Raw genomic sequence first — 227,793 nt, forward strand, 5'->3', positions numbered from 1 at the left:
AAAATTGATTTTTTTTTTCAAAACCACTTGCTTGCTATGCTTTCTATAGCGGGAAATTAAAGCCTAAATCAAAATATCTGTCTTATCAATTAGAAATCCCTTATAAAAATTTTGCTGAACTGCACCAAAATTCTCATTTTGACTTATATTGTAAGTGCATTTTTGGCTTTGACCTCCCCCCCCCAAAAAAAAAAAAAATTACATTCTGCCTCCCCTGTACCAGGTAGAGGAGAAAGACATATGTTGAGAATGGGCATGCCAGGATCAGATCACCTTGGTAATAATAATTATTGCAATGTGAATCGCCTAGAACAATAATTAAATGTTTTTATGTCTAAATCTACATGATCTATCATGAAATTATTTTCGTTTTAAATGTACAAGGGTAAAAAATTTTGCTCGCTCACACCTTTTATACATTGGTCCTGTGTGTCATGTATGCCGCCTAAGCATTGTTGTCTATTTTTTTTCTTCCATGTATTGTACAATTGAAATGCCTTGGCCTTGGCCTTGGCCTTGAGGTTTTCAGGCCTTGGCCTTGGCCTTGGGTTTCCATGCCTTGGCCTCAGCCTTGGTTATTGAAGCCTTGGCCTTGGGTATTAAAGCCTTGGCCTTGGCCTTGGAGGTTTGAGCCTTGACTTCAACACTGCTTCATAGTGAATGCACAGATAAAACCCAAATGATTTAAAATGTGGAAATTCAGAAAAGGTGGCATTTAGAGGAATTCATATCACACAGTAGACACAACCTGTATTGAACTGTGGAAATGAATGAAATTGAATCAAAATGAAAGATTGAATGTACTGGATGATAGGGTCAAAACATCATATTGCATATTTCGATCGCGATATCAGGTGAGACTCGTTGTTCATGAACCACCTTGAATTGAAATCAACTTTACGTTAGGCCTAGGGTGTTCCTCCTGTTTAAAGTAATAATAATAATATAGGGTATTTATATTGTGCACATAACCACCTTGTTAGGTGCTCAAGGCGCTCCTATACATGGCTAAGCTAGGCGTTCATAGCGCACACAGCTTTTTAAGGAATTACTTCCTACCGGTACCCATTTACCTCACCTGGGTTGAGTGCAGCACATTGTGGATCAGTTTCTTGCTGAAGGAAATTACGCCATAGCTGGGATTTGAACCCATGACCCTCTGTTTCAAAGTCCGAAGACTAATCCACTGGGCCACAACGCTCCACGTAGGTATGAGAGTAAGATGAATAGAAAGAGCTCCCTTACCAAATGTCCAAACTTAGTAAGATTCTACTCCACAGGGCTTCCACCGTCATGGAAAATAATGGAAAATCCTGGAAAAATTTGTGGTCAGGGAAAAGTCAAGGAAATTTGGAAAATTTGTGAAAAGTCATGGAATTGCATTTACCTCTTGGCTATGGCAGCTTTCCAATTTGTCTTGTCTCGCAACTCTCATACTGTACTCTGTGATCATACTCTGCTATCATAATTGGTGTTCATGATTTCCATTTTTTCCAGTTTTGTGACATCCCAAATTCTGCATAACTCTGGGACTTCATGGGAAGTCATAGAAAGTAGCAATTTGGTAATGGAAAAGTCTTGGAAAAGTCAGGGAATTCTATTTTAATATTTCTTTGAGAACCCTGATTCTTAGAAAACCCCTCTTGCAAAAAACAGGCAGATAATTAGGCAGACATAATTGTGAATTTTCATATTCTTACAGGTCTGGACGGAAACGTCCCCGAGATGAACAGCTCTCAGCGTCTGTTCCTCGCAGCCGGCGTCAACGGAAGAATTTCCGTAAAGACTACCTATCCCAGTCTTCGGAAGATGATGAACTACCAAGCTTCAAGGCAAAGTCGTTTTACCATGGTAACAATCCCACAAAGTATCTCTCCCCTTTTGAACGCAAGGAAGAAAGAGATCGGCTCATCGATGCAGGAGTCGACCCAGCGGTCCTTAATAAGTCCTTTGAGGAGCTACAGTCAAAGAACATCAGGAAGCCTTCTCTTTCTGAGAAAAAGTTTCAAGCCGGAAAAAACAGTTTAGAGAAGGATGTTGTTAAAAGTTCAAAGACTATCTTGTCCACATCGAAGAAACCCACAGCTGTGGAGGAAGTACAAGCATTGAAGCTAGTGCAGCCCAAGAGACAGGACTCAAGTAAGCAAGGAGCTAAAACGGAATCCAAAGTGCAATCATCCACAGGACACATGTCAAGGGTCATTGGTGAAATTAAGGTCACATTGAGTGAAAGATCATTTGAAGAAAATGAAGAGAACAAAGTTTCAGTGACCAAAGCTCTTCATTCAGAGCCACTCACCAAGAGGAGATCCTCACCAAGGAAATTGGTCCAGGGTCAAAGGTCACCAAAGGTCAAAGGGGCATCAGGAGGTCAAGTGGCAAGGAGAACATCACCAAGGAAACTAGCATCTAAGGGCAACGCAGCTAAAGGCATCCAAATGTACATGAGGAATCTAAAGCAAGGACAGAAGAAAGGCAAGAAGGCGTCAACTGTAACAAAGGTTAGTAATTATATAATGTAGCAGAAAGCTTAACGATTGATTGTGAAGCTGATTCTGTAATCGATTGCTTTGGATATCACTTGTTGAAATCTGCCCCATGATCAGTCTTTATGTTACAGGGCCCTGCCTGGTGCAAGCAAAAATTATTTTTATATTTACGGGGGCTTCTTTTCACAACCGATTACCTAAATCTGCAACGTCATTGATTGCGATTTAATATTGTAGTGAATGGGGGATTTCAGGGGCTCTTTTTTTTCCAGGGCTCTTGAGAATTTCAGGGGCAAAATCGCTCTGAGCCTGCCCCTGTGTAATTTTTTTCCCTGCCTGGCTGGTGTTTCATAAAGCTACATGTAATGTACTGTATGCACATCTTTATGCAAAATCGGTGAGCCATGCTTGTGTTCTGAAATCTCAATGCCAATCATATTCCCTTCAGTTAAAGTTGAAAGCTGACCTTTGCAGATTTAGGAATCAACTGCTAACAGGTTTTTGAACAGAAAATTTGTTCTTACTCAGAGTGCAATAATCCATTATGTTGAAATGGGGAAATTAGGTGTCTAGCACAAGAAGGGTCAACAGTTGTGCATTATATAAAGTTAGTTGTACTAAAGGGACCGAAGGGCTGGGTGGGATTGGCTTAAAACTTTAATGTAGTTTATACACATTTACTTTACAAGTACTATTTGTGCTTGACTAAGAAATTTTAAGGCATTTCCAGCTGTAAACAAATACTTTTGCGGATACCATTGCTGTGACGTCCCACCTTAGCAAAAGAATGCCTGATTAATATGTTGCATCCTCACTCTGAGATTAATCCTACATTCATGTAGCATGGTCAAATTTGCCTTTTAAAGTGCCTGAAAAAGCCATGGAAAACAAAAACAGAGCCCATGGAAATGGCTAGAGGGTCCAATTGCAATTGTAATACAGGGTAACAAATTTTTTACTCCCAGTAAGTTGTTTTTTGTCTCACCTGCGAAGCAAAGTGAGACTATAGGCGCCACTTTTCCGACGGCGGCGGCGGCGGCGTCAACATCAAATCTTAACCTGAGGTTAAGTTTTTGAAATGACGTCATAACTTAGAAAGTATATGGACCTAGTTAATAAAACTTGGCCATAAGGTTAATCAAGTATTACTGAACATCCTATTAGAGTTTCATGTCACATGACCAAGGTCAAAGGTCATTTAGGGTCAATGAACTTAGACCATGTTGGAGGAATCAACATCGAAATCTTAACCTGAGGTTAAGTTTTTGAAATGTCATCATAACTTAGAAAATATATGGACCTAGTTCATGAAACTTGGACATAAGGTTAATAAAGTATCACTGAACATCCTGCATGAGTTTCACGTCACATGACCAAGGTCAAAGGTCATTTAGGGTCAATGAACTTTGGCCGAATTGGGGATATCTGTTGAATTCCCATCATAACTTTGAAAGTTTATGGATCTGATTCATGAAACTTGGACATAATAGTAATCAAGCATCGCTGAACATTTTGTGCAAGTTTCAGGTCTCATGATTAAGGTCAAAGGTCATTTAGGGTCAATGAACTTTGGCCGAATCGGGGGTATCTGTTGAATTACCATCATAACTTTGAAAGTTTATTGGTCTAGTTCATTAAACTTGGACATTAGAGTAATTAAGTATCACTGAACATCCTGTGCGCGTTTCAGGTCACATGACCAAGGTCAAAGGTCAATGAACTTTGGCCGAATTGGGTGTATCTGTTGAATTACCATCATAACTTTGAAAGTTTATGGATCTGATTCATGAAACTTGTACATAAGAGTAATCAAGTATCACTGAACATCCTGTGCGAGTTTCAGGTCACATGATCAAGGTCAAAGGTCATGTAAGGTCAATGAACTTTGGCCATGTTGGGTTTTTTGTTGAATAACCATCATATCTCTGTAAGTTTATTGGTCTAGTTCATAAAAAGTGGACATAAGAGTAACCATGTATCACTGAACATCTTGTGCGAGTTAGAGTAGTATTCAAAGTCAGCACTGCTGCTATATTGAACCGCGTGATGCAGGTGAGACGGCCAGAGGCATTCCACGTGTATATAAAATACATGTATTTTTTTTGGCAGGGGGGGGTTGATAAAAGACAAAGAAAATATGTCCCTTTTGCTTTTGACTGATTGCATCAGCGATAATTAAATTGAGTTATGGCTTGTTTTGTTTCTATCTCATCTAGTCCAAAGAGCCGTCAATGAAAACCAAACAGACTGCACCGCCTACCAAATCATCAGCCACCAAGCCCCATCAAAATCAAAAGGTGACGACCATCAAGGAGAAGCTTGACTCGTGTGCTAATGAGAAAACAGCTCGTGGGTTGGACTTTGGGACTGGCGTGGTCAACAGGCAGGATGTAGCTCCATTGCGTAAAGACCCTGATGAGCGAAAGGAAGCTGATGCATGCAGCAAGAAGAGCCACCTTGAGGATAACCTAATGGACTTCTTAGTGTTTAACGATGAGGATTTTAAAGACGACAACAGGGACACAGAGGACTTTGTTCAAAACCTTCTAATGGAGATTGACAATGACCTTGAAGAAGCTGAGAACATCTTGAAGAGGTCGCCCCGGAAACGCAAGATGAAGACGGATAAAGAGTGTGTGGTTTCTTCCCCATCCCCTGGAAAATCTCCAAGAAGACAAACTCCAAACAGACGGAGAATGAGGTTGGTGTTAAACTTGAATTTCTGTGTTTAAACATGAATAGTTCTGTACATTTTATTTTCATGTCATTATAATTTTGGAGCTGGTGTGCTAATTCTTCCTTCAACTTTTACCACACTCGTGTACAAGCTGAATAAGCGTCAGAGCGATACTTCAAGTAATAGAAAATTATGCCTAGCTGTCAATAGCAGTGTTATAGCTACGGTGGACGGCAGTGGTCAGGCCTAACCTGCACAGAAGATTTCTGACCACCACTTATGAAAAACACTGTTCCTTCCCTTTTGGCTTTAAGTCTAAATTTGGCCTGAAAAAACGTTGTAATGCTGTGAAATAGCAACCACCACTAAAATGGGTTTAGTTAGAATGCTGGTCAATCGATAGTGAAGTTATGTTTATCAAGTTTCCAAACACAATGAAAGAAAAATAAGACTATAAGGATGTATCTGTCCATTTTTTTCAATTTAAAAAAAAAAGAATTAATGTTTGAATTGTTGCCATGACAGCTCAACACCGATCTCCTCTAAGAAATCCTCGCAGCCTCGTCTTGATGGTTGGCTGAGCAAGATAGATGCCCCGCCCACAAGCACTCGTAGCCCGAGGAAGAAATCTGTGCTGCAGAGGTCAGATGTCAAAGTTCAAAATATGGACATCCTGACTCCTGATTCTACCAATGTGTCTCCTCCAAAAGGTCTGTATTTCTGGATCATTTATTTCCTTAATCCAATCAAAATTGATATCAAATCTACAAAATGACCCCAAAACACTTTAATCAATAATTATACCTAGATAGTGGAAAGTACACAACAAACAAAATTCCTTTTATCAAATTTTTTTTGGGCAATACCCAATGGCAGAGCAATATTGGTTATAATTATTTGGATGTAGGGTTCTAGAGGTGCAGATATTTTTTGACGTCTGACAAGGTTATTTCAAAGAGACAAATATCAAAACTGATTTTTGACGTACTTGCCTGTGAAAACCATCCAATATTGAAAATATTGGACGAAATGATTATTTTGCCCCGCCCGCAAGATAATCATTGGTTAATAAATGATTGTGCGCATGAAGCTATTGTTACGTCACAATGAAATTGCATTGCGTATAAAGTTGCCAGGAGGTCTGGTAAAGGAGCGTCAATTCATTGAATTCAAATTCGCTTGCACTATATACGCTAGCGCATCTTTACTTCATTACAGAGATTTCTTTTTCTAAAAATGACAATACTCAGGCGCCATGCCCATGATTTACAGGATTCCTGTACATGATCTTTTTTTTTGCTTCATTACTTAATGTTTAGCATTGGGGGGGCGTATCTAAATAATAATATTTGGATGGCCAATTTTCGTGGGATGCATAGAACTACTGTTCCTCACTCGAGAACAATTTTGGATAGGTCTCCGACAAATCCAATATTGCTTTTCAGCTCGTACAATATTTCTTCGCATCCCACTCAAGGCCAACCAATATTCCCCAAGCACAAGTATTGTAGCTTGTTTGATTTTCATTTACATCCACAGTATCGCCTAACAAGCCCACCAAACTCTACCCGGTCTTCACCCCTCCTACCAGCCCTCGCTTAAACACGACACCCATATCAAGAAAGAAGCAGAGCAACGTAGGAAAGTTGAAATCGCCAAAGGTACATGTACAAGAAAGATCGCCGTTGACTAAATCGCTGAAAAGCAAGACGGATAACCTGGAACAAACCACTCTGGTGAGTCTAGTTAAAAGCTGAAGGCTCTGTTACATCATTCCGTACAAGCCTTTGCGTGTGACTTGTTGGTGACTACTTTAGCTACCTGCAAGTTGCCCATACTGACAGTATCTCACACACAGTTGACCGCGGGAGCGTACGCAAGTCTGATTTGCTCAAAGCTTTTTTTACGGGTGAGTTGCGGGCAATCACCTGCAACTCACCCGCAAGGCTTGCACGTGTTGATGAGACAGGGCCCTAAAACTTAACTCAGTGAAGTCTCAAAATCTAAGCTGAAAAGTAGTTACACTGAAGATCTTCAATACAGGACATGTGGGACAGTGTATTATCACTGCTTGGGAAAAAACCCAACGTCTGGCTGGGATGCCATGCTTGTTTTGTAAATTCCTCAGCAATTACACATTTTCTAACATAAGTGTCTAGCAATTTTTATTCATGCATATATTACACTTTGGTGGTCCTTTTGTTAGATTCTGTTTGGACTCGTTTTAGACTGGCATTTTGTTTAAAGGGATGAATCAACTTCGTTGGAAGTAGAAGAATATCTGAAAGAATGAGTTGTATTCCTTATATCTTTGTAGTTTATGATTAGCTGAACTTTTTAGACAAAATGGTCATTAGTTTTCTTCAAATTGTTAAGAGGCCAAAAAGAGTCTAAGCTCCCATTGTATTGCCTGAGAGCAGCTGATGCCATGTTGCACAGGCATGGGACGAATACAATTTTTGCCATTTGATTATTTGCCAGGAAGTCGCGGGGGGGGGAATGCAAGGTTCCCAAAGTCATAGAAAATCCTGGAAAAATTTGTGGTCATGGAAACTTAGGGAAAAGTCAAAGATAATTTGTGAAAAGTCATGTACTTGCATTTAAATCTTGTCTATGGCAGCTTTGCAACACTCAGGTGGAGGCCATCATAACTTGTCTGATTTTGAAAACCATGAGAGAAAGGAAGTCATGGAAAGCAGCAATTTAGTCATGTAAAAGTCATGGAATTCTGTTGTCAAATTTCTTTGGGAACCCTGGGGGGTGTTTCACAAAGATTTAAGTATGACTTAGGTCGCACTTAAATGTCGACGCGTACATGATATGCAACGCACAATCTTATTGATCGATACGCAGTAGTGCACGTCCTCTTAGTATGATCTGACCAATGCTGTCATGCCTTTTATACTGCGCCCAACTTGACATTTAAGTGCGACTCTAAGTCATACTTAAATCTTTGTGAAACACCCCCTGGAATGTTAAAGTAATCCAAGTAGTTCAAACAGTCAATATTCTTGGATTATCAGAAATCACAGAAAAGTTGACCTTTTTACATGACCATGTAATTGTATAATGTTATATATTTATTTTTATGTAGGCGTTTGTGTGTGTGAGGTTGTGTGCTCGTGTGTGTGGATGTTTATGCGTGATTGTGATTAATATCCGAAGTATAATACTATTTTGTTTTGTTTATTATTATCATGTACATGTATTATGTAAGGTTGTACTTTGTAATTTATTGTGTATATTTTGAATGTTTTTATCTGTATAGACAGGGCCCCTTGGCAGAACAATACTCGATATTGAAAGGGCTACCCTGTATAAAGAAGACTAATAAATAAATAAAATAAATAAAACCACCTTGACCACACAAAGTGAGCTGACTCAATTGAGTGTCTCAGTACTATGACATGCGTATCAACACAGCTGAAAGAATGATGCACAGTCGCCTGCGTGGCCTTCATTGTTGTGTCTTGAAAGAGGTTATGTTTGCTATTCATTAAGTTTTAGCATGAATTTCATTTGTTATCTTAAACTTTGTTGTCAAATATCAGAGATTATAGCCATGTATGTCGAAAAATCTAATAACTCAAATCAGTAATCAACATCTAGTGAACATTCCAGTAAAAGTGTAAAAAGAAGTAATCGGTGTTGATTATTGGTAAACTGATCAAGTGCAGCAATGATTTTTTTTCTCCAAATTTGATTGCAACTCTAAAAATCATGCGCAACTTGATTTTCAACCAATCAGCAGCGCGCATTTTGGACTTGCGATTGATTTTTTGACTTGCGTTTAAACGCAACTATTTCTGCAACAGGCCTCAGGCCTGTTAGATTGTATGCTCATCTTTCTTGAGTTCTTTCTCCATGCTGTGGTGGTGAAGACAATTATTTTTAGCTATCATCTTCATGCAGTTATGAATGATATAGTGCCAAATATAAATGGTGATGGATTAAACCTATAAACTTTATCGAGACTTGCGTTATATTCGGCTACAGTATCTAATCTATAGTTAAACCCACAACTTCAGACTAAAGAGTTTACGTAAAAAAAAACAGATTTTAGAATGTTGTCATATACATGTATCTTATGAAAACTCTCCATTCTCTCTCTTCCTCAGGATCTTGGTCAGAAGCGTTACGGTGCAGTGACCTGTGCGACCTGTGGGACTGTTTACACAGCTGCACACCCTGAAGATGAAACGGATCATGCCAGGTTTCACAAAAAATACCTCAGCAGTATCAAGTTCCCAGTAAGTACCTTTTTAGAACCAGGGGTCTGTAACACAATATTAGGAATTAATCGCTATTAAAGATCAAGTCCACCCCAGAAAATTGTTCATTTTAATCGATAGAGAAAAATCAAACATAACGCTGCTAATCTCATCGAAGTCGGAAGTTATGACATTTCTAAGTTTCTCTTATTTTTTAAACAAACAGTTGAATGCACAACTCAGTGACATGCAAGTTAGTAAGAGAGCCATGATATCCTTCACTCACTTTTTCTTTTGTTTTTGATTGTTTGAATCAAACAATATTTCAATTTTTACAGATTTGACAATAAGGACCTCCTTGACTTACCAGTAACCATAAACTGTTAAAAATAATGATAATTCCACATATTCAGGGAGGAATAAAATTTTGTATCACATGACAATGAGGAGGAAATTAGAATATTTTATATTTCCTATAATAAAATACTGAAGAAATAGTGAGTGGATGACGTCATCAGTCTGCCAATTTGCACACCGACCAGGATATGTGTATAACTGATTTGTGAAATTAAGCGAAACTTTAAAATGCCCAAACTTTATAACTTATTTTACATCCGATTTTGATGAAATTTTCAGTGTTTTGCTTGTTGGATTTTTCTTCTTTTATTCAAATCAACCTATTGTTGGGGTAGACTTGTCCATAATGAAATGTCCTATCAGGATCATCGTTGCATGCGCATTTCGTTCAGTAGCCTGACCAGGATCCAATCAGAATTGTTTACATTAGCTATCAATCGCTAACGTTTGTTTTATTCTCCCTGGTGGTTCCATCTAGTTGAAACAGGTTGATGCTAGTAGCAGAGCTTCCAAGTCTCCCGGATCCTGCGGGAGAATACTGGATTTCGATCCAATCTCCCGTTCTCCCGAACCCATGCCCCCTGGTCTCCGTCCAGCAGACCGCGCCGCGGCAGGAGGCTATGCGAGAAGGGAAGTCCACGAGCACTGCAACGTATTTTTCGGAAGCTCGTGAGCGCTTTATTCAAGCTGAAACTGTGGATCAACGATGGGTTACTTAGTTATGCTACCAAGTATCAAAACAAATACATTTCCCTTTAAGACATTTCAAATTTCCCTCTACAAATAAAATCATAGGATAATTTTATTCACTGGATTATTATTAACAAGTTATATCAATATAGTTTATAACACACAGTAAATGACTATGAGAGACAACACTACTTGCTGTTAGTCATTTTGCTCTTGCTCTTTAAAGTATGCCATTGAGCAACCAAAGCTGTAAAGGTTCATTGCGATGATCATGAAGATTTATGATAACAACTTAACTACAAGACTAAATTTTTCTTACACTTTGTTTAATCCCAATGAACCTCATTTGAAAGCTCCATTATCGTAGGCACTATTCATCACTCACCACTTTTGACTCATGCTTTTCTATGCTGTTCTAACTTTCGCTGATGTGGTTTACCGTACACCATGTGGAGTGTTACAGAAACAGTGGATAGAAGAAGAGAAAAAATGGATAGGCGAGAAAGTGGAGATGTGAGAGAGTATTCTTTCTTGAAAGTAGTCCTGAAAAGGACTGTAAACCAGAAGAGATTGATGAGTTGAGAACAGCCTGAGTAGCAGAGCTGATGAGGAGATGCTGGCTTGAGTCGGCGAGTAGAGATGATGAGTAGTGGAGAGACTCAAAGTTTTGGACAGGTTGACTGTACGTCTTCAAACAACATCTGTTCTAACTTTATTTGACATTCAGGGCAGTGCCACATTGGTTGGGAGCAAGGATCAACTCCATGATTTTTCAAGCCCTGCCCTCCACCCCTCTCCCCCTAAAAAAAAATAAAATAAAACTAATCTGGACAGGAAGTTTGAAATAAAAACAAGTGTACATGTATTTACAAGGGAGTTTGTGTACCTATTTTCATTCAGAAACAATAGTGGATGTTAGTACGTTCGATCATCTTAGCCCCCCTCCCCTCCCCTCAATATTCAGAGTAAGTCTGGCATCGCTTTTCATAATAATTTATTTTTCACAGGCCTCTGTATATAAAACTTTATTCTAATTATTTACCCATTGTATAATTTCCACTTCTCAATCTCCTTATACTATGAATACTTGACTAATTTAAAATCGCGATAGCCTCTACAATCACATTCATCCAATCCAATTCCCTTACATCATAAATCCTTCAATTCCGCTTTCTCGTATACTATATCTTAAGCAAATATTGAAACTTCTGTCACTTCTTAAATAGTCTTTACAATTATTTGAAGATGTTCTGTTGATTCATATTAACCCCCAAAGTATTAACGATTGTATATTCTTTCATGCTTTGTATATGTGTATAATTCTAATTTGAAACTGTTATGTTTTATGTTGTTTTTTTATGTTAAAGTTCTGTACAATTCAGCTCTTGCTGCGAACAGTCTTGAAATAAAATACCATTATTATTTGATCTTCTTGTTCTTGATAGGGTTGGAAACAAGAAGAAGTATTGGAATCCTTTCATGACGGCCGAATCCTCGTCGTTACCCATGAATCTCCATACTATGCTGAGAAGAAGGTAGATGAGATACGGGAGTTGGTCGACAGGGAGCTAGGATTTTTGCAAGCTAATAATACCGTCAGCAAGGATTTGTGTAAGGTATGTATTCTGGCATGTATACTCTTGGTATACAAGTGGTTGATCCGCTTCTCACATAGTCTAATATCGCGTGGGCTATGCCCGTTTTGTCTGCTATTAACTTGGTCTAACTTCAGTTTGAGTTTGATCTAGACTAATTTTGGTCTCACTCTCACAGATACTCATTTTTGTCTCGCCTGCATAGCAGAGTGAGACTATAGGCGCCGCTTTTCCGACGGCGGCGTCAACATCAAATCTTAACCTAAGGTTAAGTTTTTGAAATGACATAACTTAGAAAGTTCATGAAACTTGGCCAAATCTTAACCTAAGGTTAAGTTTTTGAAATGACATCATAACTTAGAATGTTTATGGACCTAGTTCATGATACTTGACCATAAGGTTGATCAAGTATTACTGAACATCCTATTAGAGTTTCATGTCACATGACCAAGGTCAAAGGTCATTTAGGGTCAATGAACTTAGACCATGTTGGGGGAATCAACATCAAAATCTTAACCTGAGGTTAAGTTTTTGAAATGTCATAACTTAGGAAATATATGGACCTAGGTCATTAAACTTGGACATTAGGTTAATCAAGTATCACCAAACATCCTGCATGAGTTTCACGTCACATGACCAAGGTCAAATTTCATTTGGGGTCAATGAACTTTGGCCGATTTGGGGGATATCTATTGATTTACAATCAAAACTTTAAAAGTTTTTGGATCTGGTTCATGAAACTTGAACATAATAGTAATCAAGTATCACTGAACATCCTGTGCAAGTTTCAGGTCACATGATCAAGGTCAAAGGTCATTTAGGGTCAATAAACTTTGGCCGAATTGGGGGTATTTGTTGAATTATCATCATAACTTTGAAAGTATGTTGGTTTAGTTCATAAAACTTGGACATAAGAGTAATCAAGTATCACTGAACATCCTGTGCGCATTTTAGGTCACATGACCAAGGTCAAAGGTCAATGAACTTTGGCCATAATGGGGGTATCTGTTGAATTACCATCATAACTTTGCAAGTTTATTGATCTGACTTTTGAAACTTGGACATAAGAGTAATCAAGTATCACTGAATATCCTGTGCAAGTTCCAGGTCACATGATCAAGGTCAAAGGTCATGTGAGGTCAATGAATTTTGGCCACATTGGGGGTATTTGTTGAATTACCATCCTATCTCTGTAAGTGTATTGGTCTAGTTCATAAAACGTGGAAATAAGAGTAACCAAGTATCACTGAACATCTTGTGCGAGTTATAGTAGTTTTCATAGTCAGCACTGCTGCTATGTTGAATCGCGTGATGCAGGTGAGACGGCCAGAGGCATTCCACTTGTTTTTTTTGTGTCTGTTGTTTGTAGTCTGGTTGTGATTGACCTAATATAGATTTGATTGTTCTTTAAAGTTCTTGATTTACCATGTCATAATGTATATTTTTGTATGTAAGGGGGTCACTGTTTAGCAAGCTATAGGCTTTTGTTGTGATACCCATACATATTTTATTGTATATATATCTGCTTTGCATTTTATGAATTATTAATAAATTGAATTGAAATTGAAAATTATATTTTTCATAAACCTTTAGGTTTTAAATAGTTATAGATTTAACCATACAAGAATCTCCTTCAAATAATGATTCCATTGTCAAACACTCGTCAAATGACAAAGAACACCTTCGAGTATTTTGTCACAACTGAAAACTACAGTTACCTCCTAGATTCAGGAAGGTGTTTCACAAAGATTTGAGTATGATATGACTTAGAGCCGCAATTAGATGCCTATGCGTACACGATATGCAATTTGCAATCTTAATTATCAATATGCAGCAGTGGGCATCCTCATGGCACGATCTCAACATTGTGGTCAAGCCTTTTAGACCGTACACAACTAGGCATTTAAGTGCACTTCTAAGTCATACTTAAATCTTTGTGAAACACCCCATAGGTTTGAGGATACATTTTCAAGTTTGTTTTGATAGCTCTAAAGTCTACAAAACTGCTGATTCACCCATTTTGACAAAGACCTCTTCAGTATTCTTTGTCATTTCACAGTCACTTGACAATACATTACTCTGTTTCTGAATTCATTTTTAACAATATGAGTGAAAGAGCATGTTTTGGAATATCCTGTGCATTATTTTTTTTATTTTTTTAGACCTATCTGTTTATTACATTGGATAAGAAAGTTGGAGGCTGTCTCATAGCTGAACAGATATCAAAGGTGAGTTGAAGTATGGATACATCTTTTTTTTTTGGGGGGGGGGTACATTTACGTGGAGCGTTGTGGCCCAGTGGATTAGTCTTCTGACTTTGAAACAGAGGGTCGTGGGTTCGAATCCCAGCCATGGCGCACTTTCCTTCAGCAAGAAATTTATCCACATTGTGCTGCACTCGACCCAGGTGAGGTGAATGGGTACCCAGTAGGAAGAAATTCCTCGAATGCTCGAGCGCCCGATCAAGGTAGCTGTGCTAAAGCCGGGGTAATAATAGCAGGGCCCGCTGGGAGAACAGTTTTCGGAACTGAAGTGGCTACCCTGGGTAAATATTAATTAATATATTAATATTAATATTTATTATTATTATTACATCATTTTCTTATCTGTCTCAAGAAATAATTTTCTACAATTCTCATGGTGTGGTTGGTTTCAAGGCCAGATCTACCATTTCAGGGTCGGGTCATAGACTGCTTTTTGATTTGTTCAGAATTTTCTATGAAGCCAAATAAAGAAAGCATTCATTCACCAGAAGGGCAGAAATATCAAGACACAGCTTGCTGCTGCTTGAGGCAAAGACTTGATAAAACTAATAGTATGCCATGGAATATAATACTAGGAGAAAAATACATGTATGCTTTGTAAATTTATCATCATATCTGTAAGCCAACCACTGGGATAAAATCTTAACATGGAGTAAAATGTTTACATATTGTAAAGCAATTAGAAATGCATATGTAGCTTTATATATGTAAGACATTTTGATCTTATTTTTGCCGATATTTTGTGTAAACTCAGCTTTGTGGTAGTTACATGTATCCTGATGATGTTGATGTATGATGGATAGATGGTGATGATGATTGCATTACAGATGATGGTTATGATAATGGTAATGGTTATGGTAGTTATGGTGATGATATTGATGGTAATGATGTTCATGGTGATTGTGATGATTTATGATGGTGAGGATAATGATGGTGATGGTGAAGACGACGATGGTGATGATGATGATCACAATTTTAATGATAATTGGGATGATGAGGATGATGATGGTGATTAAGACAATTATCATGATGGATGATGTGGAAGTGGTTCATCGTGGTGAAGGATTGAGTAAAAGAAATAACCAGTTGTCGAACGATGTATCAAACTTTAATAGTAGGAAAGCGGCGTTTCGTCTGCAAGTTGCTTGACTTCGTCAGGCAATGAGCAAAGACGCTGCTGCGCACGGGTTATATGTCGTCGGCGAGGGGCTGGCGTGCCCAGCTGCACGCCATTGTCTGGCTTCACTAGGGTGTGAGCTACGCTGTGATTGGAGCCGCCGGCCAATCAGGGTCCGAAACGTCGCTTTCCAACTATGTGTGATACATCGTGAGACAACTGGTTATTTCTTCGACTCAATTATCATGATATTCATTATGGTGAGGATATTGATGATGATGATGATGAAGATGACGACGGTGATGTGGATGGTGGTGATGTTGATATTGTTGAAGATGATGATGGTGATGAAGGGGATGCTGGAGATTGTGAGTCTGATGATATTTGATGAAGTTTGCATTTCTACAAGTGATGATTATAATGGTGATGTATGGTATTAATATGGTGGTAATGGTAATGATTAAGATGGTGATGATGATGTTGGTGGTGGTGATGATGCTTATGATGATGCTGTTGATGATGATGATGATGATGAATGGGATGATGAAGAAAATGAGTTTATTTTTTATGATAATTATGCATTGAATGATGGTTTCATGATAATTTTGATATGATATTTTGATCATAATGATGATGGAGAAGGTATAGGGTGTGTATAACAAAAACCAGTCATGATATTTGTCGTCAAGAGCAAAAAATTATTTGTTTTCCAACCAGGGCTATCGAGTGATAGTTGATGATCATAAACCTGACGGAAATGATTCTCAGAAGGCTTGGTGCTGTGAGATTGAGTCGGAGCCCGCCCTCTGTGGTATTAGCCGTATATGGGTCCCTATGCAATGCAGGAGGAAAAGAATCGCCTCTAGAATGGTAGACTGTATGAGGTAAGAACATTGGTTTCCATGGTGATGGAAAGGCCAAAAGACGAATTAATATACATACATGGTCGTTATGCAACCATCGATCCCCAGTATACCCATTATCATCAGTAATGGGCAATTAGCTATGATACACAAGACAAGTTTTAATTGATGAGTGCATGTGGGAAGATTGTTGTGCAGCAAAGTAGTATAAATAGTGTATGTAGCTAAATTTCACTAAATCCATATGTGAATGAAATTATGCTACCATAGTCATGAAATCGTATTTTCACTAAATAAAGCTCTGAGAATGCTCATTTTTGGTGTGAATATTAATAGCATTCCTAACAATGATGTTTGAAAAAATTGTTCGTACCAAAATTGATTTCTTATGTTTTCTTTTTAAGGTTCTTAGGTAATTTTTTTAATGTTTCAATTTTCTATTTTTTTCAACAAAATTTGTCTGCGACATTATTTTAGTCATGAATACATGTACATTAAATTGAATGACTTGATGATAAAAGAAAAAATGATCATTTATGTATGAACTTCAGCTGAAAACACATTTTGTATGTATCAACTTAAAATGCGAAATCACGTTTTTGAGCATACATAATGTTGCGTGCCCGGGGCGTCGGATTTGTTCTCAAGAGTTGCGTGAGTCTTGATTGAAAATAGTCGTACAGTAAGACGATGCTTATCCCCAGACGTTGCAAATTTATCATTAAAATTATTGAGGGAGGGGGGGGGAATCAACCCCCAGTATCTGGGTTAATCCACCTGTGAAAGTGACTTCAAATGAGATAAAGGTAATTTTAAATTCACCATGCTTGTGAAGTTATCACAAAGGTCATACATGTACATGTAATGACCTGACCAGTATCTTTTTAGTCACGTGCTCTGAATTTGGGGAATCGGAAACATAGCCAGACTGCTATTGTAAGGATCAGGTGGGGGGGGGGTTGGCTAAGGTCCGATAGGTTATGATTGAAGCAGCTATGAATGTAAATTCCTCAAGTATAAGTTGTAGTCTTTAAACCAAACCAAATTTGTTTTTTAACCTTTTAATTTTTTTTTTTGGGGGGGAGGGGGGTAAAATCTTTAAAGCTGTGACTGAAGCAGCTTTGAACAAATCTTCATCAAATTTGAACTTCAAGGTCATCATAGTTCTTCCAAACCTTGTTGTATTTTTCAGGAAAAGCTTCATGTTTGGAACAGTGCTGTCCCCTGATGATATCGCCTTCTCAGACCCTACCCCTGACGGCAAGGTCTTCGCTACGACGTACACCGGAACACCAAGATTCCTGGTCTATAAGTATCACTGATCCTTCAAGGACTGTTCTTCAAACCAGAATCCAAACCTCTTTGCTGCATGTACTAATGTCCAAGTATACTGGAACACCAAGAGTCCTGGTCTATAAGTATCACTGATCCTTCAAGGACTGTTCTTCAAACCAGAATCCAAACCTCTTTGCTGCATGTACTAATGTCCAAGTATACTGGGACACCAAGAGTCCTGGTTTATGAGTATCAATAATTTTTCAAAGACTACTTTTCAAACCAGTAGCCAAACATATTTACTACGTGCACCAAGGTCCAAATACACAGGAACGCCAAGATTCTAGGTCTACAAGTATAACTGACTGTTCAAGGTTTGTTCTGCAAGCCAGTGGCAAAAGATCTTTGCTACCAAGAACACTGGAACACCAAGATTCCTGGTCTATGTTGGAAGTACCAGTGATTCTTCAAGAACTGCTATTCAAGCCAGTGGTCAAAGATTTCATTCAGTGATCAAGGAATTGTTATCAGGTACACAGTAAACTTTGATTTGTCTCATGTTTTTACCCCGGCGCCAAGAACTTGGCTATATCTGTAATGCCCTGAATAATGATGATATTTCACAATGTTTGACAAAATATCACTCTTAACCCTAATTCTCCCGGGGGGGGGGGTCATAATGCCCCCCCTCGACAATTTTCGCGATATATCTGCTGCGCAAAATTTTTTGACCTCGCCGCCCTACTGACTTTTTACTTTCAAGTCTCGCGCAAATTTTGAGACCAAATTTGTGACGCCTGGGTAGGCGGTTACGACATTATGCAACATTATGTAAGTGCATGTCAGACCAAAAATTGCTCATAAACGTGATTTCATGTACAAATCCAATGCAAAATGTCTATTTAGCCAAAATCCATGAATGTATCATTATTTCTACTTTTACCGATTAAACTTAATTAATTTTGCCTTGTTTATGATCAGAATGAAGTCTGGAACGATTTTGATTGAAAAAACAATAAAAAACAAGTAAAAAAACAAAGAAATACATAAGAAATTAAAAAACAATAAAATACATAAATGGTCTTGGTACCAGATTTTTTTTCATTCACAATTGTTAGGAATGCTATAAAGTATATTTTCACCAAAAAATAGCATTCAAGGAGCTTTATTTAGTGAATCAGAGCAAAAAGTATGATTTCATGAATAAATTAGCATAATTAATTCATATGAAATAAAAGTATATGAATTCAGTGAAATTTACCAATGCAACTGCATAGATTACGTCATTCTCTAACATCATGCAAATTTTCGTTGTGATCGCGCAATCCGCGGCTGAGATCTTAAGGGGGGCCATAATGCCCCCTAAATAGTTGTTTACAAGTTGTTACAATAAGCTAGTCTACTTGGCAAGTCTTTCACTCAAGTTAAGGGGTCTTAATGCACTGCATACGACTAGTGTACATATATATAGTCTTTGTCAAGACCCACCTGTTAATCAAAGTTTCAATCAGGGTCTGTGACTGCAGACTAGTTATGAATGAATCTATTCTTCAAGGTTCCCACATCATGCTTGCAGAGTTACAAGTTTAAGCCCCAGTCACATAAAGAGCCCGGACCATCCCGGATCTGATCCGGCGTGGTCCGGGGAGAGATCCGTGTTGGCGCCTTGGGCATCCTTGGAGGTCCGGGGTGGTCCGTGTTGGTCCTTGAACGTCTGGGAGGCCAACACGGCAGTTTTTGACTGTCAAAAACATCCGGCGTCATCCGTGGACTGCCGGCTTGGCAAAGCCATCCGGGATGGTCCGTGTAGGTCCGTGTAGCTGCCGTGTAGGTCCGTGTGGCTGCCTGGAGTATCCTTGGCAGTCCGTGTTCTTTTTTCCCATCAAAATCATTACAATGCTATTTACTTTATGAACTTTTCAGTAGTTGTTAAACAGTTGACACAAACATGCTTAATTTATTTATGATTAAATGGATGATTAAATAATTTAGGATATTTTCTTACGCTTTGGAGATTGGCCCCAACCTAATATTTGTAAACTAAGCGCATGTATGAATAATTTCTTTTTTTTTTCTAATATTTACCCCAACTATGTCTGTTAATATTATTTCACATTTCATTTTTTTTAATATGTTATATGTATATGTTATGTACCTGTTCATCGAAATTGTACATTACATTTTATACTACTGCCCTTCATCGATTGTTATGTGTCAGGACCTTGGCCTATCTTAATTTTTATTATGTTTTCTATTGACTTTGTAAATTTCTTTCCTTTATTGTGATTTCAATAAAGTGATATCAAATAAAATATCAAATCAGTGGCGTACCTAGGATTTTCCACGGGGGGGGGGGGGGGGGGCAAAATCGTTCGCCAAAAATTTTGACAAGCCCCCCCCCCAAAAAAAAAAACGGTTTTCAATCACAAATAAAGGATTTCGTACCCGAAAAAAAATTGACAAGCAAAAAAAAAAGTTTTCAATCACAAATATGGGTGGAGCTCGTCAGGGGGGGGGGCAAACTGCCCCCCGTAGGTATGTTAGTGAATCGAATCGAAATTAAATGTGTCGTTCAAGACTTGAAGTACTTAACACTACTGTTAAAACCATAAACTGTGTTGTATAAAAAACAGCGTTTTTACTGGTTAAGAAAGTTTTGAGTTTTGATATCTTTTTTAAAAACAGCATAATATAACGTTGCGACAAGGATGAGAAAAAGTTGATAAATAAATAAATATCAGCTCATTATCATGAGCAGATTTAATTTGCCGTGCTGGTCAATAAAGCTGCCGTGTTGATCCTTGAGCTGACGCGTTGGTCCGTGTAGCTGACGTGTAGGTCCGTGTTGCTGACGTGTAGGTCCGTGTTGCTGACGTGTTGGTCCGTGTTGGTCCTTGTCGCTGACGTGTTGGTCCGTGTCGCTGACGTGTTGGTCCGTGTAGCTGACGTGTTGGTCCGTGTTGCTAACGTGTAGGTCCGTGTTGCTGACGTGTTGGCCCGTGTTGACGACGTGCTCTGCCGGCATGGTCCGTGTTGATCCGTGTGAAGCTGCCGTGTTTACAGTCATCTTGTGCAAAACTATCCCGGACCTCCCCGGATCATGCCGGCATTGCCGTGTTGATCCATGAGGATCCGTGTTTATATGTGACTGGGGCTTTATGAGAAACATGATAATCTCTGTCCCTGAAGTAATATGCAAGACTTGTTATACTAGTTGCCCGTCCAGTTCTTACATAACTTTTAAACAGCTTGACCGATAAAAATAAAAGACATGAATCGAATTGAATAATATCCAGCAACTTTTCAAGGAAATCATCCGTCTACATTCAGTGGTAGAAGAAGTCTCCTCAGGGATTTCAGAAGCCTCCTAGTTGTCATGGGATCCACTTTAATTCGGGCTTTCATATTTAAACTAACGATAAATACCAGTTGTGGTAACGATCTCAAAATTAGTTCAAACAGAATCCAATAAAACTACCACCCAAGTGTATAAAAATAAAAAATGTCTGAAAAATTAGCAAAATAAGCACGGAATTCCATAAAATGTTGGGTATTTTTCTAAATGATATTTATACTGTGTCCCACACATTGTTTTGTGTAATGGTGATCATTGGAATTTTTGGTGATTTCACAATTGTAAGTTAATTTCAATGTACCAGAACTAGACCTATATTGATATGGTGGCATTAAATCTTGATTTTAAAGACTTTCTTAAGAAATGATTGTTTGATGCAGCTAATGTACATTACTTTCTTTTACGTTTAATGCTACATGTAATAACTTTTTTGCACGTCCTCATTGTGTTATCGCTTTTTCGTGTTAATCAATCAACCTCATTGTACATGTACCTAACACCATACATAAATTGAAATGTTGCTGTTTCAAAATAATACAAAACTCATTTAAATGTAACTCTTCTCCTGGGAGCTCAGTCGGTAGAGCAGTATTTTCAGATTTACAGTGACCCTGTTTCGATACCCACTTGGTGCGCTAGTGCCCTTTGGTAAGGCATTAATCTTCATTACCAGGTCACTCAGAGAGGACCTTAAGCCGTTGGCCCTCTGGTTGCTTGCTTATACAATTAGCTTTCTCAGGTAAAGACTGATAAATCCTTTATTTTTCCCTACACTTTGGACTCTGACAGCATTTGGTGAAATATTTCTTTAATTTTCAATACTTAATTGTGGCCCATGCTTTATCTGTCATTTCAGGTTAAAGTGTTTGACCCACAAGCCTCTACTGAATATGAACGTTTGCAGCGAATGTATTATGAAATGCATGAGTTGGACTCTCAAAGACTTTATTCATGTAGCTTTGAAAACGATTTGGTATAGGCATGGTAGTCATTTCAATACAGGTGAATCCTCCTTCCAAGTCAGAATTCTTTCAACCTGAGAAATCTGTACTAACCGCACAGAAACATTGTTAGCACTAACGAGAGGCCAAGAGAGGCCCTGTTACAACCGGTATTGTGGCAGCGATGCCTAATGTTGCAACAATGCATTTACTTGCAAATGTTTTGACTTTGCAATGTGAAAGGGCTTACTGTTTAGTGCCCTGTTAGGCTAACAACGTTTTGTGTGCGGCCGGCACTGGTTGGTTTCAGCTGGGGTTGTAAGAACTGCATGCTAAGTATGCATTGTCTTGGCTTGATAGCTCGTAGCTTGTCAGTTGATAGTAAAACAAATATTACAATTGATTGCATTGACCACAATCATATGATTAGTCATTTGTGTTATGGGACCCAGGGGGTGTTTCACAAATATTTAAGTATGACTTGATAAAGTCACACCTAAATGTTCAGTTCCTTGTGGTATAAAAGGCATGACTGCATTGGTTAGATCTTGCAAAGAGGACACACACTACTGCGTATTGATCAATAAGATTGCGCGTTGGCATTTAGTGTCACTCTGAATCATACGGAAATCTTTGTAAAACACCCCCCCCCCCCCCCGGTTCCATTATACCAACGGTGTGACTTTATGTGGTGTTGCAAGAAACTTGCAATCGATTACAAGTCAATTTCAGGCCGCCAAATCAATCACAAGTCTTGCAATTGCAAATTTGCACTTGGTCCCTTGGCTGTTTCTTGTATCAACGACAACAAATTGATTTGTTTTAGTTGAAATTGATATCAAACTTGTAAAGTTGCAAGTGCAATGTGCAATTCATTGCAAGTCTTGGAGCAGTGAGCATCCCTCTAGGCAGAATTATACTGTACGTAAAAATGCAGAATGCATGTTTGTTAAAAAAATATATGTGCCTTTATTATGTAATATACATGTATCTTATGTACATTGTATCCTTAACAAATTTTATATACATACATTTACATTTATTATGCCGTTCAAAAGCGTTTTTAAAGTATATTCTACATTTATTTACAATTTTTATGCTATTCATGATATTGAGGTCATAAACTGTACATTAAAAGGTAAGTCCACCCACAAAAAGTGGACTGTAATGAAAAGTGCATGCAAAGCAAGAAAGTTTTGACAATTCAGATTTTGAATTAATTTCACCAAACATTTATATTAACATTCTGGTCGATATGCAAATGAGGGAACCGCAATACCTCACCCACTCACTTTTGTGTTTTTGTCTCGCCTGCATAGCAGAGTGAGACTATAGGCGCTGCTTTTCTGACGGCGACGGCGACGTCAACACCAAATCTTAACCGAAGATTAAGTTTTTGAAATTACAGCATAACTTAGAAAGTATATGGACCTAGATCATGAAACTTCAAACTTGGCCATAAGGTTAATCAAGTATTACTGAACATCCTGCCTGAGTTTCATGTCACAATACCAAGGTCAAAGGTCATTTAGGGTCAGTGAACTTAGACCATGTTGGGGAATCATCAAAATCTTAACCTAAGGTTAAGTTTTTGAAATGTCACCAGAACTTAGAAAGTATATGGACCTAGTTCATGAAACTTGGCCATAAGGTTAATCAAGTATTACTCAAGATCCTGTCTGAGTTTCATGTCACATGACCAAGGTCAAAGGTCATTTAGGGTCAATGAACTTGACCATGTTGGGGAATCGTCATCAAAATCTTAACCTAAGGTTAAGTTTTTGAAATGTCATCAGAACTTAGAAAATGTATGGACCTAGTTCATGAAACTTGAACATAAGGTTAATCAAGTATCACTGAACATACTGCATGAGTTTCACGTCACATGACCAAGGTCAAAGGTCATTTAGGGTCAATGAATTTTGGCTGAATTGGGGGTATCTTTTGAATTACCATCATAATTTTGAAAGTTAATGGATCTGATTCATGAAACTTGGACATAATAGTAATCAAGTATCACTGAACATCCTGTGCAAGTTTCATGTCACATGATTAAGGTCAAAGGTCGTTTAGGGTCAATGAGCTTTGGCCAAATTGGGGGTATTTGTTGGATTACCATCATAACTTTGAAAGTATATTGGTATAGTTCATTAAACTTGGACATAAGAGTAATCAAGTATCACTGAACATCCTGTGCGCATTTCAGGTCACATGGCCAAGGTCAAAGGTCAATTAACTTTGGCTGAATTGGGGGTATCTGTTGAATTACCATCATAACTTTGAAAGTTTATGGATCTGATTCATGAAACTAGGACATAAGAGTAATCAAGTATCACTGAACATCCTGTGCGAGTTTCAGGTCACATGATCAAGGTTAAAGGTCATGTAAGGTCAATAAACTTTGGCCATGTTGGGGGTATTTGTTGAATTACCATCATTTCTCTGTACCTACATGTAAGTGTATTGGTCTAGTTCATAAAACGTGGACATAAGAGTAACCAAGTATCACTAAACATCTTGTGCGAGTTATAGTAGTTTTCATAGTCAGCACTGCTGCTATATTGAATCGCGTGATGCAGGCGAGACCACCAGAGGCATTCCACTTGTTAGTGTATTATATGAAATATCTTTTTTTTTCCATCATTAGAATGTGAACAAGGTATGATTGTCATTGTTTCGAGCTTTATGTACATTCAATGAAGAGTTTTCACATTGTTGTATGTGTGAAACTTGAAATATGATATCAATAGTGAATGAGTGACTTCATTGACTCTGATTTGCATATCGCTATGTTTTGTGAAAATAGCAAAACATCATACATACCTCAGGTACTGTATCTTTCTGATTTTACAGCAGATTCTAATGAAATTTCAGCGTTACGCTTGTTTTTTTCCCCATTAAATCCAGCCCATTTTTACTTTACTAGACTTAGCCTTTAACCCGTGTATTTTATTTTATCTAACTGGAGTTAGTACCCTAATTTTAATTTGTACATATACACAGTGGCGGGCCGTGACCCGGAGGAGACAAGGCATTGGAGGGGCACAGCATTGTTCATAAACAATACAGTGCCCCTCCAATGCTTTGTCTCCTCCGGGTCATGGTCTGCCACTGCATATACATATACACAGCCCTGCATAAGTCTCCTTTTTTTCTTTTGATTTTATGTTTTGATAGGGATGTAGTGAGTTGATGTACCATCACCCCTCCCCCCCTCTCAGATTGCAGCAGAAGAAGGCTCAATTGATGCAAAATTTTGAAGACGTAAGGGTGTTGCTGTGTACTTTTCCATCATTTTTTGTAATTCATGAAAGTATTATATAAAAATTGACTCATATACATGTTTTTCTATTTCTATAATTACTCCCTTCAAAGTAGTTGTATTACCATTTTTGCAAAATATTTTGTTAAAAGCATTTCCAACATTGCTTTGCAGTTTATAATGACCATATTGAATTAATCAAGAAGAAAAAAATTAAATCATCTTTTCTGATACCCCATCCTTATTCTCATATACTTCTCTCATAGGCGTCTCGGTAATAATTAACCAGTGTACTTGTTTATTAAATATTCCTTCCTACTAAAGAGGAAAAACTGGAGAATTAGAGATTTAATGAATCTGTGCTTGTAACATACATGTATATCATGGAAATCAATGGATAAAGAGCTGATTATAATGAACACTAGGTAGTTTTGGCTTCTGGGACATAACAGATTTAAGAACACAGTTCATGTGTTGAAAATGCCCGTCAAAAGACGATGAACAGCTGGCAGGTCTTTGTCAAAAATTGACGAACTGGTGGAGCAGCAGTTTTGTCCTAAGTTTTGGGCTGACGAAAAGTTGCAATTATGTTCTCAGTCCATCATCCAGGATGAAACATCCGTTTTGATTCACCAATTTTCAACAGACTTTTTGGTTGTTCATGTTCATGAAGGGCATTTGAGTATACGTTGTCCTTGTTCTCGAATCTGTCTTGCGTCATGGAGCAAAAAACTCAAATATGTTGTCAAAATGAGATACGCCTGTTGATTTTTAACCCTGATTGGATGAAGTTTCATTAATTAAAGTAACATTTCCTGTCTGAATGACTCTAATGATATTCCACTGCGTGTAGTCGTGAAGGTTTGTGCACAGAATATATTATAATGTGTAAAAAGAATGCAGTTCGTGATATAACTACATGTAATTGGAATCTGTACATTCCTATTTCTATGGTTACAGAGGTTAAGAATATTTGGCATAATAAAGTTTTTAGATTTGCATCTTTTACCCCATATGAAGTTCTGTTCGTCATTTATTCATCCAAAGTGTATCTCTTCAATAATTCTATTAACCAGGGCATGTTTTCCAAATTAATGTGGCATGTTTTCCAAGTATTTATTTGACATTTCTTATTCAATATCTTTGTAAGTTTCCAGATTCTGATGAAATTTTCAGCTTGGAGTCCTTCTTTAATAATATATCTGCAAAGCGCTTAGACATGTCGTTACGACGTATTAGCGCTCTATAAAGCGCTATATAAAAGTGGATTATTATCATTACCATTATTCTTTAGTAAGAACAGGATTGTGTACATGTGATAATCCTGGCAAAGAAGTATTTTGTCATATGGTGTTTTTATATGCCTTGGTTGCTATTTAAAGATGCAAAGCAGGGCAATAAAAAAGGTAGGGGAAGGTTGTATAGAAATGTCATCTATTATTTTAGTCGCTAACGGTGGAAAGTCATAATCTGATAGACGATAAGAAAGGAACAAAGGATGATTATCAAAGTAACTTTATGAAAAGGAAACAGAGTTATTAAATGGTTTCCTCATGCAACCATATAATACGCCCATACTTATACAACGAAAACAACAATTAAGCTTCTTTTTTTTTGATCAACAGCCTTTTGCCAAAGCAAAGTGAATTTTGAAACGCTCTTGCATTATTTTGAACCTGTTTTGTTACTACATCTACTACTACTACTACTTCTTCTACTACTACTACCACTACTACTACTACTACTACAACTACTACTACAACTACAACTACTACTACTACTACGACTACTACTACTACTGTGACTACTACTACTACTACTACTACTACTACTACTACTACTACTACGACTACTTCTACTACTACTACTACTACTACTACTACTACTACTACTACTACTACTACTACTTCTACTACTACTACTACTACTACTACTGCTACTACTACTACTACTACTACTACTACTACTACTACTACTACTACTACTACTACTACTACTACTACTACTACTACTACTACTACTACTACTACTAATACTGATGCTGCTACATGTATCACCACCAGGACCAACATCACTACTACCACCACCTCTATCTCTTTCTCTTTATCATACACACACACACACACACACGCCCTCACCCACTTATTACTTTCTCACCATCTCAAAGTACCCATAATTTCTCCACCCACTCTCTCTGCTCCTTTCTCTATACCATGTCCCAATTCCTCATTTCCCTGGCCTCTCCCTCTGTTCTTTCTATCTCAACTTTTTCCATCCTGCTCTCTTTTTTCTAACCCCCTCTCTCCACCTCTCTCTCTTCCCATCCCCCCTCCCCTACTCCCCCCTATACCCAAGTTCTCCCTGTCTCCCATATCCTAATCTGCTTCTCGTAATTCTCTCAGTTTGATTTCCTCTGCTCCCGAAAATCAATATCACACTGAGATTAACCTTTTATTATTGATGGCTTGCTATTAATAATTAAAATAGGTGACAATGATAATTATAATGATGATGATGAAAATAATAATAATGGTAATAAAAACAATAACGATAATGATATCAAAAATGATAATAAATGATAATAAGAAGCAGAAGAAGATAGGCATTTGTGTAGCGCCATTTATCTTGAAATAATCAATTCCGAGGCGCATTGTTATTATTATTACCCCGGTTTTAGCTCGAGCTGCCTTCCATTGCCCATCGCGTTCAGGAATTAATCTTGCCTTATACCCATTCACCTCGTTTGGGTTGACAGCACAGTATTGGTAAATATCTTGCTGAAAGAAAACACACCATGGCGGAGATTTGAACCCACGTCCCTCTTGAATGAAAGACGCGAGAGTCGTAACCACTAGACCACGGCGCGCCACAAGTGCAATACTACCGATTCACCTCCAGTAGTACTGCACTTCTTTATAAAAGTATAATAATTCCGTTTAAACATGAATTTAGTACATGTGGAATTACCATTGTTTAATACTATATGATTCAGTCAACTTGGTCCCTATTGTCAAATCGGAAAAAAATGAAATATTGTATAATTCAAACAATAAAAAACAAAAGAAATAGTGAGTGATTGACATCATCGACTGACTCCTTTGCATGTCACTGAGTTGTGCATATCACTGTTTTGTGAAAAATAAGCGAAACTTTAAAAAATGCCATAACTTATTTTACATTCGATTTTGATGAAGTTTTCAGTGTTATGCTAGTTTGATTTTTCTTTATTTATTCAAATCAACATTTTGCTGAGGTGGACTTGACCTTTAATGATGAATACCATTTTCCACAAGAAATGATCACAGTCGTTCTTAAAGTCGCTCTTAACTTACGAACAGCTTCATGAAACACACACCCTGGTTAAGATTTCTTCTATGGAATCCTCGGCTTCATATTCTTCATCCAATATCTTCTTTTATAAACAAGCAACAGTTTGCCCCCCCCCAAAAAAAAAAATCATCGAAAATTATTTCGTACGCAGATTTCTTTTATTCTACTTTGTTGAACAAACATTTATTTTGAATTAAATTCTGCTTATTCAGGATATGAATGTTTCTCATCTATTCTATTCAACAGGCAATCCCGAATTAAACGTGATTTAAAGTGATTATAATTATGTGGAATTTGACACAGAAGACAGTGATTCGTGATTTTGCTAATGATGATTTTAATAACGGAGAAAAAAAGTGATTTTATCTACACTTTATGGGGAATTATATAATTCATGCACACATTTTGCCATATAGTGTACATGATGTCATAAGCCATTATGTGGAATATTGCAAGTATTTGATATAATTTCAGATCAGTTGTTAATTTTTTTTAAAATCATATTTATTTCTTCCTCATATCACATGTAAAAAATATATATAACATGACATCATTAAAACATAATTGTTTCAAGTTTACACATAAACATTTTAACATGGTAAGAAAAGGAATATATATGAATTTCAAATGTAAACTTAAAATCAATCTGCTCACATTTCTTTAACAACTTATAATCACGAAGGTATAAATACAGAACAGAATCCGGGTTAATAGTGACCAGCCGATAATTTGATTTATATCGATAATCCTAACGATCGGCTTATAAATCATATCAATCTCAGCATCCAATTCATATCCACAAGGTTTTAGTCTATTACAAGTCCATTGTTTGGCTAGTCTCAACCGATCAGGATTTATTTCAAATTATCCTTGAATTCTGCACAGTATAAAACAATATCTAAAGTTTCAGACAACGCTATTTAAGTACTGTCATGTACTGTATGAAGCGTAACAATTCAAACAAATATGATTAAGTTATTGAGACTAATATATGTATAATAATAATAATAATGATAATAATAATAATAATAATGATAATAATAATAATGATAATATAGTTATGCAGCCACGATGTCTATTCTGTAACCACATGGCAATATATTCACAATGGCTTTGCGGATGTCCTTCAGTCTATAGATATAGATGTACGGATTCAGAACAGAACTGCTCCAGAGAATGAGACAGGCTGTCCTGTGGAGTAGATAGTGTGGGTTCAAGTCAGATCGGTAGAGCAATTCAACAATCAGGAGAGGTATGAAAAACACGATGTAGAACAAAAACGTGATGAAGACCGTTTGCACCAGCTTAATTAGATAGCGATTCCTTGCGTTGAGTTGGTTCATCTGCGGAACTGGTTCGTTGCTTGTTACGGCTGCGACTCGAAGATGGGCGGATGAGATGCGCACTATGTTGGCGATCTTCAAATAGCAAATTAATGAGATGATCCAGGAGACGGCTGTCATGGAGAAGATTGCTATGGCAAAGGGGAGCGTTGTGTCGCCATCGTTGATGTAACAGACACCAAGACGGGGTTGGAAGGTGACCTCGTGGAGGAAGTAAAGTGGGGCTAACACAAACGTGATGAACACCACCCAACCCAGAACAGTCATTGCAACGACGAGAACTTGGTTCCATGTATGAACCAAGCCATTCTGCGACAGGATTCCGTGGAGGCAATTGATTGAGATGAGCGCGTTGAAGAGACAGGAGGCCAACGTCGAAGCCACGCCGTAGATCAGCATTCCACGGCATACAGTGAAACTCGGCCAGGGGGAGTTCTTGAAGAAGGTTATGATGGAATAAGGGCCACTGAGGGCGCAAGTTGAGAAGTCTAGGAGGGCCAGACTAAACAGAAGAGCATTGGCTCGCTTGTGGAGGTGTTTCTGTTTCGCAACGACACATAGGATCAACCAGTTGGCAACGACACCAAAGACGGTTAGGAGACCAGTCGTGGTTACTATGATGATATCCACTTCAGGGATGACAGTCTGGTTTATACCAATCACATGCATTATGCTTTCTTAACTCTTCTCAAGCCAGGTCCTCGGGGAAATACGTATCGTCATTTACTTACTATGCCAATCATTGTCCACGCCTTAATCAGGAAGGGCACTTCTCTGGTAGATCTAAAGTTCCTGAGTCCGAATAAATTTCGATGAACACATCAAAATCATCAGATGCGTATATATATACTAAGGCCTTTGAACATAATATTTGTATGGGACTCGTCTTATCATAACGGTAGCTCGGCTTCAATGTCAATTTCAAAACGATAAGGATGTTATAGCGACTGGTGAGAATAAAAGGAGTGCTGCACTTTTATATTGAAATAGAATAACACAGAAGAATGATGGACCGCGCAGCTTTATTCAGTCCGTCATTTTTATTCGCTGATCACTCCTCGGAGGGCAAGGACGTACAGAGGGATGATGAAGTATGACGAAGTTTGACGGGGTGGATGGCAAAGGCTGATGGAAGATGCCAATAAAGGCTGATAGGTGATATAAGAACTCCAGGAGAGACTAGACTAGGGACTGGCGGAGGACGATGAGTATAATTCGATGCCATCAATCAGCACGTTTACAATCTGTAGAAAACAAAGAAAAGCCGAGCATGAATAAGAGACGTTGGCATCGATCCTCCCCGCTTCTAGCTTTAGCTAGGGGAACGTTTCATGAAAGGACTTACATGTATGGGACGTTTAATCTGACAAGTCCTGTTTTTTCCGACAGTTACCATAGTAACTGCTTCGATTCCAATCATAATCAAGAGAAGTTGTAGGTTCTGACAACTTGTCGGATGTCAATATCCGACGGGTCGTGTGGTCCAGTGGTTAAAGCATTGAACTCATAATTCAATTCAATTCATTTATTTTCTCTTTCAATCTTTTTACATTGACAATGATAGTTCAATATACATATTTACAAAATATAACATTTAAATCATTTTTATGATACAATTATACTATGAAATCGAAAGAGAAGGAGACCAACTAAAAACCAGAGCTTGTAGGGTGAAGGCCCCCTTTCATAAGTACATTTTATGAATAAAAAATAAGATAAAATAGAGAAATAAACAATTTATATATATATAATGAATAAAAAATAAACGAATAAAAAAGAAATAAATGATTAAGTATACACTGTATACAGAAATCATAAAACGATTAAACATATATACAAGGAGAAATTAATAAACATATTTACATGTTAAGTTCTGAATTACATTACTTTTTGAAGAAACGATAATCTAATATGAATTCAGAAAATATTTTTAAAGTTTTCCTTTGAAATATTGTATTGAATTGTATAATATCATTTGAAAAAAAATTCCATAATTTTGGACCAGTAAAAACTAATGTCTTCTGTGTAAACGATGTTCTATTAAGAGGTAAATGAAAGGAACTCGCCTGGCGAGTGAAGTGCTTATGGATTGTATCATTTTGTACAAACATATCATTAAAAGGTAATGGTGATTGTTTATTGATAAACTTGTACATTAACAGTCCGAGTTGAAAAGAATATAAATCTTTAACCTTCAAGACTTTATTTCTCAAAAACAAAATATTTGTATGTGCCCTGAATATTGCATGATTAATGATACGAATTACTCTTTTTTGTAAAATAAAAAGTCTATTAATTTGAGAATTCGCTGCGTTACCCCATGCAACAACTCCGTAATTCAAGTAAGGTAAAATTAACGTTGAATACAATGATAACAAAATATAATGGGGTAAGAAGGAACTTAATTTTCTAATGACACCAGTGTTGCGAGCAATGATTTTACAAATATTATCAATATGTGCTTTCCAAGAAAGTTTTTCGTCAATGATCAGTCCCAAGAATTTAGTAGATCGCACTCTTTGAATGACAGTATCATTTAAAATTACATCTTTTGGTACAGTCGCAATCTTGTTGCTAAATAGCATGTAGCTAGTTTTTTCGAGGTTAAGAGGGAGTTTGTTAGCTTTTATCCAATTCGAAACATTTTTTTGGTTCGTCATTGAATATTTGCGTCAATTGCTCTGGGTCGGGGTGCGACAGAAATATATTAGAATCATCAGTGAAAATTATAAATTGAAGCAATCTAGATGACATATCAATATCATTTATATAAGTAATGAACAAGAGTGGGCCAAGAATGCTGCCCTGTGGAACTCCACAAAGGACAGGTTTACGTTCAGAAATATTACAATCAAGTGAAACGAACTGTGAACACCCGGTTAGATAATTCTTGACCCACTTTAGTGGTTCCCCTCTAATTCCATAATGAGAAAGTTTATAAAGGAAAATGTTATGATCAACTGTATCAAATGCTTTTGAAAAATCTAAAAGCAAACCAATCGTATATGAAGACATGTCATAAGCTTTGGCAACTGTTTGAACTAAAGAAAGTGTTGCGTGGGAAGTGCTACTCTTTTCCCGAAAACCAAATTGAGTATAATCGCAAGGTTGTGAGTTCGAATCCCTACTCTGCAATAATATTGTCTTTGATAAAAAGGCCCGAGAGTAAAATCTGTTATCTATAACGTCAGCTCCTATGACTGATTAACCTAGACGTAAAATGTTTCCTAGGTAATTTCTTATATCCAGCTTGGCGTTTACCATCAAAACAGCTGCCCTGTCGAGTTCCTGCGGGAGTTACCATAAAACAGAATATTGAAACGCTCCGCAGTAATGTTAATCAGTAAGTGAATATAAGGTAAATTTCCAGCTAAATACGTTGGAAGGTAACTAAAGTATAACCTTTTTTCTGTGGGCAAACAGAATTAACTTTTGGTATACGCAATTAAACTTATCCTGAAATCCTGAGAGTAAAATCTGTTACCTATAACGTCAGCTCCTATGACTGATTAACCTAGACGTAAAATGTTTCCTAGGTAACTTCTTATATCCAGCTTGGCGTTTACCATCAAAACAGCTGCCCTGTCGAGTTCCTGCGGGAGTTACCATAAAACAGAATATTGAAACGCTCCGCAGTAATGTTAATCAGTAAGTGAATATAAGGTAAATTTCCAGCTAAATACGTTGGAAGGTAACTAAAGTATAACCTTTTTTCTGTGGGCAAACAGAATTAACTTCTGGTGTACGCAATTAAACTTATCCTGAAATCCTGAAAATGGTTTGTATAATATAGGCAATACGCAAACCTATCAAAACGAACGACAAATAGATGTTGAATAAGATTATTCTAAGCATTTTCTCCATGAAAAAAACATGCTGCTAATTCAAGCTTTAAAAATGCGTCTGCTAATAAAAGTACGCTATCATGTATTTTTGTAGTGATATATTCAACAGTGACGTTAATCAGATCACCAGGGAAACATAAAAAAGAAATAGCTCAAGCTTGAAGGCTTTCACCCAGAATCAATGATTAAAATTACTCTATAAAGGATTTTTTTAAATTGCCCATAATTTAATAAATGTTATATTGCGTAGCTAATTAATAAAAATGTCAAACTTGTTTATTACGTTATATATATGTATAACACAATAAATAAATTTGTATTGTATTGCATTGTATTGTATTGTATTGAGGGAGAGTGAAAATACTCTCATTACTTTTCTTCAATAATATATACATGTAAAAACATACAAATATCCCATCATACATTTTAACATAAATATACATATATAACATAACATCTTGATATATCTTCAAAATTATTATGTAACTTTTTAATTCGTATACATTTACTTTCCCATTAAATTTAATGCATATCATACACTGTAAAAACTGTGGTGTTAAAACTGACACAGTTGGTGTTAATAGAGGACCACACCCTGAGGTGTTAAAATTACACCCTCGAGATTTTCCATAACACCAAATAGTGTAAATGTAACAACCAATGGTGTTGCAATAACATCTATATGTGTTAAAATAACACTGTCAATTTAACACCGGTGTAAAATATCTGGTGTGGTCCTCTATGTACACCGGTTAACACCACAGTTTTTCCTGTGTATAGATTACAACCCTCGGGTGTAAACCCTTGGGGGTGCTGCGTGTATTATTCTACATAGGCAAATTGGATGGTGTGCCTTGGGGAAGACCTAATTGTAGTGAAACCCCCTTTTTTATTTTGAAATTTCTCTGGACCATACTCATACTTTAAGAGAGCATTACTATATTTTCTGCTATTATTTGTAAAATATTCGAATTGGAATAGTGCAAGCTTTAATTGTATATAACACTTGAGGACATTAAAGGAATACAATGCATATACGCATGCAGGACCGACATTATAGGCCTTTACTGTTAATGTGTTTTTTTTTTCTTGGTGGTCGATTCTTTTTATTGGGGGGGGGGGGTGGAGGGCTTGAGCGATTTGGGGGCTGTTTGAGTCCCACGCGACTGCCTAATATAAGTGCCTAGTCTGGACATGACACTGTAATTAGATATTCTGTAAAAAAAAGAAGGTATAGACACAATTATTTTAACTTACCATTTTCCCAGCTCGTAAACTTTGTCCATATTTATTGCAGTTATCATGTTGACAAAATCCATATAGGCCTACTATTCACCCTTCTTCAAAGAGTTTTCTCCTTTACTTACTACATAGGCCTTAAGTCCAGATATACCGTGATGTCTTCTTGCTCCGTATTAATTCAAAGTCGATGTATTGCAAAATTAATGCAATCCACGATTATGATTATATATAGGCAAACATAATGCGATTTATCCTCAAATTTGATAAGCTATAACCTATCGTGCAAGATGTATACAGCCAGTAAAAGCCAAGAGGATCTACATCGTGGAAGCCGTGTTCTTGACACTGCATGCAGCGCATTACATTCCTTTATCCGAAGCTACTGAAGCAAGAATACATGAACAATAATACGTAAAAAACAAAGTCATTTCTTTTGGGGCCGTCTTAACAGGATGCAGTAGAAAATAATTGCATCTCAACAAAGTTTTCAATTACGGCATATAATGAGAAGTGCTGTATGTCTGCAATACGGGTCAGCTAGCTAAAACGGGGGAGGGGGATTAGTGGATTTGGAGCTGCCTAGCTTGCTTTCTTCCTTGTGCTTATCGATTTTTTTTTTTGGGGGGGGGCGCCGCTGGGCAATGCTATGTTGGTGACATTCGACCACTCTTTGTTTTGTTGAATTGGTAGAAAGTGTTTGCATACAGCAATCATGCACTCTGATGCACCCTGGATAGCAAAATATTTGGGCCCACTTCTTTATCTGGGCACGAATATGGGCCCAGGCATGTGAACTGCCCTTATGAGTCATATGGGCCTACATGGGCCTTTTAAGCCCATGAGCCAAAAGGGCACCTTTATGTAAAAATGGGCATCTTTGTACAAAGATTATTCTCAACATTAGATTGCGTTTCTGCCTGAAGTAGCTGTGTGTTTCGTGGAAATATATTTGAGAAAATCTTTAAAGAAGTCACTGGCGAATAGTCAAGAAACACAATGGACCCTGATGATCGGAGAGCAAAAAAAAAAAGGATCAAGGAAGAAAAAAAAGATAAGAAAGGGAATACAAATTCATAATCGAGTCTTCTTCACAGACAGTAAACATAGGGTTGCTTCAATATTGCACAACTCTCTCAAAAATGTCGGGCAACATACTGCCCACGCAACTGATACAATCGGTTAAACTTTATCCATTTCTGGGTAGTTGTGTACTTTGGTTGAAAAGCTATTCGAGAAAGGGCACTTAAGACAAGAGCACACTTGCTAACACATAAAATGGGCCCTTCTCGGGTGAAAGGGGCACAGATCACGTTCGAGGGGGGATTTTTTTTGGTACTTTTAGGAGAATTAAAGGGCACTTGATAACACATAACATTCAATAAGTAAAACGGGTCCTTAAATTATTGGGTGAATGGAGCTCAGTACACACATCCGTGATGGGGCATTTTTCTCGCGTAAAAAGGGGCACTTTTCAGTGCTTCAAAAGGTGGGGGGGCACCGTGCCCCGGCCCCCAGGATCGCCTCCCCTGTCCCAACCTTTTCATCTTATTTAACCTTTCAGTGCTTATAGTGTACAAATTTTATACGACTTCCTCTTTGCGTCATAACCATATGCCAATGATGACATACAATTTATCTTTGTGGCAAAACAATCCTTTATTACTTTTTTACTTTCGGATCAAAAACATGAAGCTAATTATGATTGAAACGAAAGCTAAATGAACTGAAATGAAACTAAGTATGGTTTTGAATTCCGAATTCTGAAATGATTCATAAAAAACTCTGAATGATAATAAACGCATGACGAGACAGCGTCCCACAAAAAAGCTTAAAACAACATGTATAGGCAAATGATGTGATATTTCGTTTAATGCAATTCATATCTTTTGAGTTTTTAGAGTTACTCTCTATGTAAGGGTCCTAATAAGGCTCTTATTAGGTGGGATTTTTATATTTTGAGAGCGGTATTTTACCTTATTTTGGATTGAGAGTCTAAAAAACATTTCAATTGAAGATATTGCCCTCTGGCCCTGCCATATCCCCCGGGGGGGGCCACTTCCATTCACGAGTGGTTACCATGCGCGACCATGGGGTCTCGAAAAGCACCCTAAACACGTGATTTCCATATTCTGAAAATGCACCCCTTAACAAGTATTGGCGTGCGAAACCCTACCCTTAACAAGTATTGGAAACAAAAGATACTCTTGGCAAATATTCCCTGAAATGAACCCCTAAACAAGTACAGGAATGTTTTATTGTTACGGGTCCTTCGGTCGTCGGCTTTACCTTATTTGGTTTAGTACGACCCCACCTTCTACACCTCGCGCAAATCGGACTCTAAGCACGAAGTGTTGGGGCAAAAAGGACATCCTTTATAAAACATTTTAATTTTGTTTTATCATCCCCGCAAATTCGACCCTAAACACGTAATTTTTCTAGCGAAATAGATACCCTTCTTTCCTTATTTTTGTGTTTTTGACACCCTTATCACGTTACGTACGTAACGTGCCCTATCGTGAAAAGGACATCCTTTTTACGTGTTTTTTTGGTCGCGCATGGTATCCACTCGTCAATGTAAGTGGCCCCCCCGGGCTGCCATCTCAGGGTCGACGCTTCTGTCTGTACTTGCCACTGGACCCCCCCCCCATACGGGTATGACACCGTAATATGGTATTCTTTCTAGTTCTTAATTTGCGATAGTTGGAAATATTCTGCCCTGCTAGTAGTTAGTATAAACAAAAATCATGACCTTCAAATTCCAAGAATAAACATTATTTCGAGCATTGAGAGTCCTTTCGGGTTTATAAGTCAAGACAATATAAAAACATATACTGTTACTACACGAATAATTAAATCTTACCAATCCATTTATTTCCTTATCATGTCTTCATTTGTTGTTATCCAGTCCCTTCTTGTTGCTCGTACTTTCCCCTTTCTAATACTACCTTACTTTCATCTCAACCCTCTTTCGTTCTGTCTTTTTCACCTTTACTCTCCAATCCCGCGCCTCGATCATTTCCGCCTCACCATTTCTACCTATTCATCCATTTGCATCATCCCTCTCATTTCATCCAGCTCTTCTTTCCTCTTGTCTTCCCTATCCCTCCTTAAAAACTCTCCCCAATCCCCTCTATGGCCGTACTCGGCGGGAGGCGGGGGGGGGGGGGGAGGGCCGGGTAGTTGCCCCCAGATATTTTGGAGTTTTTTTTTTTTTACTGAACATTGTTACAAAGTTCTCCAAAAGTGTGAACAAAAATGCAAAAGTGCACTAATGAGCAGCTCAGTCTCTTCTCTCTCGCTTTCGAGTTTCTTCAAAAATTGTTTGCGTCTTGCCACTCCCCTCCCCAGAACAAAATTTCTGCATACGGCCATGATACTCTCTTTCTCCCCCTCTCTGTCACCCTCTTCCTCTCTCTTCCACTAACTCCATCCCCCTCTCCGTCACCCGGCCTCTTCCACCAACCCCTCCTCCCATGTCTCTCCGTCACCCTCTTCCTCTCTCTTCCATCATGCTTCGATCCAACAACCTCTTTTTCTCCCCCTCTCTCCGTCACCTTCTTCCTCTCTCTTCCACCGACCCGTCTTTCTCCCCCTAGCTCTCTTCCACAACCCCTCTCCGTCACCCTCTTCCACCATCCCCTCCTTCCCCCTCGCCCCCCCCCCCCCCTCTCCGTCACCCTCTTCCACAAACCCCTCTTTCTCCCCCTCTCTTCGTCACCCTCTTCCTCTCTCTTCCACCAACCCCTTTTCTCCCCCTCTCTTCCACAACCCCTCTCCGTCACCCTCTTCCTCTATTACATCCACCAACCCCTCTTTCTCCCCCTCCCTCTCTCTTCCACCAACCCCTCTTTCTCCCCCTCTCTCCGTCACCCTCTCCCTCTCTCTTCCACCAACCTCTCTTTCTCCCCCCCTCTCCGTCACCCTCTTCCAACCCCTCTTTCTCCCCTTTCTCCGTCACCCTCTCCCTCTCTCACCAACCCCTCTTTCTCCCCCTCTCTCCGTCATCCTCTCCCTCTCTCTTCCACCAACCCCTCTTTCTCCCCCCTCTCCGTCACCCTCTCCCTCCTCACCAACCCCTTTCTCCCCCTCTCTCCGTCATTCTCTTCCTCTCTCTTCCACCAACCTCTCTTTCTCCCCCTCTCCTTCACCCTCTTCCAACCCCTCTTTCTCCCCCTCTCTCTGTTACTCTCTCCCTCTCTCTTCCACCAACCCCCTCTTTCTCACCACCCATACCACTTTCCAGTGTTTCCTCAGATCCAAAACAAACTTCCCGAAATTTTCAAGTTTGAATTTTAACAAAAATCGGGCAATAATACAGCGAGCCTAAATTTGGTCCAAGTGACAAAAATCAAGGAATTTTGTTAAAGCTCTCTTTAAAAATAGGAACAAAATTACAAAAGCGCGAGCGAAAAATATTGAGCTACGTATCGAGGTAAATATTTTTCTCATTACCCAAAAATTACTTGAAAATGATCCTGATTCCCCGGAAGTTGGATAAGTGGAAACACTGCCACTCTGTTCCCCTCCTTTTACCAATCTCTCTACCAACACTTAATTTGATTTGAAAAGCCTAAGCATTACAACAAGAATCTGTGACGTCATTATTTTGCAATTTTACAGCTTTTATTCATATTTATAGACAGTCGGTATTCAATTAGTACCAGGTGAATTTGATCATTTCTAAAAATATATATATATAATATATAATCAGCTACAAAATATTGATATTTATTATATACCATCATTTACAAATTAGAGAATAATAGAGCATGATATGATGCAATAATACAGTAGACTTATTTTTGTTTCTTTTCCTATTTAAAAGGCACAAGTTTGCATGGTTAGGGAAGGATTGTTTTCTAAAAATATTCCATACCTTCCCTGCATTTATACATGAGGCTGAAAGAAAAATTCTATTCATTGTCTAGAAGAAAGAAAATGAACTTCACGTTTAAATATTTCACAGAATCTTCATCAGGAACTATTTCCAGAAAGGCACTATACCACCTATTAGCAGTAGGCCTATTGTTTTAAGATGAAATAATTGTACACATTTAAATTCATTGTGAGAATTAGCCAGTGATAAAATACCTACTATACCAGCTTCAAAACATTGGAATGATAAGCCACTTACACTTTAACCATCTTCATCAGTAACACAGCCAGTACAGCCTCACCTTGTTCCCAATTTGCAGATTCAAAATTACATGAAAGCAAACACAATTCAATTCATACTCTTTGGACCTAATAGAAAAGCAATGCAGTGTAGGAGGATATTATTTGTTAACATATTATTATGGATTTACAAATGTGTAATAAAAAGGGCAGAGTTGTTAAAGGGTATTCAAAGTAAAGTAACGTGGATGAACAAGACAACATATTAGAATAAAAAAGACAGGATAAAGAACAACAAAAGGGATTTCATCCTTCTAACATCTCCTGGTGATTTGGGTCTGGTTACACATGCATCGCAATCAATCACAACTTGATATTCAACGAATCAGGATTGTGCATTTGTAACCTGTGCTTGATTCCACGAGTTGCAATTAATTTTTTGCTTTTTGACAATCCCTGATCCTCTAGATTAAGTATAATTCACAGTAAGTAAGTAAGAATTCACAGTCAAATCTACTCTATGAAATATGAAATTAACATTTGAGAACACTTGAAACTTAATGGGGGGGGTATACTACGTACTGTATATAACACAATATATATGAAAAAATCTTCAAGGATAATAGGTTATACTATAGACAGGCACCTGCTATTTGAAAGAATGGTACAGCCATGAGGCATGTATGAAAACTTAGTTTTATAAGAAAAGACGATTCATATTAATGCCACAAGCATAGCTGCAGATAACACAAACTAAAATACTCTAATACTACAAAATATGAACATTAACTATAACAAACCCTGGTACAAACCCACAAAACCTTTTCCTTTTTTGATCAATGAGTAAGAAATTATAACTCCAGAAATGATAGATTATTCCAATTTGTATTTGACACTGCCGAATATAAACCTTTGCGGAATAATTTAGGGCGCATATTTAACGCTAAGCTTGAATTTCTTGTTTTCATTTAAAAACTTGAAGTTTGACACACAAGTAGTCTTTATTCAGAAATGCTCTTTTTTTTAATGTCATACAATCTGTGTAGATGCTTCATAGGCATATTGATGATAACATAAATCTAATGCAAATGTTTAAAACACGATTCAATTTTTTTTAAGGTAATTGAACATTCAAACAAAGAATGTCGAGTTAAATCCTGTCACCTTAAGGTGAAAGGAAGACTAACGATTTGAGTGGCAACACTCATATAAACCATCAGTACAAAAGTAATTAGAAAATTCACAATCTTGAATATACAATGGAAATAGCATTATTGATAGAAAAAAAGATAAAATATTGAAATATCTCTTTGGCAGAAGCCAAAACTAACAGCATAAAGGCACGTTCACATATGTACAAATAATCCGCAACATTGTTGCATTTGAAAGAAAGCACTCTCTTTATAAATCTGTGTTCATACATGTACATGGAAGAAATATGATTACATATCAAAACATTGATTACTTATCAAAACATAAACATTTTAATTTGTAATATGACAGAGTTGCATGGAACCACTTGGATTCGGACAGATTTTCACTATTAATCCGGAATGGTATTTACATGTACATGTAAGTACTTTGTCACAAATATACATGATAGTGATAATATATCAAAAGATAGCATAAATACTGTTGTATACATTGAATAGATAGGATGAATTCAAAAACATGAGAATGATAAAGATTGTTACAAGACATAATGTAGATCGTACAACATTGGTCTATTTCATTTAAGGCACTTGCTTAAAAAGGAATGCTTGCAACGTCATGTTAAATTTCTTTAGTACACATATGTTTGACAGAGTACTGGATGAATGTTAAGAGGATTTTTTTTAAAGACCAAGAAAAATGATTTGCACATGTGGAGATACACTATGCTCCTACACTAGAAACTATAAAAAAATCATTCTAGCTTTCCAAGATTAAAAAGGTAGATCACGTGATAACATACATCATATTCATTTCATTCACGATGAATATCTGTAAGATGATCTTTGAAGGTTTCCATGGCGGAGAGAATATTGAAGGTTTTTACGGTAAACACCATGTATGTAGTCCTGAAAAGGACTGTTTGTTATTCTTTCTTGATTGTATGTTAGCTCTGACAAGAACAGTTATCGACGTTTCCATCAGCGTGTTCTGGTCAGTAGCGGACCGTGACCAGGAGGAGACAAAGCATTGGGGGGGGGGGCACTGCATTGTTTGTGAACAATGCTGTGCCCCCCAATGCTTTGTCTCCTCAGGGTCACGGTCCGCCACTGGTTCTGGTCATCATTAGGAATGAAGATCCACTTGGGTTTATAACCAGGTCGGTTATAAAGAAGTAATTAAGAATTAAGATTGAGCCAAAAGGAAAGAATTTCTATAAAAATCACATGGGCCCTGTCACATACATTAAACCTTGGTGCAGAGATGCCAAGTTCAAAGACCAGCTATGCATGAGATTTTCTGTGAATCTGAGTGAGATCACAGACATTGTGTACAATGTATATGGGGATAGGCTGTGATAGTTGCGTGAGACAGAGATTTGAGGGGATGAACAAGAGTCCAAATGCTTGAGTCTCACGCATAATGCGTGAGACTTGGTAGCTCTGGTAGTGACTACCGTAATCAAGAGGCTGATTTTAATGATTGATAGTACACGATAATCAATGCAACCAATCATAGAAATAGGGAGCGCGATCAATCACTAAGCTTTCCATTACAGGTCCCTGGGGGGTGTTTCACAAGGCTGTCTAAAGGTTACAACTGACTTTACGCTAATCAGGAACCCCGTCTTACGAAGAGAGTTGCGAGTGATCCGATCAGTTGCAACTATGGAAAGCCAGCAACGTCAAAATCCAAAATATTTGCTTGCTCAAAATATTTTCTACAAATGATGTATAGTGATACATTCACTGTGTTTTTTCTGGACGATGCAGTATGCTCCTTTTCGTTTTCAAAGGACATTGAGCAAATTTCCTGAAGAAAAAATTATGACATTGATGGATTTCCATATACTTGAGATTGATGGGATTAATCGCAACACTTTGTGAGACTGGGCCCTGGTAACTCTATCTGGCGCTACATGATAATCCTCATGTAACAGATTTAGCACCTGACAAGTTCCAGTCGTGTATGATGTCGTGCAAAACCTTACGAACAGCTTTATGAAACACCCAGCACCTGTTTCGAGTAGGCAACTGCTGACATTCCGGGGCCACGTCCATCACTCTTGAAATATGTTTAACAGCTTGTAATAACGGAATACATTTTAAAGAAAATAGAATCCAGCGTACCTGTGTATCGGGAAAGACCTTCACTAGTACTATATACAAATATACTCAACACATGTACATATAACAGATGTAGCTTCATATGAGTCTTCTATCATAGAGCTTATAGAAAGAATGTAGAGTTAATCTATATGTTCGATTCCACACAACGAATGCAATCAATGTTATGATCAATTGCTAAAGTTTGTTTAACAGACATCTGGGGCCCATCTTACGAAGAGTTGCAATGGATGCGATGAATCGCTACTATGGAAAGCCAGCAAAGTCAACAAATAACATGCATGTTGGTTCAAAAAAATTTCTAGATATTAATGTGTAGGCCTATCCATAAATTCATTGATTTCTTGACAAATTGGTGTGTTCTCCTTTGTTACATTTTGCAAATTTCCTGTATAAAAAATTGTGGCACTGATGAATTTCCATAGAGTTACGATTAATTGGATAGATCATAACTCTTTATAAGACTGGGCCCAGATGATCATAATAATAGGCATTTATATAGCGCCATCTTTCTAGAAATATTCCATTCCGAGGCACCTTGTCCTTAATATTATTATGACCCCAGCTTTAGCTCAAGCTGCCTTTCAGCGCTCATGCATTCAAGGAATTAATCCTGCCGGGTACCCATTCACCTCACCTGGGTCGAGTGCAGCACAATGTGGATAAATTTCTTGCTGAAGGAAATTACGCCATGGCTGGGATTCGAACCCAAGACCCTCCAAAGCGGAAGAGGCAATTCCCTTGCTCCCCTTTTAAGTACTTCATATGCCATTATTCATATTTGATATATCAATTAATTCTACATACAATAGTACATGTACAAGTAAGTAGTGAAACAATACATGAGGATTACTAAAATGTGAATTCATAAAGTACATGTACCTTTTCAAAGGTTGATTTGATATGTTTCCTGCAAGAACCCTACAGGCAGCCTTTTCAATGCCAAACCTCACATTTCATCAGAAACAAAACAATGAGCAAAGTCAGAAGCACCTACTACGACAAGACGCGCAGCACCTTCATAGATGCGTTACATACTTTTGACATGCTACCCTATTTCTCTTGTTGCTGTTCTCAGTACTACCAAGTAAAAAAAAAAAAACAATTGGAAGTCAATGTTCATAAACCAGATGAAAGGCAAAGTATGGGCTGACAATAAAAACTTCGCTAGTTAAATGACAGCTTAATGGCGCAGTCAATGTTCCCCTGCGGCAGCCGTACGACATGTTGAAAACAGCTGTTTCAACAATTTTGTACCAGCTACGGATAGGTGGTTGGAATGAAAAGGAGTAAAAAGGCTGTTTTCGACTCGTCGAACGGCCACTCTAGGGAAAATGTGACTGCAACATAAGTCTAAGCATTTTTGCAGACCAGGGGGTGTTTCACAAAGACTTAAGCATGACTTAAGTCGCACTTAAATGCCGACGCGTACATGATATGCAACGCGCCATCTTATTGATAGATACGCATTAGTGCACGTCCTCATGACACGATCTGACCAATGTTGTCCTGCCTTTTATACCGCGCGCAACTAGACATTTAAGTGCGACTCTAAGTCATACTTAAATCTTTGTGAAACACCCCCCAGGATCCTGTAACACAAAGGTTAGCGATTGATCATATGCAGGATTTCCACGATTGATTGTACATTGCAGTCAATTCAATTAATCACTAAAAAGAAGAAGCTCTAAGATCATTGCTCAGCTTTGTGTTACGGGCCCCAAAATATACAAAACCTGTATTAATCATATCTAACGAGTCATATTTTGCAATAGTCCAACATATACATATTAATGTGGTCCCAAAACAAAGGAACCTCTGCAGATTATTACTGTAAATGAGAGTAGGATATTGCTTTCAGAGTTTGTTGCACTTTAACACAATAAAGATGATGCTAACACACCTGAATGGACTAAAAGCTGCCAACCTGAACAAAATTTCAGTATTTTTAAAGCTGAAAATCAGTATTTTAGAAATACCATAGGACAACACATAAAAATGAAACTTGAGAAATAAGTATTTTGCATGAAACCATCTGTATTCTTCTCATTTTTCAGAACTAAATACGGAATATCTTTACTACTTGGCAGCTCTGTATAAGCCTAAAGCCGGGGTAATAATAATAGCAGGGCCCGCTGGTAGAACAGTTTTCGAAACTGAAGTGGCTGACCTGGTAAATATACCTATATTATTATTATTATAGATATAAATGTCATGGTGCTATAACCACAGAGTGGGATCATATACAATTATTATACATCATGCATTAATAGGTGATTGATTATATAGAATGTGTACTGTGACGGTGAGAATCGACAATCGTTTGTGCATACAGTGTTACACTGGCTCAACATCATGTGTTGAGGGGTGAGAGATCAATTTTCAAAAGATTCATTATCATGGCAGTTTAGATACAGCAGCGAGATTGGAAACAAACCGGGTAACGAGTGGAATGCCTCAGGCCGTCTCACCTGAATTACGCGATGCAGTAATCAGGAATATTTTAATTAATAATGCAAGAAATCATATTGAAACAACTACAAAAGGCAGAGTCCTATAATGATACAGGTAACATAACCTAGCCGAAGGATTTACATGAGACTAAGAAAGAATGTTTTATGAACTGGATAGTCTAAAAGCTATATAATCTTTCTGAACATGATATTAATATTCTCTATGAAATCAATGTTTCATGGATGACATCAAAGGAGATTTAATATCTGACCTTGCTTACAGTATAAGCAGTGTTAACAGACAATGCATTGATGATAAACCAGGCCACCCTTGGACAATTTCAAAAAGTAATCTAGTCCGGCCCCCTATACTGGGACTTAATTGAAAAATAAATGGGGACACAATGTACATGTATAAAGAATGATTGTTAATTCAACGATACTACCATTCTTCTCACTATCGAATGAATGAGTTTTTTCAAGTACTTCTGAAAAAAAAAATCATGGTATATAGACAGTACACACAAAATTTCTATGTATAAAACACACACAATCATACTGGAAGACATGTACAGTTGCAATGAAGATTAATAGTTCTGTTGTTTTCCTTTTTTTTTCCATATTCAATGACAGGCACCTCAGGATAACCACAATTTAATCATACGGTGGAAAAAAAAGGCAATGGACTTTCCAAAAAAAATTATGACAAAAAAAAAAATTAGATAAATATTCACTTTATAAGTTCTATATCATTATTTTGATGAGTTACCACTGCTGCAGAAAAAGATATGTGAAACATTTCCCCATCGGGGGAGCATTCCACTGAACAGATGGTCAGTGAATTCCACTGACTATTTGTGATAAGCTGCTGAAATCCATGCATCTGATTGGCTTAGAGCAAATTTGTCAGTGAAGCACCCTTCTGATCTCTCTTCTGAGCTCATGGATGGCAAGCTGTAGGGTTGCGCACCACTCTCACAGTACAACACACACCAATATCTGCAGCAGTGGGAACGTCGCTACTACCACCCCTCCGTGACTCAGTCGGCCTCTCGGTAGTTTGGTTCCGTCGAGACGAAGTAGTCGTCCAGGAATGATTGCAGGAATTCAAACGTAGGTCTTTGCTGGGGATCTTTGTGCCAGCATTTTAACATACACATGTCGTAGAGGGAGTCGGGGCAGTTGTGCATGCATGGCATCCTGTAACCTCTTTCGACCTGCTCTAATACTTCCATGTTCATCATACCTGCGAAGTAAAATTTAAGTATACACAAAAAATAATAATAAAGTGGGTTGCAAGTTTCTGTTTGTGGTAACTCCCGTAGGAACTCGGCAGGACAGCATTTTGCTAGTAAACACCAAGCTGGAATATAACCAATTACCTTGGAAACATTTTACGTCTAGGTTTAGTCATAGTGGCTGATGTAATAGATGACTGATATCACTCTTGGGCCTTTTTATCAAAGTGGAGACAATGGCAGAGTTGGGATTCAAACTCACAACCATACGATTATGAGTCCAATGCTCTAACCACTGGTCCACACGACCCGTGTGACCATAAGCCATCTGAAAACCCACTATTCCAACACTCACTGAGCAGCACGGCCCTGGAAAGCAGAGTGCTCAAGCATCCCAAAGATTTGAAGCACCTCCCCAAGAATTTCCTCTTTTTTTCTTGTCAAATGTATCCTGGAACAAAATCAACTTCATTTTTGTTGCGACACTTTTTTTTATTGCTTGTTGAATATTTCCTGTAACAAAATTACCTTTCTTTAGCAAAGTCATTTTTTTCAATATAAAACCATCACCTGTTTAAAAAATCATTCCTACAACCATGCTGAGCTACCAAATATCCATAGTGGTTTAGCTGTTTGAAAAGTGTCCTGTTGGTATACAAAAATCTGTGGGCTTTGTGTTTAAGTATGGAAAACCTAGAGTTGATGTCATACAATACTCCCATGCTTTTACTCTGATCCACCTGTCCTTAACACAGGGTTCCCAGAGATAACAGAATTCCATGACTTTTCCATGACTGAATTGCTGCTTTCCATCACTTCCCGTGATGTCCCGGGATTTATGTAGAACTCGGGATGTCACAAAACTGGGAAAAATGGAACTTGCATGTAAGAACACCAATTACAATAGCAGAGTATGATCACAGAGTATGAGAGTTGCGAGAAGCGACCAACTGGAAAGCTGCCAGAGCCAAGAGATAAATGCAATTCCATGATTTTTTCGCAAATTTTCCAAACTCCCTGACTTTCCCCCGACTTTCCCAACCGCAAACTTTTCCAGGATTATCCATGACTGTGGGAACCGTGTTTACATGCATGTTTAGCAATAGCAGTGTACATAGGCGGCGGAAGCGGGGGGGACGTCTCCCCCCCCTAAATTTGAGGAGGGGGGGACGGTCCCCCCTAAATTTGTTGTTGATGACCCTTTTTTTTTTTTTTGCTTGTCAATTTATTTTCCTACGTCCCCCCTAAAATTTTTGGGTTGAGAACCTTTTTTTTTGGCTTGTCAAATTTTTTTTGGTTGTCCCCTCCTAAGATTTTTGGCTTCCACCGCCAATGGCAGTGTATGAGTTGGAGAATGGTGTTAGATTGCAGCGTGGTTTAGTGGTGTTTTGGTTGTGGTTCAAGCACAGTAGCCACATCCTGTCCGTGATCAACCTGGTGGGTGTTTCATAAAGCCGTTTGTAAGATAAGAACGACTGGTGAACCTTTCTTTTGGTAAATGGTATACACCATAGGCGATGGTTTAGCGCGTAAGAAAGGATTACCAGTCGTTCTTGAAGTCGCTCTTAACTTGCGAACAGCTTTATGAAACACCCGCCATGATCTTGCCCGGAAAAGGTTCAATCGTCACGCAGCGTCCGCTATTGTTCGTCTATTGTTCCTGGCTGCTGGCAATCGTCTCCTTTTCCAAACACCTCCTAAAACCACTTCTTCTTCCTTTAGTACCATACCAACCAAAACCCATAAATCATTGTATACCAAATGAATACTTTTTAAACAGTCAACCACTATTGATAATGAAGCTTGTTTCAACATACAACATAACAAAATTCCTTAAAGATAAATTCCAGTTCTGGTAACGATCTCAAAATGACTTTTGACAGAATCTAATAAAATGACCACCCACGTTCTGGAAGAAATTGTGTAATTGCTGAGAAATAAGCAAAATAAGCGCAAATTCGGTCACTTCCATTGGGTCTTTATTCCAGCAATAATATTACACTGTCCCACGTGAGCCAATCTGTGTTGGCGATCTTCAGTGTGATCGTATTTCAGCTTAGATTTTATGATTTCACAAAGTTCAGTTCATGTAACTGTACCAGATCTAGATCCTCGATGATATACTGACAATTAAGGTTTTACAGACTTTCTCTGCAACTACTTTCATTTATCTTTAAGATGGTAAACCACTCAAAATTGCCCCTTCACAATAAACTGATCAAGACTGCCTGCCTGTCTCCATGCATTACAATGACCCTTCTCTAGATTTAGCATGGTAACTGTCATAAGTGATAAGACTTTCCAAAACCAACAATAAGTCTCTGAGGATAGTTCTCTGCAAATAGCCAAGATGATGATTTGGTCTTCAAAACATAAACATTTGCAAATTAACTTGAAGTTCATGAAAGAATTATTCTCGTCTGCATGCTGTCAAAATTTAAAGTTGTGAAGTTGAATAAGGCAACAAACAAGAGTTTCTTTGACACCACTTTTTTGCGGACAGCTTCAAAGTTTCATTGAGTCTGCACAGTATGCACATCACATGCTGGAGTGAACCTCGAATATCAAGCCTTTGTTTTTCTTTATCTTTTGAGAGGAGGAGGTGCACATACAGGTGGTCTTTATAAAATCATATCTACTAACCTAAATAGGGAATACGACCATAGGTGACCAGCTCAGTTAATAGAATACTTTCTAGAATTCTAAAATTCCACAACACAAGAAGTTTCAATTCCATACTTTATCCATATCATTTGTTTTGCAATTATCTCTGTTATTGTTTGAATATTTTTTGTGCCATTATTAATTTGTAACTACATCGCAATTCGGCCTTAGCCGCGATGATGTATTTATTTTTATGAATAAACCATCTATCTATCAATCTGTCTGTCTGTCTGTCTGTCTGTCTATCTATCTATCTATCTATCTATCCAGAAACCAGATTACATAGTGAATTGGCCATAGAGGGCAGTATATAAGGTTGTCTCTATACAGAGGTTATATCTACATGTACCTACCTGGATAGGGAATACGACCATAGGTGACCAGCTCAGTTAATAGAATACCAAACGACCAGACATCAGATTTGATTGTGAATCGGCCATAGAGGGCAGCCTCTGGTGACGTCCACTTGATGGGGAACTTCGCACCTACGATTAAAAGGAGAAAATACGTCAACAACAGTCAAAAAGTTTGAAGATGGAAAATGTGAGAACCGGGCAATGTTTTCTGACAAGCCCTATTGAATCCCACAATTACCATAAGCACAGTGCCTCTCAGCCAATCAAAATCAAGGCATGTTGTCAGATCAGACAACTTTTCAGACAAAAAATGTTGATGAAACACTTCATAGAAGGGAGGGGGTGTTTCACAAAGTCAGACTAAACATTTTACCTTATTTAAATCAAAGTTTTCACATGCAAATTTAAAATGTTTTAAACTTGTAAAAACACTTTCTATCAATCGCTTTTTAGGTCACAATTATGAAGTTTTATTCTCTAAGTACTTTTTTGCTGCCACAACTATGAAGGGGGGGTGAGCTGGGCTACCAAAAATGAACAATACAACTTCACTAGATTATGCCATAAGCCAGGTAAGTGTTACACATATCTGTTCTTACAAGGGACTTGGTGAATGACTAGTGATCCTTTCTCGGGCACTGGATCAGCATTAATGAAAATATGGTGTACATAAGTCTATCACCATACTTGCCAACTTTAGAAGAAAAAAAAGAGGAATCCATTTTTCACGCAGAGTAACGGCGTGTGACATTTTGCGCGGGAAGGGTGTGGGGGTACCCCCCTGCCACGGTTAGAAATTTTTGGAATTTTAGAACATGAAATGGGGGGCTTTCCTTCACTTTTGAAGTGCCTTTTACCTGTCCACAAAGGAGAAAAATATCTTAATTTTGTCCCAAAGTAATGAAATATGAAACAGGAAAATCAACAGGATTCATTTCATGACATTGTACCATATTTTTTTACTTCAAAAACATGTATTTCCATTACAATAATAACTGGATATTTCTCAGAGTATTCGGCCAAATCGTGGTTTTGGGAACCACTCGTAGATTTGTGTACGCGCACTTGTGTACAAAGTTAATGGAGGTGGAAATAGGGAACCGTGCGTGTGACTGACTAAAGCGCTGCTGTATTGAAGTGAACGGTGGTTCCCAAAATCACGATAATGCCGAATACTCCTTGTATTTCTAAACAATTTTGGCTTTATTTCACGAAAAAAGACTAACAGTCTAAATGCATATGTAACTTACACATGAATTTATTCAATTGCAAATGCACCGGTACGGTACTCACTAACCCAGGGAGCTCCGACCCGCGAAGCGAGCGGGCCGCGACTGGGCTAGGTACCGGTACTCAGTCACTGCCCACTGCACTCACGCACTGTCTGTAAACGATCGGAATCACAGTCACAACTCACATTCACAATCCAAACGACGCATTGGCGACGGTATCCAGTTTCTACACACTAAATTTGTAATTTTGGCTTCAAAATTTCACGGAAAACTATATCCTTTGGCCATTAATCCGACGATCGTTGAGCTTGATCTTACGTTTGCACCCGCACCCATATGCACTTGCAGCGCAGTAACGGCCCGTCGATAACCCGGCGGCACAGGCCGAAGCTCCCTGGGTTAGCAGCGAGGTATACTCGCGCTCGCGACGTCGCAGCATGCATTGTATTTGCATGTGTTGTCGCTCTAGCTGTGTTTGCACGCGCTTCTGCAATGTGGGGGCTTGTGAGATAGGCAAAGTGAAAAACTACGTACAAGAGTGTGTTCAGTTAGTGGAAAAATAATGCTATTTGGGATATCGCGATATCCAGGTGCCCGCAAGCTTCAGATTGGTCTAACCTTCGCTCCAGCCGTTTTCTCAATATTATCAATGTAAAAATCAATGAAAATCTGAATTATGGGGTTGATATTCGTAATGCGGAATTGGCAATAAAAAATCGGGATGATTCCGCCAAAATCGGAATGGTTGGCAAATATGTATCACTGACCTCAAGAAAGAATCACCAGCAGCTCATAAAGTCGTTCTTGAAGGGATGGTCCGGGCTGAAAGTATTTATAGCTTAATAAATAGAGTAGAATTCACTGAGCAAAATGCCGAAAATTTCATCAAAATCGGATAACAAATAAAAAAGTTAATGAATTTTAAATTTTAGAAATATTTTGTAAAAACAGTCGTCATGAATATTGATTAGGTGGGCTGATGATGTCACATCTCCACTTGTTCTTTAGTATTTTATTATATGAAATTAGGTTTATTCAAATTTTTTCCTCCAAGAACTAGAAAAATTGGATTGACAACTGATTTAGTGCATTAGCTATTTATTGCTGCAACTTATTTCATTATAAGGGAGACATATAATTCACACAAGTATGAAATAATGAAAATATTATGGTTTTATGTAATAACATCAGAAAATGGAAAGTGGAGATGTGACATCATCAGCCCACCTAATGAATATTCATGACTGTTTTAAAAAAATATTGCTAAACTTTAAACTTCAATAACTTCTATTATTTGTTATCCGATTTTGATGAAATTTTCAGCGTTTTGCTTAGTGAATTCTACTCTATGTATTAAGATATAGTTTCAGCCCGGATCATCCCTTTAACTTGAGAACAGCCCTATGAGACACCCATGCTATGTAAATGTATGAATTTTCTTTTATTACACGTAGGCTTACTAAGCCCCTCAGTAGAAATTCCCATTCAAAATATAGAACACAAACCAATTTCATTTTAACTCATCATAAAAAGTAATTAGAGCTTACCTTGTCTTGCCTGGTACTCGTTATCCTCTATCATTCGGGCAAGGCCAAAGTCAGCTACTTTACAGATATTACCAGTGTTCACCAACACATTCCTCGCAGCGAGATCTCGATGAACAAAGTTCTTCCTTTCTAGGTACGCCATCCCATTGGCAATCTACACGAGGGTCAAAGGTCACATAGAGGCCATTAGCTTCTACCTGCCTTTAAGGCACATTATGTATTAAGCGCTCTAGAAATACAATGTATCATTACTATCATCACTAAAATCTCACTGTAAACACTGTAAATATTTAGCAATAATTGGAAACATTTGTAACTAAAAACAAAAGAGAATTCTTTTCCTGATAAACTTGTCAGACCTACATGTAAATCGTTTAAATTGGATGAAGAGGCAAGGTGTAAATTATGTATAAGTGGCAAATGTTTGTATCTTTAGCATAGTGTAATTTTTATTTTCATATTTAAAGCTTCATTTGTAGATTTGTTCATAATTGTAGATTATTTCAATCATCTCATCACAGGTTTCCCATCTGTTATGTCCTCTAACATGGCTGCTTAGGTCATGTGGGGGAATCCTCTATTGTACCTACGTTTAATTCATGAATCATATCGTGATGCCACCTGACCCTATGCTTGCAAAAGTACATTGGATAGTTCAGGCACAATAGTTCAAATTATTCACATCAAGCCTCCCATTTTGCTAGCATACAAGTTAAGCAGACGTTCTACATGAATAAATAACTGTGTAATATTACCTGTGCTCCCATGTCTACAAGCTGAGGTAGTTTCAGGTGTCGACCGTCTCCGTCTTTCAAGTAATCTAAAAGACTGCCATGTTTCATCAACTCTGTCACGATGTAAATAGGTTCCTGAAAGAAAGATTCAGGGAATCTATAGTTCAATAATACAGTAAAATATGCTTTTGTGTGAAAGTACTACATATATCAATCACCTTTTTTTATAATAAATTTTTGTTGTTGTAAAGTGTATAATTTTGTTCACATGTGTTGTTTGATGTAAATATAGCAGATTATTACTGGACAATGTAGAGCTTGCCTGTACTCCAAGCTACTTGGGGTTTGCTACAAATTGATGCAGAGGTTCAAGGTTCTAGCCCTGGTCATTTGGAGAAAAAATATGGTGGTGACAGGCCTGTGTTCAGAGCTTTTTCTTTTTAGAATTTTGAATAGAAGTGATTTGGAAACTTTTCTGAAAAAATAAAGGAAGAGATATTTCAACTTTCTAATGCAGTAGAGACACACATTTAGCTTGCCACATTCTAGTCATTTGTGCATTGTGCATGACATTGTGAAACTACTGCCCCCCCCCCATGCAATGCAACACCATTGACAGCTTTGTTACATGCAGCCCCATATATACACATAACTTTTGGTGGGTTTTTTAACATGTAGTCCCATATACTCTAAACCAGAGTGTGGTTTTTGACCATGGATGTAGTCCTGCATGCACTAGACCCATGTGCGGTTTTGTCGACAACGTACCCTATCTGAGCAGACTGCGTAGAGCTGTACCAGGTTTTCATGTCTACATGTCTTCATAATGGTGGCCTCAGCCAGGAAGGCTGCCGGGGTCATAGTCTTTGGCTTCAGGGTTTTGACAGCGACCTCTGTATTACCATTCCACAGACCTGAAACAAAAAATACAAGACGATGGGATGAATATTAACATGTTTCTTGGTAAAAAAGTCAAGAAGAGGCTGTAAAGTAATAATAAAGTGGTTCCAATTGTTCTGCATTTCTCAGATTTGTCCACAACAAATCAAGAGGCTGTAAAGTAATAATAAAGTGGTTCCAATAGTTCTGCATTTCTCAGTTTGTCCTCAACAGAACACGCTAAATATCATGGATTCAGTACTTGTAACATAAAATGTACCTCAATTAGAAAATAGACATGGCAATCCAATAAAATCCAGGAAGTTGCAGAGCCCCACACCAAGATTGACTTGCACAATCACAGGATGATGAGACAAATACGGTGTTGTAGCTGGTATTGGGATTGACCTCGGAAAATATGACGTATTTCCAGCAATTTGTGTTGAGCTCCGGTGTTGAATGTCCTCTGCTGAACCGAGCATTACAGCTGGTGTTGACGATCTACGTGCAATTTCCCTATTCACCAACACCAACCCCCAGGGATTGGGAAAATCGTGATTTCAAGTTCGGTGTTGGTGTTGATGAACTGTAGTTCACGAACAGGAGGCGAACACGATGAAACGCCCCCGTAAAATTATCTATTACAGTTAAGATGAGCGCAAATCATAAGAGTTTTACACATTTTAATGTAATATAATATTTATACTTTCTGATTATTGCAGTGATTTTAACCTGTGCATTCTGTACGTTAAGATTGTACTGCAATTTCCTGATTTCACTTTCGTCGTCAAGAATTTCTCACGTAAAGTTGAGATAATCAGCAGCGCAGTGCAGAGGCATGACGTCATAGGGTATCGATAACGCAATCGGTATCGCTTCTCTGAACTCAGCTCGGTGTTGGGGCTCGGTTCAGCAGCCTTTTCACGCTCTCAACACGAACACCGTACTTGAAATCACCCATTATATCTTATATGTCATACGAGCCCATCCTACTAAAGCAATGACAAGACAGCACAAACTTGACTAAACTCAGGATTATCATTTTCATTGGGTTGCAAATATTCTCAACCATCCTAAGACCTCAATGTTTTTAGCAGTTGTCATGATTGTTCATCTTGCACAAACCTATGGATCATGCTAACGTGGATATGTTCAATATTATCTTTAAAATGTTGCTTGCTTCTGGATGATCAGTCAACTACCTACTACCATCCCTTTCTCCTCACTGACCATCCTACATATACCCAGCCAAGATTACGTAAATCCCCTTCCGGCTTCGTATTGTAGTCTCCTTGTAATTACTTTTTAATGTGGTCGGCCATGTTTCATTGATTTCTCATTGCGCAATATTTGAAACAGAGTGAAAAACTGTCATGGCAAAAGCATTGATCATCATTGTATCAAACTTACGCTAAGCAAGTCCTATACTATACAAATAGGCATGAGCGTGATGGTGCGAGATTTCACATAAGGTGAAAGAAAAATGCTCTAGTCAATCAGACGTTAGCCGAGTTGAATAGAGCGTCTCATCCTTTCACAGAATGAAAAATCTCGCACTATTGCACGAATAAGAATATTCGCCATTTGTGTTGCACAATGACTTGGAAGTTAGCGAAAATACAAACAATTGTTTTTTTTCCCACACATATCTATGAAAATAAGAAAATTTTGAAAGCGAAAGTTAAAGTCGTTCAAACGCGCGTCTGATCTGCAGCAGCAATGCGCATTTCAGTCAGTAAACCCGGCCCTACGCGTATTGCACCTCAATTCACTAAGCGCATGCAATACGTTAAATCATATTTTTATGGTGAGGTCACTTTTTCCTGACCCATACAACGGTACATGTACGTGTGCAACGGTACAAATGGTTGACATTCAGCGTCTCATTTGCTAGCGTACAACAAGCTAAGTAGGTGGTGTAGAACAGGACAGCTCCCCCTTCTACATGTACTTCTTAATTTAGTGCCACTTTGAACTTGACGTACCTTTCCATACTTCTCCAAACTGTCCTGCGCCGAGCTTGGAATCTAGTCTGAGTGACTCTCTTGGTATCTCCCACATGTCCTTGCCAAGACCAGCGGTATTAGGATTCTCCTTCGGGCATGGTGTGGACAGTGAACAACACAATCCATCGGCAGATTCTAGAAAGAACAAATAAATGGATTTAAGATTTATTAAGATTTATTTTAAGATTTAAGACATCTGTGAGGGTTTCCTTCTTCAGATACGGTACAGACTGCAAACAACACAACACAGCCTATTGGCAGATTCTAGAATCAAACAAAAGTGTCGCTGTGGCGAGCAAATAATACGCCTCCTGTAACTCGGAAAATGGAGTTATTAGTCGAGGAAGAAAAGTGTAAGGTGGCATCTTGACCTTTTGACCTCAAAATCGATAGAACTCCTCAAATCCATGCTAGTATCATACACACCAAAATACATGACCCTAGGGTAAGTTAAACTGAAGTTATTGCATTTACTAAAAAAGTTAACGAACGGAAGGACAGACAGACACCGTAATAAGTCCCGTAGGACAGGAGTATAATAAAAACAAGATGGATTTAAGACATATATAGGTTTTTCTTCTTCAGCCTCAGGTATGGTACAGACTGCGAACAACACAGCCTAAACAAAGATTTTAGAAACAAAAATGAAATGGATTTAAGACATCTATTACGGTTTTCTTCTGCAGGTATGGTATGGCCTGCGAACAACACAAAACATCGCCAGATTCTGGAAACAATATAAAAGGATTTGAGGCATTTATTACTATTCTCTTATTAAAGGGATGGTCAAGGCTGTTTATAAATATTTTTTGAAAATGGTTTTATGCACATTGTCATGAATGTTCATCAGGTTGGCTGATGATGTCACATCCCCACTTTCCTTTTTTTTATGTTATTACATGAAATCATAAATGTTTCATTTTTCCATACATGTCTATTAAATGATGTCTCCATTTTGATGAAATAAAGTTGCGGCAATAAATAACTAATGCACTTAACCAGTTTTGTTAATAAACCTCATTTCATATAATAAAATACGAAAGAACAAGAGGGGATATGACATCATCAGCCCACCTAATGTATATTCATAAAGACATGCCTAGAACTGTTTCACCGGAATGCAAATCTTTAAAATTCAATAACTTTGTTATTTGTTATCCGATTTTGATCAAATTTTCAGCATTTTGCTCTGTAAATTCTACTCTACTGTATTTATTAAGATAAAAATATCTCCAGCCTGGATCATCCCATTATTAAAGGGCATAGTATCAACGAGCAACAACACAATTCATTGTCAGATTCTAGAAAGAGTAAAAGTACTTGAGAGGGTTTTCTGCTTCAATTAGGGTATCGACAGCGAGTGATATAACTCATCAATACAAATCAAAATAATCCTGATCATTTTGCTAGCATTGATTGTCAAAGCTATTTCAAACAGGCACAATCTGGCATAGTATATATGTATTACAGTACATGCTTGAGGTTTCTCAACCTTTCTGTGACTGAATAATCTCATCTCTTATACTTTGAAAATAGTTGAAAGTGATTTAAGATGACTATGGAGTATGATACCCATACACGCCAATCCCCCCCCTAATTTACCCTCTCTCTCTCTCAAGAATCCTAAATGAACCAAAAACTACATATTTTCTTTCCAAACGTGTAATTTAGGAATGCTAGAAGGTGAACATTACCAGTCGGCTAAAATGATCACTGTGGACATTACACTACAATTACTTGTATTGACAAATATAGACATGTCAAGTACAGGTGGACGAAGGATACATGATCATAGACTTTTACTTTCAGTATCACAATAATACAAATGACTTCAAGGGGAGACCTACACCAACAGAGTTTTAATTTTAACTATTGTATCTTTGTAACTGCAGGCTAAGGGCATAACTAATACTCCATGGATTGGACTTACATGTACATTACTTTCTTAATGCAGGAAGTAAATCAAAGTCACTTATGGAGGAAATGTACAGGATATAAATGTGAGTTTCTTTGATTTTTTTTTGTCAAATTGCAGACACCACATCTTCATAGTGTATTTGTTTTGTTCAGGGTTCCCACAGAAATTTGAAAACAGAATTCCATGACATTTTCATGACTAAATTCCTGCTTTCCAGTTTCCATGACTTCCTGTGACATCCCGGGAGTTAGAATTTGTAGAATTTGGGATGCCACAAAACTGGGGGAAAAATGGAAATCATGAACACCAATTATAATAGCAGAGTATCAAAGCTGCGAGACTGGAAAGCTGCCAAAGCCAAGAGCAGGCCTACCAACCTGTAAACATACAAAATAGGAGTGATTCATTTACAAAATAGGAGTCACAGCATATTTCCCATAGATGACTGTACATAATACATGGACAAAAAAGGAGAATTTTCTTTCCCTATGATATAATGGATATTAAAAATTTCCAAAAAAGGAGTAACTCCTTTTAAAAAGGAGTAGTTGGCAGGCCTGCAAGAGGTAAATGCAATTCCATGACTTTCGCATGACTCTTCACAAATTTTCAAAATTTTCTGACTTTTCCATGACTGCAAATTTTACCAGGATTTTCTATGACTGTGGGAACTCTGTTGTTTTGATTTCCTTTCATTTTTGGAGGAGGGGAGATAGGGGGGTCTGTAATTAATGATTTATGATTCAACTTAGCAAAACTAACATACAAATCACTCATACCACAAACGCGCATGTTCATCACGTACATGTACTGTATATCATCAGTAACGGTGCAGGAAATGCATGATGTCGACAGGCTATTTAACCGTAATGATAAACTTTGATGTCTTTTAGAATTCCAAAATTTAATACTTAGGGGCGACCATCTACTTTAAAGTCGCCGCGAGATGCCAGCAAAATATTCAAGAACAGTTGAGAAAATCATTTTTTTACATACCGTACAGCAGAATAATGAGAAATGTTTTTACAGCACAACTGCTTAAGTTGCTCAATAAAATAGCTCTTGAAAATGGCCTCATAATTCCATAATCACCCCAAAGTGGAAGAAAAGTAGCACCTAAAGTATGAACATTATTTTATACCCAGATCAGTGAGGTAAAACAAATAAATCCCCAAAACTACTTACGTTCATAGTGGTGGACGAGTTCTAGCAGTGTTTGGAACTGGCTTCGTTGTGTGATGTAATAGCCGGAATCATTGTCCAGTTTTCTGATTCGGTAATGCTTGATATGCTCCCCTTTACCCGGGTCGTAGTCTCGCACAGACAGAGAGAATGTACCTGAAGAAAAAATATAATAAACAAAATACAACAATGAATGATAAAAGGCGCGATCGACGTAAGAAAGAATTTGAATATTTCTATTGTGCATACATCATTTCCAAGGAATGCTCAATGCACCCAACGAAAAAACAAACAGTAAAGGATATTAGAAATATCATCATACATAAATTAGGGATGCCAGTTGGAATTGATCAGAGGGCTTGAAAATCACCTAGAATACAATATTATGTACACAAAAGTGCTAAAAATATGGCCTGAAAATAAACTGCCAGAGCCTGAATTCAGGCTTTTGCCTGAAGACTGGCATCCTTGATGAATCAAAGAAAAAATCAAAATGCAAAGTGAAAGGAACAGAGGGGGTTAGCTAGGATATTAAAGTTTTATCCAGAGACTTTATATTGGCACAATTTTTTTATGCTCGGACACAGAAATCTCTTGAACTTTTCTCCTATTCTCTATAACATTTTTTTGCTTGGAAATGCCCCAATTACCAATGTCATATAAATGGGGTGAAAAACAGCCCTTCATAAAAATTGTCATATTTATTTCAAATTTGATTGCAATTTTTGTGTTTTATTTACCATTTTGCACATTTAACTATTGTATTTTTAATCACTAGAGGGTATTCATTTGTCTCGCAATCTACTATGGTCAACAAGGAAATTCGTGATCACTCTCGCAAAAAGTGTTCACTGGCTTTCTAGGAAATTCGTGATCACTCTCGCAAACAAGTGGAATGCCTCTGGCCGTCTCACCTGCATCACGCGGTTCAATATAGCAGCAGTGCTGACTTTGCATACTACTCTAACTCGCACAAGATGTTCAGTGATACATGGTTACTCTTATGTCCTCTTTTTATGAACTAGACCAATAAACTTACAGAGATATGATGGTTATTCAACAAAAAACCCCAACATGGCCAAAGTTCATTGACCTTACATGACCTTTGACCTTGATCATGTGACCTGAAACTGGAACAGGATGTTCAGTGATACTTGATTACTCTTATGTACAAGTTTCATGAATCAGATCCATAAACTTTCAAAGTTATGATGGTAATTCAACAGATACACCCAATTCGGCTAAAGTTCATTGACCTTTGACCTTGGACATGTGACCTGAAACACGCACAGGATGTTCAGTGATACTTGATTACTCTAATGTCCAAGTTTAACGAACTAGACCAATAAACTTTCAAAGTTATGATGGTAATTCAACAGATACCCCCGATTCGGCCAAAGTTCATTGACCCTAAATGACCTTTGACCTTAATCATGAGACCTGAAACTTGCACAAAATGTTCAGTGATGCTTGATTACTATTATGTCCAAGTTTCATGAATCAGATCCATAAACATTCAAAGTTATGATGGGAATTCAACAGATATCCCCAATTCGTCCAAAGTTCATTGACCCTAAATGACCTTTGACCTTGGTCATGTGACGTGAAACTCATGCAGGATGTTCAGTGATACTTGATTAACCTTATGTTCAAGTTTCATGAACTAGGTCCATATATTTTCTAAGTTATGATGACATTTCAAAAACTTAACCTCAGGTTAAGATTTCGATGTTGATTCCTCCAACATGGTCTAAGTTCATTGACCCTAAATGACCTTTGACCTTGGTCATGTGACATGAAACTCTAATAGGATGTTTAGTAATACTTGATTAACCTTATGGCCAAGTTTTATTAACTAGGTCCATATACTTTCTAAGTTATGATGTCATTTCAAAAACTTAACCTCAGGTTAAGATTTGATGTTGATGCCGCCGCCGTCGCCGTCGGAAAAGCGGCGCCTATAGTCTCACTTTGCTTCGCAGGTGAGACAAAAATGTTCACTAGCTTACAAGTTCACAAGCTTTTGAGTGCCGCTGCAACTCTTTATCACTTGATAAAGGCACTCGAAAACTCGTGAACTTGTAAGCTAGTGAACAATTTTTGCGAGAGTGATCACAAATTTCCTAGAAAGCCAGTGAACACTTTGCGAGAGTGATCACGAATTTCCTTGTTGACCATAGTAGATTGCGAGACAAATGAATACCCTCTAGCGATTATTTCAATCCGCAATAATGAACCTATTTAGTATTATTGTATTTTTCATACTAAATAAAGTCAACTGAGCTGAAATATATTCCTCTACTAGTTTCATAGATTATGGAAAATCAGAGACTACAATTCTCTGATGTTCATGAAACCTTTTAGACCATCTTTTTCTTCATCCTACCTTCTTTTTTATCTTTCTTTCAATCTATTATTCTTCTACTCACCGGGATTTGCCTCTCCATCTCTCACAATAAAAGTTCCTTTCTGAAGCCCGGGAGCCAGGAGCTTCTTCTCTGCATCCTTACGACCGACCTTGCCAAAGTACCAACTGGGCAGGGAAACAGAAGAAAAATAACAATGATGGCAAATAACAATCGTAATTATGAAGTAATAAAAAGAGAGTACAACAAGACCTTTTAAACCTCCATAAACTTGCTTATTTCATAACTAATTTTGATGAAACTTGTTTTACATTGTTCTCTCATTTTATTCTATCCAATAAAAGTGCTTCTTTTCTTGGGTTTTGGTTTCCTTTAAGACGGAAGGAGGGGAGCATTAAGCCACAACACTTTATATCAAATTACATGTACATGTACTTTTAGATCTTGTTTACGGTCATTAGAAAGTGGCTGACGATTTCCATTAAAAAAGCAATCAGAAACAAAATGTCAAAAAACAAAGGAATACAAAAGAAATTTTAAAAACAATACACAGGCACAATATGGTGATATTCATTTTTTTCAAGTACAGTTAATCAGAATCTTACAGTTTGTGAATAAAAAAATACATGTAGCACATTGAGAAAATATTGCAAAGAGGGCATCTGAGCCCCCCCCCCTCCAGTACAAAAAGGTTAAAGTTGACCCTGCCTTGGCTTTAATATAAAGTGAAAATAGGGAAATTACCCATAAAAGTGCTGTACTATACATGAAGTACATGGAAACAAGAGTACATTTTCACAAGAAGCTTGAACATGTATATTGAATGCACAATTCGTGATCATAAAAAAAATACTGGACTGGATTGATTTCAGCTCAGGAAGGGAAATTGAGACAGGAAATACTTGACTAAAACTATAAAAACACAAGCAATTTTAATACTTAACTACATCTTTGTATAAAAAAAAAGTCGGTCTGCATAAAACACGTACATCATGCTTGACTCCACTATTAGATTTTGAAAACAACACAAGTGAAGCATAGTTCATTTTTTATGATTAATAAATATTAATATATTACAGCATGCAAATGTTCCAGCATGCAAACGCTCCAGCGGGCACCAAGCACCAGCGCAGACCCTGATTGGCCAGCGGCTTTGGCCAATCACGGCGCGGCTCACACATGAGTGGAGCAGGACAATAGCTCCAGACGCTATATAACCCGTGCGCAGCAGCGTCTTTGCTCATTGCGTGATGAAGTCTAGCAGCTTGCAGACGAAACGTCGCTTTCCCACTACGTTTGATCCATCGTGAGACAACTGGTTAATTCTACTACTCAATAAATATTTCATTTGAGTTTGCACAATTAAGTACTAGGCCCGTTTCGGGTACACGTGTACACGCACGGTCAAGTCAGTGCACGTGTACTAAATTCCATCACCATGTACACGGTAGCATCTGCATAAAGCTTGCGTGGGACTGTAAAGTCAGTGAACAAGCTCACAGCCTCACATTTATTCTTAGTTCTAAGACACTGCACATGTTTTAATCACTAATATGTCAATATATTTCAATTAACCTAGAGTGAGTTTACTTCCAAAATCGCCGATTTAATCCACATTTATTCTGGAGACTCAAGTTTTTGTACCACACGAAATGGGTATGCTCCGGTCAGTGCAGGGCCCTAGTTAGCGCCGACGTTCGTTGGATGCGCAATTTGCATACTGTACCGTACATACATGCACAGATCGCTGCAGAATTGAGTGTAACTGAAGTTATCGATAGATTTTCATTATTTCATTGCCAATTTGAGGAGCGTGTGTTTGTAGGCTTGTAGCACATGTGTATGAGCGTATAACACGTAACGATACTCTCTAAAGCGTTATTCAATCACTTTTAGAGCCAATTTGAGAATCACCAATTGCGACAGCGATCATTGCTCCAGTTACGTGTTATACGCTCATAAACATATGCTACAAGCCTACAAACACACGCTCCTCAAATTGGCAATGAAATAATGAAAATCTATCGATAACTTCAGTTACACTAAATTCTGCAGCGATCTGTGCATGCATGTACGGTACAGTATGCAAAATGCGCATCCAACGAACGTCGGCGCTAACTAGGGCCCTGCACTGATTTACTTTTGTATTCTTTATTAATTTAATGCGCTGCTAAGCTGAGTAAACTTTTTAATTGCACCAATTTTTGTGGATTGATACTTCTAACTTCTCAGGTAAGTTTTAAATCCGTGACTTAGGCTACTTGTAGGAAACACTGAAAACATACTGTAACTCACTCTCACTCAGTGTTTACGTGTACACGACCGAAAAACTCGCCGTGTACACGTGCATCGAAAATGGACTTTCAAACCGGGCCTATTAAGTACATTACTGTTGTTTGCAACCTGGAGGGGTAGATCTTTGCACATACTTACTTTTGTGTGGTTTTCAAGCACGTATAGTAGCATTTTTAGCATTATTGGGAAAATGTTCTCTGTGAGTGGTACATGTAATATCCAGGGGGCCGTTTCATAAAGCTGTTCGTAAGTTAAGAGCGACTTTAAGAACGACTGGTGAACCCATCTTACGCGCTAAACCATCACCAATTCAACATACATGTACCATTTACCGCAAGAAAGGATGATAAGGATCACCAGTCGTTCTTAAAGTCGCTCTTAATATGAACAGCTTTATGAATCACCCACCAGATTAAAAACAGACATCCTACCGATGAGCCTCTATGTCCCCTTTCCACTAGCCTTGGATGACATTATGTGCCATTTTAATCCCACCCCCAATTTTGCATGCTGTAATATATGTTAAAATATATACCCTTTTTAAAAGTGTAAATTGAATAACTACTCGTAGTACATACACTGTAGATATTGGTTGTCTATAAATGTGACAGATTTCCATGTATGTATGCTGTCTGTATCCTCTCAATACAGATCAGGAAGTTCTTTAAAATACTGATTTGTTTATATATTCACAGGAAAATATGTACATGTATAAACAGAATAGTCTAATTTCTTCCTTAATAGTTTTTTTCTTATATTACTGTCATTTGACCTCTAGTTCTCTCTTCCCCCTTTCTTATTTCTATCCTTACCCTTCTCCCCTTCCCTTTTCTCCCTGGATTTCTTTTTTTTTCTTTAATACTGTAGTTTGTTGTCTAGTTTTCTTCTCCCCCTTTCTTTTTCCCCCCATACCCCCCTTTCTTCCTCCATGTATTTTTCTACTGAATGTCATTTGTAGTTTCTCCCCCTTCCCTTTCACTTTTTAATTCTTTAATACTGTTATTTGTTGGATACATTGTAGTTTTCTTCTTATTCCCCATCCTTCTTTCAATCACTGTTTCCCCCCTCCTTTTTTTATTTTGTACCGTCATTTGTTTTTCTTCTCTCCTTTTTCAAACGATTCTCATTCTTCACCTGCTTTCCTTCCTCCTATCCCTTCCTTCTTCCCTCCATTATTTGCATTGACGCCCAATGGCGACAATGCATTGTTCTTGTTCCATATTCCTATTCCGTAATCTTCTTCTTCTTCCACCAAAATCCCATTTGTTTAACACATGGTTTTGTTAGCTCTACCCTGACTCCGTCCCTGATCCAAATTCATCCAAATTTGGTAGACATGTTGTCCAGCATCCCTAGTTGTGCCTCTCGTCTTCCATTTTCCAAAATCACTCATGCATGACCATCCAGGCGCCATTTTGTCAATTTCAAGTCCATTTGCATACCATTCTTCATTCTTTCATATCTCAGTTATCCTGCATGCTACAGACTTCTAACAAATTGCTATAGATAGTCCAAGAGTTGCTCCATCATCTGCGACGTATAACTTGACCTTCAAAATGCCATCTTCATGCCTTAAATTCAAATCCGAAATAGCCTTCCTTCAAAAACTTCATATTTATTGAAATGTAATGTCTAAAAGTCGTAAAATGGCCGTAACTTTTGTGTTTTTATTCATTTTGCGCTCATTCTTTTAGAAATTGATCACGGTATCATAACATACATGCTACTAAGTTTTCACGCATCATTGATCTTCCGTCATTGAAATAGCGCCCTCTAAAGTTTCAAAAACGCTTACCTTTGAATGCCCCTCATTGCGCCATGCATGGCCAAACCCGTACCCTTTCTTGGATTTAGGGTCTTCAAGATATGCCCTTTCATGCCATTTAAAAAAATATATACCTTACAACTGACGAAATATCTCAAAAATGCTCCCGAAAATCAGCAAAATACCCAAAAATGCACTTTACTGCCAGCACAACTTCAACTTGCTCTTATTTCCTTATTATTGAAGCTTATTCTTTTTAACTTGGCAGATATGAGTATTGATATATACTTAAACAGTTCGTTAATGTTTTGTAACAGAAACTAACAAATTGCTGACGGTAGCTTAAAATTATTGTGCAAAACCTTCATTTTTAATGTCTTTCTTTATATGGCATTTACTTCCGGTCTATTGCCTCCACACAAATAAAAGTGGTATCAATGTCACCGCATTGGAATACTCTTTCCAGTGATACCAAATACGACATAGGTTACAACAGAAAATTTCAAGATAAGTCAATCTGAACACATGGTATACTGCTCACAATGCACACATTTTCAACAACCACGTATGGGCCGCCAATATGGTCTAAAAAATTTTACTCGAGAATGTAACTTCCTATGGACAGCAAAATGTGCTAATATCCAATTTGATTAACATGTAATATTTGTTAGTCCTCCCCTGCCACCGTTCCTCATCAAAATTCATTCTAATTTGGTAGACATGTTATCCATAATTAGTGACCATAACTTTATAAATAGCGCCCTCTATTGCAAAGTCTTAAAATAGTTGAATTGCCATAACTTCCTTTGAATTTAGTTTTGTCTCATATTTTCAGGGTTTGCCAATTGTATCATTTCACATAATCTAACTGTGTTTTACGCATCAGTGACCATTCCTTTAAGAAATAGCGCCCTCTAATATTTTGAGAATGTATATCATCTACAGTTTTCTTTCTATCTCTTTCTGTTTCTTGCCCTCTATTAAATCAGAGGCGTCAATGCATGCACATCGTTCTGAAACGATTGCAGTTCTATTTCTCTTCTTGCTCTCATTATCATGATTTTTTTTTCCAATTTTCTTCTCCCCTTTCTTTTTACTTTTTGTCCTTCCCCTTCTCCTCCTCTTCCCCTCTTCTTCCTCTTTCTCCTCCTCCTGTTCTCATACTTCTACCTCTTTATTTTGTTCTTCTTCATCATCATCTTTCCCCTCCTTCATTCTCTTCCTCTTCCTCAATGTAATTGGAGTTCAATCACATTGAATTGGGGAAGTCTACGGAATATTCTTCTCTTTGTGAAATCATATACAAGGCCTATTTCCTGACAAGTATTTTTCAGATGTAACCTTTGAAATGAGGAAGGACTTTAATAAACTCACAAAGCCGGACATACATTACACATACTGATTAATTCCTCCCTTGAAGAGGTACTGTACATATACACGGCTAACATGACAATCTCATTTTGATCCTCAAATTGGTGACAATCAATAATAAACTTAAAATTGATTTCAATACTTTGGAAGAAAATAATTTAAAATTTTCAGGCTAATGATGAGGTTTGAATCTCAAAACGTGTTGAATAAAATGATACAATCTCTTCATTATTTTTGTCTTTTACAATATAGGCTATGGATATAACATGAGTCAAAATAAATAGAGCAAACCTTTCTTTTTTGCCCATTTGCATTGGTATTAGAGTGATTTTGTTGTTTCTATTGTGTTGCCAATTTAGAGAATGTAATGATTACAAATAAAAACTTTTATTCAGGAGTGGTATCATACTGCATACTGTACCACATACTGCTTAGGAAAATGATATCCTTCTAAATTTTCTCTTTCTGATCATATTCCATGTGATTGGATACATAAGTTCTGTATAAAAATGGTGAATCCCTTTACCCCATGTTCAATGAGATGAGGATAATATCAGATTCATAACTTCGGACATCTGACTCTTAAACCGGCGTGAGGGGGTAAAGAACAATGTCAGTGAGGGTGCTGTATTTGGGCCCCCTTCCTCTCCCCCAGCCATAATCAGGGACTTTTTATAACCAGTTATGAGATGTAAAACCAAGAGTGGTGTGTCACAAAGACTATTCAAAATCTTACTAAAAAAATCACACTTATACATCCAGTTTCGTGAAGCATTACCAACCTGGTCAGATCATGCTCAAGAGCTGCATTCCAAATTGTTTGATTCAATTTATAGATTACGCAGTAAAATATTACATGGAGACAGGCAGACTAAAAATAATTATTCACCAATCCCCAAACCCTAATAGATTTACTGGTACTACAACTACTATTCAATACATTATATCCAATAATGTACTCACTCTTCAGCATCTATGCTCTTCACAGGAGATAAATTGTTTAATACTAAAGGATGTACCCCTCTACGCCAGTCATAGTCGACTTTGCTAACCACCAACTAATACTACAAGTACAATGTAGTTTTCACTGCATTATATCCAATAATTCTTCAGCATCTATGCTCTTCACAGGAGCTATATCGTTTAATACTAAAGGATGTACCCCTCTACGCCAGTCATAGTCGACTTTGCTAACCACCAACTAATACTACAAATACAATGTACTATTCATGCATTATATCGTATAATGTACTCACTCTGCAGCATCTATGCTCTTCACAGGAGCTATATCGTTTAATACTTAAGGATGTACCCCTCTACGCCAGTCATAGTCGACTTTGCTTACCACCAACTACCTGTAGTACTACAAACTATTCAATGCATTATATCAAATAATGTACTCACTCTTCAGCATCTATGCTCTTCACAGGAGCTATATCGTTTAATACCAAAGGATGTACCCCTCTACACCAGTCATAGTTGACTTTGCTAACCACCAACTAGTACTACAAATACAATGTACTATTCAATGCACTATACTCACTCTTCAGCATCTATGCTCTTCACAGGAGCTATGTAGTTACTAGGGATGTACCCCTCTCTTCCAGTCACTGTTGATTTAGCTAACCACCAATCCCCGTCTCTGCATACATTGGAAGTGGAAGGAAAATAAGAGAAAAGAGACATGTTAATTATGCATCATTTTTCAAAACAAATGAATCAAAATACTAAAAACATTTCTAAGCACTGATCTGACTTTAAAACTTCTTTATAAATGCGCAATCTCAGCGCCTCCACCCAGTAACAACTATCGGTAATCAGTGATATTTGGACGTTATCGCGACTGGTACAGAAGCTGCTCCTGCGACAATTGTTTCAAGTTTTATTTCACCTGAGATGTAGGATTACATGTAGGTTGCAATAGTGTTTTATATCAATATCTGTTGGTTTAGGGTAGGGTTAATTAAAATCCAGGGTTCAAGTATGTGGAATTTACAGAAGGGCAATAATTCCATGTACGTCCACCTCCCCCTATACGGTGTGACCTTTATGAAATTTTCTGTCTCTGATTTCTTGATTGTTTGACAGTCTGTAATGTTTTCAAAGGACCGTGGCTTGGTCAGTTTATGAAGTGAGGTATTAAAGACTCGAGAAAAATGGGGGTCATTTTGTGGAATTGCCCAGAAGAGCAATTGTTGCCGGAACCAATGTCATGACATTGTCCATCGATACAGGGAATAATTTTGCTTTACAAATTTTAATAGCATTTTAGCTCATGAGAAAAAAGCTCTAAGCTATTCAGTCCTATGTAAAAATATGCTATACAGAAGACTTTATGCATAGCAGTCATTAAAAAGTCTGGAGCAGATTGCAATGCGATACCAGGAAAATTATTCCCTGCGATATAAAAAATGTGGTCCCAAGCAGTGATCAATCACTGGTCATAATAAAGGAGCATGAGATATGTCATCACTGGTGATTAACAGTGCTATTGCAGAAGATACAAACTTCTAAGAAAGAGAATCAAAGAAAGATGACACCATTCTACTTCTTTCACGACATACATGTAGTTAATTTGCTATACATGGCCTTCACAGAAAAGTATATGTGGGCCTACATGGATTTATGCATGTCACTAGATTATACGGTTTTATTATTGTTTCTTTGATTTATTTTGAAGACTGTTAAGCGTTATTTCCCGTCTTTAGTAGAAGGTTCCTGATTTGAGTGGGCTGGCTGCTCGATAAATATCAAGTTGACCGCTGCAAAGCATATCCTGGTTGACACACAATTACCAATGAACGTACAAAATGTAGTCTATAGAATTGAAACACTGCTCGCCGTGCATGTATGTACATGTACTTTCAGGACTCTGGAAAATACAGACTTTATGACTACAAGAAGTTTGACCTGACATTGATTTGGAAGAAAAAGGGGAAGTTCATATTATCAATAACAGTTCTCCTTAAAAACCATACTGTACCCATGCACATATCATTAAAGAAAAATATTGATGAAGGATTGACAAAAGTCCATCGTAAAAAAAGGGAAAGATGGTATCTTTTTTAAACTTGGAAAAAGTTGATGCAGGGGTGTGAGTGGTCACAAATAAAAAGATCTGAAAAAAGCTGAGGAGTGGTATAAAAATCTGAAATAGAACGAGCTCCCATTCTTTTTGTACAGAGGTAAGCCAAAAAAAAATGGCTGAAATTTAAGCTGAAAATCAAAACAAACAAAAAATCTGAAATCAGATAAAAATCTGAACTCTCACACCCCTGCGTTAATGTCACATGACAGCAGCTATATGTACAGTACATGTAGCCTCCTTACATTTATCATGTGATTGATACTGCATCAATTCCATTATTAAAGTGCAATAATTTGAGAAAACTTGAAAAGCGATTTTCAAGGCACACTTTTTATATATGTACAACTACCACTTCCTACATTGTACTATTTTACGTCAAAGATCTTCAAAATATTTTCCGTCATCATGAACCATTAACAAGGCATATTAAAGCAATGTTGGCTCTCGGCCACTTGTGAAAGTAACAAGAAATATTGTGATTCGTGAGGGCACGCAACAGAATTGTATCAAAATTTCATCGTAAAATAACTGGGATGGAATAACATTTTTCATATAAGAGTCTTGCAAATAAACTTTAATGTTGACCTCTAAACACAATAACAAGCAGGTCTCCTATTAAAGTACAGCTACAACCCAAGTTTGGTTCAAAAGTGACTTACGGTTGCAGAGTTATGTGTCATAAATAATGTTCGTGATGGACGGACGGACAAATTTTTTATCCCTTATTCTCGCCTTCACCTCTGGTGGGCGAGACAAAAATGGTGAATTGATTTAAGTCACAAGCTCAGCGGCTTGCATGTAAAGTCAAAACAAGTGGAATGCCTCTGGCCGTCTCACCTGCATCACGCGATTCAACATAGCAGCATAGCTGACTTTGAAAACTACTATAACTCGCACAAGATGTTCAGTGATACTTGGTTACTCTCATTTCCACGTTTTATGAACTAGACCAATACACTTACAGAGATAGGATGGTAATTCAACAAATACGCCCAATGTGGCCAAAATTCATTGACCTCACATGACCTTTGACCTTGATCATGTGACCTGAAACTTGCACAGGATATTCAGTGATACTTGATTACTCTTATGTCCAAGTTTCAAAAGTCAGATCAATAGACTTGCAAAGTTATGATGGTAATTCAACAGATACACCCATTTAGCCAAAGTTCATTGACCTTTGACCTTGGTCATGTGACCTAAAATGTGCACAGGATGTTCAGTGATACTTGATTACTCTTATGTCCAAGATTTATGAACTAGACCAACATACTTTCAAAGTTATGATGGTAATTCAACAAATATTCGGCCAAAGTTCATTGACACTAAATGACCTTTGACCTTGATCATGTGACCTGAAACTTGCACAGGATGTTCAGTGATACTTGATTACTATTATGTCCAAGTTTCATTTTAAAGTTTGATTGTAATTCAACAGATACCCACAAATCGGCCAAAGTTCATTGACCCTAAATGACCTTTGACCTTGGTCATGTGACATGAAACTCTAATAGGATGTTCAGTAATACTTGATTAACCTTATGGCCAAGCTTTATTAACTAGGTCCATATACTTTCTAAGTTATGATGTCATTTCAAAAACTTAACCTCAGGTTAAGATTTGATGTTGACGCCGCCGCCGTCGGAAAGCGGAGCCTATAGTCTCACTCTGCTTCGCAGGTGAGACAAAAATCAACACTTCAAACAAAGTACTCAAATTTGAAATTCCTTTGATGGATTTTTGTCAAATTTTCATTGATGTGCTCTCATTTTTTTTGCTAAGTTTGAAGCAAACCATCGTGATGACAGCAAATTTTCCTCTTCATTGCTTGTTTGCATACTTCTACATACTACATGTAGGTCTTCCTGTTCTCAACATCCCTATCCCATCAAGACAAAATTTTGACTGACAAAAAAATTTATTTGGACCAACTAAAAGCTATCACCGCAAGTCCACAGCAATGTCTATGTAGATTTGGAACAAAAAAAACACCCGGTACAATCACTCATGCATGCATGACTTGTACTTGGATTTGGGCCATTAATTCTTGCTGTCATTTTTTTTTGGGCTGTGATGCCAAGCAATTTCCCATTTGAAGGTTTGGATCTTTGCTGGGAAGGGGTACAAGACAAAGATGAAACCTACTATTAGAGTCTAGGACTTTGTAGAATTATTGAGAACAAGTAATTCACCTTTCAAGCTCCAAACTATAAAATAGCCAAGACTGAGTACATTATTTATTAAATGCCCATTTGATGTTTTCACTATTAAAAATGCCCTTATAAACAGAATGGCTTAAAGATAAATTCCCGTTCTGGTAACGATCTCAAAATGACTTTTTACAGAATCTAATATAATGACCACCCTAAAATCTGTTTGTATGAATAAACAATATGTGCCAAAGGATTCTGGAAGAAATTTTGGAATTGCTGAGAAATATAAAGCAAAATACATGTAAGCGCGGATTCGGTCACTTCCGTCAGGTCTTTATTCCAGCAATAATAATACACTGTCCCACTATGCCTATCTGTGTTGGCGATCTTCAGTGTGATTGCATTTCAGCTTAGATTTTATGATTTCACAAAGTTCAGTTTATGTAACTATACCAGATCTAGATCCACGATGATATAGTCATACTTAACCTTGGTATTACAGACTTTCTCACGAAAAAAGTGTTTTTCCTTTTATTTACCTTTAATTGATTTCTCGACCTGTTTTCCTGTAGAACAACGATGTTTGCATATTTTGTTTGTTTAAACTAATGTTTTGCAATAAATCATCCTGCGTGCACAACCCTGAGTGTAACAAGAGGATCTTGAGAAAAATATGTATTAATCACGTTATTTTTCAGTTTATAAGGAAATGACAGTACAACCTTACACAGCTCATGTAGTCTGCAAATTCAGACTTTTGGCAAACACGGGACCGTGACTGCACCTAATTTAACAGAGAAGAAATAGCTTTATATATCTGTATTACATTTCTAAAGTTATACTTTTGTTCATCCATAAAAAGAAAAGGATATATTAAAGATTTAAGTTCAGCAGGTTCATCAATACTCTCTCATACTGTAGGTAAATGCTGATAGAGCATTGATGGTAAGAGTAAAGTCTCTATTGAAGGCTACCAGTTACCACTACAGGTGTATAACTTTTCCATGCAAAAACCCTTTGTTTGGTTATAATACAAAGAGGTCTCAACTTTCATACACACTGTCCCTGAGCTATAAAAGGTCTATACAAATGTGAACATACATGTACAATTGCATTTTCACATTCACACCTTGAAAGAATAGGTTTCTGTCATGACTCACTTGTTTAAGTGAATTTATAGGGTCTGTGTCTATAGACTAGCCATCCATGCCTGACAAGTATTGAATTCAATACAGGAAAATCAAGTGATCTTTGATCCAACAACATTTGGAATTACATGTATGTGGGCGTTTTTATCTTACCGGTTGGGAGGGAAATGCCTAGACTGTCATGATATCTTTTCTGGGAATTTCCCTTCTTTTCATTACAAGTGGCAAATATTCAGCCAACTTTTCTAAAAAAAAAAAAAAAATAGCGAAAACTTGTAGGTTAATAAGTAGTCATTCTTTGTGGATTATACATGAAATTTTATTTCAAAAGTTCCATACTCCAAAAAAACATTTTGTCTTTTTAAAGGACAAGTCCAACCCAACAAAAACTTGATTTGAATAAAAAGAGAAAAATTCAACAAGCATAGCACTGAAAATTTCATCAAAATCGGATGTAAAATAAGAAAGTTATGGCATTTCAAAATTTCGCTTCATTTCACAAAAACAGTTATATGAACGAGCCAGCTACATCCAAATGAGGGAGTTGATGATGTCATTCACTCACTATTTCTTTTGTTTTTTATTGTTTGAAATATGAAATATTTTGATTTTCTCGTCATTGTCATGTGAAATGAAGTTTCATTCCTCCCTGAACTCGTGGAATTCCATTATTTTAACATTTTGTGCTTTAGGCAAGGAGGTCCTAATCGTCAAATTCGTAAAAATTGAAATATTGTATAATTCAAACAATAAAAAACAAAAGAAATAGTGAGTGAGTGACGTCATCAACTCTCTCATTTGGATGTAACTGGCTCGTTCATATAACTATTTTGTTAAAAATAAGCGAAACTTTGAAATGTCATAACTTTCTTATTTTACATCCTATTTTGATGAAATCTTCAGCATTGTGCTTGTCTGATTTTTCTCTATTGATTCAAATCAACATTTTTCTGAGGTGGACTTGACCTTTAATAGCAATTAAGAGAATTATTACTTAGCTTTTATACAGCAAATGGGAATGTTCCGACAGCCTTGCTTGCATTACGCAACTAAATGATAGCAGTGCATTGTCTGACACTAACTTGTTCTATCTTGTTCTTTTTCTCTCTCTCTCTCTCTCTTAAAGGGGAAGTTCACCCTGACAAAAAGTTTATTGTAAAAATAGCAGAAAAAAATAATTAAAAAATATTGCCGAAGGTTTGAGAAAAATTCATCAAATAATTAAAAAGTTATTAGAATTTCAATTATTTGATTTGTGACGTCATATATGCGAGCAGCATTCCTACATAGCGAATGGTAAAAAATCAATGAAATGTCATTTTCTCAGAAAATTGAAAATGGTTTTCACTGTAACTTTTGTATATCAATAGACAAATCGTTTCACACCCGATCATAAAAAGAAAACAAAATTAAGTCATCAGGAACCATACAAAATTTGACATTTATGCATTTTATATTACATAACACATGGGACAGCTGCTCATTTATGACGTCACAAATCCAAAACTATGAACTCTAATAACTTTCTTACTCTTTAACGGATTTTCCTCAAATCTTCACCAATATTTTTTACTATTTTTTCTGCTATTTTTACAAGAAAGTTTTCTTCAGGGTGAACTTCCCCCTTTAACCTCTCTGAGATCAGCGCTGCACACATACATGTAGTAAATGTTAATTTTCAGGATAGATATTAACATTGACATGTCCCAGGTACATGTATGTAAAAGCATAGAAAAACACTTCGTAACTGGTACTTACTAAAATGGAGAACAAGTTGTATCCCTTTTTTTTATATTCCCTAATGTACATGTAGTTCCTTGAACATTTTTAATTAATAACAAGAAATTTTTTAGATACAGTTGGAGGAGGGACAGAATAATTTGATGTTCATAAATCTTGTGACTTACAGAGTGTGAAATATTAATAAAGGTTTTAATTTTTTTACATGACTTAAGAGGGATGTCTTCAGGAAGTGTATTCCACAGTAAAGGGCAGGCAAGTGCAAATTTAGGACCCCCCCCCCGTTAGTGAGACTTTTGGAACCACAAGTGAACCAGATATTGAAGAGCTTTTAAAAAATAGACACCTAGTTGGTATTAATTGATAAAAGGAAGACTAACCGGTCTTGATTTTTGCAATTATCTTCTGTTCATTTCCACCCCACAAACTCTGTCCGATTGCTTGCAAAATTTGGTTTATCATAGTTTTTACCTCTCACACATAAATGTAGCATGGATGCCCCTTAAGGCATACTTACGTGTTATTTAGAATCTCCAACTTCTCTCCTTTCTTGAATGAAAGATCATCGTCTGATCGTGCCTCGTAGTCATAGAGGGCGATATATGTAAGGACTGTGCAGGTAGTAAAAGAAATGGAGAGAAAAAAGAACAAAGAGTTTTATTTACATTGCTCCTAGAGTGTACATGTAACCTGTCTAGAGTAGGGACAGTGATTTTCCGCGATCACGGAAAACGGACGGAATTCACGGAAAAGGCCTTTTGAAACGGAAAGTGGCATTTCAAACGGAAAATCACGGTAAACATATTTTCCCTCAAAATACACAGAATAGCAACACAAATTACTCAAAAATCACAACAAAATGAGAATATTAAATGGCCAGAAAACACGATCTCACTTCGCTACAATCATGACAATTCACACGTCGTGACTGCACTTGACATCAGCACACTCGATTGTACCCGGGTCCCATTGACGAGTGGATACCATGCGCGACCAAAAAACATGTAAAAAGGATGTCTTTTTCACATACGTAACGTGATAAAGGTGTCAAAAACACAAAAATAATGAAGAAAGGGTATCTCTTTTACTACGAAAATTATGTGTTTAGGGTCGAATTTGCGGGGATGATAAAACAAAATTAAAATGTTTTATAAAGGATTGTCTTTTTTTGCCCCAACAGTTGTTTAGAGTCCAATTTGCGCGAGGTGTAGAAGGTGGGGTCGTACTAAACCAAATCAGGTAAAGCCGACAACCAAAGGACCCGTAACAATAAAACATTCCTGTACTTGTTTAGGGGTTCATTTCAGGGAATATTTGCCAAGAGTATCGTTTTGTTTCCAATACTTGTTAAGGGGTGCATTTTCAGAATAGGGAAATTATGTGTTTAGGGTTCTTTTCGAGACCCCATGGTCGTGCATGGTATCCACTCGTGAATAACTTCAGTTCATTGTGTAGTAAAGGCAAAACAATGAAATGTCTTGCTTCCTCATCCTCTTTTAATAGTACTGCAACAATAAGACTATTAAACACTAAAGGTCTAATAAAGTGAACCTACATGTACATGTACAATGTACATGCATTTACTCCCCCCCCCTGGTATATTATTCAATCACTTGTATTGAAACCCTATAGAGGGTAGACACAAACCGTAAATGTGAATGCATATTTGCTTTCTGTGTACATGGGTTTGTGTCATTTACATTTTTTCAGCATGTCAACAAACAAATCACAATCTTTCTTCAATATAATCATGAAGGGCATGCATGTGCACATGTACATGTATGTTCTTCTATTCTCCACTCTACAGGATAATTAGGTGATCTGTCAATCGACAGATCAACTATTAATTTCGTACGAATTTTCTTTTTCTTTATTATTTATTTATTTTTATTTTTCCACCCTTTTCTTGTTCCACTAAAATCTAAAAATCTACATCTTCAATTTTCTTCAAAATATCATCAGTTATGGGGACATATCATGTCGTCTGTACGAAACAGGTTCAAGGTCAAAAGGTCATCATGACGTCATCTAGACGCCATTTTGTAAAATCACATAATCAATCATATCTTCATTATCAATTATCAAAAATTAACCATATTTGCATCACATTAACTTCAGGTCAAGGGTCAACTGTCCATGTCATCAAAGGTCATGTAAAGGTCACGACGTGCACGTACGCGCGCGTCAAAATTTTTGAATTCTCAAAATCACTTTTTGACCAAAAAGGAGTATGAATCAGGTCATTTTAAGCATTTCAAAAATTTGCGCGCGCGCACGGTTACGCGCGCGTTCCCGCGCGTAATGGCACCATACAACATAGAATCGCCATTTTTTTCATATCAATGCACCGATAATATAATTCTGAACAATTTGATACCTTGATCAACCTTCTACGATAAGTACTAAAGGAATTAGCTTCCATCACAGTTTACAGCACGCGCGAGCGCGCGCACTAACCATAGACAATATATGTGCAAAAACATGCCTGTACAAAATTCATTATAGCTCTTAAGGTAGTCCATTGACCCCCATTTTTTTTTCATATTCAAATAGAGTATGGATGGGAGATGTGATTTCATGTCTCATTTGACCCGAAATTTTATCATGACGTCATCAAAATGGCGTCGGAACTCAAAATTCCCATTTTGCTACTTATGACGTCATCATAATTATGCAAATTTGACTCTAACTCTGTAAATATTTGTCAATTTTCGCTCAATTTTCAATATGTTGTAGCTGAGAACATACTCTTCTTAATTTGATGGCTTAATTTACTTTTAAAGGAATGGATCATCCTGAAAAATGGCAAGTTATAGAGGCATGTCATTTTCGCTCATTTTGTGTGCAATCTCTATGGGAAATGACTTTTTCTCAAAACTGGATTTTACATTCCTCTATTTCGCGAGCCATATCTCCATTTCTGTTTGTTGGTTTTCTCTGAGCTTTGAGTATGTTGTAGCTGACATCTTAAGCTATCGCAAGTGTGGTCTCCATTTTCCGATCAGATGCCGGGATCATGCCCGTATTTCACTTGCAAAATTGGATTTCAGATCTTCTCGTTTTGCTTATGTGTTAAGTCTATGGGAAGCGTGTACATGTAGCTGAATGGGTAAGGCATCAGACTTGCGTCCTTAGGGTCCCTGGTTCGAACCCAAAAGTGGACATAAATTTTTTTTTCTTTTTTTTTTCTTTTCAACATTTCGCAAATGTTCCTTAATCACCATTACAAGGTATATAAGTTCAAATATCGCACAATTAAGTAGATTAAAATCGTTTTTAATAAGCCTATAACATGTACAATGTGTATCGCCTACACCTACATGTATTTCACATATTCTCATTTCCCTCTTTTTCAAGAGTATTCAACATATTCTTTTCGTAAAAAAAGTTCAGTTTTCATCATGATGATCATATTTATCTCAATAAACATGCTGATTGTCTTCGTGTTCATAAAATCAGAGACAGATCACCTAATTCGTCCTCGTGACGAATTTAAATTCTAGTCTTTTCATTGCATTCACAGACTGTGATAATTGCACAAATGTTCTACACAGAATTAAACTTAATATATATCATTCATCAAATCATGTGAATTTTCACTAAAATAATTATTTGTCAGGATTGCTGATAATTCAACTGTAGAAGTTTAGCATCGTATCTTGCCTGTTGCTTTGTGTACAGGACTGTCAGTAAATGTACTGTATGCAGGGTGCTACATAAGCACTTGGCCGATTGCCCAGGGCAAGTAAAAGTTAGAGTCGGGCAAACTTGTGTTTTGAAGCAAACACCAAAACTACTTGCCCGAATTGGACAAGGAAAATTCACAGTAAAAAGCAAAAATTCTCCATTCTCACAGTAGAATAACCAAAATTAGGGTCAATATATGATATTGACCCTAATTTTGGTCATGGCAGGCAAGATAAAATCACTTAAAAAAAAAGAAATGAAATAGCAAGGTAGATATGGGGAGCGTTTCATGAAAGGACTTGTCGGACGTTTTATCCGACAAGTCCCATTTTATCCGACAGTTACCATAGGAACAGTGCCTCTCAGCCAATCAAATTCATGGAAAGATGTCAGATCTGACAACTTGTCGGATGAAAATATTGATGAAACGCTCCCCAGTTCATGTCAAAAGAGAGAAAAGGGTCAATGGTTTTAAACTGCAAAAACTATGTATTGAAGACTATTTAAAACTTTTTTATCAAGGATTTTTTTTGGGCAAGTGAAATAGATTTTGGGGCAAGTATATTCCAACTATTTAAAAATTTACTTGCCCGACCAGGCAAGCTCTTCTACAAAGATATGTAGTACCCTGCTGTATGTACGACTGACTTTACAGTGATCAGACGGCTAGTCCGGGGCTTGACCAAAAAAAAGTGCTCTGGCTCTCTGCCGGTTCAGGAAATAAATAAATTAGGTTTTAGTACATCCAAAGTCTGCCATAACTCTGCCAGGTAATAATTGTGCATTGTGTGGTTAAAAAAAGGAATGTCCAAAAGTGTCTATAAATTTTTATTTTTTTCCCCCCAGTTCCCTCTTGATTGGTACATGTATATTGTACATTCAGGCAATGTTTGACTATCTAAATTAAAGGAATATTGGAACTGGGATCATGTGATGATCTGAACAGTTTTTGTTAAGTGTCACAACATTGAAAAAATAATTTTATTCCAAACCATCTACAGAGATGCTCTGATGTCACTATAAAATATCCTATTCTTTACTAACTGTTTATTTATACTTAAAGTGATTGGTTAACATTGGTTTGACTTTTAAAAAATCTGAGCTAGAAGGTCACACTTGTCACCTGTTTCTGTGATATGTTACAAAAATGAAGCCCAGAAAAAATTGCGTTCGAAAATAATTATTTAGTGCTTCAAAAATTGAAATATAAAGTGACCGGAAACACCATCTTAATTTCACCCCATACACTTATGTGTACTATATAGGCGTCTATAAGACGCCTATTTACAAAATCAGGGTTTGCCTTGTAGTTTTAACTTTTCATTCTCAATAATGGTTATTTTCAGGGTTTATTAGTTCTAATACATGCACTTGAACACATGTTTCATCTTGGTTTGAGAACTTTTTAAATCGGCTGCTCACAAAGTTAAACAATACCTTTAACTTTCATACATGTGTACGTGCACTATCTCTTGGATTTGTAATTTTCATTTTCTGTACTACATGTATAGGCCTACATGAAAAGCTACAAATGTACATGTACATGAAGCTGCCAACTGTCAGGGTGATTTTATAATGCATTTGGTATAATGAAAATACATACATGTACGAAGTGTTGTTATTAATTCTATCATCATTGTTATCAATATTTATTATTATCATTATCATTATTATTACAATCATCATTATTATTATTGTCATTATTATATCATTATTATCATTATTATTTTATTATTATCATTCCTCTAAACAGGATCAAGTCCATATTTTATCTTCAATAACTTTGCTCTAGATAAGAAAAAGCACCAAGCAATTTCAAGAGCAACTATTAAGAACTTTACAGCTTACACTACTAATGTCTGAGAGTCTTTCTATCAATCTGGTATTATTATTATCATTATTATTATCAATATCATTATTATTATTATGATCATCTCCTCTTTTTCTTTGGGGGGATTGTAAGTGGTACATTTTTCCTGGTTGTAGATGAACTTGGATTCAGGAGAACAAATTAAAAATAGAGGAAGCGAGGGCTTTGAAATAAATCATGTACATTCAGCTACATGCAAGTTTTATGCATTTTCACAAATTACGATGTGTTTTGTAATAATCTAATTCTAAAAATACGCTTAAACACTACTAACTAGCTATGGAATTTATGATAATATTACTTGTGAAACAGATTTTGATAATAGTTTGTTTACTGCATACTGTAGGAAAGTTATTAAAGGTTAGTCCACCCCAGAAATAACTAGAGAAAAATCAAACAAACATAACGCAAAAAAATCAAGTTTAATACAATATGCTTGCTGGATTTTCCTCCTTTTCTTCAAATCAACTTTTATCAGGGGTCGACTTTTCCTTTGAACATGCAGTCATGTTTTCCAGAAATACAGAAATAATTTTTTAAAGAAAGATGTTTTGGGAAATAATTATTGCATAGTGGACGGCAACCTACCGCTCTCAACCATATTTCTTTGTTTGCCTCATATTTGGTTGATTACTTTGGCAGGATAGGGTATTAAATGGGAAAATTCACCTTGAAGAAAACTTTGTTGTAAAAATAGCACAAAAAATCGTAAAAAATATTGGTGAAGGTTTGAGGAAAATCTGTTAGAGTAAGAAAGTTATTAGAGTTCAAGGTTTTGGATTTGTGATGTCATAAACGAGCAGCTGCCCCATTGGTTATGTAATATAAAATGCATGAATTTCAAATTTTGTATGGTTCCTGATGGCTTAATTTTGTTTTCTATTCATGATCGGGTGTGAAATGATTTGCCTATTGATATACAAAAGGTACAGTGAAAACCATTTTCAATTTTCTGGGAAAATGAAATTTCATTAATTTTTGACCATTCGCTATGTAGGAATGCTGCTCGCATATGACGTCACAAATCAAATAATTTAAATTCTAATAACTTTTTAATTATTTGATGAATTTTTCTCAAACCTTCGGCAATATTTTTGATTATTTTTTCTGCTATTTTTACAATAAACTTTTTGTCAGGGTGAACTTTAATACAATCTGAATATGGATCTTATACAGGGGTTAAAAGCTACACTAAAAAGTATAAAATTAGAATGTTGGGCAAAATTATGTTCCATTGCAGTAAAGTAGGATCATCTATTTGAGCATTAAAAGCTATTTTTCAAATATTTGATTTTTTTAGGTGGTTGGATGGAAAAAATTAAAAACAAGAAAATAATCAAGCCTGATCATATACATGTACAACATAGAATTTATTTTAGGTAGGTGGAAAGCGCATTAAAGCCAATTTTTTAGGAACACAACTATGAGCATTAAAGGGGAATGAAAACTTTGGAACAAGTAGGCTTTTGTCGAAACAGAAAAATCAAAGAATAAGAGCAAAGAAAGTTTGAGAAAAATCGGACAAAGAATGAGAAAGTTACAAGCATTTGAATATTGCAATCACTAATGCCATGGAGATCCTCCCATTGGCAATGCGACAAGGATGTGTGATGTCACATGTGAACAACTTTCCTTATGATGGACAATTAAATACCCTTAAATTTTTTCTTTTTGCTTTTTCTTATGATGATACAAACTCTTTAACCATGATGTATTCTTTAAAAATCTCTATGACATGCCCTCATATAGAAAGAACACATGATCTACTGATAGATGTGATAAATGAGGCATTTTGAAGGAGAGATATATTGATTATGAATGTGGTCTTATTATATATCAATGGAAAGGTAATGGTGTGGGGATTATCAGTGAGTCATTCAAAAATAACGAAAATAATACATAAGGTGAAAATCGCAGATTAAAAAACGCTAAAATGCCTCTCCGAAATATGCCTCGCATCGGTCTCTGAATTGACTCAAATTTGATGACGTCACTGTCTGTATGAGAGGAATGATTGGCTCTCCCACGTGACGCTCCACTTGTATGCAAAACCTGTTGCGAGGGTACGGTTTCTCGACACTGTCACTGAATACTTCGATCCCGAAATGAAAGAAAACCCAGAATTTTATCTACATTTGGATTTTCAAATTGATGATTTTGAAGATGAAGAGAATGATGATGAAGTGAACAATAAAGTGACGTAGTTGGAGGTAAATTGGGGGAATTATCCCAATGATGATGAGTCGGACAATTCAACTTGCAACACGATCACACGCCGAACTCATGTAGCTGCTACAAAATCTACACCGCGCAGGCCAAATTGAATTCATGAAAATGAATAACCACACTGTCCAGACAGAGTCTCTTACCTCTGTGACTATGAAGAAGGAAAATAATGATATAACTGTACTTACTTACAAGTGAATATAATCCAAACCTGAAGGCAAATCAACTCAATGAATATCACCAGACGATATGCACTGACAATCAGCGTTCTCGCCAGTGTATAATACGCATGGTTCAAACACCATGCGTGCCGAAATGGAGACCAAGTGGAACCATGCATAAATTTCAGCGACATTAAAATTAAAATTAAATTAAAATTAAATGGAAATATTCAGAAAAAAAATAATACACTCCATGAACTCATCTTAGTGATATCAACTTCATTTATCGGGTTGCGCCGAAGTCCCACCAACGTAAGACCACTTACAGGCCTACTACGGCTAGGAAAGTGGCAAGGCGCCCAGCTAGCTCGCGGCTGCTATTGCGGGCATATGACGGCACGGTACGGTCGTTCCGTTGCCTATTCCCCCGTCTGCCCCGCACATCACACCGGCTATGCTCCATGACCTACAATGTACCGGTAGCTGCGCTTACTGATATGATGGGAGTGGAACTTGGAATAAATGCATTGTATATACAAGGAACATATACTTGTACTGTGTTTGTCATTTATCCCGCCCTCTCTGCACACAATGAACGAATAGCAAAGGAGTTTGAGAACTGTGCGTGACCGCTATGGTGCATGGATGTTAGGCCTGGGACGATTGTCATTTTTACCATTCAATTATTTCCTGAAAAAATAATCGAATGATTCGATTGTTCGTCGGGAATCAGGTCTTTTAAGTCACAATAGTTGACCTACTTTATGGTGAAATCTCCATCCAAGTCACATGTTTAGAATAAATGAAAGTAGGACCTTTTTCCCCTTCTCCATGATATTTATATCAAAAGAAACTACATGAAATGAGATTAAAAGTTTCAGTTTATTGTTCCAATGAAAATCCTTCCTAAATCCATGCTGGTACTCTGGTATTATGCATGCATCCCTCCAAGTGCAACACCCCTGCATATGAATGAATCAGCCCAGATCAGCCGAGTCCAAAGTCCAAAGCCCAAAGATGTAAACAACTCATTCATGAACTATTCTTTGAGATTGACCCCAGGTGGAGCATTTCATCCCTTGCCCACACCATGTCCCCGCCCCCACTTGTGGCACTGCCCACGATTCTACACATGTATTTAAAAAAAAATATTTTGCAAAATATTTAATTTGAAATACCTTTTAAAATTACGATTTTTTATCATTTTAACCTACATGTATAACTGGGTCTATTTTTGGAGGCTAGTCGAGAAAGTACCGGTGAAGACGGGCGCATGTTGGAATGTAGGTTTCATTGTGTGAGGGGGATAGAAAAAAGGTTGCATTATTGTTTTGAAACATGAAAGGAATTCTCCGGCTCCCACCCTTATCTTTCTCTCTCCCCCACACACACACAGATGGGGGAGGGGACAATTTATTTCTGAAGTCATGACCTCTCCTGATAAGGGAACCACTGCCTTCTTTGTTTCCCCAAAAGTTTCATTGGCTATCCGAAGGTCCAATCAGCTCAAGTGAGCTTGGTTGTGTGTTTTCTTATTGTTTTGTGCACGCAGACAATGAACTCATTTGTGTATCGAGGGCAAGGTTGGGTGGGATTAAAAAAAATTTTCATGTTGGTGTGTAACTGTGAATGTAATACAATCATTGATTATTTTTGAAAAATTATCTCGGTAACATAATTTTTAAACTTGTATTAAGTGTCATCATTGTTTTCTTGTCATTTTGTTATTATTACTTGGGTATTCAAGTTCTCCCGATGTCATAATCGGGATCTGCCGAACATTCGATTTGTGTAAATTTTACTAATCGATTGGTGATTGGCGGCATGCCAATCAAACCATTCGATCAATCGATGTTTACTCCCAGGCCTAGCATTTATGTCCATTTGTGTGGGCTTAAAAATATGCCACAATGGGGCTTCCTTAGCGTCTCTATTTGATGAAAAGGCCGTCGCTTCCGCGCTCCGCGCGGGAGGGGTGAACCCCCCGCACCGCACCCACCCCCCGGGAGTGGCAGCACAAGTCCCCGACATGGGTGAATTTTTTTCTGGCGAGAACGCTGCGGACGATAAACTTCATGTGGCTGGAATAGATTGTCACTCATTCTGTTCTTGTAATTTTTATCTCATTAATTTGACCAAATTACGAAACTCGGGGAATTATTTTTAGATATAAAAATAGAGTAACTTCTCGTATCATTTTTTAAATTACGATAAAACCTTTTTTGAAGGAAAACGTTTAGGTAAATTAAAATTAGATGTAAAAGATCATCCCCAACATGCGTAGCTTGTATGCATAGACTATAAGTCCGTGCTTGTATGTCATTGCAAACAAACCATCTCAAACACATGTTTTCCTTCCTTGCTTGCCTTGCTGATTGAGAGCTGTGCAACACGTGCATACATGTAGATCTACTCTCTCAGCCAAGGAGAGGCAAGCAATACGGCATGTTTGTGATGGTTTGTTTACGATCACATACGAGCTGCGCATGTTGGGGATGACCTTTTACATCTAATTTTAATTTACCTTTTCCTTCAAAAAAGGTTTAATCGTAATTTAAAAAATAACACGAGGTGTTACTATATTTTTGTATAGATAAATAATTCCCAGAGTTTCCTAATTTTGTCAAATTAATGAGACAAGTGGAATGCCTCTGGTCGTCTCACCTGCATCACGCAGTTCAACATAGCAGCAGTGCTGACTTTGAAAACTACATGTACTCTAACTCGCACAAGATGTTCAGTGATACATGGTTACTATTATGTCCACTTTTTATGAACTAGACCAATAAACTTACAGAGATATGATGGTTATTCAACAAAAACCCCAACATGGCCAAAGTTCATTGACCTTACATGACCTTTGACCTTGATCATGTGACCTGAAACTTGCACAGGATGTTCAGTGATACTTGATTACTCTTATGTCCAAGTTTCATGAATCAGATCCATAAACTTTCAAAGTTATGATGGTAATTCAACAGATACACCCAATTCGGCCATAGTTCATTGACCTTTGACCTTGGTCATGTGACCTGAAATGCGCACAGGATGTTCAGTGATACTTGATTACTCTAATGTCCAAGTTTCATGAATCAGATCCATAAACTTTCAAAGTTATGATGGTAATTCAACAGATACCCCCAATTCGGCCAAAGTTCATTGACCCTTAATGACCTTTGACCTTAATCATGAGACCTGAAACTTGCAAAAAATGTTCAGTGATGCTTGATTACATGTACTATTATGTCCAAGTTTCATGAATCATATCCATAAACTTTCAAAGTTATGATGGGAATTCAACAGATACCCCCAATTCGGCCAAAGTTCATTGACCCTAAATGACCTTTGACCTTGGTCATATGACATAAAACTCATGCAGGATGTTCAGTGATACTTGATTAACCTTATGGCCAAGTTTCATAAACTAGGTGCATATATTTTCTAAGTTATGATGTCATTTCAAAAACTTAACCTCAGGTTAAGATTTGATGTTGACGCCGCCGTCGCTGTTGGAAAAGCGGCGCCTATAGTATAGTCTCACTCTGCTATGCAGGTGAGACAATAAAAATTACATCTAACAGAGCGAGTGACGATTCCCAGCCACATGAAGTTTATCGTCGGTGCATATCGTCTGCTGCTATTCGTTGAGTTGATTTGCCTTCACGTTCGGATTATCCCCTACAGAAATTCAAGCGTGCCGCTTGCTAGTAACTAGCATGCTAGCGAACAGTCCCTGCTCGTTAAAATTACTCTGCATGCATATTACACGCTTATTAAGCTAGCCGCATGCTAGTCACTAGCATGCCGCAAGCTTGCGCAAGCTAGTCGCACGCTTGCTGCAAGCTTGAAAATTTTTGTAGGGATATATTCACTTGTTTTTCATTATTTTCCTTCCTCATAGTCACAGAGGTAAGAGACTCTGTCTGGACAGTGTGTTAATTCATTTTTATGAATTCAATTTGGCCCGCGCAGTGTAGCTAGCATTTGTAGCAGCTACTTGAGTTTGGCGTGTGATTGTGTTGCAAGTTGAATTGTCCGACTCATCATCATCGGCGTAATTCCCCCAATTTACCTCCAACTACGTCACTTTCTTGTTCACTTCATCTTCAAAATCATCAATTTGAAAATCCAAAAGGTCAATTCCAGCCAAATGTTGCATTTTTCCATTTTCAAAAATTTCTTTTCGGAGCAATTTTGTTTATACTGTTTATAAGTATACAGTTTAAGGTTTACAAAAACACACTTATATTTACTATACCCTCATTCATTCATAAAATACGCAATGTACACTCTGTTGCATTGTGGTACTAAGATTTCATAGAAAATGTACAACTTTCACCCATCCTTGGCTCCTGGCAAGCAAAGGGTGCTGATGAAAAATCCCACTGTCCATGTGACCTCCAAGCAATAATTTACCATTAGCTGTATTGTTTTACACGCTGCAGTGAAACTATGAGGCACAAAATACATTTCAAGGTGTGTATGTTTGATGTCCCATAAGTCACAGTTTTGAGCATTAAGTTTCCCTCATATGCTGCCATAGACTCCTGGAGACAAGTATTGGACTTTTTTATCTACCATAGTACATGCTTGCTTCAACAAATCAAGCTGCATCTGTATTGGACTTGAAATAGCTATACTGGGGGGACATATTTTTCAGTCCCATAAGTCACATGTCCCATAAGTCACATATACAGTTCGTAAACCATGCCACCTTAAAGCTGTCCATGACAGCAAAGAGAGAGACAAGAATGCTTAAAAGCTGGAGAACAGTATGCTGACTGTCAGAAAAAACAGTCTGAATATCAAAGGCAGTGCATTGAACAACAAAAAATAAGTTTGCATTGTGTGCCCAGTCCAGAAAGAAGGAGAAAACTGAATATGATCGCTAAAATGCAAAGCTGAGTGCAGGTGAATTGGGTTTGTTTCACCCTAGCTTTTAGTCATTTTTTAGGTCCAGATCATTCTCTTGGTTTTCTTGTCCCCTTAGAGTGTGCATCAACTGTTTTACATATGATGTGAACTTGGTATATACACGTAGTTCCATGGAAACTATTAAAACCTATGTCAATGTCCCATCAGTCACAAATTTTGTAGTTGAGCGACCCTCTGGATCCTGTCAAAATAAGAGCACCAGTCCTCAGATGCATTTAAGGCTACCATGTGCAGAGCTATTAAAGCCCCTGTAAATGCCAAAAAATTGTTCAGAAGCTTGCAATCAAGTTTTCTCAGAATCATTCCTGCCGCCTGCCAATAGAAAGGAACATGCGCATTTAAAGAGGACCAAAGGGTGGTGTCATAATGTCATGAACATCGAATCGCCGGTTCTAAACCTAGTCGCAGCTGCATGATCGTCTTACACATTTGTATTTGCAAAAATAATGATTTGTTTTGTCCTTGGTTGTTACCATCATTCTGATAGTCGTAAAAGGGCACTGGTTCATAAAGCTTTTCGTAACTTAAGAGCGACTTTAAGAACGACCGATGATCCTTGTGGTAAATGTCATCATAAATTGGCAATGTTTTAGCATATAAGAAAGGATCACTAGTCATTCTGAAAAGTTGCTCCTAACTTACAACAGCTTTATGAAATGGCCCCAGGTTATTTTGTTTAGAACCAGGCCGCCATTACACCATGACAACTAACATCACTTTGGTACTCTACAAATGATGATGTCCTTACAGGCATTCAGAATTTCTATGAAAGAGATGACATATCAACCCAAGCAGCTGGCAAAAAAAGAAGTTGTGATAGGGTGCATCCCCATGGTATATTTTTTAACCAACATTTTTTGTATTGCCTGAAGTGTATAGTTAATGAATCTTGATGTTCCCTTTGTCAAATCGTGTCCCATGGGGTTCCAAATTGGCAATTTTGGCAGCCATCTTGGATTTTTCATGAAAATCAATTATTTTCATATTTTTTGCACAGACAATGGTAAATCTTCCATGTAAATGAATACACTTTTTACTATACAAGTATACATGTACATGCAGTTTAGATAGTAGAAAGCGATTGCAACTGTTTTCTAGACAGTCCAGTTAATGAATTTTTTAAAAAGAATTTATGCCAAAATTTTAATATTTTTTGTCAAAAATTTGCCTGTGCACTGATATCCATCTGTTTTATCATAAACATCAACAGCTAATGAAAAATATGAGCATTTGACACAAAAGAGAGTATATTAACAAGAATATTGATTTACTTCATGGCAGCATTAATGTCTTAATTTCTCACATGTAATACACTGTAGTGTAAAGGTCATTTTCTTACCATACTGTATGAGACAGATAGAGAAAAGCAACATTTATTTGTCCTATCTGTAACAAATATGTCATATCATTATGTCCCATCAGTCACAATTGAAAGTGTGTACATTCTTTCTAATTGTTCATTTTTCATCTGTTTGCTAAATATTTATGATTGTAATTGTTTATTGATTATTTTCTACTTATTTGATTACAGTTCTTAAAACTTGATGACAAGTTAGGAAGCTTTTTTTTGGTTAATGTTCCCTTTATATAAATGAACTGCGTGAAAAGATGTTTCTGCCCTTTGTTGAATTTATTTCTGACACAATGGCATGAATTATTAAGGGTGTCATCTTATTAGGAAATATTTATTCATGCTGAAATTAAGTTTGACTTAAAAAGTCATCGCGAGGAAATGTTAATTCCATGAAATGAGATAGGGTCCCATCAGTCACATTCACTTGTCCCATAAGTCACACACGATTGCACACAACTACTGAAACAAATGAAATGAATCAAGTCCAATTCAAGTACTGTTAGTGAGCCCTATCACTAGTTAATCTCCAAGCCCAAATCTAAAAACATTGTCATAAAACTGAGATAGATATGGCACTTTGAACAAAAGAGCCCAATTTGTGTGGTCCATCAATGTCCCATAAGTCACAATGACATTTCTGAATATCTAGCACCCTATGCAACCAAGCTGAAAGCATACATTTTTGTATATATTAAGTTTAAGTATTCTTCTTTCAGTTTAATAAAGTAAATCCATGTTTGTGCAGCTACTATTTCAGATATGCACCTCAGTTATGTGGAAAAAAGTATCAAATGTCCCATAAGTCACAATGGAATTGACCACATGTAGATAAAATTCTGGGTTTTCTTTCATTTCGGGATCAAAGTATTCAGTGACACAATGTGGAGAAAACGAACCCTCGCAACAGGTTTTGCATGCAATAAGAGCTTCACGTGGGAGAGCCAATCACGCCTCTCGTACAGACAGTGACATCATAAAAAATCCCCAATTTTGCGGATCTAATTCTGCGTTTTTGAAGCATTCAGAGAGAGAACTTTAAAATATCAATTAACCAAGTTTCATCGGTCTCCATTATAAATGATGTACACCATCGTGTTCTCCTTATTTTCTCCTTTAATTTGATATATGATTCTCCATTTTTACGATTTTCAATATATTTCTACTTTAAGTGAAATACTGTATATAAGTAATAGGTAGAGTTGTTCACAAGTGACATCACACATCTTTGTCGCATCGCCAATGTAAGGATCTCCATAGCATTAGTGATCACAATATTCAAGTTCTCATAACTTTTTCATTGATTTTTCTCAAACATTCATTGAACTGTTTCTTTGAGTTTTCTGTTTTCACACAACCTATCTTGTTCCAAAGTTTTCATTCTCCTTTATTAAAAGAAAGAGCAAAATACTCATCTGATACACAGTGACAATGCATGAAACTTCCTGCATTCATATTGTTCCAATGCTATTGAATTGTTTTGGCTTTCCAAGTTCCCATATGTATGCACATGTCATGTAATCATGATGTAAATTCACTCAAATCCTGTGAATTACTACATACACCCCCCCCCCCTTCCCCTGCCCCCAGGTGCTGATCTAGCCAAATAAGACACAATTAATACAATTTTAGGGGCCATATTGTTTTTGCCCCATTGTCGGCCTTTCAAAACTAAATTGAGTCCAGTCTGGCTGAATCCAAGTCTGTCTGCCTCGATCTCAACTTACCATCTTTTTTAGCAGTGGGACGTGTTGATGGCAGGATTGCATCAGGTATGCGATTTTCAAACGTGTTCACGCCTGAAATGGGGATATCATTCGGTGGTCTGCTGTTAAAATCGCTAGTATGATCTGATTTAGGGTAGGGCCTGGTTTCTTGTTGGGCATTTTTACTCTGTAGGCATCCCATGGTAAATCTTTCACAGGTTCTCTCAGATCATTCCAACTTGTTTCCTGTAAAACACAGAAAATAGAACTATGAGAGGGATTGATAAAAGAGGGGGATGTACCATGGTAATGTGGCTTTACTCGACAAATTCAAAATCATTCCTTGCTTTTTTTCACTTGAAGACAAATTATGCCCAGGTCTCAGGACCATTGAGGGAAAATTTTCCAAGATTCATTGTCTACAACACTTGCCTAGAACTAATGGAATATTGTGGTAGAGTCTAAGGATTTAACAAGGCTCCATATTAACATATTTTGGTGGTGGCCCGAAACATTGCGGTACCTCGATTTTACTTTTTGACGGGGAAAAAGGGAAGAAACAATGATAAATTTACATTAAATACATTCAGCTTACCACCTTTCTGAAAGATATCCTGGAAAATATTGAATTTTGATGAAAAACAGATCAGGATCAGCCAGATTCTTCTTTGATCGCCGTAAGAGCTCAGGTACTGCAAACTTGCCAGCCAATAGCCAGTGCGTACGCTCAGCTGTGGCTAATGACGGCGATCGAGGAATCGAAGAAGAACCCGGGTAATCCTGATCTGTGTAAAGCCAATTGTATATAAAATTTTTTTTTATTTTTTAAAACACAAGTTAGTATTCGTCGGAATGCAGCTACCAGTACAAGCTTCAAAACTGTAAACAAACCTGCTTATAAATAATAACTTTAGGCCAAAATAGATTTCGTCGCTGATCGAAGGGCATCCACATGAAGATTAACAAAAATACATTTTTTTTTTAACAAACTGGAAAGAGAAGAGAAGTCACCAAAGGATTCATATGATACGGTTCGGTTTACAAGTAAAAGTCATAGCACAATGTGAAATCCGAACTTTAGTGTTAACTGTTATTGATAACTTATTTGGGCCAAAAGCCCATGAAATATTTGCATGTGCCGTGTGCATTCCATTTGCATTCCTTCACATGCGAGATGAAATGAACGCATCACACCTGCACACACAACAACAAGCTAAATCAATACGAAATCCACACACACATTGCTTAAAAAGTTTAAAAAAAAAACTTCTTGCATCTATCTAGTGACACCAAATAAATGGCATACTACATGTAGAGGTCAACATGCATATTGCCAATTGCCCAATTGGCATGCCATCACGACGAGCTCATGCCTCAGCACTGCGAATTATGCAAGCCATGTTGGGTACCGCACGGACCTCCATCGGCTTCGCCACACCACTTCACCGCCTCGTCACCCGCGTACTACTATCAGTACCAGGTACCGTAATCAACTTTTTCAACGCACCTTCGAGTTCCCATCGAGATGAGATTAAAAAATAAGACTATCACAACATTTCTAATAATAATCAATAGAATAATGCGAGTAAATATTTATCGAGAAACAAATAAAAACTGATACTTACGGATGTCAATTAGTAAAAGCGGGAGAAATTACTTGAGAAATTGAGTTTCACTTTTTATTACCGAAAAGAAACCAACCCGGAACAAGGAAGTGAATATTCGGTCTAGTTTTACGTACACATATCGCGGTAAGGTGCTTTTATATGTCACACACGTTTTGCTACGGGTCTATATTCGACGAACACCATAATAAATAATATGAAAGCCAGAAGTGCTAAAACAGTGCGTACATGTATATTTTGTTGTTTTTTAATAATATACCACTAGATTGGACTTGATTTTTTAAAATCTTCATTGTCATCATCTAAGCCAATGCATCATGTTTAGGGTGAATTTCCAGTTTAAAATCATAAACACAAATTGCCGATAAAAGATAAAAGGAAGGAATCTGCTTTTATGTTAAACATTTCTTCTAGTTGGAATAGTGCTTCCACTTACGAAACTTCATAGAATTTACTCTGAAAGTTCCTGGAATTTTACAAAATATCCTAGAATTTCAGAGATGTTGTCTAGTCTCTCATAAGATGTTATAATTCTCTTATATACACATATACATGTGCCGTGATTAGCCAGATAGCTGAGCAGGCGAAAAACCAAGGGCGTATGGGGCAAACAGCAGAATTGCGAGCACGAGCAAAATGTTTGACATTTCATTACAAAGATCCAATTTTAAAATAGATTTTGACATTATATTCAGAAATAATATAATTCCTGGAGGTTACAACTTCCCGGAATACTTCCCGGAATTTCTCACTTCTCTATATCTTGGAAAACAACAGAACTTCCTGGAATTTCCTCGATTTCGGGAAGAGTGGAAGCACTTGAATCATCATGTCTGAATGGGGTCCAAATGTAGTCGAGATCGATTGGCCAATCGTTATTAAAATTTAAAGGGTAGTTCACCCTGACATGCCAAAGGTTTGAGATAAATCCATCAAAGAATAAACAAAAACTTATCTGGAATTTTGACTTGTGACGTCACATTATTTCTTACATAATGGTAAGCCATCAATGAAATTCCTTTTTTTACTACTATATAGGGTAAGTGTAGGTAATTGGAGACCGTAGGTAATTGGAGACCACTGAAGCTGAAACTATCCTGCCCTGCCTGCGCCTTGCCTATAATGTTGTTATAGCGCCATCTACAGTTTCTACAATACTTCTGCAAGATCATCACTGTGCTTGTTTACGATACAGGTCGTCATTTAGTGCAGCAAAATACTTCGAAATAGGTCAAGGTATGATATTTTCATCTTCGAATTTTGCTCTGGTGTGAAAATTCATTTTTCAAGGAATGTTGGGGCGTGTTCGCATAGTGAAGAGGTGATCGGTAAATACTTCCAATAGGAAGTTTTGTAAGTGGGCTAGCCGCGTAAACACTAAAAACGGCCACTGTGTGTTGTGTATGGGTGATACTGTAGCCACAATGAACTGGTCAGTCCAATAATGTGTGTAGGTAATGGGGGACACCAACATGGCGACTCATTATGAAAAATACGAGACATTTGACTTCCTCCTGCTCGTACGCACGGGCGTCCGTCGATATAACACATAATATTTTTATGAAAATATGCACTTTTTTTCTTAAAAGTTGATGGAGAGGGGGAAAAATTAATTGTATCAAGTCGGGGTATTCAGTAATGAGTACAGGAGAAACTATATTTCACTGATTTTCATGATTCATCCCATTTGATTAACTCATCTATTCGTGTTTTGGGGCTAATCTTTCCCTTACGCATTGCTTTTTGGCAGAAGTTCTATGGAAAATGCACCTTTTTTCACACAAACTTTGAGACACTCTGTATTCATTCCCCCATTGCTCGAGAATGAATGGGCAGTTAACGACGGGGTTAAAGATTTATTGAGGCACGGAATGTATATTTCATGAAAATGAAAGCCATTTCCCCATTGGATGTTATCTTCAATACGTGTTTTTTAGATGAAGTCAGTTATCGAATAGGCTCTCCTGGCATTTGAGGTCTCTATCGGTGACGTCACTCAGGATCGTCATGCCTGGACCATCGGCCAGGCAGGGGTCGCAATGGTATATGATTTATGCATAATGCACTCGATATATACAATAATCTTGTCCTCCCGTTCAAATGAATGTGAAACTCATATAATTTCCATCAGAGCATTCAACAGGAGTACTGTAGTACAAATTTCTTTGTTATAAGTGAATTAAAGTCCCTCCAGTCAGTTTGCCTCACCCCTATTGTGAAAATGTATCACCCCTAAGTTGTAACACAGTCAGCTGTTTGCACTCAGGGTCACTCCGTGACCTGTGTGTGCGTTCAAGAGTTGTACACGATTTTCTGTCTCATTTAGGCAGAAATCTTTCATAATGTTTGTTCTGAATGGCAGGTGTCACAGGAAAGTCCTTGACAAAGCATCTTTTCTTTTATGTAACGAATCTACAAAATGGCTGCAGAAATGAGAATAAATATGGGCCTACTTTCCTTTCTTTTTTTCAGAAAAGTTATTTTTAAAGCACTTCAGAACATTTAGGATTTAGGCCTAAAGCATCATTTATCATTGCAAACAAAAAGACATGTTTTCAACCACATCTAGTTCATATTGTTTTAAAATGATGTTAAAATAATTGGCTACATGTATTTCTGTAAGAAAAGTGTTTGAACTTAGCATGACAATCCCATTTTTACTAAAGTTTTCTTGCAAATAACATGATTTGTAACTGTCCCTCATTACCTACACATGTAGGTAATGAGAGACCTTTGATGATGACGTCATTAATCCTCATTATCTTATTAATCAATTAATTTGTGTTAACCATTTTGTTACCAAATATAGAGTAGAAGTTGCTGAAGAGGAAAAAAAACCTTTTAAGAGTGTGTCATTTTCCATGTTCATGTAAATTATGCAAATGAGCTTAACGGTCTCCAATTACCTACACTTACCCTACATTTAATAGACAAATCATTTCACACCCGTTCCTATAGGCCTACAGAAAACAAAACTAAGTTTTCATGAACCATAAAAAAGGAAATTTGTGCATTTTCTACTACATGGAGTAGATGCTCTCTCCGAATGTCACAAATTCGAAAAAATCGAATGTTCTAATAACTTTCTTAATCTTTTATGCATTTTCTTCAAACGTTCATCAACATTCTTTATTATGTTTTCTTTTCTTTTTAACAGTGTTTCTTAAGGATGAACTTTCCCTTTAAAACATTTTGCACCGTTTTCTCTATATGTCACTCAGGTCATGTCCATATAAGTTGAGTAACTTTGCCGGGGGTGGGGGGGGGGTGAATATTCAATTTTCCACTTAGCAGATATTAGGTCCTATACTTATTATTATGTTATAAAGGCCTGATTTATAAAATTATTTTTCAATATTCCACTCTCCATATTTCACTCACTTTTAGGGAACACTTTTTATTTTAATGGCATCCAATCTTGGAATGCTCTTCCCAATAAAGTAAAAGCAGTTAAAATATTTTCTCAGCTTAAGAGTGCATTAAAGAAGCACCTAAAACTGGAAGCTACTCGGGAGCAATATTACCATTAAAAATCACACATTTTGTACTGTTGGTTTCTACTATTTGAGATAATGTATTCACTAGGGCATGTTGAAATATAATCTTGTTTTACATATTAGGAGGATTGTTGTTTGCTTCAGATATTTGCATATTATTTGAGTGATGGATATGTATGTATGTATTTTTTTTACCATATTCTAGTTTTGTTACAATATGTTAATGTACTAACTATAGGACCCAATTGGAAATAAGCCTTTCGGCTTTCATGGGCTATCCTGTCAAGGTATTCCTCAATTTCATTGCAATCTCCTGTGATATTCTTGACGAATAAAATCAATCAAAATCAATCAATCAATCAATCAATCACTCACTCAATCAATCAATCAATCCCCCTCTACTTACCTAATAGGTAAGTAGAATAGTATTTTTTTCCTCCTCTCATTTCTTTCTCTTCTTCGCGAAGCTCTCGGCGTTGGGTTCATGCAGGCTAGGGGGCGTTGGTCCCTGAAGCCCGCAGCTTCTTCGAAGTTTTTGGCCCCACAGTGTCCCATGCATGCCTGCACTAGCTGCTTTAAACAGAGCTGTATGTGAATAGCACACCATATTTTAAAACAGTTTAAACAAGTAAGTATTAAAATTTTAATCAACCATGCTTAAATTATTGATAATTGATTTTTTTAATTTAATCTTTGTTGTTTAAGATTTTAAACAGTCTTGTTTGAAATGTTTTAGCAACTACTGTACACAGTTGCACTGTTTAAATATAATTATTTTAATAGTGTGACCTTCTCAATGTTTTCGTTCACTACGCATCTGCCCAATAAAAAAACAAAATAATAATCAATAGCTTGCTGAACACTCAATCTTGTGAAACATGAAACAAAACTCTTGTCTGCCGGCCTTCCCCCCCCCCAGAATTTTCTTTTGTCTACAACGATGACTCCCCTCCCATTTTCAAATTTCTAGTGCCAGCAACACTGCTGAAGCCCCCAGAATTCCGAAACTTCCAGAGGGTAGTTTTTTTTTTATCTTAAAGGACGCAAAAAAATGATTTGAATGAAAAGAGGAAAATCCAACATGCACAGCGCTGAAAATTTCATCGAAAATCGGGTGTAAAAATGCAAAAAGTCATGACATTTGACAGTTTCGCTTTAATTTCACAAAACACTGAGTTGCACATCCTGGTTGGTATGCAAATGAGGGGACGTGACTAATTATTTCTATTTTATATGAAATATTATATATTTTCTTCTTAATCCACGCGAACAAAGTTTATTCCTCCCTGAATAGTTAGTATTACCATTTTGTGGTTTAATCAAGTTGGTATTTAGTGTCAATCTGTAAAAATTCAATTGCACCCTTTCTCTCGAAAAGGGCACTATCTTTAAAGGTAAAAAATAACTACCCCACTCACATGACTCATGAAACTTAAATCACGTATATTAACTCTTTTTGGACCATTCTTGCAAGTTTTTTCCCCTTCATAAGTATAGTAACATATCAAAATGAGAATATCGTTTTCTTGTTTCTTGCCAATGATGCTGTTTCTTTATGGGAATTTGCCAGAGTATTGCAAATGCTGGCTGTTTTTGTCGACAGAAGCGTTTTGTTTCGAATAGTGCAACGGCTTCGTATTCCTCGAGATCATTGTGAAACTCAGACAGGAAGTTAGGCATGTTAGGAACATTTGTTCCAATGGAAAAGGGACACCATCAGAAAATTAACATACTGAACATTTTGAACAAACTAGAAAAGAAAAGGACATTTATCAAAAGTAAATAATGGCATATATTATTGGGCAATTAGAGGTTAAAAGGGGTGAATTTCATTATCAAAACGAAAAGAAGTAGCGAAAGGGACAAATCCTATCTTGAAAGGGTTTATGCGATTAAAGGATGCACTTGCAGAAGGGAGCAGAACACTGAATAAAGAAACCGGGCACTCATCTGGCACGAAAAGAATGTTTTTTTTTTATGGACAACTTATCTGATATGAAGAACAGGCACCTATATGAGAAGGCAAAGGGGCACTCGTCAACACATATAAACCGAGAACCTGTTCGCGAGGGGCAATGATTCAAGAAAAAGCACTTACAAGAAGGAAGGGGTTACTTGTTCACACATAAAACGGCCTTCTCAGGTGACAGTGGCACAGAGCATGTTCGTGAGGGGCATTTCTTGCAAAAAATTGGCAGTGATAAATGAGAAAGGACCCTTGGTAACACCTGAAAAGGGCAGGTGAAAGGGGCACAGAACACGTTCGAGAGGGGGCATTTTTTGGTAAAGATTTGCACTTTTTCAAAAGTAAGAGGAATTGTACCCCCGACCCCCAGGATCGCCGCCCCTTAATAATAAAAGAAAATCAAGACATGCGAGCGAGCGAAGATAGTGTGCTTCCAAAGTTTCACATTGATTTTCATAATAAAACCCTTTATTATTTCTTTCCATACTTGTGAATTCACTATTAGCCACATTTATTATAATATTGCATTGTGAAGAGGAATAAAAAAAAATCCCGAAATAATTAGAATAATCTTTTATGTGAGTGGACTTGAACATGTCGAAGCAGTTTTCCTTACTTACTTTCACATAAGAAAACCATCTTTATTGAAACATCCCATGTATATGGTTTCATTACATTTCTTGGTCTGGATTTATGGATTTCGTTGTATTCCTTGTCGAAGACAAAGAAAAGTGTACTTTTCAAATTTGATATCCAGCATTCCCTTTGGTCAAAACTGCCATTTTTATATGGTTTTAGGTATTTCTAATTTTTGAGTTGAAGCTTATTTTGTATTTCTTTCTTTCTTTCCTTCCTTCCTTCCTTCCTTTCTTTCTTTCTTTCTTTCTTTCACATTAACGTACCCCCTGCCCCGCCCCCCCCCACTTCCACAGCTTACCGGAGTTGGGTATTTCCACCCATGAGGATAGTCCCCATGGTGTGTCAGCTTGCTAACCACAAAATTCTTCTGCTATTTTTTAACTTTCACTTCATTTGATTTCATATCAATTATTCAAAATTCTCATTAAAAACATTAACAAACTATTATTGAAATTTGAGAAGAATTTACAATCTTCCAATGCAATGCAGAAAGGGAAATGCTTCATTTCATTTCATTTTATTCATTTAATTTCACTACATTTCATTTCATTCTATTTCAATTCGTTTTTAATGCAATTCACTTCATTCCAATTGATTCATTTAATTTCACTTCTGTTTATGCCTTTCACTTAATTTTGTAACACTTCATTTCATTTATTTCATTTCACTTCATTTTTTCATTCATTTGATTTTACTTCATTTAATTTATCTTAATTTCTTTTCTTCAATTTCACTTCATTTCATTTAATTTCTCTTAATAATTTCTTTTCTTCAATTTCACTTCATTTCATTTCTCTTCATTTCATTTAATTTCTCTTCATAATTTCTTTTCTTCAATTTCATTTCACTTCATTTCATTTCACTTCATTTCATTTCATTTCAATTCATTTCATTTATTCAAATTCTTCTAAAAACATATACATTTCTAATTTGAAAAAATACATAAAGATACAAAAAGGGGAACAAGAGAAAAATGAGAATATGGAGAGCCAGCATAGGCAAATTGCCTTTATGCATGGGCTCCCGAAACCATGACATAATCATAAAAGTTTTGTGACAGAGAGAATGCAGTACATACACCTATAAAGCTGTGGTGGGTCTCGAAAATAAGAATGATAAGATTGTAATAAAACATATATGATAACAAATTTTCATCGATAATGATTTATTAGTCCAGAAAAAATATATCAAAATAGTCATAAGAATGATCTTGATCATAATTTGACATGAGATGCTATTGGTATTCCGCTTCTCAATATATTGTTATCATTTCCGTAAGCCCGTACCTGTAGAAAATCCGTATCAAGTATCGACCATTTGGAAGAAAAAAAAAACAGACCTTTGTCCACGGACCGGTGTGTTGGCTCAGTTGGTAGAGCGTCCGTCTTACAACCAGGGAGGTCGGGGGTTCAAACCCGGGCCGCGTCAGACCAAAAGACTTGCTGCTACCCTGTTTGGCGTTCCACGATTAAAGGGATAGAGACTCGTCGATCTGGCGCTGCACAGCGGCTGCCGGGCCCACGATCAATAGGGCAAAGCAAATTTTCGCAGTATTTCATTCTTTTTCAAACAACTAATTATGGATTTTCATTCGTATTAAAGAACTTTTGAAACAATGCCATGATGTTTGGACCTGCAAATCCTCTTTTCAATTCGCGGAATATTAAGAGAACGTACATAATCTTGTTATGCGTGCAATATGTGTTATTTGGATGAACGAACAATGATAATAATAGCAAAAACGGCATATGGGGGTAGCCACTTCAGTTCCAAAAATTGTTCTCCCAGTGGGCCCTAGCTGCTATAATGATGATTACCCGGCTAAGCTAGATTACCGATTCAGGTGCACACAGCTTTTTGAGGAATTATCTCCTGCCGGTACCCTTTTACCTCACCTTCAGAATAATCAGATAATGAACCTCCTGGGACCCGTTGCATAATAGTCTTGCCATTAAAAAACAACTCTGGCAAACAAAATTATGCCTGTTTGAAAATTGCACATTAAGAAACTTTGGCTAAAGAATTGCCAGAGTTTTTTTTAATGGCAAAAGTTTAATGCAACCATGGCAACGGATCTGAAAATGTATTCCTGCCCGAAATGGGAGTTTTTGCTCAACGACATACGGAGGGCTCAATAACAACAACAACAAATGTTTTGTCAAAAGTCCTTCATGACAAAAAAAACCCCAACAAAATCTGTGTCGCGAATTGGTGAACAGTAGTTTCGTCCTTGACTCTGAACAAACCATTATTTTTGCAATTTTCCTTCATTTTCTTATTGAATGCAAGACGATATTCCTGTTCCAGTTCACCAATTTTCGGCCAAGCTCCCAGCTCTTATTTGTCAGTTTAACGGACGTTTTCAATACATTTACTGTGTTATTGAACTCTCCGTACTTTTCGGAGCTAAAACCTCCATAATGAAGACACAGTAACGATGTAATTACAGAGTGAGAGAAACAAAAATATACATTTTACAATTTTGATCGGCATAAGATACATTTAGTCATCTTTACACTGTCTACATGAAAAGAGATACTAAGAACACCAGCGATTTTACATTAAAGTATTGCTTGAAAGGCTGTATGCGGTAAATTGCCAATTCGTCTAAACTGCCAACTCGTCCACTCACCACATGGTCTACTTTCATTTATTCTAAAAAATGAAGTGCTAATTCAGCTCATAAAGAGCGTGTAAAGTTACTGCACTTCGGAGTGCTGATTTGTCTAGTTCAAATTTGAACGAGAAAAATCAGCACTCCGAAGTGCAGTCACTATACACGCTCTATAAGAGCTGAATTAGCACTTCATTTTTTAGAGTGTACTTTCATTTATTCTGATGCCATTCCGTCCATCAACATTTCGTCTAACAACCATTTGGTCCAATTATCACTTCGTCTAATCACCATTTCGTCTCATAACCAGTTGGTCTATAACATCCATTTAATTTTCATTCATTTTGCGCAATTCAACACTTAATTATTCCAATTAGAACAAATGTTATATGTATCAAACGGCTATTGGACCAACTGGTTATTAGACGCGGCATTAAACTACACTCTAAAAAATGAAGTGCTAATTCAGCTCTTAAAGAGCGTGTATAGTGACTGCACTTCGGAGTGCTGATTTTTTTTCGTTCAAATTTGAACTAGACAAATCAGCACTCCGAAGTGCAGTCGCTATTCACGCTCTTTAAGAGCTGAATTTAAAGCACTTCATTTTTAGAGTGTAAATGAAAGTAGAACATGTGATGTGATGAATGACGAACTGATGGTAGACCAAATAATAATATACGAGTTGGCAATTTGACGAATTAGCATGAGACGAATTGGAAATGATTCCAATAAGGCCTATGCGAGTAATGTTAAAAATCACTAATCTCTTATGTGAGATGGCAAGTTAAAACAACTTCCCCACTGAGGTAAAAAAAGAAATCGACCCTGCTTTAGAAATGTATGAGCTCTCAGTTCAAGAATTTTAGCTTTACTTTCATATCTCTGGTTAAATGTTTTATTTACAAGAGGTTCAGGTTGTTGAAGAACTTTTCTGGGTGCAAAAGTAATTACAATCACAATCTTTTTCTTTATCAACTTTTCCTTCGTGGGTGACGATATTTTTGTCCAGAAAATGAAGAGTCCTACATAGTAGACCCTGTAAATTCTTGTTTCATACATGTCAATAGGCAATATGAGCAATTCCGTAATTGACCACTGGGAAGTGGGGGGGGGGGGCAGTGATGTATGAATCAGTTGACCAGCTGGACAAAAAGTCTCGATGGGGGGGCACCCTCGGTACTCTCGATCTTCCTTCGCATGTCGGCCGATTATTTCTAAACAATCATCATCTTCGGGATTTGCTTCATTAAAGTTCACTGTTCACCATTTTGGATGCTTGCAGATGTATGATTCCACATTTTCTGGATCGCATGCCATATCATTCCATTGATAGTCGCCCCATTTCGCGAAGAACGTGCAGTCGTGGAAACCGTTGCGATCATTGGGCTGGCCTGGCGCCCAATCTGTGAAGTTAACAGCCGTCCCGTCTATCCATTCCGAACGGTTTTCAGTGGATTTGTCGTGGAGACCAATCCATACTCGACTGGGACCCTGCGCATTTAAAGTAGAAAGATATCATGGCCATGATGAATATATATAGGCTTACATTGTCAAGTGTGTGTGTAGGTGGGTGTGTGTGTGTGTGTGAGATTGTTGGGGGTGAGTGGGTGTGTACGAGAGTGAGAGTGTGTGTGTTTTTTTGTAATTGAATTTTTGATGAAATTTAAATTGATGTCAACCTTTGCATGAAATCCTTTATAAAAATCTAAAGGTAAGTGTATGAGGGGGGGGGGGGGGGGCGGACAGATTCATCTTCAAAATCTCATCAAACATGATCGATGACCCAAACCCCGTCCTCCTATACTGATCATTTACATCTTGAGCATGGCTATTCTGACTTTCTCAGAACAGTGGCGTGGAGGGCATGGGGGCACGTGCCCCCTCCCCCAATCGGCTGCCCCCCAAAAGGAGGGGGGGGGGGGAGAAGGGAAGATAAACGTAGTTGGAAAGAAAAAATATAGTTCATTATAATGTTATATTATATTATAGTTGTGTTATGTTATATTACATAAAAATGAAAAAAAAACATAACCTTGTGAAACATACTTTCTCAGGGCATATGTCTTCATTGTTCCTGGTGCTCGCATTTGTCTGTTTTTATAAAATATATTTAATCCTGTTGTATTAAAACCTTCCTTTTCAAGTCAATATGCACCATATGCACCAAATATATTTCCTCGCACTTCGAATTATGTAGTGACATAATGCTAATTTCCTTGATTTTCAGGTCGCGCTTCGTGCTCGCAATATTTCAATAGTGAGATGCGTATGATAACCATGATTACAATGACTACAAAAATTGCTTCGTGTGTTTGTATGTAATTCTAACAAAATCAGCATGCGCTTGGCACTCGCATTAGATGACTATGGTGAGATATGTGTACTCTTAGTGGATTCCTTTAAAAATGTCCTTAAAATATCTGTGGGAATATCAGCTAGAGCTTTGTGCTCGCATTGTTTGTTTAGCGAGACAGGTACGAGTCATGATTACAAATATTTGCTTATAATGTCCCTCTTTAGAATATCAAATGATTTCAACTCGCGCTTCGCGCTCGCATTGGTGAGATACATATATGTTTAATGGCACTGTCCTTGAAAAATCTCTATTAGGTCATGGCAACTGAGCGCGTTTAGCGGCTTCTAGCACTCACTGAGTGACTCAAATTTTTTGCTGGTGGTGCCCCCCCCCCATGCCGTGACCCACGGTACGCCACTGTCTCAGAAGATATAAAGGAGGTTAAAGATACTTCAGAGAGTGAGTCAAGATTAGATAAGTCCATCAATCTTTTCAAAATGACAAAAAAATTAGTTCTGAATACTTTCTTAAGAGACTCACTCTCTAAAGTATGAAAATATCAAGAGGATATAATTATGTAGACTTTCCAAGAAATTCATAACTTAAAAGAAAATCAATAACTTTAATGGAAAGATGTAATATGTTTTGAATTTTATTTTTTCCTTACTCGTTTGGACCGTAGTGATTCGTACATTGCTGTCAGGAAATCCATCTCTTCCTGGGAGTGAACTGAGACAAGGTGAGCGATGGATTGGGTCGAGGTCAAGTCACCACACGGAATCGAGAACGACCGACATCGAAGCTCAGCATCTATCCACGAAATGTTCCTATCGTTGAAGAATCTGAGATGGATTCAGAGTTCGGATGGTGGAGGAGGAGGAGAAGAAGAAGGAGAAGAAGAAGGAGAAGAGGAAGAAAATAATGATAATAATAATAGTAAGAAGAAGAAGAAGAGGAAGAAGAAGAAGAAGAAGAAGACGAAGAAGAGAAATGAAAAAAAAATGAAAATCATGGTATCTATTTTCGTTATGCGCTTCGCGCCAAATAGATTATCTCAATAGACTTTTCACATTTTGCCCCAAATGAATAATAATAATAAAAAAAGAACAGGTACAGTTGAAAACTACTGTGGTTTATTGCTGAAAGAATCGTGTTTTTCGCAATGACCTTACCTGTAACAGTGTCCATTATAGGAGGTCCACAGCGGGGAACAGCCACAGCCTCCCCCAGCCACGTAGGGGAAAACCTCTACAAACGTTCCAATGAATATTAACGTGGATACAACCACACAACTCTTAGCAAACACCTCCATATTCAGGCACAGTAAATTTGATTAGTTCAATGACGATGCAGTAAATTTTGGCAGTGGCTTGGCATTAGGCATGGGCGTACGTGCCTCATGGGGGGCAACATCCCCCTATGATTTTTCAAATAGTGAAGAAAAAAAGAAAACATATATAGTCAAACAAAAGAGGAGAAAGAAAAAGAGGAGAAAGAAAGAAGAATATGAAAATGAGAGGTTTGCGTCGTTAAAGTCTTTATTCATGTTATTACGGCTGCAGTTCATTTGAAAGGACAAAAATGACGTCACAGCCTGGGGGGGGAGGTCTGCTCCCTATAAAAAAACCCACTCAGATCAAAACTCACGAGCGCCGCCCCTGATGTGACATAGAGTTGCAACAGTTTCTGGCGATACATCAGTTGTTTATCACCTGTCGAAGTATGCAAACTGATGCTGAGATTAGTCTTCAGTCACAGACTGTGATTAAAACTTTAATCCTGAACAAGTGGGTCTTCACAAAAGTCTAACAGATTAAAACTGAGGCATGAAACATTGAACAGTATACACAGTCATTGTAGGCTGTGTTTTCAGACCAAAATAAGTCGAGTGAATGGCTTGCACAGTATAGACTAACCTGCTGTGGCTTCATTGGGACGGACAATAAGCAGTGGTGGCAACAAGTTTTTCAAGGGGGGGGCAGTCCCCTGGGAATGATTTTTTTTGCTGGGGGGAGGGGTGGCTGAAGCAAATTTGACAAGCAAAAAAAAGTTTTCAACACAAGTTGTTTGTCATTTTCCACACGTTTCAACTATTTGACACACCTCCCAAAATTCCTGGAAAATGATACACGCAGCACCCCTGGGAAAATCTTGGGGGTGATGAAGCTCTGGATGGGATGGACCCCCCTCCCGGCTATTTTTTTTCTTAATAATAAACTTGTGAAATACTCTCTTTTCTTTTCTTTTCTTTTCTTCATACCCCCTTCCAATCGCCGGCCCCATGTTTTTTGAATATGAATCAAGGGACTTATTTTGTATTTAAAAAGCATAAGGTATATAGCCATCTCGGGGCAGCAACCCCCAATCTCTTGAGCAGCCCCTCACGCAGGTGTTTACAAAGAGCGGTACATCACCTGACACAAGAGCTTGACAAGCTCTGTGCCCTTTTTAAAGCAAGGAAGCAAGTGACATATGAAATCATGTCACAAATTAGCGAGAAAACAGAATCTGTATGGCGGTGAAGGTCGACACTAAAGTTTTAGTAAAGTGAAAGTTTTCAAATTGGAGGCGCGATGGCTCGTAGAGCGGGGGTTTCGGATTCCGGTGAGCCAGGTGCGATTTCCAATTAATTCGTGCGCTAGTGCCCGTTGGGAAGGCAGTAATCATCATTACCAGGTCCCTTGGAGAGGACCTTCAGCCGTCTGTCTACTGATAGCTTGCTTACAAGCATTCATGCATTCAACATTTTCAATCAAGTAATTAAAAAAATCACTACCAAACCAAAAATTAACAAGAAATGTTGAAGAGAAAATGGGAAGTATAGTTTTTTTTTTCGTTGATATAAGTTCAACAAAATACAAATGCAAAATGTCGGATATACATAATACAAAAGATTCAAAAGTTTAGTTACAAGATGTTAATCAAACAAACAAATAAATGAAAATGTGCAATTGCATGTAGGTCGTCATGGCAAATTGAACATTTTACATGGTTGTTGAAAATGAAGCATTTAAACAGAAAAAAACAATTCAACGTCTGAAAACGAAACGAGGAAAATATAAATAAAGGACTTATAAACATTATCTTGTGCATAATTGGTTACAAGGGGGTATGTGAATTAAAGGGAGGTGTATACGGGGGGGGGGGGTATTGAATTAAGCAGAGACAGGGAGGGGAGAAAGAGCTAGAGCTGGCACCCATGCACCTGAACAAGGATATATCGTAATTGGGATGACATGATAGTGAATCATCATTGTGATACATGCATGCATAACATTATTGCTCCGTCATTCTGTCAAACCCACGTTCCAGGTTTCATAGCAGCACCGTGTGAAATGGGTATGGGACCGGTTTCATGAAATTAGTCGGCACTGACAAGTTGACTTTCTCCGACAGTTACCATAATAACAGTCAGAGGCAAGTGCCTCTCAGCCAATCAAAACCAAGGATCTCTTTGCACTGGTCAGCACTGACAATTTAGTCCGTGTTGACAACCCTCATTACCCCATCCTATAGTGTGTCACCCTTTTGCATCCTTTTTACCCAGGCACCCTAACTTTTTTTTGTAAAAAAATGAAAATGACACCCTTTTTAGCGAGTTTGCACCCTTTATAATCCTCTCAATCTTGCTGTGTCCCCTTGTATTCTAATTGTATTTTTTGCCCCAAATCAAGTTGCACGAAAACTTTGCACATTTTTCTGTCTTACCCTGCAAGTGTGTATGGACGTTCACAATCTAACGACTCAACCTGACACATTTTCCCGAAAACGTCGAAAATGAAAATAAAATAGAATAGAATTTGCTATCATCTCATATCAAATCAATGAGCGATCGATCAAGACATGCATGTTTTAAAAGAAATGTTATATGAATTTAGTTATGAAGTTGAACTCCCCGGGAACCCCCGTTTTCCCGACAGCAAACAATTGAGACATGTTTTTAATTTGTTTTGAGGTGCTAACGAGTTAAAAATAATTATATTTCATATACCTATCCGTATGCACTTTTGTTTCTGATAATAAAACATGATGTATTTTTCACACAATTGTTTCATTGTGAGCCTGTTATGATATAGGCGTATATAAATACTTACATCAGACGGTATACGTATATTACATTTAAAGCTGCCAACATGATAATTAGGGGCAATGGCGTACCTTGCGTGAGTTGGGTCACGGCATATAGAGGGGGGGGGGGGCATCAGAAAAAAATTAAGTCACTCCGTGGGCGATCGAGTGAAGCGCTCTCAATAGCCAGGTAAGGCCTACTGACCAAGTTTTTCTCGGAAAGAGGAATGTCTCCTTCATCAAATCACAATAGGTAAATGCAAATTAAACTATTATATGTTTCAAATTAAACAGCACTCTTCAGGCCTCTGTGAGGTGTGCAATGTATTTGAGACTATTGAACATTATATTTTATTTTGTTCAAAGTATGTAAAGGAGAGACGCATCATGTTTAATAAACTTAAGATGAATGACCCGAATCTAAAACAATTGTTAATTAATCCCGATTATACACGGGAACTACTATGTTTTATATATGCCACTAACCGTTTTGACAGTTAGGTGTGTGTCATTTTCTTCAAACCTTAGACATGAAAGAAGGATTGATATTTCTTATTAATAAGAAAAAACAAAACAAAAGAATAAGAAGGACGAGAAATTGTATGTGATGTCACAATTGAATTGTTATTTAACGAAGATTTTAAGAAATTATCTAACTAGTCATGCTAGTAGCCGATTGGTTAGCTGTTGTGCCCTTTTTCACGAACAATCATTTAGCACGCGCGATATTTAATTTCTCTATTTGTATTAAAATGTTTATTCCTCGAAGAAGTTTAATTTGGTAGGACCTACTAATATAATAGGTGGATGGGTGACTAATCTATATTAATACGTCATATAATCGTCACCAATGGTTTGACGTCGTATGGATCGCCTCTGCCGATGTAATCACGATACATCCTTGTCTTACTTAAACAAACAATGCGAGCTGAAATTTGTGTATATATTGGCCCCAAACAGAGACATTTTAGAAACTATTTATTAAAGGAATACATGAAGAGCATACGCATTTTACCATATAGTCATCTAATGCGCCAAGCGCTTGCAAATTTCTTTTAGAATTGTACCTCAACACATGAAACACGTTTTGTAGTCGTTGTGATCATGAACATGATATGTATCTCACTAATCAAATATTGTTAGCACGAAGCGCGAACTGAAAATTTTTGAAATTCAGACCTGAAGAGGGGAAATTAAGGATTGTTTGTAGGAATTCATTAAGACCCTACTTATTGCACTAACCAAATGATGCGAGCGCTAAGCGCGAGCTGAAAATTTTGGATATTTAGACCAGAAAAGGACTGTTTTTAGGAATTAATGAAGAGCAGATATATCTCACCAATGCACTAACTCAAACATAAGGCACGAACTGGAAATGTTTTATTATTCAGATGTCAGAAAGGCAATCTCATAATGAGATTGCCCTTTCGAGATCTGAATATTATTATTTTATGTAGTGTCATAATTATGCTTCTTTTTCATGACTAGGCCTACTTAATGAGAATCTCATTAAGCAGGCCTAGTCATGAAAAAGAAGCATAATTATGACACAACATAATATAATAAAAACTCGAAGTGCCATTTAATCCCCTTGAAAATAATTATTTATCTCATCAAATAGACAATGCAAGCACCAGGAGTGATGAAGGCATAGCCCATAGCCCCAAGCAAATTATGTTTTGTAATGTTATTGTACTGTTATAAAAAAAAATAATCTAAAATATATAATAACATAATATAAAACAATATATGATGTAATATACAATAGTTTCGTCTTGCCCCACTAGGTTTCTCTGTCTTTTCCCTCTCTATATACTTTCCCCCGTTTTTTGTAGAAGATTGGGGGGGGGGGGGGCACGTCACTGATTAGGGGAGACTGTTGGCAGAGGGTGTAGACACATAGGCTTAATCATTACATTTCCCCCGTTACAGCCTCAAATCAATCTTGTTTATTTCGTTCATTTTTCATGTTTTACTGTAAGTGTGATTTTTAATCAACAAAATGGTTTCAATATAAAAAGTTGGTCATTTTCCATATAGGCCCTACTTCTCAAATTTTCCACACTTACCAGAATTTCTCAGGGGGTGCTGCGTGTATTATTTTCCGTAGGCAGCACGCCTTGGAATTCTGGTAGGTCTGGAAAATTGAGAGATATATATGGAAAATGACGAATTTTTTATGTTGAAACCTTTTCGTTTTTTTGCTTGTCCAAGCCTTGGACGAAAACGACTTTCAGTTTGGAGGGGAAACCTTTTTTTTTTGCTTGTCAAATTTATTTACTTCAGCACCCCCACTCAAAAAAAAATTGTTTCCAGGGCCCTGCTCCGGATCCTCTCGGGTATTATGATCAGCAATTGGGACTTTGCAAAAACTGTTCTCATTCCGATCTATACCCGTTTCCATTCCTCATTTAGTTTTTCATAATTATGTTTGCCAATTAAAGATCTGCATGGATTGAGTTCAGTGGTTGATTGCTCACGTAGCAGGTAAAATAGTTTTGTTGAGGGTTAGATAATGCTGAAATGTCTTTTAGATAAATGTTACCCTCCATGAATGAAGTATTTTGTTTTATTTTTTCATTTAACCTCAAGAGTGCAAATTCGGGCAAAATACCCGGCTCTTTTTTATAATCACCCCTTGTATCAGTCTCTGTCTCTGTCCCCTCTTTCTGTCGTTTTGTTTCCCTCATCAGAGATACCGTACAAATTTTGCCAAAGCATTTTAAGGAAAAGATTCTGCTTTGAAGAAAATTAACAGCAAAATAAATGGCGAAATCTGGGACAGGTAGAGCATTAGAAGTAGTTCGTAGTTTACCAAGAGTTGCCTTAAACAACTTGAGAGATAATCCCGGTGCAAAGAAAAAGGTAAGCACCAAACTTTGCTTGAATTTCGTACAGTAAAATTGGTATTGCATTTGAACAGTCCCACAAACCCGTTACGGTGTTTGTTGTCGGGGCACGCTTACCGCCCCGGTACCGCTCGCGCGTTTCCGTTTTACACCCTGGCGAAGGCATTTTCCGGAAAAGTAGCCAAAAAGCGACTAGTGAAGAGTCTACGTCTACGTTTGTTTACATTATCAGCTGGGCGCGCGATCCAAAGTCCGCACCGAAGTTATCCGCAGAAATGCAGCTGAGCTTATACTTTCCAGGTTCAATACGAATGTTTGCCTTGATCATTTGCCTTGCCGATTTGCTGATGTCTGTCTTTCTATCTGTCTATATATCTATCTCTCAAATTCTATATCTATCTATGTAACTGCAGTATCTATCTAATAATCTTCTCTGTCTCTCTCATTCTTTATCTAACACCTATCTATCTCAAATTCTCTATCTCTATCTATCCCCCGGATCTATCCATCCATCTGTCTGTCTTTCTCTATTCTCTCTCTCTACCTACCTATGTAACTACAGTATCTATCTGTTAATTTGTCGCTCTTCTCTCTCATTCTTGATCTATCTGACATCTATCTATCTCTCAAATTATCTCTGTATCCTTCTATCTATCCTTCTATTTATCCATCTGTCTGTCTTTCTCTATTTCTATCTATTTATCTATTTTTTAACTAGAGTATCTATCTATCTGTTAATTTGTTAATAATCTTCTCTGTTTCTCTCATTCTTTAATTATCTATTTAATATATCTCTCTCTCTCTATCTATCTATCTATCTATCTATCCATCTGTCTGTCTTTCTCTTATTCTCTCTATCTATATATATATCTATTTTTAAACTTATCTATCTGTTAATTTGTTAATATTCTTTGTCTCTCTCCCTCTTTATCTATCTAACATCTATCTATCTCTCATCTATCTATCTCTATCTATCCATCTGTCTGTCTTTCTCTATTTCTCTCTATCTATATATCTATCTATCTATCTGTTAATTTGTCTATCTTCTCTGTCTCTCTCATTCTTTATCTATCTAACCTCTATCTATCTGTCTCTCAAATTCTCTATCTCTCTCCTTCTCTAGGCATCTGTCTGTCTTTTTACTCTCTTTCTCTTTGTCCGTCCATATTTCTATCTACAACATCTCTCTCTATCTATCTATCTATCCTTCTCTCTCTCTCTTTCTCTCTCTCTCTCCCCCTCTCCCTCTATATATCGACCTCTCTGTCTCTCCCCCTCTCTCTATTTATCTATCTATCCATCCTTCTCTCCCTCTTTCTCTCTCTTTCTATCTATCTATCCACCCCTCTCTCTCTCTATTTCTATCTATCTATCTGTCTATTTTGTCTCTATCTGTTTATCAGTCTTCTATATCTATCTTTCGGCAGCTTCTAAGTGTATCAATCCATCAAACTTCAATTTGTCTTTCCATTATTATCTGTTTATTTTGATTTTGTCTGTCTTTCTATTCATTTAGTTAATAATTTATTTTTAGAAAAAAAATATCATAAACAACGCGACTGCAAAAGCATGTTCGGATTTCACTCCTGTGCCGCTCTCTCTGTACATGAAGTGCCGAGGAACTCTGCGGTGGTGGACTCGCCTGTGTCGCACGCTGCATGCAACCAGCGACGTGTGTAGACTCTTCACTAGTCGCTTTTTGGCTACTTTTCCGGAAAATGCCTTCGCCAGGGTGTAATACGGAAACGCGCGTACCGCTCATTCAACAAAGATATGATATAACCTTGTTCTCAGTTACATCTCCATGCTTGGCAAAATAAGGGTGGCAATGTTTGGCTTATTTTCTCTTTTTCTATGGGACAACTGCTTGATTTTCTTACACTGTCAGTTTAATTCCATTACAGCTATTCATCAACTTGGCTCTTATTATTTTTTCTTTTAATTAAAAATAGGTCTAGCATTGCCAAGCCGCCATTGCATGTCTACTTGTCTAGATATTGAAAACCATATTACTTTCCACCAATAGAAGATTCATAGGCTACACAAAAATATGACCGAAATTAGAGTTTTTGAGCGCTCTGGTGAATTAAACAAATATTTTCAAGTTAGGGCATACTAATGAAAAATAAATTGCAACTGTATGGAAATTTGTAATTTTGGTCACAAAAGTGATATTTTATTGATTTTTTAAAGTGTGTGGTATGTACAGCATTGGCATCCCATAGTCCTACCTGTAGATTCCCCACAGGCAGGATGTTTGCAGTGAACAAGTGCCCGGTAGGCCGGTAGGCTACTACTCAATTGGAGGCCCTCGCCTCGCGCGATCGCGTGTCTCCGGACCTAGCGCACTCAAGGTCTTCATTACCATCCAGCCTGTGGGGAATCTAACGTTACAGGTAGGACTATGCCTATGGTATGCCAATGCTGTACACAGCACACAATTAAAAAATCATTAAAATATCACTTTTGTGACCATAAAATACTAATTTCCATACAGTTGCAATTTATTTGGAGTAAATTTTGTATTCACCAGAGCACTCAAATTTTGGGCATATTTTTGTGTATGCCCTCTATTGGTGGAAAGTAATAATATGGCAAGACAATTGTCATTTTTCAAACACTTTTTTTAATTGAGAAAAAAATAATTTAAAGAATCAAATTTACTTTAAAGCCAAGTTACAATATGATGAATAGCTGTAATTGAAATTGACAGTGTAAAAAAATCAAGCATTTGTCCCAAAGGAAAAGAGAAATTAAGCTTATTCATGTTATTTCACCACACAGGGAGTAGTAACAGAGAACAACCTTGTTCATAGAAGGAGTGGACTAGCTCAGTAAAAATTATTTACTATTAAACGTATGCTTACTCTCCACAGAGCCAGGGATTGCGTCCCATTCATGTGCGTGTACCGCAAACTCCCCCCCAAGAGATTTCTACTTTCCTTCGGCCATCTAAAAGATCCAGCCCTAATTCATGTAAATGAGATACAACATTTCCGACATTTTGTCAATTTTGATTTAATTTTTAAACAAGAATTCATTGAAAGATTGAGAAAAAATTATGAAAAGATGGGGAAAAAACTTGCCACCGTGTTTGCGTCGCCATCTTGTTTTCTTTGTTGTTTGCCAAGATGACAGCATGCATTTCGCGATATGCGTGCTGTTGTCTTGCATTCATTTACCATGAATGATTCCCCCAAATCAAAACAGCTGAGTGAGATATGATTATGTTCGACACCTATAAAAAGAACAATTCAACAGATTTTATTATGTGCGAGCTTATCTACTTCATTTACTTAAAAATAAGATTTTGTCTTTGTTTTCCTCCACAGGATAATAGAAGGGGGCGTGGCCAGCATGGTGGAGGTATGAGTGGGCGGGGTAAGAGCGGTCAAGGAATGAGAGGGACCAAGCCAAGAGTTGGGTTTGAAGGAGGTCAGACACCATTTTACTTGAGGGTACCCAAGTACCCTTACTACAAAGATCATCAGTAAGTCACCCAATCTGTGGACAGCAGGATACTGATATAATTATCATGTCAAATTATGCCATTATACTTTTGACCTCAACTTTTACACTTTTTAGAGGGCAAATAAGGATGCTAACATTTACATGTAATACTACATGTATATGAGACAGTGGCGAACTCTTCTGAAAGCGGCCAATGTGGCTCTTTATTTGCATGATTGTGTATCTTTGTTTATCGCTCTGAATGTTGTCATCACATGCATGCAACGTTAACATCTATAATACAAATTTGTTCAATTCATTTTCTAGATATAATGTTTATTCATACATTCCTCATTCTCTTGAATATTCAGTGTGATTCTCATTGTTTACTAAGTAATGTAGTTTGTGCACATTTCTTGTAGGAAAAATTATGGTGTGGATGGTCTCATCTTCTGTTTGTGATGATTGCTGGGAGTTTCCTTCTCCAGTAAGAGCATTGGAGTCTTGGAAGAATTTTTACTGTCTGTTTCTTCTTTTTATCCTCACAAGGAGGGGATAAAAAGAGATGTGAATAGATTTAATGATAAATATTTTCTGATATCAGAGTTTAGAAAAGGATTTTTGTTATGTAGACTCTAGAGCAGGTGGTCTGCAAGTGTTTTCAGTGATGTTTGATGATTTCTTTCTTGACATTCTCCCTTTCTTAATTACAGTCTTCGTAGACAGTACCTTCCAGTTACCCTGACAAAGCTTCAGCATTTGATCGACATGGGTCGTATTGACCCAGACCAGCCCATCGACGTGACGTCTTTCGTCAACTCGGGAGCATTTGAAATCAAGATCAAAGAAAAGCACTATGGAATCAACTTGATAGAAGAAGTAAGTCTTCATATCATTGCCTTCAAGGGTGTAGGGTTTTGTCGACATGGTAAATTTCTGACTCGTCTACACGCACTTTGCCTTCATTCCATTTGGTATTTTCCCACATGGTCTAAAGGCCACCGCAAACCTTACAACCCGACTGGCTTGCGACTGAGTGAGGGGAGATGTGACGTCACAGCTCTTGTCAGCTTGAGCGTCGCAGACAGGTCAGAGACAAGTCGCAAGGAAAATCGTAAGGATTTGACATGTCTAATCCTTATGAGTGGATCGCAAGCTCATTCACGACGTTTATATGATAAACAGCGCGCATACGCAGTAGTATGGCAAAAAGGGCATGTGTGAGTCGCAGACAGCATGGTAGTCAGATCGCAAGATGTGCGGTGTCGAGGCTTATGACTACCTTGCGATTCATCTCCCTTCACTCAGTCGCAAGCCAGTCGCGGACCAGTCTGGTCGTAAGGTGTGCAGTGGCCTTAATCCTACATTTAGTACGGTAGGTCTACATCTAGTTCATGCACAAACCATCTGGTCAACCTGCCTTTAATCCCCTTACCCATTTTGTCTAATTTTCAGTGGGGCTGTACCAATTTTACCAAATATCCACTCGGTTTTAGCACTACATGTACTTACACTCTAGTTTGTATGGTCAGATGAACTGTTTATGAATCAAATATTCGTTATAACAAAGTTCAAAAGTTCAGAGTTCAAGTAGATTAAATAGAAGTTAGACTAAGTGGGACTAAATGAGAATTAGACAAGTAACTATTAAACCAATTGAACTACTTGGCAATGGTTTATTTCCAATTCTTCTAATGCCAATTCGTCCAATTGCCAACTCGTCTACTATCATTTGGTCTACCATCAGCTGGTCCACTCATTACATGGTCTACTTTCATTTAGTCTAATGCCATTCTGTCTAATAACCAGTTGGTCCAATGGTCATTTAGTCCATATACCATTTGGTCTAATTGGACTAAAGTGTTAAATTGTGTAAAATGAATGAAAATGAAATGGATATTAGACCAACAGGTTATAACACGAAATGGCCATAGACGAAATGGTGATTAGACGAAGTGATGATTGGACCAAATGGTTAATGAACAAAACGGTTGTTAGACGAAGTGTTGATGGACAGAAAGGCATTAGACTAAATGGAAGTAGACCATGTGGTGAGTGGACAAGTTGGCAGTAGATGAATTGGCAATTTACCATGACAATGGTTCCAAATTGATAGCAAACCAATTGGGTTTAGCCCATGTGGTATTAGACTACCATGTTAAACCAAATGAATATCTACCAAGGGATTTATTTATTCATTCATTCATTCATTCATTCATTCATACATTCATTCATTCATTCATTCATTTATTTATTTATTTATTTATTTATTCATTTATTTTTTAAATTTATTTTTATTTTTTTTTTATTTTTTTTTGGGGGGGGATTGCTTTTAGCAAAAAGTTTTGCATCCAGTCTTGAATGCCCAGTGAATATTTATTTGGGATTGACCTTACAACTAGTGTCATTCAGACCATCTGCCATTATTATGTAAACATTCATGATCATCTAAGATATTATAGTCATGATTTCTGGAGAATTTCAGTTTATATATTTATGTGGGCACAGTTTGTGTACTCAAAGTCAAAGGGCAAATTGATGTCTGATTTCTAATTGTGGTATGAATGGTAATTGGTCAGTGCCCGTAGCAAACAATATCCTTAGTCAATTATCCAGGGCTCACTGGAAAATCTGCTCATTAATAGCCAAAGTAGCCACCCTGATTATACAAGAGTTATTATCGATAGAAAATTCCATTATTTACTATCTCCTTTTTAAATGTCACTCAACCATCAATTTTCAGCCCTTTATAAATTTTTGTTATGGATCAAATCTGTTTTTTTTCTCCAGGGTTTGGACAACTTTGCCGCTCAGATCAACATTGAGGTCCAGCATATATCAGAGTTATCCATCGCAGCTATCGAGAGATGCGGAGGCATCGTCACGACGGGATTCTATGATCCAATCAGTCTGGATGCCCTTGCCTACCCTCTCCAGTTCTTCCAGCAGGGAAAGCCTATTCCAAGGCGTGCCCTTCCACCCAAGGACCTAGTGACGTACTACACCGACGCCAGCAACCGAGGATATCTCTCTGACCCTGACAAGGTGCTTCAGGCTAGGGCTGATCTTGCACAGAAACATGGTTACGTTCTGCCTAATCTGATGGATGATCCCAAGAGGGAGATGCTTCGGATGAGGAAAGATCCCCGTCAGGTTTTCTTTGGACTCCAACCCGGTTGGTTTGTGAGCCTTTCCGATAGGACAGTACTGAAGCCGGTAGATGAAGACTTGCAGGAATACTACAAGTCATGATGATGTCTCGTGTGAAAGAATTTTATATGCTACCTTCAGATGTGTGACCAGAGACTGTGTTCAGTCATATTCAGGCTGTCATTGTTGTGATGGTAATGATAATAACTTTCCCCATTACTTAGGCAACATTTCACAAGTCTCTGACGTATCTTTGAGCAGGATTCCTGCTTTACATGTAGATGAGCTATGCATCTTTACAGCTGCGTCTTACCCATATTCCCCTTTATTTTGTTAATGGTGAAATCTGAGGATTCTTGCAAGAAAAAAGGGGCTCTCTCGTTAAACGAGATACCTTTATAAAGTACTTTGCACAATTCTAGGGCCCATTTCATAAAAACTTTTCATAACAAATTTACTATCAGCCAATCAAATTGAATGATTTCAGTAGCTTTTAACTGTTATCGCAAACTTGTTCTTATAACAAGTTTATGAGAACAAATTTTTGAGAAGGGCCACTTGAAGCTTCTTATCATTGTTCATCTTCTTATTTTATCATATCATTGACAAAACAATGGGAAAGACAAGTTAGGGGCTCTAAAAGGTGCATGGAGCCTTCAGCTCCTGCTGAAAAGGCGATATGCATCTATGACAGGGGCTTACCAGTATTCCTCATTTAGGAAAATGAGGTTATGACATGATTATTGCGTGAAAGGCTCTGACATTTGGTATGCTGCATTAAAACTGTATCATTATTGTCACCTTCCATGGGGAATTAGATACCATTGCGGTACTTATCCTATTCAGATTGGAAAGATGTATGATTCCCCAAATAAAATCTTGGAGCGAATTCTGTTGTTAATGATATGATTTGTGTAAAAGGCCCTGACCTATGGTAAGCTGCATTGAAATGATATCATTATTGCCATCTTTTGTGAGGAATTTGATACCATTCCCATGCTTATCCTACTTGGATTGGAAAGATTTTCATGACAAACAAAGGCTATGTAATCCTTCCCCCCCTTCCGAAAAAAAAATCATGTAGCGAATTCTGGTTTGGATTTTTTCTGTAGTCTGGGAGGATATAGCAATACCACATTGAGCTAAGCATCAGATATTTTACCAAAGATGTTTTTTTATAGACCTATGTGATAATTGTAAGCAAACATGTTACCAAGTCCTAGGATGTATGATGTATTTGCGGCAATAAATAACTAATGCACTTAATCAGTTGTCTATCAATTGTTTTATATTTTGGTAGAAAAACTTTGAATAAACGTAATTTCATGTAATACAACACAAAAGAACAAGTGGGGATATGACATCATCAGGCCATGTAATGAATATTCATGAAGACATGCCTCGAATTGTTTCACCAGAATAATGCAAATCTTTATAATTCTAAAACTTCATTATTTGTTATCCGATTTTGATCAAATTTTCATCATGATTTTGCTCTGTGAATTTTACTCTATTGAGATATAAATATTTCCAGCCTGGACCATCCCTTTAATTTGTTACCCCAAAATTGGTCAATATTGTTTGTTTGTATGGGCACTCATGTCAAATAACTTTGCTTGACATCTTCAAGGTATAAAGTTGAGCCATTTGGACTTTTTGTGTTATGCTTATTAATTACATTTAAATGTAATTTCGCTACCAAAGGAGTTTTTTGTCTCGCCTGCATAGTAGAGTGAGACTATAGGCGCCGCTTTTCCGACGGCGGCAGTGGCGTCAACATCAAATCTTAACCTAAGGTTAAGTTTTTGAAATGACATAATAACCTAGAAAGTATATGGACCTAGTTCATGAAACTTGGCCATAAGATTAATCAAGTATTACTGAGTATTTTGCCTGAGTTTCTTGTCACATGACCAAGGTCAAAGGTCATTTAGGGTCAATGAACTTAGACCATGTTGGGAGAATCAACATCAAAATCTTAACCGAAGAATAAGTTTTTGAAATGTCATCATAGCTTAGAAAATATATGGACCTAGTTCATGAAACTTGGACACAAGGTTAATCACTGAAAATCTTGCATGAGTTTCACGTCACATGACCAAGGTCAAAGGTCATGTAGGGTCAATGAACTTTGGCGGAATTGGGGGTATCTGTTGAATTACCATCATAACTTAGAAAGTATGTTGGTCTAGTTCATAAAACTTGGACATAACACTAATCAAGTATCACTGAACATCCTGTGTGCATTTTAGGTCACATGACCAAGGTCAAAGGTCAATGAACTTTGGCCATAATGGGGGTATCTGATGAATTGCCATCATAACTTTGAAAGTTTATGGATCTGATTCATGAAACTTGGACATAATAGTAATCAAGCATCACTGAAAATTTTGTGCAAGTTTCAGGTCACATGGTCAAGGTCAGAGGTCATGTAAGGTCAATGAACTTTTGCCACGTTGGGGTTATTTACCATCATATCTCTGTAAGTGTATTGGTCTAGTTCATAAAACGTGGAAATAAGAGTAACCAAGTATCACTGAACATCTTGCGCGAGTTATAGTAGTTTTCAAAGTCAGCACTGCTGCTATGTTGAATCGCGTGATGTAGGTGAGATCCACTTGTTTACTTCAAAGTTGGTAAAAGATCCATTCTCACTTTAGTATACTTTACTAGAAATAGAAAAAAAATGAAGGTGAAACATTTAATAAACTTTCAGGATATTTTTTATTATGGCCCCCTTGATATTTTTGTGTGATACGTCTTAATCGTTGAAAGCTTGTGCCGCAACGTTTCATGATTAATTCCTTTTAAAAAAAATCCATAACTGATAAAAATGATTGATCTCATGTTACCTGTGGTAGGAAAAATATCGAAGGCCCAGAAAGTGAGATGGTCCATGGACAAAAATGCAAAAATAACTATCTGCTTGTGATTCCATTTAAGAAGAATCTACGAAGACCACCTGCCCGCTCAACATTTCTTTAAAGATACTGGACCTTTCCTGACAGTGCTAAAATAGCAAATTTTGATCACCCAATCTTTGCATTTTTTTAATTTGATTATTCCATGTGATATTCTGTGCTGCAAGAATTTATTGAAAATTAATTCCTAAAGGAATTGAAAAGACATTAAAATTTTGAGGATTGTAAAACGTTTGTTTTTAAGTTCATGATGTTTGACAAATTATAAAAAGATGACGCAATAGAAAATTGTTCAAAAGGATTTTATGGAACACACACCTGCTGCAAAATACTCTTTAGGATAAATAATTTGAAAAATAATATGATTTTGAGCTATTTCTTGTAAGTGTTTGCTTTATTTGTTTTCTATTAATTCAGATCAACTCATGAGTTTGGGTAGGTGACTGATCAGGATACACATCAGCAGTATAGGCTGGAAAACAAAGCAACATATTGTGATATCTGTTGAGAGTGCTTTTCAGAAAATGATATATGGGATGGCTGGTTGTTATCCTAGCTTGGTAAAGAAGAAAGGACAGAGTGAAAGAGAGAGAGAGAGAGATAATGGGGGGGGGGGGAGAGAAAGACTGAGGGGGAAAGGGGAGGAGAGGGTAGAGGAAGAAAAAAGGAGAGAGTGGAAGGCAGAGAGACTTGAACAGGGGTGGCATCATAGGATGATGCTGGAGCATTCGCCCTCCTGAATTTGTAGAGTTGTGAAAAAGAAAGTTTTAGGTTCAGAAAAATAGGAAAATAAAGATTAGGGTTTATTCAGTTTATGAGGTTAGGTTTTATGTTTGGCTTAACATACAGATTTTCCATCGGAGCAAATGTCACTGGAGCCAGTGTCATGGAACCATGTTTTCCACAGATCAAAAAAAAAAATTCCCGAAAAAACTGAATCTCAAATTTCGTGAAATTCATAGACATTTCCCGGAATTTTCCAATATTTAATTACAAAGCGAGCCTAAACTTGGTCCAAGTGACCAAAATCAAGTAATTTAACTTTTTTTGTTGAATGCACCTTTAACCTTAATAGACTGCGCTATTTCGACACCTAAGAAGACTGGGGGGGGGGGGGGGGCTGATTCAGCCCCCCCTTTTGATCTCGGCCGTCGATCGCGCGATCGCGACGAAAATTGGCATGCGCATTACCCATGGCATTATCTACAAACCTATAATATCAAATTCTGCGAAAAATCTCATTGCTTATTAATTAGGCTAATTTATGCGTAAACTCATAGGTTTGCTCTAATTAATAAAATAATGCCCCTAAAATACTATTATTCTATTGTTTTCTAAATTTCTTATGTATTTTCTGTTTTTTGACTTTTTGTTTTTTATTGTTTTTTTTCAATGGAAATTGTCGGGGACTTTTTTTGGCCATAAACAAGGTAAAATCAATTGATTTTAGCAGTAAAAGGCAAAATATTGGGACATTTTATGAATTTTGGCTGAAAACACTATTTGCATTGGATTTGTACACAAATTCACGTTTTTGAGTAATTTTGGGTCTGCAAGCACTAACGAATTGTTGCGTAATTTCGGAACCACGTACCCGGGAATCTATGGAATCACAATTTTAGTCTTAAAAGTTGCGCGAGACTTGAAAGTAAAAGTCATCGAACGACGCGGTAAAAAAATTTCGAGCGGCGGATTCATCGCGAAAAATGTCGAGAGGGGGGGGGGGCTGAATCACCCCCTAGTCTTTTTAGGGTTGAGAAATACCAACAAAATTACGAAATACATGTGCAGAGCGCGAGCAGAAAATTTTGAGATAACTGTATGAGGCCAACAACTCTTTAAATATAACATGGATACGTTTAACTGTAGGCCTAATTCTGATTTCCTGGATTTTTTGTGAATCACCTGCAAATGATCTGGATTTCCCGGAATTCAGGAAATTTCATTCAAAGTTGAAACCCTGCATGGAATCAAACAGAGAGATGTGATTAGTCGGGGCATGGATTGCTCTTCTTGTCAAAAATACGACTTTATTCAGACGCCCTCTATGCGTTCATTTTTTTTCAGATCATCTTGCCATGCCATATCGATGTGATTTGCGTTTATACATAGGTTTAATGGGATGGTCCGGGCTGAAAATACTTTTATCTAAATAAATAGAGTTAAATTCACTGAGCAAACTGCTGAAAATTTGATCAAAATATGAGAACAAATACGAAGCTATATTGAACTTTAAAGATTTGCATTATTCCGGTGAATCAGTTCTAGGCTTGTCTTCATGAATGTCCATTAAGTGGGCTGATGATGTCATATCCCCCACTTTTTCTTTTGTATTTATTATATGAAATTAGGTTTATTCAAAATTTTCTACCAAGAACTAAACCAATTGGATTGACAACTAATTAAGTGCATTGGGTATTTATTGCCGCAACATATTTCATCATAATGGAGACACATAATATATAAATGTATAAAAATGAATCAAATATATGATTTCATGTAATAACATTAAAAAAAACGGAAAGTGGGGATATGACATCATCACCCCACGGAGCGAATATTCGTGACGCGGTGCGTATAGTTGCTTTCGCAAAATATTGATAAACTTCAAACTCAATAATTTCGTTATTTGTTGTCCAATTTTGATATAATTTTCAGCACTTTGCTCAGTGAAGTTTACTCTTTTCATTAAGATCCCGGACCATCCCTTTAAACATCTTCGACTGGTATGTGTACTTGTGACCATTATTCAATCCAGCAACATAGTTGGCACACCTCCACCGTAAGTCTTCTAGATTTTTTTTCTTTAGAAAAGTATTTTAGAATCCTTTTGATGCCTGTTTTCTTTGTTGAAATCACCAGTTATCAATGAAAACGCTCTGCTGAATGTAAATGATTTGCATTTCGGATCAATAAATTTCCATTGATGCGAAAAATAACAAAACGGTTTATCATCCAAAAATAATCGTTGGCTTGACGATTGCAGAGTGACATGGTTAAATCACAATAATTACTGGTTGCACCATAAAAGAGACGGGAAAATGATGTATTCTTACATTATTATTTTCGTTGTCAAACATTCTCAGTTGAAGAGGAGCATTTTCTCAATATCCTGTCCTAACAATCTTGACAGTTAGTATATCATCAAGCAGGGACGGATCAAAGATTGATAAAATCTGGAGGAGTTGATTCTTATCTGATCTATAAAAATAAAAAAGTGAAGCTTAGTGTTAAAAAGGTAACATTCTTTTTGACCAATAATTTTCTATAAGAAAAAGAAATTCGATACAAACTCTCTTTTGGTAAGGTATTGATTCAAACTTCATTATAGGTAACATTCTTTTTGGACAATAATTTTCTATAAGAAATAGAAATTCGATATAAATGCTCTTATGGAAAGGTATTGATTCAAACTTCATTATAGGTAACATTCTTTTTGGACAATAATTTTCTATAAGAAATAGAAATTCGATATAAATGCTTTTATGGTAAGGTATTGATTCAAACTTCATTATAGGTAACATTCTTTTTGGACAATAATTTTCTATGAGAAATAGAAATTCGATATAAATGCTTTTATGGTAAGGTATTGATTCAAACTTCATTATTTAGAGTATCCTTAACCCCTCCCCCTGAAGAATTTAACTACCTCAAGCATGGGAAACGGGCAGGGCCCTGGGAACGATTTTTGATAGGAGTACTCGATTAAATTTGAGAAGCAAAATGACAGTGATAATAATGATAAATGAAAAAGTTTTATAGTACAAAATGAAGGTTACTTTGCATTCTGTTTTCGAGGAATTTGACCATGCAGCAAAAAAAGGGCTAGGCTGCAAAATGAAAGTGATTTTTTCAAGCTTCAACAACACGGCTTCCCACGGCCATGGGGGGGAGGGGCTACATTAAAATGAAAGTACGAAAATATTATAAAGGACGCTTATACAAGGCCAGCCGAATAATTTAGCCAGATAGAGGAGGGGGGGGGGGGCTGATCAATAAATGCCCAGTGAAATAGTTCCAGCCACGATAAAACCCCATTTCCATCGGATACACAAGCTGCCTTTACACTTTTTGTACGCCAGCCATGACTCTTTTTTTAGTGTCATTTCAAAATACCATAGAAATATCTCACAGCTATACATCACAATAAAATGATTTACCAAGGCACCATGCACTCCTCCAAGGACCCATGCACCCCCACACATGCGCGCGCATAAAGAAAAGATGCACAACGAACCGGAATCTGACAACCCCTCCTTTTGTTCTCCTTGCTTCCTAACGCAGTTCTGTCAAACTTTTAAAGAGAAGGTCAGATTCTGACACTTCGGTTAGTTTTTTTTATTCATTTGAGGGGAAATCGGCTTCGCGGGATCACTGTACTCTTTGCAACTTGCTATTCACTTTGAGTGCCTGTACGTTAATCAGTTGGTTACAACGGTTTCAAACGAATTCCATATTTCCAAAAGGGCAGCAGGCGAGATGTGAAGTTGGGTTTACAAGAAGTAGCATTTCGAATTTAAGAGTCGAACACCTGACGCTGGTCACCTGCTACTGGTCATCTGACGCACGGTCACCTGATACTAGTCACCTGGTCAGCTGGTCATTTGGTGAGTTTTCTGTTTATTGGCGTTAAGACAGTGGAGTCCTTGATTTTGTTATGTTTGCAGCACACTCAAATAATTGACACTATTAAGTTTTAATGTGAATCATGTATCTTGCCATCTGTATCTCGTATTTTTATTTTTTATTTGTTCACTTTTTCTGTACCACATGATGTCCTGTTACTATGTTTTTTTCGTACATTTTATGTTTTTTATGCTGATCAGGCTACCCTCTGTAAATATTTGAAAATAAATAAATAAAAATAAATAAATAAAATGTATTTTGGATGAATTTCTATGATTTTACCCAGTTGATATAACCTGATCAATACCTGTTAATAATGCAAATTTTGCTAAAGATTGTTTCATATCTTAATTGTTTAAGCAGGACGGGGATCCCAATCTGGACTCTCTACATGTTCCTAGTGGGCAGGGCCCTGGGAACGTTTTTTTTTTTTGGTTTTTGTTTTGGTCGAAAGAAATTTGACAAGCAAAAAAAAAAGTTTGAACACAAAATGATTGTAATATTAATACATTTTTCCAATTTGACGCACCTACCAGAATTCCAGGGGTGCTACCTGTGGAAAATACATGCAGCACCCCTTTGGAAAATCTTGGGGGTGCTTCAGCACCTCCAGCACTCCCGCTTCCCAGGGCCATCATAGTTGGTCCAATAAAGTTCAATTCTCATCTCACCATGGTCGTGGGTTCACTGCTCTCATCGTCAATTGTTGCATGGTGAAAAATCTTCTTGTTCTAGGTTAACTGAATTAAAAGTCCTTAAAATGTGTAGACAATTTAAAGTCCATCAAAAGTTCAAGCCCCGAAGTCAATCACAAGTCTTCATTCGAGTGTAGTTTTTTTATTGACATAATGTGCTCTTAGAGATCATTCAAAGTAGACGTATGAAGTTAAAATGGAAATAATAACACTTTTTATTGTTTCATCTTCCATGCACTCTTTTATCAATACCCACGCGATTTGCGTTCACTTTTTCTTGTTAATTAAAGAGGAGTCGAAAAGTGTGTAAAGCTTTTATACACACTTTGCTGAACCATGCAGTTTATTCCGAATTTGATTCGTTATTTTACTTAAAATTCATTAAAATCATGTATGTTCAAGAGAAATGAATGATGACCGGGCCTTTCCTTTTAGCATGTCTGTACAAAAATTTTCTTTCAAATTTGTGAATTACACTCTCAAAATGGATTGGTCAAAATAACAGATTAGTGGTCCGACAAAAAATAATGGTCAAAATCACTGAAAGGATTCTAAATAATGCCCGTCAAAAATCAACATAAATTTTGGTAGATTCTAAATCACATTTAAAAAAAAATCCTACATAATACGCCTTTTTGTTTTCTCCAATTCACTATAAGCATAAGATTGTACCACGGTTCAATGACATCATGGAGTTGGAATCTTGGGGGGGGGGGGGTGGGGGTTGACACGAACTTTACTTTATCTAGAGCGAAGCGAGAGATCAAAACATGTGGATCTGAAAATATATGATTTACTTTAAAGGGGAATGAAACCTTTGATACAAGTAGGCTTATGTAGAAACATAAAAATCAAAGAATAAGAATAATGAAAGTTGATAGGTGAAATGAACATGATGAAAGAGGCAATCCAAGTGAAATATATATACTAAAGTAATGGGGAGAGTTGTTCATCAGTGACATCACACATCTTTGTCGCATTGCCAATTTGCTATCTCCATAGCATTAGTGATCGGAATATTCAAATGCTCATAACTTTCTTATTATTTGTCCGATTTTTCTCAAACTTTCGTTGATCTGTTTCTTTGATTTTTCTGTTTTCACACAAGCTATCTTGTTCCAATGGTTTCATTCTCCTTTAAATGAAGACAGGAAAATGAAATAACTTTTAAGAATTTTAAGGAGGAGGTCAAAATATGTGAAAAAGAATAGAAAGGGATTATTGTAACAAATCGTGTATAAATTTACATTTGTTTTAGGGTAATTTTTTATGGTGTTGAAGGTGTCCAATCTCCTTATGTCCCCATATTTGCTTACCAGTACACCGGCCAGTACACAAGTGACAATCAGTATTTTCTGCAATTAAATGCTGCTTAGATGTTTTCTGACTTGCTCCGCACCTACATACTCATGTAAAGATTTATATGAATGGATCGGGTGTCGACATTCCTGTACCTTTTAGTAGTACAATATTCACTTCGGAGGAGAACGGTGGCAGTACACAGTCACAAAGGAAAAACACGGCAAAGAAAAAGAGGATTAAAATCATGAACTTATATCGACCTTCATATTTTGATAACAACCCTATTTCATTGAGTCGGTACCCCTTGTGTTAACTGGGAAAAACTTGCTTAAAGCCCCATCTTTTATCCTCCTATATTCATCCAATAATTCACGCTTGGTTTCTTCACTAATTTGTTGACCATTTGTCACGCACCGTCATCGTTCACCTGTCATGTGTGGGGTTGTCTTTTCTTATTGAGGGGGAAATAATAATTTTCGGGTACAATAATTTTGCTTTCACACACAAAGCAAAGAAGATAGTTATTTAGGCTAATGGTTATTTGAAATATGGTATTTTTAGTGAATACACAATTAAAGATTTAAATCGAAATATTGTAATATTGGAAGTTGAAATTATTTCTCCTGGAACAATCATTGATAATGTATTGCAATCATATTTTGTCGGTATGGCTAAATCCGTAAAAGACCCGTTACAAGGGGTACTTTTCTCCAATGAAAATACGCGGTAGGGTGGTGGTGGTGGGAATGGAGGGGGGGGGGTCTCCCATCTCAAATATAGATGCCCTTTGATTTAACATCGAAACAGAACTGAGGGGTGGGGGGCAGAGGGGTCAGTGTGTGGGGGAAGCATGTCGGTAGTAAAAAAATGAATCTAAAAAACCCCTGATCTAATGGCTGAATAATGTTAATGTGAGCGCTTTGAGCACCCTAGCTAAGATGGATACCCGGGGGGGGGGGGGCACTTACATTGACGAGTGGATACCATGCGCGACCAAAAAACACGTAAAAAGGGTGTCTTTTTCAAGATAGGGCACGTTACGTACGTAACGTGATAAGGGTGTCAAAACACAAAAATATTGAAAAAAGGGTATCTATTTCGCTCGGAAAAATATACGTGTTTAGGGTCATAAATTTTGGGATGATGAGACGAAATCAAAATATTTTATAAAGGATGTCTTTTGTGCCCAAACACTACGTGTTTAGAGTCTGATTTGCGCGAGGTGTGGAAAGTGTGGCCGTACTAAACCAAAATAATGGTATGTAATGGTAAAACCAACGACCGACGGACCCGTGACATCACAACAATAAAATATCGCTGTACTTGTTTAGGGGTTCATTTCAGGGAATACTTGCCAAGAGTACCGTTTTGCTTCCAATACTTGTTAAGGGGTGCATTTTCAGAATATGGAAAATACGTCGCTGTACTTGTTTAGGGGCTCAATTCTGGATATACTTGCCAATAGTAATTTTCCAATACTTGTTAAGGGTAGGGTTTCACACGCCAATACTTGTTAAGGGGTGCATTTTCAGAATATTTAGGGTGCTTTTCAAGACCCCATGGTCGCGCATGTATCCATGGCCCCTCCGGGATGGATACATCTTTTTGCATTATAAATGTCTTTAATGGTGAATGAAACCTTTGGAACAAATAGGCTTGTGTAGAAGCAGAAAAATCAAAGAATAAGAATAAAGAAAGTTTGAGAAAAATCGGACAAATAATGAGAAAGTTATGAGCATTTGAATATTGCAATCACTAATGCTATGGAGATCCTCCCATTGGCAATGCGACAAGGATGTGTGATGTCACTGATGAACAACTTTCCCTTTGGTGGACTATAAAATACCCTCAAAATGTCTCTTTTTGCTTTTTCTTACGATGATACAAACTCTTTATCCATTATGTATTCTTCAAAAATATGTATTACATGCCCTCATGTAGAAAGAACACATGATCTATGGATAGATGTGATAAAAGAGGCAATTCAAGTGAAATATATACTAAAGTAATTGGGAGAGTTGTTCATCAGTGACATCACACATCTTTGTCGCATTGCCAATTTGCTATCTCCATAGCAATAGTGATCGCAATATTCAAATGCTCATAACTTTCTCATTATTTGTCCGATTTTTCTCAAACTTTTGTTGATCTGTTTCTTTGATTATTCTGTTTTCACACAAGCTATCTTGTTCCAATGGTTTAATTCTCCTTTAATGATAATTATCATTATTGATGATGATTGGTTCTTGAGTAGCACCATTGTTGATGATTTTACCCTCTTCCATGTCTTTTTAGAATTCAAACCATGTTTACGTCATAACAAGGTCAAATGGAATGCGAGTGTGAGATACACTATGAACATCATTCATCTTGTTATGCATGGTCATTATAACCCTCCCCCCAAAAAAAAAAAAATCTTGGGGATTTCGCCACAGAAAACATTGATAACGTTCTTAGTAATATGCTTTGGTGGACTTTTAATTTGTTTGAAATTTGTTATGATATCAGAAGTAGTGATAAAAGAAATCTACCCCGCCCCACAAAAACTTGCCGAGAGAGCAAGGCAACTGAGCTCCTAAAAATATTTCTGGGGAATCGTCATAGACTGGGGCACCTGTCATTACAAGAGAAGTGATAACGGGAGGAAACAAAAAGCAAAATAGAAGTTTTAAGTCCTGAACATTACATAATTGACATCATTACCATGCGAACTGGGGTGCTAAAACGCGAAGGTCCCTGATAAGATAATGGGCATTTTCGATTAATTTTCATTTTATCTCCTCTCTCACAGTGCATTTTACAATTGGTCGTGTCACTTTGGGCAACTACTTCTCTTTTTTCCCAAAATTACCAAAAAATATTGAAAATTATACAGAGGAATGACAAACATTTTGTAAAGTTAATTATTTTCCCTTTCTTTCATTAACCAAGGAGTTTCAAAAACCCTGAAATTTTAGGTAAATTGAAACAGTAAGGGGAGATTGAGGAGAAATAAGTAAAAAGGAAGAAGAAGAAGAGGAAGAAGAAGAAGAAGAAGAAGGAAGAATAGAAGGAGAAGGAGAAAGAGTAGGAGGAGAAGGAAGAGAAGAAGATGAAGTAGCTCTTCATGAGTGAAATCACCTGTAGGCCAAGAAGTTGATGTTGTTATTGCGACCTAATTTGTCAACTCAACGATTGAACTTTTCAACTCAGGTAACCCTTAAAATGCCACAAAATCAAAGATGCAACATGCTTTGGGACTAGTAAAATGATTTTTTTGTTAATAATTAAGATGGCGTCTGATCTTCAGTTGAATCAATGTAAAAGTACTCATCTTGGACCGCTCTGGTCATACGGAATATGGGCATGTACCAATAACAATAATCAAAGGGGAAGTTAACCAGACCAAAGGTTTGTTGTAAAAAAAAAACAGAACAAATAATGAAAAGTATCGGTGAGTTTTTAAGGAAATTCATCAACTATTAAAAGAGTTATTACTTTTTTATATATAACTTTGGGACGTCATAAACGAGCAACGCTGGGCCATTTTGTTCGGTCGAAATACATAAATCTAAAAATTTTGATGGTTTTTAATGCTTTTTGATAATCTTTCTGGAGCATCTGAAATGAAGGTACAATGAAAACATTTTTTTCTGAAAAATGACATTATTTTTTTTACCATACATGCACTCTTAAAAAATGTTGGGTATAAATGCTCCATGAGGGTAAATATGTGTCCAACTAACATTGGCCATTTCTTTTGGGGACTTTTATTTATCCATTGTGATAAAAATTCTGCCCATTCTAAAGTAATTGCTGCTTATTGTTTTAAACTTTTCTGGACAATATGCTTCCCACATTGAGTAAAATACTGCCCAAGATTGGTTGGGCACATCATTACCATCGTGCTTGTTTAAGTTTTACCCAATATTTTTTTACGGTGTACGATATGTGGGAAAGCTGCTCACATGATGTCAGAAATCACACGGTCAAAATTTTAATTACTTTCTTATTCTTTGATGGATTTTTCTCAAACCTTCACCAATATTTATTTTTTTGGGGGGGCTATTTTTACGATAAACATGATGTCAGAAATCACACGGTCAAAATTTTAATTACTTTCTGATTCTTTGATGGATTTTTCTCAAACCTTCACCAATATTTATTTTTTTGGGGGGCTATTTTTACGATAAACGTTTTTGTTAGGGTGAGCTTCCCCTAATAATTATATTTCCGATACGACCTTGAACATGCTCCCTACACCAGAACTCGTGAACGGCATTGACAGGGTTAACGGGGTCGATTGATTCTCAGCATCCCGAACTGATAGTAGGAAGGAAACGATGCGTGACAGGAAAAGCAAATATCACCATGGTAACGCATCTAAATATACGTCTTCATTTGTCAGTAACAATAAATTTGTTTGTCATTCATGATGATCATTCTTTTACTTGATTTATTTAGACGCATGATGAGTAAAGTCAACTAATGTCATGTCTTGTTACGGTTGATTTTCCACGTATTTTTTGTGTTTTAAGTTCATCATCAGTAATTCCATTTCATTTTTGAATGTTCTCTCTTTGATTATTTCTGGTCTCCAATCTTTTTTTCTTTCTGTTCCACGTCTCTCCTCCTTTGATTGTATTTGCAATCCGACCTCCGCCTGTATTTTATGATTGCCCTTTTGATAGTTTTGGTTCTATTAGCCAATGTCTATCATTTGACATTCATGATTTACCATTTTTCAGATGTTTGTGATTAAAGTTCAAGTCCACCCGAAGAAGAAGTTGATTTGATTGAAAAGAAAAAAAATCAAACAAGCATAATACTGAAAATTTCACCAAAATCGGAAGTACAGCGTGTAGAATAAGAAAGTTTTGACATTTTTAAGTTTTTCTAGATTTCACTGACAAACAGTTGCGCATCTTGGTCAGTAAGCAAATGATATAGGACCGTTGACATCACCCACTCACTATTTTTTTGGTATTTTATCATATAAAATATTTCTATTTTCTCCTCAATGTCATTTGAAACAAAGTTTCATCCCTCCCCGAACATTCAATAAAGATGGTCCTTACTGTAAAATCTTTACAAAATGAAATAGCCTATCATTTCACCAATGCATATATAAAGCAAAAGAAATAGTGAGTGACTGACATCATCAACTCTCTCATTTGGATATCACTGAGCTGTGTATATATCTGTTTTGTGTGAAATAAGCAAAATGTTAGAACGTCATAAATTTCCTCATTACCTCGGATTTTGATGAAATTTTCAGCATAATGCTTGTTTTATTTTTCTCTATTGATTCAAATCAACACTTTTTGGCCGAGACTATACTGGCCTGAATGATCAAACCTGTACTTTTTCTAAATTGGGGGGGGGGGGGTTATTTGAAATATTCATCAAGCCCCGTCCCCAGACCAGATTGTGCCTGCCAAGAAGAAATAATTTTTTACGATAAAAAAGAACAAGAAAGAAAGAAAGAATAAAGAGTTTATCGCCAAAATCGGTTATAAATTCCTTCCAAAATATGAAGAAAACCGTAGTCCAATCTACTTTTTATTGAAGGAGGAAGGGGGGGGGGGGTGTTGTTCAGTATAAGATAAAAGTGCACACAGGGGTTAACTTAAATTCAACAAAGTTATTTTACCAGACATTTTCAGAAGTGGTTAAGAGTGCACAGGCGCGTACGCAAGGGGGGGGTTTCGGGGGTTCAAACCCCCCCCTTTTCGTTTTCCTTTTTTTTTTTTTTTTTTTTTTTTTTTTTTTTGCTTGTCTCCCCAGAGGTCGGTCTGGTCAAGGAGTTATCGGGCAAGCGCCTGATAACTCGTTGGTCTGGTTACGGAGAGTTCCCCTACCCAATAATGTATATGACAGCAATAATGAAGGATCTCATGTTTCCGACGAAAAACACAGAAAAAATTTCCGCTCGCTTCGCTCGCTCCAGTTTATTATATCTTTTATTTCCGCATGTCGCCGACATGATCACGGTCGGTTAGCTCGCTCCGCTCGCTCGTAATAATTTATGAAATTCCATAAGTATCTAGTCTCCTGTTCAAGGCCGTATTATGAGTGTTACGAATAGAAGGACATGTAGCATCGACTAATACTTGATTTACTAACAAACTATTGACAAGAAATGTATGTTTTGACGGGAAAACGCGAAAATTTCGGCTCGCTCACTCCGCTCGCTCGTAATCATTTCTAGTCTCTTGATCAAGGCCATATCATGAGACTTACGAGCAGAAGGACATGTATCATCAACTAATATGTAATCATTACCAACAAGCTATTGAGAAGAATTGTATGTTTTGACGGAAAAACGCAAACATTTCGGCTCGCTTGCTCCGCTCGCTCGTAATTATTCATGACATTTCTCAAGTTTCTACAGTGTTCTGATCAAGGCCATATCCAGGCGCGTAGCCAGGGGGCGGTCGCCCCCCCAAAACGTCCCCAAAAAGAAAAAAAAGAAGGGAAAAAAGGAGAGGTGAAAAGGAAAAGGGAAGGAAGGAAAGGGAAGAAAGGTAGCTTTGTGTTTTTTCTATTTATTCTCTATATTTTTTCTCAAAAGAGAAACTCCTTCACTCTTTTTGCTTTAAATTCATATATGAATTTTGCTTCCGCGCTGCGCGCGGTTAAATGACAATATTGAAGTTCTCCATTGTTCCCCCACCTTTTCTCTAACCCTGTTTTTCCACCTCAGCTATGTGCTTCTTGCCAGTTAAAGTTAAAATTGTATACATTAGGGCATGAATTTGAGTAAGGTTAGGCCGAAGTAAATGTATGAAGTTATCTCTTTTTTTTTAATTGATCGCGCAACTTCTGGTCTGGTCGGCTCCGAGCGGTAAAAATCTTTATATCAGTTTCTGCCGTCACCTCCACAAAGTCAGCTTCTCCCGCTTTCAGCTCATTACTATAAACAACCATAATTTGGGGTAAACAGGTTCATAATTTAAAAAGAGGAAGGTATGGAATTCGTAACGTATTAAATAAAAAAGTACATTATTTTTTTATCAAATTGTATTAAACTTCATGTCATTTCCCTGTATACATTCATCTCCTGTCCTGTTTTGCGCCCTCAGTTTGAAATTTTGAATGACACTTAAGTTTCTTTATATTCAAAATGAAGCGCTTCAGGATAAGTAAAAAAATAACCATCCTTTATTATATAGATAGATAATTTCAATAAATCACAGAAGTTTCAACTTTATGCGCACTATTTTCCTTGTAATGAAATTCAATAATCTTAGAAAATCAATTGAATTAGAGACGATTGGGTATTAGAGATATCTACATTTGATGAAACGTCCGCCCTTTGAAATTTCAGAGTTTCATTGCTTATCGCGGGAGGAATATCTTCCTCTACCAATCTTCTCCTCTGTTTTGCGAGTTAAAAATATGCACTGATGCTAAATTGTTTGTAATCAAATCTGATCTTTCCAAAGAAAGTTTCAATATATCTTTGAGAATACCCTTTTCTCGGGACCCTTTTTATGGCAAGAAAAATTGATAAATCACTTTAGCTTCCGCGCTTCGCGCGGAGTTATTATCAATTTAATTTCCTCCATTGTATACCTCTTTTGTGCGTTTACAATCACTTTTGAAAACAAGGTTCAAAATCGCAATATAGTCAACCGAATTGGAGGTACTAGAGACAAGAGAAACGGCTCTTTTTCATTTTAATTTATGAAACACTAAAAGCTTCGCGCTTCGCGCGGGAGGGGGAAACTCCCCCTCCCTGCACCCACCCCCTAGGGAGCGCGCTTCGCGTGCTCTGTAAGTGTTGGCACGCTTCGCGTGCATTTACCGCCCCCTCCAAAATGAAATCATGGCTACGCGGTTGGCCATATCATGAGTGCTACGATCCGAAGGACATGTAGCATCGACTATGATACCAACAAACTATTGACAAAAAGATTATGTTTTCAACGCAAAAACGAGAACATTTCTGCTCGCTCGCGGGTCATGACCGCACTGTTACATACCCATCCCCACTTAAATGTTATTGTCTTATTTGCAGCGCTGAAAAAAAAGAAAAAAAATCATCACCTCCCCCCCCCCCCCCCGCTCATCACTTTTTAGAGACTGGGCGGGAGATTAAAAAAAAAAATCAGCTCGAAAACCCCCCCCTTTCAAAAATCCTGCGTACGCGCCTGAGAGTGCATATTCCGGTCCCTTTTACCTCTTTTCGCTATATATCGATCTCTATTTGTCTGACTTCACGTATCTTATCCTTCTCCTTCTTGACCATGTTGACCTTACATTTTCTTTTATATACATGCACAAGTTGTGGTTACACGCGAAGTTTTGCTTTTGGAAATTGATAACTCGATTGAATTAAAGACTGGACAATACTGATGTTTTACCAAGAGCCGAATGGCAGCGTGGGAAATCAATTGCAAGCGATGCGAGAAATTCGTTGGGAAATAAGTACGAGCAAAACATACATTTCATGTTATAGATTGCAGACAGGAGATCATGAGAAAGAAATGTAAAAGATATTCGATCGTTAAGCCTGGGAGAGTGAGAAACGGGTAAGGGGTTCATCAACACTGGATCGAAAAAGCAGTAAGCGGTGCATACAATTTTACCAGTGCATGATTGTGTGCTACCATGGGGGACGTGCCCCCCTACTGAAAAAAGTAAGGTGGACATAATATCAAATGCCCCTTACTATTTTTATGGCATTTTATGATGGTCAGAAATTCATCATTCAAAATCGAAATAAAACATGTGCTTGTCAAATTGTCCAGCCCCTTGCCCCCCCCTGAGTGCTACTTTCAATAATACCACGTTCAGATTTGATATAAGACCGTCTTAAGGATGATCTAATATGTTACTGATCGTACGAACATATTAGTATAGCGTGCGATTATAGTACGATTTTAATACGGATTCACGGTCATTGTATGATATACGATTTTGTATATAGCGCGGAGTTATACAAAACATGTTCAAAACCTTAAATTCATCGTAGGGAGAGCGCGTATAAGATCTGTATTATCAGAGCAAGGGCATGGTGCATTGTACATACTGACATCGGATGATCAGCGCAGGGTCATCGTATAGTGTCGTAAGAAATATGTATTTATGATCGCAGAGTGGTCCTTGTATGGCTTTGTCTCTGACCCTCTAGGATGTTCTACTTGTATACAAAAAATATATGATGGCCGTAAGCAATTCAAAAACAAAAATCGTAGCCAATACGATCCCACAAAATATAAATCATAGACTAATCTATCTTACGATGATCGTATATAGCAAATGTAATCGAGACCATAAAGGTGCATACACTGTTCAAAATACTAGTAATGTTACAAAGGTGAATCGCAAATTTACTTACAGGGTGTTTACCTTTCAAGAACAGACGACACAATGACTTTAATAAAACAACGTATTTACGCACTAACATCTAACGTTGAATAACAAGTTAAATGTAAAATAAAGTAACATATAATACCAACGAACTATCGTATTTTTACGTTGATTGCAGTGCAGCTGATAGTGTTTGTAAATCAACGGCGATGTTCATGTTAATTGAATGTTATTATTTTTTTTACAGTTATCCAGTTCTTTTTTATGTTGCATTTTGTACAGCCCATCGTAATTTAACATTTCATACTCTTTTTGAGTCCCAGTTGCCAGTAATAATTAATGTTTTTTTTGTTTTTATTTTAACACTAACAGTGTGGAGGTGAAAAAAAACAGTAGGGCCTACACGAATTACCCGTCCATGCGAACAGACTTTGCTTCTGTATCATTCGTGCATTTTCCCCATTTTAGCAGAGGAGGTATAATGTCACAAGTTTTTTTTCACAGAGTTGACACAGCGTTCGATCTTCCTGCTAAATCGTAGAATGGAGGATGCATGTTCCTTTTTATGAGAGGATAAACCTTGAACCCCGTTGAATGCTTGAAAACGCAATTGTTGACTGGCTAGCCTACCTGGATTGAAATAAAACTAAATAGCTGAAGGAAATAAAGTAAATTGAAACATTTGATAAAATATGTTTTTGAAAATGTCATTATCATCATAGTTATCATCACAGATTATTGTTACTGCCATTGATATCACCATCATCATAATTACTGTCTACTGTAATGTTTCTTGTGGATATTGTAATCTGCCAAATTAAAGTGGTCAAAATGTTGAATACCAGCGACAAACTCAATACATGAATAATGACAAATAATGGTGAAGAGATAGACATAGAGATAGACCAGTGTGTTGGCTCAGTTGGTAGAGCGTCCGTCTCACTACCGGGAGGTCGGGGGTTCAAGCCCCCGCGTCAGACCAAAAGACGTTCAAAGATGGGAGATGCTGCTACCCTGGTGGCGACCAAGCAGACAATATTCACAATCAGGTTTGCAATTAAAAATAAACATATAAAGAAATAATCAAAAACTCTAGCAAACAAAACTATGCCATTGACAATAACACATTGAAAAAAATGTGTTTTTTACTCCGGCCCCCTTGGTTCCGAGGCCACTGCAACAGGAAAGCCCAATTCACTAAATTTACTTCAACATATTTTGTGTGGAGGCATTAACCGGATATCCTAATGTCTCATTTTTTTGTACAGGTAGAAAACAGATACCCAAACTTTATCCTTCTTCCATATCCAAATCAAAATCATCTAAGATCCAATCAAGATGATTAACTTTGCGTTTCGGCGTCTCCTATTCTCGTGCGCTTCATTGGTTCTCTTGGCAATGCTGCTCGTCCCTGTCCCGACCAAGGCCCAGTACTGTACCTCACGGGGATGCTGCCCGGGAAGAGACGATGAATGCACCGCTCGATACTATGATACCCTCTGCTACTGCGATGTGTTCTGTAATATGACGGCTATGGATTGTTGCCCTGATTTTTGGTACTACTGCATGGGGGCGCCCCGCCCAACTCTACCGCCAACAGAAGGGCCGAAATACGGTAAATAAATACATTTTTTTTACTTTTATGCCCCCTACCCGCATCTCGTGGATGTGTATCGTGTTTGCAGGTTGAAGCGGATGGGCTGATAAAACATTGTATCTCAAAATTTAAATATTATGAAGACAGCTCAGAATAAGCTGGATTTAGAGTTGTAACATGGGTAGCATTTTTCTTTTGCCTCAAAAGAGATCTTCACAGCTATCAAGAGATTGTCAGCTTTGCTTTGTTTTTAAAATACAGCCTTTTCTAAGCTGCCTTCAAAATTTTCAAAGTTTGAGGTATTCGAGGTTTTATCAACTCAGCTATACGAAAAATGTAATCCCACCATTAGGTATTGAAAACCATTTCTCGATCAGAAATGATCTAAACATCCTATCGACTCTCCAGAGACCAGGCATGTGCCTACTCTGACATCTTTATCCAATCATTTTGCTTCTTGAAACCACATTAGTCACACTTACAAAAATTTTCCCTATCCATTTATGAAATGACATTTTTTATGAGTGCATTTTTTTGTTGTTCTTGAATGTAAATCCCTTGTTTGAATAACTGAGCCTCAGTTTGTAGAGGCTCGCTCGCTTTGCTGACTTGCAATATTGATTGATGAATAATAGTTGCAAGGATCATTTTGTTTGTTTCCTAAAAGATAATACCTCTAAGAAAGTAAATCTTACGCTTTGATGGAATAAAAAAGTTAAATATATTTTTCATGATAATTTTTGGATTGGATATTTATACAGAACGCACACCTATATGAAATGTGAGGGTGTGTTTGTGTGTGTGTGGGGGGGACTTTCATTCCAGCATCTACGCCAGTGCCCTCAATCCGTATCTCCCTTCCATTATCTTCGCCCTGCTTTCTCTGTCTACCCCCCCCTTTCTGCTCATCGCGACACTGCCTCACTCTTTCTCATAATCAGTGTGTCATGTGACTTAACTTTCAGATTACTGCATTTACAAAGGGGTCATTTATAATCCTGGAACTTCTATCAAACGCAATTGCAATACATGGTAAGTTTAACCTTTGGCAATAGTCCCTATAAACTACTAGTATATGCTAGTCATTAATAAATAATCGATTTATTGGTTTATCATTCGTTTCTTAACAAATATATTTGTTGAATATTTCATGTATTCCTATAAAGGATTGATTTTTATCTGTTTTTTCTAAAAACATTAATATTGAATGGGTACTTGTTTAATACATATAAAGAGCGTTAGGCATGACTGGCGTGTTAGGGATGGGTGATAAGAATATCCATTGGTTTTATTAATGCAAACACACCTTTTATAAACATTTCATAGAACGCGACGAAAAATAATAATTTGAATTTTGTTTGGTTCACTTAGAGTCTATTGAAGTTGAATTCGGACCCAATAAACCATGAATGCAAAACAAATTAGAGGTCAATAGTATTTAGTGAAGTATATGTCTTCTTATCCTCGACGCATCCTGATTTCTTTCTTATGGATTTTAGCAATAATCATGGGCCGCAGAGTTGTTTGGAAAGTTTTTTTTTTATTTTGCTTTTATTCTAGGGGAGGCTGGGTAGTAAAAAGTAGATTGACTATACATGATAACCCCAAATACTAAATACTGGGGGATGCGTAAGCACTCAGCACCATTATGAACGGACATCAATTCACAGTAATAATACGTCCTTAACTCAGTTTTGGCGCAGATTGGGGGCTTAGTCCCCTCCCCCGCTCCACGACCCCCGATAACTATATTCGACGATGATTATACATTTTAGGCTAGCAGGCTGTAACCCTGTGTGTATTATGTTCACATTTTTTTTTATGATTGCGTTTGTTATCATTTGGATCTTTTGTTTGGAGTGAATAGGATAACCCTGTACTTATCTTTGGATAAAACGCAATAAAATGATCTATAGATAAATCAATAAAGAAGAAAGAAAGCAACGATATGGAACATCTTGTAATTTTTTGATTGATTGAATTTGCTTGAATTGTTGATTGGTTGATGGATTGGCAGCTGCCAGTCTTCCCTGGTCTAAATCACATGAACCATTTCAATGCAAACAAGTAATTTAGATTAGTAAGGCGCTTGCTGTTTGATTTCATTTTTTGTCAAATTATACTTTTTCAAATTACAAAAGTCAGTAATATTCAAGCCTGAGCTTAACCTGAGATATCACTGCAAAAACTCTGGTGTTGATTTAACACCAGCCCGGAATCTATACCTATTTTCACACCAGAGAAGTGATAAACAACACCGGTTTGGTATTGGTCTAACATCAGATAAGTGTTATACCATACCAATTTGTATTAAAACAGCATCAGTTCGATTCCAAACTGGCGTTGTTTCAATACTTCTCAGTTGTGGACATATATAGATTCCGGGCTGGTGTTAAATCAACACCGGAGTTTTTGCAGATATATGCAAATAAAGGAAACCGATGATATTACATATCTACTATTATGACTATTCAATTCATATCTCACTATACAGTATATCACAGTTAATGTTTTACAGACCATGTTGTGAATTACATATACACTGTAAAAAATAAAGTGCTAATTTAGCACTTACAGTGCTTGTATAGTGACTGCACTGTAAGTGTACCTTATGTTAGTAGATAATGACAGAAATGCGTTGAACATACTCTCACATGTCACAACAAAACAAAAGTTTAATAGTTTTTCTACTTGTTTATTGAAGTCAACTACATATTTTGAGAATGGATTGGATTTCGATTATTGATAACGTGATTACTATGTTATGTGTATACTATGGATATACGCGAACGTGTGTGTGTCCTAGGTGTGTGTGCGTTTGCATGAGGGCGATGGTCAAGGTGTGCGTGCGTGAGGGTATGTGCGTGTGCGTGTTTTCTCTCTCTACATATGGAAGTCTGTTGAAACGTAAAAAGGAGATGATGATGATGAGTAATAATCTGTGTGTGGGTATGGTGAGGGAGGGTGTGTGTGTGTGGGGGGCAGAATAAGAGATGAAGTCCTGGGAAGAATACAGAGTTCTACAGTGTGTTCATAGTGGATTTACGGCCTGTAATACAATGTGTAATCATATTCACATGCTTCAATTTGATCCCTTCAACATTTTGAATCGTAATAGTCAACTTATTCACAATTGTGAACTCACTGTTAACAGTCACACACTAATCTTCACACTTTAGAATTTGAGCATTTAAAAATGTGAATCCCAATGTAACCTCACTGCGGACACACTGCGGTCACACTGTGAACACACTAAGTAAGACTGCGTTTTTGCAGATAAATAAATAAAGAGAGAGAGAGAGAGAGAGAGAGAGAGAGAGAGAGAGAGAGAGAGAGAGAGGAGAGGGGGTGGTACAGTTAAGAGCATATTTCTTCATGTATGCCATCTTATATTCTAATCAATTTTGATTGTAGCGTATGTAGGCTTGGCTACGACGGTGACGCTGAATTCGAGTGCGAGGATAATCCATGTCTCGTCGACCCAATCACAATAGATGACGTCAACGACGATTATTACCTCGGGTAAGTCGACAATATTTGAACTTAAGAACGTGCATCTGAGGAAAATGAAGAGTAAATGCGTAATGCCCAAAGTGGACTTTTTTGTCTTAATCATCTTGTTAAAAATGCCTAGGGAGCTGAAACGTCTCTTGTCAAAACACACAAACGGATATCACAATTAAATTAAAAGTATAAAAAGTTGCAAGCAGTTTTAGCAAAAGAATTAACCATGCAGGAGAATATATCCCCGTTTATCACAATCGGCTGTTTGAAAAGGATTTTTTTTTTGGGGGGGGGGGCAGAAGAGCAGAAGTTTCATCATGATCAAATAATATTCCAATTGTCATCTACTCCTCATTCATCATGATAATCCTATGACTATTATGTGCGGTATGTTCCATTCGCAGTCTTTGAGGCTCTTCATCAAATATGTATTAACTGTATTGTCGCATGTCAGCATTGTTTTGAAAATCCATTTAAATTCATTCCATATCTCCCTGTCTGGCTCGCAAGTGCAACAGAACACGTCCACGCATACCTCCCGTCACAACAGACAATAAAACAATGAAGACATCGTTCTACTGAATACAATGTTCATAGATAGCCTCATTCTGTCAATAGTAATTCATTCCAGTTTTGTTGATATTAGTGTCAATTGGTAGTGTTCGCCTTTACTACGAGGAAACTCTCTCCAACGCATCGATTCCTTTGAAAATGCAATTAAAATCACAGGGGAGAGCTGAAAGGCTTCTGTCGAAGTTGGTTGGCTGGGACCATTGCCGGCGGAAGCCAAAAAAAATTAGGGGGGGGGGTTCCACCTGAAATTTTAGGATGGACACGGGTAAAAAATTTGACAAGCAAAAAAAAAAGAAGAGTTGTCAACCAAAATTTTAGGGGGGATCACAAAGATTTTAGGATGGTCCACCTGAATTTAGGTACCCTCACGTCCCCCCGCGGCTTCCGCCGCCTATGGCTGGGACAGCAGATCATCCGAAGATTTGCACCGGACGAACAATTGCAAATACTTCGTTGTCCAGAGTCAAGAGATTCTGATGCTGTCCCGATCTACTAGCTTTCGACAAAGTCTATCAGCTCTCCATTCTGATTTGACTTGCATTTTCAATTGAATTGGTGCGGTGCAGGGAGTTTTCCCGTATTCAATGCAAACAGTCCGGACTGTTGGTCCCAGGTACTGAGAGTAGGTTGGTGGGAGGGGGGGGGGGAAGCATTTGCACTTTTGCACCCGTTGTTCCCATGATTGAAATTTATTTATTAACCGTGTGAAAAGGAATATTCTAAAGTTGAAAGGTAGGGGTATTTAAGATCAGTTTGTGATAAGAGTAGGATACTTGTGACATTATTTAATGCCTATATTTTTGCCTTTCTCTGGCTGGAGGAAGCGAAAGCTCTGACTGGGTAATATCTCTCCCACGAGATCCTTTGTTACTGCCATTGTTTGACATCATTGACTATTTAATATTCTGCTCGCCTTTTCATTATCATACCTCTGTATTTACATTTTGCATGATCATTGAACTTTTATGCTTTGATCAGTGTTTAGGATATGCCTTCATATCCATTATTCTTTTGTCTTGATGCATGCAGTTCAACATGGTGTCATGTTACATAATTATTTAGTCATAACAAGATTATTCATAAACTTACTGAATGATTTATAAGTTTATTCTAGATGTTTATCTTGTTTGTAATCATCTTTTTGTTCCTTTTTCAAAATAATATTTCCCCTTCACGATTTTGAATTTTGCGTTCGTATCACGATCTGCATACATATATGTTCATATATTTCCCTGAAGCTGAGATATTGTTTTCATTATTAACCCACCGCCACATTTAATGATATGATGATTTTTACAGATGGAGAGCAAGCAATTATTCATTTCTTTGGGGGTTGACCCAACCAGAGGGAGTTCTGTACCGTCTTGGAACGTTCCCGCCCGGTCGAGCCGTCTCACAGATGGTCGAGGTTATCATTCAGCCAGAGGGCGCACTCCCTGAACGATTCGACTCGAGAGAAATCTGGCCCGGACTCATTGGCGAGGTCGTCGATCAGGGTAACTGTGGGAGCTCCTGGGCGATATCGACCGCTAGTAAGTCAGCATTAAAATCATTGCAGATGGTCTGACATGCATTCAGCATAATAGGGTACACTTAGATTGGAAAAAAATCAAAATTTTGTATTTTATGTTGTTTCCCTTTAAGAGCCACGATCGCCATAATTTGTTAACGATTTGTAAGAATGCATTTTCTGACTTGAATTTTTACAGAATTTAAAGAATATTGGCAAGAACTCTAATCATTCAGTTCGATTCAATTTTTCAATTGACTGAAAACATTCAATTTATTTCAACCATCCTCAGTCAGAATAAAACCGAACAAAGTAATGATCGTGCAAAATACAAAAATAACAGAAATGAAGGTTTTGTGACCCCTTGGAAAGCATAACCTATAAAAAGGGAATAACCAAGTATAAATACACGTTATGAAAATACTTACGAAATTTCAGAAAGTATAGACATACCTAATAGAAAGCGAATTGAATTTCTGATGTTGATAAGTCAAATTTTTAAACCGTACGCTGATACAATATTGGAAAATAATCATAACGGTCATTTCATAAAATGTGAATTTTCTTGCACATTCTAGTTGGGAAATCCAATCGTTTTATTTTTCATTTGTATATTTTTTGCTATTCGAAACAGATTCAAAAATTTCTGAGCGTACGCTTACTTGAGCGACCTAGTTACGAGATATTTGTGATTTATCAGCTAATATAACCATACTGAATCGCGATATTCATATGTCAAGTTGTCATCCACTTTAAACCTAAAAACGTTTTGGACAGTTTATTGTGACAGCGCTGCGGAATAATGCCTTTTTGTAGTTGGAGAATATCAATCAACTTGGTCACAATAGCTCAACCCTGATCTATCCCTTTTATCAGCTTTATTTTCTTACATTGTTCGTTTCAACATGTTCAAGTGAATACCAGCGCTGTACTTGGAACACGCTGAATTGCCTACGATCTACATGCATCCACACAACGGTAGACCACCGCACCCGTTTCATTTTAATGACTTTATAATCGGATTTGTCACATAATACCAGTCGATTTACAATTCAAAAATATTTTTTTTTGAAAAGTTCTTATGAAATAAGATTGATGGCTGCGTTGAATCTGCATTCGTAGACATGTAATGCAACTGATTTTATTTTGTTATATGTACCACATCACCCATTATTCTGTTCTCTTTACTCATCGTGTCAAATCATTTTCGGAGGTCATGTAAATCAAAGACGGCTGGTAAAAATAGCATAAGGTGAAAAAAGTGGGATATTATGACTTAAAGAGAAAATATCTGATTCAAACACGAGTTGCAACATTCAACAACAACCCATTAACGCACAAGGCAGATGAAATTATTATACTTTTTAATACGGAAACCCGTTAAACAAACAAAAAATGGCAATTTTATCTTACAGCTGGGTTTGTACAAACCCTATAATGAAACACGGGCTTCGAATGAATGTGCTCAGAATATTCGGAACACCTGCATTTTTAGGCACAGGAATAACGAAAAAAGTTCATTCGGTTGTTATTATTCCTGATGTGCAATATTCCTATTACAGGTTGTAAAGTCTCCAAGGTCAGTTTTGTTTTCTGTAACATTAAGGCTAGGCTGCGAACATAATACTGCACCTTTCCCTCTTTCCTCTATTATTTCCTTTCCATTTCCTAACGATCTTGAGTAATCAACTGACAGGACTGTTTCATCAAGCCGTTCTTTACAAGCAAAACTTTAGGCACGACTGGAACACGTTCTTAGGTGCTATATGTCAGCTATGTAGGAATATCTCATTTACAGCAAGAAAGTTTCAATGAACAGCTACCCTTGACCATTATTATTTTTTTGGAAAATTATTTCTTGCCGTTTTCCACCGCTTGGTTAGATAAGGCGGCTTTACTAGTCACAGCCGTTTCCTCCTGATATTTATGCGACGCGCCGTTTTGCACAAAAAATGATCATGCGCAAGATTTTCAAGCGAAATTTAAGCAAGTGCATAAAATGCAAAACAATATTTTGACCCCCCCCCCAAAAAAAATATATAAATGCATTACAGATGTTGCATATATTTTAAAGCCGTTTATGGAAATAAAGCCGTAATAATTGAACGATACGAAATATTGTTGACAAAATCAAGATCAACAACTAGAGCCACAACATTGGTGTGCAAATGACCAGAAATGAAAAACAACAACAACAAAAAATGGCGCCATGATGGTCACGCATGCGTAATTTCGGAAAATATTATAACATGTGATCGATAATGGGTCCTGGATAAAATGTCTAGTAAATTTGACAGCATTTGGGTAAGGGAAGGGACCGGGGCATGGATAACAAGAAGAACGTGTTAAAATGAATGGGACTTTTGGCGGACCGTGAGGAATAAGAAAAAAGGAGACGACACGACGGAATAGGAATTCAGAACGAGAACGCGAACAAGGCATTGTCGCCGTTGTGTCACTGCAAAGAAGAGGACAGATTCTAAGAATTCCGAAAGCGAACAGAAACAGGGCATTGCAGCCTTAGGCGTCAATGCAAAAACCGCCACAGTTCTCCAGGCATACCTCGTTCCCATTTCTAGATAGGCTTGATATTTTCAAGTCTTTTGCGAGCGATGTCCATTAAAAGAGTGTAAATATTATACTCAATTTCTATCGCGTTAAGGTTTAAACATATGATTTATTACATTGTTTGATTTTTGTTGTCGAGTTTCTCGGCGCGTTAGATGTTTATTATTACTTTAAAGGTCAAGTCCACCTCAGAAAAAATTTGATTTGAATCGATAGAGAAAAATCAGACAAGCACAATGCTAAAAATTTCATCAAAATCGGATGTAAAATAAGAAAGTTATGGCATTTCAAAGTTTCGCTTATTTTCAACAAAATAGTTATATGAACGAGCCAGTTACATCCAAATGAGAGAGTCGGTGATGTCACTCACTCACTATTTCTTTTGTTTTTTATTGTTTGAATTATACAATATTTCAATTTTTATGAATTTGACGATTAGGACCTCCTTGCCTGAAGCACAAAATGTTAAAACAATGGAATTCCACGTGTTCAGGGAGGAATGAAACTTCATTTCACATGACAATGACAAGAAAATTAAAATATTTCATATTTCATATAATTAAATAAAAAAGAAATAGTGAGTGAGTGATGTCATCAACTCTCTCATTTGGATGTAACTGGCTCGTTCATATAACTATTTTGTTGAAAATAAGCGAAACTTTAAAATGCCATAACTTTCTTATTTTAAATCCGATTTTGATGAAATTTTCAGTGTTATGCTTGTTGAACTTTTCTCTTTTTATTCAAATCATGTTTTTCTTGGGGTAGACTTGTCCTTTAACGTTTTATTTTACGTTGGTTTCATTAAATGCATTATTTAACTTCATAACAAGACATCCTAGATTGTCTAATTGGTGCAAAAATCCATGACATTTCTTAAAAAAAATAAGATTAAGAAAATAAATAAGAATCTGTGTTCGGATTTAAAATTTTGTATTGTTTATCCTGATATACAATCGTCATTATCGTAGCCTACATGTAGTTGTAAACATTGTTGCAAATCCGACAATGATGACCTTTGATATAGAATTTGGTTTATGTTTATCAGATTTCCAATTAGTCATGCCATTCAATTGGTTTATATTTCAATATGATTATTGGTTTTGACCTGATGGCAGAATGATAATTCAAACTGAATTATTAGAACGCCTAAAAGTAAACTGCTCTCCATTATTGATCGATTGGTCCTGGTTCTTATAATATATGCATGTATATGTTTTTCATGATCATGAATGTTCATCCGTGTTTGTTGAAAATAACACAAAGTTGAAACTTTTGATCTGAAAAGAATATAAGCAGCCGAAAATTTCGAGGTAATTCTTCGATTCGTTTTCTTTGTGTTGATATAAAAAAAAATCAACTCATGTTATATTTTTGTTTATTGTCGTCAATCTGTACACTTCGCCTTGTCACTCTCTTAATTTTCCCTTGCACCCCCTCTCTCCTGCTCACACACACACACACACCCTCCCACACACGCACACACAACACACACACAAACTCTCTCTCTATATTTCATACTCCACCAGTAATGTCATGGCCGTTATTCTTGTCATTTTTTTTTATAAAGGGGGGATCATTCACCACAGAATATTCACGTCATGTCAAGTGCGACCGCATGGCGGCAACATTTATATTCCTTACTATATATTATACTTATTACCTCCACCGATCCTCTCATCCAGGTGTTGCCTCTGATAGGCTTGCAATCCAATCGTCCGGGGAATTGAATCCTCGTCTATCTGAGCAGCATCTGTTGTCTTGTAACTTCCGAGGTCAGCGGGGATGCAGTGGGGGCTACCTCGACAGAGCTTGGTATTATCTACGCAAGTCAGGGTAGGAATCGTTTTCTGACGAATAATTTTCCATTATGATAAGAGCAAAACTGTCACATATTTTTGACCCAAAAGATAAAAACGAAAATAATCATTTTTTCTAAAGTACACACTGAACCCTGATTTTACAGAAAAGAGAGGAGATTTTGCAAAAAGCAATAGCAGAATCATTCTGTAAATTTACAAAACAGGAAGTTTTCTGCAATGTAACAGATCAGGTGTCTTTAAAAAGGAGAAAAGGGTGTTCTCTTAAAGGAAATTTGTAAGGTTCCATACACCAAACACCAATTTCATGTATGATTACGCAATCTGGTAAGATTACAGGTGTTCTCGAGACTCTGCTGCAGGAACTCCTTTTATTTTATGGATAAATTATCTAACAAGATACAGAAAATAAAGAAATATAGGTGAAAAGCCAATTTAGAATACCCACAGAAGGCCTTCATGCTTTTGAAGAAAATCATTGCCATTAATTATATCGAAAATATGCCTTTTCTATCTTTATTATACTGCACTATATTTATAATTCCATTACATTCAGTTCTTACGTGTTTGGTGTGTCGCCTTCTCATCCCGTTGAACCACATTCTTCCTATTACCTTAAATCATTTGTGAGATCACGGGATGGGTCCCCCTAAACGTTTTCCAATAAACTTACTTTAAATGCATACTCACTTACTAAAGAAGACATTATGTTTTGACTATTTTTTGTTTCACCCCATGACAGGTTGCTGTCTCGTGCATGCTATCCATACCACAGTGGTGTTGCTGAGGACACTGTTATGAGGAAGCTCCAGTGTCGAGTCCCGTATGGCTCTAACCGATGCCCCGCCGCTGGTGTTACCTCCGACCTCTTCGTCAGCACGCCTCCCTATCGTATTGCTGCCAGGGTGTGTATACTTTAAAAAGATGATTGCATTGCGTCATTTGGTTGCGTCATAATGTAAACGGTATCTGTGTCTATTCAATTTATTTTGTGTTTAGAGAACTAAAAATTAAGGGTTCAAGTTCTAGTGGAGCTGAAATCTGGTGAGAGGTTCTTTGAAAATGTAAAGGTCCTTACAGTACAAGTTAAACATCTTCTGACGTCTTTTCACTGACGTCGTCCACAATGGTGTTGGGTTTGACAGCACCTATGATCCAGGCTACAATAAATTATACCAATAGTTACAACAGAGTGATGCAAAATTCCAGTTATCGATATGAATTCCGTCAGAGCTCACCCGGGGGGTCGACTATTTGAACAAACCAATCAGAATCAGTTCTGTTGTATTTCCCAAGCGTGAATTAGCAAGAATAGTCTTCCCCGAATCGGAGCAAATAAGTCCACAAACTGTTTCGAATTAGCTAATTTTACATCGATATCACTGGTAAAGTAGGTTTTCATGCAGCTACATCTTTGGGCACCATAATCACGCCCCTCCCCACCATGAACACCGATCGACACCCGTGCGTGTAGGTCCTTGCTGATTCTTGTTTAATTATACGACTGAGGCTTCAGATTTTTTCTGGCATGCTTCATTAAAACAGGGTACCGAAAATGCTGAAAGGCACAAAAAGTCTTTTTGTGGCGTTGCAGACTTTTTAGCTCTTTTTGACGAAACTAATTTGATTGATTCACACGCTTCTGAATTCGTTGGAGTCACAATACGGTGCGCCACCTATCGGTTGCAGCGAAAATTGCATAATTCGCAATGCCCCATGGAGAATAGTCGACAACTGTAGCGCTCGCGAGCATTACGTTGCATGTACATGTATCATGCGATTATTCAGCGCTTGCCGACGCGGCTGGACCGGATATGTTGTTTACCTGGTCCACGACGGTGAGAGAGAAATTTTCTTGCATATTTCTTTGCCAAATTTAGACCATTTTTGATGAATTCTTGCCATATGTGGTTTCCAGTTTTGAAGCATCTCAGTCACTTTACAGTACATTAGCACTGAGCGTTGCCTGCGTGCGATGTCGTACCCCGAAGTTAGAATTTTGGCCTGTTTGCTGCAACTGAAAGATGGCGTTCCATAATGTGAATCCACCGAACTATGCGTGGCATCCATCCTCTCCACATCTGTTAGTACAATTATATTTATTTGATTTATTGTTTTTGTTTGCAGGAAGCAGATATCATGACTGAGATTTACCGGAATGGTCCGGTGCAAGGTAAGTTTTGTTCATATTGGGTAGGGTAGGTACAGCACAAGAACTAGTCTCCCATTTCTCGCCATTAGAGAGTTTTCGATTTGCACGTCGACTAGTGGACTGCGACGAAAGTACGTCATAATAGCCTGCTTTGTGTTTATGGTATACAAAGTCAGTCGAGCACATGATTGACACTGAGCATGTGCAAGCCATTCCTGACACGTCAACTTCATGATGACGACCGTGGATTTCACTCAGATCACGCTCGTTCGAAAAGTAGTAAACGAGCAATCAAATCCTTGCCCATTGATTGAAGCCACGTGGTGATTTACACGAGCGGTTCTGTATACACAAAGCAGGCTATTATGATGCACTTTCGTCGCAGTCCACTGGTCGACGTGCAAATCGAAACTCGCTATTGAGATACAATTATCAGTTGACGATTTATAGGCATAACTTACCTTAAAACCTTCACCAATATTCTTTTATAATTATTTTGCTTTCATTGAAATTAATATATTATCATGGTGAACTATCCTTTATGTCCTCCATGGTGATAATGACGATATAATCAGTTTAAAAGATAATTATTACCCAAAGTTATCTTCCGCCGATTTATTAAGCTATTCACTAGTAGCGTAGTTCTAACAAATCAAGCATTTCCATTTTTTTAAATATCCGACGGTAGGTCCGATGGTGAGGCTAATGCTATATTAATTAAACATATTAATGGTCCTTAAATATGATTCATCCAGAAAACCTTAAATATTAATCAGCTATAAATCTTGTATTAGAATTTGTGAAAGAGTCAGTGAGGGACATCATCGATTCTCTCATTTGCATGTGACTAAACTACTTTGTGGAAAATAAGCGAAACCTTAAAATGTCACAACTTTCTTATTTTATATCCGGTTTTGATGAAATTGTCGGCATTATGCTTGTCTGATTTTTCTCTATGGATTCAAATCAATATTTTCTTGGGTGGACTTGACATTGAAGTTGACACAATTCGCTGTGGTCGCGACGTTTCACCAATCACCGTTGGAATCATCAGGCGAACTTACACCAGGTATGTCTTTCCGAGCGAATCTGCGTCCAGATCGGTAGACCACAACCCCACTTGGTTACCCAGGGACAGGAACTTAACAATTTTCACAAATTCCAGTAAAAGATTTTTAACTACTTATACCTATGATTGTCTCATTATCACAGCTACATTCAACGTTAAGAACGATTTCTTTGTCTACAACCGAGGTGTGTACCGCCACGTCAAGCAGGACTTTACCGCCAGTCAAACGGACACAGCCCAGGCCGGATGGCACTCTGTCAAGATTGTTGGTTGGGGAGTTGACCGTTCAATCCCGAACAATCCCATCAAATACTGGGTAAGTTGACTTATTTTATTACGAAGTCCAGGCAAAAATCACGTGGATATGAATATTAATAAAAAAAAGGAGAGCAATGAAAACACATCATAATCGGAGAAATATTTGAAAGTTCATCGGTCAAAATGCGTTTAGTAAAATCCTAACATATTATTTTTACGGTTAAGAATTGCCTCCGAATTTTCGGATGAAAAGAAACACAAGAAATATAAAGTTTGTGACATCTCGCTTGGACATTACAAGGGTCTTGCATGTATTTGGGTTTTTCATTAAGAAAACTTGAAAATCCATTTTTGCACTCTATTTTTTGAGCGATGTGATTGTTTTGGCTATTAGAGGTGTGAAGGCATTTGAATTTAGTATGCACGTGTAAAGTGAAAGATGCATGCTTTGCACGAGTGGATGTGTGTGCGCGTGAGTGTCCCATATCCCTAATTCTAAGGATTATACTAAATCAAGAGGGCTGAATGAAGGCCCAAGTTAACGTTTGGAGAGAACCATAGGTCTCCCCCCTTTGTGAAAATAGTTGATTATTTTTTATATTAGGCATATGGTTCTACACAAACTACACGATTATTAACTATATCAATTATAAACAATCTCTTTACTTCAAAGCTTTGCACGAACTCCTGGGGTCGTAACTGGGGCGAGCAAGGAATGTTCCGAATCATTCGAGGCGTCAATGAATGCGAGATCGAATCCTTTGTACTAGGCGTCTGGATGCAGGTTGGTCACAACCACATGTCTGGATGAAACGGTGGACGACGACGACACCGATGAACTAAGAAGTGACAGATGACAGAGGCGGAAGGAACGAATGTTATAAATATATATTATTGAGATGGTTCTTATTTGGTTAACATAATATGGTAATCGTGTATCTGGCATTATAAACGAAATATGACGAATTACTTTAAGCTCATTGTCGAGTCCGAAACATGTTGATTGTGTAGGAAAAGGCGGCTCCAGGATAACTTGATTGGGGCACGGGAAGATCCCCCTCCCTCAAAAAAGGAGGAAAAAATCCATAACCTTCTTTCCACAGTTAATTACAGGGTCACGTTGATTGAGATACTCGACCATGTCCTCTCTTTGTGGCACCCTTCACTCTAAGAAAAATAGGTTCAACTTTGCACCTCTAAAGGTGCAGAACAGATGTCACACTGGGCGCACCTTTTAAGGTGCAACTTTGTACCTTTTAGAAAGGTTGCTACTTTTTACCTCTCTGAAGGTGCACATTAGGGAAAGAGTTCCATATGTACTCCCATCAAGTTGGTGAGGATGAATTAAGTATGACAGCAAATTAAGGATGGGATTCAAACTTGCACCCTGCCGCCTGCCGCGGGCCTGGGCAGGCGCAGTGGCGAGTGAATTGTGCAACTATGCTCGATTAGTCGCTCTGCACCCTTTCCCGCAAAGTTTCACCTGTCTTGCACCCCTATTTCTTAGTGTGTTATTTCTTCTTATCACAAGAACGGTCCCCTTGTCCCCTGTAGCACCACCCCTAATGGAAGCCTTGGTTTAACCACGTTGAAGACTAGTAATTACTTGTAATCTAAAAAATCATGTAGACGTGTAAAAGCGGGTGTAATTCATGGTTTTTTTATTCATGCAGTTTCTACCGGTAATAGTAAATTTATTTTGAATGAAGTCATTTATTCCACAAAATCAGTGAGCAAGAAAATGAACAAGAAAACGTTGGGTATAGGTGAAATTCGAAAATGAAAATTTTCTGCTTTTGTGAAGAAATGATTATACTTCTTTTCATTCATTTAATATATTTCTGATATTTATACACTGGTTGCACATATCACCTATTTGGTAGTCTTCCATGTGGCCCTGTTAATAGAAACAACAAATAATAGGCAAGTAATAAACAACATATAATACAGTAATAAACTGCACAGACAAAAAAGGTATGCAAACGTGTTATAATAAAAACAAAATATTGGTATCCCTTTGAATTATATTCATTTGATAATCACCTTTGACGATTTGAATAAAAATTGTGAATTTGGATTTTGAATTTAGAACATAGAATAACATAGAAATTATATAAAATGAATTTGAACTAAACAGAATTACCACATTATTATTATTTATATACTGCGCTTTTCCCAGAATGGCCCAAAGCGCTTACAAGAAGAAAAGGAGATTATTACAACTATACAAATGAAAACGTACAATCCTAAAAATCTGGATTGGAAAAAAGAAAGGTTTTAAGTCCCTTTTTAAATGAAGGAACAGATGGTGATTGTCTAAGAGTAAAAGGTAAGCGATTCCAATATTTTGAAGCGGTTATGGTAAAAGTCCTATCTCCAGCCAGTTTCTTAGTGATTTTATATGTGAGACGGAATGGGTCACTGGAGGCTCGTACATTCCTGCGAGGGGTGTATAGGGTCAAACAATCACGCAGATATAAAGGTGCCTGCTTATTGAGGGCCACATTTCAAAAGTGAGGGGATAATTACCAGTCATCCTAGGATACAACGATTATTATATTTACATTTTTCTTTACAATTTTATTTTTTTACCCGTCATAGTAAAGACAAACACCAGTTCGACTCTTTATTTCTTTCTAATGAACACACGTGACATACATTATAAAAACACATCACTAATAAACATAATGAATATCAAATATTGATCGAGTAAAAGTGTATTATATTCTTTTATATGCTGCATATATTTATATACGTTTGTGTGACATGTTATATCAATCATGTATTCATTATACACAATACATTTGACGATGCATATAGCTGATGAATAATGGGATTGTATAATCTATACAGTGCCTACGTCTTCATGAACGTGTGAATAGCTAAGTGGGGTTTTTGGAAAATAAAGAGGTGCTTTCTACTGTTTATTGTTTTGTTTCTTTTGTTGTTTCGTTTTCGTTCCATTGAGGCTCCATGACATTTTATCCGGCGACAATTGCTCCGCCGTAGATTCCACACATTAATGGAATGTCCAACTTCAACCCTGGATTTTAAAGAAAAATACCAGTTGTGGTAACGATCTAAAATTCGACAAATTACCATCAAAATGTTTGTATACATAAATAAAAAAAAATATGTGCCAAATAGCTCTGGAAGAAAATGCGTAATTGCTGGGAAGTTTTAATAGCAGAATAAGCACGGAATTCCATTAATATTGGAATATTTTTTAAAGTAATATTAATACACTGTCCCACATATGCTTTTTTTTGTAAGTGATCATTAGAATGATCGATTTTGAGCCAAGATTAAAATCACGTACTTTACATTTAAGAAATTGATATACCATATCCTAAACCCTACAGCTAACATAAAACTCTATTGAAACCCCAACCCTCTATACTAGAAGAAATAAAGCCCGGAGAAAAAGTGTTATGTCACCCTCATGACATTACCCATGTGCCTTTAAAATACTAATTGATAGTATTTTGATATAAATCATCATTGAGTTCAGAATTCATATATAAGAAATACAATTGTCATGCGCTCATGGTAGTTTGTATTTGTGATGCAGTGCTTTGATTGAAAAGTTACCAAGGACACATATACCGCCTTCGCTCGGGAATTCGAATTCAAATCACAGTTTTCGAGGGAGCGTGTGAAAGGTCCGATGATTCTAGAGACGAATTGCAATCATCATTACAATGATGATGATTCAAGATTCACGTGTGAAAAGGCCCTTGATTATCACCAATTGAGCTTGATTGTCTTTGATACCGGATAGTGTTTAAGACGGTTGATAAAATTACTGACGATATGAATTAGCGTTTCCGATGAAAGAATGAATGTCCGCAGAGGTCCAGTATCTCATATATCGTTAGTAGACTACCTCCGAGATAGAGCCCGAGAGAGCCGCCAATGTCAGCTGAAAAGAAAAATTTTAGTATGTACGGAAAAATTCAGTTTTGAACTATTGCTTTACTCATTACATGTGGTTAAAAATTACTGTTGGGTGTTTCATCAAGTTAAGAGCGACTGATCCTTTCTTGCGCGCAAAACTCTCGCCAATGAACGTTTTTGTGTATACCAATTACCACAAGAAAGGATCACCAGTCGTTCTTAAAGTTGCTCTTAACTTACGAACAGCTTTATGAAACGGCCCCCCTGGTATCATTTTGAACTTGCAATTATGATGATAATGATAAAAATAATGGCATACATGACATAGCAATTCAAGAGGTGGGCCTACAGAAAGATAAGACGCCAATCTCATCAACTTGAGCGCAACAGAGACACATTTTTTAAAACGGTAACGATGGAAATGAACTTTTGCCCTCTTGTTTTTACTATTTATTTGCTTTGGGCTTTTTTGTGATTAATATTACTATTATGATTTTTTTTTTTTGGGGGGGGGTGGATTGTAAGACATTTTTCTCCCCCGCCTTGCGAGGCTTTGGATTAAGAAGTCCTGTAACCCGTTTCAAAAAACTTTTTGTAATAACCAATTTTTTTTTATAATAGTGTCAAGCTACTGAAATTATTCATTTCGATCGCCTGGTGAGCAGGGTACCAAATTTGTTATAGAATTACGAAAACAAATCTTTATAAAATTGGAACCTCCGACCGTCTTACAAGGAATTGCCTTAGATTAAAATATAGTGAAAACTGTTTTTCCCCCAAAAATTGGTGAAATAAGAGATAGGAATTCGATTGAGTCTATCGAAAGTCTTAGGATTTATAGTCTACACACTTGAAATGATGGGCAACATACTGTACACTGTGTTGGGTAATGTATGTTCGTAAAATACATATATTCTGGGCAATTGTCATCCAATTGAGCAAATTTATTACCAAATCATTAGTTTTCACTGAATTTGGGCAGATTTTAACCAACAGTTGGTGTGGACAGTATGTTGCCTTGGGTTGGTTAAAAGTTGGGAATTTTTGCCCAACGATTTCAAGAGTGTACGTCTGCACAAACGAAACATACTCCAAACCGTCCAACTATACATCCACTCGAAATCAAGTAATACCAGTCAAAATCATTACTTACATAATAATGCAAAGGCGGTATAATCGGCATGCTGTGTTACCACCATCGTACTAATGTCATGAAAGAAGATGTCTACAGCAACAAAGTTATACCTGTATAACGAACAATGCAAGAAAAGAGGTTACTAACACAGGGGTTGAGGAACGGTTTTTGAAAGTAGGAGGCTGGCTGACCATCCAAAATTCACAATAAAATGACGATTTTTACTTCATTGTAGAAATTTGCTGTTACAGATTGGTGATGGGGCGGGGATGGGTGAAGCCCTCCCTCAGCCCTTCTCCCATTATGCATTGCAGTCCATAACAAATACAATTTTAGAACATAATCCCAAACTCTGTTTTATGTGTATTTTATTCAATATCGTTCTTATGGATATGTTCGTATGTTTGATATTTAGAAAACCTTTTTTCATCATGATTCTGCCCGTATTTTTATGTCTTGATTCCAATATCCACACGACTCTCTCCATATTTTCGCACATAAAAACACATTACGCCTCAGTGGCTTGTGAAACCGGCTCCAGGCAGACCAAATTTATTACGTCATGTTCAATATATGACATACACTGTTAGAAAATTTGTCCTTAAAATAAAAGAAGTTCCTGCAGCAGAGTCTCGAGAACACCTGTAATCTTACCAAATAGCGTAATCTTACAGGAAATTGGTATTGGGTGTATGGAACCTAACACCCTTTTCCCCTTTTTAAACAGACCTGATCTGTTAAATTGCAGAAAAATTCATGTTATATGAATTTACAGAATGATTCTGTGATTGCTCTTTGCAAAATAGTCTTTCTTTTTTCTGTAAAATCAGGGTATTTTTAACAGTGTAGCATCGATCGGTTTGGAGTCGGTTTCGCTGATAAGAAATCCAATCCAATCCAATCCAAAAGTCATTTGATATAGCGCCTTTTCCTTTCGGTTACAAAGCGCTGCACACACACTACTCCATATTTGTTTTGGCCACTAAAACAACTGTTCTACACCTCGGAATGATCAGTTTAGTCCTTGCAATTAATTGTCCACTTAGCAGAATAGATGGGATTTAATGGCCTTCTTGAATTGTTCAACAGAGGAGGCCATCTTCACTGCAGCTGTTAGATGATTCCATAGTTTTGGAGCAATCACAGGAAAGGACGTTTCACCCGCACGTCTCTTGGAAAGGCGTTGAGTGAGCCAGATTGACGAAGATGAACGAGTAGTACGGACTTGAGAACGACGAATGAGAATGTTATCGATGTACTCCGGGCTTCTGTGGTTGAGCGACTTGAAGACTAGCAGCAAAATTTTGAAGGCTATCCTCTGACTCACAGGCAACCAATGGAGTTCCAGTCGGAGAGGTTCTGTGCGAGTCCGAAGGGGAGCAGAGAAGACAAGCCTAGCGGCAGAGTTCTGTAGTCTCTGAAGTCGGTCTAAGTCCTTCTGGCAAAGAACGCTGAAGAGACTATTGCAGTAGTCCAGTCTGGAAAGAACAAGAGCCCTGACAGCAGCATGACATGTTTGCTTGTCAATAAAACGTCTCACTCTCCAGAGGTTACGAAGATGAAACTTGACGTTTCTGCAGACCAAGGTGACGTGATGGCTGAGATTTGCAGAAGGCTCAAATGTTATACCAAGATTGCGAACAGACTTACAAGGCTGGAAAGATTTCTCGTTAATTGTCAGTCTGACATCCTTCCTGAGATCAGATGATAAATGATGTGGCGAAGCAGAGACAAAGAATTCAGTCTTTGCATCATTGAGTTTGAGCTTGTTTGCCTTCATCCAGTCATGGATTTCAGTGATACAGCAGCTAAGTTTGTGAATAGCAGTATCAACTGCCACTGGATCCGTTGGAACAAACATGGTGTAGATCTGAATGTCATCTGCATACATGTGGAAGGAAACATCATGAGATCGAAGGATATCTCCAATTGGACGAACATAGAGTGTAAACAACAGTGGCCCGAGGACGGAATAACGCGTATTCGCAATTGCAACGGGGACGGATTCTACGACACAGTAAATCTATTGAAAATGCCCGTCTAATTACAATGAACACCTTAGAGGTCTTTGTCTAAAAATGGTGACCCTGGAGAGCTGATCGTCGTAAGTTTCGACGCTGACGAAAAATTGCAAATATGTCGTTTGGCCAGAGTGACGGACGACACTGCTGTTTTGATTCAACGATTTTCGACAAAGGCTGATTTGTCATGGAGGGCTTTTGACCATAGCTCTAAAAAGCGTCTGCGTAGTGTTTGTGAAAACTCCCCCATTACCTCTGATTATTTAGTTATTAACAATTGTCTCTAGAAGAAGTATATAGTCTTTAAAGGGGAATGAAACCTGTGGAACAAGTAGGATCGTGTCGAAACTGAAAAATCAAAGAATAAGAACAAAGAAAGTTTGAGAAAAATCGGACAATTCATGAGAAAGTTATGAGCATTTGAATGTTGCAATCACTAAAGCTATGGACATCCTCCCATTGGCAATGCGACAAGGATCCGTGATGTCACATGTGAACAACTTTTCATTTGATGGACTATAAACTACAATCAAAATGTCTCTTTTTGCTTTTTCTTATGTTGATACAAACTCTTTATCCATGATGTATTCTTTAAAATCTGTATTACATCCCCTCCTATAGAAAGACAACATTATCTACTGATAGATGTGATAAAAGACGCAATTTAAGTGAAATATATACTAAAGTAATGGGGAGAGTTGTTCACAAGTGACATCAAACATCCCTGTCGCATTGCCAATTTGAGGATCTCCATAGCATTAGTGATCGCAATATTCAAATGCTCATAACTTTCATATCAAATTTTGTCCGATTTTTCTCAAACTTTCGTTGATCTATTTCTTTGATTTTTTTTTTGACACAAGCTGTATCTGGTTCCAAAGGTTTCATTCTCCTTTAACAATGAAGCTACTCACTCAATATACGTCATATTGGCAGACCGTACGGCATCATAGTCCAGTAGACCCTCAGCTAGATATTCTTCCAGAAGCCGTTCACGAAAGAGAGAGGGGTACATAGCCGATGATACACTGTAGGAAAAACTCGTCTCCTCACAGTCGATTGGGCATTCACAATCTTTGGGTTGGTACGTGGTGTTTTGTATTCCAGGTTCTAAGAGGAAGAAGAATCGTAATAACCACTGATGATCATCGCTGGTGGTCTGCTATGCGCATCTTGCTTCATTAAAAACAATCACTTAGAAATCATTTGTTACATAGGCCTGTATACAATAATTTGATCTACACCATTTAATGTACTTGCCGCCATCTTCATTACGAAGATCACTGATCACAGATGACATCACGAAGAGCATTCAGCGGTCAATCATCAACAAGTCGCAAAGTTCTTCAAAAAACGCACAGCACACACACCTGGGCTCCGTAACACAAAGATTAGCGATCAATCGCTAAATGAACTGACCAATCAAGATCAATGTTACACGCGCAGTTGTCGCAACATACTGACTAGGAACCAACCAGAAGTTTTCTTTCATATTTGCTATTCATCGCAAACCTTTGTGTTACGGAGCCCTGCACACACACACACTGCGCTGCTTCTGGCGACTTTTGGCCGAAAAAAATGCTGACGTCACTTCCCACAGTAGAAGGAGGCGAAGCAACCTGCAGTTCTTCAAACAGTAACCGAAGCATACCCGAACTGAGAATCAAAATGGGCAGCTGATGCAGCGTGTAGCGCGTGTACACGCACCGTCTAACTTCCCCTTCTCAAATCCTTACCTTTAATTGTTCCCTTCCTCTATTTAAAATGCATCTTAAATTAATGGATGATAAATGAAGACAAAAAAAAGAAGTGAAACTCACCGAAGAAGGCATTACCGCATGTCGTCATAATGATCGGATCACATACAGTTGCATTGCCTAGATTGATGAGGAGGAATAATGTCATATTAAGATAGATGATGGGTAAACGGTTAAAGTGATATTTAATGAAGACAATTTACTTTTTTCTTATAAGTTTATTTCAAAGCACTGAACAAATACGTGCAAATATATGCAAATATTGAATTTGATTTATAATAATGGAGGAGAAATATATAGTCGCAAAAGATAAAGAAAACAAGGACAGTATTGTGTATTGGCTTATACGCGTACATTTCATGTATTACACAATAATTAATGACCGCAGAAAGCCGCCATCGTAATCAGTTATGGTGACATCAATTGCCATGATGACGGCCTCGTAAAGGATAGAAAAATCAATAAAGTATATAACATTCACGGTATAGCTAGCACTATTATTGTGCAATATATTATTATCTATAACCATCATCATCTCCATCATCAAAGGTTCTGATCTGTGCTTGTTTAAGACGTGACCAATATTTAAGTATTCTCTTAGAGTAGGATGCATTCAGACTCGAAATATTATGCAATTAAGTCTACGATTTTCATTGCCAAAAAAGTTTTTAAAAAAGTAGTATTTCTTCATCATCTTGCAATAAACACAATTATGAAATAAAGATCTCATAGAATCTATCCGAATACACGTATTCGGGTGGTTTCGGGAGTATTCTGTTCTCCCTCCCCGAATGCGAGAAAATTCGGGAAGGATTCGGGAACATTCGAATCCACCGAAACCATCCGAATCAGGCCGAATTCGGGCAGAATGGGTTAGCTTTATCACTGACCTGCAAGTGAGGGCAATCTACATCCACACGTAGATATCACAGCGTCCGTCATGCATTCAATTTTACACTTTGTACGAGAATATTCCTCAAAATACTTCAGTTTCTTCGAACCACAAACTCCGTGTGGTGGTTTCTCGTTGTAATTCTAGAATAAAATAAATATTGAGAGAGACCACAGTGGTGGATGAATTGGAAAGACGAATCTGCAGGGCTCTGATTCGATCTCTAAAGAGGTGGCACTGGTTTTTTAAAAAGCCCCCCCCCAAAAAAAAAAGGATTCTTACTATAAAGTGGAATGGATTTCGATCACCCAAAATTTGACAACCCCCAAATCAAAGATGGAATCATCTTAATTCTAACTTCATGAGTGACCACCTAATTTGAAATCGGTTCATCTATCTTTGCATTGATTTTAATAAAAAAATAATACAAAATAGAGGCAATTGGTGAAGGTTCGATAAAAATACATAGAAATTTAAAATATTTTACATATTTATGCGCAGCTCTCCTTAGATCACGTAATATAAATTCTATAAATTCATAATTTTTAATGGAATATATAAAAAAGAAATTAGAAGGCGGTGTGTAACATTATGTTTGATGAATCCTTAAACAAGTAGAGCTAACTTTCATTTCACTCTTGTTCCACCCCCTCACAAATTTCTCATGAGGAATAAAATAGAAAAGGAAAGACAAAGAAAGAGGGAATGGTGAATTGTGATATTATTTTCTTAATACTTTGTCAAAATCTATAACAAAATTGGATTTTGCAATAAAACTGTCAAAATTTTTGCTTGCTAGCAACCCCCAGACTTTCCTGCTTTTATTTCTATTCCGTTTCTATTTCGGGTTTCTATCCCAGTCTTGATTTCTATTTCGAGCAATATAATATTGACTATTATTAATACTAGCATTTCATCAAGGAGAACATGCAATCTCAGTTGATTTCTTACGGGTACCTTGTTAACAGTCATATCGACCGCAACAGCTTTACCAGGCCCAACCTGGAACCCTTCTTGATTCATGTAGGTTACTTCATTTTGATCGAGAAGTTGGATCGTGAAACCAGCAGCGTCTTTCAAGTATGTGTTGTAATAATACTCATCCTGTTCCGTGTTCAAGATCATGCTCAGTCCAAATAACTTTCCTTTGGGAGAAAGGAGAGATTATTCCAATGTTAAATAAAGCGGTTGATTTACAAGATAAAAAATGATTCGGTCTTCATGTCTCTGTAAACATTCTGACAGTAATTTGGTTTCCACTGATATATCAATTAATTAATGTACAGAATAATATATACGAGAATATAATCATATTACAGGTGAAATGGGAAGTCCCACTCAAAGGACCATCTCTAGAAACTGAATGCTTAAAGAGAAAGAGAGAGAAAAGAGACCAACATTAATGAAAATGTTTTCAAAATTGGATGAAGCGTACATACATTATGTCATTTAATAGTTTAGATTTCTTTCCAAAAAAGCGAATTATTCAAATGAGGATGCCAAAGATGTCACATGCTCACTCATTTTTGGATGAATGAATGATTCAATTATCGATGATAAAGAAGCTTTTCAAATTACAACAATGATGATTTTTATGTTTATGAAGGATCAACCTTCTAAATACATTAACAATAGAAACACTGTACTGCACGGTATTTAGGGTAATGATTTTACATCATCATCAGAATCCCAGCCATGGCGTAATTTCCTTCAGCAAGAAACTGATCCACAGTGTGCTGCACTCAACCCAGGTGAGGTAAATGGGTACCGGTAGGAAGTATTTTTTTTAAAGCTGTGCTTTATGAACGCCTAGCTTAACTGGGTAATATAGGAGCGCCTTTAGCACCTAACAAGGTGGATATGTGCGCAATATAAATACCCTATATTATCAGAATGCAAATTGCAAGATGATATCATTTTTTAAATGCAATTAGTTTGCTTTAATTATTTCATTTCTTATCTTATTCCTCCATCAATCCCAGACATTTTGTCACCGAGTACTAATTCCCCTTCAAACAAAAACACAAAAATCGTGTCATTTGGCTCTCATTCTTCATCGTTTCCCAATTTGAACCAACCCCCTTATTTTAAAATTTTTGATTACTTGACAAATCACAGAGGCCGGTCGCCAACAAACCCCGCCCCATTGAGTGATTTCAAGCCCAGTGTTGGCATTGGTGTTGGTGTTATTGTTGGAATTTCGATTGCTTCCCCTAGCTCCCAAACTTTTTTTGAGTTCTTAAAACTGATCCTGATCACATTATTGACATCTCAACAACAAGTGAGTGACTTTTCAGGAGCATCTTCATTCTATGTTTGGTGTCATACTCATTTAAAAATTGACTTAACACCAACACCAAAAGGTCAACACTGAACTTGAAATCACCCACTCTGTCGCTCCGCTCGATTCCGTTGCCCTGCCTCTGTTCAGTGATCGCAGTTAATAGTAATGGTTAATTCCGATAATTGTTTTTGGTCAGGTTTATATAGAAAGAAAAAAAGTTCATCGGCAATCTCATTTTTGCGACAGTCTGTGATATGGCGTTAATAATACAGAATTTTCGCTCAGCGACGTACTTGTGTTCAGGAACATAGTGAATGGACTGAAAATGCCCGTCAAAATGACAAAGAACATTTCGTAAGTCTTTGTCGAGAATTGGTGAACTACAACCGATAGTCGTTTTTCGACAAAGACCTCTTGGTTGTGCTTTGTCGTGAAGGGCATTTTAAAAATGCATTTTTCTGTCTTTAGATACTCTGTAGGTCTCGGAGCACACCCCCTATTTTTCTTTCTCTTACCACCACTTGATGTTTTGAGTAGTTTCCTTCCATCCTTGACGTCGTTGACCTGATAACATAGTCCTTGTGGGGTAATAACTGTGACAATATCATCCAAGCTAATTGGTTTACCTCCGAATACAACCCTGTAAAGAAATATATATCGTTCTTTTTCATTTTTAATCTAAATTGCATGGCCCTGGCCCTGGGAAGCGGGATTGCTGATGGTGCTGAAGCACCCCACAATTTTCGTAGTCAGCACCCCTGCAATTCTGGTAGGTGTGAATAATCTGAGAAATTTAACCGAAATGATGATTTTTTTTTATTTATTTATTTAATTTTTTTTTTTTTTTGGGGGGGGGCTTTCGGTGTTTTTTGCTACCAAAATGCCAAATTGACCTCCATTTTGTAATGAAACCCTTTTTTGCCTGTCAAATTCTCTCTGGACCAAAATGACCTGCATTCTGTCATTGTTTGCTTGTCAAAATTCACATCAATAGCGCCCTAAAAAAAAATGAGAGAAAAAAAAACCTCGTTCCCAGGGCCTTGATAAATTGTCTGTGACAATGACGCATCATGAGTATTGGTGTGAAAATTCCTAGCCAGAGAGGATACATGGTATCCAGTTTGCGTACATTACTTGTTGCTATGTATGACAAGCATCAGGGAGAGGTGGGGATGTCAAGACAAAAAAAATCCATGTTGGAAAACAGCTCCTGTATAGACTCTTACGCTGTAAAATATAAGTTAATGCAAAGTTCACCATTAGCTAGATAAACATGATCCAGGATAGAAGAGGCAAAACCTTGTTTTTTATATATACAATATTTTTTTATGGTTTCTTGTAAATTCGAGGGTGCTGATTACGAATCTGAATGATGCCACTCGTGTAACCTTGAGCATTTTCCGCAAATTGACAATATCCAATATGGCCGCCAAAATATGCAAATTACCCATGAAAATCATAAAATTGTCCTCACATTGGATGTGAAATGCATGAAATCGTGTGGCAGGAGTGATATAACCTCTGAAAAAATAATTGTTAACAAAATATTTATTTTCCTGATATTCAAAATGGCCGCTATATGTCATTGTATACCTTATTATGTACAATATGAATAGGGAAAACTAATTTTAACAAAAATGAGCACTACACTGCAAAAAAATCGCGATGTATGAACAAAGTAATATATGAAAATCATCATTACTAACGAGATGTATTATTTATAACGTCAATAATGGGAACATTGCTGTATTTTGATATCTAAAATAGCCGCAACTGGCCCCAACAGTATTGCGTACAATGGCAATGGGGGCCAAAAAATGCACAAGAGTGATCACTGAAATGCTTATTATGAAGATTGAACAGGTGGAATACTGACTATAAACGTATTTCCTAACGAAATATATCATTCAGGTTTTCAAGATTCTGTTAAATACTGCATTTCGACTTTCAAAATGGCCGCCATCGACATTAACTGTATTATGTACAATGCAAAGTGGGAAACCAATATTCACAGAAGTGAGCACCATACATGCACGTAATAGTGATCTATGAGTAAAATATTGTCTGAAAGCATAATTTATATTAAGATATATCATTTATGCTGCCAGTTAGGTTATAAATACGATTATTTTAAAGTCAAAATGGCCGCTACAGTCCCTTACGGTATTATGCACAATGTGAATGGGAACAAATCATTTCAACAGGATTTGGCTTTGCTTGGTCAAATGGTGATGTATGAGTAAAATGTTGTCTGAAAACATGATTTATAACAAAATATATCATATCTTATGTAATTTAGGTGATAAATACTGTATTTTCACATTCAAAATGGCTGCCATATGCCCTTTTTGTGAACATTATTTGTCTCCACCCAAATTGTATACATTATACGATAAGTGCCTATGGTAGCCATTTTCAATTAAAAATGCAGCATTTATCACCTTAACTACAAAACATTATGATATATCTCGTTAGAACCCATGGTTTTAGGCAATAATTCACACTCACATAACAATTCACAATTATATGCAATATGCCAAATTCTGTCAAAATTATATGTCCCATGTTACAATGTACACAAGACTTTTAGGACCTATGGCAGCCTATTTGGATTTCAAAGTACAGAATTTGTTACCTCCACCTGTCCACGACCAATATGTGATGTATTTAGTTAGAAATAATGTTTAAGACAATATCTTTACTCGTACATCACAGTCAGTGGCGTACCGTGGGCCACGGCATTGGGGGGGCACCAGCAAAAAATTCGAGTCACTTAGGGAGCGCGCGAAGCGCGCTCAGTTTTCAGGTATACTGACCTAATAGAAACATTTTAAGGACATGCAGTGCTATTAAACGGATATGTATCTCACTGATTAAATAATGCGAGCGCGAAGCGCGAGCTGAAAATTTTTGATATTTAGACCTAAAAAGGGACATTATAAGCATTTTTTTGTAATCATGATATGTACCTGCCTCGCTAAACAAACGATGCGAAGCGCGAGCTGAAATTTTTGTATATATTGACCCAAAACGGGAAATATATTTTATGAATCCATTAAGAGTATACATATCTCAGCAAAGTCATCTAATGCTAGTACCAACCTTTGCTGATTTTGTTAGAATTAGCATATAAACACATTAAGCATTTTTTGTAGACATGGTAATCATGATTATCATACGCATCTCACTAATCAAATACTGCGAGCGCGAAGCGCGAGCTGAAAATTTAGGAAATTCAGACCTTAAGAGGGGCATTCTAAGACTTGTTTTTTTTTTCAGGAAGTCACTAAGACCGTACGTATTTCACTAACCAAATGATGCGAGCGCGAAGCGCGAGCTGAGAATTTTTGATATTGAGATCAGAAAACTTGACATTTTAAGGACTGATTTTAGGAATTCATTGAAGAGTAGACATCTCACCAATCAACTAATGCGAACGTTAGCACGGACAGGAAATGTTTTATATTAGACCTTAAATAGAAAGCAAATGTCACTACATGAAAAAATTATGACTCGAATTGCGAGGTAATGTATTTGGTGTACATTATATTGATTTGAAAACGGGAGGTTTTAGTACATATCAGGATTATTTATCTCTTTAAACGGTCTATGCGAGCACCAGGAACAATAAAGTCATAGGCCCTGTGAGCAAATAATGTTTCATAAAGTTATGAAAAAATGCTTCTTATGCAATATAACATAATTATAATATAATATAACATTTATAATGAACATAATTTCTTCTTTCCCCACTACGTTTCTCTTCCTTTCTCCCGCTTTTTCTCCCTTTCCCCGTTTTTTTTTTGGCCAGCCGATTGGGGGGGGGGCACGTGCCCCCCCATGCCCCCCCGTAGTTACGCCACTCGTAGATCACAGTTATATGCATTTTATGATTCCCACTTTTGTGAAAATTAGATTCCCTGTTCGCATGTTACATAATTTAGGTAGGGCTTGTAGAGGTTATTTTGAATGTCAAAATACAGTATTTATCACCTATATGGAATAAGAAATGCGATGATTAAAAAAAGGTTGTTTTCAAATAACGTTTTACTCATACAACAGGATTATATGGATGTCATAGTCAAGCAAATCCAAATTCTTACAAAATTATATGTCCCAATTCACATTGTAGATAATAGTGTTAGGGCCTATAGGCATGATAGGGGCCATTTTGAATTTCATAATTTACAGTATTTATCTCATGCATGACAAAAGAAATGATATGTCTTGCTATAAAACATGTTGTCAGACAACATTTACTCATAGATCACAATTACATGCATTTTATGTTTCTTACTCGTGTGAAAAGTAGTTTCTACTTTCGAATTTTACATGATTATAGGGGTTATGGTGGCCATTTTGAATTTCATAATACAGCATTTATCACATAAATGGCATATTTACAATTATATTTTTAGTCAGTATTCCACTCGTTTATCTTAATATGCATTTTATTGCTCAATCTTGTCATTTTTTTGGCCCGGCCATTGCCATTGTACATAATTCTCTTTGGGCCAGTGGCGGCTATTTTAGATATAAAAAAACAGCAATGTTCCCATATTTGACATAATAAACATTAGTAATGATGTTTGGCATATATTACTTCGTTCATACATCGCGATTTTTGCGGTTTATAGTGCTCATTTTTGTGAAAATTAGTTTTCCCTATTCGTATTGTACACGATAGTGTATACAATGGCCTATGGTGGCCATTTTGAATATCACTAGAATAAATATTTTGTCAAAAATTATTTTTTAAGATTGTATTTCACTCCTGTCATACAATTTCATGCATTTCCCAACCAATGTGCGGACAATTTTATGAGTTTCATGGGTAATTTGCATAAGTTTGGCGGCCATATTGGATTTTGCCAATTTGCGGAAAATGCTAAAGGTTACACCAGTGGCATCATCCCGATTCGTAATCAGCAGCCCTCGAATAGACAAGAAGCCATAAAAAATATTGTATATATGAAAAAACAAGGTTAGGTCAATTTTCTATGGGGCCTATCCTGGAACAATACAAATTTGGCATTTAAGCATCACCAATCAGTTTTAAACCAATATCGGTTTGATTCTTAATTGGTGATGTTTCAACAATGGTGATCAATTCAATTCAAGGTTTATTAAAAACATGAGTCGCAGCCAAATGGCTGAATTGGTCATGTATATACAAAGTAAAAACAATTAAAAGACTTATTACACATTTCAAACATTAAAAAGCAGTAACCTTTGTAAAACATGTTAAAGCAACGCCGGTGTTTTTGCAGTGTGAGTTCGCAATCAAATAACATGGCAGAACTTAACACTGTTAAACATGTTTATTTGCTGGTGGGCTCACTAAACTTTGAGCACCACTGCATATGTTACAGTCACACCAACAAAACTGACTCCAGACCGAATCCACCTATTACATCATTTCCTCTGACATGCCTTAGGTCAGTTTGATGTCGGTTTCGTGGATGTAACCAAGGCATGAGACAGGAACCATCATGATAGTAATGTCTTAAAGCCCAGCGCACACGACACGACCATTTGCTATCTTATTTTCAAATAAATTAAAATAGCATTTGCTATAAACAGTTGGTACCTATACAATCTAAACTATCAAAGTTCGGAATAGTGGTATGAATATCAAAATCATAGTTCCTGCTATGCAAAAATAAAAGCAAATTCCATTCTAGATCGTAATGACGTCATCATTTGCTTCGACGTAAGTCGATTTGAACTTTATTGCGACCAGAAAGCTTGCAACAAAGCAGAATTCCGATTCTAATATTCCCAGTATTATGTCAACTTCAGACAAAATTATTTAACGTCTTGGAACTTTCAAATTTATTTAAAAGTCACTTTTATTCGAAAAATCGCATCGCAGTTGGATCGTTAAGTGTGCGCCGGGATAATTTACAATCCCAAATCGTCGTCGATTTACCGTACAAACATATCCTCCTTTCGATGTTTTAAATCCTCGAAGAGTTGAACTGTACTTAATGACTGAATAAACTCCAATTCATCGGGAGTTAGAGGGTCAACCTCGCTCGGATTGTAGTGGAGATTCTCGTAATTCCGTAACAACTTGTCAATAATCGGTGACGCTTGCGTTTTCGATTTTCTATTGGAATTGAAAGGAAGAAAACACAAAACCAATGTTACCTATCTAATCAGAAAAAAACTTGACAAATCTTTAGTTAGTGGGATTCAGGTATTGAACAAAAAAATCTTAAAACTAATTCTAAGTTGGCATTAACAAAAGCTGAAAGAAAAGTAAAATACCGCTGAAATTTTGAGGAAAATTCAAGAATTAGAGAGAGAAACATAAGATAATTACAGTTTTTAATTTATGACGTACATGTATATGCGATCAGTTGCTCAATATTTCGTGTATAGATATAATTTCCATTCTCTAATTATATGGAACGTAATGAATAAAGCTATTTTCTAATATAGGTGATATACACACAAATTAATTAATCCAGTTCTTGAAAAATGACAATATTGGCATTTCATAATGATATATACCACATATTGTTTTTTTTGTGAGTCATTTTCTTAATCCTCCCCCAATAGACAGCCAAAAGCAAATAATGAAATAATGAGGTGCAAGCATTAAAAAAATTCAGTCAGTGGTGTAACGAACAAATATTTTCGAAGGGCCAGTCCTGACGTAAATGGGAAAACTATCAAAAAGCTGCGAGTGAGCAAAAATTTGACACTAAATAATTATGCTTAATATAAGAATCTAATTTTCTGATGAATTTGGACGTAACATTAAAAAAATAGAATTTCACATTTTTTCCCCTTTCTTTAAATGCATTGTCTTGGTCGTTTTTTTTTTTTTGGGGGGGGTCAAAGGCACTAAGCCTCCAATTTGTACGTCAGTGATTGCAGAAATACATATAAAAATAGACTTTCTATTACTCACACAAAGGAATTATAGTTACAAATGATGACCTTTGGAAATGTCAATTCTTTGATGGATTGGTTAAGGCTTATATCTACAGAGAGTGGATGTGATGAAAAGAATATAGCCCTCTCAATGATCTGGAAAGAAGCGGCGACAATGGCACACAGGAGGATTACTATCCAACCAATCCTAAAGAGATAAAGAGATATATGGAGTTAAGTGAACATTCATCATACTTTCTCTTTTTTGCATATTTTTTGTTCAGTCGTCATAATTATATCAACATGAACTCCCCAAATCTGGAATTCTATTTCAAAAGATATCAGACAAAAATTGGGTAAAAAATTCGACAACTTATCATTAACAATTATGCGTGTGCAAATTGAATATAGGAATCGTCATCAGCATCAGTGACATCATCATCATTATCACCATCACTATTACTATTGTCATCACCACCATCATCATTATCACCATCACCATCACCATCTTCATCGGCAGCAGCCTCATCATCTTCTTCTTTTTTTCACCATCATCATCTTCATCCTCCTCCTCCTCTTCCTCATGATCATTATCATCAGCATCACGATACCCATAACCCTGTTACCTTCTGCACCAATTTTCTCTTGACACCAGGGCGTATTTGAGTCCGGCCACGCCTATACCATCAGGGGCAGTGCGAGCCAAAACAATCCACCAACTCCAAACAAGCCAAGTACGACTAGGTTTCTTTTCAAAGCTCTTCCTCACACCTGTGGGGAGATTTTCGTTGAGGACATCGCCTAACTCTACCGCGACGTCGTCGGGGATTCGAACATCGTCGCCGTTACAGTTCATCGTCAACACTGTCGAGTTGCTACTAATCTGATGACATTCTCCGCGCGGACTGCTCTTTGTGCCTTTTTGACTTAACTGTATGACATCGGAGACATATATTTTGCAAATACGACTAGACCCTAGGCCAGGAAAGCACACAAACACCAACATTTTAAAGCTACTGGTATGCAAATGTACTATTTATGTAATTATTATTATGTAATTATAACTATTGCTGCTTGAGTAATTGGAGCATACTTAACTCCGTTTCAGCTTTCAGATCAACTTTCGCTGTGGCTTTACCAAATGCTGGTTATGGTCTTGTTTGAGTGAAGCTGTCTGCGATGTCGAGATTGAATGGCCATAACGATGGATTTTTTTAATATCAAGGGGAAATACGCGCCGTGACAGAGGATTGTACCCCGGACTAGGCAGGTCAACCACGACGCCACTTCCCTACATTTCACCCACTCATACCTCTACACTCACCCACCCTCATACCCCACAAACTCACCCACGCCCTCATACCCCCACACACTCACACGTGCTCCCCCTCAGTCTCAGAGTATGCTTTCTCTTATTATCTACAGTGCGAGTCAGAAAAAAATGTTACACTTTTTAAATTAAATATTTTTTAGAGAAAATTTGTGATTCAGAGAGAATTTCTAGCATGCATGGATAGAGTAAATATTCCTTTGTCACTTGGTAAAATTTGTTTCAGTGTTGTTGTTATGGTTGAGTGCACAAGAGCAATTGTTTGAAAGTGTCAAAACCCATTTGCGCCAAGTCAGGTGATTACCTGCTGATACAGAGACTATAGCATTCACACAAACGATGAACTTAAAATTCATGCGTATGTTTATTAATCAAGAAAAATAAACGAGAGAACCATTATATCAATAAATTATCTTCACTGAAAAGTTCCTTTCATTGTCATTTTTGGCACAACTTTGACGAAGCTTCCCGCCTTCATTCTTCCTATGTTGTCAATTTCTCTCAATGCAACCATTGCTGCCATGGCCTTGCGAAGCACTGTCGGATCCAGGGGGCACAGCCGCCCGTGCCCCCCCCCCTTGAGAGGCACCATGAGAAATGCAATGTAAAAATGCCGTTAAAACAGAGGTGTGCACCCTTCCTTTGAAAGTGAAGACCTTTCTTTTTTTTGCTTGTCAATTTCTTTTTGCGTGGATGAAAAACCCTTAATCTTTGGTTGAAACCCTTTTTGGCTCGTCAATTTTTTTTCCTGGACGAAATATCATTAACTTTTGGTTACCCCCTCCTCTTTTGGGCTTGTCAAATTTTGATTTTCTTTTACCCCCCCCCCCTTTTTGGCTTGTTTTTGAAGTAAATGTGCCCGCCCCTTCGAAAATCTAACTGCGAAGTGTCTGCCTGTCTTCGACTGGGGATACCTGAAGTCAAAATTGTACAGCACCCTACCTACAGATCTGGATGACTTGCAGTAGCGCATCATCAGAGAAACATGTGGAAGATTGAAGGTGGGAAACTTTGTCCAAGTTGTGGCCAAAGTGACAATGAAAGGAACTTTTCAGTGAAGATAATTTATTGATTTACTGGTTCTCTTGTTAACTTTTCTTGGCATACGCATACACCTTACGCTCATTGTATGTGTAAATGATTTTTTTGTCTCTGTTTTAGCAGGTAATCAAATGGGCGCAAATGGGTTTTGACACTTTTTAAAACAATGGCTATTGTGCACTCAACCATAACAACATCAATGAAACAAATGTTACCAAGTGACAAAGGAATATTTACTCTATCCATATACGCTAGAAATTCTCTCTTAAAATGATTGGTTAACATTGGTTTGACTTTTAAAAAGTCTGAGCTAGAAGGTCACAATTGTCACCTGTGTCTGTGATATGTTACAAAATGAAGCCCAGAAAAAATTGCGTTCGAAAATAATTATTTAGTGCTTCAAAAGTTGAAATATAAAGTGACCGGAAACACCATCTTAATTTCATCCCATACACTTAAGTGTACTATTTAGGCGTCTTATAGACACCTATTTACAAAATCGGGATTTGCCTTGTAGTTTTAGCTTTTCATTCTCAATAATGGTTGTTTTCAGGGTTTATTAGTTCTAATACATGCACTTCTACACATGTTTCATCTTGGTTTGAGAAATTTTTAAATCAGCTGCTCACATAAACAATACCTTTTATCCCAAATTTATTTAATAATTACTTAATTTAAAATGTGTAACATATTTTCTGACTCACACTGTAGTTCCTCTCGCTCTTCACTCCCCCTCTCTACGTCATTTTATCTCTAGTATCTATCTCTCTGTTCTCTTCCTAATTTGCTCTCCCCCTCTCTCTTGCGCGCGCTGTAGATAGGTCTCTTTTGCACATTCTGGGATGAATATAAAGCCGTAATGTCTAATCTTCAATGTGTTTGATGTTTATTTTCGATACTTCAAACTTCGACGTCCATGACATTCAGAGTTCTAATATAATAATTACGACATATGAAGGGTATTACATTAGCATAAATATAATGAGTTCGAAAAAAAGTAACTTGTACTCTCTACTTAACAGAGTCATTGGTTTCATTCAGTATGGAATTCTTCTCCTGTGGTTTACATATAACATGCAAATTCAAAAACTGATATGACTGAAAAAAAGGTTTTCTTCTATTACCCCCAAAGCCTAAGCCCTACATCACCCAAATGACTAAAGTAACGTATCAACAAAATTGAATCTATGAATAGTAGGACTATGTACAATTTATAATGTACGAATATTTTGATTGAACTCCTTTTCGAGACCCTAGCATGAATGTTGTGTTGAGGCTACTAAAATATAGCGTTATAGTACATTATCCAAGTCCAGACACAACAAAGATACAAACACAGTTATATGCGGTATTTCGTGGTTTAATAATTAAGCGAGTAGCATCGCCGTATTCAAATTCTCAAATCATCAAGAAAAGTCATAATATTATCATACGTTCTTTTACATAAAGAAATAGGTGTGGAGGCCTCCTGAGGTTACTAATGATTTTCAATAATACTGTAAATATAGCTCAACCAATATAGGTGGGAATAAAAATAATCAAACTTCAGAAAAACACGAACATAGCAAGATTTCACAGCTTGCCAAGTTCGATAATTAATGGTAAGATTTCACAGCTTACCCAAAACCATGGCAAGATTTCACAGCTTGCCCTTCCTACTTAAATTTCGTACCAAGATTTCCCAGCTTGCCACGTGACCAAAGTAGGGAAAAATACATATAAATCCATCCACAGGCCTATCTACGACAAGATTTCTCAGCTTGCCGTAGCACACTAGACTCTGGATAACCGCTTGTTAACGAAATACTTTCGCTAAAAGGCATTATAGGAAAGTAAACTGTTATCTCTTGTTCCCTTTGCCTAAAGACAGCAATACAGCACACAAAAATAACTAATCATGGGTATAGGCATATTTATACAGAAATAAAATGATATATTATACATATATCCCGATAAAAAACTATTTCCTTTAGGGATGGAAAGAAACTAAAAAATGAAAATTTAAAAAATTATGAAAAATTCATAATAATAATTTGATGATAGCAATCATTATGAGCTAATTTTATGTACCATTTTCATTTTTTCTTATTACGATTGGAATGTACGACGTCTAAAAGTCAATATTATTCCAGTTTTTCACTTCATCAAAATGCTATACTTTTGATACGAATCTCATTGAATCTATGATTCAATTTACCATGTTTACGGCTATGATCAAAACAATTCTGTTAAAAACTTTATTAATATGATATTTAGTAATTCATGCTACCCTTTAATTAACAAACCCTCATGTATTACGAAGTCGTCTGCCACGTTAATCGATAACATATCTGGTTTATTGTATTGTGATGTCTCTGATCACTTGCCAGTCTTTCATATATCAAAATTCGGCACTAGCAATGTAAAATCACCAAATGCAAAGGCTAGCTGTAGAATGATAAATGAGAGAAATATTGAAGTTTTATGTAGGGATTTACAAGAAGTCGACTGGGGAGAAGTATATGATAATGACGATCCAAATTAAAGTTATAATCTTTTTCAGGTGAAATTTCGAAAACTTTATGATAAAAATCTCCCTGTCGTAGTTGAAAAAAATAGGAATAAAAAATTGAAATAATGGATGACGAAAGGCCTGTTACAGTCTATTCGACATAAGAATAAATTACATAAATGGTATATACGTAATCCATATGGCTGATGCAAGCAATTGGAAAGGAACTCGACAGTAAGGAATTTGGTAATATAAAGGGGTTATCAACGACACACTGTTTAGTAGATATGCTGCACTGCCTCTTCCATCATGCAGAAAAGGGTAAAGCAGTGTCTACTCTTGTGATGACAGATTTCCGCAAGGCTTTTGACCGCATAGATCACACGGTTGCCATTCAAAAGATGATCTCACTTGGTATCAAACCCACACTGATCCGCTGGATAGCCGATTTTCTTGCAGAACGGACTCAGTGTGTTCGGTACAGGGGCGTTAAGTCAGAGTGGGTGACCCTTAATGCAGGAGTACCTCAAGGAACTAAACTTGGGCCCATTGTGTTCCTAATCGTTATCAATAATGCCCTACATGACAGTGATAATGCATATTGGACATATGTTGATGATGTGACTGTGGTTGATACAAGATTTGCAGGAGATCAACCAGATGTCTTGGAAAGGACACTTCACAATTTTGCTGAATGGTCCACATCTAATGGAATGTCTCTAAATCCTTCCAAATGTGAAAGTATGCAGGTGTGCTTTATGAAAAAGCCATCCAAACCAGCGTTACTAGCAATACACGGCCAGCCATTGAAGCAATCTGTGTCTGTCAAATTACTGGGAGTTCATATTCGTAGTGATTTGAAGTGGAATGATCATGTCGACTTCATGATAAAACGTGCCAATGGAAGGATACATATTATTAGAATCCTAAAAGGACACGGATTGCCAACTGAGGACCTTTGTACTATCTACATAGGCTTCCTCAGACCCCTATTAGAGTACGCCTGCCCAGTGTGGAATGGAGGACTAACTAAACAACAAGTGACTCGTCTAGAGAGGGTGCAGAAAAGATCCCTGAAAATAATCTTGGGACACAATTTTCAGTCATATGATTCTGCTCTGAATGTATTGGACCTCCCCTCTCTTGCAGACAGAAGAAAGGCACTGTGTTTGACTTTTGCCGAAAGACTGATTTCAAATGAGAGGGTATCATATCTTATACCCCCTCTTAAGAACACCAGAACTTTGCGCAAATCAAACACAAGAGAACAATTAAAATGTAGAACTAAAAGATTTCGGAACAGTCCCATCCCGTACTTGATTGACCTCCTAAATTCCCAATCATGACTCATAAATAACCCACATCCATAGTATGGTATTTCTCTGACTGCTGCTCTTGTCAATTTTTTTTTTTTTAATCATTAGTATGTCACATTATTTATATAATATGTTCTCTATTTCTACTTGCAATTACGAACATTAGTCAGTTATTTTCACCACTTGTACATGTATACATTCATTATGTTTTTAAGTATTGTAGATAACATAAATATACTGTTTGAAATGCTTTAGAATTAGCAAATTTATACATAATTATCACTTAAAAATGTATGATCTTTGAAAGTCAGGTATTATTGTATTGCACAAGAATTGAAAGTTTTTTTAAAGGTAATTTTTCTTCCGCATATGTACATGTGCGGATATAAATCCATAACTCTTAAATTTGACACTTTCATTCCAATATACTTACCAAATGATCTACATGTACTCGCATGATCTCTATGTTGTATTCCTTTCCTTTCCTCATGTTCCTTGTGACTCTTTTCTTCCTGTTGTTTGTCTTTCTCTATCCATATTTCTCCCTCTCTTTTTTATCCATCCCTCTTCCTCTCTTTCTTCGAAATGTTGAATTGTAAATACTACTGCTTTTAATGTACAATTCGGTAAATGATAATGGACCACTATACCAATACGTGTTTAGGATAATATTTTACTTTCGAATTCTTCTAACTTTGTTTATTCTTACGTACAGCCTTATAACTTCATGTCTTTACCTCTTTCATAATGTTTGTACCTTCTTTTCTTCTGACTTTCTACTCTACTCCTTCCCTTCACCCCCTCTCTCTATCCCCATCCACCCCCCTCTCTCTCTATCTGCCTCTCCTCCTTCCCAAGTCTCTCTTACCTTTCCAAATTCCACAATACCATACTTTATCCTATTATTTATTTTGTAATTATCTGCGTTATTGTTTGAATATTTTTTGTGTCTTTATTACCTTGTAAATACATCGCAATTCGGCCTTAGCCGCGATGATGTCTTGATTTTTATTAATAAATCATTTATCTATCTATCTATCTATCTATCTAATCCGTCAGATGAAAATGCTTCCGATTATAAAAGTTATCGTAATTTACTTACAACGCTAATTCGTAAAACAAAATCACAATATTTTCATAATGAATTTTTACTCAATAAATCCAATATTAACCGCACTTGGAAAACAATTAATTTACTACTTAATAAAAGTAAACCAAGTGAAAATTCTGTGTTTAAACATAACGGGAAAACTGTTACAGAACCGAGCACTATATCGAATTCGTTTAATAATCTTTTTACTAATATCGGTCCATCTTTGGCAAACAGAATCCCTGAAACTCAAACGGACTATTCGAAGTTTATCAATGATCCACCAACTGACTCCTTGTATCTGTATCCCACCTCGGAGAATAAGATTTGTAACATTGTTAAAACATTTAAAAACAATAAAGCGGCTGGTTTGGATGAATATAGTCCAAGAGTCATCAAACAAGTCGTACCATATATTTGTGGACCTTTGTGTCATATATTTAATTTGTCTTTATCAAAAGGAATGTTTCCTCATGAATTAAAAAAGGCCAAAGTGACACCAATTTTTAAATCTGGGGACAAAGGTGAATTTACGAACTACAGACCTATTTCTGTTTAAGTCTGTTTTTTCTAAGTTATTAGAGCGTATTGTTTACAAGAGGACTTTCGAATTTCTTGATAAATGCTCTATTCTTTATGAAAATCAATTTGGGTTTCGTAAAAATTATTCCACAAGCATGGCTCTTACAAGTCTCTCTAGTAAAATAATAGATGCTTTTGAAATAATGAGTTCGCAATTGGAGTTTTCATCGTCTTATCCAAAGCCTTTGATACAATTAACCATAACATGATATTACTATCTAAATTATATCGTTACGGCATACGTGGTATTGCTTATAATTGGTTCACCAGCTATCTTAATAATCGTTTACAATGTGCTAAATACAAATCGTGTGTGTCAGACTTTAAGACAATAACCTGTGGAATTCCCCAGGGTAGTCTCCTCGGCCCATTGTTATTCATATTATATATTAATGATCTTTATAAATCAGCAAATGAGCTATCCTTTACACTATACGCCGATGATACAAATATATTTCATAGCAATTCAAACCTGAACTCCCTTTGTGATATTGTGAATGCAAATCTTGTACATGTATGTAAATGGTTTAAAGCTAACAAATTATCTTTAAATATCAAGAAATGTAACTACATGGTTTTTCATAATAGAAAGAATGTCGATTGAATGATGCATGTGTTATACTCGACTATCATTACTATGTAATATTACCACGGGTAGACAAAGCCAAGTTCCTTGGAATTTATTTAGACAGTTTTATGACATGGAAAGATCATATACATGAGGTCGAAAGTAAAGTATCCAAAAACATTGGTATTATATCTAGAATTGGAAATCTCTTGCCAAGTCACATTCTACGTATGTTATATTGTGCTCTGAGACTTCCATATTTCTCGTATTGTAATATTATTTGGGCCAACTCCTGTAAGTCTAGCATCCTAAAGCTTATATTACTGCAAGAGGATTGTTCGTATTATATCTGGATTACATTTTCAATCTCACACAAATCCTGTATTCAAAGAGTTAAAATTATTGAAATTTAGCGATATCAATTTGCATCAGCAAAGTATTTTTATGTACAAAAGCACAAACAACATTTTCCCCTCGCAATTTAGTAATCTCTGTCATTTTAACTTCAATTCGAATATTCATAAGTATAGTACGAGAAACGCTACCCAAATTCATTTCCCGAAACATAGAACCCGAAGATACCAGTACGATATTCGCTACTCTGGGCCAAAACTTTGGAACAGTTTACCAGCCCGCCTACAAAACTCTCGTTCTTTGCAATCTTTCTCTTATAAAATGAAACTTTGTTTAAATGCAGATCATTGACATGCTTGAACTACCTTCCATTTCTATTGTTAATTAATGCACATGCCTTACCTGTTGCTATGCTAGACAAATGTCAGTCAAGCTCTATATACATGTACCAATGTTACGTTATTGCGACCAGTTTACTCTTTTGTTCAAATGAACTTATCTTCTAATGCCTACATTTCTTCTCCATCTACTGTATGTTTCTTTTATACTCTTAACTCTCTTTTTTATATGCAATTACATAATTATGATGTCATTACAGTACGTAATTTCTTATTTATTTGTATCTGGCGACCCCAACTCAAGCTCTGTTTTTTGGGTTTTCGCCTCCTTCAAATTTGTGTCGAAATATATACTGTATTCGTTACTATGTCAAATATTATTTTGTATCTGTTTGAAGGAAATAAATGTGATTTTCAATTCAGTTCAATTGAATTCTTCATGATTATCATGAACTAGGAATCTCACACGAACATTGTGTATAGCAATGTATAAGGCGATCAATAGCTCAAATACGGTAGGCTACAGATATAGACACCCGCTATAGGTATAGACTATCAATATCTGACATTGCCCTGAAAAGCGCGGGGAAAGGGAGCACCCGAGATTTTCTTGGGGTGCTGCGTGTGTAATATACCATAGGCATCGTTTCCTGGGAATTTGGGTGGTTTGCTAGAAAAATAGAAATTTTTACCGAAATCCCCTTCATTTTGGGCATTTTTTAGGTATATTTTTATTTGCTTTTCAAATTTTTCTTCCAAAGCAGCACCCCCTATTCAAAAAATCACTCGCACGGCAGTGATGTCTGATTGCCTTTTACAGACATTGCCGGGGTTTGGGCCAGTGTCATCGGTTACCATCACATTTTCCAACCATACTTCAAGCATCGGTAAACCAACGATTGGAGTTCAAATGATATCCATTTACCTCATTTCATTTAATACAGGTGTCTTTCGACAACCAGCTGTGTAGCTGAACATATGTTATCCAATTGTCGCGTCATTGCTTACTCTGATCTAGGAATTACCGTAAGCATAATTATGTCCGGGGTGGCAAGACGTGATTTCTTTTTTTAAAGATTTCGTGCATACTTCGGGGGAATTTGGCGAAATGTTCAGTATAAAAATAAATAAGTTTTCAGAAATTTCGAAGGGGGTGGCGATTGCCCCTCCCCTGCTTTATACGGCCATGCTTACTCCTTGCTCTGTTATTCGTCCTATACTACTATATGTTTGATCTGTCTTAGTGTGATAGCAGTGATGCAGCTAGGCACTCAGCGGTGAGGGTAGGTTTAACTTGGTCAAATTGCACAAAATAGTATAAAGAAACGGCGCCACAAGGTGCGACCACCTGAGGAGCATGCTGGGAAGGCGAGAAGAAGGGTATAAATGATGTTTAGATTGGCGGAATAAGCGACAACGTCACCCGCCGTGCACCAGATACGCGATCTTCCTATTAAAAAAAATGCTTGAAAATATGCGCTGTCGCCGTAATATTGTCACGTGATCAACCCTCAGCCAATCATCTTATTCGGATAATTCTATTTTACAAATCTCTATGTTGCTTCGTTTATTCTATAATCATAATTTCGTTAAATTGTTTGTCCCCAATATTTCATGGGGAGGGTGGGGGCGATATATAGGTGAACCTTTCTTTCGCGCTAAACCATCACCATTTGTGTATACCATTTACCAAAAGTAGGATCACCAGTTGTTCTTAAAGTCGCTCTAATCTTATGAACAGCTTTATTAAACACTAACCCACAAGAACGGATACTGTTGGATAAATTAGACCCTGCCAGTTCAGATATTCTATGCACCTGTCATGCCTGTAGGCCATCTGAGGGTTGAGGGTCTCGCTCAACTAGATACAGTATATATATATTTTTTTGTTTTTTTATGATGTGTTGCATGTAATAATACTAATAAAAAAATACATCCCGATACCAGACAGAAGAAGGATCGTTTCGTGGCTGGTGACGGGATATTGGGATGTATGGCTGGTATCGGCTGTTATCGGGATGTATTTTTTATTATTATTATTAAATGCAATACATCATAAAATTAAAATATATATCGAGTTGAGCGAGACTCTCATATGGCCTACAGGTGAGTATAATAGGTGCTTTGCATCAACTAGGTCTATAAGGAGATGGTCTATTGATGTCTCCTAAACAAGTGTAATTACCACTCGGTCCAACCATCATCTATTCCAACACTCACTTTGTCTATCTGTTGTTTAGTTTAAATTCAAATGGTCAAATCTGTCATTCGTCCGATTGTAAATTTGCACGTTTTCCCATAAAGATAGTTGATTCACAAACAGTTCATATAATCATCTAACCACTAATTGGTGTTAGACTGAATATGAGACAATATAGGTGCGGCGTATTGGGAGATCAGACAAAAAAGTAGAACGCTACAATGCAAGCAGACCATGGTTAGTAGATGAACTAGTTGTAGAACTAGTAGAACTATCTCTCCGAAACCTCTCTTCTCCTGACCTCTTCAAAATAAAAACATCCAAAAACACACTAACTATAAACCTTAACTTGTCTTATGCAATCAACAGCGCTTTGTATCCTCTGGAAAAAGCGCTATATTATCATCATCATTATTATTTTTTATTAATTATTATTATTATTATTATCATTATTATTAGAATGTAGACGAAGTTGTGTTAGTAGGATTTAGTTAATATTGTCGCCCATTTACCGGACCTTTGCGAATGCAGTAAGTTCTTGAACTGTTTGTTTCGAACGTGCTTCAGGGCTTTGCGTTCAAATTTCACGAAAACATACTTTCATCAAAATGGACCTTTTTAAAGCGATTTAAAAAGGGCGAGGGAGCTAGAAACAAATTGAAACGTCTCTGAATGTAACTGTAGGAAAATATGACCCTAAATACATTAAATTTTGATTCATCATGACTGGCAGTGATGCAAAATCATAAGCAATGTGTGTCGAATGTTGGAGGTATTCAGCATTCTTGTTATTAAGTTGTTTTGTTGTCATGATTGTATACGTTTGGAGGAGGGGCTCAAAGGCTGGGCTACTGAAAGTTACACGCACTAATATGCCCATTATAATCCTTGTCTATCTTTGAGTCGAGACAAGTCATATCACTTTCTTAAAATTATGGTAGGTGGGCCTTGAAAAAAATTGGGAGTCAAAGTGGTCCTCGAGTAAAAAAAGGTTGACAAGCACTGGGTTAGACCATGCATGATCAAAGGGCCCAAACGGAGAGCAGACAAATCGGTTGTAGACCGGGTAGTAATTTCCAAATGGTGCTATCGTATCTTAGAGGAGAACGAGTGTCCACATAGGTCCAGGATTTCAAATAATGTGAGCAGACTGCCGCCCAGCCATAGTCCAAGAGACCCACCTATGTCAGCTGAAAATTGAAAGATAATCAAATGATTTTAATGGGTGAATAATGATATGACATAGTAACAGTTACATTGATACAGTATAACGCTTTGAACAGCGCTTTACATGTAATCATTATTGTCCCGGTCATGGGATCCATCACTGTTCTAGTCATAAAGTGCACCATATCCACTCCCTCGGGATTTTCCAGGTCGGGCAACCGTTTTTGCCGGCGAATACACGTTCCAATTTATCATCTTGTCAGATCCCACCTGGTGCCCATTTAACACCCAGATGAAGAGTAAAAAGTAGACAAGGCTTGCCTTGTCAAAGGACATGGCTGTACACAGATGATAATAAAAATCATTATTTTGATAATAATATGATAATATAAATAATAATAATAATAATAACAACAATGATAATCGCAATAATGGTAATAATGAAAATAAAGAAAATCATTGTAATTGTAAAGATGATGATTACTCACACATTAATGCCCAGAATGTATATGCTGCTTTCTGGGTAACTACCATGGTATTGATGTCACTGAAAAACAGATCAATGGAAACGAAGTTGTCCCTAAATAAAAAGTGAAAGTGAAATTGAATAGAAAAGAAAGTGAAAGGGGATGTCTCAAATAAAATTAATTTAATGGCGGGGTCTAAATATATGAAAGCTAGGGGGAAAAGATCTAGGCATGATTATTAACCCTTGAAACTATCATCATCATCATTAGAGGATCCTAAAACCACCTGTCAACATTGCTGATTCAGCATCTACCGGATAGAGACAGACGGTACACAGGCTCACTAACATGACTAATGTCCACAATACCATCATCATGATCATGATAAACTTGAACCCCTTTTCATTATCAAGATCATCATCATATTATGATGATAACTGTTGCTACATGATAATCATTATTCATTCTTCATTTCTGGTTTATTAGCAGCTTTCTGACAATAAACACCCGGATATCCTATCGTGTAACTACTGTAATTGTATAGTTTGTACAGATCATATTACCCCAAAGTCCTCTCATTTTTTAATTTTGATTCCATTTGAGATAATTCTTTATGATTATCATTCATGACTCCGATTCCTACAACTATTAGTATTACCATCAACACAGTGTTTCTTTATAATCATTATCAAGCATATCGAGAACAATCCCAACCCAGATTACTGTTTCATTTATAAACCCTTTGTATGGAATACGTGTTTTCCTCCAATTTTACCTAATTAATAGCTTTCGTTTGTTTCTTTCCACAAAAGCACGTATTATTTTATACAATCCACTCTTTAATCTACATGTATTGTTATTCATTCAACATTGGTGAAATATATATTTATGTTAAAACGTTCATTACGTTAAAAGTATATACATTTAGTCTACTCCTAACCTTTCCACTTTGTATCCCCTTTCAAATATTATACATTAGTATACTTTGTTATTTTTTTTTACTGTTTTGCTTGCTTGATTACTGAAATTTTACTCTGTACAAATTCATGTTATTCAGCCTTTGGCTGCTAATTTAATTTTTATCACAATAAAAACCATTTATCTATCTATCTATCTATATCTTTCTAGTACAAGGCATTTTAACGAAATACTCACTCAATGTAGGAGGAATTGATAGATGATGTGTTCAGGATGTTTAGCACTCCATCCCTGATATATTCTTCTAGTATTCTAGCTCTGAAGTGTGATGGGTATTTTGTTGTGGACACCCCAACAAGAAAGTCTCTTTCCTCGCAGTTCAAAGGGCATTCACAGGGCTCTAAATGTAAGTTACTATGTTGAAAATGTGGTTCTTAGGAAAAAAAAATAAAGCCTTTCAATCAAAATAATTTTAATGATTTTAAATGTAGTATAAAATTTCTAAAAGTAAACAATATCTTGATTTAAGAAATGCACTAGTTGTCTTCGGACAACATTTATCTGCTTCATTTCAACTTCATTAAATTAAATTGAACAGAGTACTTAGGTTGTGGGTTTCCTATTTAGCAACTCGTATTTTTGTACCATATATATTTCAATATATTTCTACTTTTAAATGTTCGGATTTGTGTTGATCACAATGTCAATGATTTTTTTAATCATTTGTTATTTCTTTCTCATTATATATAACATATTAAAATAATGTATTTCATGAAATCTTTAACATAATTCATAGATGAACATTGGAACTTGATTATTCAAAAAGTAAACTTAGAGTAAATCTGTAAATATTTCTTTAATAGAAATTTATATTCACAAAGGGAATAATGTTAAAGAACAGAATCTTCTTGAAATCTATATGAAAAGAATTATAAAATGCAAACACAAATATACACACATACACACCTACATACCTATACAGTGCGTATAAAAAAGGGACAGTTTTGAAAAGTCTATAAAAATTTGTTTCGAAATATTATATTCATATTTTTATGTTAATAGATGCTCTGAGATCTTATCTTTGAAATGCCATTTAAAAAAATAAATTTTGTTCATGCTTGAGCAAACACGTAACGTTTTTGTCGGGGTACAAAAAGAGGCTTGCGCCAAAATGGCAGAAATGTGAAACTTGACGATTAGACTTTTGGCTAATCAGTAGACTTTCTCTTAATCTTTTCATTATCTTTGCCATAATTTTCGAATTATGCTGTCAAATTTCATTTAGAAATTTATCCATTTACCTGAATAATTTTGTTTTTCATTTAAACCTTCTTTTACCTGGGAATTTTTCTTCATAAGTAAGAAAATAAGACTTTTTGTCAACCCAAGTAGGGAGATTTGCATTATTAAATGTGAGAATTTGTAATTATTCAAATCCTTTTATTATGTGAAACAAATTATGTTATGGTACCTATTAAAGACATGAATCCTATTTTCAAAGGGTCATTGAGTCCTTCACCAAGTTTGATTACATGTATGTGCTTGACAGGACAAACAGGAAAGGATTCATGTCTTTCATTCACAATGGTGTATTGAGTCAATTTTTAGGAGCAAGATTTGGCAGCTCGGTTAAAATGTATTAAAAAGTTGTGAACCAAGCAAGCAAAATTTCCACTTTTCATTAAAATATCAAATTTTGTGATTTTGACATAATATTCAGAAAATGATATCATATTTCACTTTCTATGTTTTGTGTTATTTTTCTTTCCACTTTTTTTTCTCGGTCATGATTTTTTTTATTGGGAGGGGGGGCACCCCGAGCCCCCACCCATCAGTATGCCACTGTTCAAAGGCACCATAACCTTTGTAGCACACAATGAACGGATGTGAAATGAAAAACACGCTCTCCCATATTTCGGTTAAAAAAAATTGTTCGTGCCTAAAGAAGGAATATTCAAAGCTAAAAGAGAACATATTGAAAAAGCAACAACAACAGAAATATTCAAGCAAATGATTTTTTACCACATAATTCGAAAATTACGGCAAAAATAATGAAAAAGTTAAGAGAAAGTCTACTGAGTGGCAAGAAGTGCGACCATCATATTTATCATTTGATGCCATTTTGGCGCAACCCTCCTTTTTAACCCCAGACAAAAACATTATATATATATATATATATATATATATATATATATATATATACACATAAAAGATGTTCCATTGATATATATACATACACATATATAAATCTCAAGTGGAACATCTTTTTTCCTTTTACGATATCATTAAATCAAAATAGTTTGAGGAAAAAGTGAAAGAAAAAAACCCCCCACACAATCACCTACACTTCACACACATGACCCCCTGATAATGTGAACACGGTGAAGAAGAAGAAAAATGAAAAATAACAAAAACACAAAAAAGAAAAAAGAAAGAAAAGAAAACTGTTACTATACTGCAACAACTTTACACCACGTGGTTCGTTCTTAGTTAGATCTGTATAAGACAATTCATTATCTGTCTTTCCATAGCATTTATATTCATATACATCTACATGTTTTTCTTCTCCCTTGACCTGTGTTATACACTCTAAGTTTTTATTTGTCAAGCGGGGCAAATATTTGTCAAACTGGCAGTAAAATTCGTCATGCCATTATGACGATCACTTTATACCAATTGACAAATTATTTAGTAGTTTGACAAATTAAAATTCGGGAAATACTAATTCCCGTCTCTACGTAACGAATGTAAATCCTGTTTTGACAAACTACTTTAACTGACGAATCCAACAAGCACGAATTGACAAATCGATATTGTCACTCCGATTGCAGACGATGAATCTTATCAGACTTGACCCCGTTCTACTTGATCTGATTCCGTCGGAACAGGCCTAGTAACTCCAACGTAACTGTTAGGCCTAATTAGATCTAGACTCATATCTAATTTATTTATTTATTTATTTTATTTCCAGGCAAAAGACATCAAGAATAAGTACAAGAAGGGGAAATTACCACCGACTAGTGACTGAGGATGACTAAAAGAAAAACTAGTTGTTCTAACGTTCTAGATGTAGATCTAACGTTACTCGTTAGGTCTAACGTGAGACTAGTTTACGCTATCTATAGAACTCTGACTTATAGTGGTGTAGATCTACTAGATCTAACGTTAGACCTAACTTAGAATCTAACTTGGGTTAGAATCTAACGACAACGTACTTAAAGTTCCACTTCATATAGTTACCCACTCGTATTCGTAACTAGGTAGAGGTCTAGACCTAAGAGTTAGGCTAGGTCCTATTCTTTGTGGAGTGTAGGCCTATATCTAAAGGGTCTATCCTTTTTTATTTGATAAAGCCTAGAATCTTTAGGTTAGATCTAGATTAGCAAGTTAGAATCTATTCTAGTCTTGCATTTCGGATCACTCACATATTAAGTTTTCTAGATCTAGAGTTCTAACTTACATGTGCAACAATTAGGTTTATACAGCTCTAGTGTAACTGTCAATATTTGTGTGACAATTTTAAAGTTGTGCACGCCATGACAACTTTGTTGTTAGCGATATGAACGATTCATCATGCAGTGGGTTTCCGTGCAGTGCTACATGACAAATTAATTTTCATGCATGACAAAATATATTTCATACATTACGAATTAATTTCCATGCATGACAAACTGATTTCTTAGCATGACGAATCAAAATGAAAATTCGTAAAATAAGACCACTTTTCATTACGAATTAAAATTTGTCTAATGACAAATATTTTCACATAAATAATTGACGAATTCAATTTTTCAAGTACATCTGTTTGCATGACGAATTTATTTATCAAATTCAAAATTTGTCAAATAATACCACGTTTTGACAAATTATTTTTTGTCAATTGACCAGGTATTTTTAAGAGTGTACCGGATGAATAGCCTCTCGCTCAAAGTATTCTTTCAGCATGTTTACATGACAATCTCTCCGGAGGAAAAACCAAGTCGTGTTCCCATCAGGGAAACACTTAATAAGTGTGAAACTTCAATCCAAAGTCATCCCCTGGTTTAGGTTAGTCCATCATGCAAACCATATCAGTCGTGAGTTGCAATAAGACAAGGCTAAGTTAGGTTATAACAAGATTTTTCCAGGAGCACAAGAAGAAAACATTCACAGGAGCACACATTCACATTCACTTGGAACGGCTCTCAGACCTTTGGTTGATTCTGTGCACCCACTAGCCTGATTCTTGTTAGTGTCTTTGTCCTTGCTAGCATATTTTCCCTCACCAGGTTTATTGTGGGATTCAAAAGACCCTTTACCAGTTCTTTTTCAATAATTATTGAAAGGAGGCCTATCTCCACTACCTATATCTCTACTCGCCGACTCAATCCATCATCTCCTCATCAGCTCTACTACTCAAGCTGTTCTCACTCATCAATTCCTTCTGGTTTACAGTCCCTTTCAGGACTACTTTCAAGAAAGAATACTCTATTCTCAAATCTCCTCTTTCTAGCCTATCCATTTCTTCCCTTCTGCTATCCACTGTTTCGAGAACACTCCACATGGTGTACCGTAAACCACATCAGCGATTGTACATGCCACCATGCAAACCTCCAAACAACATATTGTTTTTCTGTCTCTAAACCTCTAAATTGTTAGTCGCTCTGATGATACCAAAGAAAATTTGAAATTCAAATGAAAACGTGAATGAAAGTGGCAAAGAAAAATCACTTTTTAATCAAAAGAGATTTGATTAATTTCAGTTTGCTTGCAAAAAGGGTTAGGTCCACAATAATAAGTTTTGAAAATATATATGTAAAAAAATGAAGACAGGTAGATTTCTTTTATACACAATTTTATGTTCACATGATAGGGTTGTACATCATGACAATTTAATTTCTCATAAGAATATTGCAATACGTGAGAATGAAAAAAAATTGGTTTTTCTCTGAATGGTCAAAAGTGGATCTCACCCTTTTTGTAACTAAACTCTTCATAAATTCATATAAGGAGAAAGGCTGTATTATACGAACCAAAGAAGGTATTGCTGCACGCACCAACAGAATCGGGATCGCACAAACTTATGTTACCGATCTCTTTAGATTTTCATAATAAAGCGAAAGGATGAAATAAAGTTTTACTTCTTAAAGTGGACTTAAAAATTGTTTGTTTGCCCTTCCCGAAAGCCAGGATCGGTAGGACGTATTATTTTTAAATAAATAAATAAAGGAAGTTCTTTTTTTCAGAAAAAAAGATATATGGACAAACTACATTTGGACTACGGAACAATCCCCTTTCATTGCTATTGTCTTCAAGTTGATCAATTTTCTGTATGTATTACCACAACCATGCACACACACTATAGCTACGACACAAACAGGGCCTCAATATGTGGGCTTCATAAATGCATTAACCCCCCCCCCCTGTAAAAAATATGCCTCTGTCATTAGCTTTATTCTGAACGATGTTTAAACGCTAGAAATAAACAGGCGTTTACAGTTAACCGGCATGGATAAACAAGACACACACACAGAAACCCTTCACCAAATGGTTGTAAAATTTCTTATTTTGCATATTTAAATCCATAAAATAGCAGTCTATTTTACATATTTTCCAGGGGTTGTGATATTAATGTGTTGTAGTCATCATATGACAAGCCCTAATGTCATCTTATTTCATTGATTAACAGTTGACATTTCGGTTAAAACGCAAAATTGTTTCCTGGTTCCAAGATTTTTTTATTTATGTTTTTATTGATAAAACATCAACAAACAAACCATTTACATAAAATTTCACTATAAAAGTTACATAAAAAATCAAAGATAAATAAAAATATATACAGAAGATTGGAGTGACAAGGAAAATAAAGAAAAAAGAAAGAAAAAACAACAGGGAGAAAGCGGAGTACATGTATATCATTTCATTAAAACAATACATACTTTTACATGAGCAAGAACCCCTGGAATGGAAACCAGTCAGCAACAAATTTTGGCAAAGTTATTTTAAAAAAAAAAGAAAGACCATGATGCAAAGCATTAAAGGGGAAGTTCACCCTGACAAAAAGTTTATTGTAAAAATAGCAGAAAATAATAAAAAATATTGCCGAAGGTTTAAGAAAAATTCATCAAATAGTTAAAAAGTAATTAGAATTTCAATTATTTGATTTGTGACGTCATATGCGAGCAGCATTCCTACATAGCGATAAAAAATATAGATAGTGGTAAAAATCAATGAAATGTCATTTTTTCAGAAAATTTAAAATGGTTTTCACTTTACCTTTTGTATATCAATAGACAAATTACTTCACACCCGATCATGAATAGAAAACAAAATTAAGTCATCAGGAACCATACAGAGTTTGAAATTCATGCATTTTATATTACATAACACATAGGGCAGCTGCTCGTTTATGACGTCACAAATCCAAAACTTTGAACTCTAATAACTTTCTTAACTTTAACGGATTTTCCTCAAACCTTCACCAATATTTTAAATATTTTTTCTGCTATTTTTACAACAAAGTTTACTTCAGGGTGAACTTCCCCTTTAAAACAAAAACCTACTCAGTCTGGAAAGGGCAGAAGTGAGTGAGGAGACGACCAGCCGCCCTCTAACTCTCTCACGCGTTCCCCATCGACTCGCCTCGCCTAGAATCTTTGAGTGTTGAGTTTCTTACAGTATGTGATGGAAGGGGGGGGGGGGGGGGCGAGTGTCAGTGTGAGGATATGAAGGGTTTGTCTATTTGGTTCCAAGAATTTGATTTCTCGATATCAAGAAGTGATCAGGAGTTCAAACGGCTTGCCATAATATTTCTAAACGTTTGTTTATTTGTCTCAACAGTCATGAAATATCTAGGAATTGAACAGAGAGAGAGAGAAAAAAATTGCGTTTGCAATTACACTTACCAAAAAACATGTTGGTGCATGTTCCAACAGCAATTGCATCACACACGGGTGCATTGCCTATTTAATATAATAAAAAGAGAAAAAAAATACATCAAAATAACTTTTATGGTGTTGTACATCATTCCATATCCAGCTTTATTTTCGCCATTAAAACATGTTAAACGTGATATACTCGTATATACTTTTATCGAGATCAACAGAAAGTGAAGCGAGGTCGTTGCAAGAATAATATACCCTGATTTTCAAGCATTCGGACGTCTGACCCTCATCAGAACCTGAATTAGTAAAATAATAAACTGTAGCATATTTGATGTTAATATTACACAAACAATATCCTCAATTAATGATGACATTACTATGTACCAGAGTTAACATCAGTAGCCTAATGAGCCAAAACAAATCTATTAAACTGCGAGCGATTGAAGCAAGGAATATTTTAACTTGCTATGTAATTTAATTTTGTGATATAATTATTTTGACATAATATTTTAGAACATGACATCCTATTCCAACTTGTTTTTTCTTTTTCTTCTCGGTCATTATCTCCCACTTTTTTCTGTGGAGAAAATCAAAGGGGCCAATTCATGCCCCCCCCCTCAGTTCAACCCACATGTAGGCCAGTGGTTTACAAGGCTTATGCTTTTGCAATGTCTCTTGATTTATATCATGATTAAAGGTACGACTACTGAAAGCATGAAGAATTTGTGCGATATTTGTAATTGAATACTTAACCACTGAATGAAATTAGTGCGTTGTACTAATCCACAAACAAGTACCTGGAAGCGAGGGCGTTCGACAGCCGCATGTTGATACCATAGCTTGGGTTAAGCATTCGACAAGACACTTATTTCTGGAATATTTGTAATGATGTTGCAGTTTCTTTTCTCCACAAACTCCGTAAGGCGGCTTCTCGTTGTATATCTACATATAGAGACGAGAGAGAAAGAGGGAGAGGGAGAGAGAGAGAGAGAGAGAAAGGGGGGGGGGGGGAGAACGAAAAACAAAGAGGGAGGGGGCAGCACAGTGGTAATGAATTACATTGGTATATATTCTTATCCATTTTTAAGATAGATGCTGTGGTTAATTTAAAAAAAAATCGACATAAGTCTGCCCAGCCGCTGACAAAGATAATATAATAATAATAATATGCAATTTCTTATATAGCGCTTAATACGAATGTTTCTAAGCGCTGCATACTATTACCCCAGCTTTAGCACGGCTAACCTGATCGGGCGTACCAAGCATTCAAGGAATTCCTTCCTACCGGGTACCCATTTACTACACCTGGGTCGAGAGTGGCAAATGTAGATAAACGCCTTCCCAAAGGACGCTACTGCTGTGATGGGATTTAAACCCCGGACCTTGTGGTTCACAGTCCGGAGACTTATCCACTGAGCCACAGCACCTCTACAAAGGTCATGAAGATATTCAAATTATCGAATAATGCCAAATAATAAGATAAGCAGTCTGGAGGCGATAGAAACCCGTGATATTCCTATATTTGATAAACCATAAAGCCGTCACAATAACTTCACAAGTGAATGACAATGCCACGATAAAATAAACTATCACTCAACAGGTCCCGGATCTAGAATTTAATATAGCAAAAATATTTACCAGTCTGTCAGTGAATAGTGCATTTCATTTATATGGTCAAGAAACATGATGGTAACATAATGGAAAATATATACCTGTCTAGCAGTGATAGATACTGCTGTAGACGTGCCCGGTCCCACCTGAAATCCTTCCTTGTGCAAGTAAGTGGTATCATTTTGATCAAGTAGATGAATGGAAAAACCAACTGCATCCTTCAAGAACGTGTTGTAGTAATACTTGTCTTGTTCTACGTTGAGTATCATACTCAGACCAAAGATCCTTCCTTGAATAAGTGCAAAGTAAATAAGAAACAGGACGTCAAATGGCTTTTCTTTAAATATTATCTTTATTCAAAGCAAAACAAAGGGAAGTTATAAACAATAAAAATAAGTACAGGTTACTCGGATTTTTTTGGACGAAGTACAGGACTAATAAAACAATTACAGATGCACAATATTATACACATTACAGTCAAATTTACATGCAACGATTATAAATTGATGATTGCAGAAAAGGAAATTGAAATAGATTAAGCACACACCCTTACAACTGAAATGAAGAGAGGATAGAGGGGAAATAGATGGAGTGGACTTGATGAAGAGAAATAGGAGGAAGAAAACGTGTGATGAGCGAAAAGAAGGGGATAAACAGGATAAAAAAAGAAGTCAGAGAAGGAAAATGAGATTGAGGAAAAAGAGGAATAAGAAGAAGTAAGGAAGTGCAATACAAAATTTTGTGAATGAGATATTGCATTATTGTCATATAATTTACTTTACAAAAATCATCTACCTATTTATACATCCAGAAGACTAGATGAGCTGACAAGATAGCATGGAGTATTCTACATGGATGAGAAGGGGAAAGGTGAAGATAGGGAAAAAGTAGTGGGAGAGAGAGAGAGAGAGAGATAGAGAGAGGAGAAGAAAGAGAGTGAGAAAGATAAAAGGAGAGTTGAGAGAAAGAGGGGTGGAAGAGTGGAAAGGTGAGTTAAAGAAGACAAAAGAAAGAAGAAGGCTTCCCGTGCATGTCGTGATTTACAATCTAAAAGAGTCATATCTGTCCATTGCGGCTCTGCCCTAGCATTGAAGATGACATAAGACCCCACAAGAGCTAGTTACGAATGGCGTCCTCACATACTCTACTATTTACAAGACGGAAAATCTTCTTTATCTGTTGTTAGTTTTCTTTAGTAATAACACCTCGACTTCTAACCTAAAACAAATCAACTGTGTTTCACAATTGGCTGCCCTATAATGTCCTCATTCAGTTGAGCATATCGTACTTTTAATGATTTTCATCAAAAGTACAAAGTGAAAAAGTACAAAACAAAGCTACCAAAATAGTTATTTTTACATTGAATTTTTCGTCAAAATTATAGAAATATTATAACTGAATTTGTCATATGATTTTCCTTTTAAGGGATTACTGGATAACCAATATATTGAATGAAGACCAAGTACATGATATTTGATTGTCATTTTTAAAATAAATATTTCAATATGTTTTCTTATGAATGATAAGTGAACTATATTCATTGTTCTTATAATATCTATTTGATAGATACAGTTTTCGCTTAGCAATATTAGCCTTAAAACTGTAATATCAATTGAATTGCAAATATAAAAGGCAATGTATCTTCGATGCTTTCTTGGAAGTCTGGCAATTTGCAAGTTTTGGACGCCCATCACTCTAAATAGGCATTTGCCCCAACCACCAGAAAAAAGGTTATTTTCAAGGTCAAAAATTAAGTAACTAAAAAGTTGAATCAAGTTTTATTTCATGAATGACTCCGAAAAAAAGGGAATGAGCGCGATTGTTGTCCCTAGTAGTATCAGACAATTTATAAAAACCTTATATAGTAGTAGTAGTAGTACATGTACTAGTAGTAGTAGTAGTAATAGTAGTAGTAGTAGTAGTAGTAGTAGTAGTAGTATAGTAGAAGTAGTAGTAGAAGTTGAAGGAGAAGTAATAATAGTAGTAGCACTAGTAGAAGAATTGGGATTATCCATACCGGCACCCGCAGCTTTTAGTAATTTTCTTCCATCTTGCCCGTCATTAATCTGATAGCATACCCCAAATGTAGTAAAGACAGGTACGATGTCCTCTAAAAGAACTTGCTGACCGCCAAATACTACTCTGCAATTAAATGTAAAAAGAAGTGATAAATACGCGTGCTTATCAATATTTAGCAAATGCTGAGGATGTTTCACAAATGTTGAAGTATGACTTAGAGTCGCACTTAAATACCGAGTAACGTACGGTATGAAAGGCTTGACCGCATTTGTCAGCATATATATATATATATATATATATATATATCTTAAAGTTTCACGTATTGGCTTCTCTAATAGTAACAAAATATGCTGAAGATAAATGGTAATGCTTTCAATGCCATATAGCTTTTATTCTTTACTCGAATTTTCGACGGACCTCCGTCTTCTTCAGGAGTATATACAATGTATATATATATATATTCAAGCTCATTTATCATTAATATTGAGCATGCATCGATCACATAAATCGAGCCTGACATGGCCTGAAAATCATTTTATTAAAAAATAGCAAAAAAAGTAGTAAATAGTAAGGTCCTCCTTCATCACTGATGTCAAAAAATGGGCCGAGAAAACGACTCCTTGTTTTAAATACAAATAGTAAATAGCAAATAGTAAGCACCTCCCTCATCACTGCTCTCGAAAAACCCGGACGATCAACTACTATTTTTTTTTACTTGGCATAAAGATAACTACACTTTTATATCATGTACTTGGTATCATAATCAACAATATTTTTTTTCTTTCCTGAAAGTTTGTGAATGATTGTTTGTGGAGCATTAATCCACCTCCTCAAAACACACACGCATTGGTAGTTCTTTTTTGCAACAAATCAGACAACTACGTCTTCTTTGTCTTGCTTACATTGAAGATCTCCCAAATATAAACATGTGTAGAGAGACGAGGGATTGGGAAGTAAGTTTTATCTAACTAATTACATGTTAGCTATTATGATTTATTGATGAAAACGATTTCTGAATACCATTATTGACAGTTGCGGTGAAACCATATGTTTGTGCAATAAGTTCCATTTTTTCATTGAAACTAAAAGCCGTATAATTGTAATAAAACATCCCATGAAACATTACCTGATAAACATATCCTCCTTCGTGTGTTTTAATTCATTGTATACTTCCGTCATATCGTGTTTGCGAATTTCTTCCACCTCGTCCTCTGACAGTGTTATGTTTTTATTGGGATTATATCGACTGTTCTCGTAAATCCGAAGTACCTTATCGAGCGCTGGATGGGCCTGTGTTTTGGATTTTCTGAAGAAGAAAACAGAAAAATGACGAATGCAAAGTCCATGATGGAGATTTCGATGTTTAAATACATTATAGGTCAAGTCCACCCCAAGAAAATGCTGACTTAATTAAATAGAGAAAAATCAAACTTGCATAGTGCTGAGAACTTCATGAAAATTTTATGTAAAACAAGAAAGTTATGACATTTAAAGTTTCGCTTATTTTTCACAAAACAGAGCTCTAGGTGAGTCAGTCGATGATGTCCATCACTCAATATTTATTTGGTTTTTATTGTTGGATTTATACAATTTTTCATTTTTTGTCTATATGACAATAAGGACCAACTTGACTGAACCATATAGTATTAAACAATGCTAATTCTACATGTTCAGGGAGGAATCAATCGTTTTATCACTTGACAATGAGGTGAAAATTAGAATATTTCACATTTCATATGATAAAATACATAACAAATAGTGAGTGGATGGCATCATCAGTCTCCTCATTTGCATGCCAGCCAGGATGTGCATATAACTCTTTCGTGAAATTAAGCGAAACTTTTTTTTTATTATTTTACATCCGATTTGATGAAATTTCAGTGTTATACTTGTTGGATTTTTCTCTTTTTTATTCAAATCAACTTTTTGTTGGGGTGGACTTGTCCTTTAGAGGAGAAATTACATTATAAAAAGTACGAACTACACAAGAACGATTTCACAAGTAAGAGACACGCACTGTAAAAAAATCCCGCCTATTTCTCAGGTGACAGGACATTTTGCTACGGGCTTTATTTCGTCTTGAGATATAGGATTAGGGCTAGGGAGGCAATAGAAATTTATGTTAGGTTTATGGTTATGTTTAGGATAGTGTATATTGTTAAATCCAGAGGGTTGAAGTCGGTCATTCCATTCATGTGTGGACTTTGCAGCGGATCAATTAATACCGGAACAAATGACATGGAGCAATTTCTGAACAAGAACACTAATCATGCTAATAGGTATCAAAGGGGTACTCAAGTCTGAAACTGATGTGATTTGAACAGTCACAGATAAAGAAAAATTAAACAGACAAAAAGAAGGAAGATTTCATCGAAAAGGAATAACAAAGTTAAGACATTAAAGATTCATATTATTTCAGAAAAACAGTTCTTCGCATGTATCGATAAAAGAATATTCAATAAGCAAATCGAGGATGTCATATCCACACTTATTTTCTTTTGTATTTTGTTACATGAAATAAAGTTTATTCAAATTTTCTCCACCTCCAACTAGAAAAAAAAAACTTGGATTAGCATTGAGTTTTGCAACTCATTTTATTGCAAGGGAGACATATCACTCACGCATGTATAAAAATATGAAATAATTATGATTCCAGGTAATTGCATATGAAAAGGGAAAGTGCGGATGCGACGTCACTAGCCCACCAAATGAATATTTATGATGACGTATATATAAAATGTTGTCACAAACTATTTTCAAACTTCAATATTTAGTAATTACACTGTTAGAAAATTTATTCTTAATATAATAGAAGTTCCTGCAGCAGAGTCTCGAGAACACCTGTAATCTTACCCGATTGCGTAATCTTACAGGATATCGGTATTTGGTGTATGGAACCTTACAAATTTCCTTTAATGAAACACCATTTCCCCCTTTTTAAACAGACGTAATCTGTCAAATTGCAGAAAAATCCCTGTTTTATGAATTTACAGAATGATTCTGTTATTGCTTTTTGCAAAATCTTCTTTCCTTTTTCTGTAAAATCAGGGTTCTTTTAACAGTGTACCGTTCTTTGTTATCAGCTTTTGTTGAAATTAGTAGCATTTTGCTCGTGAATCCTACTCTATTTTTTAACATAACTATTTTCAGCCCGGAGTACCCCCTTTAAGTTAAAAAAATTGAGCAAATTCACCAGCACCCCCCAAAACAAAACAAAAAAAATCAAATTTTTTAAAACATGTAAAGTGGAAACACAGGAGGACAAGCTTCTATTTACGGAAGTACGTAAAAAAGAACTTTTTATCATACAAAATGAGGCGTCGTGAGAATTTCTAAACGAGGTGATACTATTACCCCCTACCTCACACACACCCCTCACCTACACACCCCCACCCACACACACACACAACTACCAACAACCAACAAACAAAACTGACAGATCAATTCAAGCTCATATGTTGTTTTGATTGGCATATCATCAATCGGACTGGAGTCTGTTTCGGGGGTGTGACAATGACATTAATTGGATTAATTACTCACACAAATGAATTGAAATTACAGATGACGACCTTTGGGAAGGTTAGCTCGGTCGAAGTCTGGTTAACGCTGATGTCGACTGAGAGAGGAGTGGAGGCGAAATAGAGAGACCTGTCAACGATCATGAACGTACAGGCCGATACGGCGCAGATGAGGATAACCAGCCATCCCAACCTAGAGAAACAGATATTGAGAAAGAGACAATGAGAAAGAGGAAGAGAAGAGAGGGGAGGGGGAGTAGAAATGAGCAAAAGGGAGGGAAGGAAACGAAATAGAAGAAGAGTCAGAAGGAGTAAGGGGGAGAGAGAGAGGGTGGGGGGGGGGAGAAAGTGAGTGGAAATAGAATGAAAAATCGGAGGGGAAAATGAGTATATAGAAATGTAAAGAGAAGAAGACACAGAAGAGAGGAAGAGAAATGGAGAGAGGTAGGAAGGAAAGATACAATCGCATAAGCGGTGGTGGGGAGGGTTCTTTAAAGGGCGGGGCTACTACTGGGTATTGCATCTTGTCTAGTAATCAAGGCCTCGATTTATTAGAAATATTTGAAATCATCAACAGCGTGATTGAATCGCCTATAATTCAGAGTCTTCTTTATTCGCATAAAAAAGCACATGTACAAAAATATAATATTTCCCAATTTACAAAACAAACATAACTATAATATATAATTTAAAAAAAATCCAAACATATTCACTATATATATATATATATATAAACATTGTAAAAAAAAATACAGTTCAAACCATAAAAATACCCACACAACAAAAGTAACATTGTGTGTTTGCCAAAGAACTTTCAACACTCTGCGAACAAATAAAGATCATTCTGTTGAGGGCAACAACATTAGGTGACAGTAGGATTAAATCATCAGCATAAGAGAAAGCACCTGCAAATACTTGTCCCATAAAGTACAATGAGGATATAATTTCCAATAAAATTTCCTTTCGTGGTAGGTCCGATTTGATCTAATTTTATCCCGCCCCTCCCCCTACTGTAATTATTAGACTATGTAAGAAAAGAGCAAGTATAAAGTGAAATCATCGCCGAAATCTACGAGAAATTGAATTTTGATTTCGTTCCTTAAATTGGGTACTTCGCTCAGTTATAGATTTCCAGATATGAAGTTTCGCTAGTGCCCTAATTTCCACTGCTACCGTGAACTTCTGTTGTGTCTCTTTTCATGTTACGTCATGCACTATCACATTTCCTGGTAGAGGCAATCTGTATCATATATATTTTTTTTCTTTTAAACCTTTTTTTTTGATCAAACAATCGGTATGTACAACAATAATCATAATATCAATCACATTTACAATGGTATAGGATACACTCACAAAAAAAAACGATACAAAAACATACATCACAGTTGTACATGAAAAGTGGGTAACAAATAACATTATCTGTATATCAATGGTATAATCAAAAGATTTTTTCAACAGGGGTCCATTTTTTATAGTGCAATCCTTCAATATGCCTCTGTTTTGCAATGTTAAGTTCAATCAGTTTAATAAATCTGTATCATATATTGCATTATAGTTGTGTGTCCACGGTCCCTACATCTTTTGTATGCGACAAAATATTGAAGATCACGTTTAGGCCAACTTTCTTGTCGACGAATTAGCCCGGCGGACACAACACGTTCCATATCGATCCTATTTCCAAATAGATTATAAAAAACAGTTTGTATGAACATTCCAACTTATACAAAATCTTATTAATACCAATTTCGAATAGTGGTATGAGTATTGAAATTCAATATTCAAGTCTATGTCGAGCCTCCCTATAACATTTACAATGGTTCTCAAAGGTTGGGGAATCCAACAAAAAATAAAACTATTTAATGTATTCAAGTTCCGCCATGTTTTAAGTGATAAGTCATGTGACAATAATATTAAATTCAGTAAAGATTGTTTCTCTTGGCTCGCCGAACACTGCAGAGATGGTGTCTACATTCATCGTTCATCATGAAAGAGTGCATTTTTTGGTGGGGTTCACTAATTCTATTTTAGCACAAGTGTATATAGGAATTAAAGTAAATCCAATCATGGCCCTGGGGATGATTTTTTGGTGGGGATGCTGGTGTAAGTTTGACCTCCCCCCCAAAAAAAGGTGTTCATTGAAATGTTAGGGTTATTTTGGTCCGGAGAAATTTGACCCCTTCCAAAAAAATGAATAAAATAAAGCAAATAAGGTTTAATTTTCCTTACATTTCACCATTTTTAAAAGGATACTCCGGGCTGAAGATATTTATATCTAAGTAAAATTGATAGAGCAAAATGCTTAAAATTTCATCAAAATTGAATTACAAATAACGGAGGAATTGGATTTTAAATATTTGCATTATACCAGTGAGACAGTTCTAGGCATGTCTTCATGAATATTCATTAGGTGGGCCAGTGATGTCACAACCCAAATTTCCTTATTCTTACGTTATTACATGATCACAATTCTTTCATTTTGTCACAAATGTGTGAATGATTTGTCTCCTTCGAAAAGTTGCGGCAATAAATATTTAACGCATTTAATCAGAAGTCATTCCATCTGTTTTCGTTCTTGGTAGAAAATTTTAAATAAACCTATTTTCATATAATGAAATACAAGAGAAAAATGGGGATATTACACCATCAGCCCACCTAATGAATATTCATGAAGACATGCCTATAACTGTTTCACCAGAATAATGCAAATCTTAAAGATTAAATAGCTTCGTTATTTGTTATCCGATCTTGATAAAAAAAAATCAGCATTTTGCTTTGTGAATTTTACTCTATTCGTTGAGATATAAATACTGTCAGCCTGGAGCATCCCTTTAAACACCTACCAGAATTCCAGGGGGTGCTGCCTTTGGAAAATAATACATGCAGCATCCTAAGGAAAATCTCAAGGGGGTGGGGGTGCTTCAGTACCAACTCCAAATCCCGTCGTATCGTATAGTGATGTGCGCCAGGCTTCAATTATTTCCTTCATAAGTCTCATTCACGAAAAATGATAATACGAAATTATAAACTCCTCACCGTCTGCACCAACTTTCCGTAGGAAGTAAGGCGTACTTTAATCCTGCCACGCCTATTCCCTCCGGGGCACTTCGAGATAATGCTATCCACCAACTCCAAAAGAGCTGCCTTCGATGAGTTTTAGTTTCCACTCTTGCTGTGGTAGTCTGCGGCGGCGCTTCTGCGTAACCCTCCTCTAACTCTATAGTGACATCATTGGTGGATGGGATTCGAAAGTCATTCCCGTTCATAATTAAACAGGTTAAAAGAAAACAATCCAGATACAAACAAGAAGGTACAGATGTCGCTGTTGCTTAATGGCGTAGAGGTGTCCTCATTCAGCATCAGACTCCGCTTTTAAGTCTCCATTGAATATATCCAACACTTATAATAACCAATAATATGGAAGTTATTAGAAAGAAGCATAAACGACCTTTTGCTATACGCTGAGCTGAGCTTTATTTTCTAGCTGTGCATAGCCCCCACGATATAACTTATGGGTTCTGTAGTGTAATATTTCGTGGTGTATATATATCAATGCCTTGGTCAAAGAAAGATCGATTTAAGTTGATTGTATAATATTGTGGTATAAAAATGTACTGGTACACAGTAAAATTATACTGTTAGAAGGCTATACAATATTGGTTACTACATCATGAGAATTACAGTAGTAGATGCAACTATTATATTGAAAATGAAATTTTGTTGTTTAACACTGTCGTGTTTCACTACCTCAATGTTTATTTTTTAAACAGGGTTTAATATATATATATATATATATATTAAAGCTGGGGGCCCGGGTTCGATGCCCGGCAGAGACATTTTTTCGGTATAACCAATTTTTCCAAAGGGTAGATAGCTCTGGATTTAAGCTACGTCTACCATTGTTCTCTTCATCCATTTCTTTACAATATTTAAATAAAAGAGTTGCCAAAGCTGTTGTACATGTATAGCTTCACACACACACACACATATATATATACATACATACATACATATATATATATATATATATATATATTATATATATATATATATATATATATATATATATATATATATATATATATACATATATATACATAATATAATGTTTTTTGTGTGCATCAATTAGCAGTGCAAAGCAGTTTATACACTAATACACATGGCTTACTAAGACCTTGCGTCTCAATATGAACATTTTGAAATGTTGAATATTAAATTATCCATTGCTATTTTCTATCATGGTACCATCATGCCCGTGTAATGAATTACAAAGAATTTTTCACTTTAATACAGTTTCTGCATCTCAGAATCCTGGGGAAAAATACAATTCAAATTGAAATTAAATATAAAATACACTACAAAACACCGTTGTTAATTCAACACCAGCCCGGCGTTCATATCGGAAAACACCAGGGAAGTGTTGAAAACAACACCAGTAAAGAATCAGACCGATATTGGTTTAACACGTACTGATTAGTGTCGCTAAATGACTATCTGGTGTTAGCCTATAGCCGAAGTGGTGCTGTTCCAACACATCTGTGTTATTTTCCTATAAAGATACCGAGCTTATGTTAAATTAACGCCGTTAGTTTTGCAGTGTACATTCTTGAAAATGACAAAAGTGTTCGATGGTTAATCATAATGTAACTTCTAGCTGTCTTTGTCGAAAATCGGTGAACCTGAACCAGTGGCGGACCGTGACCCGGAGGAGACAAAGCATTGGAGGGGCACAGCATTGTTCACAAACAATACAGTTCCCCTCCAATGCTTTGTCTCCTCCGGGTCACGGTCCGCCACTCGGACCTGAACAGTAGTTTTGTCCTATGTTTCGGAGCTGACGAATCATATGTTGTTTGTCTAGAGTCAAGGACGAAACGGCTATTTCGATTCACCAATTTTCGACAAAGACTTCTTGGCTGCGCTTTGTCACGAAGAGCATTTGACAATTCATTTTTTCTGTTGAATTCTCCGTACGTTGCGGAGCAAATACTGTTACAGGGACTACATACATATGATTATGGCCTCATCATCTTACATGTATCAATATGACATTTTAGCAATCGCTTCGCAGAAGCTTTCTTTAACGCAGATAATCGTTTGTCAAAAGCCCGCCATAACAGAGCGGCCTCTGTCGAAAATCGGTGAATCAAAACAGCAGTGTCGTCCGGGGGAGCGTTTCATCAATATTTTCATCCGACAAGTTGTCAGATCTGACATCTTCCCATGATTTTGATTGGCTGAAAGGCACTGTTCCTATGGTAACTTTCGAATAAAATGGGACTTGTCGGATAAAAGTCCGACAAGTCATTTCATGAAAAGCCCCCCTGGGCTCATCTCTCCATTGTGATTTGACGGCTACTTTCAATAGATTCTCAACGTGCTAGAGGGCTTCTGCATATTGGATGTTGGCTGTTCCGCTGAACTCCGTTGGCTCCACTTACCAAATACCGAAATCGAAGATCTAGCTCGATCTGTACAAGGACTCAATGGCCATATGTTTATGTATTGAGTTCGGATAAAACAGGGTAGTGAAGTTGCGGGACAGCCGAAGTAAGTCACTGTTTTTTTTTCTTTCTTCTTCTAAGTTTATTTTCCCCGATTTGGTGCATTTCAGGCCAAAACGGAATAATAATCATTTTTTTGGTACAGTGCTTTTTGAATATTTTTATGAAATAAATATGGATGAGCCCCGTCGGGGGGGGGGGGGGGTTGCATTGTTAACTCCCCTTATGGTGGCTGCACGATAGCGAGCCGTCTGTGTACGAGGAGAAAATAAAAATGTTAAAAAACTCCTCGAAACAGACGGCTGCCAGCTGTCTTGGACGCGCTAAAATATATGTTAATCTAGATCATTGTTCAACACACACATGCACTTTGGCCTCGATCGGTTCACTTAGTCCACACGTTTCACGACAATCTTTTATTCAAAGCAAGGTATCACAAACCAAGTTCGTTTTTTATCTCGTCTAGGAATCAATTGTGTTTGTCTTGAAAATTAAACAATCCATACAAAGGCATGCAAATACACGACACTTGGACCATTGGTTGTGTTGCGTTTTTGCAAAGCATAAAGACAGCTTTGCACTCGTTCTTATCCGGTGTACTCCCATCTTTGCAAAAAGTCCTTAGACAGTGGGTCATTATTTCGGTTTGTTCGAAATCTTGGTATTTTGTACGTTTCCTAGAGGTTTCACAAGTTCAGATTTCACCAGACTATTATTGTCGAACTCTGAAGATAAAAGATGTCATCTGTTCCTGTATTATATCATGCCGAAAGTTCATTCTATTCGCAAAGGGTGAGTTAAGTGGTTTGATACTAAGGGTACCAATAGCATGATAAGGCTGTAAAATACATTTATTAAAAGAAAAGCTATATGTTACAATTAGTTTGAGAGTGTTATAATAATAAAATTGGATGAAAGCTTCAATGTTTTACATTAAATTCAGAGTTTGGATTCTACATTCCGCCGACCCTAGTTTATAATTATAAATCGATGTGATTAAGAGGGTTGTTTTGATTAATAAATTATTTTTTCAGCCCCATTCTTAGAACGCTTTCGGAGTGTATAATTCCGTGGTGAATTAAGCTACTGCTGAAAATTGTGAACAGGATTTGAATAATAATATCCTTCTATTCCCCCTTAAACCAAGAACCATTTCATTTATTTCCTCAGGCTCGCCTTTCTTTCGCAGAAAAGGGCATCAGATACAAGAGTCGTCTGATCAACTTGATTTCTGGAGAAGTTCACGAAGAGTGGTTTCTGAGAAAGATCAATCCTAAAGGCCAAGTCCCAGCTATGGAACATCTTGGTCAATTCTATACAGATTCCCGTGACATCATAGAATATGTTGATACCCTGCCATCTGACCGTATGTATAGTCTGGGTTTCGAGGGCGCGTGGGTGTGTGTGAGGGTGTGCCTGTGTGTGTGTGCGTTTATTGCTAACAATGTGACATGATATGCTCATATGCTTGATATCGCAGAGGGCATCGAGTTAGAGTTAGGGTTTTTTGGTTGAGATAGAACAAAGATAAGGATTAGGGGTTTATTTAGTTTTGGAGGTTGGGTTTTCCTGTTGGCTTACCCTAGCGAGCAGATTTGTCGTCGGAGCAAATGTCACGGACCCCTCAATAAAATCAGACAGTGAAGTTAGTTTTCCAGATGAGTAAGAATGCAATGCATATCAATATTTCATAATAAATAATACACTTCTTTTTTTGCCTAGTGTAGTAACTTTAGCTCTTAGACAGATTTGGTCTCACAGAGGGTCTTTCAAAACAGAATAATACCCATCTCCATTCTATTACGGAGAGTCCCTGACATAAAGGCAGAAGCTCCCAATTTTTTAACGACTAGGCTGGTGCCTCCGTGATCGGTCTGACAAACTCAAGGCTCGATTTAAAAGTGTGAAAACCTACGTGTCATTACCATAGTTTAAAGAAAACGTGACTTATGCATAATAATACTAAAATATGTATCTATATACTTTTGCGACTTTACGTATTTTCTTTATTTTCTTCTCTTTTCTTTTAAATTTTATAGGACCAAAACTCTGCCCCGATGGTACCACAGAGTATGCCAGAAAGGTCAAGTACTACCGCGATAAAATAGAATCAATCAATATACCTGCAGTCTCGTTTGGATCTTTGTATCATCGCCATCTGACTGTGAATGCCAATGTACCAAGCTTCTTCAGCAAGGAGCAAGTTAAAGGTAAACTTTAAAAATTGCACTATTTCTAATACAAGTGATTACACGTATTGATATTGATTTTGCTGATGATAATAATACTTCTATTACTAATAGTAGTTGTTGGCAATATTATTAGTAGTAGTAGCAATAGTAGTAGAAGTAGTAGTAGTAGTAGTAGTGGTGGTAATGGTATGAATAGTTATAGCAGCAGTAGTACATGTATATTACTAACAGTTTTCGCTTAATTAGGAATAACCATATATAATGATGATAAACAATAAGATAAAATAATAATAATATTGATATTAATTATGATAATAATAATGATAGTAATTATAATGATGATATTGATGATAATGATTAACTTCAAATACAGAATACCGAGGACAATGTCTATTTTAATCATTCCACCAGTGTAATCATCAGCATTTGTGATTTACTTGTAGTTTGTACTCGTCTGGGAAACATTGCATCATAAAAATATTGAACACTTCAGAGTATTTGTGGAGTGATATGAGTCCAACATATTATTATTATCACATCGTAATTTTTCCTTTGCGTTTTAAATTCGAAAACGCATTGTTTACGGTTCTTTAATCTTGTTAATAGTAAATAACAAGGACAGTATTAATCTCACACCCTACTTCAGAGAAGCTTGCTGCTTCGGAAAAACATGTGGCCTCTGTACAGGAGAATTGTCCAGATTTGAAAGTTTTCCTCAACCGGCGGAAAGAAATGAGCGAAATGATGGGTGTAATCCAGGACGAGGAAAAGGTTATAGCCGTCTTAAACGACGCCGACAGAACCCTCGGCGAGATTGAAGAAGAACTGCAGAAACAAAAAGGGCAGTTCGGTGAGTATTAATTGTTTTTTATCCCCCTCTCTATCTCTCTCTTTCTCGCCCCCCACCCATGGCCTGTATTTCAGCGTGCCAGGCATAAAATTGACTCAATGAAAGGTATGTACGAAGAATTTGAAATATATTCACAAAAAAGAATTTCATAAAATACATTTCTAAAACCCCCCCAAAACACAAAATATTTCGAATCAGTTCAAAATAGTGGGTAAATACTAAACTAAAAATAATTTCATTTTGTGGGCCATATATGGGCCTGTCGTCAAAGGGAGTAAGATGCAAGTGGGCCATGTATTGGCCTGCCGAAAGGGTCAAGCTTGAATATAGGCTATTTCTTTCACTGGGGCATTTAATATCTATATAAAAATAGGAATGCCCGGTAGCATAGTAATATTATTTCATTTCTTGAAAGATATTGTGATATGAATGTTGTAATGATTAAAAGGGGTTTAACTGTAATGATCAAATTTAGGACGTATAAGATGGCGCTTTTAAGAGTCTGGTTCTGCCATGGTACTTTTAAGCCCGTTTTAATACTCTAAAAGGACAAGTCCACGCCAGACGAATGTTGATTTGAATAAAAAAGAGAAAAATCTAACAAGCATAACATTAATGTTTCATGAAAATTGGATGCAAAAAACGAAAGTTATGATATTTTAAATTTACGCTTAATTTCACACAACAGTTGCATGCACATCCTGGTCAGTATGCAAATGAGATTACTGATGACATCATCTATTCTCAATATCTACTGTATTTTATCATATGAAATATTCTCATTTTTCCTCACTGTCATCTGAAACAGAGCCAGTGTTTTCCCCTAAACATGTAGAATTACCTTTGTTCTAACATTTTATGGTTTAGTCTTGATGGTCTTTATTGCCACATCAGTAAAAATGAAATGTTATATAATTCAAACAATAACAAACACAAGAAAAAATTTGTGAGGGACATATTCGATGCTCTCATTTGCAATCACTGAGTTGTGCATATAACTGTTTTGTGAAAATTAAGCGAAACTGTAAAGTGTGGTAACTTTCGTATTATACATCCAGTTTTGCTGAAATTTTCAGTGTTGTGCTTTTTTCTCTTTTCTCTATATTCTTGCGTGGACTTGACACTAAAAATGTTTCTCAATTGAATTTATCGTCATGTGCAGTAGAAGACATGTCATAAAGCATACTATATATCATAGTTTGAAAAAAAATTAACTTCAAGACTAGGAAAGGTTAGATATTGGATAAATTTATAGAATATATATAAGAAGAAAATCGAATTATAAATATATGATAATATAGGATAATCAGTAAATTATATACTTTAATGTATAGATGATGCTGATAAAAAGTTTCTTCTCCATTTTCTCTTTCCTCTTATTCTTCCTTTTCCCCTCATCCTCCTAATTTCCCCTCACTCGTTTTTTTTCTACTGCTCCTGCTCTTTCTTTCTTTCTTCCTTTTCTTTTTATTTTTCATCCTCTCCATCTTCTTCTACTTTTTCGTCTTCTCCTTCTTTTTCTTATTAATTTTTTATCCTCTTCTTCCTCTTCCACCTCTTCTTCGTATTCGTTCTCTTCTTCTTCTCCTTCTTCTTTTTCTTCTTCTTTTTTCTTCTTCTTCTTCTCCTTATTCTTTTTCTTCTTCTTGTTCTTCTTCTTCTTTCCCTTCACTTCTTCTTCTCATTCGACTTCATACCAGGTGATGCTGAGTACTGGTTGTGTGGAAAGACCTTCACCATTGCTGATATTTTCCTTTCTTGTGTATTGCATCGTCTCATCTTTGTGGGACAGGCTCATCGATTATTCCTTTCAAAGCGCCCTCTTGTGACAGACTACTATAACCGTGTACTCGTTCGTAAATCCTTCCGTAAAGAATGCGTGTACGCAAACAGTAAGTTTTGGGGCGTGTTTGTCCCGATGATGCGTGCAACCATGAACAAGGCACGTCCATTTATTTCCGCTCTTTCCGCAGTTTCCATTGGTGTGTATGTGTATTACAGAAGGAATGAAATCGTAGATTTAGGAAATCTGTTGTATGAAAGGCTCCGACTTTATTTGTAGTAGTTGACAAAAATACACACATCCCCGTAAAAAAAATCCATTCATTTCCTCAGTATTTACGGGGTGGAATGTGCTGACTCCGAAATCGTGAAAAATACAATGAAATATATGGCAGTTCGTGTATTAATGTAAAGTAACTATGTTTTAAAAAACTTCAGCCTCGGCCAAATTTCGCCATTGAAGTTCTCTAAGAGTGAGACGAATGCATATGATTATCAGCAGGCCTATATGCTTATTTGAATCATAAAACTATTCACACAGTCGCGTTGACAAACTGGCTGTTGACACCCAATAATGATATCCCTTTGAAAAGAATTTTTGTCCATTTCCTATTTAAATCATTATATTCATGTAATTTCCTTTAAAAAGTGCAATATCATACATATCATATTATTCCGCGAGTAAGCGTAGCGAGCGGGCTGTTCGGACATATTTTCAAATTTGGAGTTGTGAATCTCACTTTTTTTGTCATGAATGGCGTCAGTTATTGTTAAAAAGGGCATCCTTGCGAGATATTGCAAATCGCGAGCTCACACTTTTGGACATTTCATGAGACCTGAAATTTCAGTTAAACATTCCAACAGGTTTTCATATCATTGATGATGTGTATCTAACTAAAAAATGGACGCAAGCGCGAATAGCGAGTCGATTTTTTTTAAGAAGCTGGTATGGGCTGGATTAGTGACTGATGAATATATCTCACCAATCGAATTATGCGGGCGCAAAGCGCGAGCTGAAAACCTATGATATTCCAAACCTGAAAAATAGACATTCTAAGCCCTTTTTGTATTAAACAAAAGAATGAGTACTTTACTAAACAATAATTGATGCGAGCGCAAACTTTGTAATGTTCTAACCAGAAAAAATGGACATTCTATGCATTTTTTTAATAAGAAACAGAATGAGTATCTTACTAAACAAGAAGTAAAGTGATTTTCTAACCTTGATTGTATCATGTTTTACTTCAAAAAGTGTATTTTATTTTGAAAAGGGCATATTTCATTGGGGAAAAGGGCGCCAACCTACAATGAGCTGCAACTGCGACCCGCTTTGTGCAGTAGGAATGCATACCAAATCTCAGACATTATCTTGACGATGACGTCATGTCAAATTTACATTGCTGCAGTGTAGACACATTACAGGCAAAAGAAGAGAAGTCGTGAGATGCAGAGCTATTGCATTGTGAGCTGCCGACCTGCAATGCAATTGCACTGATATGCGATTTGCAAGTTTGTTGCAAACGGATCCTAGCTCAATCGCATCGTAATGTGTGCGCTAGACTTAAAGGATGGCCTTTTATGATGTATACAGAGGAATGGGTCTACTTCTTTGATTGAATTCCATGAAACATTGTAACTGAAATTAAAAAAAGACGATATAGCGTTTATGGCTCCAGAGCACATTTTTTTTTCTAAAAACAAATGAATTTGCTTGTTCGTTTCACTTTCTGAAGAATAAAAGGAAACTAGTAAAAATAAAATTTTCTTTGCCTTTTCTTTAATTATTTTGTACTTTACATACTTTTTTTTAAACAAGTGCACACCTAGTTACCAATAATACATATAGCATTTTCATTTATTTGAAAGCAAGATAAACGGGCATAGGTGCCGCGGCCAGGGATCAAACCCCGGACTTTCCATGTATAGCAAGACACCTTAGACCACTCGACCACGGCACCACTATATACACACACTTTTTTTTTTTTTTTTCATATTGTTTTATTCTGATTCCATGAACAAAAATATATAACATTTCAAATTAACATTTCAAAACACATAATATTTTACATTTCATATTTGGACATTTTTCACTAACTTAATACCAGCATAAATCATATATAACTTAAAGGAGAAACAATGAAATCAGTTATAAAAAAATCAGTTATAAAACACACCCTCACACAAAAACAACCCTAACACACACAAACACACACACATATATATACACACACACACACACAAATATATATATAAATATACATAAAAACGTATATACATAAATATATTTATATGTATATTTGGAGTAAAATTTTATCATTCATGGTTTAAAATGAATTTATAAAAACCTGCATTGTAATGCTTTCTGTTGCTCATGGGCTTTCTATCACATATAGGACCTTTGTCAGGGTTTTCAATTAAGGGTTCAATTCCTTCTCTTTCTCCTTCGCCCATTAATTGTTTCTCTTCCTTTTGATAATCTTAGGCGGTTCAATCCGATCAATCAAACCCCTAACTCCCGACCAATCAAACCCCATCCAATCGCTACGGGTTTGACATAATTATCGTTGTTAGTTGCAATATTTCCTTCTAGATTAACTGTAGTCCCGAAATGACCTGTGTAAAGAGATAAATGGGCACAAAAAATGTATTCTATCAGATTACATGATTCTTTATTTGAAAATAATTCATTTAATACAATTATATATCCGTCATTTCCTTTTACACAAACCTTTGCAATGATTTCTCAAAGACTAAAATATTTATTTTTTGACAGCTTTTCTTTAATCATTTGTTCATTATTTTCTATCCTTGACGTATAACGTATTTTATTTTTCGTAAATATATATATCTACGCAAAATGAAATATGTTCTACGTCAAGGATAGAAAATACCTATATATATATATATATATAAATGCATATAATTAATGATTTACCAAAGACTACAATTCCTAAATGTACAACATTTTAAATAATCACGGTCAGATGCACAACAATATACATGTACTGTGAGGTGAAAAAAACCCCAATCAAATACATATTTATAAAAAACACTTATGACAGAAATGGAAATATTCTCTGAAGTAATGCTTCATGCTAAAGTGATTTACGTAAACATGGTATATGATCGTGTATTATTCATATTCGAGTCACCTACGCTATGAAAAATAAATCGCCGAATGAAACTGATTTTTTTTTCCATTTCCTTCCATTACTATACGACTTTATTGATATTCATAGTTTCCCTTTCATAATATTGTTTCGAGACAGATAAATAACATTGATTTTTATAATGCACTTAGATATTCAGTAATGCTACATTACTAATTATACCCCCTGAATACGGCCAGCTATGTGCGCACTGATGGCATAAACATTGATTTTTTTCATTATAAAGCGTTAATTATGAAGAAAACCATATATAAAAACGATTTGTTCATACAGTAAGTGAATCTAAACATACTTTCGTCGCACGCACTACGAACCGTCCTCTCTGCGCACTTCAACGATAAAGTTAGTTTTGCAGAAAACACATTTAAAGAAAAGCTTTTTTAAAACCAGGAAAAAATGCACCTACAAGGAGAGCAATTTACCTGTGTCTTTGTTCGATAGTTCAGGTTCCATAGTTTCAGCCCGTATCTTTATATTTTCTTGAAGTGAATTATTTACGCCGCAATGGGCATCGTGGAATAGATACAGTGCGCTATTGCGCCTCGCGATTTCACCACGAACAGTCCGCTCTGTTACGATGTCCACTGTAGCGTAAATAATTCACTTCAAGAAAATATAAAGATACGGGATGAAACTTTGGAACCTGAACTATTGAACGAAGACGAAGGTAAATAATTTGCCCTCCTTGTAGGTACATTTTATGCTGGTTTTAAAAAAGCTTTTCTTTAAATGTGTTTTCTGCAAAACTAACTTTCGCATTGAAGTGTGCGGAGAGGACGGTTCGTGGTCCGTGCGTGGTGCGTACTCACATCATGTATGGAAAACAATATGGATTCTTCTTCACCAGACCCCCGTTGCATAAATGATACTACACAGCAAACACTGTGGTGTTAACCGGTGTACATAGAGGATCACACCAGTTATTTTTGCACCGGTGTCAAATTGGTGGTGTAAGTTTTACACCTATAGGTGTTTTACAACACCTATGGTTGTTACATTTACACTCTTTGGTGTTATGTTCAATCTCTATGGTGTTATTTTAACACCTCAGGGTGTGGTCCTCCAATAACACCACAGTTTTTACAGTGTATTAGAGCGATTTTGCTATCCAGTGGTAACGTCCCTGAAGTCCTTGATTCTGATTAGTTGCTTAGCGTTGTTACCATGACAGTCGTACCATTAGATGGCAAGTTTACTGTAACAGCTACGGGGCTTGGGGCGTGTAGTGATAGTCATAATGAAGGGACCGATCCCCGACACATCCGAACCGATAACGAGATAACTTTCATCGGTCTTAAGTAGATTCCATTGATGTTTAATACTGTAGCAGGTGTTCTGTTTATTCAAGGGATTCTCCAGGATGAAGATAATACGATTTGAGCAGATAAAGTAAAATCAGAAAGTCAAAGCCCTGAAAATTTGATCAAAATCGGACAAGGAATAACAAAGTTATATATGTCATTTAAAAAATTTGCATTATTCCGGTGACACCTTTTTAGGCATGTCTTCATGAATATTCAATGAGCAAACGGATGACGTCACATCCCCACTTGTTCTTTTGTATTCTATTGTTTTGAAATTACGTTCCTTCAATATTTTTCCTCCAAGAACTAAAAAAGAGGGATTGACAACGATTTAGTGCATGAGATATTCATCGCACCAACTTATTCATTATAAGGGAGAACTACCATTCACACATTTGTGAAATAGCTAAACAATTATGATTTCATGTAATAACATAAGGAAAAAGAAAGTGGGGATGGAACATCATCAGCCCGTTCAATTAATATTCATGACGCCGTGCTTATAATGGTTTTCACAAATTACTGGGCGTTGTGCCGTGCGCCTGTAATCCAAGCTTTATGGGGAAGTTACAAATTGATGCAGGTTCGAGTCCTGGTCACGTCTTTCGGATGGTGACGTGAAAGGTCGGTCCAGACGTAAATAATCATATCTGACTGATACAATAGACCAGTTCGTAGTTATTTCATGGACAATTTTGGTCAAATGACCTTTCATTTTGATAGGCAGATTTCAAAGCAAGATATTACGTAAGCTTGCCTTACATAGCAGGATGAAGAAATAGAATAGACCAGGTGACTAGAATAGCATGCCAAAGAACACTTTATGAAGGTATTTGTTGCATTCCTACTTCAAATGCACATCAGAAGATGTTGCACAATGTACTTGGCAAAATGTGAAATACCAGTCGTTCGTGGACACATTGTTGTTTTTTTGTGGATGTAAGTGAAAACCGCAATTCGAAAGAATATATGAATAATCAAGACATCAAAGTTGGTGCTTATCTAATTAGATTTTAAACCAACATGTCACTTTAGTACAAATGACCTTCCTCTGATCATGCGCAGAAAGGAACTACGAACTGGCTTATTAAGTCTGACGAAACTCAAATACACATACACATACACACTTGCTAAACTTTCAAATTCAATAACTTCGTCATTTCTTATCAGATTTTGATAAAATTTTCAGCATTTTGCTTTGTGAACTTTACTCCACTTATTTTAATTTAAATATTTTCAGTCCCGAGTATCCCTTTAAAGACTTCGTCTTGTGCGACCACTTGAATACAATTTATGCACTTTAGTAACATTCGCAAATCATCACACTACTTGTTTTGTGAAAGCCTCTTTAATACAAGGAAGACGTATAAAACATTTGAAGTCTTTCAAGTATTCTGAACTAAAATTTGATTATTTGTAAACCACGCTTTTGCAACCGAAGCCGATTGTTTCCTTTGTTTTCTTCCAAACAATAAAGCTTAGGGCACCGTTTGCATCTACGTCCTCTATGTCCTGTACGGGTTCTGTATAATACACAAATTCCGACGACAGATTGGGACGACTCAAGATCACCTTGCAGCCACCTTCCGTTATATTCAGGCGATTAGCTACACACTCATCGTATTCACAGTCTGTGACGTTTGCAAGGAGTCGCGGTATTCTGAAGAAAAAGTAGACAAAGAATAACAATACTAATAATGATAACAATAATGATAATGCTAAGACTATAACAACAATGTTCATAATAATTAATACTGATAATGATAATAATGATAATAATAACAATAACAACAAAATGATAATAAAAGTGATGATCTTAATAATGATAATAATAATAGATGCTTATATAGCGCATAATCTACAGAATCGCTATGCGCTTTACAAAGAAGGTATTACTTAGAATAAAATACATAAATATTAAATGAAAGATTAACACAACATTGCAACATACCTATCCTAAATCAAATAATGTAACATGAGAACAAGTACGTTTTTAAAGATTTGAGAAAGGTGGAAGTACATGTGATGGCCCTCAGATTATTAGGCAGTTTATTCCACAGTACAGGTGCTGCTAACTGAAAGGCACGATCTTAAAGGTATTGTTTAACTTTGTGAGCAGCCGATTTAAAAAATTCTCAAACCAAGATGAAACATGTGTAAAAGTGCGTGTATTAGAACTATTAAACCCTGAAAACAAACATTATTGAGAATGAAAAGCTATAACTACAAGGCAAACACCGATTTTGTAAATAGGAGTCTATAAGACGCCTAAAATAGTACACATAAGTGTATTGGATGAAATTAAGATGGTGTTTCCGGTCACTTTATATTTCAATTTTTTAAGTACTTAATAATTATTTTCGAACGCAATTTTTTCTGGGCTTTATGTTTGTAATATATCACAGATACAGGTGACAAGTGTGGCCTTCTAGCTCAGATTTTTTAAAAGTCAAACCAATGTTAACCAATCACTTTAATCACTGACATAGATCCATCTACGGTACAATCTATTCTCAGATGCACCATTGCCGCTGTTTGAGCTATAAACCTATTCCAGAGTTCATTTATGGACATGGTTCACTCAAGGAATTACCAAGCCAGGTACACATGTACATCACAAGGTTAGGGTAAAACGAAGGACCCTCGGATCAAAACACGAGTATCAAGGCCACTAGAACATAATTTCTCACAGATTTTTTAAAACGTATCTTCGAATACACACATACAATATACAAACGGTACAGGTAGTGGTCGTCGGTCCATGTATGAGGACATTGTAATCGGGGAAAAAATGCGATAATGGCATAACACGACATCTTTGACAAAGGGCAAGGCCCGCGACGACGACGAGTTTAGGTTTTTGTTCAAAAAATTAAATTTACAATTATGATTGATTCTCAGCTAAAATCAATCATTAAAATCATTATAGGGCATCCTAAAATGCATGAACGATTATGACATTAAGTCATAAATTAGGTCGTTATCTTTGACAACTGTTTTATATCGAGTCCCTTTGGTTTGTGTAACATTCATTTTGAACTTTGATGTAAAGGATTTGTTTGTTGATGGTTTATTGATAAAAATATACATTAAAAAATACATGAATCAGTCCCATCTTCTTCCTCTTATTTTGCAAGAAAAAATGAGCATATACCTTTTCCCCCCAATCTCTTTAAATTGATTATTGAAAGAAATCTAAACGATGGTCAAACTGTTTTTTCGTTCAGAACAATCGTAATGGTAAACAAATATTTGGTGATTTATGAAATAAATAAAAACTGTTAGTTCTTGACCATGTTGACAATTAAAAAGAAACAAAGTATGTAAATTCATCCGCTAGATTAAATTAGCATAACTCGCTGGAATTCATTTTTGAAAAGTGGAAAATAGAAATAAGACAAAGTGGAGATAAAATCACTCTTGAAGCCCCCAGATAGAATTTACCGTAAAATAATACCCAAGCCGAAATGGGGTACACTGTAAAAACTGCGGTGTTAAAATTGACACCAATTGGTGTTTATAGAGGACCACACCTGAGGTGTTAAAATTACACCCTAGAGATTAAACATAACACCAAAGAGTGTAAATGTAACAACAAAATGTGTTGTAATAACACCTATAGGTGTAAAGCTAACACCACAAATTTAACACCGGTGTAAAATAATTGGTGAGGCCATCTATGTACACCTGTTAACACCATAGTTTTTGCTGTGTATACTTAAATTAAGTCCTATGATTTGATGACTTTAAGTAACTCACCTCGAAATATCAGTGGTGTGTTCCACCACCGGGCGGCAAAGCTCGTATTCTAATCCAGGTGTAAAAGTACAGTTGCGCTGCCCAGCGCCAGAAGAATCATCTGAATTGATTGATATGGTATTTCCTGCTTCCCCCAGGTCTAAAGGGACTGCTGCAATCACCCCCGCAAGAGCAAGAGTCACTATTATTAGGTTCTCCTTATGCATCTGTAAACGTTAATTATCAAACAATGAATGACAATGATGACGATAACCATTAAAATGATGATGATGTCGACGATGAGGAAATTAAAAAAATATATATAAGAGCTCACTTGCAAAGGGGGTTAGGTCTATTTTTCATCAAATTTGATTTTTATGTCTCAGTGTATAGATTTTTAGTAGCTCTATAAGATGATACCAAAGAAAAGTTGAAATTCCTATTAAAAAGTGGACTAAAATGCCAAAGAAAAATCACTTTTTTCAAAAGGGTTAGGTCCACATAGACCTAACCCCTTTTGCAACTAAACTCTTCTGAAGAACTCATTTTTCAAATAGGTCCATATTTCATGAATTTTATCGTTTTCTGTCTCTAAAACTCTTAATTTTTAGGCACTCTAAAGATATTTAAGAAAATTTAAAATTAAAATGAAAACGTGAATGAAAGTAGCAAAGAAAAAAAAAATCACATTTTCTATTAAAAGATTTTCGATTTATTTCAATTTGTTTGCAAAAGGGGTTAGGTCCATAATGATATTTTTTCAAAAATATATAGACAAAAATTGAAGACAGGTACATTTCTTTTATATGTTCACATGATAGGGTAGAACAACAAGGCAATTTAGTTTCTCATAAGAATATTGCGATAAGTCAGAATAAAAAACATGGTTTTCTCAGAATGGTCCAAAGTGGTCCTAATCCCTTTTGCAACTAAACTTTTCATATTTTCATCTTCATATTCTTGCTTTTCATCCGACATAGTAACATTTCTGGTTTTATATTGTTGTATTTTCTATGTTTATGCAGATAAACCTGAGGTGAAATTGGTCTTGGCCTGTAACTTGAAGTCGGCGGTGGAGGGGGGGGGGGTTAGGCCCACGATCGCGACGAAAATTTGCAGGTAGGTAGAGAATGACATAACCTACGACATAACAAATGAAATTGCACTAAAATCATTATTTTTTATATTGATTTGTCAATATAATTTATTCATGAAATCATCTTTTTGTTCTAATTCAACTAAATAGAGCTCCTAGTAAAACATTTTTTTTGTAAAAATATTTTGTGTGGCCTTCCTAACACCTACAAATAAACAAAATCTGCTCCCCAAAATCAATTTTTCTAAATTTCGTAAACTCTTCAAAATGTTCGGCAACATACTGTCCACACGACAACTGGTTAAAACTTAAGCTATTCTGGGTAGTTTTAAACAATAATGTGTGCTTTGGGTGAAAACTACACAGTATTGGTCGAATACTACCCAGAGTTTGAAAATTTGCTTAACCAATAGTTGTGTTGACAGTATGTTACTCGACATTTTGAGGGTGTATATATATCCTTTTTTGTATCTTTTAGAAAATGTTCATTCGACAAAATTCATCGGGGACGTTATTTCAGTCATACATAGCATCAACTCAAATGATTGGTGTCAATAAAACTGAGAATAATCAGTCATTTATGATAAAAAAAATAATATTGACTTTGTACATGATATGTTTTAGAGCAATTTGGGTCTGACATGCATACATAGGCCCAAATAGGCGTAATCTCGCAACCGCGTGCCAGGGCCTTCCAATTTTTTTCTCAAAAGTTTTGCGAGACTCAAAGGTTAAATTCAGCAAGCGATGGATCAAAACATTTCACGCAGCGGATATATCGCAAAAATATCGAGGGGGGGGGGCTGAAAAGGCCCCTAGGTAGGTTCGGTTCAGTTCAGTTCATTTATTTTCATAATCTCTATAAAAAAAATATCAAATACAATCAAAATTTACAAAACAAGTACAAACGAGAGTATTCAAAGTTTAAACAATAGCATGAACATTACAATTGATAGTATGATGGAACTAGCAAAGGCCAAGGGCCTATCACGGGCTAGTCCCCGAAAGGATATCAGTGAAATTATTGAGTTACATGTATGAATTAATATTTTAAAGGAAATAGCAAAACAAAACAGACAAACGAACAAACAAGTAATTCGATATTTTTGAGTTGGTTAAAAAAAATCATTTAAGTGCATTGTTTTTAGATCGAGAGAAAAGGTACATTTTATAATTACGTTTGAAAGACGATAAAGTGGGCATATTTTTTTATATCATTTGGTATGTCATTCCAACATTTCGCTCCTACAAAAGATACAGTTGTACGAGAAAATTGATATTTGTATAACGGCAAGCGTAAATGGCTACTGGTCCTTGTGAGGGTTCAGTATTGGGATCTTTACCAAGTTATTTAGATTCTGGAAACTATCACCAAGATTGAGGTTAAGGATCGTGGAGATAGTATAGTGATATGAATCGAACTGTGAAAGTATAGGTCTGTTACCATGGTTACGTACTAAATAGGCCTATATACCATGTCTACTGTGACTAAAGATTTTCGTTTTGTAGGTGCAATGTCGGCCCATATGTACCAAACAAAGTGAGAAAAGAGATCGAAAATATTGCTCACCTTTGAGAGATGTCAAATTCGATGAAAATTATATTTGTAATGAAGAAACGTTTTGCAAAAGTACACAGGAACTTGTATCCACTGCTATGCTCTTTTGCGTGCTGTAATATTCTGAAGCATTCTGTTACTAAACGTGCATATATATGCTGAAGATAATCTAAATTTTGTAATGCGGGATTTTCCAGTGCAAAATAGAATGTGATTAATTTAGGTATAATCGGCAATTGACTTATTGCTTCTGAGAATTTTTATGCAGCCATAGTTTCAAAAGAGTCTCGGCAAAACCCGTTACCGGGAGTACTTCCGTCGTTCTGCAACTATCGTGACTTTAAAATAGATACAAGCATTTGCCGGTCTGTGCATGCGTATTTGGCAACATTCAAAAGCGTACATGGGGTGTGTCCGTTCATGGAAGGGTGGGTGTACGTGAGTGTGTGCGCTCGAGGGGGCGTGTAACATTAAAGTGTGCGTGAGGGGATCGCGCGTGAGCGGGAGATCTTGAAATCAGCACGTACGCATACATAAATCTCCTTTCACAGTATAGCATGCAGCGGCCGCGGAACTGCCAACCCCATTTTTGGCCAAAACCGTGTTAAAAAAACACACATGATTATTTTTTTCCCTGATCAACCCCAGCCCCCGCCTTTAAATAAGTTCCACAACGCCTGGCATGCATAAGCAAGGGTTTCGTTTGTAAAGGTAGTGACTTAGTTTGATTTGTTTCAATACAATTTATTCATTGAATATAGAGGATTGGAAGTGTCGTGAAATTATAGAAATTGCGAGATAAGTTATCTCACCACGACATGACAGGCATGATGAAATTTGTCAGTAAACTTGGCGAGATAACGGATCTCATCATCTCTACAAGTCGATTGTAACTTCTGTTGGGCGTGAATTACCTAAGAAAAATGTGAACAGCAAGTGTTTATATGGAAAAGGGCATTAACAACATTTGCACGCACTTTATATCATCTAAAATAAAATTTAAAAAACCCGCAAAAATCGATTCTCAAGATTTTCTAAGTTTATAAGAGCATATAAGACAAAAACAAAATATATTCAAATGAAAAAAAAAACATAATGAGGCCTGCGACGGCAGAGTAAAAGGTGTTTTTTCAGCGTAGTAGAAATGTGCGTTATAGACCTGTTAGAATTATGTAATATTGTTTCGGTGTGATTTCGGAATATACCTGTTTAGGTTTTTTTTTAATCCAACTGAGAAGTTAAATGTTTGCGGAATAATTTGCATAGTACCTTGTTTATTTCACATTTTGAAAGACAAACCAATAAGTGTTTCCGATATGTTAGGGCGTGCGTCCCAATTTATAATTTCGCTAATATAGCATAGATATAAAAAAAACCCCTAATATTTCACATCACAGTGATATGAAAATGGAAGAATCGATGATAGTATGCAAAATAATTATAACATTCCTCCCTGAACTTGTGGAATTACCACTGCTGTAAAACATATTGAACATCAATAAGACAAATCTTGTAGCAGTGGTAGTAGTGGTGGTGGTGGTGGTAGTAGTAGTAGTAGTAGTAGTAGTAGTAGTAGTAGTAGTAGTGGTAGTAGTAGTAGTAGTAGTAGTAGTAGTAGTAGTAGTAGTAGTAGTAGTAGTAGTAGTAGTAGTAGCAGTAGTAGTAGTGGTAGTAGAAGTAATTATAATTAGTAGTAGTAGTTGTAGTAGTAGTATAAGTAGTAGTAGTAGTAGTAGTAATAGTAGTAGTAGTAGTAGTAGTAGTAGTGGCAGTAGTAGTAGTAGTAGTAGTAGTAGTAGTAGTAGTAGAAGTAGTAGTAGTCGCAGTAGTAGTAAATGTAGTAGTAGTAGTAGTAGTATATAGTAGTAGTAGTAATAGTAGTAGTAGTATAGTAGTAGAAGTAATGGTAGTAGAAGTAGTAGTAGTGGGTAAATCTTTTACCACTACGAGGGTAATTATGTGTCCAACCAATGCGGAAAGCATATTGTCCAGTAAGGTTGAAAATAAGCAGCAATTACTTTAGAATGGGCAAAATTTTTATCACACTGGATAAATAAAAATTCCCAAAAGAAATGCGCCATGTTGGTTGGACACATAATTACCCCCCCCCCCACCCCATTGAGCACTTTTATCCAATATCTGTTTAGAATGTAGTAGTGGGGCAGGGTTGTTCTTGTGATATTAAAGAAGACGTCTTGGGTCAAAACATGGTTTTCAGTCGAATCCATTTTGTTGGATCTAAATAAGTTACCGTCTACATCTATACTTCTTTGTTTTGTCAATAGCTATGGGTATAGCCTAATGATTTGCACAAGTCAAACAAATATACTTTACAGTGAGGGCTTTATTCTCTCGACACCATTTTGTTATCGGAAATGACATTCCATGTATGAAAAGCTCATGCATTTGGATTAAATCGATGAAGAAAATTTTTTTTTCTGAATAAGGGACTTTCCACACGCTTTTCACTCCTCTAGGTAGTGATGGCAAGGATCACTCTATTTGGAGTGAATTCAGGGTGAGCATACAAATATTTTGACACCGATTTCACTTTAAAGCAGTGAAATTCGGGCAACAACGAGCAAGCGAATTTTACTGAAAAAAAAATAATCGGTAAAATTTTAACCAGCACGAGCGTAATTATGTGTCCAAAAAATTATGGGCAGTATTTTACCCAATGCAGGAAGCATCTTCTCAAGTATAAGGTCAAAAAATAAGAAGCAATAACTTTAGAATGGGCAAAATTTCCATTGCACTGGATAAATACAAAATGCCCGAAAGAAAAGCCCAATCGTGGACACATAATTACCTCCGTGGAGCATTTTTACCCAATATCTAATACAGTGAAGGCATATTTCTTCCGTAAATAGAATCAATCTCATTAATTCATCGAAGGACAAGGTTATTCTAAGGTATTTTTTGTTGGCTGTTAAGTCATTTGAGGTAGTTAAGTTAGATAAGCAAATTCATTAGTTACTTAACTTAAGTGGTGATATTTTGTGATGTAAATAGCTGAGAAATTTTTTTAATAATTACTATATACATTAAATTGATATTATTATTAAGGGTACTATAAGCGCCTCCGAGGACCGAATTCTTAATCAATTTCTTTTAAAGAATAATCTCCCAGTTTTCTGACCGAAGAAGTGAAAAAATTGTGTTGATTTTATTCCCCTTAAAATGATGTCACATTTGTTCATTTTCGATTCCTCAGCTTGATTGATATACATAGATATTTAAACAAGGAAGAATTTTCAAAAGTATAAAGGGTTTTTACTTTTTTAAAGAATGATCTCTCAGTTTTATGACCAAACTAGTAAAGATTTGTATTGATTTCATTCCCTTCATAATGATGTCACATTTGTTTAGTTTCGATCGCTCAGTTCGATTGCTATACATATGAAATTAAAAAAGAGAAGAATTTTAAAAAGTTTAAAGGATTTTTTACTTAAAAAAACTAGGTAATTTTCATTATTTCTCTTTCTCCAATTTATGATGCATCCTGTTTTTGTTTTGGTTTGGCTTTTGGAATTGAAATTACATGGCGTAATTAAACCATATCCTTTAGCATGCAGTAACATCTAGTGACACTTAAACAGTCATGGTGATAATTAAAGAACGAACAAACAATGGAAACAAAAAACTATCCCACAAATTTGTTTCCAGTCTATGATAGCGAGATGGTTTGATTTCGAAAAAAAAAACACAATTCAGGTACCTGTTTTGTAATCATGGTAAAGGTAACTTTAAATGTAAACATTTTAGATTGAAAGGGGTTTTGTAGGAATCAGCGTATACGCTACGGTCAGTCGGGTCGATTCTTGTAGGTCGAACTACTTCCTCAGTTTTTAAACAGTTCTCATGAAATATCTTAAGGCCTGGTAACACCGCCCGAGCGTTGTTGAAGCGGTCGTGGAGCGGAGAGAAAAAAAAATCATCACCGCTCGCTACCGTTCACCATTTTCGATCTCGATTGTTTTTTTCGATTATTGTTTTCGATTTTTCCCCAACTTTTGTGAGCGAAATTCGACCCTCTCTTCCTACCGCTCCAAGACCGCTCCATCAACGCTCGGGCGGTGTGACCAGGCCTTAACATGCATTGGTCTTTGGGTAAAAATGTGCAAGGCACTTTTTTGTGCTTCATCAGTTTTTAATAATGATGATAATAATAACAAGTACAATAATAATAGCGGTAAACTCGGCCAGGGTAGCCGCTTCAGTTCCGAAACTGTTTCTCCCAGTTGGCCCTGCTATATTAATTGGGATTTATTTGGGCTGCCTAGGCGCTCAAGCATTCAAGAATTGATCCAGCCGTGTACCCATTCACCTCACCTGGATGGAGTGCAGCACAGTGTGGATAAAACACGCCAGTGTGGATCAAACTCGCCATGGCTAGGATTCGAACCCATGACCATCTGTTTGAAAGGAAAGAGTCAGAACCAATCGACCACGATGCGCCCATAGTGTAGTTTCTATTTATTTTTAGAAATCAGAAAATATAATCAATAATGATAGCGATGACGTCGATACAACTACTCTACTAAAAGGGTTACCCAATATTGGGTAAACTGGGACGATGTACGCTGGTTGAGTAAAAATGTACCAAATATTTTGTAAATTTTATGCAATGCTGCGTTGAAATATACCTTTTAATTATGCATTTTGCCCAATATTAAAATACCCAGCAAACATGCATGTTCTCTATTGACCCAATATTTGGTAAAATATTACTTAGTGTTTTCAGAGTAAATGCTGATGACTATTAAAGCAATTATAATGATGATGATGATTAGAAATCATAATGAAAAAAGGGGCTACCAAAGTATTAAGAATGTATTAAACTTTGTATCAATATTCGATTTGGCTGTTTTTTAAAATAATTTATCCGTTTCCTTTCTCCTTCTTTTTTTTTTAAGAAACAGATATTTTTTCCGAGCATGTGCCGAAAAGATCATGGCGCTAACATATTAAGGTTGTTGTGATTGAACCCTTTTTTGCGATTAATTCTCGTTCATGTTCGTATGACTAAGAGCATATGGGTTGTTTAAAAATTATCCCCAGCCAAAAAGAAAGGTGACAAGACTGGGAATATTATGGGACAAACATGGAGGTAAGGAAGATTAAAATGATGTATTGTTTTTATTTGTTTGTTTGGTTTGTTGTTGTTGTCGTTTTGTTATGTGCCATCTGTGTCAACGATACCGGTCCATCGTACGCCGTTTTAGTTGGTTACTATTTTTAGACGATATTTTGTTGTGTTTTTCGCAAATCGAATTCATACAATCCAGTGACAAAAAGTAATAATTGTAAAAAGAATTCGAACCAATAGCTTTAACTCATTAAATAATATACAAATCATACGATATTATATAAGACGCCGTACCGAACAAAATGAAGTATTACAATTTAATGAATGACAAATATCAGAGAGAAAGAACATGATGAAAGTGCAGGCGCGGTTCCACCTGCCCCTCCTTACCCACCCCCCCCCAACAAATCCCGCACTTCACACCCTCAAACACTCACACACTTCATTCACCCTTGCATACAACGCTCGCGCACCGTTTGCATCAAGCAAAACATCTCAAATTAATTAACATAATCCCGTGAGCTCGGTCGCCTCTACAAACTTGTAAGGAAATATTCCTATTTTCTTTAAATGTTTTGATAAAATATCTCGCGTTACTGCTAAAAAATACTCTCTTCACGTCCATTTTCTAACATCTTCTATCTAATTTCATGGGACTTCGTGGTCTATTTTCAGTTCTGCTGTAAACAAAGATAAAATATTCTATCAAAAGGATGATGTGATTGATTATCTGATCTTTCCCTACATTAGAACGTGTACATCCATCGAGCTGACGTTACTTATTCGATAAAAAGGCATGTAAAAAAAATCCAGAAGCTCATAGGTATCTACGGATTTTCCACAAAATGAACTTTAAATGGTTGAGAAAATTTTGAATAAATGTATAAATTTCTTCGTGTATATTAGTTCATAAAGCATTTCAAATTTAAATTCGCTTAGCCAACTACTTAGAGTTCATTTCTGGGTCTTGAAACTATGAAATGAATAGCTTTTTCGGAGTATTTCTTCTCTATATCATTGAACGAAAAGGTTTCAAATTTTTCAATTTTTTTCAAATTTAATGCTTAAATGCTTGTTTATTGTCTTTCATGTCACGTTTGGTAAACTTGTACTTCCCAGTATATATAAATCCTAGATTTAAATGAATTTAACTAAATTAATGTGACTTAACAATTGTATTTATTTCTTCAAAAGATGTTTCCATGTTTAGGGGGTTTTGACAAGAAATATTATATGCATTATTTTGCGACTTATAGCAGATTAACACACCCTTCCTTAAAGTCGTACGCGCCAATGTTTCCATGAATATAAAAACAAATATAAACTATATCAATTTCTTTTCCATCTAAGCTCGTCTCTAGTAGATTTGATGTTACCTTCCCAATCAACAATATGATGGAATTTTTTAAACATATTTTTAAGAATTCTTTTTATCCAACAGCATTTGCTTGTTTAATGGAATAAGTTTGTTTTTGAAAATTATCTCGTTTCTTTTAACTGTATATTTTATTCCACAGTGTAACGACACCGTGCTATTGTATGCCGTTCGAAACAACATTATTAGCATATACCGGTCTGGGATCGGTTTCGCTTGCCTCTGACTGTGTCGTAAAATTGCCCCAACTACAGAGAGGAATTTCCTTACACAATTCGATCTGAGAGAATCTATGAGGAAATAAACAAATGTATCTATGATTACCATATAAAGAAAGAAATCCGAACACAGTAAATACGACACATTTCTCCGAAACTAATTACTTTAGTGATTTCTACTTTTGAACTTACTATATGTATGTGTCAAGGTGAAGCAACCATATAGATTCATCGACGAAAAACGGAGTATTTAAAAAAATATGTGTTTACACGGTCATCGACCTTTTATGAATTTTAAAATGCAGTAATGTATATATATATATATATATATATACACAACAAAAAAAGTAAGTCCCCCCTAAATCAAATTGCTGTAACTTTTGAACAGAATTATTTTGAGATATGATATTTCGTAGGTAGTTTTTTACACTCATTAAGCAACTCCTGGAAAAAAATGAGATTGATCGGTTGAGTCGTGCATGAATAATTAAAGATTGAATTAAAAATGAGCATTTTTTAAAGTCACAAGAGTCGTTTTTTAGATTGTCCAAATACAAAGTTGGGCAAAAGTTGTTTTTAGGTGAATTTTAGGGTGTTAATGCTGTTTTACTATCCATCATTTAGCCACTCCACACACAATTTTGATATCGTATGTTCATGGTTGAGTGAGCTCAATATTGCAGGGGCCGCAGAAGCAGGGTGGGGGGGGGGGTCTGGGGGCTCCCCACTTTTTCCCAAAGCATGTACAAAAATGTAAAATTGACCATACGATTGTGATTTTTTGCATGGTCAGCCCCCACCACTTTTGGCTCAGCCCCTCCCCCACAATTTAAAAACCGTTCCGCGGCCCCTATATTGTAACATATCTTCATAAGGGTTTTAGGTAGTATCATCTACAACTTGTTAGGTCTTATTAAAATTTGAAAATGTTGGTGGCTACCCCGATTATAGGCCCCTCCCCCATTTTTGAATTCTGGATCCACCCCTGATTTGTCCATAAATTAAACTGATCATTAGATTTTGTTAGGAAAAGAATAGATTTATGCTGTATAAAGAGTATTCATTCTAAGTTTTCGAATGTCCTCACTCAACCATGAAAATGTTAAAAGTTCGGAAAGTGTGTGGTGATAAAAATGATGGATGATAAAAACAACAGCAATTAAAGTCACATTTGAAACCGAATTTGCCCCCAATATTCAACTAATAACCCTTTAAAATGAGTCTGTGACATTGAAAATAGCAATTTTCCCACTTTAATGCGTGCTCACTCATCCATGAACAAACAAATCGATTTCATTTTTGCACAGAATTCTGCCCATACGTTGATAAACATTACTGCCAAATGACATTGCTAAAGACAGCCATGAAAAAAAGTTCCACCATATTTAATAAGGGCTAACTTATTCTTAAACATATGCACCCATAATGTACACAAGTCTATGAGAGAGGAAGTCAAAATTTTAACAAATATGAAATAAGGGTTTGTTTCATGGACGGTTTTTGTTACTTCTGCCAACAGTTATTTCATGAAACTTCGCACATGACTTCAGAGTAACACTATCCAAAAGGCGCGCACACCAAAATAACAATTCGATACGGCACAATGTGGGGCCAAGGCCTTGAACTTTCTTCCCATTTGCATAATTTTCGAATATTGTGTGCTCACTGATGCATTTAACTTCGGGATTTTCATAAAAGTCAAATCAAATGAACCATGCAAGGAGATTTGTGACAGATATCCATAGTTACAAATTGCATTTTTTCCAATACCGTAAAGAAGAGCTAATCACATTCCACATGTTCATTCAAG

The 227,793-nt window shown here is 36.6% G+C and overlaps 10 protein-coding genes across 13 annotated transcripts in view; 4 read left to right on the plus strand and 6 right to left on the minus strand.

Annotated features, from left to right (window-relative positions):
- Positions 1-18,224, plus strand: part of LOC121430799 (N-acetyltransferase ESCO2-like) — a 27,964-nt gene extending 9,740 nt beyond the window's left edge. Inside the window, exons 3-11 of the mRNA XM_041628206.1 lie at positions 1,703-2,501; positions 4,706-5,190; positions 5,692-5,876; positions 6,706-6,902; positions 9,285-9,416; positions 11,870-12,040; positions 14,182-14,247; positions 16,118-16,284; positions 17,456-18,224. Of these exons, the coding sequence (XP_041484140.1) occupies positions 1,703-2,501; positions 4,706-5,190; positions 5,692-5,876; positions 6,706-6,902; positions 9,285-9,416; positions 11,870-12,040; positions 14,182-14,247; positions 16,118-16,284; positions 17,456-17,585 (2,332 nt within the window). The 3' untranslated portion in view covers positions 17,586-18,224. The remainder of the gene's footprint in view (positions 1-1,702; positions 2,502-4,705; positions 5,191-5,691; positions 5,877-6,705; positions 6,903-9,284; positions 9,417-11,869; positions 12,041-14,181; positions 14,248-16,117; positions 16,285-17,455) is intronic.
- A 10,847-nt stretch (positions 18,225-29,071) lies between these two features.
- LOC121431143 (cannabinoid receptor type 1B-like) lies at positions 29,072-35,355 on the minus strand. 2 transcript variants are annotated; one of them, XM_041628650.1, is made up of 3 exons: positions 34,872-35,355; positions 33,254-33,362; positions 29,072-31,013 (listed from the first exon to the last, which is right to left on the minus strand). In XM_041628650.1, the coding sequence occupies exon 3, from the start codon at positions 30,436-30,438 to the stop codon at positions 29,485-29,487; it is 954 nt and encodes a 317-aa protein (XP_041484584.1). In that variant the 5' UTR covers positions 30,439-31,013; positions 33,254-33,362; positions 34,872-35,355; the 3' UTR covers positions 29,072-29,484. The 2 variants fall into 2 exon arrangements, with proteins under 2 accessions (XP_041484584.1, XP_041484583.1); XM_041628649.1 differs by lacking the exon at positions 33,254-33,362.
- Positions 35,356-46,134: 10,779 nt separating this feature from the next.
- On the minus strand, positions 46,135-93,065 carry LOC121430447 (tyrosine-protein kinase Yes-like). Its single transcript, XM_041627714.1, has 12 exons — positions 92,946-93,065; positions 91,342-91,566; positions 75,902-75,995; positions 68,799-68,897; positions 61,888-61,991; positions 59,462-59,614; positions 56,338-56,493; positions 54,242-54,387; positions 53,495-53,608; positions 52,740-52,893; positions 49,958-50,089; positions 46,135-46,948 (listed from the first exon to the last, which is right to left on the minus strand). Exons 2-12 carry the CDS (start codon positions 91,520-91,522, stop codon positions 46,743-46,745), a joined length of 1,539 nt encoding a protein of 512 aa, XP_041483648.1. The 5' UTR covers positions 91,523-91,566; positions 92,946-93,065; the 3' UTR covers positions 46,135-46,742.
- Positions 93,066-102,270: 9,205 nt separating this feature from the next.
- On the minus strand, positions 102,271-105,290 carry LOC121430888 (echinoidin-like). Its single transcript, XM_041628313.1, has 3 exons — positions 105,130-105,290; positions 104,625-104,799; positions 102,271-103,152 (listed from the first exon to the last, which is right to left on the minus strand). Exons 1-3 carry the CDS (start codon positions 105,267-105,269, stop codon positions 102,922-102,924), a joined length of 546 nt encoding a protein of 181 aa, XP_041484247.1. The 5' UTR covers positions 105,270-105,290; the 3' UTR covers positions 102,271-102,921.
- Positions 105,291-110,711: 5,421 nt separating this feature from the next.
- On the plus strand, positions 110,712-118,740 carry LOC121430887 (39S ribosomal protein L15, mitochondrial-like). The gene is made up of 4 exons (XM_041628312.1): positions 110,712-110,890; positions 114,207-114,364; positions 115,038-115,203; positions 117,115-118,740. The coding sequence occupies exons 1-4, from the start codon at positions 110,792-110,794 to the stop codon at positions 117,574-117,576; spliced, it is 885 nt and encodes a 294-aa protein (XP_041484246.1). The 5' UTR covers positions 110,712-110,791; the 3' UTR covers positions 117,577-118,740.
- A 5,768-nt stretch (positions 118,741-124,508) lies between these two features.
- LOC121430889 (tubulointerstitial nephritis antigen-like) lies at positions 124,509-152,715 on the plus strand. Its single transcript, XM_041628314.1, has 10 exons — positions 124,509-125,002; positions 137,584-137,930; positions 138,878-138,944; positions 141,327-141,434; positions 143,289-143,521; positions 147,753-147,903; positions 148,630-148,792; positions 150,015-150,060; positions 151,252-151,424; positions 152,040-152,715. Exons 2-10 carry the CDS (start codon positions 137,654-137,656, stop codon positions 152,175-152,177), a joined length of 1,356 nt encoding a protein of 451 aa, XP_041484248.1. The 5' UTR covers positions 124,509-125,002; positions 137,584-137,653; the 3' UTR covers positions 152,178-152,715.
- A 1,271-nt stretch (positions 152,716-153,986) lies between these two features.
- On the minus strand, positions 153,987-171,219 carry LOC121431392 (acid-sensing ion channel 1B-like). Its single transcript, XM_041628949.1, has 10 exons — positions 170,864-171,219; positions 170,275-170,445; positions 169,285-169,464; positions 163,868-163,992; positions 162,026-162,213; positions 161,067-161,211; positions 160,240-160,296; positions 159,334-159,529; positions 156,417-156,508; positions 153,987-155,288 (listed from the first exon to the last, which is right to left on the minus strand). The coding sequence occupies exons 1-10, from the start codon at positions 171,091-171,093 to the stop codon at positions 155,185-155,187; spliced, it is 1,488 nt and encodes a 495-aa protein (XP_041484883.1). The 5' UTR covers positions 171,094-171,219; the 3' UTR covers positions 153,987-155,184.
- A 10,711-nt stretch (positions 171,220-181,930) lies between these two features.
- Positions 181,931-201,630, minus strand: LOC121431416 (acid-sensing ion channel 1B-like). 2 transcript variants are annotated; one of them, XM_041628981.1, is made up of 11 exons: positions 201,144-201,630; positions 198,133-198,303; positions 195,719-195,898; positions 194,591-194,715; positions 192,675-192,862; positions 191,760-191,904; positions 190,984-191,040; positions 189,112-189,174; positions 184,337-184,532; positions 183,203-183,294; positions 181,931-182,737 (listed from the first exon to the last, which is right to left on the minus strand). In XM_041628981.1, the coding sequence occupies exons 1-11, from the start codon at positions 201,371-201,373 to the stop codon at positions 182,634-182,636; spliced, it is 1,551 nt and encodes a 516-aa protein (XP_041484915.1). In that variant the 5' UTR covers positions 201,374-201,630; the 3' UTR covers positions 181,931-182,633. The 2 variants fall into 2 exon arrangements, with proteins under 2 accessions (XP_041484915.1, XP_041484916.1); XM_041628982.1 differs by lacking the exon at positions 189,112-189,174.
- A 1,792-nt stretch (positions 201,631-203,422) lies between these two features.
- Positions 203,423-208,856, plus strand: LOC121431092 (ganglioside-induced differentiation-associated protein 1-like). 2 transcript variants are annotated; one of them, XM_041628575.1, is made up of 5 exons: positions 203,423-203,657; positions 204,782-204,977; positions 205,651-205,821; positions 206,450-206,653; positions 208,354-208,856. In XM_041628575.1, the coding sequence occupies exons 2-5, from the start codon at positions 204,905-204,907 to the stop codon at positions 208,713-208,715; spliced, it is 810 nt and encodes a 269-aa protein (XP_041484509.1). In that variant the 5' UTR covers positions 203,423-203,657; positions 204,782-204,904; the 3' UTR covers positions 208,716-208,856. The 2 variants fall into 2 exon arrangements, with proteins under 2 accessions (XP_041484509.1, XP_041484508.1); XM_041628574.1 differs by lacking the exon at positions 203,423-203,657 and adding an exon at positions 204,100-204,403.
- Positions 208,857-214,085: 5,229 nt separating this feature from the next.
- On the minus strand, positions 214,086-219,563 carry LOC121431132. The gene is made up of 3 exons (XM_041628638.1): positions 219,314-219,563; positions 216,669-216,874; positions 214,086-214,569 (listed from the first exon to the last, which is right to left on the minus strand). The coding sequence occupies exons 2-3, from the start codon at positions 216,872-216,874 to the stop codon at positions 214,320-214,322; spliced, it is 456 nt and encodes a 151-aa protein (XP_041484572.1). The 5' UTR covers positions 219,314-219,563; the 3' UTR covers positions 214,086-214,319.
- Positions 219,564-227,793: the final 8,230 nt, after the last annotated feature.

The sequence above is a fragment of the Lytechinus variegatus genome, chromosome 17 (assembly GCF_018143015.1).
Source record: "Lytechinus variegatus isolate NC3 chromosome 17, Lvar_3.0, whole genome shotgun sequence".
Taxonomy (NCBI): domain Eukaryota; kingdom Metazoa; phylum Echinodermata; class Echinoidea; order Temnopleuroida; family Toxopneustidae; genus Lytechinus; species Lytechinus variegatus.

Excerpts from the sequence above, each read along its gene's own strand:
- LOC121431143 (XM_041628649.1), bottom strand. The coding sequence starts at position 30,438 with ATGCATGTGATTGGTATAAACCAGACTGTCATCCCTGAAGTGGATATC.
- LOC121430447 (XM_041627714.1), bottom strand. The coding sequence starts at position 91,522 with ATGGGATGCCTACAGAGTAAAAATGCCCAACAAGAAACCAGGCCCTAC. Across the intron at positions 75,996-91,341 it reads TCCCACTGCTAAAAAAGATG|TCCTTACATATATCGCCCTC; the intron begins GTAAGTTGAGAT and ends CTACCTGCACAG. Across the intron at positions 56,494-59,461 it reads ACTCGTCCACCACTATGAAC|AATCTGCCGATGGATTGTGT; the intron begins GTAAGTAGTTTT and ends TGTTCTTTCTAG.
- LOC121430888 (XM_041628313.1), bottom strand. The coding sequence starts at position 105,269 with ATGGAGGTGTTTGCTAAGAGTTGTGTGGTTGTATCCACGTTAATATTC. Across the intron at positions 104,800-105,129 it reads TATAATGGACACTGTTACAG|ATTCTTCAACGATAGGAACA; the intron begins GTAAGGTCATTG and ends AATCCATCTCAG. Across the intron at positions 103,153-104,624 it reads AATCACTACGGTCCAAACGA|GGTCCCAGTCGAGTATGGAT; the intron begins GTAAGGAAAAAA and ends TTAAATGCGCAG.
- LOC121430887 (XM_041628312.1), top strand. The coding sequence starts at position 110,792 with ATGGCGAAATCTGGGACAGGTAGAGCATTAGAAGTAGTTCGTAGTTTA. Across the intron at positions 114,365-115,037 it reads CCTTACTACAAAGATCATCA|TCTTCGTAGACAGTACCTTC; the intron begins GTAAGTCACCCA and ends TCTTAATTACAG. Across the intron at positions 115,204-117,114 it reads GAATCAACTTGATAGAAGAA|GGTTTGGACAACTTTGCCGC; the intron begins GTAAGTCTTCAT and ends TTTTTTCTCCAG.
- LOC121430889 (XM_041628314.1), top strand. The coding sequence starts at position 137,654 with ATGATTAACTTTGCGTTTCGGCGTCTCCTATTCTCGTGCGCTTCATTG. Across the intron at positions 143,522-147,752 it reads CTGGGCGATATCGACCGCTA|GTGTTGCCTCTGATAGGCTT; the intron begins GTAAGTCAGCAT and ends CCTCTCATCCAG. Across the intron at positions 150,061-151,251 it reads CCGGAATGGTCCGGTGCAAG|CTACATTCAACGTTAAGAAC; the intron begins GTAAGTTTTGTT and ends TCATTATCACAG.
- LOC121431392 (XM_041628949.1), bottom strand. The coding sequence starts at position 171,093 with ATGAACTGTAACGGCGACGATGTTCGAATCCCCGACGACGTCGCGGTA. Across the intron at positions 161,212-162,025 it reads TCGATATGACTGTTAACAAG|AATTACAACGAGAAACCACC; the intron begins GTACCCGTAAGA and ends ATTTTATTCTAG. Across the intron at positions 155,289-156,416 it reads TACCGCCTTTGCATTATTAT|CTGACATTGGCGGCTCTCTC; the intron begins GTAAGTAATGAT and ends TTTTCTTTTCAG.
- LOC121431416 (XM_041628981.1), bottom strand. The coding sequence starts at position 201,373 with ATGAACGGGAATGACTTTCGAATCCCATCCACCAATGATGTCACTATA. Across the intron at positions 183,295-184,336 it reads ATCAATTCCTCCTACATTGA|GGACAACTTCGTTTCCATTG; the intron begins GTGAGTATTTCG and ends CTTTTTATTTAG. Across the intron at positions 182,738-183,202 it reads TACATTCTGGGCATTAATGT|CTGACATAGGTGGGTCTCTT; the intron begins GTGAGTAATCAT and ends TTCAATTTTCAG.
- LOC121431092 (XM_041628574.1), top strand. The coding sequence starts at position 204,350 with ATGTCATCTGTTCCTGTATTATATCATGCCGAAAGTTCATTCTATTCG. Across the intron at positions 205,822-206,449 it reads CAGCAAGGAGCAAGTTAAAG|AGAAGCTTGCTGCTTCGGAA; the intron begins GTAAACTTTAAA and ends ACCCTACTTCAG. Across the intron at positions 206,654-208,353 it reads GAAACAAAAAGGGCAGTTCG|GTGATGCTGAGTACTGGTTG; the intron begins GTGAGTATTAAT and ends ACTTCATACCAG.
- LOC121431132 (XM_041628638.1), bottom strand. The coding sequence starts at position 216,874 with ATGCATAAGGAGAACCTAATAATAGTGACTCTTGCTCTTGCGGGGGTG. Across the intron at positions 214,570-216,668 it reads CACACCACTGATATTTCGAG|AATACCGCGACTCCTTGCAA; the intron begins GTGAGTTACTTA and ends CTTTTTCTTCAG.